The sequence below is a fragment of the Megascapheus bottae genome, chromosome 11 (genome assembly GCF_031878675.1).
Source record: "Megascapheus bottae isolate mThoBot1 chromosome 11, mThoBot2.hap1, whole genome shotgun sequence".
Taxonomy (NCBI): Eukaryota; Metazoa; Chordata; class Mammalia; order Rodentia; family Geomyidae; genus Megascapheus; species Megascapheus bottae.
In genome coordinates, this window is record NC_143519.1 from 41,665,017 (window position 1) to 41,885,931 (window position 220,915).

General features: G+C 40.0%; 3 protein-coding genes and 2 non-coding genes across 6 annotated transcripts; 1 reads left to right on the forward strand and 4 right to left on the reverse strand.

Annotated features, from left to right (window-relative positions):
• The first annotated feature begins 28,443 nt into the window (after positions 1 to 28,443).
• Positions 28,444 to 159,649, forward strand: Gtf2f2 (general transcription factor IIF subunit 2). The gene is made up of 8 exons (XM_090342101.1): positions 28,444 to 28,682; positions 34,785 to 34,858; positions 45,149 to 45,167; positions 47,937 to 48,081; positions 110,454 to 110,535; positions 140,349 to 140,448; positions 148,679 to 148,822; positions 159,154 to 159,649. Exons 1-8 carry the CDS (start codon positions 28,617 to 28,619, stop codon positions 159,271 to 159,273), a joined length of 750 nt encoding a protein of 249 aa, XP_090198227.1. The 5' UTR covers positions 28,444 to 28,616; the 3' UTR covers positions 159,274 to 159,649.
• LOC150056944 (small nucleolar RNA U13) lies at positions 72,476 to 72,581 on the reverse strand. The gene has a single exon (XR_016537189.1). It is a non-coding gene; the product is annotated as a small nucleolar RNA U13 (small nucleolar RNA).
• On the reverse strand, positions 93,191 to 94,486 carry Kctd4 (potassium channel tetramerization domain containing 4). The gene has a single exon (XM_090342100.1). It carries the CDS (start codon positions 94,333 to 94,335, stop codon positions 93,556 to 93,558), a length of 780 nt encoding a protein of 259 aa, XP_090198226.1. The 5' UTR covers positions 94,336 to 94,486; the 3' UTR covers positions 93,191 to 93,555.
• Positions 159,650 to 192,325: 32,676 nt separating the features above from the next.
• Tpt1 (tumor protein, translationally-controlled 1) lies at positions 192,326 to 197,919 on the reverse strand. Of its 2 annotated transcripts, XM_090342103.1 has the most exons (6): positions 197,772 to 197,918; positions 197,373 to 197,446; positions 196,622 to 196,812; positions 195,744 to 195,849; positions 195,008 to 195,124; positions 192,326 to 194,167 (listed from the first exon to the last, which is right to left on the reverse strand). In XM_090342103.1, exons 1-6 carry the CDS (start codon positions 197,797 to 197,799, stop codon positions 194,165 to 194,167), a joined length of 519 nt encoding a protein of 172 aa, XP_090198229.1. In that variant the 5' UTR covers positions 197,800 to 197,918; the 3' UTR covers positions 192,326 to 194,164. The 2 variants fall into 2 exon arrangements, with proteins under 2 accessions (XP_090198229.1, XP_090198230.1); XM_090342104.1 differs by lacking the exon at positions 195,008 to 195,124 and having other exon boundaries at positions 197,772 to 197,919.
• LOC150056947 (small nucleolar RNA SNORA31) lies at positions 194,240 to 194,369 on the reverse strand. The gene has a single exon (XR_016537225.1). It is a non-coding gene; the product is annotated as a small nucleolar RNA SNORA31 (small nucleolar RNA).
• Positions 197,920 to 220,915: the final 22,996 nt, after the last annotated feature.

Below are 220,915 nucleotides of genomic sequence, written 5' to 3' on the forward strand. Positions count from 1 at the left end.
GGATTTTTCTGTATATGTGGTACCAAGGAATCAAACCCAGGTCTTCCTGAATGCTAGGTGAGCACTCTGCCACTAGGATATGCTCCTGGCCCCTCCTTTAGCTTTTTTGGTCCAGTTTAACATTCTATTTATTAAGACATAACTCCACTTTCAGATTGGTTAATTGGAGGTAAGAGTCTCCCAGGTTTCTCTGCCCAGGTTGTCTACCAGGCTGACTTTGAACCAGTACTGCTGAGTAGCTAGTATTATATGCATGGATCACTAGTGCCTATCTCTTATCTTCATTTTCTGCAGCACATCTGCTAATCATGGGAGCATCTTTCACACAACGCAGACATATCAGTTCACATAGTTTCCTCTCATAGTGTTCCTATCCAGCCCTAACACTCCATTTTTCACCACATGAAACCATCACCGTGAGAAGAAAATAGAAGAAAACTGTTTTCCCACATCATTAATTACTTCATTTTAAAGCAGAACACTTTTATTCTTTGGAACAGCCACTGTGGCTGCCAGCTGGGACTCCTGGGGGGTTTTAAGAGCATTCATCACCAGAACAGGCTTTATTCTTTTCTTTCTTTCTTTTTTTTTTTTTTAAAGGAAAATAAGCCTCAATTAAAGGCACACTCAGAAAGTTTCCCTTGGCTAGAATAGGCCAAAAAAAATCATTAATTTCCCAATACTATGAATCTTTTTCATTTGCTATAATTTAAGTAAATTATTATTGAAACAGAAGCAGATTATAGTTTAACTCCCTAGCTAAATTGTATCCAATTAGAATAGCCAATTGAACCTTTAGGCCATGAAATTATAGATGTCTATGTCTACATGTTTGAGGAATGAGTAAGTGAGTGAGAGATGGCTCGAGTTGTGATAAGAGGATAAGGGAAAAAGATTTGGATGTATCTTTTGGAAATTGATGTAATGGAGGAATTTATGTGAGAAGGATTTCCTCCTTATATTTTAAAGTATTGCAGTTCCCAGACATTACTTCAATTCTGTAAAACACTAACACACACAGATTATTACATCTAAAATTACCCTATAGTATATTTATGAAATCTATAAAGTAATGACAAAGTGTAGCATACTAATTAAGCAAATTTAGTATTCCATTATCATTCTCAAGGATTATGTGCTCTACTTCTCAGTTACTTGCACTGCAGTAGGCTTGTTATACCAGCATCACCACAAATACTTGAGTAATTATCACACTATATTGTGACAACACAGTGATAGGAATTCTTTAGCTCCATTATAATTTGAAGGGACCACATATCACATGCTGTCTTTGATTAAAATGTACATATGTAATACATGGTTGTATATAAAGAACTCTAGAGTGAAACAAGGGAATGAAAATAATCTGGATTTTATGTATTCATATTTATTTTTTGCCAATACAAAGGCTTAAGACTGTACATGTGCTTGGCTTGCTTGCACAGCCAGAACTCTACCACTGGTAGAAGGTACACCTTCAGCTGGCTTTTTGCTTTTAATCTGGAGATGGAGTGTAATACATTTTTCTGCCTGGGCTGGCGCAAACCATGATCCTCTGAGTTTCAGTCCTTGAGTAACTACGACGATTACAGGCACGAGCCCCTAGCACTGAGCTATATCTGGATTTTTAAATTCAAGGATGGAACCCAGATTCTTAGATATGCTAGACAAATATTGTACCAGTAATCTACATCTCAAGTCCCATTTTTGGAGATGTTTGTTTGTTTGTGGCAGTACTGGAATTTGAACTCCAGGCTTTGCCCTGCTAGGCAGGTTCTTTACTGTTGGGCCACTTCTCCAGCCCTTTTTGCTCTAGTCATTTTGTGATAAAGTCTTTTTTTTTTGTCCTTAATTATGTCTGACCTATGTTATGATTGACCTATTTTATTGACCTATTTATTGACCTGTTTCCATAGCTGAGAAGACAGGTGTCTATTAACTTGTCTAGCTTCATTCATTCAAGTGGTTCTTGCAAATATTCTTGCTAGGGCTGGGCTCCAATCTTGAGCCTTCTCATCTCAGCTTCCCATGTGGCTTCCCAGGATAACAAGCACTGTGCCACTATACCCAGCTCCCATTTGTGAAGTTTTTTTTTAATATAATATATCTAGAAATGGATAGATCCTATGGGCAAAAGAGATAAGACTACCTGAAAATTCACTTAACAAATACTTATTCGACATCTAGTATGTACCAGCTGTTTCTAGATGTTGGACATAGAACAAATGAAATGAACATAACAATTTAAATTTCTACTTGGAAGTTGCAAGTGTTGGTAGATTGCTGGCCAATCATATGTGAAGCCATGTGTTCACTTTCTAGCATTGCAAAGAGAAAAGAAAAGTCCTCACTGCCAAGTTAGAGACAGAAGCAGATTTGCTGATAGGATTAGGGTATAGAAGAGTGGGTGGTATAGAGGTACAATGAGAGATTGGGGAATAATAAACCTATACTAAACATGATCAAGATTAAATAAGAAGCTGAACAATGTAATCTCAACACTGGGGAGACTGAGGCAGAAGAATAGTAAGTTCAAGGCCAGCCTGGACTAATAGCAAAAACAAACAGCTGGGCATTGGTGCCTCAAAAGTGTAATCCTAGCTACTCAGGAGACTGGGATAGAGGTTCAAAGCCAGTCCAAGCAGGATAGTCCCATGAAACTCTTATCTCCAATTAAGCACAAAAAAAAAAAAGAAAAGAAAAAGAAAAAGGAAAAAAAAAAACCTGGAAGTGGAGCTGTGATAGAAGGCTAGCCTTAAACAAAAAAGTGCAAGGACAGTGTCCAGGCCCTGAGTTCAAGTCCCAGGACTAGCATAAATAAAATGAAATATTTAGGAGTCTAAAACTGTACTGAAACGGGAAGAGCTCGTATATATATATATATATATATATATATATTTTTTTTTTTTTTGCCAGTTCTGGGCTTGAGCTCGGGCCTGACCACTATCTGTGGGCTTTCTCAAGGCTAGAGCTTTACCACTTGAGCCTCAGCACCATTTCCGGCTTTTTTCTATGTATGTGGTACTGAGGAATTGAACCTGGGTTTTCATGCATGCTAGGCAAGCACTCTACCACTAGGCCAAACTCCCGGCCCAGAGCTCATATTTTAATGAGGGAAGATAGGCAATAAATGATAAACAAAATTAGTGTTATGTTTGATGTCAATAAATCCTACAGAGATGACAAAGCAGAGGAGGGGCACAGTGAGGGGAGGAAGAGCCAGGCAGGAAGGTTTCTTGGGAAGGAGATCTAGGAAGGTCAGAGTGAGCTTTGCTGAGCTATTCAGATTACTTCAAGCAGAAAAACAAGAAGACATGTACAAAAAGAAATCCAAATGCTGGAAACAAATGTGCTTAAGAAATCAGAGAGCATGTAACCAGTCATACTCTAAGAACTCAGAAGAAAGAAACCAATAAAAATAAAGGCAGAAATTAAACAGAACAACAGTAATTATACATTAGAGAACATCAAGGAAGCTAAAGCTGTCTTTAAAAAAAAAAAGAAAGATCTGGCAAAACTAATCAAGTAAACAATTAACAAAATAAAAAAAGAAAGGAACAATAAACCAGCAGCAGCTAAATTACAGAACAGCAAAGGAAAAATAACTACAAACAAAAGAACAATAGAAGGAAATATTTGCCAAAGTTGATAAAAGAGATACATTTGGGGGGCAGGGAACAAACATAATTTGCAAGGATCAATGGCTCATACCTGTAGTCCTAGTTACTTAGGATGCTGAGATCTGAGGAAAGAAGTTCAATACCAGTCTAGACAGGAAAGTCCATGAAATTCTTACTTCCCATAACCACCAAAATGCCAGAAGTAGAACTGTGGCTCAAGTGGTAGAGCACTAGCCTTCAGCAAAAAAAACGATTAAGAACAGTGCCCAGGCACTGAATTCAGTAATGGCACAAGGAAACAAAAAACCATGCCAGACTGAAGCCATGACTCAATTGGTAGAACACCAGTCAAGCTGAGATCTCAAGGCCCGAGGTTAAGCCCTACAGTATCAGCTCACAAAACAAAACAAACCCCAAACCCAGTGAGCATCAGAAGGGGCAGACAGGAGCCTAGTATGACTACTATAGATTCCATACTGGGATTCCAAATGGATTAAAGAAAGGCAGGGTCAGATTGGAAAAGATGTGTTTGCCAAACATCTGAACTTCCCTTTGAAAATAAGATTTGAAAAGGTTAAAATAAAGTCCGAAGCAATGTAGAAGGAAAATCATTAGTGCAATGGCTAATGTGAAAGAACTAAAAGCCAGTAATGGCTGGTGATAGAAATTGTCTCTTGAATTTATTCTAGTCTTCAACTTAATTTAGATTTATTGGCAAATCTCTTCTGGGTAAATGAGAGAGGTTGATAAGCAGTCACTGCCCTTGGCCAGTAAATATGAAGTTTACTCCCAGATTCCTCCTCCTCACCACCTGCCAAAGAGAAGGCAAGCTTTCTACCTTCACCCCCGCATACCCAGAACATCATAAATAAACAGTCCACAAAGACGCTTCATAGAGCCTCCTGGGAAAAGTCAGCACATTACAAATCCAATGCAATCAGTTTTATGAACTTAGAAGGCAGAGGCAGTGAAAGTAAGTGATAGGAATAAGCCAGATTGAAAGCAGGATGCTTTGATGCATTGAGTTTCATAAGGAATGCCAGTGGTTTTTTTTTACTGATCTGTTTATTAAAGCACTCTCTATATGCTCATCTCCTGAATACTTATGTACTTTACTTATATCTGGTTTCAATAAGGTTACATGGAATGTCATTTTTTTGCCCATTGGCTATTATTATTATCATTTGTTATGTCACTGGAGCTGAACTCGGGATCTCATAATCTTGCTTGCTTTTTTACTTAATGGTAGTGTTCTACCACCTGAGCTATACCTCCACTTGCAGTTTTTTGCCGATTAATTGCAGATAAGAGTCATAGATTTGTCTTCCTGGGCTGGTGTCCAAGTGTAATTCTAGATTTCAGCTTCTTAGTAGAAGAATTACAAGTGTCAGCAACCAGTGCCTACCTCCTATTACTTTTTTTTTTTTGATGGGGTCCTTAGGCTTGAACTCAGAACCTGGGTGCTGTCTCCAAGCCTTTTTGTTCACAGCTAGCACTCCACCACTTGAGCCAGAGCTCCACTTCTGGCTTTTTAGTAGTTCATTGGAAATGAGTCTTTTGGGTTTTCCTGCCCAGGCTAGCTTCTAATCACAAACCTCAGATCTCAGTCTCCTGAGTAGCTAGGATTACAGTCATCAAAGCCTGGCTGCACTGACTTTTGATTAGCCAATAACATAGTGTATGTCTTCCTATGTGTATGTGAACTCTTATTCGAACCCATTTTTATTCAAACTAATAGTACAACACTTCAGATAGTTGTTGGACAAGAATTTCACTTCATTATGCAATTCTGAAAGGTTGAAGCACAGCCAAGGTTCATAAAAGAGAAAATAACCAATGCAAGAATAATTTAGGTTTAAGAACTAGCAAGTTAAGATCCTTCATGCATAGCTTTGTTCTTTCTGCACTTCAAAGTCCAGGACACATCTCTTCCTATTCCCTCTTTGGCTTCTGCCTGTCTCAGGTAGAGGGGAAGTTAATGGCCCTTTCTACAGTAAGGAAAGTAAAAAGAAAGACCGTAATTTAAAGTTAGAAATAACAGCTTCCCTGTCTTTTTCACTGAATGTTATGAAGATCCCAAGGGAAGCACATGAAATTCCCTTGTAAACTGCTTCTGCCACAGCTAAAAGCACTCTCTTATTTCCCTTAGGAGCCTGAAGTTAAGTCCAGCAGAATATGTGTTTCAAAGATTCCTTTTGCACCTGTCATCTCAGCTACTTAGGAATCAGGGATATGACAATTATTGTACAAGGCCAGTTTAGGCAAACATTGAGACTATCTGGAAAAAGAAAAAAAGCAAACCAATTAAAATAAAAGGAACTAGAGGTACTGCTATGGAGCTTGAGACTTTGATCTTGAGCTCAACCCCCAGTGACCTCTTAGCTTACTTCTCTGGACATCTCCTATCACTACACACTTCCCACAAGGGTTTACCCATCCAGTGTCCCAGACACCCCACCTGTTTCTGTTTGTAGCCTTCCAATCCTTCCTTGTTACCCTCATCCCTCACTCACCTCCTCTGTAGCTTGGGCACAATTTCTCACCAGCAGCCCCAGGGCTACTTGGGACGCATGCTTCTGGAGTGGTGATCCTGTGAGGTGTTCAGCAGTATCAGTGATCTCCAGCCATCAGATGTAAATAGCATGGCTTTCCACAACCCAAAATGTCTAGAACCTTGTCACCTGTGACTTAGGAAGCACTTAGATGCCACTGGCTCTTGGTAGAAATCACCTATTTCTATGTGAGTAGGAGCATTGTTCTGACACTTTCAAAATTTCCATTTGGTTAAGACCCATCCAGGATAATTTCCCATTTGATTATCCTAAATTTAACCAATTGTTAAAATCCCTGAACCTATGCCAAAATATCCAGCTGCATCACAGGAACCACATCCATCATATTTATGGGTCCTACCTATATTCACAAGGAGAGAGGGAAGTATAGAAAGGTACACGTCACTGAGGAGTTTTCTTAGAATGTTGTCTACTGTGGTACCTCAAAAGTCTTATTTAATAAATATAGGAAAGAAGAGGTGAACTTGTGAATCGCATTTGTCTTCACACTCATCCTGGTGTAAAAGTAGGATCATTTAATTTATAAAAGGAGAGTCAATCTCAGAAACAGAAAATGTTTTAAACGGTAGAATATTCAAGAAGATACTCCAGACTGAGGTCTGTCTGATTCTTCAGCCTTCTACCAAGCAAAAATATTCCCTCTTCAACTTCAGTCCAGCCAAAACTATTTGTACCCAGAAAGCAGATAGAAGATTCAGCCTCTCTGCTTCCACTCCTAGGTGAGAGCCAGTCATGGTGGGGGGGGGGAGACACAGTCTGTGGGTCATTCATGTTCCATCTTCCTTCAGGTGGCACCTACAAGTACTGGAATCCTGGATACATCAGGCTTTTCCAAACTGAGAGAGAAAGGGGGAGGGAGAGACTGAGAAGATCAGCTTTCTCCTAGCCACAGATATTGCCTTACACTTCAGCTCTAAATCAGTTGGTAGATGCAATTCTTTCCCAGGATGGAACGAGAAAAGATATACCCCTCTCTAAAACAGGGAGTGTGGGGAGGATGGGAAAGAATAGTCTTCAAACACAGAAAGGTAATGGTCCTGAAAATGCCTGGAAAAGGATAAATAGCAACAATGGTGATTTACACATGTAGAAAACCACACAAGAGCTGGGGACATGGCTCAAATGGTCAAGTACTTGAGGACCTGAGTTCAAACTACAATACTGCCTCCTTTCCCTCACATACACCCAGTCCCAAAGGAGAAAAAATGGAAGAAGAACAAACTGGCCTTTTCTCCAGTCTGCTCCCCAGCCAGTCTTTCACTATGATTATACACCAAATACTGCACAGATTTTACATATCCACCACTCATTGGCTTCATTTATCTTCCTGATGCTTAATTTCTCCTAGTTACCTATGGTCTTTAATACATGATACTTAACCTGTAATTCCAGCACCTGGCAGGCTAATGTAAGAAGATCAGGAATTTAAAGCCATGCTGGGTTACCTAGTGAGACCCCAATGTCAAAAAAAAAGCAATATGTGCTTTCACACATATATGTATATGTCAATAAACAAGTAGTCAATACTTTTCTTTCATCTGTCTTTATATTAATAGACCTACATTTTCCTCCCTGGGAGCTCCAGATGAACTACTCAAGGCTCCCATTATAGTGTAATATGCATCATGCCACAGTTGCACAGCATGCCAGGTGCAAACCCAGCAGGGAAGATGTGTGTTTCTATATGTTCATAATCTACTTTATGCTTTAATTGCAATGAAGCAATAAAAGGAAAACAGGAATACATTAATCTTGTGGCTGACATCTTTGTCATTCACCTCAGGTTGACTTTCCCCATTGAAATTCAGGCATTTCTCTTCTTCAGTGGCTGTTCCTCCTCTATGGAGAGCATCCAAAACAAGTTATCTGCAACCTTATGAATACTCAGCTCATTCTGTCCCGTTCTCTGGAGACATAAACAAAACAAATGAGCAGGGTATTTCTGTGCTGTGAGGCAAATCTCATTTACTCCAAAGTGAACCACTTCTTTTGAAAGCAGCTGCTGTTCATGAGTAAATATGAAAAAAAAATTCAGAGAGCAACTTCTGACATTTCCTAGAAATAAACCTAATTGCTACTTATCGAAAGCCAGGCAAAATAGAAGCGCCCTCTTCATCTCAGTTGTCCCAATGAAGAGTTAATTGGTAGAATAGGAACATTTGGCATGTTCTACTTCATTCTCTATAAACTTGTTCCCAGTCATCACTCTAGTCTACCGATTTCCCTGCCAGCATCCAATTTGATTAGAACTGAAAGGGATTGAAAGAAATTGCTTAGAGGCATGGAGTCATGGAAAACCCTTTCATTGCTGAAAATGGAAACAGTCGAATGCATCCTTGAGGTCCAAGGGAGAGGGGGTGATGGGAGTTTAAGACAGTGTGGACCTAATCATCCAATTTTTTCGGGGGGGGGGCAAGAAGTTTGAGTCCAGCATGGGAAGAGGAATTGTGGGTAAATACGGTCAGACTAGTCAAGCTAAGGAGAGAGTAAAACTAGGAAATTTGAGAAGATAGATGGTTATGTGGGTGGGGGAGTGTTGGGAGGATTGACACTGATCAAGAGACATCGGATACATTGGACATGATACATGGAAATCCCTTTATGCAACTATTTGAGATAATAATAATTGAAAGAAAAAATTTTGAGTCCAGGCTGAGCATGGTAACTCACTCTTAGAATTTCCCAGCACTTAAAGGAGGAGGCAGAAAGATCATGGTTTGGAGGCCAGGCTGGACTATATAGCAAGACTGTTTCAAACACCAAAAACCAAGCCCAAGAAGAAGAAGGAAGGAGAAGAGGAGGGGGGAGGAGGAGGAGAAGGAGGAAGGGTGTTTACATTAAATCAGATATAAATCCAGTCATAAGAAAATAGAGAAGCCACATTTTGAGAGGTCGAATCTGGAGTCTTTATTAAAAGGCAGGTGACTGCATGATGGACTTCTGTCTCAAAGAACAACAGCCAGCAAATATACTTAACACTGTGAGGAAACTGTGCCATAAAGGCTGGAGAGTAAACAACAAAGACAACACCAACAAACCAATTCATCTCCAATAGAGAGTTGAAGTGGGATGTCACGGTGATCAGAGAAGAGCCAGGAGACAGGACACCAACATGGAGAAATGGGGCATGATGTAATGGCATCTGAGCTGGTCAGGGCCTAAATAGTGTGAAGGTAAGGTGACAGAGTCACAGGAAATTCGAGTCAGTTCAGGTGTTGGATTGACAGGTTTAGTAACCTACCATCCAAGTCCCCACCTCTTCTTTTAGGGATTCAGACATGCCCGTCACCTGTGGTAATGGGTGGTGGGGGCCTCATCTTCCCCCATCATGAAGACAAGATGCCAGACCCTACTTACCATCCACCATGTGGCCCAGTTGAAACCAGCCAGACCCACTTCAACTAGATCTCCATACTTCAAGAGGAGGAGGCGGGGAGTAGAGGGAGGAGGAAGAGGAGGAAGAGAAGACAGAGGAGGAAGATGATGAAAGGAGGAGGACAAGGAAGAGGATAAGAGTTTGGGTTCTGGGTTCTGTTCCAAATAGCCTTAGGACACCTTCTATAATGGACTGAATGTATCCACCTTCTAACCTCCCAGAACTTGTAAATGTGCATTTATTTGTAAAGGTCTCTCCTAATGTAATTAATTTGGAGATATTGAAATGAGCTTATTCTGGGTTAGCTGGGCAAATCCAAGTCAAGTGAACATGGATTTAGCGAAGATGAGGCAAATCAGAGTGAGATGGCTATAAGCCAAGGAAGCCAGGTCACTACTGAAAGCTGAAAGAGTGTAGGAATAAGGTCTCTAGAGCCCCTAGAGGAGTATAGCCCTTCTCATACCTTGATTCCTGACTTCTAATCGCTAAACAATAAGACAACAAATTTCTACTGCTGTAAGTCACACTACTCATGGCTGTTTGTTACTTGAGTCCTAGCAAATAAATGGAGCATCTCACAATCTAGTTTTTCATGGTGACCTGTTTGTTCATCTCTACCACTTGGCCCAGATACAGTGTTCTCTATGCAAATTCCCCAACCATCTCAGATAGGAGGAGCTGGGCAGTCCCCCTCTCAGCTTGTCCAGTGTTTTTCGTTGTTGTTGTGGCTATCCCACTGGCCCTGTGGTTTCTCCCTTCTGTCATGTGCTGGTGACACCCAGCTCCTCCTGATCGTCTCACAATTACTTAGCGCCTATCTTTAAGGATCGCGAGACTCCTTCCTGATTTTGGGTGTTAGTCACACCCAAACTCATCCTCGCATTTGGACGATTTTCCAACCCCCTTAAACTTGCTCATATGGGGTTTGCAATGAGGATGAAAACAGATTTCTATTTGTTATCTAAAATAGGATCGAGAGCCAGTCTTTGATGTTCCTTCTTACATGTTAGAGGCATCCTGTCCTTACCTTCCTCAGTCTTGACATCAGAAACTCGCTTTTCTGGCTGTTCCTCCATGTGTTGAAATAACTCATGAGAACTAACTGTACATCTGCCTTTCTGGGAGGAAGATCCAGAACTAATCATCTCACCAAATCACTAATAAGAGGTCAACTACTTAGATGAGACATAGCTGACATAACCAAATATGGATTTTACGACCTTTATGAAGTGGTATGTTCACTTTCAAAAAATCTTTTCAACTTACACTGTATTTAGGCTTTACTTCCCTAATTTCAATGGCATGTGGAGCCTTCTTTCCTTTCAGAGTCCCCAATCTTCCTGCCAATTCCAAATTATTGTCCCCTCCATCATGCCATCCTGTCTCAGGAATTATCTTGAAATGCAAATGCAAGAAAGCAAGAAGCTCATTCTCCTTAGGGAATTATTTACATATGTTGGGTCTTTAATATCTCACCTAGGGCATGCTTGAAGGCTTGGCCACCATCCCATGGCATTATTGGGAGGTGGTAAAACCTTCAGGAGGTGGAGCCTAGTGGGAGGAAGTTAAGTCACTGGGGGTGGTTCCTAGAAGAGTTATTGGGACTTCAGCCCCTTCCCCTTCCTTTCATCGCATCCAATTTCCATGAGGTGAGTGGATTGCTTCACCACTGTCCCACACCCCAAGCTGCTTTACATTCCATAGTGTTTTCTTTGACAGATTGAGGGAAACACTGTCCACCAGACATTTCACCTCTCTTCAAACTTGTTACCTCTATCTGTCGAGTAATGTTTTAAATGTATTTACCTGTTTTTTTCCCCTTTGCTCTTTATTCTCCTTTTGCCATATGTTGTTTTTGGTTAGATTTTATGTAGTACAAAGGCTTCAAAACAATGGCAAAGAAAAACAATAATCTAGAAAAGAAATTAAAAATGTCCCAGTGACAGCAACAGGGATTCCTGTGATATTGAGCTTCTCACTTTAGGGAGATGGGAGAGCTTCTTGTTTGTTCTGAAGATAGCTGCTTCTTGTTAGAGCATGGTTTTGTTATTTCGATATACAAGTACAGGGAGAAGCTTCAGAGACTAAATTGTCAACCATTGAAGTTATTGTCTATCTCCACCCTACCCTCACCACTGGTTCCTATGGCTTCCGAAGGGCAAAGCCTGAATGCTGAAAACAACCTTGCAGCTAGGGGTTATTGCCATGTTAGACTTCTCCAACTAAAATAAATTACATTCTGTAGAGAGGAAATCTGAGTCACTTTTTCTCTGCCTCGGATAATGGCAGTTAGTATGGTCCAACAGTGAATACAGTTGTGTTTGTTTCCTCGTTCATGACAGGGGCAGCTACTACGTTACCTAGCTTTTAAGCTCTTTGAGTTCTTCAGATTCTTTAATTAATGCTTTCATGGTTGGTCTAGCTAAAGAGGATCCTATTTTCAACAATTTAATAGTTTTTCTTCCCATGCCAATCCTGGAGCTTTAACACAGGGTTGGGCACTGGCTCCGAACATTTTGTTCAATACTTGCATTCTACCACTTCAGCCCAACTCCACTTCCAGCTTTTTGTGGCTAATTGGAGATAGGAGTCTAGTGGACTTTCCTGCCTGTGCTGGCTTTGAAACACGATCCTCAGACTTTACATCATGATGGTGGGGACATGGCGTGAGGCCACATCTCTTCCAATTCACCACTAGAAAATGGGAAGTGGGGAATGTGGCTCAAGGGGTAAGGTGGTAGCCTTGAGCTGAAGAGCTCAGGGTCAGAGCCCAGGCAAGATTTCAAGCCCCATGACCACCCCCCCAAAAAAAAAGAAAAAGAAAAAAGAAGAAATGGAGGGACAAAGGGTGAGCAAATAAGGCAGTGGTGTTCACTTATATTGAAAATGGACTGTACAACTATGAGCGGGGATGGGAGAGGAAATCTGGAAAAGAGTAAAGAAAGGAATGGCAATGTCCAAAAAGAAATGTGCTCATCTGACTTATGAATTGTAATCCCTCTGTACATCACTTACATAATAACAATAAGAAGGAAAAAATATCACCACTAGCTGGGCTAGGAGCAAAGCAGTCAACACATGAAAGCTGTGGTAGAAGATATTATGTTCAGCCTCTAACACTCACTGGTTCTTCCTGACTTGATCTCCCTGCCTCAACCTCTCAAGCATTGGGATTATATGCATATGCCATTATGCATGGCTTACATGCTATCATAGCGTCCAAATATTGATGAGCTCTTTCTTCATTTGTTTCCTCCTCCACTTATTTTCTTTGTTTTTTTTCTTATATGGACTACTTCCATTGGAACTTTGGAACTAAATGGAATATATATCTCATCTACCATGTTTAATTGAAAGTCTTCCAATGGTCTTCCTGTTTCTAGTTTTACCAATCTTTGCCCATGAGAAATCTTCTTAAAATGCACAACTTACCATGATGCTCATGTGCTTAAATTAATTTGTTTTTGTTATAGTAAATTGTCCCCAGGAGTTGGAAGAGTTGAATTCCACATAAAATGGGTATAATAGAAGAAATAGGGACTCATTGTCCCATCATTGATTATTGTCTTGGGGAAATTCTCTGATACAACAACCACCAAGGCAAAGATATGGGTGTTGCAGTTCAGCATGTTTTCTAAGTGAAAAAGTAATTGAGAAGCATGATTTGAAGGTTATCTTCACTGAAGGAGATTGAAAACAAGCATGGCTGAGAAATAATAGTGAAATACAAAAGTAAAAAACACACTTAGGGTAGGACAGTAGCCTTGAGTTGAAAAGCTCAGGGACAATGCCCAGGCCCAGGGGTAGGGTGGTAGCCTTGAGCCGAAGAACTCAGGGACAGTGTCCAGGCTGAGTTCAAGCCTCACGACCCACAAAACACACACACACACACACACACACACACACACACACACACACACACACACACTTAGAACTTATGCCTGACCACCTCCCCCCTCAAAAAAAATAACTGTGGAATATGTTTGTTGGTTGATCATGGGGCTTGAACTCTGGGGTCTGGGCGCTGTCCCTGAGCTCTTCAGCTCAAAGCTACCATGCTACCTCTTGAGCCACAGCACCATTTCCAGTTTTCTAGTGGTTAATTGGAGACAAGAGTCTTCTGGGTTCTCATGCCTAGGCAGGCTTTGAACCACAATCCTCAGATCTCAGCCTCCTGAGTAGCTGGGATTACAGGCGTGAACCACCATGCTGGTTGTTTTTTAATTAGGGAGGAGTAAGAACTAGGAAGAATGATGGAAATATACACAATGTCATGTTCCTCAGGGCCTTTAGCTGATAAGCCTTTTCTGGGTTAGACAAAGATCAATGTTCTTTCCTAGGGAGGCACATATCAAATAAGCAACTGAGGGAATGTATCTTAGATTTGATCTTTTTTGTTGTTGTTAAGGGCTGGGAATGTGGCTTAGTGGTGGAGTGCTTGCCTTACATACATGAAGCCCTAGGTTCCGTTCCTCAGTACCACATGCACAGGAAAAGCTGGAAGTGGAACTGTGACTCAGGTGGCAGAGCACTACTAGCCTTGAGCAAAAGAAGCTCAGGGACAGTGCTAAGGCCCTGAGTTCAAGCCTCAGGACTGGCCAAAAAAGAAAAAGAAAAAGAAAGGTACAGTAGGATCAATGTCTTGATCAACAGGTACATGTTTTCTGACAGTTCTGAAGGCTGAAGTCCTAGATTCCATTTCCAGTTGATTGGACTCTTAGTGAAGGGCCTTCTGGCTTGCAGTCAGCCACCTTCTCACTGTATCCAATCTGATGACTTCTTCATCTAAACTTAATTACCTCCCAAAGACACCATATGTAAACACCAGGACATTGAGAGTTAGAGCTTCAGTATATGAATTACAGTATTGTGGGGAGGGGGATAATCAACATTCAATCTCTAACAGAGGAGAGAAATGCTCTGGTCCCATTCAAGACAATATTTTAAACATTGTCATTTTGGAGCTAACTGTTGGGTTTCAAAGACTATTGTATGCCCTCAAAGCTTAATTTTTTCCCCCTACTCAACCTGCTTCCTACACCATTCTTCTGTGAGTATTGCTCCTAGGAGTTCCTTAACGTACTGGTGGCTAAAATATATAAAGTCTGTATCCTCAAGGAACAATACCCAGAATAGAATCTAATACTCATTTTGCAGTTTACAAGTAACATTTCCTTTTTTATTATCTTCTTTACTGCCCAGAACAACCATGTGAAGCATGACAATTTTGCTCCTTCCAGGACAGCTGAGGGTTGGCGAGGGTATTTGCTTCGAATCACGGTTTATTAGAAATAGGGCTGAGATTGCATCTTGGTATTATGACTCTGACTTTTAGGAAGTGGCAACTCTGAACAAGCAAAATAAGAAACCCTAGTGCCAGTGACTTGCTACATAGGAGGCTGAGATGTGAGGATTGAGGTTCAAAGCTAGTCCATGAGACTCTTATCTTCAATTGACCACCCAAAAAAGCCAGAAATGGAGCTATAGCTTGAACAAAAAATTCTAAGGGACAATGCCCAGGTTCTGAGATCCAATACCTATATCAAAGAACAAGATAAAACCAAAAAGAAAAATAAACAAGACATTTGTGCCACAGGCTGGGTCAGAGAATCTGATATCCATAGCCTGACCATTCATACTTCTCTTTCCTATAAACAAAGCTGCACTGTCAGTTCTGAATACAGACTCATTTAAATGCCAATATTGTCACAAGTTACACTCCAAGGCCAGCAGCACTCAACACACTAAAGAGACCAGTGGAATCTCAAAACGTTTGCTACCCTAATGAGTTTTCGCATTTTCTCTCTGGGAAAGTAACGGGCAAAGCTTGCTATAATTCTTCCCAAGCTATAGGGCACCTAGGACACAGAGATGCCAATAGTCTCCTTAGCAACCATCCCAAATCGAGTTGCTGGAAGATAAATTTCTGATCTCTATTCATGCAGCAGATTACATGGGGTCAGATACTGTTTAGCTCTCGGCGGAAACCACCAAGCAATAGGATTTATAATTGCATCCTTAAGATGGGGAGGAGAGAGAAAGGGGAGAAGAAAAGAGAAAGAAGTAAACAGGAGCAATGAGAGCAGTTACTAATGAGGATTAGTAAACATAAAGAATTCTTTGAAGCATGTGTTTTCTTGTAGTGTGTTTTAGAAGTCACTGCACACACACACACACACACACACACACACACACACACACACATCTTTGAGGGCTTCAGACTGCTGTCTGCTCTTTGTTGCCATTTGAAATTCACCAGCTGAGCTCATTAGGTGAACAGTTCGTTTGGTTCTGAAGAATTTTTCCAATACATAGCCATTTGACCATTATGTGTGTGCTTTATCTCACATGTTTTTTTCTTTTTCTTTTTCTTTTTCTTTTTTAACAATCTTGTCTCCCCAAAGACCATAACACTGAGTAATCCTGGAAGTAAACTGAAGCTCAGGGCTGTAAATCAATGCTATCCCATTTTATTAAAAAGAGCTTGCTGAGGGAGCTGATGATGACTTGTCATATAACTACCTGCCGAGTCCTTGACAGATTGGGGGCTTAAATGATATTTTCTGTTGCTTTTCTAACACTATTTCACTTATTAAGTTAACAAGTATTTATTGACATGTTTTTGATGGTCCTATGTGTCACTCAGTATCAGGACCTAAAAGTACGAATACACAGTGGTACAATTAGCTCACAAAACATTTCACCAATAAACAGTCTGAACAAAGACAAGAACATATTTTTGAATTATACTTGTACACATTGACAGGCCTAGAGAGGTTCTTGGCAGAATAACATCCTTGTTTCTCACATGCAACCAGATTAATACTATTTTCAAGGGTCAATAAAAGCAATTTTGTAAAATTGACTAAGTGTCTTGTCTTTCCAATCAAATTTTCCTTCAGCCTCTGTAGAGAGCTGCTTTGGAAATCTGTCCTCTGAAAGAAAGGAGATGTCATTTTCAAATAAAAGCTTTAGATTTTCCTTTATTGGCTGCTACATGAAGGAGCTAGACCAAAGGCAGCCTGAAATACCCAGGGTTACTGAAGAGGGACAGAGGTTATACTGATGGTACACTTCTTTCTTCTTCATGTCTTCCACTTTTCTTTTATTCTTTCCCTCTTTAGGGGGTATTATTGGAACTTAAAGGATAAAAAGGCTTCTAGCCCCATGACTAGTAGCAAATCAGTGCAAGTTTGGGCTTTATGATTCTAGCTAAACCTTTACGTCTCTCCTAGCATGTACCAGCGGTTACTGTTAGAGACGGAGGTGATGCATGACAAGCTGACAATCCCATTGTTTCTAAAATACTGTGAAATTTCCCAGTGATTCGTGGAACAATTTTGAAAGTCAAGAAAGAGAACCTCAGAATCCATGTAGAAGCAATCTGTAGCAGTTTCAGCAGCCGCAGTGGGTGTTCAATGCGTGTGCACATTCTTTTACTCCAATTTCAAGGAAGTAGGTTTCTGAACTAGGCATCATGTTTTCCTCACTTTCTCTGGCATCTGTTGTCCTATACAAAGCTGCATGATACTAGAACTATTATTGTAAGAAGGCAGGAGAAAGACCAGAGGAAAACAATTTCACTTGTTGAGAAACCCACTAAACAAATAGGAAAGTTTAGATCAAACTGGAAGAGAACTGAAAAATGGGTTGTCTTGCTCAAGGCTCTATCCCCAGTGTAGTGAATATTCAATAAACATGTTTTTCAAATGAATAGCTTAGTAAATTAATGACCCCACTCTCTTATGTTTTATGTATAGGGGGTTTGAATTCAGAAGGATATGTGATACACTGAAATTGCACAGTAAATTGAAGAAGCTAGAAACCCGGCTTCTCACACTGTCGTGAACCTAAGAGTCACTGAGGATGGTGTTAAAATGCAGGTTCTGATGCAGAAGGTCTAGAATATGGCTTAAATTCTACCTTTCCAACACTTTGAATGGTAAGATTTTTCCTAGATGCTCTTTTTCTTGCTTCTGAATGTTAAGAGATTTTTCAAAGAGCAGAGAGGTGTTTTTAATTAATCTTGGTAGACCCACACATTAACAGAAACAGTCTACCTTAGTTACATGGACTTTAGGAAAGAGGAATCTCCAAAAGGATTCCAAGTAGCTAACTTGGCCTAAACTTCAGAATAGAATCCCATAGCAATTTTCAGGTTGTACAGTCACACACATGTTCTCTGTATTCTTGTACAGATCCCAAGTTAGACTTTACAGCTTTAACCTTGAAATTTCCTAATATTTCAACTACAAAGATAACCCTTTCTCCCAGAAGTCTCATTTTTCTGCTTGGACCTAACAAATGAATTACCCAATATGCAAATGTCAAGCAATCAGGATTCAAGATCCTTCCCTTTATTGCATAGTAAACAGCTGTGGACACCTGGGCAGAAACTTCCTCCATGCAATCTAGTTCCTCTCTGTTCCTTTAGTATGTGCATTTCTCTTAGTACCAAAAGTTGTGTCTACACAGTTTGCACACTGTGTGTTTGTTTTTAACAAAGAATCTGGTTTTTTTTTTTAGAGGTGAGTACTGGGGTTAAATTTCCAGCCTTGAACTTGCAAGGCAGTTGCTCTACTGATTAAGTTATGCCCCCCACCCCCAATCTTTTTGCTTTAGTTATTTTTCAGATAAGGTCTGCCATTTTTCCCAGGTCTGTTTGAACAATTATTATTATTATTATTATTATTATTATTATTATTATTATTATTATTTTGCCAGTCCTGGACTTGAGCTCAGAGCCTGAGCACTGTCCTTGGACTTTCTCAAGGCTAGAGCTCTACCACTTGAGCCTCAGTACCACTTCCGGCTTTTTTCTATGTATGTGGTACCGAGGAATTGAACCTGGGTCTTCATGCATGCTAGGCAAGCACTTTAACCACTAGGCCAAACTCCCGGTCCCTGTTTGAACAATTGTTATCCTACTTATGTATCCCTATTGGCTGACATTACATGTGGCCCACTATACCTTATTTACATCTAGTCTTGCCATCTATAACTTTTTTCCCCACCAAGAAAAAGTCTAAAGCAAAATCATCCTATTAAAATACTCTGAGGCCTGGTGCAGTTGCGAATGCCTGCAATCCTAGCTACTCAGTAGGCTGAGATCTAAGGAAGGATTGCAGTTCAAAATCAGCCCAGGCACTAAAGAATGAGAAATCACTAGAAAATGGGAAGTGGGGCTGTGGTTCAGGGGTAGGGCAGTAACCTTGCGCTGAAGAGCTCAGGGACAGTGCCCAGGCCCAGAGTTCAAGCCCCATGACCTACAGAAAAACACAAAAACAAAAACAACAGCAGAACACTCTGAACTTTACACCTGTGAGGTGATTTATCCAAGACAATAGCCTGAATAAAATAATTGAGAGGGGGGGTAACAGAAGGGGAAAAAAGAGGAGGCAAGAGGGTGAAATTAAATTAACACATAGATGCTTGATCTAAATTCAAATAATAAAATAACAGATATTACACATTCACTCTAGTCTGCTTCCTCACATAAGAAGACACTGGTTAAGTCTGTCTAGGTAGAGAGGAGAGGAATTGGAATCCTAGCATTTGTCTTTTTTTCCACCTGCCAATACCAACATACAGTCAATAGAGAAAATCAAGATTGTTAGGTACACTCTGGAAAATCACCACTGACCTACCCCTGGTGTGAGAGGAGGGGGTAGGGAGGCCAGTCACTAACAGATTCTTGGAGGGTAGCCTCATAAAGTTAAGAAAGATAATGAATAGATGGAGTCTAAAGATTCACAGTAATTATTGCCTTTGGAAGATGGTAAGAGAAAAAAAACCTATTGAAAAAAATTTGCATTAGAGTTACATTTTTTAAAAAGCTCATTTATAACTCTTGTAAGACTAATGATCAATTCTTCATCTTGGTTCTTAGTGACTATTGGATTCATGATTTACAAAGATATTTGACTCCAGGGAAAGCAATTAGCATCCTTTTCACAATATCACATTCATTGCTCAAGGTCTCAGAACACTGGAAGGAATTATAAAAGAATCAATATGACAAAAATCAATTTTAAAAAGTGATTTTCATAATGTTCTCTGGATCTAGGAAATATAAAAATTCTGATTATCTTATTAATGACAGGATGTAGAGGAACAAAATAACAAAATGATACATGACTGCTAAGAGCATCCTCTCCTGCTGTAGTTGCATCTAAGCCTCGAAGCTAGAAAAATAAATAGCAATGGAGCAGAAACCCTACTAATTAGTGTCTCCTCTCACGAGTCGTTCTAACTTGATCAATTTGCTTTCCCAAGTGTAGTATGAGTTTATTGATCCTGTGATATTACAGGGATTTGTCCACAGTGATGACTAGTTATGGAGAAAAGGCTTTTAACCCAGTATAGGTTATTCCCAGTTAATGGCCCCCAGTGAGATATCTATGTCCACAGAGTTGAATGTGTATACAGACAGAACAGGTACCTGGATTCCAATAAGTACCTTCTTACCTTAAATGAGAGTTAGCAATCTCAGGAGAAAGATGTCTTTCTGAGTACTCAGCAGGTGGCTCTGAAAAAATCCATTGCATTTAGGAATAAAAACAATTAAGCAATTTAACCAAATGGGAATGTTTGGTTTTTAATTCCAGTGGGCCATTAAGGCAGGATGTTATGGGAAAGATGAAACAAAAAGAAGTATGGTTTTGGGATAAAGGGGTATAGAAGATGTGAACCAGAACCTGGGAACCAGAGAATAATAAGTGAACTGGGAGTTGTTGCTCAAAGGTATTCTTCCATTACTCAGGTTGCATTTTAAATTCAAATATTCATTGGATAGTTAAGCTACCTTCATGTGATGAAAATCTTTCATCTCCTTTACTCTGGTTTTTATACAATATCTCATGGGAATGATGATAATAATGTTTATCTAAAGAAGAATGGTAATACAATTTGTAACTCCTAATGAATTAAATCCTGGGTGTAATCAACACTTGTCAATGGCCACCAATATCACAGAAAGAAAGAAAACAGAATTTACAACCTCATGTGGAAAGTGCACGTGTGAATTAAATTGACTTTCTTTACAACAAAATTAAACCCAAATCTGAGCATGCCTGGAAAGGTCACATATTTGGGAAATATAAGGAAGAACCATATATGTACTACCCTGAAGCTGCAGTCAGAAAATTCCAGGATATATACAACGTTTATTTCTTTTTTTTTTATTGTAATTAGTAAAAGGGTTACATGATATTTGCCAGATAGAAGGTGCATTAATTCACATACATTGATACCCTTTCACATGTCTTGGTACCCGTTTCCCTGCCCCCCCACACCCCCCACCCATCTTGGTTTTCCCCCCTTCCCTATCAAATTTCAAATATCCAAATACAAATAAATTCAATATATCAGATAACAAAGTGAGATACTATACCAATATGAGATAACCAACGGACAGCAAAGGAGATGAGAGACAACATAGTACATTAAGGACAACAATCATTCATTATATGGCTTTTGTTTCACTATCCTGGAGGTCCTTTCAATTAGCTTCACATTATATGTCCTTATGTATCAAGATTTTGCTCTATTGCAAATCTCTGCTAGTAGAGCCCAAGGTTTCTACTGATTATGACGAATGAGGGAAACCATTGAGCCTAAGTTCCTTTGAGTCTGGCTTACTTCACTTAATAGGATTTTTTTCTAAGTCTTTCTATTTCCTAACAAATGGGGCGATGTCATTCTTTCTGACAGCAGCATAGAATTCCATTATGTACAAATACCACAACTTGTTGATCCACTCATCAACTGAGGGACATCTAGGTTGGTTCCATATCTTTGCTATGGTGAATAGTGCTACAATGAACATTGTTGTGCTAGTGGGTTTAGTATGTCCTTGTTTCTGGGTGGTTGGGTAAATGCCAAGTAGTGGAATTGCTGGGTCATAGGGGAGTTCTATGTTTAGCCTTTTGAGGCACTGCCACACTGCTTTCCATAGTGGTTGAACGAGTTTGCACTCCCACCAACAGTGTAGTAGTGATCCCTCCTGGCCACATCCCCTCCAGCATCTGTTGTCATTCGTTTTCCTGATCCTGGCCATTCTAGCTGGAGTGAGATGGAATCTTAGAGTTGTTTTGATTTGCATTTCTTTTATGACCAGAGATACAACGTTTATTTCTTCAAGGAAAGGGAAGAAGGGTGGAAAAGGAATAGGAAGTAAGGGGAAAGGAAAGAAGGAGGTCAGAGCAGAGAGGAGGGGAACTAAGGAGCCAGGAGCATGGCCTAGTGATAGAGTGCTTATATAGCATGCATGATGCCCTGGGTTCGATTCCTTGGTACCACATATACAGAAAAAGCCAGAAGTGGTACTGTGGCTCAAGTGATAGAGCTCTAGACTTGAGAAAGACCAAGGACAGTGCCCAGGCTTTGAGTTCAAGCCTTATGACTGACAAAAAAAATCAATTAAAATATATTGACCTTGCTGATAAAACTATGATCAAAGTGATAAACAATATTTTCCTCCTTGCCTTTTTTCCAGATGGCTGAATCAACCATGCAGGCAGAACATACACTCTGGGAAATAATGAAAGAGCAGGCCTCTAAGCCCTCAACAGCTTCAAGAAGGAGAGAATCATGGCGTCAAAGTTGTTTACACTAGAGAAAAGTGAGTGTTATACAGACATAAGAATGGTAAATCTCCCCCCCCCCCAAAAAAACAAAAACAACAAAAAACCCAAACTCTGCTTATAGGAAAAGCCTTAAACTAAATTTTCCTTAACATCAACTGAGAATATTTACCTAATACATTCAACTAACCCTGGATGTGGAAACTTCCTGCCAATGGTATTTGTGTATTTGGGAAGGAAATCTTATACATTTAATTGAGAGCCACTTGCTTTTGCTCTTAGGGGAATATAGGCATAATTTCTCATCAATATTCAGCATGCATGGCTTGTCTGTTCTGAAAAATCTCTGTTTTATGTATTTGAGAACATGTTGTTATTTGTGACTTTTTTTCATCTGGCCAGTTTGATCAAGTATTTCAGTATTGTTTCCTAACAATAATTTCATTTAATATATAAAGTACGATTCAAATGTTTTGATAAATTACAAATAAAACAAATTGGATTTCATTATAGCAATGACTAATTCAATTTTCTCATGCTTTATTTAACACTTTAGTCCCACAGAAATCCCTAATGGGCAATTAAACTGAATTGCTGAGAGTGAAGGCTTCTTGTAGGCCACAGTAGCCATATGTTATATCAGACATAAGGCACTTAACAGAAGTAATTGAATGGAACCAGGCCATTTATCAGGCACAATATATGCACAGTCCAATCTGATCTCTTAGAAGGAGCTATGGAGTGTGTCTGTGTGTGTTGATTTGTTTTCTTGTGCTGAGTTTCTGCTTGGTAGATGGTCCTCTTTTGATGTACAGCTATGAATCACAAAGCCTTCTCAATTCTACCCCCTGTCATCTACTTCTTTCTAGCTCCACTCTTCTAGTCTAAACCACTATAGTTTTACATTAGTACAATAGTGTCTCAACTGGAGCTTTGGGTTCCATTCCTATCCTTCTAATCCATCTCCCCCGCCCCCCCGCACAGTAGTAGGAGCTTTTATTAATGTAAATCAGACCATTTTATATTCATGCTTAGAATTTGCATGGCCTTTTCCCTCCCTCTCTAGTGTGTGTGTGTGTGTGTGTGTGTGTGTGTGTGTGTGTGTGTGTGTGTGTGTTTAGTTGGGAATAACAATTTCATGGATGTTTCTGTCTGGTCTGGCTTTGAGCCATGATCCTCAGATCTCAGCCTCCTGACTAGCTAGGATTATAAGCATCAGCCACTAGTGCCTGGCTGCATATGCTTCAAACAGGCCTCTAAGGTCTTTATGAGGGCGGAGTTTGGCCTAGTGGTAGAGTGCTTGCCTAGCATGCACTAAGATCCGGTTTCGATTCATAGGTACCACATGTATAGAAAAAGCCAGAAGTGGTGCTGTGGCTAAAGTGGTAAAGCTCTAGCCTTGAGAAAGCCCGAGGACAGTGCTCAGGCCCTGAATTCAATCACCAAGACTGGCAAAAAAAAGGCTTTCATGGTCTGGTTTTTCCCTTCCTCTCCTGCCAATGGCAGTATCTCAGTCCTCACCCACTCATGTCATTACCTCTATTTCAAAGGAACCAATATATAAGCGTTACCCCGCCTTGGAATTTGTAGACATTACTCCCTTTCTCCAGAATACTCATGATTAAATTGCATTAAATAAAAACAATTTGAAAACAGCTCAAATATCCCTAACAGTTTTTGTATATTTTGCTATTAGTTGAGTTCTTAAAGTTATGCTTATTGTATCTGTAATGGTGAAAATACTATAATAAGGGATCACAGGGCTGAGAGTTTTAGCCTAGTGGTAGAGTGCTTGCCTACCATGCACGAAGACCTGGGTTCGAGTCCTCGGTACCACATACATAGAATAAAAGCCAGAAATGGTGCTGTGGCTCAAGTGGTAGAGCTCTAGCCTTGAGAAAGCCCAAGGACTGGCAAAAAATAAGGTATCACAATATGATTTCATCTAATGTTGTACTGTGCTATGTATAATGCATCTCTTCCTTTCAGTAGTATCTTGATAACTTGAAATTAGCTACAGTAAAGTGTTTAAACTGTAGGAATTGGCAAAATCTATACATGGAAGCTTTTGTTTATGAGTGGGTCTGTCATCTTGTCAGTTATCTAGGATAGTAAAAACTTTTGGTATTATCTTTTTTGGGTGGAACTGAAGTCCATACCCAGTGATATACCAGGCACAAACTGTAACATGTTCTCAGCTTTTGGAAGTTGATGCTCCAATAATCAGGGGATTACACCAAGGAATAATAACATATGTTTTAGAAAAGTATTATGAGTTAGTGGGAACACATAAATATCAATCTAGCCAAGAGTCTGGCATATAATCATTAGGTTTTAATAAGGTGAAGGATCTGGTTGAACTATGGGTTCCCTTATGGGTCTCCAATATAAATCTGTTTCATGGAGGTATTGTTCTTTTTTTTTTTTCTTCGTGATTCTGTAAATATACTTTCTTAAGCTACAAGGGGTTTGGAAAGGGTGGATAGGAAAGACATTTCTTTGTTCAGCATATGAGGAAAGGTTAGTGAATATATTGTTTACTTTCCCTTCTTCCTATACAATAATTTTCAAATTTTTACTAGCATTTTCTTTAGACATTTGTTATCTCCTAATTTCTGAATGTGTGTGTGTGTGTGCGCACGCGCACACACACACACACACAATACTTTAAGGCCTTTCATTATTCAGAGGGATCAAGGCCAAAGTCTCAATCCTTTATTTAATGTCCATTCTTAGAATTATCTACTTTGTTTCTCTTCTCTCATGGCCTTATATTTTTTGTTAATTCCTATACTTGGTCAAAGCTTAAAGCAGGTTTCTTTGCTTGATAGCTCTTTTTTACATTGTAGGCTCCTTTCAGGCTGCTTTCAAGGAAAGCAACTTTCCTTTCAGTGCACGTCTTGTTTCTCCAATCCTTCTTATTAGTTTTGCCAGCTGATCTCAGAGATCTGACAGTTTTTCCTGGTTTAATGCTGCACAGCACAGGTTGTCTTCAATTTTGTGTATGGCTCTGGTGTGTGATCCAATAAATTACTTGTCATTCTCACAATACCTTACTGTTTGTTACTCTTCAGCAAATGCTCATTCAACCAAAGCTGAGAATGTGTCAAACACTGTGCTATATGTTGTGCATATGAAATGAACAAAGCACAATTTTTTTTCCCTTGCCAGTCTTGGGGCTTGAGCTCAGGGCCCGAGCACTGTTCTTAGGTTTACTCAAGGCTGGAACCCTACCACTTGCACCACAGCACCACGTCCAGCCTTTTCTATGTATATGGTAGAGAAGGATCAAACCCCCCGTCTTTGTGCATGCTGGGAAAGCACATTAGACCAAACTCCCACCTTCCCCCACTTTTTTCCCCCAGTCCTGGGGCTGGAACTGTCCTTGGACACTCTTTTTCTCAAGGTTTGCAGTTGTGCCAACGTGAGCCACAGCACCACTTCTGGCTTTTTCTGTGTATGTGGTAGCAGGGAATCAAACCCAGGGCTTCATGCATGCTAGGAGAGCTCGCTACCACTAGGTCACATGCCAGGTAAAGCACAACTTTTTTGGGGGGGGAGGGGAGGATCATGGGGCTTGAACTCTGGCCTGGGCACTGTCCCTAAGCTCTTCACCTCAAGGCTACCTTGAGCCACAGCCCCACTTCCCATTTTCTAGAGGTTAATTGGAGATGAGAGTCTCAGCTCCTTTTGTGCCCAGGCTGGCTTTGAACCTTGATCCTCAGATCTCATCCTCCTGAGTAGCTAGGATTGCAGGCGTGAGCCACTGCGCCCAGCGTAAAGCACAACTTCTTATGCACCAATTATGCCGCAATAAAACCAGAAGAATAGCAATATTTCTTCTCAGAAAGAGCTCATAGTCTAGAAAGCAAAATCAAGCATTAAACATGAATATCACAGCACAGTCTGCTAAGTATCACAGTCTGTGATTTGAAGAAATGGACCTTCTTTGGGGGCAGGTTGGAGGTGAGGTTGGTAAAAGGTCTTATAGGAAGTTGACATTTCCATTAGTCTTGAAACGTAAGTCAAAAGTTTATCAACCAAAGTACAGTAGTGAGAATGAGGGAAGGGAAAAACAAGAGTATCTAAGAAAAGGGAATCAATTGTGCAGAGACTCTGAAATGATTTAAGAGGATTTTGGCACATTGAGGGAGGTTGATAAATTTTCTGATTGGATATACAGTGTGGGGAGCATGAGAGATCCAAGTGAGAAGACCTAGCAGAAATGAAGAATTCAAATCTCCCAGCGGCAAGAAGAGGAAACTATTTAAGCAGGAGAGATAATTATATTAATCTCTTATATGTGGTATTATTACTGACCCAATTGCATGGTAGCTGGATTTTGGAATCTGAAAGGAATGTATCCTGCTTGCTTAATTAGAATTTTCGTTTCAGGTCTGGAAATGACACGTTTTCAGTACACCTAATGTTACCCATCCTATTTGTGCTAATAACCTTCCACCAGGAATTTTACCTTTTTATCCATCATTAACATTAAAAATTTTTATTATCAGGGTGATGTATAGAGGGGATACAGTTACATTTGTAAGGTAGCGAGTGGAATGTGTGCCAAAAGAAAACTCCAGGCAGTTCAGGGGAAGAGGATTTATTGTGTGAGGAGAAAGCAGACCTCCTGCCTCCCAAGATGGAAGAAGAGAGCATACAGAGTGAAGTGAGAAATTATATAGGGGAAGGGGTGTGGCCACAGTGGAAGGGGATGTGATCTCAGAGGATGGAGAAATACTTCAAATTCAGGGAACTCCCACTGCCCCCAGGCATGCCAGTTACCAGGGTTACAGGTGCTGAGAGGGAATTTCCAGGGTGCAGGGGGAGAGAGCCAAGGGAAGAAATCATTATTTCTTCCAGGAGGCCCTAACAGTGAGTACATTACATTACTTCTTGAACATTGTATTGTTTCGTCCTCCTCCTCCTCCTCCTCCTCCTCCTCCTCCTCCTCCTCCTCCTCCTCCTCCTCCTCCTCCTCCTCCTTCTTTGTTGTTGGTTGTGGGGCTTGAAGTCTGGCCTGGGTGCCATCCCTGAACTCCTCAGCTCAAGGCTACCACATTACCCCTTAAGACACAGCCCCATTTCCATTTTCTAGTGGTTCCCAGACTGGCTTTTAACTGTGATCTTCAGATCTCAGCCTCCTGAATAGCTAGAATTACAGGCGTGAGCCACCATGCCCAGCTCTTTCCCATCTTTTCTTCATGAACATTTTTATTAGCACATATTAGTTGTAAAGAGGGGCCTCATTGTGACATTTATACATGTATACATTGTATACCAATACCTCATTCCTATGTCACTGTCCCTTATTCCACTCCCTCTGCTTTAAACCATTTCAACAGGTTCCCTGCTTCTATTTTTTTTCTTCCCCTGCCCCCCACCCCCCCTTACCCCTTATCCTGGGGCTGAACTCAGGGCCTAGATTCTGTCCCTGAGACTCTTTGTGCTCAATGAGAGCTCTCTACCACTGGAGCCACAGCGCCATTTCTGGCTTCTTCCTAGTAGTTTATTGGAGATAAGATCTTGTATATAAGTTTATCTGTTTGGGGGAAGTGTGGGGGAATCACAGAAACGTGGGGCAAAGAGTGAGCCAATTCAACAGTGATACTCATTAAACACTATGTTGGAAATGAACTTTAGAACTTGTGGGGAGAGGCGTTTGGAGGGGATAGTAGGAGAAAATGAGGGAGGGGAACTATAATCCTTTTGTACATTACCTTTACAAATACAATTTAAGTTAAAAAGAAGTGTCGTGAATTTTTCTTCCTCAGCTCTCCTAAGTAGCTAGGATTACAGGTGTGAGCCCCTGGGAGCCCTGGCTTCATGGTTCTATGTTTATAGATGCAAATAAACCACTTTGACCAAACTCATTCTCACTCACTCTCTTTAGCCAACAGCCCTGCCTGATATCCACCCACTCGACGGTACCTGGAGAAAGTCAATTTATTATTCCCAACTGTCTGGCAAATGTTAAGCTTTCCTTGGCAATGATTGGACATTAAGAAGAATTTTTGTTTCATTTTCTATGTATGTATGTATGTATGTATGTATGTATGTATGTATGTATGTATGTATGTATGTGTGTATTATGTATTTCCAGGCATGTAGACCTTGTCTTTAATGCTCTGGCCTTATCCATTCTAGATTTAAATCTCTAGATTTCAATGACTCTCAAGCCTTTTTAAGCCAGTGGGCCACGCCTACCCTGGCCTTTGCGGGAACTGGAAGTTTGTCCTCGACCGCGCGCCGTACCGACGTGAACAGCGCGCAGGCGCAGTTTCCTGCTCCTGGCAGCGTGTTCCTCTTTTGCCGGCTTCCTTGTATCCTGCTGAGGTGAGCAGCACCAGCTGTACTCCCGGTGTGTGGTGTCCGGCTCGGTGCCAGGACCCTCGCTCCACAGCCCTTCATCTCCTGGGGCCTCTGTTCCCCTCATCGAGCCTGCACTGACAACAGACTCATGGCCGAACGCGGGGAACTCGACCTGACGGGCGCCAAGCAGAACACGGGCGTGTGGCTGGTCAAGGTAAAGGCCGCCAGCGGCTCCCAGGGGCGGGGGTTCCCCGCGAGCGGGGGTCTCCCAGGGGAGGGGGGGGCTCCCAGGGGGCGGGGGGGCTCCCAGGGGCGGGGGTTCCCACGGGGCGGGGGGTGCTCCCGCGAGCGGGGGTCTCCCAGGGGCGGGGGCGGGGGCTCCCGCCAGCGCCTCCGAGTTCGGGGATAACTTGAGCCTGCCCGGCGCTGGGTGCCTTTTGAAGTTCTCTCTCTGCCATCTCGGTCGAGCTACTTCTCGGAGGCCGAAGTCACTTCCAAGTTCACTTGACAGTTCACTCACAGGAACTTCGGGATGCAGGCATCTGTCAGCCAGTTCCTAATGGACTCGCCTAGCCTAGCCCTGACTTGATCCCCTCTCCCAGAACGGAGACTTCCTTGAGTTCTTCTCTTGGGCGAAACAGATGTTTTAGGCATCCGTCCGTGTAGGTTAGTTGAGTATCTGCTTCCGCCTCCAGTGAGCAGAACTGGAGACGTTCCGTACACTCGTGAAGTGTTCTCTGTAAGTTAAAGAATTGGGAGAGAACTCCCCCCACCCCCACCTAAATTATAAAGGTGATGTACAGAGGGGATAGTTACCTAAGTAAGGTAATGAGGACATTTCTTTGTTTCTTTTCTTTGTTTCTTTTTTTTTTTTTTTTTGGTGGGTCATGGGGCTTGAACTCAGCCTGGACGTTGTCCCTGAGCTCTTCAGTTCAAGGCTACCACCCTACCCTTGAGCCATAGCCCCATTTCTCGTTCCTAGAGGTTAATTGGAGATAAGAGTCTCAGGTCCTTTTGTGCCCGGATTGGCTTTGAACCTGGATCATCAGATCTCAGCTTCCTGAATAACTGGGATTACAGGCATGTGCCACTGCACCAGTGCGAGTACATTTCATTTATTTATTTATTTATTTATGCCAGTCCTGGGGCTTGAACTCAGGGCCTGGACACTGTCCTTGAACTTTATTTTGTTCAAGGCTAGCACTCTGCCACTTGAGCCACAGCACCACTTCTGGCTTTTTCTAGGTATGTGGAACTGGGAATGGAACCCAGGGCTTCATGCATGTTAGGCGTGCATTCTGCCAATAGGCTGAAACTCCCAGCCCAGTACATTTTTCTAACAGTGTTACCCTCTCCCTAATTTCTCTCTTATCCCCCATTCTCCCCTCCTCCTACCGCCTCTCTTCCCTCTTGAGTTTTTTCCAACATAGTGTCTAGTGAGTATGGCTTGCATTGGTTCACCCTTTGTCCCATGGCTTCTGTGATTCCCCTCCCACAAAGCAGTTAAATGTTTATGCAAGACCCAGGGTTCAGAAATCAAAAACAGTGACAGCAGAAAGTAAACCAAAGTACACACACAAAAAGAAAACTCTTGTTTACTTGGAATAAGAGCCCACTGGCTGTTTTGTTTGTTTGTGTTTTTGTTTTAGAGCTCAATTGAATTTCATCAAATTGGCCACATTTTGGTTATCCTGAAGTGGCTTTGCTTCTTCATACTAGTTAGTGATTATCTTTTTAGGGTTGGTTTACAAAAGTTAGGGTTGGTTTATAAAAGTTAGGGAGAGTTGATATGATTGAAAAAGTCTTTGAGGGCTGGGAGTGTGGCCTAGTGGTAGAGGCTTGTCTAGCCCTAGCATGTAGGAAGCCCTGGATTCAATTCCTTGGTACCACACACACAGAAAAAGCTGAAAATAGTACTATACCTCAAGTGGTAGAGAGCTAGCCTTGAGAAAGCTCAAGGACAGTGCCCATGCCTTGAGTTCAAGCCCCAGGACTGGCAAAAAGAAAGAAAAAAAGTCTTTGAACCTTAAATAAAATATAGGAACCTTTGATTTATTAATGATTTTTTTCCTAAATGTTTTATCATGTGAGTTCTCATCAACTAAATGGTGGTAAATCAGCCCTGTATTATACAGGAACTTTGCCTGTCACATTTTTAATAGTTTTTGGCATATGGTAATTATTCAATCAATAAGTAATGAAGGCATGATTGCTTTATTCTAACCTGATGTTACTCTGTGACATTCATTTGCCTTGTCCTACAGCTATATCAGTATGACTTTAAAAAATGAAGTAAATGACATACATGTCAACTGCTTGTTAAATGGAAAAGTCTTTAAGGAGAGTGACTTTAAATAGCAAAGAAAGACTTGAAAAATGGTGGGGCTTAAGATGATGCATTTGGGTTTGGACCACAGTAAATTATCAATAAATGTTTCCTTACAGGGGTTAGATGAGTGGACAGTAGTATACCATGAAGAGTGGAATAGAAATGCTAGACTGAACATACTTGTTAACATTTTATATATTTAAAAACAAAATGGAGGCCTGGGAGTTTGCCTAGTGGTAGAGTGCTTGCCTAGCATGCACAAAGACCTGGGTTCGATTACTCCATACCACATACATAGAAAAAAAAGCTGGCAGTGGTGCTGTGGCTCAAGTGGTAGAGCTCTAGCCTTGAGAAAGTCCAAGGACAGTGCTCAGGCCCTGAATTCAAGGCTCAGGACTGGCAAAAAAAAAAAAAAAAAAGGTTAGAGCAGAGGGTTGTGTAAATGAAAGTTGGGACCCACACACACATGTGGTTATGTTGTGAGGTAGAGATGTCCTAACTGCAGTTAATAGGAAGCAGAGGATCTTTTTGCTGCATTTTGTGTGGAGCAGAGATGCAGAAGATTATTTCAGGGGGGAAAAAAGTAAGTTTGGCATTGCACGATGCAGTTTACAAGGAAGGCAACCAGAGTCAAAGATTTCACAGGATCATGGGCATGTGCTAATGAGTACTGAAGAATTAGGACACCTTTTCAAGTAAAAGTTGTCAGAATTTGGTGGCAACTTTTACTAAAAAGAAAGTCAAAGGCCGGGTGTTTGGCCTAGTGGTAGAGTGCTTGCCTAGCATGCACGAAGACCCGGGTTCAGTTCCTAGATATCACATACATAGAAAAAGCCAGAAGTGGTGCTGCGGCTCAAGTGGTAGAGCTCTAGCCTTGAAAAAGTCCAAGGACAGTGCTCAGGCCAGGACTGAGTTCAAGCCCAGGACTGGCAAAAAAAAAATATCAACCCATTATCTGTGTTACAGAGAAGTTATTGAATATGATGCCAAGAAAGTCAATTCAAGCCAATGAGTTGTTCTCATTTTTAAAAGATAGTCATAATATTTTATTTTTGTTTGCAACCTTCTGTCAATTTAGCATGTTGGATTTCTTTTTCTGATTTTTTTTTTTTTGTCTGTTGTGGGACTTGAACTCTGAGCCTGGGTGTTGTCCCTGAGCTCTTCAGCTCGAGGTTACTGCCCTCCCCCTTGAGCCACAGTGCCACTTTGGTTTTCTGGTGGTTAAATGGAGATAAGAGTCTCACAGATTTTAGTGCCTGGGTTGACTTTGAACTATGGTCCTCAGATCTCAGCCTCCTGAGTAGCTAGGATTTTAGCACCTGGCCTGATTGATTGATTGATTGATTGATTTGCCAGTTCTGGGCTTGAGCTCAGGACCTGAGCACTGCCCTTGGGTTTTCTCAAGGCTACAGCTCTATCACTTGAGCCTCAGCACCACTTCCGGCTCTTTTCTATGTATGTGGTACTGAGGAATCTAACCTGGTCTTCTTGCATGCTAGGCAAGTACTCTACCAGTAGGCCAAACTCCCGGCCCCTGATTTTGTTTTTTTAATATCAAAGAAAGTATAAATATGTTTTTCCTGGAAGCTGTTCTGAGTCTAACCAACAGCTTTCTAGCCAACAAAGACCTGTTTCTATCTGTCCCAATTGACTGCTTTTTGGAGAAAATGGACAGCTTATGTGCTCCTTATTCCAACAGCTTATGCTACCTCAGATTGTACTTCACAGATACATCAGCACTTGGACATTGGTGAACAAACAAGAAAGCCATGTGTCAGAAAGTGGTGGAACTAGGATGTGATGGTTACTTCTAATTGTCAGCTAGATAGGATTGTGGAATGCCTAGGAGATATAGTAAAACACATCTTTGGATGTACTTGTGGAGCCAGTTCCAGAGAGGATTAGGTCATGAATGAATTAATCCTTTAATGGAGTTATAATTTGATGGCATTATGGGAGGAGGCAAAAGGTGGAAGGTGGGGCCTTGTTGAAGAATAGGTCACTGGCCCTTCCTTTATTCCTCTCTATTTCCTGACCACCACAAAATGAATTGCTGTGCACTATCATGCCCTCCCCACCAGGATAAACTTCTGAAACCAAGGGGAAAATAAATCTTTTCTTAAGTTTTTTCTTTTTTTATTTTTATTTTCCTGCCAGGAGAGCCTTTGAACAGGATCCTCAGATTTCAGCCTCCTAAGTAGCTAGAATTATAGGCATGAGTCACTAGCACCTGGCTCTCAAGTTATTTCTGTCAGGTATTTGGTCCCAATGATGAACAGGCTGAGTAGTATAGATGACAGCAAAGACTTTGTATAAAAAACTTTTTGTATAAAATTAAAGGGGGAGGGGCAAGCATGGAACAGTATGGTTCAAATTAAGTTCTATTTGGCTGCAAAATGTGTGCTAGCAATAGGAAATAGCTTTTTTTGCCTCCCTTTGGGTCTTTACTGGGTTCTGTCTCTGGAGGTTCAAATGTGTGTTGAAGACTGAATTTCTCAGTTCTCAGCTCTGTATCTTGAACTTCAAGAAAATGTCAGAGTAAACTGTACCTGACTCTGAGATAGAGACTCATAAGCAGGGATTTATTAGAGTGTGCTCTTGTACCCACACTTGTGAAAGGAAAACATTGAAGTAGTGGGTTGGTCAGAGAGTATCATTCAGTCCCAAGGTAAGCTGTGAGTTATACTCTGTTCCCACCAGCAGTTATTGGATGTGGAGTACCCTGGGAAGAGGGCATGTCTATATCAGGGACTTTCTCTTTATGGGTAAGCCATTATTAAAAGATTACTTGCCCATTACACTCTCAGTAGCAGGGAAATTCAGGCATTCTATCCTGAAATGGAGGCAATATGAATGTCACATTAAAAAGTCCACTTAAATTGCCCTCTAGGAGAAACAGGTGACTGGTAATTAGGGAACTACCTATTCAATGGAGCAGAGTTGCCAGAGAAGCTTAGTTGGGAGTAAGTCCTGTACAAATCACCTTAGCATCTTGGCTTTAAAAGCAGAATTGCCTTTGGTATTCTGCTTAGCTTAAGTTACTGTGTAGACAGATTGGTTCATTCAACAAGCTTTCAATGCTTGTTGTTCCACTGCTAGGTTAGGTGTATGTTACAGTGACTAAAAAGGCATAGTCTTTGCTGTATAACCTAGAGCTTATAGCCTAATGCAAGGGAGTGGGACTTTTAGCCTCTTTAGGTATTAGTCTTTAGGAAAATAATTTTTGTCAAAAAAAAAAGGCCATTGATACAAGGAATACTATTCTGGGAATGCAAATAGTGCAGAAACTTGACCTGGTCTACTGGGTCAAGGGAGATTTCTCTGAGCAGATAATGCTTAAATGTGTAATTTTCTGTCACTTTCCCTGGTTTGGGGAAATCTGAGAAGACATCTTTTATATCTAGTATTGTAACTCCATCTTATTTTTAATAATGAGAGTGGAGATGGTGGCAGCAACACAGGAACCTCCTAAGTGATAAGTTGATGAATGTTTTGGAGGTTGGAACCATAAATAGTACTTCTTTCTCCCTCCCTTATTCTTTGCAGACTTACTTGGGAGAGGGGGGGCAGAGGAATCTTAGCAGTGTTTATATTTTTATTAGCATGTACTGATTTTATACAATAATAGGTTTGTTATTACATTTTCATACATGTATATACTATTTGCCTTTATCATTCTCTTATCTTCCCATAAGCCCCTTCATCTTCCCTAATAGTTCCCCTTTATATGGTGTGTGATCTTGAGCAAATTGGTTAACTGCTTAGTGCCTCAGTTTTCTCACTTTTATAAAATAGAGAAAAATAATGAATATCTGAGAAAATAGAAGTGTTTAACTTGATTACACCATATATGTGTATCAAAACATCAAATGGCATCTTTTTTTTTCTTTTCTTTTTGCCAGTCCTGAGACTTGAACTTAGGGCCTGAGCACTATCCTTGGGCTTTTCTCGAGCTCATCATTTGCAAAATGTTTTGCTTCATTTTAGGTTCCTAAGTATTTGTCACAGCAGTGGGGTAAAGCCCCTGGAAGAGGTGAAGTTGGAAAACTGCGGATTGCCAAGTAAGTTATTTTCATGTTACTGACATTTTAAAATGCCATTTTTGAAGCTTTTGTAAGTGCTTTTGAAGGTGATCACAGTTGTTGGAAAAGAATTTATTTGGAAGGTGAGAAGCAATGAGCATATAAAGGCTTGCCAAGAAAAATTTAAATACACTATAAGATGTGTTTATGCATGTTATACCATGCACAAACATACACATCTCCACACTTACATCTCTCTAGTGACAGTTGATGTGGATGTAAAGTCAAGTTTAGTGCTTAAACTTATGGCTGTAAAGGAACAGAATATATAATTCCTCCATCACTGAATGTTCTGCATATCCTATGAAGAAGTATGTATGCTGAAGTTGGCTATAACTGAATGCTCCAAGGAAAGTGCTTCAGCAGAAAGACTTTGCCACTCTGCAAGTGTATCTATTTGTAGTGGTTTTGGAGAAGGTAGGAACAATGGAACAGAGAAACCTCTAAAGCTTACTTGGTATAGATACAAGCTTTCTGTTTCATTCTTTGTTTACATTCATTTCCTTTTTTGATGCTGGTCCTAGGGCTTGGGCTAAGGGCTTGAGCACTGTCCTTGAGCTTTTGTGCTCAAGGCTAATGCCATGTCTGGTTTTTTGGTGGTTAATTGGAGATAAGAGTCTCATAGAGCCAGATGCTGGTGGCTTCTGCCTATAATCCTAGCTACTCAAGAGTCTCACATCTGTGACTCTTATCTCCAATAAACTTCAGAAAAATCTGGAAGAGGCACTGTGGCTCAAGTATAGAGTGCTAGCCTTGAGCACAGAGACAGCACCCAGGCCCTAAGTTCAAGCCCCAGGACTGGCCAGAAAAAAAAGGGTCTCACAGACTTCCCTACCCAGGATGGCTGTGAATCATGATCCTCAGATCTCAGCCTCCTGAATAGCTGGGACTATAGATGTTATGGATGTGAGCCACCAGTACCCAACTTAAAGTATCTCTTTTCTGTCAACAGTATCTTCTTATCAGTTAGCTTTTTACGCTGATTATTTTTGAGAAAGATCTTTGCTTCTTGCCTTAGTGTATATTAGGACAGTGATTCTCCTATCTTTATAACTACTGTAGCAAAAGGATGAAAGTCCCATATCACCCTATCCAGCTTCTTCCATTGAGATGAAGTCTTACAGATTTTTCTGCCTGGAGTGGTTTGGCACAATCCTTCATTAGTTTACTTTTTTTTTTTTTTAAATAAAATGCCAATCTAAATCTTAATGACTTAGACAAAAGCCATTTTGCTTGCTCATGGTACTGTAGGTTGATTTTGGTTAGATCTGATCTGGTTGGCCTTTCTGACTAAAAAGACCTCATTACTCTCTAGTGGTTTGATATTAGCTGAGGCAGTGGCCATTTGTTTCATTTCAGCATGTCCATCCACATGGAGGTGAAAGAGATCCTAGTAACAAAAGAGAGAGGAAGCTCCCATATGCAAACACATGCTTTGCAAGCCAGTGCTATGTATGTTTCTTTGCTAAAGTCCTATTGGTCAAAACAATTCACATATCCAGGCCCAAATTCAAGGGTAGGGCAGTAGATTCTCAAGTCAAACAATTTGTTTCTGTAAATCTGTGTTTTTTTTATTAAAGAATTTGTTAACATTGATTTTTACATCATATTTCAAGTAACATGTTTAACAAACAAGTGTTCAAGAAGGGAATATCTATATACAATCACTGGCACTTAGTTTTTAGAACATAATCAAAATTAGGCTAAGGGTTTATATATCATAGATATATATTAATTTATGAAATAAAACATTATGTCTATAGAGTCATAGGTTTTTATGTCTATGTAGTTATGTTTATATTTCCAATACCATGTCCATAGCACTGGGTATGCAACTATTGAGTCCTTGCTCTTGTACTGTTTGGATCTAATAGCCACATATTAAGGATACCATGCATCTTTTGTTCCTTTGGTCTTGACTTGTCTCATTCAACATGATTCGCTCTAGATTCATCCACTAACATTGATTTTTTTATATCATATTTCAAATGTCATGTTTAACAAACAAGTATTCAAGAAGAGAGTCTCTATATACAATCATTGGCACTTAGATTTTAGAAAATAATTAAAATTAAGCTGAGGGTTTGTATGTCATAGATACATATACATATTAATCTGTGTAATAAAACATTATGTCTATAGAGTATATAGCCCATTATAAATTTTTATATCTATGTAGTTATGTTTATATCTCTAAGACCATGTCCATAAGAGTATGAATATATATATATATATATATATATATATATATATATATATTTTGCCGATCCTGGCCTTGAACTCAGGGCCTGAGCACTGTCCTTGGGCTTTCTCAAGGCTAAAGCTCTACCACTTGAGCCTCAGCACCACTTCCGGCTTTTTTTTTCTATGCATATGGTACCGAGGAATCGAACCTGGGACTTCGTGCATGCTAGGCAAGCACTCTACCACTAGGCCAAACTCCCGGTCCATAATTTTTTTGAGTATGAATATTTTTAAGTCTTAAAATTTTCTTGCTTACTCTCCCAAAGTATGGAGATTGTGTTTTTTTTACCTGAAATACTCAGTGTATCTTTGTGAATCTTACATTTCTCAGGGGGAACCAATGCAGTCTCCTCCTTAAAGTAAAATAGCTTTGGAGTTTAAGTTTGTTGGGTAGCCTTAAAGTTTTGTTGTTTGGAAAAACATTGCTATTTCCTTTAAAGAATCTTTGGTACAATCATATATTTGTGTTTTGTCTTAGCTGCCTTTGTTTTGAATTAGCTTTTAGTTCTTTATTTTTGAAAATAATACATTGATTATGAACAACCAGGCTTTTTATACCTGAGTTGTTTGTTTATTTGTTGTTTGTTTTTAATGGTACTTGGGTTTGAACTTGGAGCTTCACGCCCTGACCAAGCATTTCATTTTTTTTGGGGGGTGGTCAGTTGTGGGGCTTGAACTTTGGGCCTGGGCACTGTCTCTGAGCTCTTCAGCTCAAGGCTTCCGTCCTACCCCTTGAGCCACAGCACCACTTCAGGTTTTCTAGTGGCTAGTTGGGGATCGATGAGAGTCTCACGTTCTTTAGTGCTCAAGCTGGCTTTGAATCTTGATCCTTAGATCTTAGCCTCCTGAGTAGCTAGGATTATAGGTATGAGCCACAGTGTCTGGTTTCCAAGCCGTACATTCTTGTTTTAATTTTATTTTAAAGTTCTTTACAGCTGGTCACTGTGGCTCACGCTTGTAATCCTAACTAGTCAGGAGGCTGAGATCTGAGGATAGTGGTTCAAAGTCAGCCCAAGCACAAAAGGCTATGAGACTCTTATCTCCAGTTAACCACAGAAAATTGAAGTAGAAGTCTAGCCTTGAGCTCAGGGATAGTGCCCCACAGTCGTACCAAAAAAAAAAAAAAAAAAAAAAAAAAAAAGATATCTTTGTACAATGGAAAAGAATCTGTTTTTGTCACACACATCCCTTAGAAGTGTGACAGTTTGGTATGTAACAGCCTTGATTACACACTGAGTATTTGGATTCTGAACACATAATTGATGATTTAAAACATATTTTTTTTCTACTGATCATAAGTTATGAATTTCTCAAACTTCTTTAGGCTCACCTTTTATAACTTCAGAACATAACATGAACTATTTTGTTCCCTTTGTTATTTGCTCTTATATTTAGTTCTAAGGCTTTGGCTTATTTTGCTCCATTTTCCTTTACTTTCTTCCTCTCCCTCCTAGATACTGAATATCCAATATCTTTATTCCTTGTTTTTCCTATTCTGTTTCTGAATTCATTTAACAATAAAATCCTCAGTGGAAGTCTCTTCATATCCTTGTATTCAGATCACTTTATTCAATTATAGTTGAATAAAAAACAAATATACCAGAATTGCTTAAAAGACTATACTACTATAAAGGATAGATAAGGAATGAGAGGGAGAGAGAAACAGAGGCAGAGAGTGCTTTATATATATATGCCAAAGATCTACCTAATATGGTACATAGTCTTGTCTGGAAAAAGATGACCTTTTCTTTCTTTCTTTTTTTTTTTTTTTTTTGCAAGGATTTACTTTAGTATGGCAGGATAAAGTAAGAAGAAACCGGAGTGGGGGGGGTGAGGGGTCAAAAAGAAACATTTTCTGATCCCCACACTGGATGAGGCATGGCTCATGGTAGAGTACCTGCTATTGAGCAAAAGTGTAAGATCACAGTCTCAGACTGGAAAACAAAAGAACAAAACAAAAAAGAATAAAGAAAGATGTCTAAAAAAAAGGATGTTCCTATTTGTTTTTTTTTTTACTTTTATGCTGTCTTAGTCCCGGGGAGAATATACTTCAATCCTTTGTGGTTTTGTGTGGGTTAGAGTGAAAATGTTATCTTGGCTCAACTAAAATACAAGGACAGTGCCACTTCTTTTTGCTGTTCCTTGACTTTCTGCACTTTGTGAAGAGTTTATAGGTTTTTAACATCTCAAAGGAGAAGGCAGATGCAAATAGTCCCTTCAGTTATTGTAGCATCTAAAAGTAGAACTAGTTGCTTTAGTATTTTACTTTTTGTTTTGTTTTGGTGCCAATCCTGGAACTTGAACTCAGGACATGAGTACTGTTGCTATGCTTTTTGCGCAAAGATAGGACTCTATTACTACTTGACCCACAGCTCCATTTCTAGGTCTTTGGTGGTTAATGGGAAATAAGAGCCTCATGGAGTTTCCTGCCTGGGCTGGCTTTCAACTGAGATTCTCAGATCTCAGCCTCCTGAGTAGCTAGGGTTACAGGCATGACCCATCAGCACCTGGCTGAATAAGAACTTTCAGTTACATATAAAATGAAATGCTCATCTAGATTTGGAATTTCCAGGGCTACCAGTAAGGCTTTTAGATCCAGAAGCTTTATATTGTTCTCTAGTTTACTCCAAATATTCAGGTCCTAGGTGGCCCCATACACTGGCTTAGTTATTACCTCAAAGGCAGAGATGCAAATCATTAGAATCCAGTCATTCCCAGATAAGTAGCCCTGATAGAGAGGGGTAGAGAGGAGGGGGGTTGGGGTGGGAAGGGAGTGTGGTGGTCCTGGGGCTTAAACTCAGGTTCTGGGCACTGTCCCTGAGCTTCTTTGGCTCAAGGTTAGCAGTCTATAGCTTGAGCCACAGCACCACTTCCAGCTTTTTCTGAGTAGTTTATTGGACATAAAAGTCTCATGGACTTCCTGCCTGGGCTGGGTTCAAACTAAAATTCTCAGATTTCAGCCTTCTCAGTAGCTAGGAATATAGATGTGGGCCATCAGCACTCAGATGTGGTCCTGATTCTAAGAAGGCCTTTCCTCCTCCCCCCACCACCCCACCCCATTGCTTGGAGGAATTATATGCTCTAATTATTTTACTATGCCTTTTGTAGACTCAATGTCCTGAGGACCCTCTTGCAAATCAAAACCATCAGCATACTGGAGTAAGGCACCATAATTTAAAACTAAGAACACCTTAATTTCCTTGCTAAAGTGTCTCCAGTTCTTTATCTTTTCTCTAAGGCATTAAGTTTAGAATCTGATAGACTACATTGAGCTGCAGAGAACAAAAATGTTCACTAGTTTCTTTGGCTATATCTAATATTAGATTAAATGCTATAGTTTCTTGCAAAAATAGAATCAAGATAACCAGCAAGGATTGATGCAACATGATGGGTTATGTTTAATTGCCAACAATTAGAAATCTAGGGACCGGGAGTTTGGCCTAGTTGTAGACTGCTTGCCTAGCATGTACAAAGACCCAGGTTCGATTCCTCGGTACCACATACATAGAAAAAAAAAGCCAGAAGTGGTGCTGTGGTTGAAGTGGTAGAGCTCTAGCCTTGAGAAAGCCCAAGGACAGTTCAGTGCTCAGGCCCTGAGCTCAAGGCACAGAACTGACAAAAAAAAGGGAATTAGAAATCTAATTAAATTGCCTGTGTGAGATACCCATGTGACATATTCTTCATAACTTCTTAGCTTTGACTAACTTTTGAAAAAGTCTGGGAGAGGAGATAGGAAGCTTCTATTATATCTAACTGATTTACAGACAGAAATGTTCAAAAGTTAAATGCTTTTTATGGTTTGTGAGATTAATCTGACTGGCTCATCAATTTGTCATTGGATAATGAAAGAGGGAGTTCCCTCCGCTTCTCAGAGAAAATCTCTGGTCCTTGAGATTTGTACAGGAAAAGCCTTTCAGGGGGAGCCACAATAGGAAGAATCTTATAAAGTAAAATTTTAGCAAGAGTTTTTTTTTTAACTATAAGAAGATAAAATAGGGAGAAATAGAAAAAGAATCATCTCTTGTCCACATGGGAAATGAGAGGTAAGACTTTGATCCACATTTTAAGAACACATTTATATTAAATAGCACCCTGAAAAGACAGCTTGCTGCTCATAGGTCTCCTGGCTATATTCTCCAGTCTGTCTTGTTTACATTCCTAGTTGACTTAGGTTTTGTATTGCTGAATTACTTCTTTCACTATTAAACATGTGTAGGATGGGTGAGGAATGGCTTAGCAGTGCATGTGACTGTTATCAAGACTTTGTTGATTTTCAGCAAAATGTATCATCAAATTTCTGTGGCTGGAAACAGGAGGCTCCATTAATAGCTGCTTGTTTAGAGTAAAGTGGGAAGATGATCCCAGTATTTTCTTTCCCAGTTAGTTCACAGTACACACATTATATTCAGTTTTCAGTTCTGCAAATAAGTTCCATCCATAGACTGAGCTGAGGCATGATCAAAAAATTACTTTAGTCACTATTCTTTGAGGAACATACAACATTAGAAGAAATGATAGCTGTGAGAAGAGTCAGGGCAATCCAGGTAAACCATCTTCATATATTTTTAAGACTAGAAGATTCCTTTTTGAAAATTTAATCTTATTGTCAGGATGATGTACAGAGGGGTTACAGTTACATAGGTAAGTTAGTGAGTACGTTTCTTCTCTAACATTGTTACCCCCGTCCACATTTTTCTTCCGCTTCCTCTCCCCCCTATTGATTCTTAAGAGTATATGGGATAGGTATGGAAATTACCGTCTTACTTGAGCTGTATTAGCCCAGCACTGGAGCACTTGTATATAATTGCCTTAGCCTTACCAGCTATTTTCTTCATGGAGCCATGGCTCCTTTTAGGGTAATCAGAAACTAAGACCTGGACATCCCAAGTGTGTTCAGTGCTGCTCCTAGGTCTTCAGTGAGCAGAGATGGGAAATACATGTATATCTACACACACACACACACACACACACACACACACACATACACACACACACACTTTTGTCTACACATCCACCTATATTGAAAATCATGAATTCATACCACTCTCTGGTTTCTGACTAATGCCATAGGATAAGTTCATTGTCTCCCTGTTCATATTTTTATTTCTTTTGTGAAAAAGAAAGACCCATTTCTGTAATTGTTAATATATGTTTGTTTGTTTCCATGTGATTGTATTTGTTAAGTCCTTGCTTTCCCTATACCATGTGTGACTGGCCTGTTAAGTCACATTTGGACTTAATACTCTTCTACTGAACTTTTGTCTTTGCTTCCTCCACAAGGATGCCTTCCTTACTTGTCAGATTTCCATTCCATCTCCTCAATAGAGGTCTATCAGGTATGGTCTAGCAGCCTGTTTTAGGTTGTCCTGTATGTGGACACTATCACTTGCTGATAGTTGACAGTGACAATGAAAAACTTATGGCCCCTTTCTTATATCCAAGAAGTACGTAAAATTGAGGAAAGACAAATGATTAGTAAAGTAATTTTCATAAAGTGACAGGAGATGGAAGAAGAAGCTGTGAGGTATTGAGACATGGATTCAGTAGGAAAGAAGAAAATATATAGCAATATGAAAAGCTTGATGAAGAATAGCCTAGGTTCTTACCTCATTGGTTTTTGCAGATGTATTTGTTTTGTTTTTTCTTTTTTGTATTTTAAAAATTTTTATTGATAGGATAATATACAGAGGGGTTATGGTTACATTCAGGTGGTGGGTACATAGATACCCCTTCTCATGCTTTTGTCCCCCTTTCTTCCCCCCACTCCTCCCAGTCATCTTGTTTTCCCCCTTCTCTTTCCTATTTCAAATAAACAAGTAAACTTATATACAATATACTAGGTAATAAAGTCAGATACATTAACAATATGAGATAAACCATAAGGGGAGATACATTTGTTGGTGCTCATTGTTTTCCTATAGGTCTTTATGTAAGGATACATTATAGTTGTAATGTAAAAAGCCAAGTACACTTAATATATTCAAACACAAGGTAAAGGAATATATATCAGCCTTTAAAATTTTAAGCCTTAGAAGATTACCTTTCATTTCCCATGAAATTAACCCATCTAGAGCTCATCAATCTCTTTATCATTCTACCTAAGGTGCTGTTCTAATTATATTTATGTGAAAATGAAGTTAACCTTTCCTTTGTGTTCCCTAATTATATCTGGGTGATTTTCTAGTTATCCAGACTGAAAATGTCAACATGATCTTTAATTCATCCTTTTTACTTTGCTACCCACTTCCAGCCACTTCCTCTTCTGTCAGTTCTAACAGCTTAATGGCCTGCTGTGCATCTCTCTTCCTTACATTCCATTGCAACCTGTTTTATATCATTGCTTTTCTGTGGATTTTATGGGAATACAATCTGTGATTTGCCTGTGCATTGTTCATGGCCCTTCTGTTTTAAAGCAGCTACATTAAATGCCTCAAGAAGCTAATGTCAGGAGTGATAGCGAATGGACTGTGGTGAATTCAGTGCCTGACTGAGACATGTCTAGGGGATTGGCCTCAAGTTGAATAAGGAGCTAGATAGTATATTCTAGTTTTGTAATAAAGCTGGAAATTTAATACTTTTATATGAAGTGTTAGGTGTATTTTTCTAAATACTTTCTTAATAAAGGGGATTGTCATACTTAATATGCAGTGGAAGTCTGTGAAATTGTCTTAAGAATATAAACTCTGTAGTCTGATCTAAAAGATCCTTTACTGGTGGCTTGATGATACATGCTTATGATCTCAGCACTTGGGAGGCCTTGATGGAAGATTGAGAATTTGAGGTTAGCTCATGATACATAATGAGAACCTGTCACAAAAATGAGAGTGGGAGGGAGGGAGTAAAGAGGGAAGGGACAACAGAGGGAAGAGGAGGGGAAAGGAGACAGAAGAGAGCAGGCAAGTTTGGCTCTAGGTTGTCTTTCTGGTGTGTGCTTGGTAGATGGATGGCTTCTCATTTCTGATATTTCCCTTCACCTGAGTTGCTCCCATTTTGTTGACCTCACCCCTCTAATCCTTTTTTTTCTGACTGTCTAGTCTCTATTTCCTTGACAATATGTTGTACATTTGTCCTACATTTTGACAAGATAATCTTGTTTGTGTTATTTATGGATTTGACCTATTTCCTTTAGCTTGGGACCTTTTAGTATAAGGATCTGTACTTGTTTATGACGTCCTTCTGGCACGTTGCTTAGTGACTATATTGTATACTCTAATGACAGAGCAAATGACTGAATAATGGAATGAAGACAGGTTGTAACTAAATTGATTGTTATGGATAAATAGTTTTGTAGCTGTTCTTCATATGTCTAGTCCTTTCTTTGTATATTTACTCCAGCAGATATTTTCCAGGCATGTTTGCTGGGGTATATTTGTGCTTACTATTCTTTTGCTCAAACAATGTCTGTGGATCTTCATGGTCTAAAGTTTATGCTTTAGATTGTGATGTTTATGACCTTCTCATTTTTACTTCATCTCTCAATATTCCTTATTTTATTTTGGTTTTTGATTTTCATTTGTTGTTTCTTTATTGGCATTGGGGCTTAAACATGGTAAGCATGTGCTCTACCCCTAAAATATACCTCTAACCCTACTCTACCTAATTTTGCTTTTGTCCAGCCAAATCTAGTCATTCATATTTTATCGTGATCTTTAAGGTTTCAGTAGGTAAATAAGACCTCTTTGAATAGATAAGATTTAAAATTTGCTAAAGTACTCTTTAGATCAGGTTTTAAGTAAACCTACCTGTTGCTGAAAAAATAAAGATTGGAATTATAATAAGTTCATTATTTGTTATTAATAAAAATAATAATAGTGTTATGTGACAGTGGGTTTAATATGGCATTATATATTTTTTTTTCCTGTAGGATTACAAATAGTTGGGGGAAAGCCAGAGATTAAACTTAAGCGTTAATTTGTAAATATAGTATATAATGCACTTATCAATTAAAATAATTTCTTTTGGTTTTAAACTCTTGTTAAAGCAGTATGAAATCTGAATAATATTAAATATTTTCTTCTCTTTCAGGAATCAAGGAAGAACTGAGGTAAGATTGTTTTTATGGAAATTTATTTAAAACACAAGACTATATTTAAACATGAATGCACAATTTTCTGCTTGTTTATTCTCAGCAGTTTTCTTCATTGACCTAACCTTTTCTCAGCACTGAGAAATGAGTGTGGCTTTAGTAATATTTTAGTATTATTTCAGTGTGGCAAGGGCATTTGATCTGGAATTTTTTTTTTCCTTTTTTTCTTTTCTTTTTTTTTTTTTTGTGCTTCATGGGGCACTATCCCTGAGCTCTTCAGTTCAAGGCTAGGACTTACCCTTGAGCCAGGCCCACTTCCCCCATTTTCTAGTGGTTAATTGGAGATAAGAGTCTCAAGGTCCTTTTGTGCAGGGACTGGCTTTAAACCTTGATCCTCAGATCTCAGCCTCCTGAGTAGCTAGGATTATAGGCATGAGCCACCATGCTCAGCCACCACCTGGCCTAATCTTGGAATTTTGAGGGCTTTACATTTTAACCCATTGAATCTAGTCCATACTATATATATAGTACCTACGACACTGTAAATGCTAGTTGTTCATAAATACCTTTGATCTTCTTATATGGTTAGGAGATCAATAAATTTATGTTTATGCATTTCTTTAATGTAAAATTTATTCTTTTCAGAGAGATATAGTATATAGTGAAAATCATTTGGGAAGAACATCTGTCATCTTTTGTTCTACAACTCTATTGCTGAGTTACTCTTTTACATATTTAGGTATATCTACCATGTCAGTGGCTCACACCTGTTATCTTAGCTATTTTGGAGACTGAGATTATTGGAAGTATTGCAGTTTGAGACAAGCCCAGACAATTACTGGGAGTGTTGCAATTTGAGGCAAGCCCAAACAGAAAGTTCATGAGACCCCATCTTAAGTAATAGCTTAGTGTGGTGGCTTATGCATCTTTAAGCTTTTAAAAGCAAGTACTTCACTTTTTTTTGTCTTCACATATTTTTTTTATTAAAGAATTTATTAACATTGATTTTTACATCATTTCAAGTGACAAGTTTAACAAGTGTTCAACAAGGGAATCTCTATATATGATCACTGGCATTTAGTTTTTAGAACTTAATGAAAATTAGGCTAAGGGTCTACAGAGTGGGAGAAGATCTTCACCAACCAAACAATGGACAAAGGCCTCATATCTAAAATATATCAACAACTCAAAAAATTGAATCACTCCAAAACTAAAAGTAACAACCATCCCATTGAAAAATGGGCCAAAGACTTAAAGAGAGTCTTCTCTGAAGAAGAAACAAAAATGGCCTATAGACACATGAAGAAATGCTCAACATCTCTGGTCATAAAAGAAATGCAAATCAAAACAACTCTAAGATTCCACCTCACTCCAATTAGAATGGCCAGGATCAGGAAAATGAATAATAACAGATGCTGGAGGGGATGTGGCCAGGAGGGATCACTACTACACTGTTGGTGGGAGTGCAAACTTGTTCAACCACTATGGAAAGCAGTATGGCAGTGCCTCAAAAGGCTAAACATAGAACTCCCCTATGACCCAGCAATTCCACTACTTGGCATTTACCCAACCATCCAAAATCTAGGGCATACTAAATCCACTAGCACAACAATGTTCATTGCAGCATTATTCACCATAGCAAAGATATGGAACCAACCTAAGTGTCCCTCAGTTGATGAGTGGATCAACAAGTTGTGGTATTTGTACACAATGGAATTCTATGCTGCTGTCAGAAAAAATGACATCGACCCATTTGTTAGGAAATGGAAAGACTTAGAAAAAATCATATTAAGTGACGTAAGCCAGGCTCAAAGGAACTTAGGCTCAATGGTTTCCCTCATTCGTCATAATCAGTAGAGATCTGCAATAGAGCAAAACCTTGATATATAAGGCCATATAGTATGAAGCTAATTGAAAGGACCTCCAGGATATTGAAACAAAAGCCATATAATGAATGATTGTTTTCCTTAATGTACTATGTTATCTTTCATCTCCTTTGCTGTCTCTTGGGTATCTCATATTGTTACAGTATCTCCCTTTGTTATCTGATATATTGAATTTATTTGTATTTGGTTATTTGAAATTTGATAGGGAAGGGGGGAAAACCAAGACGGGGGGTGGGTGGTGGGTGGGGGGGAGGGTGATGGGTACCGAGACATGTGAAAGGGTATCAATGTATGTGAATTAATGCACCTTCTCTCTGGCAGATATCATGTAACCCTTTTATTAATTACAATAAAAAATTATTACAAATTAGGCTAAAGGGTTTGTATGTCATAGATATATATTAGTTTATGAAATAAAACATGTCTATAGAGTCATAGATTTTTATGTCTATATAGTTTTATATTTATATTTCCATTACCATGTCCATAGCATTGGGTATGCAAATATTGAGTCCTCGCTCTTGTACTCTTTGGATAGTATAATTCATTTCCAGTATAATTCATTCCTTAGTGTTCTTAAAATATTTACTCTTAGTAAATGTTTTCCTTCTTGTGCTAAGCACTTTGTGAGGTATTTGGAAGTAAAGGTGGAGAGGCATTATCCATTGACCTCAGAGACCAGAGGAAAAAGAAATTTCAATTTTGTTTTAGATTAGCCCCATCATTCTGACACACAGGAATAGATTTTCTATCGTTAATGACTATTAATGATTTTTGATGAAGTTTTAAAAGATGTTTGATTAGAAAAAGCTACACAATTTAAAAAGTATTAATGTATAATAAAATTTTTTGCACAGTCCTTTGAATATATGTCTTGTAATAAGGTTAATGTGTCTATTAGGTGTCATTTACTCTGAATGAGGAACTTGCAAATATTCATGACATTGGAGGGAAACCAGCTTCTGTCAGTGCTCCTAGAGAACATCCATTTGTCTTACAAAGTGTTGGAGGACAAACATTAACAGTGTTTACTGAGAGCTCATCAGGTAAGTGGGAATGGAATTACTTAATTTTGTCCCTGGACATGTTGTATAGATTTTCTGTGTCAGTATACACTTGTGTTTGCTTTTCTAAGGCCATTACCAAAGTTATTCTGCCTGACATTCACATATGCTACATCTATGACGTTTATTTTCTTGTGATGAATGATAGGTGGCTATTTCTTGAAAAAGGTTTAATTCCCATTTAGGGTGTAAATATAGAACAAAGCTAATGAAGGAATGTGGTTCATCTGGCCACTTTGTAAGGTGAAGAGATGACATTCTGAGTTTTATCAAGGTAAGGTCAACCTTGAGCATTTTGCTAAACTGATAATAAGCAAGTGTAAGTTGTACTTAAAAGTACTGCTTAATATTAGGGAGTATATTAATGTGAATTTTTATGCTTGTGTGCTTCATATACTAAGAAGGTCTTTTAAAGACTGGCTTTTAGTTGGATTTAGCTTCCATGAAGTTATGAGTAGTATACAGTTTTTAAGTTGTGTATGATAGCAATGAGATATTTCAGCAGCTCAGTAAATTAGGAGCAGTTGGTTCCATTTGATAATTAAATACAGTAGCCTTGAGCTGAAGAGCCTAGGGACAACACCCAGGCCCAGAGTTTAAGTCCCATGACCACAAAAAAAAAAAAAAAGATAAAAAATGTGACTTTATTGTGTTTTGTTTGTTTGTGCCTGTTTTTGCTTGAATTCAGGGCCATGCACTTTTACTTGGCCTTTTTGCTCTTGGCCACCCTCTAGCTACAGCTCCACTTCAAGCTCTACCTTTTGACGATTAATTGCCCAACTTCCAACTATTATCCACAGATTTCAGCCTCCTGGATGGCTAGGATTCAAGATGAGCCACATTGCATTATTTTGATGCTATAAAAATAATTTGTAGTGTAGTGTTATAGGAGGTAGAAAACGTTAAATAACAACATGTCTAACACATATACTTACTGTGTGCTACATTGTTGAGGGCATAGTTATGGTACCAACAAGGAGTCCGAAATGTGTTTCAATTGCTGCAATTTATTTTTTTTTAATTTTTTAATTTTTTTGTGGTACTTGGAATTGAACCCATGACCTTTTGGATACTAGGCAACCATTCCCTATTTTGTTTATATTTTGTTTTTGAGATAAGTGTCTCATTAACTCTGCCTGTGTGGTCCTCTTGATCTTTCTGCCTCAGCCTTCTCAGTTACTGAAATGACAAGGGTGCCATGCTCAGTAATTGATGGGATTTAAGGAGACTTGTTGAACCTGTAAGATTATCTCTACCTGTATTTATGGAATAGAAATGCCAGGATGATAAAAAGGAGGCTAAGTTTTTTTGTAAAACATTTGAGGTTGGGAAATTTCTTTTGTAGAGAAAAGAATCCTGTTTAAACTTTTTAATATAACAAAGTGGCCAGTTTTTACAAAGCATGATTTATCACTGATTGTGTTTTATAAAACTGACATATGTTATCCTTGAAATCTTCAGTTTTCATCTCTGAAATCCTTTAGTATTGTTTTCCTTTTTTACATTCTGTGTTCCCATTTCTAGTAGTGGTGTGTGTAAGGACTATCTTGGCAGGGTATGGGGAAAGATCAAGATTGCCATTCCTATTCTGGAGTTTGGACACAATGTTCTTGCTTTGTAGAACTGAAGTTTTTTGGTACAGCAGAAACTTACTTTGTAGATCTGAATTTCTTGCTTCTACATTTAGGAATTTCTGTTCTGTGTCATGGTTCCTTGCCTCTTTCTATTTTTTTTTGTGCCTTTATTTGTGAAACAAGGATCACGATATGACACTTATATATGAATATGTTTAAAATACTTACAACAATACTTGGTAATAATGAATCCTCACTCAATGTTATTTATTTTTCCTAGTATTACCTTGTTTTTTAAGAAAACTTTAAGATTACTTTCATAAGGCATATGCATGGGGTTTGGCATAACTTAGATGTATAGCATTTAATAAAATTCAGTGAGTAAGAATTTTCATATTGTACGTTTCTCAGTTTCATTGATGACTGGATGAAAAAGCTCTAGAGTTATTATCAGGCCATTTCCTCTATGGAGTCTTACATATTTGCTATTTCTAGTTATTAGAGCAACAGTTCTACAAATGGGTTATTTGGATCTCTAGAAAGTTCATAATAGACAGTAGTGGCTCAGTGACTGCCATAATGCATTAAAAATGCTACATGCATGTTGTACATGTGTATGCTTTTCTATAGGACAGGACTTTAAGGGTTCAGTGGCATCTCAGAGGGGTCTGTGACCTAGAAAAACTATAGAGCCATGACTAACATTTCTTTGGTTGGTCATAAACTTGCCAAACTGTAAGTGACTAAGCCATTCAGCAGATAGTAAACTGTTTATTTTACATTGGACTATCTATGAAGTGTTATTTGAATATTTTTATATTTTCCTTTAAGTATAGTACTATATCTGCTTATTATAAATATGGCCTTCTAGGCTCTTTATTGCTTTTTTTTTTTTTGCCAGTCCTGGCCCTTGAACTCAGCGCCTGAGCACTGTCCTTGGGGTTTTTCCTCAAAGCTAGTGTTCTACCACTTGAGCCACAGCACAACTTCTGGCTTTTTTCTATATATGTGGTACCAAGGATCAAACCTGGGTCTTCCTGCATGCTAGGCAAGCACCTCTAACTCCCAGTCCCTCTTTATTGCTTTTTATTTATTTATTTTTATTTATTTATTTTATTTTATTTTTATTTATTTTTTTATTTTTATTGTAAAAGGGTTTTTTATTAGTAAAAGGGTTACATGCTATTTGCCAGATAGAAGGTGCATTAATTCACATTCTTTATTGCTTTTTAATAGTTCATCTTATACATTATAAAACTTTATAAGAAAAATTAAAGCCTTATTTGAATTCAGTATGTTTTGAGTGTTTATTTGGAATGTATTCATGTATTTTTGCTGGGTTTTGAGAAACCCTTTGAACACATTTTACTAATAGTTTCATGTTTGAATTACTTTCTTTACAACAATTACAAATTTTATATTCTTGTATGTCTGTATATGTATTTATATATAGGCTTCTTGAAGGTTGCACTAGCTTTAGGTCTAGGTATGAGGGTTTTCACTTTGCTTCTACCAGGAGATCTTTCCATGGCCAAGGGCTTCAGAGTTCAGCTAAGGGCTAATTGCTCATGACTCTATTGTGTTGGCTCAATTGACTGTCTTTTGGGAGGATGGTGGTATTCTTTATAATGCTTTCCACTTACATTAAATAAGTGGGGATATCTTGGTTATTATATGTACAATATTCTTTTGGGCATGCTTATTTTTCCAGGCTTAACTGTATGTATGTATATGTATAAATATATATATATATATATGTACGTACATGTACATATATATATATATCTAAATATATATATATATATCTTGCCAGTTCTAGACAAAAGTGTTCATCTGTTCACACAATTTTTGATGCCAGGACTAGGCTTCTGTCCATTGGGGTATCTGATACAGGATAAAAACAATTCCTATAATAAGTCCTTGAATGGAGTTATGTACAGAGAATGTGTACTTTGCCTGAAGGAACTGGGAATGTCTTCAAAACAGAAATATTTGGTCTAGGATTACAGGCGAGAGCCACCAGCACCCAGCTTCTGCCAATATTTTGCAGGCCATCTTTTAGCTTGAAGTACTTTAGCAAACCAAAATCTCAGCCTTTGTCATGCTTATATTTTACCAGTAAAGAGAGCAACAAACAATAAACATGAGCGAATTGTGTCAGAGGTTAAAAGATAAAAGAAGTCTAGGAAAAAAGTAGCAAATGAAATCAAAGTAGTAGAAAGAGTGGCACTAGCACCCTCTCACACAAGAGAGGAACCTCCAGAATACAGGATTTGAACATTCTTGACTCAAGCAAATGAGTTAGCTATGTGGAGTTAGTTAGCCAGCTAACTAACAAGGCAGAGGCAGAATAGTAATAACAAGTGTTTTGGAGTCGGAGGTAAGCCTGGTATATTCAAAGGATAGCAAAGAGGCCAGTGTGGAGCAAAGATGACCAAGGAGTAGTAGGCTCTTAGTCTGGAGAAAAGGAGAGTGGGAGTAGCAACTCATGAAGGGATTTGTAAACCATTGTAAAGATTTGTTTGTTTTGCCAGTTCTGGGGCTTGAACTCAGGGTCTGTGCACTGCTCGTGGACTTTCCTTAAGTTGAGCACTCTGCCAATTGAGTGACAACCACTTCTGGTTTTTCCTGTGTATGTGGTATTGAGGAATCAAACTCAGGACCTCAAGCATACTAGGCAAGCACGCTACTACTAGGCCATGCTCCTGCCCCCATTCTAAGGATTTTGAATTTTACTATTAATAAAGTGGGAGCTGTGGGAGAATTTTGAGCAGAATAGTGATATGATCTGGTTTACCTTTTAAAGGCTCTCCCTCGTAACTTTAAAATAGATGGGGATAAGGGACACAAAAGTAGAAGAAGGAAGAAGGGGGTCCTTATAGGAGAAAGTCTTGATAAGTCTCAGACCAGTGTGGGAGCAATGACAAATGTTCAGTCTCTCACTTGTATCCAACCCCAAACCTTTAATTTTCTTTTTTTTAAACTGTATTTTTGTCTTTTCTCCCCCCCCCCCCACTTTCTTTTTGTGCTGGGGATCAAACCCAGGACGTTGTACTTGCTAGGCAAGTGCTTTGCCACTGAACTACATACCAGCCACCTTTTTTTTTTTTTTTTTTTGCCAGTCCTGGGCTTAAGCTCAGGGCCTGAGCACTGTCCTTGGATTTTTCTCAAGGCTAGAGCTCTACCACTTGAGTCTCAGCACCACTTCTGGCTTATTTCTAAGTATGTGGTACCAAGGAATCGAACCCTGGTCTTCGTGCATGCTAGGCAAGCACTCTACCACTAGGCCAAACTCCCGGCCCAGCCACCTTTTCTTTCCTTTTCCCTTTTCCCTTTCTCTTTTCCCTTTTCCCTTCCCTTCCCTTCTCTTCTCTTTTCTTTTCTTTTGCCAGTCCTGGGTTTGAGCTCAGGGCCTGAGCACTGTCCTTGCACTTTCTCAAGGCTAGAGCTCTACCACTTGAGCCTCAGCACCACTTCCAGCTTTTTTCTGTGTATGTGGTCGTGAGGAATCGAACCTGGCTCTTCATGCATGCTAGGCAAGCACTCTACCACTAGGTCAAACTATCAGCCCAATTTTCTTTTTTTTTTTTTTTGCCAGTCCTGTGCTTGAGCTCAGCCTAAGCACTGTCCTTGGACTTTCTCAAGGCTAGAGCTCTTCCATTTGAGCCTCGGACCACTTCTGGCTTTTTTCCATGTATGTGGTACCGAGGAATTGAACCCTGGTCTTCATGCATGGTAGGCAAGCACTTTAACCACTAGGCCAAATTCCCGGCCCCCAATTTTCTTAATAGACAATCTACTTAAATTTCTTAACCCAGAAACCCAGAAAATGTAAAACAAATTAATTTCTCCATTCCCTATTGTCCACATATTCATGGTTTTATCAGTGAGGTGTTAGTCTTCTATTCTCCTGGCCATAGTTCCTACTGTCCTCTTATTCTCACAGTTAGTTAGGTGCCTCATTTGGTTATTTCTATACTACAATCACACATTCGTGTTTCTGGATACCATTTAAACATAGCAATTTTCTGAAAACTTTGCCATTATCTTTTTTTTTTTTGGCCAGTCTTGACACTTGAACTCAGGGCTTGGGTGCTGTCCCTGAACTTCTATTGCTTAAGGCTAGCATTCTACTACTTGAGCCACCATGCCACTTCTAGTTCTTTCTGAGAAGGTGATTAGTGCTCAGAGACTCAGGGACTTTCCTGCCTGTACTGGCTTAAAAAAAGTCATCCTTCGATCTCAGCTTTTTTAGTAGCTGGGCTTATAGATGTGAGCTACCAGTACCGAGCTTTTACTATTATCTTTAGTCTCTTTTGCTCACATTTGCTACAATATTTTATGCTTATAATAGCTTCTTGGATAGAAGCCTCTGCTTTTCCTCTTGTTTTCCTCTGCCAGGGACTTGTCTGTCTTTTCTAGTCATAACTACCCTTTCCTTTACTGATTTAAACCTTTGTTAACTCTACCTTCATGTAGATTGTCAGGTTTGTACCTTTTTTTTTTTTTTTTTTTTTTTTGCCAGTCCTGGACCTTGAGCTCAGTGCCTGAGCACTGTCTGTGGGTTTTCTCAAGGCTAGAACTCTTATCACTTGAGCCACAGCACCTCTTCTGGCTTTTTTCTATGCATGTGGTACCAAGGAATTGAACCAGGGCCTTTGTGCATGCAAGGAAAGCACTCTACCATTAGGCCAAACTCCTAGCCCCTGTAGCATTCATTTGTCCCTTAATTAAATCTCGTAAACAGAAGATAGTGTTCACCCTTGAGTTCATTGTGCCTAGTGTGGGGTTAATACCTAATGGATGGTTTGAAATAATTTATTTCTTCCTAAGAATTATTAGTACTCTAAGGGTATTTTTTAGAATGGTTTTAAATGATACAGCTTATTAGTAACATAGACTATTCTCCCTTGAAAGTTAACAATGCCTTTTTTTTAGAGATTTTATTAACACTGATTTTTACGTATTTCAAATGTCATATTTAAAAGACAAATATTCAAGAAGGGAATTTATATGCAATCATTGGCACATGGATTTTAGAACATAATTAAAATTAAGCTGAGGATTTGTATGTCATAGATACATATGACTCTATAACATTATGTCTATAGAGTATATATCCCATCATAGATTTTTTTATGTCAATATAGTTATGTTTATATCTCCAAGACCATGTCCAGAACCTTGGCTACCCAAATATTGAGTTATTGCTTTTGTTTGCATTTAATATCCACATATCAAGGAGACTGTGTGCTTTTGTTCCTTTGGTCATGACTTATCTCACTCAACATGATTCACTCTAGTTTCATTCACTTCCCAGTGAATGTCATTATTTTATCTTGTCTGTTGGCTATGTAGAATTCCATTGTATAGATGTACCACATTTTTTGTATCCATTCATCTGCAGTAGGGCATCTGGGTTGTTTCCATCGATTGGCTATTGTGAATAGTGCAGAGATGAACATAGCTGAGCAGGTGTCCTTATCATATCCTGGGTTATGATGCTCAGGGTTGATGCCCAGGAGTGATATGGTGGGATCATAGGGAAGGTCTATTTTCAGTTTTTTAAGAAGCCTCCAAGCTGTCTTCCAGAGTGGCTGTACTAGTTTACATTCCCACCAGCAGTGCAGCAGGGTTCCTCTTTCTCCACAACCCCGCCAGCATTTGTCGTGGTCTGAGTTTAGAATATTGGCCATTCTGATTGGGATAAGGTGGTATATTAGGGTTTTTATTTGCATTTCCTTTATGGCCATGGATGATGAGCATTTCCTTATGTAGGGTTTTTGTTTTTTTTGTTTTTGTTTTTTTGCCATTTTAACCTCTTCTTTTGGTAAGTCTCTCTTTAGTTCCCTTGCCCATTTAGTGGGTTTGTGGGGTTTGGGAGGCATTAGTTTGAGTTCCCCCTAGATATTGGATATTAAGTATTTGAACAATACTTTTTTGTTAAAAGACTTTTGTAAGGTTCAAAATTGAATGCAGGTCTTTTGTTCTCCCTTGTTATCTTCTGCTCATTATATTTTATTTTGGCAGATACTCTTTTTCAACTTTATTAATCAGCTCAGGTCAGCACTGTACACAGTAACACTTGGCTAACCATTCTGTATTATCATAATATCTAGTCCCCAGATAAAGTAGCAGTCTAGATAATTGGCTATGGCCTGCCTTGTTTACTTTCACACTTTAATTTGGTAGCATATACCAGGACATATGCGAGTTAGAAAGTAATTTGTATTTGAAGAGAAATGTGTAGTATGAAAGTACACTTTGAAGATGAAAAATCACGAGACATTTGAAAACTAAACTGATACTGAAGAATTTATCTTTTTTGTATGGTTCTTTTTTCCATTTACAGTCACTGAACAAAAAAAAGTGTTTTCATTTTGAATTTAATTTTTGAGTGCTTACAGGAATTAATTTGATATATTTCTTTCATTTGTTGGGAATGAGAGATTTGAATTAAAACTTTTTTGGGTCATGGGGCTTGAACTCAGCTTGGGTGCTGTCCCTGAGCTCTTCAGCTCTTTCCTTGAGCCAATCTCCATTTCTTATTTTCTAGTGATTATTGGAGATAAGATCTCGGGTCCTTTTGTGCCTGGGCTCGCTTTGAACCTTGATCCTCAGATCTCAGCCCCCTGAATAGCTATGATTATAGTGAGCCACCTCCCCTGGCTGAATTGAAACTTTTTGTATATACATATATGCTTGCTAGTTTTCATCAGTATGTTTTTTTACCTTTTGTTCACCTCCAAATCCCACCCATACTGGGCTTTCTCACGCTTCCAGTGAATCATATGCAGAGGCCCTTTGAGAGCCGAGAAGCTCTGTTTTATGTTCTCTGAGTAACTACCATCCCACTGAACATGTGGAATCATACTGGTCTCTGACAGTCATACTCATGAGGAAGAGCAAACTGAAATACCAATGTATGACTTTAGGTTTGATTATATACCTTGAACTTCAACCAATGTTTGTGGCTGGCTGACCTCACAGATTCTGTTTTGGCTTTTACTACCAAGTGCCAGAGTCAAGTCTATTCCGAAAAAATTAAGCCTATCAGTAGAAAATGTTTCTTTATTCAGTGGCTAAAAGAGTGAAAGGAATGTATATGTTCTTCAGGTTTGGGAATGCATGTGAAAATACATGGTTGGTTCATGTTACTTTAATAAACTAAAGATGGGATTGGGAAGAATTAATAGAAAAACTGGTATATAGTACAGTAATTGATATGAAAAGCTAAATTAATTAAAACTTACAATTACTCTCTTAATTTTGAAATAGATCAAATCTTCAGGGAAGTATGAAAAATAGGGTAACCGATGGCAGTTAGCTGTATCTCATAAAGGTTGACATTTGTCATTTTTTTTAAGGCAACAAAACATTTTAGATACAATTTTCCTTTTCTGGCCCTATGCCCCTCTTTCTTTTAACTGTTGTTCTGGAGTTTGTATATCCTTGTGACTCATTGTGACTAATTTGTACTAGCTTACAATATCTTTACAGTTTAACTGGAGAAAACCAAGACAAATTTTTGGAGCTGGATTAGGCGGTGTCCTCGAAATTTCTAACAATTATGAAGTTCAGTGCTTAGATTACATTGGGATTTTTTGTTTTTCCACTATAGGTTATTTTCAGTATAGGGTATATTTTCAGTGCAGGGGTATTTTTAGTAGGAGGTACATCTTGGTAAGCCTCCTCCTTTCTGTTTCTTCAGTAAATGCTTTTTAAAAATGTCCTGGAATTTCAAAATAAGTTGGATGATCAAAAAATAACTATCAATGAGAAATATAAAACTTAAAATGTCAGTCCCAGCTGGGCACCAGTGGCTTATATCTGTAATTCTAGCTACTTTGGAAGCTGACAACAGGAGATCACAGTTGGAGGCCAGCCTGGGCAGAAAGGTTTATGAGACCCCTTTTAAATCCATAGCTGAGTATGGTGGCATGCTCTTGTCATCCCATCTATAGTGAGAAATAAAAAATAGGAATATCACAATCTATACTTGTGCCTAGGCAGGAAGCAAGACCTTTTCTAAAAAGTAGCTGGAGCACAAAAGTGCTGTGAGTATGGCTCAACTATAGAGTACCTGCCTGTTAAGGCAGTATCATTAAATAAAAAACCCAAAAAACAAAAAGCAACTCAGCTCTGATCTTTCTAATGAAATCTAAAATGATCAGTAGAGGAGGATAAGAAGAAATGTTTGAGTTCTACTGTAGCCTTACCACTCATGTATTTTTATTTTGATAATATGGTGTCTTCGTTGTCTATATTATCATAATTCTTCTAACAGTATTTTCATTGGTGAATCAGATAGTATTCCTCAGAAGACTTGTATAATTTCTGCAAGGAATAATGGCCAACTTTCTTTTTCTTCAGTTTTATTCATTACTGACTTTCTGAGACAAGCTTGCCTCTGTGGTTGCAATTTTCCTGCCTCAGACTTCTGAGATTACAGCCCTGTAACACCACCACCCTTGGCCTTGAATTTAAGACTTTTAGCTCCAGTACTAAGGAATTCTACATTTTATGGTGTGAAATCCATTGAATCTGAATTGGGATGTTTTCTTTTCTTTTCTTTTCTTTTCTTTTAACAGTTCTGGGGTTTGAACGCAGGGCTTTCTTGTGGGATGGGGTTTATGCTTTTGCCAAGGGCTGGCCTTGGATTTCACTGTTCCTGCCTACATGCCCATCGTAGTTGAGATTTGCAGATGTGTGCCACCACCTGGCTGGGGTTGAAATTTTTAAAAATCACAACTTATTTTGGAGCTCGAGTTTCATTATATCCTCCTGATTTTATTGGAAATGTTCAAAAGCATTATCAAAGTTGTGCTTTTACTGTATTGTAATGCCTGCGCCGCAAGACCACCAAGAAGACCACCAAGAGCCAGACATTTCGAAATGTAAAAGCAAGGCTTTATTCAGGCGGGCTGCAGCTCAGGCCTTGTCCTACACACCGACACAGCGGAGCTTAGGAGGAGGCCCCAAGCTGAAATTTTACAGGGCTTATAAAGGCAAAGACCACAGATTTACAGCAACTAGGTGTTTAAGATAAGGTGGGGGGAGAGGGGTTAGGGGCAGTCCTGGGCGATTTTGGAGCTAATGGGAAGTTCCCACGCTGGTGAGTTCTAATTAGCTGTCTTGAGGGTAGTTTTATGGCTTAGAAAACAAATGCTGTCCCTGGAATTTACGTGAGTTTTGGTTAATTTTAACACAGACGTGTCAGTTCCTGGAATTTATGGGCACCACAATTCTGTTTCTTTAATTTATGTGCACTTTTGGGTCACTCATAGTTTATATAAACAACAAGATGGTTACTGTCTCAGAATAGGGGGCGCTTTTTAGTTCCTCAGTATGTCAAATTTGCATAATCCTGAGTGTTCTGTGATGCTCAGCTTCAGCAAACCTGTCCATTTCCTGTTCAGTACAGCAGTCAGGAAGAACTTAGCAAGTATTTCTCACACTAAGTGGAATGACAAGCTATACAAACGTTTTTCCTTTCATTTTCTTTAGCTTATAGTTTATGAAGTTGCTTCTTTGTTTTTACTCACATACACTTCATTTCTTAGAAAAGTTTTACCTTTTTTAATAAACAAAACTCAGTATAATAAAGCCAATTTTATTTTATTTATTTATTTTTTTTTCAACTTCTGGTAGTCCCAAATATTGGCAACTACCATTTTATTTTTTTTATTGTAATTAGTAAAAGGGTTACATGATATTTGCCAGATAGAAGGTGCATTAATTCACATACATTGATACCCTTTCACATGTCTTGGTACCCATTACCCTCCCCCCCCACCCCCCACCCCTCTTGGTTTTCCCCCCTTCCCTATCAAATTTCAAATAACCAAATACAAATAAATTCAATATATCAGATAACAAAGTGAGATTCTATAACAATATGAGATAACAAGGGACAGCAAAGGAGATGAGAGACAACATAGTACATTAGGGACAACAATCATTCATTATATGGCTTTTGTTTCAATATCCTGGAGGTCCTTTCAATTTGCTTCATACTATATGGCCTTATGTATCAAGATTTTGCTCTATTGCAGATCTCTGCTAGTAGAGCCCAAGGTTTCTACTGATTATGACAAATGAGGGAAACCATTGAGCCTAAGTTCCTTTGAGTCTGTAAAGCCAAATTTAAAATGTAGATTATTTCTCTGAGGTTATTGTTAAAAATTATATATACATATATATATTTATGTATATATATATATATTTTTTTTGGCAAGTCCTGGGCACGAGCTTAGGGCCTGAGCACTGTCCTTGGATTTTCTCAAGGCTAGAACTTTACCACTTCAGCCTCAGCTCCACTTCCAGCTTTTTTCTATGTATGTGGTACCAAGGAATCGAACCTGGGTCATCATGTATGCCAGGCAAACTACCACTAGGCCAAACTCCCGGCCCCAAATTGAAGATATTTTAAAAGTACTTATTTTCTTCGACTTGTTCAAATAGCATTTAAAGTATTCAGAATTTAAAGTAGAAAAACTGTCATGTTGCTATCTTTGTTTTGTGTTGTTTTTCCCTATGCAACATGGCTTTGTATTATAGAAAGAGAAGCCAGATTATTTGGTTGGCTTTGTGTGCTTACTATTTAGAGATATAATCTGCTGATATCAGGTCTACAATGATATCATAAGTATGATAAGTCCCTTAAGGGGGAAATAAAGGGAAGATATTTATTTATTTGTTTATAGTGCTGGTACCAGGGCTTGAATTTAGCCTGGGTGCTGTCCTTTACCTTTTTTTGTTCTAGGCTGGCAATCCGCCACTCAAGCCACTGCTCCCTGCTTTTTGTTGGTTAATTGGAGATAAGACTGTCATGGACTTTCTGCTCAGGCTAACTTCAAACCATGTTCTTCATATCTCAACTTCATGTGTAGCTAGAATTACAGGCGTGAATCACTGGCACCTGACTGGGGTGGGTTTTTTGTTTTTGTTTTTGTTTTTTTTTTGTATTTTATTGTCAGGATAATGTATAGAGGGGTTACAGTTACTACATTCATCAAGTAGTGGGTGATCCCGTGTTTCATGTTTTTGTCCCTCTTTCCCTCCACTCACCCCCTCACAATCATCTTGTTTTCTCCCTTCCCAATTTCAAATAAACAAGAGGTTTATCTTTGTGATTGTTGTTCTTTTTTTTTCCTATTTAAATTTTATTTTATTTTTTATTGTTGGGGTAATGTATAGGGGGGGTTACAGTTACATTCACCAGATAGTAGGTGCATTACTTCTCACACATTGATACCCCTTCCCATGTTTTTGTCCCATTTCCCTCCCCCACCCCCTCCCAGTAATCTTGTTTTTCCCCTTCCCTTTCATATTTCAAATAAACATATATACAATGTATCAGCTAACAAAGTCAGATACAATAACAATATGAGATTAACCAAAGGACAATAAAAGAAAAGAGAAATAATATACTACATTAAGAGCAACAATCACACAAGATGAAGATCTTGTTTCCATATCCTAGAGATCCTTTCATTTACTCTCATCCTATATGACCTTATATACCTAGGTTTTGTGATACTGTAATCCTCTGCTAGGAGAGTCCTAGATGTGTCCTAATTATTACAAATGAGGGAAACCATTGAGCCTATGTTCCTTTGGGTCTGGCTTGCTAAATATGATTTTTTCCAAGTCTTTCATTTCCTTACAAATGGGGCCATATCATTCTTTCTGATGGCAGCATAGAATTCCATTGTGTATAAGTACCACATATTCTTGATCCAATCATCTACTGAAGGGCATCTGGATTGGTTCCATATCTTTGCTATGGTAAATAGTGCTGCAGTGAACATAGTTGTGCTAGTGGATTTAGTATGTCCTTGTTTCTGGATGTTTGGGTAAATGCCAAGGAGTGGAATTGCTGGGTCATAGGGGAGCTCTACATTTAGTCTTTTGAGAAGGCAAAGAGCTCTCTTGATTCTCTTCTCATGAATACACTAATCCTACTATAAAGTTTCCACTTATGTGACCTCATTTAATTACATCTTTGAAGGCCTATCTCCAAATACAATCAAACTGGAAATGGTGCTTCAAAACAATACTAATTAGTGGAGACTACAATTCAGCATAGGGTCAAGAATGTGAGTCTTCTCAATAAAGAATGTGATAAGATTTTGAAGCGGGTAACAAGATTCGTAACTTGGGAGATAAGGAGGTTGTACTATAGCAAACCACAGTGCAGAACTCATTTGAAGTTTGTATTTATGAGTTTGGAACAGAAAAGTAAAACAGCAAAAAAAATTGAGTTCAACCTGGAATGGAATTTAAGCAATGAGAATAGAGGGACAAGCAAGCTTTTGAAAGTTTTACATAGAATGCTGACAGGAAATAGGAAGAGTAAGAATGGATGTGAATGTAGGAAGGTGTTTGTAATTTATAATGTATTTCAAATGATCAGATTAAGCATTTTATTTGACCTTAAGGCATCTGAGAAGTGCTCTGTTGCATTTTGTGTCCTCTGGAGCAGCTGGCCCTCAAGAGTTTGTTTCTAACATGCTTTCTTCATTCATGCCTGATAGTCTCGTTCTTCAGAGCCTCTGCATGTAGCATGTGTTTCCACAGAATGATCTTAAATGATATCGGGCCTTCTAAGAGTAAGTGTTCCAAAGAAAACATGGAAGATGTCAAATTAGTTAAAGGCCAAGCCTGGAACTATAATAGTCTAACTGGTCACAGAACCCATCAAGGGTTCAAGGAGACTAACAGCAAGTCCATGATACAAATGAGGATAAATTTAGAAAAAAAATCTCAAAAACCTTAGTGTAAGGCCAGGAGTATAGCCTAGTAGAAAGAGTTCTTGCCTAGCATGCACAAAGCCCTGGGTTCCACAGGTACCACAGACTCAGAAAAAGCCAGAAGTGGTGCTGTGGCTCAAGTGGTAGAGTGCTATAGTCTTGAGCAAAAAGTGTCTAAGGACAGTGCTCAGACCCTGAGTTCAAGCCCCAGGGCTGGCAAAACAAAACAAAACACTAAAACCAGAACAAAAAACCTTAGTCTAATTGAAGACATAGTTACTATTATCATCATGATATAAAGAGTAATGATATTATAAATTAAAGCCTAAGCCAACAGGGTGGTATGTACCTCTCTGCACTCAGGAGGCTAAGGTAAGAGGATCTTGAGTTTCAGGGTAATCAGAACTATGTACCAGTTCAATTTCAAAAAACCTAAAACGAATCAACCATTAACCAGTCAGAAAGAAAAGAACAAAAACCAAAGCACTATCTGAACATAAAGGAAAGAATTTTGACTGATATAAAATTTCACTGAAGGGGCCCAGAGTTTGGCCTACTGGTAGAGTGCTTCCCTAGCATGCATGAAGACCTGGATTTGATTCCTCGGTACCACATACATAGAAAAAAAATCTGGAAGTGGTGCTGAGGCTCAAGTGGTAGAGATCTAGCCTTGAGAAAGTCCAGGGAGAGTACTCAGGCCCTAAGCTCAAGCCCAGGACTGGCAAAAAAAAAATTATTGAAGTTGAAATACAATTTTTTTTTTTTTTGCCAGTTCTGAGCTTTCTCAAGGTTCGTATTCTGCCACTTGAGGCATAGCACCACTCCTGGCCTTTTCTGAGTATGTGTGATAGTTGTTCTTAATGAACTATGTACAGTTATATCTTTTATCTTTTTTTCCCCTTATGGTTAATCAAATGTGGTTACTGTATCTGACTTTGTTATCTGGTATATTGTACATAGGTTTATTTGGATTATTATTTTTAAAGTGACAGTTACTTTTTTTTTTTTTAACAAAACAAGAAAGACATTCAAAGTAAAATAGTAGGAGCCTCTCCCTAGCCTTGCTAGTCTTACTTCCCCTTACCCAGTGCTAACCAAAAAGTATCTTGAAAAGTTGTTCTATGGCACAATAGAAAGGATTACCACAATGGAGAGAAAGCTAGCTCCTGAAGCCTGCTCTGAATGACACTAACTATGACACAAAATTTCCTGCATTTTTATTATTTCATAATTGTCTGCCTTGGAAAAACTGAAAATTTTTATTAAGGCAGTAAGTATAAGATATTTGCATCTGTATTAAGCATTGCCTTTTTTTTTTTTTTTTTTTTTTTTTTTTTTGCTTGTCCTAGTGCCTGAACTCAGAGCCTGAGCACTGTCCTTGGGTTTTCTCAAGACTGGAGCTCTATCACTTGAGCCTCAGCACCACTTCTGGCTTCTTCTATGTATGTGGTACCGAGGAATCCAACCTGGGTCTTCATGGATAGTAGGCAAGCACTCTACCACTAGGCCAAACCCCCGGCTACGATTGACTTTTAAGCAATAGCCTTCTTGAATTAAAAGAAATAGACAGCCATATTAAGCACTTATTTTGTTTGCAGTGGTAGGCACTTACACATGAACTGTTTGATTTAGCTTGTACAGCAAACTGTGCAGTAAGCAGTATGTTTGCTTATTTTATTGGTGAGAGAGGAGAGATTTACATAAGCTGTATGTAACTTGACCAGTATCAGGCAGCCTATAGCCTGATCCCCGAGCTAGCATGCAAGTGGTATTTGGAGTAGCCATAAAATTAACTCAATAAGTTAAACAGCATTAAAAAAAAAAGAGAGACTCAAGCAGGGTGGCTCACACTTGTAATCCTAGCTACTCAGGAGGCTGAGGTCAAGAGGATCACAGTTCAAAGCCAGCCCGGGCACTAAAGAACGTGAGACTTTCTATCCTATCTCTAATTAACTACTAGAAAATGGGAAGTGGGGCTGTGGCTCAAGGGGTAGAGTGGTAGCCTTGAACTGAAGAGCTCAGGGACAATGTGCAGGTTCAGAGTTCATGCCCTATGACCCACAAAAAAAGAAAAAAGAAAAAAAAGAGAGACAGAGAGAGAAATGAAGTAGGGTATACTTAATATTTTATTTTAGAACATTTAAGCTGTATCCTGAATTAGAGCATTGTAATAGATCCTGTGTCCAGTTACATAGGGATATATGATAGCTTTTCATAGCCTATCATAGCCTTTGTAAAAAAAGAAAACTTTTACCCTTAGTCTTCTGTGAGGCTATATACTACTTTGGCTTCATATATAAACATATGTATATACGTATAGTTTCTTCACTTCCTATAAATTCCTTCACGCATTCCCCTCTAAAGAAACAAAATACCAATTACAGATGTTGGTGTTAACTTTATATACCTTGTTTTGTGCACTGCATAACTTCCTAGTGAAGTCTAGAGACACTTTTGGTGGTCATGGCTGATGCACCTTACGAGAATCTAGTCATCAGAGAGCTGGAAATAAACTTCTTCAATCTTTCTCCTTGCTTTTTGACTTTTATTGTGAAAAAAAAAAGAGTGTGTATAAGATAAACAGTGGAGTGAATCTTTGTTTACATGGTTAGTTTCGTTTCTGTTGTATTCAAACTGTCCTTTGTACCACAAAGGACTGTGTGTGTGTGTGTGTGTGTGTGTGTGTGTGTGCGCGCGCGCGCGTGCGCGCGCGCGCGCGCGCATGCGCACACGTATCCATGCCAGTCCTGAGCACTGACCTTGGGCTTTCCCAAGGCCAGAATTCAACTACTTGAGCCTCAGCACCACTTCTACCTTTTTTCTATGTATGTGGTACCGAGGCATCAAACCCAGGTCTCCGCACATGCTAGGCAAGCACTCTACCTCTAGGCCAAACTCCCACTCCCACAAAGGACTATTTTAAAGAAGGTCTGACCAAATCATTTTATCCTTCAATTCTTCTGTATATGTCTTGGTAATGCTTCCTTGTTAAAAATTACATAACCACAGACCTTTGCAATAACTACAAAAATGCTCGTAATTCCTTCATAGATGTAGTGAGTGGGAACAATTTAGCATTTGAATTCTAGTCTCTTTAAATTCCTTTCTCCTTTAAATACATTATGTTTTCTGATTTGTGATCCAGTTGTCACTGAAGTCAGTAATGTTTATATTGTACAGCTTCTAGGGAAGATATAGTTTATCTGGTTGTTTATATTGCTCTGATTCATGAAACTCTCTTTGTGCATAACCATGTAAAGAATTTGGGCTAAGTAAATGAAAGAAAGGAAAATTATTTCTACAGCAATTCCAAGGCCCCAGTACCATACTTCACCATGCTGGGTAAGGTTCTGAAGCAGTATTTTCTGAACATTATTATTTTCAGGTTGCAGCAAATTAAACAAACAGATACATTTGGAAAGAAGAATCTTGTCAATCCAGTATGACCATACTGTAAATGATAGCGGATTTTAAAATAAAAGATAACAACAAAATAGTCTGTGGGATAAGAGCTTATGCAATGAGTGGAGTAAAGTGGAGTTTAACTGCATAGACTGACGCCAAATAGGGACTGTATGAATGTATCTAAGTATGACAGTAGAGATGTTGTATATAACATGGAAGGAATCCTTATTTTAGATTGTCAGTTTCTTCCTTGGAAAATTAAAAACACTGATCTTCTAAAGTTGAGTATCAGTTTCAAATTAATCTCTTGAAAGTTAGTTTCTTTTATATACCAATTTTACAGAGCAGTGGACACTTTTAAGTTCAACTTTAGTCTTGTATATTCCAACCAACTAGCAGCTGTGGCCTGGCCAGAGGTGAGCCATTGATCTTGAGCCAGCACACCCTGAAAGCCTGCTGTGTTTGGAAAGAAATTCTCCTGGTGTCAGTTCTGTCTTGTTCTTAAAAAGAACTCTATGTATTTGTATCAGTGCACAAATTCTTATGTACACAGTCTACATCATTAGCTATTCTGACTGCAAGCTCTACAGACACACACTGTCTTCTTTTTTTTCTTCTTCTTCCCTCTAAAAGGGCCTTTCTTGAGAATATTTTATGGTTTGAAGTTGTGGTCTTCTCTGTTCATAGGAAAAAAAGTTCTCCATTCAGAGTTGTTTATAGCTTCAGTTTCTCTTATATAATGGATGTAGCATTTAATGACCATGATTTAACAGATTTTTTTTCCCCTCATTGCATAGCTTGTTACCATAATTGGACAGCTTCCTAAAAAGAATGCCTATACTGTTTAGCAAAGGAAAAGATTTGGGTTAGAGCTGTTTTCAACAGTTTCTGCTGTGTCTAGAAGAAGAGTGATGTTCCTTACATGCACAAGTTAAATCTGGACGCCCGTGGTTTAGAAGGTTTGGCATAAATGCTACCGATACTGTCTGTGCCACCCATAGTTTCTTAGCCCTGGCCCTTTTTGTGCACATTGGTCCCTTTCTAAACTGCAGCATATCTCTGTGCCCAAGAGCTCTTTCTTTTGCCATCTGTCCTGCGCACTTGGAGGCTAAAAGAACCACAGTATGAATGAACTCAGCTCTGGGAGGAACCCCTCAACCTGTGTCTGACAAGAGCAGGTACATTAACAGCCAGGTTCTATAATGCTTACCTGGGAAAAAAGCACACATCCTGCCCTGCTGTCTAGACTTTGCAGCTGGAGTAAGAAAGTTTCTCATGGTGGTATCCAAGGCATTAATTTTCTTTCTTTCCTGGGGTTCATTTCAATAAGTACTATTTTATCTGATCAAATTCATATAGAAGATACCAATTTTCTAGACTTCTCTTCATTGGCTTTTTCCTTCTTTTTGTCTCTTCCCTATTTCTTTACCAATGCCTCCTGATGATCAGCTCACCAGTAAGCTACCTGAAATTTAAGTGTTGACTTCTGGAAGAATCTAAACCAACACAGAGCTAGTGAACTATAACTGTACTTTCTCTTTTGCTCAGAAAAGTAAAAACTGGTATCCCAGAGGCTAACCTTCACACACACACACACCTTAAAAAAAAAAGCACAGACGAAATTTAGTTATTGTAGTCCTTGTCAAATTATTTCACGCCACCTTTCACAACTGACTAGATGCACACTAGTATTTTTGTGAGCATACACATTTGCTTATTGACACACAAAGTCTCTATTTGGGTTCTATGCATCCAAGTACATTTCCATGTAATTGCCACTCCGATAATTAGCTTTGCTTTGATGTTTTGATATTTTTCTTATCTTTAAGTAGTTATACAAAGGAGCTGCCATTCACCAAAGCGGTTTATGAACACAGTACACCTTGACTACTGTCACCCCTTTCAACACTGTTACCATCCCCCTCCAAACCTTCTTTTCCCTTACTTATCTAACAATACATCTTGATCTATGTAATCACTTCAAAAATCTTCACCCTCCTTCAACCTATCCCTACCTTACATTTCTCAGTTTTGTGGTACATACAACAAATTCTTGTCTACATCCTCCCCTCTTCCATGCTTCATTCTTCCATCCTACTCCCCTTGGCCCTGCTCTACCCTCTTTCAAGTACCCATTTCCTGGTACTTACTTTGTTGGACTTCAACGTTGTTGTTGTTGTTGTTGTCCGGTTTGTTGTTGTTTTTAGAATTACACTATGTTCTCCAGAGTCTATTATACTTCAGTTGATTCCATTTGTAACCACTTGCTTACCATCCAGTTTACTTGTAGATAGGCACATTCTAACTACCAAAAGTGAGGGAAACCATGAAATCTCTGGATCTGATATACTTCACTTATATAATTTTTTCCAAGTCTTGTGTTATTGGGGTTGTAAATGGAAGACCTAGTACTTGCGAGACAAGTACACTATGGCTGAGCCATGCTTCTAGCCCTTTTTTTGCACTGATTATTTAGGGATGAAGTCTTGATTCTTGCCTGAGTTTGCATCTATGCTGTAATCCATTTATTTTATGTTTACCATTGTATTGAGATCACAGTTGCCCAGCTTTTAATACTAAGATGGAATTTTATGACTTTCTGCGCAGGTTGTTCTGCAACTACAATCCTCCTGGTTGCAGCTTCATGTATAACGGGGATGATGTACCCTACCAGAATCAGCTATTACTTGACATTACTTTCCCAAGTGCCTGGTATTACTGATACCTGGCTTTTACTTTGATTTTATTTTCCCCAGTCCTAGGGCATGAACTCAGGGCCTGGGCACTGTCCTTGAGTTCCTTTTAGGAACTCTACCACTTGAGACTCAGCACCACTTCCTTTTTCTGTGTATGTGAAACTGTGGACTCAAACACAGGGCTTCATGCATGCAAGTCTCTACCACTAAGTCACATCCCCGCCCATTTACTTTGATTTTTGAACTCAGATCCAGAATTTCCTAGACAAATCTCCTATGTAACCACAGTAACTTTGTTTCTCTTCTATAGTTATTGTTTAACTTTCAACAATACATTTTACATGGGCAGGAGTGGTATTTGAGAAATGTTATATTACAGAAATATTAAGCCTCTTCAGTACAAGTATGTTTATAACACACCAGAAAATGATGGTTCCAACATTTATTTTTTCTTTTCTTTTTTAAATGAATAGAGAAAGTTTATCTCTTTTAGACACATAGCCTGGTAAATTTAGCATCACATAGGTTCCAATTAATTTTTATTTCTCTCACTTAAACATCTTTTAATATTTTTCTCCTGACCCGATATAGAAGCAAACAAAGTAAGGCATTCATGAAAAGTGAATTGTCAGTTGAATCAGTGATGCAGGTAATTTATTTGAATTACTTTTCATGAGTTCTTTCTTCTTGAAATGAAATCGTTTCTACCAAATGACATTTTTCTAGCTAATGAGGTACTCTGTGCATGGAACATTTCCCGTTGCAACTATCTTTCTGAGTGAATTATATCCTCATGGAAAGGTTTATAGTTTTGAGGTTATTTTAGCAAGCTGGAGGATAAGAGAACCTGGGTATATGAAGGCTTGGAGGCTGGTGTCAGATAAGAGGTCAAAGGTGGGATCCGAGGAACTATCTTGAGGTTTGTTTTGAGAATGACTGTTCACAGAGGAGGTCTAATGAAAAATGAGTATGGATGAAAAAAGAAATAATTAATAAGTGGACAGTTATGGGAGCTTATGAGAGAAGTCCAGTGAAGGTAGCCTCAGGACCTGTCACAATGTGGGGAATGATTGGGATATCTAGTGGTCATACACACTGACTAGTCAGAAGTAAACACAGGTACCAGCTAAGGAGAGGAAGCCATGTTTGCAGAAACATAGGTGGGGAGAAGCCCATATCTAAAACTTATGTCTTAGTTTTGTGTTCAGAACTCTTGTCCTTAAGATATTTGGGTCTGTTAAAGTGTGCTTGATGTTCAGCATCCCTAACAGTCATAACAAGATTGAAAATCATTTGGATGTGTAGACATCCAAAGAGATAAAGCTGACCATAAAAGATCACGTGTTAGGTTGGGTACAGAGGCTGATCTGAGGATCAAGGTTCACTGCCAGCCCTGGCACAAAAGGACCTGAGACTCTTACCTCCAATTAACCTCTAGAAAGCGGGAAGTTGGGGCTTGGCTTAAGGGTTGGGTGGTAACCTTGAGATGAAGACAGGATCCAGGTGGAGTTCAAGCCCCATATCACCCTCCCCCTCCCCCCCAAAAAAAGAAAGTTCATGCGTTAGTCAATTATGAAATATGATGTTAAGTATTTTGGTAAGTATAAATATATAGCAAAGTGTGTGTATATGTGTATGAGTATGAGTGTAGGCTACACTTAACAAAACTATCATTTTTCACTTTTTTTATTTTTCATCGTTGGGGAAAAGTATATATAGAGTGGTTACAGTTACATTCGCCAGGTAGTAGGTGCATTACTTCTCACACATTGATACCCCTTCTCATGTTTTCGTCCCCATTTCTCTCCCCCCCCAATCATCTTGTTTTCCTCCCTTTCTTTCCTATTTCAAATAAACATATATACAATATACCAGGTAACAAAGTCAGATACAGTAACAATATGACATTAACCAAAGCACAACAAAGGGGTAGAGAAATAACATAGTACATTAAGAACAACAATCACATAAGATAAAGCTCTTGTTTCCATATCCTAGAGATCTTTTCATTTAGTCTCATCCTATATGACCTTATGTACCTGGGTTTTGAGCTATTGTAATCCTCTGCTAGGAGAGTCCTAGATGTGTCCTAATTATTACAAATGAGGGAAACCATTGAGCCTATGTTCCTTTGGGTCTGGCTTACTTCACTTAATATGATTTTTTTCCCAAGTCTCTCCATTTCCTTACAAGTGGGGCCATATCATTCTTTCTGATGGCAGCATAGAATTCCATTGTGTATAAGTACCACGTATTCTTGATCCAATCATTTACTGAGGGGCATCTGGATTGGTTCCATATCTTTGCTATGGTAAATAGTGCTGCAGTGAACATAGTTGTGCTAGTGGATTTAGTATGTCCTTGTTTCTGGATGTTTGGGTAAATGCCAAGGAGTAGAAGAGCTCTATGTTTAGTCTTTTGAGACAATACTGCTTTCCATAGTGGTTGAACAAGTTTACACTCCTACCAGCAATGTAGTAGTAGTGATCCCTCCTGGCCACATCCACTCCAGCATCTGTTATTAGATTTCTTGATCATGGCCATTCTAACTGGAGTGAGGTAGAATCTCAAAGTTGTTTTGATTTGCATCACTTTTTTGGCCAGAAATGTTGAGCATTTCTTCATGTGACTATAGGCCATTCTTTTTTTTTTTTTTTTTTTTTTACCAGTCCGGGGCTTGAGCTCAGGGCCTGAGCACTGTCCTTGGGCTTTCCTCAAGGCTAGTGTGCTACCCTGAGCCACCACACCACTTCTGGCTTTTTCTATGTATGTGGTACCGAGAAATCTAACCTGGGTCTTCATGCATGCTAGGCAGGCACTCTACCGTTAGGCCAAACTCCCAGCCCTATAGGCCATTCTTACTTCCTCTTCAGGGAAGTTTCTCCATAAGTCTTTAGCCCATCTTTTAATGGGATGGTTGTTTCTTTGAAGATTTGTTTTGGAGAGATTCAGGGGTTTTTTTTAGCTGTAGATATATTTTAAATACAAGACCCATTTTTCACTTTTCTGTATAAAGAAAACAGAGGTACAGTTTTCTATTCTATATTGGCATAACAATTATGCTCTTGAAACATTTGATTGGGACCCAGTCTTGTTCAGAACAAGATTGTCCTGTGGCTTTTATGTTATCAGAGTGCTTAATATATAAATGTTGGTTGAAGAGACTTACTGATATTTCTGTTTTGTTGCACAAATAAAAGGAGAGCAAATTGAGAGAATAAAAGAAGTGCTGAAAAGATGATAATGTTCACAGATTGAATGAGGCCTGTTTAATTTACAGGCATTTGGATTTTTTTTCTCTCTCTAAGAGTATTGGTATATTTGGCAGGACATTTCTTCACTAATTCTCCAGAGGTTAGAATGTGACCAATATTCTTTAGTTCCCACTCAGTTGTTTAATTTACTTTTTTTTTGGAAGACTTTGAAGTTTAAGACCCCCATAGTTTTAGTCCAGTTTCCTTTGAGATGCAGATTTTTTTTTTTTTACCAGTCCTAAGGCTTGAACTCAGGGCTTGGGGCACTGACTGCCCTTGGGCTTTCTCAAAGCTAGAGCTGTACCACTTCAGCCACAGCACCACTTCTAGCTTTTGCTGTGTATGTGGTACTGAGGAATCGAACTTGGGTCTTTGTGCACTCTAACCCTATGCCGAATTCTTACCCTGAGGTGCAGATTTTTAAAGAATTATTTAAAAAATAGGATTAGAGTACTATGGGATCATGTCCTTTCTGTGATGGAAAGAAAGGGCAATGTCCGCCGGGAGTTTGGCCTAGTGGTTAAAGTGCTTGCCTAGCATGCATGAAGACCCGGGTTCAATTCCTTGGTACCATATACATAGAAAAAAGCCGGAAGTGGTGCTGAGGCTCAAGTGGTAGAGCTCTAGCCTTGAGAAAGTCCAAGGACAGTGCTCAGGCCCTGAGCTCAAGCCCAGGAGTGGCAAAAAAAAAAAAAAAGAAAGGGCAATGTGCCCACGTCATAACAAGGTGTAGAGGGTGATGCATGTCACACAAGCACATGAGAACCCAGTCATCAAATTAATGAACTGGAAAAGGATCAAACTTACACTTCTTTAGACTCTGGAGAAGATAATAATGTGCTCTCTAGGTAGTGGTATAAAAGTCCAGATAAAACATGAAAAGAACAACGCGAAGAAATTTGTTTCCAAATGTTCTGGTAATTCTTTTGCACCTATGCAGCACACTTATGGAACAAGGTAGATTTTCCTTTCTGTTTGAAACTGGGAAAAGGAAAAAAAATATCCACAGTCAATGTTCATACTCTTGGGAATTGTGAAATGAGTCTTAGGGATGGAATCATTATTTTTTTTGTGCCAGTCCTGGGACCTAAAAAGATTTAATATCTAATCCCAGTGGCATTTATCCTTTTGTGTAGCTGCTTCATTCTTGTAAGGCACCAATAGTATCCTCTAGAAGTTAATTGTCACACAGTTCTAAATGTTGCAGGTACACAGAGTCGTCCTTTATTGCTTATTCTGAGGAATAAGTGATATTTCTGACATTTATGACCAAAATAAAAGTTGACTTTTGGCTTTGCTCACTCTAACAGGCAAATACTTTGTTCAGTGAGAGGCAATTTTAGAATATTTTCTTTCATTCCTTTGTTCAAAGGATGTAAGTACCTCTCTGCTACTTTAGTAATTGAATATTTGTCCTTCCAAAATCGATTGCTTTAAATACTTTTGTAGTGTTTTTCACATTTTATGATTATTGTTACATGATTACTCTTCACTGGAAATAATTAGCTTTAAGTATTTATAATTTTGTCAGTTCCCTTCAGATGTGTTAGTTATTAGTCCTCATTGGAGTTAGGTTTAATTGGCCTGGTTGATAACAATGTTTAAGTGATTATATAGATTTTTACCTGTATATAATAATGTTATATAGAAATAAATTTCATCAGCTTTAAATCTGCTCAGATCATACATAATTGATAAGTATTTTCACTTAAAAATATTCTGCTTTATTTTAGAGGATACTATAGTGCTATATAAATTGTTTAGGAAATTAGATTATCTGAAAGTCATTCGTATGCCATTTCTGTAAAGCCATAGGTAGCATTATAAATAGGATTTGTGATGATAATAATTCTTTGTAAGTTTTGTGTTCAGTGGTTATTATTATTATTATTATTATTGGTTGTTGTTGGTTGTGGGACTTGAACTCTGGGCCTGCGCACTGTCCCTGAACTCTTTAGCGCAAGGCTATTGCCATACCCCTTGAGCCACAGTGCCACTTCCGATTTTCTAGGGGTTAATTGACGATAAGAGTCTCATGGTCTTTAGTGCCTGGGTTGGCTTTGAACCGTAATTCTCAGATCTCAGCCTCCTGAGTAGCTGCGATTACAGGCATGAGCCACCATGCATGGCTCTTACTTGGACTATTTTTGATAATTATATAAATAGAATCATACAGTGTGTGCGTTTTTTTTCTTTTGGTTATTCACAGAGTATTATTTTGAAAGCCTGATCCACGTTGTTACAGCAGTCATTGGTTCTGTTTCTTCAGTGGATACCAAGTATATATTTAACATATTTATTCATCTCTACCATTTGTGAATATTTGCGTTGTAAGTTTTGGCTTAGAACGGTACTGCTATCACATTTGTGCCCTGGTACATAAAAATTTTAAAGGTAGGCCCGGGAGTTTGGCCTAGTGGTAGAGTGCTTGCCTAGCATGCATGACCACCCAGGTTCAATTCCTCCGTGCCACGTACATAGAAAAAAGCCAGAAGTGGTGCTGAGGCTCAAGTGGTAGAACTCTAGCCTTGAGAAACCCATGGACAGTGCTCAGGCCCTGAGCTCAAGCCCTGAACTGGCAAAAAAAAAAAAAAAATTTAAAGGTAAATACCTATTTGTCAACTTTGTGAGGTCACGGAGTATCTATGTTGACACTTCTGGCTACTAATGCCAAACTGCTTTCCAAAAGAGCCCTATAACTTTGCCCTCTGGCCTCTTAGTATACATATGTTCCTTTTGCTTTAATGGGTTCTTCTTTGTTAATATTGTCATTTTTAAAACAAATGTTAACTGTTAGACTTAGTGTGTGATTCTTTTTCTCATTATGATTTCAGTAGGCAGTCCCCTGATTATGTTTATATTTCTTATTTTGTGAAATGCTTGTTTGGATCTCTTGTCTCATTTTATTTTTTCAGGTATAGTGCTTTATATATTCTGGGTATTGCTCTTAGCTGAAACTATCCCCCCCCCCCCCACACACACACACGCACCCTCCTTTGGTCAGTCATGAGGCTTAAACTCTGGACCTAGGCAATGTCCCTGAGCTCTTCCGCTAAGAGCTGGTGCTCTACCTCTTTGAGCCACAGAGCCACTTCCAGTTTTCTGGTGGTTAATTGGAGATAAGAATCTCACAGACTTTTAAGAACCTCGGCTGGCTTTGAATCACAATCCTCAAATCTCAGCCTCCTGAATAGCTAAGATTATGGGCATGAGCCACTGATGCCCGGCTGCAGCTGTCATTTATTTTTATATTTTGGCCAATCCTGGGGTTTGAACTCATGGCCTGGGCACTGTCCTTGGGCATTCTCAAGGCTAGCACTGTACCATTTGTGTCATTACACCATTTCTGGCTTTTTTTCTGTGTATGTGGTACCAAGGAATCAAACCCAGGGCTTTGTGCCTACTAGGCAGGCACTCTTACCACTAGGCCATGCTCCCTGAAACTTTTATTCTATAGCTAGTCTTTTATTCTAGCTCTCCCCCTTTTTTTTCTTCTAAATTTTAGAACAGATCTTTTGTACATGTATTTTGTGTATGTGTGTGGGGTGGGGGGAGGGGGTTGTTTGTGGGACTTGAACTCTGGGCCTGGGTGTTTTCCCTAAGTTCTTTAGATCAAGACTACTGCCCTACCCCTTGAGCCATAGCGCCACTTCCATTTTTTTAGTAACTGATAAGAGTCTCACCGTCTTTTGTGCTCAGGCTGTCTTTGAACTACGATCCTTAGATCTCAGCCTCCTGAGTAATTAGGATTACAGGCATGAGCCACTCTGCCCAGCATTTTTTTTAATATATAAAAGTGACATACAGAGGGGTTATAGTTACATAAGTCAAGTAAGGAGTGCATTTCCTTTTGGGCAATGTCCCCCTTTCCTTTACTTTCTCCTAGTTTTCACTTGAAGTTATCTTTAAGCAGGGCACCCATGGCTGATGCCTGTAATCCTGGCTATTCAGGAGGCAGAGATCTTAGGCTTGCACTTAGCCCAGGCAGGAGAGTCAGTGAGACTCTTAATTTCCAATTAACTACCAAAGGAGTCAGAAATGGAGCTGTTTCTCAAGTGGTTCATAGCATCAGCCTTGAGAAGAAAAGTTTAGGGATAACACCCAAGCCAAGAGTTCAAGTCCCAAGGCCAGCACAGACACATAAATTTACCTTATGACTTGTGCATTTTGTGTCTTAAGAAATTTTCTAGCATCTGACATATCAAAAGGTATTTTCCTCTGTCATTTCCTAGAAACTTGCTTGGATTGTCTTTCACACTTAAACATACTGTTTACCTGGAAGTGTTATTCTGTATGGTATGTGATAGGGTCAAATTTATTCTTCTTGTTTCTAGATGAATATGACTTTTTATTAGTGCATATTTATTGTACAAAATAATGAGTTTTATTATTTATTTTTAAAGACCACTTCCTCTCATTATTCCCATTGCTATCTTTCCATAAATCAGGTATCCACTGATGCACAATTCTATTTTTAGTGTCATTCTTCATTGCAGAGGCTGATTGATGTAATCCTTAATGATATCAAGGTTATACTGGCCTAAAAAAATGTTGGGAAAATGTTCCTTTTTTCTGTTCTTCTTAAGAATTTTTGTGATACTGCTCCTCTCCCCTCTCCCCCTCCATGTTTAGCAGAATTTACTGTTCAGTCTCACTGGGCATAGAGTTTCTCTATGGGCTAAATTTTATTATGGAGAATCCAGGGAGTTCTCTTTGGCATTTCTACACATCTCTTGAAAGCTTTGTCCCCAATTGCCTTTTCAAAAATAATTGTATAGCAAAAGGCTTTGAATGATAAACATAAGATCATTCCACAGAGATTGGGCAACTTTGCCTGAGCCCTCTGAGGACACTGGGGTTTTCGGAGCTTGGCCTCATATCTTCACCATGTACACAGCATCTGCTGGGCCATGCTGCATCAGTACCATAGGGCTTTGGAGGCCAGGAGGAACAGTTGCAGATTTGTCTTGCTGAGAGAATGATAAAGTTCTTCCCCCTTGACTTGGGAATCCTGTATCTTTCAGACCCAACATCCCAGCAACTATGACAGGCCACCTTGTTAGCTGCTTAATAGGGTAAAATCCCAGGCCCTTCACAGATTGTGATGTAAATGTATCTGTTCATTAGAAGATTGGCATTCTTCTATTTTCTTTTCTTTTCTTTTTTTTTTTTGAAGGGGAGTTGGTTGTGGGACTTTGGGTCTGAGCACTGTCCCTGAGCTCTTCAGCTCAGCACCACCTCCAGTTTTTTGGTGGTTAATTGGAGAGAAATGTCTCACAGGACATTGGTGCCCTTGCTGGCTTTGAACTGGGATCCTCAGATCTCAGCCTCCTGAGTAGCTAGAATTACAGGTGTGAGCCACTGGCATCCAGCCTATTTCCTGTTTTAAGACAGTATGTTTGTGAGTGGATTTCTCCTTATTTAAACTACTTGGGTTCATCAAGTTTATTGTCTGTTGATTGTTTCTTCAGTTGTAGAACATTTTCAAATATTGTCCTTTTAAATGTTTCTGCTCTATTCTTTGTCTCCACCCTCGTCTGAAATTACTACAAAACAAAATTTTAAACATAAGTTTAGCTGTTTTGTTATACCTTCTATATCTCGGTTGTGGGGTTTTTATTTTCCCCCTTCCTTTTTCTCCCCTGGTATGCACTGCAAATTTTATTTTTTCTAAATATACCTCATAAAACACTCCTTGTGTTATCATCGCATAGTAGACTTACTTAGTAAGTTTAAATTAAACTATTTATGGTTCTTATTTCTAGATGTCCTGTTTGGTTATCAGTATTACCATTTTAATCACAATTCAGTTGTTTTGCAGTTTATCTGATAGTTGCAGTGAACGATGGATATTAAATGCCCTGTGGTTGGTGCTTTACTTGAAATTGATAAAACTACTTTTGTGATTAGGCTTGGATATGATTCTTGTAAAATGGTTTATAGAATAATGTGTGACTTTCCATGAAAATGCTTTTCTCAAGAGGACTCTCCATTGCTTTCATCAGATACCTGGGGCTATCAGTTTTCACCTACTGCTTGAGGAACTTACTACGTCAAACACTTCCAAACTGGGACTGAAAACAACAATGATATTAGCTTTCCAAGCATCTGTTTGGTTTGTAGCTGGGCTAAGCTGAGGGTTCCCTCCTAGCCAGCTCAGTTTGAGCTCCTCCTGTATCTGCATTTACTTGGGAGGTCTGCTCCTGTGCAGTGTCCAAGACGGCCTCACTCCTTGCCATGACTCCCTGATGCAGTATGTCTAGGTACCTCCTCTGTGGTCTCTCTACGTATTCTGTCATCATTTAGGGAGACTCCTCAAACACTCACTCTGCTGCTATTTTCCAAATGGGACCAGCCCAGACTCATAGAGGGGAGAAGTAAAATAGGTTCAAGTTATTGATGATACTAGCTACATGCAAGAGAAAAATGGGAGGATTTGGGGCAGTCTTTAGAGATAGTCTAACACATTACCCTTAAAGCTATACTCAAAGATTGAAGTTTCTTTGGTAGGATAGCCTAGAAGATTGATACTAGGTGACAGTCTAACTTACTGTTCAAGCCAGAACAATTTTTAGAGTATAAAGTAATAGTTTCCAAGTCCACTAGGACTTTGAATATAACTAGATTTATCTCTAGCAAGCTAGGACATATGGTTACCCTAGCTACAATTGATCACGGTCTTTTCTACTTCTTGTTAATTATCACCTTGAGAGATATAGTATTTGGGGTTTTAAATTCTTTTGTGATAATGAACTCCTGCTAGAATTTCCACTTTGTAGAGATTCTGAGGTTGCTTTCTGTCACTCGGCCATAGAAAGCTGTCTAACAAACTAATTTTTATTCCCTATTTGAGTTCATGGCCTCAAGATTTTCATTTTCCCTATATTTGTGGCTTTTAATTGCATACTGTCTTGTCTTTTTGATACTTTTAGGTTTTGTTGGACAGGGTTCAGTAGCCCATGCCTATAATCCTAGGTAGGAGAGATAGCAAGGATCAAGGTTCAAGACCAGTTCAAACAAAAAGTTATCAAGACTTCATTTCAGCAAATAAGCCAAGTATGATGGTATTCTAGCAATACAGAGGCATAGGTAGGAGGCTGTTGGTCCAGATTAGCCCTAGGTAAAAAATTAGACTCTATCTGAAATATAACTGAAGTGAAAAGACCCTGAGGGTATGACTTATATGATTGTGTGCCTGCTTAGTCAGCAAGAGGCCTAAGTTCAAACTCCAATACTGTCTTCCAAAAATTTTTTAAAGCTTTCATAGGTATAGTCATCAGAAAACTTGATCTTTGATCTAGATAACTTAGCCCATCATTGTAGAAAATGGGGACAACTAAATTTAATTTACTTGAAATAACTGGAAGTATTTCTGAATATTTCATTTCCAAAAAATGTTTCATTTCTGATGCTCATTTCCAAAAAAAAATATGTAAGTTCTTAAGAGTTTCTCCAAAAGTTGGGAGGTAAGAGTGTGGATGTGGAGGATGGCTGGAAGGGATTGGAGTCATGTTGTTATTTTGTGTACGTGTTAGGGCTTCAACTCAGGGCTTGAGTGCTGTCCTTTAACTTTTTCACTCAAGGCAGGTGCTCAGCCACTTGTGCCGCAGCTCCACTTCCAGAGTTTTTTGTGGTTAATTGGAGATGAGTCTCACAGACTACTACTCATGCAGGCTTTGACCTGTGATCTTCAGATCTTAGCCTCCTGAGTAGCTAAGATTTCAGGTGTGATCCGCCAGTACTCAGCTTGGAGTTATACTCTCTTGTCACTCCATATTTTGCTTTTTGATAGGGTGTTGATTCTCTTATGAAATTAAGAATTTTTTCTTTTTAGAATACAGCTTTTCAGTTTTCATTGGTTGTATTGTCACTTCACCAAGGCTCTGAAGATGACCATTCTATAACCAGTTCCCTTTCTATTTGTCTCATCTAAGTACTATAAATAAATTTGTTCTATATTTTGGCCATCTTGTCTTATTCTTGATATGCATTTTTTTTCCATCCCTATATTATCTAGATTTCAAAATTAAGGACGGGCCCTTTTAAAAAGGGTTCATGGACCAGGAATGTGGCCTAGTGGTAGAGCGCTTGCCTAGCATGCATGAAGCCCTGGGTTCTATACCTCAATACCACATATACAGAAAAGGCCAGAAGTGTTGCTGTGGCTCAAGTCTTGAGGAAAGCCCAATGACAGTGCTCAGGCCCTGAGTTCAAGCCCCAGGACTGACAAAAAGTAGGAGAGGAGTTCACAAGTGAATTTTACAGAATATTCTGTTTCTTTTTAAGATTTTGTAGTTTTAGTCTTGTCTCTATTTTGCGTCTATTTTAGACCCATAGTTATATTTTCCTATTTTTTTCAGTGTACACTTTTTGTTCCTCAAAGTTGAATTAGAACTGGTTATAATGCGTCTTTTCCCAGCTAACTGTACACTCTAAACACTTTTGTTGAAGAATTGACTGGCTTATTGAACCATACTTTCCTTTCCTTGTTTCTTTACACTTTCTGTTTGTATTTTCTTTAATGTTGAAATCTCCATTTTTCTTTTTTTTTAAATCTTGTTTTAATAAATATATTTTATGTTAATTATGAGATTTAATTTGGATACATAGTTATATCACATAAAATGATTTCCTGTTGTTTTCAAGTTTTGCCAGTCCTGGGGCTTGTAGTCAGGGCCTGAGCACTGACTGAAAGTCCTTGGACTTTCTCTATCAAGGCTAGAGCTCTACCGCTTGAGCCACAGCACCACTTCCGGCTTTTTTCTATGTATGTGGTACCGAGGAATTGAACCTGGATCTTCGTGCATGCTAGGCAAGCACTTTAACCACTAGGCCAAACTCCTGGCCCGTTCTCAAGTTTATTATACTATACTCTACTCTACTCTACTCTACTCTGCTATACTATACTATACTATACATCTGTCATCCAAACTATTTTAACCTGTACTAATTATTACATTAATGTTTTCCTTAGAAAGGTATAGTGGTGTGAAATAGGCACAATTTTTTTCTTGAGAAGAGGCGTACTATTTGTGTTGGTAAACTGCCAATCTCTTACGTGGTCCTTTTCAGATGTAGCCATAAATGTAGTAAGGAGCAGTGTTTACACCTGTAATCCCAGCCAATCTTGAGGTTGGCAATTTGAGGCCAATGCTGATGAGACCCCATCTCAACCAGTGGCTTGGAGGAGTGGTGCTGTCCCAGATATGTGGGAGGCCTAAGCAGAAGGATGGTGGTCTAGTTTGGCCTGAGCAAAAATATCACAGATACCATATCCAGAAAACAACTAAAGCACAAAGGGTTGGTAAATGATAGAATATCTGTCTTGAAAGTACCAGTTCAAGTCCCAGTGCCCCACAACAAAACACCCTTCAAACATGGTATCACAGCACCAATTCTCTCTACCAATTCTACTCCTCCCTTCTCACTGACTGCCCATGTAAGAGGAGCCATTCATTTCAGCTAATAGCAGCCTGAAAGGTTTTTTTTTTTACCTATTCACAGAAGTTTAAAAAGAAACTGTTACTATTGTACTTTAAAATAATAAAACAGAATGAAATAGCTCAATCATGATAGATTCTTTGAGGAAACTTGGAACCTATGCCTTATATTTGCCTATTGCTCATATGTTTGAATATTTTTTCTCATGTTCTTAAACAGATTTTTGGTAATTGTCTTAGATCTGAATTGTGTTAACATTTAGAAGCTGTTTAGTGAATACTGTTTGTCACAATGGGTTTTATTTTATTTTTATTTATTTATTTATTTATTTTTTTGCCAGTCCTGGGCTTGAGCTCAGGGCCTGAGCACTGTCCTTGGACTTTCTCAAGGCTAGAGCTCTACCACTTGAGCCTCAGCACCACTTCCGGCTTTTTGCTATGTATGTGGTACCGAGGAATCGAACCCGGGTCTTCGTGCATGCCAGGCAAGCACTTTAACCACTAGGCCAAACTCCCGGCCACAATGGGTTTTATTTTTAAAGGGAGGGGAAGAATATACTTTTGAGAGAATTGCCCTGCAATACTTGCATGACTGTTAACTAATTGCTGAATCAAAACTTTCCTCTGACTTTTACCATGTGCTTCTGGAACACTGTGTTTATTCTTTGTCAGGCTTCAGCTTTTCCATTTGTAAACTGAACACAGCAGAAAACAAAAATACTGTTTGGAATTAGTACATAGTAAACATTAGTGATCTTTTCTTTTGCTTTTGAAAATTCTTTTATTTTCACATTTACAATCTCATGCTCCGTTATTATTCTACATGTAAAATAGGAGTCTAGGGACCTGGGAAGAACTTTGAACAGGATGAGCAAGTAAGGGTTAAGAGACTTAGGTTACAAAGAAATTTTAAATGTGCAATGTAAAGGCATTTTATTTTATTTTTGTGCCAGTACTGACGTTTGGACTCACAGCTGGGCATTCTCCCTTAGCTTTTTTGTTCAGAGCTGATTAAAGGCTAGCTCTCTGCTACTAGAATCACATTTCCACAGCCTGCTTTTTGCCTATTTATTGGAGATAAGAGTTTCAGGGACTTCCCTGTCTGTGCAGGGTGATTTTGAACCTCAATCCTGAGAGACTAGGATTACAGGTGTGAGCCACTGGTACCCCACTATATAAATGTGGTTTTAGAATATGGGTCCATGACAGTGAGTTGTTTTGATATACTATAGAAAGTCTAACATCAGGGCTGGTAGTGTGGCCTAGTGGTAGAGTGTTTGCCTTGCATGCAGGAAGCCCTGAGTTTGACTCCTCAGTACCATATACACAGAAAAAGCCAGAAGTGGCGCTGTGAATCAAGTGGTAGAGTGCTAGCCTTGAGGAAAGCTCAAGAACAGTGCTCAGGCTCTGAGTTCAAGTCCTAGGACTCGCCAAAAAAAACCCCAAAAACATCAGTATTAGGGAGTGATGACAGATACTTTAGATTAATCAGGCACTGTCATTGTTACTGTACTGTGTGATTTTATAAAAGATTGATATGAAATAGATTATTATAGACCTCTTCCTTGACCTCTTTAGAACAAGGACATTTTTCTATCATTCTTCATCCTGTTTGGTTTATTTAACAGAATGTAAAAGATGCCTAGGTCCCAGGGCAGCCTTCCCAGCCAGATATGTTTCTTTTCCTTTTTGTTTTTCTTCTGTGCCAGTTCTGGTACTTGAACTTAGACCTGGGCACTATCCTTTGAGATTTTGTGTTCAAGGCTAGCACTCTACCACTTAACACAGCTTCACTTCTTTTTCGTGGTTAATTGGAATTAAGAGCCTCTTGGACTTTCCTCCCCAGGCGGGCTTCAAAAGGTGATCCTCAGATCTCAGCTGCGTGAGTAGCTAGATTACAAGTGTGAGCTACCAGAACCCACTAATATTTGTTTCTAATAGACCCATTTTACATTTGTATTCTTATGTTTAAAGATATTTGCCTATCTGGAGACTATAAAATGAAGCTTACAAACACGGGTGATTTTATATATTTTTTTAATTTTACTTTTTTATTATAATAAAGATAATGTACTGTGAAATTACAGTTTCATAAGTCAGGTAATGAGTACAATTCTTTTGGGAAAGTGTTACCCACTCGTCTTCACACTCTTCTAGTTTTTAGGTTTTTATTTTTACTTTATTTATTTTATACATATATATCTATATCTCTCTCTATATATTTTTTTGTCAGTTGTGGGGCTTGAACTCTGGGCCTGGATGCTGTCCCTGAGCTTTTTAGCTCAAGGCTACCACCCTACCCCAGAGCCTGGGAGTTGTCCCTCAGCTCTTAAGCTCAAGGCTACCCCCTGAGCCGCAGTACCACTTCTGGTTTTCTAGTGGTTAACTGGAGATATGACTCTCATGGTGTTTAGTGCCTGGGCTGGCTTTGAACAACGCTTCTCAGATCTCAGCCTTCTTAGTAGCTAGGATTAGAGGTGTGAGCCACTAAACCTGGCTTGTTTTTTATTTTTAAAAATGTAGAACTTTACAGTGTGGACCACTTCCTGAATTTGCATGTGATTGTTGCTCAGGGGCCATCTTAATCTTATAATGCTGATATAGGGACTGCTGATGGGAGTTGTTTTTTTGCCCCCCCCTTTTACCTTCCCCCCCTTCTTTCTAGTGGGGCTTGAATTCTGAGCCTGTGTGCTGTCCCTTAGCTATTCAGCTCAAGAATACCTACCACTCTACCACACTGAGCCACAGCACCACTTCCAGTTTTCTGGTGGTTATTTGCAGATAACAGTCTCACAGACTTTCGTGCCTGGGCTGGTTTTGAACCGCAATTCTCAGATCTCAGCCTCCTGAGCTAGGATTACAGGTGTGAGCCACCAGTGCCTGGCTTTCTTTTTTCCTTTTTAAAAAAATATGTGAGTTTTAATACCAACATATTGATATTTTAGCCTATATGTACAATGGTTAGCTTCTGTGCTCCTTGATGCTTCTGTGCACTTGCTAGTCAGGGTAAACAACCAATTGTTTGAATCATTTGCCTCATGTTTTATTTACATAAAACTGGAATGTGGACTGCTTGGGAACCATGCTTGTCCTGCTGGTTAAAGCCCTAGGCATCACTGAGCAAGAAGCTTACCTTACTGTTAATAAGAAATTGGCCTGGTTCTCTTCTTCTAGCTCTCACCAATTCAAATTTTTAGACTGTATTTTTCTTTCCCATTGTTATTACTGCACTCTTTCCCAAGTGATTGTTAAACAGAACTGTCAAAATGCTTTGTGAGCTGGGCACTGGTGGCTCACATTTGTACTCCTAGCTGTTCCAGAGACAGAACCATGGGATGGTAGGAAGCATTAAAATCCACAAGACTCTACCTCCAAAATAACCATGTGGAGGCATGGTTCAAGTGATCAACTAGGCTTTGAATGAGCAAGCAAACTTGAGGTTCTGAGTTTGGCTGTGGCCAAAAAAAGCTTTGCAATTTTCAGCACTTTAAAAAAATGGAAAAATATAGGGAAACAAATTATACCCTTCTCCCTAGACTGCCATAATCTTTCATGTCCTCAAAACAGGAGCAGAATAAAAAACATACTCTAGCTCAAACTTCTGTACTGTTGCTCCTTTGTTTACTTTATGTACAATTACCTTTCCTCTCCCCATTTACTTAAAAATAGTCTATTCTTTCTTAGATATTGCCTGAACCAGTTTTCTGTTCATTTTTAGTTATGTTTTGCAGTTAGATCCAGTTGGTAGCTATTTCTTCCAGATTTAGTCGTAATGAGTCTATGCTTAAATGATGAGATCTATCTGGTTCCTGTAAATTTTTCTTGCTAGATTTCTTACCCTTTATCCATCCCTACAGATTGCAGACATGGATAGGAAGGCTGGATTCCCTTTAGGTTAACTGTGGCTTCTGTTATTGTATGCTAAATTTTGGCCCATATTAATGAGTAGAGGTATTGACCTTTCAACATTGTCTTGCCATTAGTAAGTCTCCTGTCTTCCATCAGTTTGTCATGAGTTCTTTGATTCTTCTCTGAAATAGTATGTATTCAGGATGATTAAGTGCTTGACATTGAAGGATGCTATTTAGCTTTGAGACTACAGACAAGTTGACCAACTCTGTGGGTCCCATTTCCCCACTGTAACTACCCATCTCTGTCTTTTAGGATTAACAACACTGACAGAGTCTGAATACCTCAATAACTCAAATATATTTCATTTTCTCTTCTAAAGGAAGTTCTGAGAGGGCTGGGTAGAGTGGTAGGGTACTTGCCTAGCGTGCATGAAGCCGTGGGTGTTCAGTTCCTCAGTATCACATAAACAGTAAAAAGCCAGAAGTGGCACTGTGGCTGAAGTGGTAGACTGCTAGCTTTAACCAAAAGAAACCCAGGGATAATGGACATGATTTCTTTTCTGGAAGAGCTGGATGGTGTTCTCGTGTTGGAAAACCATTAATTCTTTTTTTTTTTTTTTTTTTTTTTGGCCAGTCCTGGGCTTGAGCTCAGGGCCTGAGCACTGTCCTTGGACTTTCTCAAGGCTAGAGCTCTACCACTTGAGCCTCAGCACCACTTCTGGCTTTTTTCTATATATGTGGTACCGAGGAATCGAACCCGGGTCTTCATGCATGCTAGGCAAGCACTTTAACCACTAGGCCAAACTCCCGGCCCCAAACCATTAGTTCTGTATAAGAGGTTTTTAGCTTTTTATTTCATTAGTAATTCTAATGAAGTTTCTTTGCTTAGATTTTGAAATTCCTAACTGCTTTTCCTTTTCCATTGCCTTGAAATCTGCCTTGAACCAAACTACTGTTTGATATATATTTACTGTAAATAATAAAATGACCTAAAGGTAATGCATATCTTTTTTTTATTAAATCCTCTAATTAAAGGAAGCATTTGGTGATACAGTGAAGATTTGGGGTGACACAGAATCAAGATTAGGGATGCATAGAGAGGCTTTGAATTAACTCAGCAATTGTTCAATGCCAGACTTGTGTGTATTTTATACAATCACGTATTGATTGTTTTCTCTATATTTCCACATCTGGTGAATTTTACAGTGCACATGATTCTGTTTAGTTTTATGATATAAGAGGTATAGCTGATACTCCTTTTTCTTGCCTTTAACTAAGTAAAATTAGTACCTGGGTAATCTAAAGTTTAATTGAGACACAGAGAAAAGGGAAGAAAATATGATTGAAGACCTAAGTATAATTAAGTATAGCCTTCTAGTTTGTAAGATAGCTGAGTTTTTTTATATTGAACATTACAATGTTCTTATTTGGGGCCAGGAGTTTGGCTAGTGGTAGAGTGCTTGCCTAGCATGCACCAAGACCTGGGCTCTATTCCTCAGTAACACATACAACGGAAAAAGTCAGAAATGAAGCTGTGGTAGAGCCCTAGCCTGGAGAAAGCCCAGGGACAGTGCTCAGGCCCTGAATTCAAGCCCCTGGACTATTGGGGGGTGGGGGGAAATGTTACTTGGACACTGTATTGCAACAATTAGACATACACATATTGTAAATAGCTGTGGTTGCGATTTTGGGCTTCATAAATCAACCACTTATGCCTTTTAGCTGTTACACAACATGGTGACTATGGTTAATAACGGTATATACTTTTGCAAGAATGGAAGTATATGGAATTAATACATATGTCAGTTCCATTAGCCATTCCACAATATATACATATTTCAAAACGTCATGTTGGCACTTGGAATATATATAATTTCTATTTGTCAATTTGAAAATACTTTTTTTAACAAAAGAAAGAAAATATTCCTTAAAAATCATTGAGAGCTTTTAGATTCTTTGATTCTTCTCTCTACCAATTATCTTATCTTTCAGTGTGGCTCGTGCTATCCTGAAACTTACATGTAACATAGCCCAGTCTGACTTCTAACTTAAAAACCTTCTGCCTTTATTTCCCAAGTACTTGGGTTATAGACATGCATTGCCACAACTATTTTATCCAGTAATTATATAATTTTCATTATTATTTCTATGAATGCTACAGTCTTTTTTAAGTATTTCTTTTTAAATACATATATTTTAGGGAAAAATTTGCAAACTCAAAATAATTTTGTTACAATATAAGATTATAATATCTCCATATTTTTTCTGAGAGGGTAAAGTTTTATTAAGTATGCAAGCAAGTAAGCAGACAGACAAACAGAAGGGCAGGGGCACACTAACAGAGTAAGTTGCTTTCACAGGGAGATAGAGACATCTCTTGTTTTTAAATAGTTTGTTTTTGTCAGTTGTGGGGTTTGAATTTGGCCTGGGTGCTATCCCTGAGCTCTTCAGCCCAAGGCTACCACCCTACCCCTTGAGCTACAGTGCCACTTCCGGATTTCTGGTTGTTAATTGGAGATAAGAGTCTCATGGACTTTAGTGCCCAGGCTGGCTTTGAACCATGATCCTCAAATCTCAGCCTCTTGAGTAGCTAGGATTACAAGTGTGAGCCACCCTGCCCAGCATTTTTAAGTAGTTTTAAGAATAAATAAAAATTTGTCAAATAGTATGAAACCTAAATTAAATGCAAAATAGTTCAGTTATAAAAAAAACTACATTAAGTGATGAGCGATTATAATATTCACAAAACTATTGATGTTAAAGTTATCATTCAACTTTTCTTAGGAATCTTAAGAGTTAATGAGCAGCAGTTCTAAAGAAGCAAAATCAATAAGGTGAAATTAAGAATCTATAGACTTGCTTGATTTTGTACTTTAATGAAGAAAAGTATGTTCTAAACATTTTAGATGATAGTAATCAAAATTGCTTTTATAAAGTTAAGCCTGTCCTCTAGCACGAATTTCCACAAGTTAATCAGATCTTTTTTATATGAGAATTATTAAAGCCCTCGATGAAATATACCAAAATACTCTGGTTTGAGGAAAATAGATTAACTCTGTTATATTTTAAGAGATAGTTGTCTCATTGTTTAATATTCAAATCAGTATTTTTTCTAAAACAAGTAATACTGAAATCCAATTAGAGTTTTAAGTATTTTATAAGGAAAATGTTTTGAGTTTTTAGGGGGATTTTTTTTTTCCCTTTCCCTAACAGGGTTGGAACTCAAGCCTAATGCTTTGCAAATACTAGACAAGTAACTCTATATCACTAGCCCAAGTCAAACATTGTGATTAGAAAAACTCAATTCATTTAGGTCCTTTATATCAACTTATAAAATACATCTCCATGCCTTTGTTGGGTAGAAAGGCTTGAACCAGGGCAAGTATGGTGGCAAATGCCTGTAATCCAAGCACCCAAGAAGATAGGTTGAGACAGAAGGGTGTGTATTTGAGACTAGCTGGACAAAGAAAGACTGTCAAAAGGAAAAGAAAAAAAAAAAGAATAAAAAGTAAGGAAAAGGGAAACTCAACTTATTCTTTGTTTTTACCACAAAATATTAGGAAGAATACAATTACCTCTTTCTAAATTATTTTAAATCAATTTTAGATTTCATCTTAGGTATCTGCCCAGCAAGTGTTCTTTTAACATTTCTCCCTTGCTGTTTGTTGACAGAAGCAAATTAATTTTAATATTAGCTTAAGCAAAATATGACTGGGAAAATGTCTGCTACAGAAGAAATCATTATTTAAATCATTATACATAGCTTCTAAGTTGCATGCTGTTTTAAATAATCCATATTGCACCTCTGCTTTATTAGCAAGGATAATCTGCACCATCATTTTAATCTAGATCATCCTATCATCATTTCACTTGAAGGTATTTAATTGTAATTATCAGATGAGCATATTTTCAAATTGGGTTTTCATAAGCACTAATCCTAACTGAATTTAACTTACTGATGAAACAGCTACTGTGTTCGTTGCTGTGGATTTTTTATGAGACTAGTAAATAAGTTCTGGAAGTACTTTTAAATTAATAAAATGAAATCTATCTGCCTATCACAATTAAACATGTATTCTTGTCTTACAATAGTTAGTAATATAAGCATTCTAATAAGCATGTATTAGTTAAAAGTTCTCTGTTCTGTTCATATCAAGGTATAAAGCCAACTTAATATAAATGTGTATTTTATACCTATTTTTCATTATCATAAATAACATTTGTTTATTATCTTGAAATTAAGCAGTGCCTAACTGAAGGCCTGTGAAGTGAGGCACTTTATGTATAACTCAGAATTTAAACCTTACAAAAATTCTGTCCAATAATCATTATTCTTTCCATTTTACTATGTGAATGCTGAATTTTAGAAGTTAAGTGTCTTTCTCATGGTTTAATGAGCAAGTAATCCAGTAGAATTAAATTAAGTAAATTTTGTTTTGTTTTGCTTAATAGGTAGAAGAGCTTGAACTCAGGGCCTGGACGCTGCCCCTGAACTTTTTTCTGCACAGGGCTAATCCTCTATCATTTAGAGTCACAGTTCTAAGTCTCGTTTTCTGGTGGTTAATTGGAGGTAGTCTCATGGACTTTCCTGCCTGGGCTAGTTTTCAACCACCATCCTCAGATCTCAGCCTCTCTGGCTAGGATAATAGACACGAGCCACCAGCGCCTAGCTAACTTAAGTAAAATTAATGGAACTTGAACCCAAGTCTGATTCCAGAAGTCATTTTTTGTGCCATACTTTTCTCATATTCTGTGGATTTTACAAAGTATTAACTTCCATTTCTACAAACGTGATAAGTAAAAATCTCGATTCACAAATAGACAAATTGGGATACCCTGTAGTCTTGTGAGGTGGGTGATTCACTTCATGTTCTTTAAATGACATGACGTGACATTTTCTATTCCAAAATTCAGTTTTTCACTGAGCATTTTAGTAATACTTTCACTGTCAGATTGTATCAAGTGAGACAAACCTGTATTTTTCTGTTTTGTTTTCATACCCACTTCATAAGTGCCTGCTTTGCGCCAAGATTTAGGTATTACGGGTATACGTGGCCTGTTTTTTTGTTTGTTTGTTTGTTTGTTGTTGTTTTAAACTAGACATGTTTTCTGCTGGTTCTGGAACTATTATGCCTGGCTTCTGGGTCTTGCTTGTCTCTTTACTGTGGTCCTGAACAGGTTAACCATCTTATCTTAATCCCTGTCCCTATAAGAAAGAAAGTAATAGCACCCTTCTTAGGTTGTTTCATAATTAACTGAGATAGTGTGTGTTTATAGCATTGTATTTGGAACATAAGACACTTAATTAATGTTATATTTTATTAGCAGCCTTAAAAGTAACATTTGAAAACACAATCTTGAAAAAAAAAAGCACTGGAATAAGTTTATTCAGTACATCATTATCTTCAGTCTGGAATAGGAAAGCATCTTTCTTGTATCCTTTGGGAAGCGTTTCATTTGTTGTTCATGGTGCCCATATACCATAAGCTATATTCTATTTTACTTCAAGTTGGTGCTTTCATACTTGCATGGGCTAATTCTAAATACAAGAAAATATATGTTTAGTTCCTGCCAACTATAGTAACATTATTTTTTTTTTTTTTTGCCAGTCCTGGAGTTTGAACTCAGGGCCTGGGCACCGTCCTGAGCTTCATTTTACTCAAGGCTATCACTCTACCACTTGAGTCACAGTGCTACTTTTGGCTTTTTTTTTTTTTTTAAGAATTTATTCCCGTTGATTTTTACATCATATTTCAAATGTCATGTTTAACAAACAAGTATTCAAGAAGGGAATCTATATATAATCACCAGCACATAAATTTTTGGAACATAATTAAAATTAAGCCAGAGTTTATATGCCATAGATACATCTATGTAACAAAATATAGACCATCATGGATTTTTATGTCTATGTAATTATGTTTCTATCTCCAAACCATGTTCATAGCCTTACACTCTGGTTTCTCTTCAGCTCCTATAAATCTTTCACCTTTCACTTTTGGCTTTTTTTGTTTATGTGGTACTGCGGAATTGAACCCAGGGCTTCATGCAGTGCTGGCAAGCACTTTACCACTAAGCTGCATTCCCAGCCATTAACACTGTTTTTATTACCTTTCTGGGGTTAAAAAAAGAAAAGGAAAGATACTGTAACTTGTTCTTTAGGACAATATTTACTTAAAAGATTTGAGAAAGCAATCACTCAGTCACTGCAAAGAATGTACTACAAAAGCTTCACTCTTACAATATTTTATGAGATCCTTGGCAGGAAAAAACTTCTGATTTTACAAAACACTAAAACTAAGAACAAGATCTTCCCAATAGACTAACAGCACAATATTCAACCACTTGAATATATAAGATCAAGGACAAGTAATTTATAAGAAGTTACATGTGCAACCAGTTAGTAAAATTTCCTTTAGATCATTGTTATCTTAGGTCTTATCCTTATCCCTTAGAAGCTTGAGGGATTCACTACATCCAGGTATAAGTCGTTTAGAGATGGCCCATAAAAATTCACTCTCATTTCTTTAGTGGATCCTAACAATAACTTTGTTAGGAAGTTAAGTTCTTCTGAATTGATAGGAAATCTTACTTATAGTTCTGTAAAGATTTGTTCAGCTATACCTCCCATTAGGAGGGGGGAACAAAGGTATGTTTGGGCACTTTCATTATCTAGCTTTGTCATTAAATCGCTCTTTTTTCATTACTCAAGTCCAAATGCCAAGGACAAGTCTGCTCATACACTGGGGAGGTGTACAGACAGTTCAATTATAGATAGGCATTTGAATTTTACTGTTTTTCTTGTATTTTTATAGTTCTTTATTTTCTGATTTAGCAATTTAAAATACATAATTTAATATTTCAACAAAATACTTTTATAGTATACATAAAAGAAAGTTGTATGATTGACATGGAGTTTATTGTTTTTCTTATGCAAACTTTAAAGAACTATTTGAAAGATTATTAAAGCTTTCTTTTACAGCCAGCTTTTATATTATCTTAGATGTTACAACTGCATGTCAGTTACACAGTTACATTTTACATTGCAGGAATGAATATCAGCTTTACTTAGTTTAAATTTTTGTCAGTAACTACAATTTGGTCTACATCAGCCAAGATTTTCAAAACTTGATTTAGTTAACAGTTTTAAACATTTATTTTTAGACAGATCTTCTATCACTTGAGCCCTACACCCCCAGCTTTTAATGGCTTTTTTTTCTTTACAAAGAAAACCCTCTTGTTTGTTTCAATAAATACTATTTATATAATCAGGTACATAATGTCTTATTTTTAAGGGAGTAAATGAATGTATATAAATGAGTTAGCTATCCTTTGAAGGGGGAAGGGGAAAGGATACATACACATTAGAAGTTCAGTTTATAGATTATGTCTTAAAAATGGCCACATGCAAAACAAGTTCTTTAGATATTTAAATTAGGATATAGTTTTTAAAAATAAATGCATCTCAGTGAATCTGAGATTTTTGCATCAAGATAGTTATTTAAAAAGAATTAATGAGGTCTTTTCATAAGAATAATGTTTATTCACTTAGAATTCTGAACTTAAAAAATAGGTACTTAGAATGCTTGTGAAAATAGACTCCCTTATTATTCTAGAACTGTGTAATGTATTGAGATTAATGTCCCCATGCTGTATTGGATTTCAGTGTACAGAGATGAATAATTTTTGTTACATGCAAGACCAACCAAATTACTATAGCCCAACAGTCGATTACATCAATGCTTATAATAGTATGCAAAATCATCAAGTATTATACTTGTTTTTAAAGTGACACATAACTTTTTAAAATAATTATTAGTAAAAGCAAAGAAGCTAGCAGTGATTTTATTTTTTATTGTCATCAAACGATTTCTAGTGATTTTCAGCAGACTATCAATTCATCTATACTGCTTTATGAAATACAGGAATTGTGGATAAAGCTTTTGGTATCTTCTATTAAAAATCAAAAGTCAGCCTTGAGACCTTTTAACACACTCATTTTTTCTCTCTGTAGCTCTGTTTTAGGTAGATCAGTTTTGGTCTCAGTGATTAATTTTACCGATTCAGTTCTTTATAGATGTTTACCATAAGTAGAAAGCATTTTAAACCTTCTCTTTAAAAAAAACTTCATTACTATTTAAGAAACCATAGATAATTGCATGCTTTTTGTGTGTGTGCAAGTACCCAAAACACTGAAAAACAGGTTAGGACAGATAAACAAATAACAAATGCATTCAGTCTTTATTTACAGTATAGAAGACCACTGTATTCATTTTAGGTGCGAGAGTCTGAGCAGCAGCACCACTGGAGAAGACACCTTTAGCTATAAAATTTACATACCGTCAGCTCACAGTGCTTGATTAGTAGCCAGGCTCTGTAGGACAGAGCTGGCTGAGCACGTTATTTGGGATGCCTTTGATGCTGTGATTTTCTGAAGCTCGCTGGCTGCATGCATGTTGCCTTTGTTCGTGAGACAGGTAGTTACTTGATAAAATGAAGTGCATCACTGTGAACAATTGACCCTTTGGAGCAGTCCAGGCTGGTCAGCAGTCTAAATCCACACTTCAAAGCCATCATGATTGCCTCAAACTTCAGAGTTTCCAGGGTGCAGACAAAGGTGTTGTCTTCCTTTAGTACAAGTCGAGTGCCATTTTCAGACTTTATGAAGTATTTAAATTGAATGATATTTGATGATATTGAAAACTCCTCTGGAAATCCATCCAGCCTGCTTTTTGACACCAGCACAATACGTGATTTTATTTTTGATATAAAATCAGGAGCATTGCAGAAGATTCTCAGTCCTTGTGAACGATCATGGTTGTCTGTTATTTCCAAGAAAGTAGTCTCTCTGGGTGTTAGCTGTTCTTTTTCCCACCTGGATTTTACTTCCTCCGCCAGTCCCTTGAGCTGAAAGAATTCTGCTTCTTGAGCAAGAAGTTGATTTTCTCGAAACCCTTCAGGCAGTAGAAGTTCTCCATTTCGTAGGAAGTTTAGGACATGCCTGAAGAGGAGACCGTCTCTGTCAATGAAATAATGGCCATCAGCATCAAAAGGGCAGAGGATTTTTCCGTTTACTATACCTTCAAGGAAAGTGTCTGGGTACTTGGTCAGTGTTTGCTTTTGAGTGATGTATAAATATCCACCAACGTTGAGAGTCATCAGTGTGGATTTGCAGCTCTTTCCTTGATCAGTATCTTCCAGGCTGTTGTGTTTCCCTTCATATTCCTTCTCTCTTTCTCTTCTGATTATTTTGCGCTCCATTTTTGAAGATGCTATTTCAGCTTGTTCTTGGAATTGAGGCTTTTTTTTTTTTTTTTAAAGAAGAAGCACTACCGCACAAACAGGCTTTTATTCCATCCCAGCCTGGCGATGGAATGGAGAGGCTGGCAGCATCTCTGCACTGGCAGCTCCGTTTTACAGTAGGTGGCGCATGGGCTATGCAGGCAGGAGCTTGCTGGAGTAAGATGAAGGGAGAATTTGCATTTAACTCTATCGGGGAAGGAATTGTGAAACACTGTTATATCTGTTCTTTGAAGTAATGTGTTGCACAGAATAAATAGAATTGCCTCTCATCAGTTAAACAATTACATGTGTTTAATTCTCCAGCCAAATGTGAGTTTCTCCTTATTTCTGAATGTCTAAATGATTTCTTAGACAAGCTTAATATGGAGTACTTCTATTATGCTTTTGAAAACTAATATATAATGCATTAGTATTATTTTAAAGTAATTCATAAGTAAGAAATCTTGTGAAAGAACAAAACATGTAGAATTTTCTCTGCCATGTAAAAGCACAAGGGTGTAGTTGTTTTTGAAAGCCAAATAGTGATATTTAAACTTGTTATTTGTGACATTGCACTTGAATTTAATTGGATTACATATAATTTTGGCTTAAGGCTCTTTGTTCAATGAGAAGATTAACATCGTTTCACACAAAAAAACTCATATTGACAGGCTTTGTAGTAATCATTCATATTTGCATAGGGTGGGGATGTTAAGATTTCATGAGCTGTTTCACACTAAACCAGCTTCAGTGCTGCACAGCTCTCTATGGGAAACACAACAATTTGTTTCGAAGAAAAGAAGATAGAGATTATCTTTCTCCTTTTTTCCTCCATTTCCCTAAAACTTACCTTCCAAAGCACTTTAGGGTTCTCAGCTTTAATTTAAAAGCTTTAGTTGTAAAAATTGTGTATGTTATCCTCAGGCTACAGTTATTTGCCTGCCTATCCACTAGATTTCTCTGAAGAACTCGTTCTAATCATTAGATTTTAGATTCAACTGATTTATGTTCCCGTTGCATTAAGGATATTTTTAAATTATCCAATTGTATATTGATACACTAGACAAAAATTTTAAATGTCTTTTCTTCAACTTGTGTTAGAGTTTCTTTTGATGTTTAAAAAATTAAGTCCTGGGGCCGGGAGTTTGACCTAGTGGTAGAGTGTTTGCCTAGCATGCACGAAGACCCAGGTTCGATTCCTCGGTACCACATACATAGAAAAAAGCTGGAAGTGGTGCTGAGGCTCAAATGGTAGAGCTCTAGCCTTGAGAAAGTCCAAGGACAGTGCTCAGGCCCTGAGCTCAAGCCCAGGGCTGGGGGGGTAGAGGGGAAGTCCTTAATTGTAACAGGTAATGAATTTAACAGATTTTTTGAGTCAAGTATTTTCTGTAGATAAAGAAATGGTTGTGTCTGACTTTGTTGCCTGGTATATTGTATGTATGTTTATGTGTTTATTTTAAATAGGAAAGGGAATGGGGGGAAACAAGATGATTGGGAGGGGGTAGGGAAGGAAAGTGGGAACAAAAACATGAGAAGGGGTATCAATGTGTGAGAAGTAATGCACTTACTACCTGATGAATGTAACTTATAACCACTCTATACATTATCTTGAAAATAAAAAAAAATGGTCAGTAGTTTTGGGAAGTTATAACTTTGGATGTATTTATGCATTGTTTGTGTTGCAATTATAAAAGAATACTACGTAAGGGAAGAATTGTATAATAGCCAAATCTGCAGAAGCAGAATAGCTTTACATATGGTTATAGCCCTCTTTTGTTGAACTTTATACAAGACTGTAGTATAGTGATGGAGACTGTGCTAGGATTTTCTTCTGTTTGACTCTGGTATAGTCAAATGCCATTAGTGCTGGGTCTGCTTATATTGGCCAGTCTGAAGATGCCTTTATTAGGAAAACCTTGTTATTGCTAGAGGACGGGCTGGCCTTGGTGTAAGGAGGTAGGACATAAAGCTGGAAGTGGGATAGATGTGGAACCTCTAGCCTCTGGTGTCATTACTCCAGAGTCCCACTTCTGATTTCTGATGCCCTAAGTTTCAAAACCACTTATGAGTGTATCTTGCTTCTGCAGGCTTGCCTTGATGGCCTTGACCTAAAACTGACCATCATGTTCTTTTGCTATGGGTTATGGCTTTTCCTCCCTCTGGTCTTCACCCTGCACTGCTTAGTATACAAACCTGCCTGGGTGTGATTTGTTTGCCATCCTTGGCTTGGCAGCAAGAGTAACTGAAGCCTTGTCTTACTGCCTCACTGCAAGCTGACATGAATCCCTAGGGCTTTTCTGTCCTCTTTGCCCAGCTTGCAGTCTTAAAAAGGGCAAAGAGCATCTAGTAGGCCCCTACTTTATCCCCATTGCGTTCATTGAAGTGGTGATTATGTAGCATGTAACGGAGATGGAAAGGCGTTCATTGACCCCTGGCTGCCTATCATAGTTCATTTAACTCTTAGTAGAAAGCCAGGTTGCAAATCTCCTCCCTGTTTACATTTACTTGTGGTAGGAGGTGCATGTCCTAGGTAGTGAGTCTTCTCCACATAGCCCTAAACTATACAATGGTGCTTCTGTACCAAAGGAAACATGCCTAGTTTATGTCACTATGTCTCTGTCCCACTGCCGATATAAACTGGAATCAATCAGTTCAGTGGCTTCACCAGAAAAACGTTAACCACACATCAAGATGCACTTGACTTGGAGATTTCACCTGCCTTTGCAGGCAGAAAAACATAAATTTTTAGACATAACTGTTTTCCTTTTTAAAACCATGGCCTTAAAAAAATTAAGAGACAGATCACCTGTCTTAAACAACTATAATTGTACATACAATAGAGCCCTTTAAATTTTAATCAAATTTTAAACAGATTTTTGATATGAGCTTCTTCTTTAGTTAACTAGGCCCAATACCTAACCAGTTTTTGGCAAAACCTCTGACTATGAGGTAATTCTAATCACCTATCTGTAATTGGCAGAATTTATTCTGGGCTAATGAAAGGAATTTCCATCTTTTCCAACAACTCCTAAGGGGAAATGAGGTCCTTGTCATTACTGTGAGCAGCAGACATCATCATAACATATGCTTTGTCCATGTAAATTCAGTGCATGGGAAACAGGTAAAATCTTACCAGGAAGGTTTCTCTCCTTATGGGAAGATACATGGTTGGGTAATTTTCCTGAACTCAACAGATTGCTCCTCTATGAAATTCACACACTACTTTTTTAGAGAAAAGCATAGTCCTAGATAGAATTTTCAAAGACTTTTATTTTCAAGCTATGTGTATGCAATATGTGTATTTAATTAAGCTTTATATGTTTGTAATCTGAAAGGATGATGATTTAAAAAAAAAAAGTGTAGTTGTAGAAGCTGCCTTTGACAAGAATAAGATGCTTCTGTCTGCATTCTTTACCACTCTTACATTGTTTTGGTAATTTTTACCTGCATGTGGGTATGCCTGTCTTTTGGAAAGATTAATTTCTATCACCTTAGAAAAATCAAAATAACTATATAACTTTAGAAGCAGCTGTCCATTTCTTTTTAAGCCTGGCACTGTATTTCTTGTTGGGACTTCCCCATTTTCCCTATGTTGAGTTTCTCCTGGCTGACATGTGACTCACTTCTCCATTGCTTCCTATTAATAGCATTAGATGAGAAGCATTCATATTGATATTAACTGAGAATAAAATTTTGTTAGCCTCTTTGCGTGTGTGTGTGTGTGTGTGTGTGTGTGTGTGTGTGTGTGTGTGTGTGTGAAAGTAAAATAGGACTGGGAATATGGCTTAGTGGTAGAGTGCTTGCCTAGCATGCGTAAACCCCTGGATTCAATTCTTTAGTATCGCATAAACAGAAAGGGCTGCAAGTACTGCTATGGCTCAAGTAATAGAGGAATAGAGGGCTCGCCTTAAGCAAAAGAATCTCAGACAGTGGCCCAGAGTTCACGCCCCAGGACCAGCAAAAAAACAGATAAATTGGGTAGTGGCTCACGTGCCTAACAAGCACAAGTCCCTGAATTCAAACCTAGTACAATAAAAATATTAATTAGCTAATTGTATCAGGTGATGTTCTAGCATTTAAAAATTAAAGATATTTTCCTTGTTAATGTATTTGAATGTTAGAATTTATCTTGAAATATGAAATTTATCTATATTATATTTTCTGGGACTAGAATCATGCTAATGTAGTATAGTGTCAACTACCTTATGCAGCTGACCACAACACCTCAAACTATAGAGTACTGGAACCTTCCTAGGACTCATTGGACTAAACCATGGACCAGAGGTGTCATTCAGTCCCCTGAGCCACTACTTCTGCAGTGTTGAACTGAGTTTTCAGAGAAGCTTAGCTACACTGGCAAAGTTTTTAGGCTTATTTGAGGAGTATAGAAAAGAATATGTTCCATGTGCCAAAAAAGCACAAATAAAACTGACAGACTGGCTGAGGGGTATGGGTAAAATTCCATTCCAGTATTGTTGCCTTTCACTACAAAGGAAATCTCAAGCCCTATAAATCATATTGTTTCATATTTTAACTTTGCTTCAAAAGATGAATCTTGTAGGGTGGAAATCAAATCTTTTTAATGAAACAGTTTTTTGTTTTGTTTTGTTTTTTAAAGAGTGTTGCCTAAGCATTATTAGCCATCTGGAAATTATATTGCCTCCAGATGAAAAGAGCACTTTTTTTAATCATATTGTTTCATATTTTAACTTTGCTTCAAAAGATGAATCTTGTAGGGTAGAAATCAAATCTTTTTAATGAAACAGTTTTTTGTTTTGTTTTGTTTTTTAAAGAGTGTTGCCTAAGCATTATTAGCCATCTAGAAATTATATTGCCACCAGATGAAAAGAGCACTTTTTTTAATTAAAGAATTTATTAACATTGATTTTTACATCATATTTCAAATGACGTCTTTAACAAACAAGTAAGAATCTCAAGAAGGGAATCTCTATATACAATCACTGGCACTTAGATTTTAGAACATAATTAAAATTAGGCTGAGGGTTTGTATGTCATAGGTACATACTAATCTCTGTAATAAAACATTATGTCTGTAGAGTCATAAATTTTTATGTGTATGTGGTTATGTTTATATTTCCAATACCATGTCCACAGCTTTGGGTATGCAAATATTGAGTCATTGCAAAAAGAGCACTTTTATGAAGCATGAAATCAACATTGAAGTCATAACAATTGTATAGAACTCATATTTACAGTGCTATTTGACAAAATTGAATTTTACTGCCTCTTTGGGAAGGAGATATTTTAATACCTATTACCTACTATCTGTACATGAATGCCATGATTTTGAAAACACTAGTAAAGATAAAATTGTTGTGAAATAAGTGACCGAATAGAGAGAGTTTTTGCTCCTCTCTAGTATTTCCTCCATTCCCTTGAGTAGGTTCTCCTCCAAGCTTTCAGTGGTGAGGTGAGGTACAGCTGAGGAGGAGACAGGTGGTAAGCTCATGGAGCATGTCCAGTCACACAGATGATAATTGCATAATAAAGATGGAGAAGTCTCATGGACATTTTTCACTTTTGACATTTCTGAAATGGGCATATGTCTTAAAAACATTGGCTTATCCAAGACAGTATTTTGTCTTTCTGAGTGGTATGTTAAGTAGTGATGATGATCAGAATGGATAGCATCTTTATGCAGCTCTGAAAGTTAATGATTTCCTATCTCAAGTAAAATAAAATTAGCAGGTAAGAAGAGGGAAAAGGGAAGGGTGTAAAGAGAGGAGAGAAAGGAGAATACAGAATTTTGTCTGCTGACTCAAAGGAACATAGGTTCAGTGGTTTCCCTCATTTGTCATAATCAGTAGAAACCTTGGGCTCTCCTAGCAGAGATTTACAATAGAGCAAAACCTAGATACATAAGGCCATATAGGATGACGCTAAATGAAAGCACCTCCAGGATATAGAAACAAAAGCCATATAATGAGTGATTGTTGTCCTTAATGTACTATGTTATCTCTCATCTCTTTTGCTGTCCCTTGGTTATCTCATATTATTTCAGTGTTTTACCTTGTTAATCTGATATATTGTGTATATGTTTATTTGGTTATTTGAAATAGGATAGGGAAGGGGGAAAACAAGATGAGGGGTGGGAGTGGGGGAAGGGAAATGGGGACCAAAACATGAGAAAGGGTATCAGTGTTTGTGAAGTAATGCGCCTTCTATCTGGTGAATATAATGTAACCCTTCTATTAATTACAATAAAAAAGAATTTTGTCTGCTGAATATTAAATTTTAACTGCACACTGCAGTGAAAGAAGAATCAAAGGATCTTATAGAAAACTAAACTAGTAGCTGGTGGTAAATGCCTGTAAATTGTAGCTATTCAAGAGACTGAGATTGAGAGGGTTGCAGTTTGAAGACAGACTAAGTCATCTCCAATTAAACAGCCAAATGCAGGATTAGAGGCATGGCTTTGGTGGTAGAGTACTAGCTTACCACACATGAGGCCTTATGTTCAATTCCAAGTACCACCAAAAAAATAAGAGGACTAAACTAGTATATGGGATTATTTATGTAACTAAATGTGGTAAGGAGAGCAATAATTATAATAATAGTGTATATGTAATACATATTGTATATAATAATATAGTAATATAATAAAGATGAAATTAACAAATCATAGTAAATTGATTTTGAAATGTGTGGCAAGGAATCTCTGAAAATATTCCATGAATCGTGATTTTTCTTCCTCTTTACACCTACTGTAGTCATGTTATATGAGTCTACTCTAGAGAATTCATGTTTTCAGAAGGATATTTCTGTGTTTTTATTTACTTTTGTGTGTGTTTTTAAATTTTCTGCAATCTCAGGCTGAGCCACTAAAGCTAGATTCCAGACCTCAAGGCCAGGTGCTGATTGCTTATGCCTTGAATACTAGCTACTCAGCAGGCGGATAGCTAAGAGTAATAGTTCTTATTGCCAGTTAACCAGAAAGAAGGTGAAAATTAAGGTGTGGCTCAACTTAGCATGCCAGCCTTGAATAAACAAATTTAAGGGAGAGTAACCAGGCCCTGCGTTCAAGTCCCAGTACTATCACACACATTTTAAAAAATCAAAATGGGAGCTGGGCATGGTGGCTCACACCTATAATCCTGGATACTCAAGAGGCTGAGATCTGAGGATCGTGGCTCAAAGCCAGCTCAGGCACTAAAGATGGGGAGAGACTCTTATCTCCAGTTAATCACTAGAAAATGGGAAGTGGAGCTGTGGCTTGCGGGTAGGGTGATAGCCTTGAGCTGAAGAGCTCAGGGACAATGTGCAGATTCAGAGTTCAAGCCCCATGACCCACCAAAAAAAAATCAAAATGGGATTTATTTTGTATGTATGTATGTATGTATGTATGTATGTATGTATGTATGTATGTATGTGCATGAATGCATGCATGTGCTGAGTTTTGAACTTAAGTCCTCAGTCCTCGCTCTTCCTCTGCAACCATTCTTCCAGCTTTCCTAAATAATTTTTGAACAGGTTTCAGATTATGGATTATCAGATTAGAACATAGTTTAGTAAAGCCCATGTACATATTTCTAAGTCCAAAAAATTCAGAAATTGGGAAAACTTCTGGTCTCAAGCACTTGGAGAAAGATATATTCAACCTGCATTTTCTTTTTCTGCTTTTTCTGTTATGATTTCAACCCACCATTGCTGTATATATCAAGTGTCCCAAGCATAGAAGACTGAGTTTGAATTGACCTTAGCTTTGTAAATACTAAAATATACAGATGTGGAATTTTCATGGCTCATAAAAGTGCTCTGTTCATCTAGTTGCATTATAATTCCATGGCTTGTTCACTAGGTTATTTTATTTTATTTTTACAGCTGTAAAGAGTATATTTAGTAAAAAGAAAGTAAAGGCCACTGAGGAGAGTGGGTAGTGAGACCTGGAAATGGATGCTCCACCATGTGGTCAATAATCTGATTCAATTCTGTCAACTGATACGATGATCAAACTCCTTCACACCCTTATTGCTTGCATTTAACCTTTCAACTGCCACCTTCCTTCCTGCTCCTGACAGTCTTTTCACCACAGGTGTCAAGCAACATTACAATATTTTTTTGTACAAGAATGTATCTCCAGTGCTTCTTTCTTCCAGCCCATAGAGCACTAATGTGATTATTCGCTGAGTTTTTTCTTTTTCTTTTTTTTTTTTTTTGGTGCCAGTCCTGGGCTTGAGCTCAGGGCCTGAGCACTGTCCTTGGACTTTCTCAAGGCTAGAGCTCTACCACTTGAGCCTCAACACCACTTCCAGCTTTTTTCTACGTGGTACTGAGGAATTGAACCCAGGCCTTTGTGCATGCTAGGCAAGCACTCTACCACTAGGCCAAACTCCTGGCCCCCACTGAGTTTTTTTCTAGATCAATGTCTAGGTCTCAAATTGTGCTTTCACTTTTTATTTTAAATTAGAAATTCCAAGAATATTAGTCATATTTGTAATTTGAATAGTATAAGAAATCACATATAAACAGATAACTTCTTATTTATGTATCACTTTTTCAAATTTGAATAAAGATCAGTTCTTTTTTTTCTTCTTAATAACATAGGAATAGTGACTGCCTAAAGGCTTTGTTAAGCTGTCAGGGTGGAGCATCCTAAGATCACAGGCAAGACTATCTTAAAGGAGAGGAAAGAAGACCACTGAGAATATTAAAAACCACTTACCTTTAGATACACCTACTCAGTGGAAGCAGAAATATTCTATCCTTTTACAAAAAGAGTGTAAGCACAGAAGTTGTGTAGATAAAAGGGGAGTTACTTGAAAAGTCTGGAAAATCAATCCAAAGTCCTGTGCATCGGTTCACAATGGGTCTGTGTTTTAGCTAGAGTTGGAAGTGCCCTTACAGGTTCCTACATTTGAATGAGCTGTGTCTTGTGGGAATGAGTGGCTATAACTTCCTAATGCCTAAGGACTTCCTACATCCCTGACGTCATTACCTGCATGCCAATGCTAATAAGTTCCTGTCATACTTATTACTTTAACTTGTTAAAAGGTGCCTGTTTATGGTTTCTCTTAGTTCTCCAACATATATCTCAGTTTCAGCAATGGAAACTGCTAGGAAGCTGCAGTTTAGAAAAGAGGTTTGACTCTTTCAAGTCTTAGCTTCATAACTTTTTACTGTTTTACAAAGAAACCATTTCTCTCCAATTTATGCTCAAAGAAATGGTAAATATGTCTTAACTTTTGTAGACAGTATTAGGTCAAACAAAATAAGTATTAATAAAACAATATGACATTCTAAATAGAGGAAGGGATTAGTGTTTTTATTTAGTGAAAGAGAACTAGACAAGATTTAGAGATTTCAATACCTTCATTATGCAGATGTTGAGGTAATGTGAAATAATTTTACCAAAGCAACCCCAGTTATTATAAAATTCTTTTCAGAATCCTACAACTCTTTTTATAGGGTGTGTGTTGTGTGTATTTAACATTTAAATTTTGTTCTTAGAGGGTTAGGCATAGTAGTATAGTCCTGTAACACTAGTTATTCGGGATATAGAAATTGGGATGTTAAGACCATCCTAGGAAAAAGTTAACCAGAGAGACCCCCAGCCCAGTGTGACCTATGATCCCAGCTATATGAGAGGTGATAGGTTGGAGAACCACAGCAGAGGCCAGCCCTTGGCAAAACCTCAAAACTCTGTTAAAACTTAATACCTAAAACAAAACAAAAAGGTTGGGGACCTGGCTCAAGTGGTAGAGCCATGAGTTCCTGTGTTCAAACCCAGGAATCACAGAAAGGGAGCGGGTAGGGAGCATTCATTGGTTACCTTTGATGCCCTTCTCAAACCCGCCTCACCCTTCCCCACAACTTGGCTACATTCTACTTCATTTTCAGGGTCCAGCACAAGTACTGCTTTTTCTAGCAAAGGTTTTGATCCCCAGTAACCATATCTTTATGTAGGTATTTAGTCCCAGTCTTGGTTTATAAGAGCCAGTGGTTGATCAATAAATTTGAAAGTAGAAAATCATTTTTAAATGATATTAATATGCATTCCTACCTTCCTTGAAGTTTGATCTTAAAACGTACAAATATCAGCTTATCTGCAGATACACATGTAAGATAAGACATGCTGCCTGACCATCTGCTTCCATTTTTCATGGAAATCAAACACATAATTTAGTTCAGAATTACAGTTTTGTTTTCCTGAAATAAAGGAGAAAGAACTTGGACATTGCAGCAGTACTCATGCAAATTTTTCTAAGACTTATGTATGTCTTCTAATCTATAGCTGTCACCTCTACCTAATTTGATAACGTTTTTAAGTAATTTAATTTGCTTCACCTCTTAACAAAAGCTCTCTTGTTCTCATAGAAACATTCCTTCCTCCTATATACTTGTAATTAATGAATTTATATAATAATCAAATTGTATAATCACTAAAAGTAGAATCAACAAGTTCTAACATAGTAGGAGCAAAAAGGTATGTGAGGGCTAGATTAGCCTACTGGCTTAAGTGGAAAGCTCTGTTAAACTTATTAATGTATCTGTCCTAGTCTACTAGTCCTACAGTTCTTCAAATGTGCTCTTGCAACCACTGAGGAGAGTGGTTTTCTCAGACCCTTCCAAGGGTCTCTGAGATCAAAACTATTTTCATGTCACTACGAAGCTTTTTGTTTCACTTCCATTTTCCAAAATTTTCTTAGCTTATGATATCTTACATACCAATAGTTAAAACTCATATTAGAGCCCATGTGTGATGGTTTCATGCCGGTAATTCTAGGTACTCAGGAAGCTGAGGTTAGAAGGATCCTCGTTCAAGGCTAGCCTATGCAAATCATTTGTTCATCTAAGCCAACAAAAGGCTGGGTGCTGGTGGATCACACCTGTTATCCTAGCTATTCAGGAGGCTGGTATCTGAGAATCACTGTTCAAAACCAGCCTAGGCAGGAAAGTCCATGACACTCTTCCTTCTAGCAGTATTGACAGAGAGAGAGAGGGGGGGGGCAGGCAGGCAGGCAGGCAGAGTTTGAAAGAGGAAGGGGAAATAAGGGGAGAGAAGGAATCACAGGAATAGAGTTGGTAGCAAGTCTCAAGCAGAAGAGCACTTGCCTATCAAGCTTGAAGTCCTGGGTTCTAATTTCAGTACCACAAAGAAAGCAAAGTCTCATGTCGGGGTCCTTCATCCCTGGTCCCCCGACCAGGACGAGCTGCGAGAGGAAAGGGCCCACTGTCCTCCTGCACTCAACCTTCCTTCCCCAGAGCACAAACAGAGATGCTACGCAGCTTCATCAAGGCAGGAAATCTCTCTCTCCAATAAACCCCCCTCCTGAGGAAGTCCCTCCAGCTAATATACCCTCACTCTAGGTCCCAGCAGAGAGTGATAACACAATAACACATTTGTAACCAATGGTAATCAAGGCTTGCGCCCTGCCTCTTGCGCCTTGCCTTATCTCAGCAGAAAGTTATTAGATATGGCGTTACTCGGCCCCCAACAGTCTCACATAACTGAAAGCTCTTGAATGATTTCTATTTTTTCTTTTAAATCTGAATGCAAATGTGTAGTGATCTTCTTTATATTAATTCAGTAAGTAAAACTCATGCTTTGTGGTGTATATCACAAGGTTTTGATATATGTATATATTGTGGAATGAATAAATCAAGCTGCATTTGTACTTCATAAGAAATATACTAGTGAGGGACCGGGAGTTTGGCCTAGTGGTTAAAGTGCTTGCCTGGCATGCATGAAGACCCGGGTTCGATTCCTCAGTACCACATATAGAAAAAAGCCGGAAGTGGTGCTGAGGCTCAAGTGGTAGAGCTCTAGTCTTGAGAAAGTCCAAGGACAGTGCTCAGGCCCTGAGCTCAAGACCCAGGACTGGCAAAAAAGAAAGAAAGAAAGAAAGAAAGAAAGAAAGAAAGAAAGAAAGAAAGAAAGAAAGAAAGAAAGAAAGAAAGAAAGAAAGAAAGAAAGAAAGAAAGAAAGAAAGAAAGAAAGAAAGAAAGATACTAGTGAGCATACATTTGAGAATACTGGCCTCAAATCTGTACTAATTTTTTTATTTGCCAGTCCTGGGGCTTGAACTCAGGTCCTGTCCTTGGGCTTTCTCAAGACCAACATTCTACCACTTGAGCCACACAGCACCACTTCCAGCCTTTTTTATGTATGTGGTACATAGGAATTGAACTCGGGTCTTCATGCATGCCAGGCAAGCACTCTACCACTAGGCCAAACTCCTGGCCCTCCAGTCTGTACTTCTGAGGGCAAGTGTCATGTTTCTTTTATCCTTGTTATTCCCAATATGCTTTGCAGAAATCTTTTTATCTAAATAATATTTTTATTATCTTCAGTTGTATTAGGGAGTTGTCCTTCAACAGAGCAGTTTATGAATCCTGTGTGTCTTGTCCAGCGTCAACCCTTCCAACATTCTCACTCAACCCTCATACCCCACCTCTTCCCTCACATTTCTTAATTTTTACATTATGTATTTTTTTCCTGTTTTTCCTTTTTTATTTTTTATTGTCAGGGTAATGTATAGAGTGGTTACAGTTACATTTGCCAGCTAGTAGGAACATTACTTTTTACACCTAGACCCCTTCTCATGTTTTTGTCCCCATTTTCCTCGCAAAAAAATCTTTTACATAAGTATGTGGGAATAAAAATAATTATTCTTATAACATTTATGTTCCTTCAAATTGAGCCAGAGAAGTAGTTTTAAGTAAGGATTCTGTGTTAATGAAAAGGATCTGTGATTAACAGAGCACATGGGTGCTCTTAAAATAAAATGTAATGTTTATAGTACCTTCTACCTGGGAATTCCAGCTATGCTTTAAAAAAGCATAGAAATATGATTTAATGAAAAAAAAGAAACTGTTCCAACTCTGACAGTACAAATCATGCATAAGGAGCTATGTCATAAGTAAATTGGCTTTTAACATTTGAGAGGAAAAGACGACAAGGAAAACAGAGATGAAGGGCTATTAAGGGTCAGTCAGTAACTGGGCAGATTCATGGCTGGTAACTAAAACTTGTCTTTTACCATAATGGCATTTAAAAGCCATATGAGAACTGAAAAGAAAAGAGGATCAATAGAAAATGATGGTTTTGTGGCTTTGTGGAGTGACCTTGACTAAAGAACCTTTTCGAGGGTCCTATGCAGAGAAGGCTGATCTAGAAACCTTAGCTAAAAGTTAAGTCCTAGGGCCAGGAGTTTGGCCTAGTGGTAGAGTGCCTGCCTAGCATACACAAAGACCCAGGTTCCATTCCTTGGTACCACATACGTAGAAAAAAGCTGGAAGTGATGCTTTGGCTCAAATGGTAGAGCTCTAGCCTTGAGAAACCCTCAAAACAGTACTTAAGCCCTGAGTTCAAGGCCCATGACTGGGGAGGAGGGGAGTGAAATACTAGTAAATACTTGGAGAGCATTCTTGGGTGCTATTCATAGTAATTGTTTAGTATTCAATATGAATGAATATTGGAGTTTTGATTAAATTATCACAGAAGGTACTCCAGATATGATTTTACTATTAGTGATAAAATTATTTCACTTATTAGTTCAAGCTGAGTTTTGACTGCTTGGCCATCTGTTTGCAAGGTTAAGTGCTCTACTATTTGAGTCATGCTGGCCCTGGAGTCATGATGGTCCTCCTATCTGTCTCCAAGTAGTTAGGATTAAAATCATTCATCTGTGTTCCAGTACTGGATTTTTTTTTCTCATACATGTAGAACACTTAATATATCAAAAGTATCCAAATCTTGCCACCATAATGACTAAAGAATTTTTCAGGACATACTGTTCAACTACAGTGGCGAGAAAAACTGGGATATAAGATCTGTTCTTGGTGTGTATATATTCAGATTCTAAGCCAGCTGCAGTGAATGGCTCACACCTATAATCCTAACTACTCAGGAGGCTGAGATCTGAGGATTGCAGTTCAAAGCCAACCCAGGCACTAAAACGTCCGTGAGATGGGGGCCGGGAGTTTGGCCTAGTGGTAGAGTGCTTGCCTAGCATACATGAAGCCTCGGTTTCGATTCCTCGGTACCACATACATAGAAAAAAGCCAGGAGTGGTGCTGAGGCTCAAGTGGTAGAGCTCTAGCCTTGAGAAAGTCCAAGGACACTGCTCAGGCCCTGAGCTCAAGCCCAGAACTGGCCAAAAAAAAAAGAAAGTCCATGAGACTCTTATCTCCAATTAATCACCAGAAAACCAGAAGTGGCACTGTGGCTCAAAGGGTAGGGCAGTAGCCTTGAGCTGATGAGCTCAGGGACAGAGCCCAGGCCCAGAGTTCAAGTCCCACAACTAACAACAACAACAAAAATATTCAGATTCTAATGTTATTAAATTCACTCAAAGGGTCAGGAGTTTGGCCTAGTGGTAGAGTGCTTGCCTAGCATGCATGAAGACCCAGGTTCGATTCCTCGGTACCACATACATAGAAGAAAGCTGGAAGTGGTGCTGTGGCTCAAGTGGTAGAGCGCTAGCCTTGAGAAAAGTCCAAGGACAGTGCTCAGGCCCTGACTTCAAGGCCCATGACTGGCAAAAAAAAAAAAAAAAAAAAAAAATCACTCAGAAGGGGGAAATTCTTTTTTTTTTTTAATTTAATACAAAATAACAATGACTTTTACATTATTTCCTTCCTGGCACATTTTAGCTAAAATGTATGTATCCTTTCTCATTACTAATATCAGCTACCTGTTAAATTCCTCATGAGAGATGTTGCATGTGGTATGCTGAGGGATCTTAGGAATGTTGAATAGGAATATTAAGTACATCATACAATCCTCTGAACCCTGGAGACAGATTTTCTAATAAGAATCACATAGTTATGCTTCTATGTCCACACCCACATTTTGTTGAGTGTCTCTGTTCATACAGTTGACTCAGTCTTGAAGACAGCATATCTTAACTATCTTTGATTCCATGATGCTACGTGTGCCTCTTGTCCTAGATGATAGGCATGTAATTAATGGTAGTAGAATGAAGGAAGTCATTCACTCTGAAGAGATGAATCACAAATGCTTGCTAGCCAGAGGATTTCCTGCCTTGTCTCAAAGCCTAGAAATATTGAACTATAACTATTTCTAACTAGTCATAAGATTCCTAGTGTCATATGATATATTCATCTACACATTGCATAATAGGTAGCCCACCATACTTGGTGCCCTATAGGCAAACCAGATATCAGCTTTTACTTCCTTTTTCTGTTTCTCCTAAGTTTGGAGTGAGTCCTATAAACAATAACAGAATGGGGGGCAGGTATTACATTCAGTGAACATTACATAAAAATGGAACTACATGGGGGAATAGAGAATGATAATATGGATGGCACTGATCTAGACATATTATATTCACAAACTGATACAGAATTAGAACCTCTATATAATTAATAATAAAATTAAAAGAGAATTATTAGTAGGAAAAGCAGTTGCCATTCTATTCAGGAAGGTTCTTTTTTTTTTTTCCCTCTCTCTATCCATCTGCCCATCTCTTCGTCCTTCTGTCTACTTTGAGACAAGATCTTGCTTTGTAGCCCAGGCTGGACCTTGCACTCAAGAATTTTTTTGCTTCTGCTTCCTGAGTGCTAGGATTATAGGTGTGAGTGCTACCACTCCTGGCTTGAATTTTACTTTGACACACCCAAATTTATAAGTCTGCTAGGAAACAGAAGTGAGAACTACTGGCACGCTGAACTGGTGCACTATAGAACCAATAACAACCCACTTGTTTCACAGTATTTTGGGGGCTAGCTGCTTTAATGACAGGGTAATCTATTTGTGTGCCCATATGTGCACACACACACAATCACATCTTTACTAGCTGCATTTTCAGAAGCTACTTATGTCAAATATAATAGCTTCGTTATGTTCAAAAGTCTTTATTTGATTTTAATGCCCTTTTAAGGCTACAGCATCTCAAGAAACAAACCTGATGAAATCATTTGTTACTAGTCAAGAATAAGGTTCTTCCTATTTTGACCAGTGATATTACCATTAACTTAATATTGTTTATTTTTTAAATTTTTATTATAAATAGTACTTCTGTCATATCACTGTAGTTGGTATTCAAACTGCAGCCTTGAAAAGGATGTGTGATACTGTTTTTCTTGAATCTGTTGTTTTTCTTTCATTCAAGATAAACTGTCATTGGAAGGAATAGTGGTACAGAGAGCTGAATGCCGACCCGCTGCCAGTGAAAACTACATGAGATTAAAGAGGTTGGTGATTCGGATGTTTTGTTTTGTTGTGGGTGGTGGAGGGATGGTGGAGGTTGGGCCAGTCCTGGGGCCTGAACTCAGGTCCTGAGCTTTTTTACTCAAGGCTAGTGCTCTACCTCTTGAGCCTATAGCTCTACTTCCCAGCTTTTTAGTGATTAATTGGAGCTAACAGTCTCAGAGACTGCCTGGGCAGTCTTTGAACCATAATCCTTAGATTTTTTAGCCTCATTGGCTTTTTGTTTTTGCCAGTTCTGGGGCTGGATCTCAGGGCCTGAGCACTGTCCCTGAGCTTTTTTTTTTTTTTTTTTAGAATATAATCAAAATTAAGCTGAGGGTTTGTATATAATCTATGTAATAAAACATTATGTCTATAGAGTCATAAGTTTCTATGACTATGTAGTTATGTTTATATTTCCAATTCCATAGCATTGGGTATTCAACTTTTGAGTCCTTGCTCTTGTACTGTTTGGATCTAATAGCCACATATTAAGGATACCATGTGCCTTTTGTTCCTTTGGTCTTGACTTGTCTCACTCAACATGAAGTCCCTGAGTTTTGCTCAAAGCTAGCACTCTACCACTTGAGCCATAGCACCACTTCTGGCTTTTTCTGTTGTGGTACTAAGAAATGCAATCCAGGGCTTTATGCATGCTAGGCAAGCACTTCATCACTGAGCCACATTCTCAGCCCCTTTAGCCTCCTTTATAGTTAGGATTATGGGTGTGAGTCAATTGTGCTCAGCAATAATATAAAAATGATAACTAATATTTCTATTTGGAGATTGAAATATATACCTTAGTCTTCCTGGTGACTGCAAACAAACCATGGTTATTGTTGAAAGTATTTATTTCAAGGGTCTTTTGAGGTTTTTGTTTTTGCCAATCCTGGGACTTGAACTCAGAACCTGAGTATATGTGTGGTACCAATGAATTGACTCCAGGGCTTCATACATGCTAGGCAAGCACTCTACCCCTAGCCATACTCCCTGCCCGCGTCTTTTGGTTTTAAAACTATGTAAGAAGGTCTTTGGTACTAAGTAACTCTCAGAACCTAGGCTGTTATTTGAGTTATATTAAGCTATTGTGCATATTTTGTGTTACTGGATTAAACTACTGTGTTAATGTCCTAAAATCAAAATTTATAGAATATTTTTAGTTATACATATGAATTCTCTGAAAACATGTAATAGGAACTTCATCATTTTATTTTCAAAGACTCTAATTAACTATAATGAATACATGACTAACTGCTGTATATATAATGTAGTTGCTAAATTATTTTCTTTTCTATTGACCTATAAAAAACTTTTTTGATGATGCTAGGGTTTGAACTCAGCTTCATGCTTGTTCAGCTGAATGGTTTAACTAATGTTCTACTATTTGAGCTATTACTCCAACCCGACTTTTTGTTGGTTATTTTGGACATGAAGTCTCAACAATGATTTCTCCTAGCGTCATCCAGTTCTCACCTCCTGAGTAGCTAGTAATACAGGCATGATACACTGGCACCCAACTTACTAAGAATTGTTGAGATTTTTTTGTTTCAAGACTCCCTTCCCACACATAAACACACTTGCATATATGTAACTTTTTCTTTTTGTCAGTCATGGGGCATGAACTCTGGGCCTGGGCACGGTCCCTGAGCTCTTCAGCTCAAGGATAGTGCTCTGCCATTTGAGCCACAGTGCCACTGGCAGTTTTCTGGTGGTTAACTGGAGATAAGAGTCTCACGGCTTTAGAGCCCGAGCTGACTTTGAACCATGATCCTCAGATCTCAGCCTCCTGGGTATCTAGGATTACAAGTGTGAACCACCGTGCCTGCGTGTATATGAAACACTTTGTAATTAATAATTAAAGATAATGATGACAGATTCTTAATACCCTATATCTTGACTTTCATGGACCAGCGGTGTTTACACCCTGTACAATACCTGTTCTGTAGTTTATATTTTAATACTCTTTGGTCCCATGAGCTTCAGAATTACGTGTCACTTACTTGCTGCCAATTTCTTTTATGGGCACTAGAGAAACAGTAGCACACAACACAGACTGGCTGTCCTGTGAGAAGCTCCCACAGGAGCTAGCAGACTATCCTGTGGCTGCCAGCCTCTCAGAACAGACTGCTCAGGCCCTGCTTACTCACAGCAAGGGAGTGCTAATTGTACTGGGCTATCTCTGAATTTCTCATCATCTTTTTTAGGTTTCCACTTTTCTTAAGCTTAGGCTCTGATTTTTAGCAATGACACAAAGAGACTGGTTTTCTTGTCTAATCATTCCTTAATTTAAATGCCTCCTTGGGACAAGGAAAAGAATGACAGTCAAAATGAACATTTTTGTAACAGTAAGCAGCTTTAGGAAACAGGCAGATGTTTTCAACCTATAAAGTTTGTATGCAACACAAGTCTTTTTAAGGATTTCCTCAGACAGCTACTGAAATTGAAGAAATATAACAATTGGCTTATAAGCCACTTGTTAAGATCTTTTTTCTGTGGTCTTCATTTTCATTAAAGGCTTTCTAAGGACTCCTGATGATGAGAGCAAAACAGTCGCCTGCTGTGTTTGCAGAGTAGCTGAGGTGGTTTTTCTTTGCCACCAAAACTGAAAAATAGTTAGCTTTTTGAGTATGTTAGAAAACTAGCCATTCATTATATATTTTAGTGGGTTTTTTGTTGGGTTGTTGTTTTTTGCTTGGCTGGGTTTTTGTTTGTTTGTTTGTTTGTTTTGTCAATTGTGGGCACCGTCCCTGAGCTCTTCAGTCAAAGCTAATGCTCTACCACTTGAGTCATAGTACCACATCTCATTTTCTGGCAGTTAATTGGAGATAAGAGTCTCATGGACTTTTGGCTTTGACCCTCGATCCTCACATCTCAGCTTCCTGGGTAGCTAGGATTACAGGTGTGAGCCACCAATGCCTGGCTATATTTTAGTTTTATGTACCTAAAGGATGGAAACTGGATGATTCAACAAGTGATGTTCATGTGAGTTTCATGGCATATTAGATGGTAGATGATGTCAGTTCTGAAAGCTGCATTCTTTTTTTTTTAACTAAGTGAGAAGAGATGAGGGAAGAGCATTAAAATAGACCAATAGACACAAAGACATGAGACATATTTCTAGGACCCACACATTGTTCTAGACACCTGGACTGTAGGATGTGTAGGAGCAGATGACAGAAGCAAACTCCAGCCTGGTTAGAAAGTCTACAAGAATCCATCTCTAAGTAAACAGCAAAATGCTCCACTGGAGGTGTAACTCTAGTGGTAGAGCGCCAGCTGTGAGCAAAAAAAACTGAATAAGGCTTCTATACTCTGATCATATTTCCATACCCACAGAAGTTGCTTCCACCAGAGTTAGTACAGCTCTTCTTAGCACAGGAACTAGAGCAGCAGCTGTTCTTTTGAAATCTGAGTCCTGTCTTGCCCTCTGCTCACGTGTTACTTGCAGTGTTATTATATTTCTCAGAATAAAATCCAAATCATTGTAATGATCAGCAGGTACCTGCATCACCATCCTATCACTAGCCTATTTCTTCTCTCTATCCTCGTTTTCTTTGTCCTCTTCCTATTCTGCCTGATCTTGGCAGTCTGGGCCAGCCCTGTTCTTCATAACTACATGGTTCATTCCTTACTTCTTTCAAGTCTTTTCACAAATACTTTTTCACTAAGGACTGTATTGAGCATCTTACCTCATTCTGTACAGTTTCACACTCCACTATATAGTTTATATAAGTATGCTTGCCAACTCCTCCCTGCTACAGTTAAAGCTTCCTAGAGAATTTTTGCTTTGGATTTTGGTTTTAGTTTTTGTCTGCTTTGTTTACTTACATATAAATATCTACATTACACGAGGCATAGTAAGTAATGAGTAAATACTTGGTGAATGAATGAATAGCAGAAGGAAAATTTTGAAATGTTACATGTTGCAGTAAGAAAATCCAGCTTTGTGTGTTATCCTCATTAGGAAGGTATTAAAGAATTTTATTCTGGCTGGGTGCTTGTATAATCCTAGCTACTCAGAAGGCTGAGTTTAAGGATTGTGGTTCAAAGCCAGCCTGAGCATGTAAGTCCATAAGACTCTTATTTCCAATTAATCACAGAAAAAAAAAAGCCAGGAATGACACTGTGCCTCAAGTGGTAGAACACTAGCCTTGAGCTGAAGAGCTCAGGGACAGCATCCAGATCAGGTTCAAGTTCCATGACTGACAAAAAAACAATTTATTCTGAGTGAAATGTGAACTGATGGATGGGAGATTTCTTAAGTAGGAGGTAGCTCTTGTGATTTGGGCACATGTTCTGCCATACCTCATGCAGATGGGTACCATACCATCAAGTATGGCACACAGGAAGGTTTATTATCCTCAGGAGAGGAAAGGTAGGAAAGATTTTATAGTTTCCATGTCTACCTCATTTTAAATCCTAGCTAGCAATCTACTGAAAACCCTTGAAACAGAAGGGAACTAGAAGTGCAATCACTAAATTATCAAAATAGCAAATGTATCTGAAGTCATAAGTTGTATCTCTATATTATGTTTATAGTTACTTGATAATGAATGTATTCTGTGATCAATAAGCTGAAACTCAAATTTTTTTTTAATTCACAGGATACCATTCTTGCTCCAAAGTTTTTAGACTTTGAACATGAGCAAATAAATGTATATACTCACAGGATTTTCTAGAGAATCCATTTATTAGCACTGTTATGGGGAGAGGAGTAGATAGGTTATGGGGTCATGGAATGTAAAATGGAAACAAAGATTTCCAGATGTAGATGAGTGTATTGTCTGAGTACACTTGAGATAGTCTGTGCCTATATAGTGCACTCATATGCTCAAAATCTTTCAGGTATTTTAATGACTTAATGACACTCACGGTTTTTAATAGTTATTTCTTGTCTTTTTAGCTTCAGTTTCTGGTAGCCATCATGTAGCTGTATCATACCTCAAGTATAGATATAGCTTAGATGTTGTTACAATCCATCTCTCATGTCTTTTTTACGTAGCTACTACAGTCTCTATGCTTAGACTTTCTTAGCTGCCTCTGGTATGCTCCTTCAGAACCTTTGAAACAAACTCAGATGTCTGTTAGCATAAATAACCTCTTTGTGGTTTCCCTTGCACATCCAGTTAAGATTAGCCATTCTTCCTTTTCACTTTCCCACATACTTACTCTTTAATGGTATATGTAATATCTCATGTCTTCTGTTTAAGAAATAAGTTTCATATTCTGTAAGATTATGATCTATAAGATTGTGATAACATGAATTGTTTTATTTATTTTTTTTCCTTTCTCATATTCTCAGTATGTAATATACTACATTATGAGTAGCACATATTAACAAAAACTATTTGTTGGTCTGAAATGGATTGAAATAGAAAAGAACTAGCAAAACTACATGAAGAAATGTAGTGGTCATTGATTTTCAGCTTTTATAATCTCTCTACTCAGAACTACACTTGAAACTTAGACTTTTTCAGTGTGTGTGTGTGTGTGTGTGTGTGTGTGTGTGTGTGTGTGTGTATGTATGTATGTCTTGCTTTGAAAAGGAGAACGTAATTGCAAAGCAAATATAGAATATCCATCAGGAAGAATAACATTGTTATTTTCAGGGAAATAGATGAACTTGGAAATGAATATGTTAAGTGAACTATGTTAAATTCAGAGAAAGGCTGCATGTTTTCTCATTTGTGGAAGTTAGATCTAAAATATAAACATACATGAAAACACACAGGACCATACACATATATAATCAGTCAAATTTATTTATTATTTATTTATTTATGATATACATAGGAGTGAATTCCAATGGTATAACTCCTTTGAATAATTAACTGACAGTTAGTTCAATACCAGGAAGCTGAAACATGTCTTGTCACACAGAGGAGTGAAGCTTAGGGTAGGGAAGAATGGAGAGAGACAGGGTAGACAAATACAGACATAATACTCAATGGTGGGTATATGCAAAATTGAACCTGGTAAGATGAAGGGATAGGTGATGTTAGGAGAGTTGAGATGAGGTAATTAATACAAGGCTAAAAACGATCAAGATGCATTCTGTTTATAAAAGGACCAAATGTAGCTCAGTGGCAGAGTTCCTGCCTAGCATGCTTCAGGCCTTTTGTGTTCAGTCCTTGGCATTACACAAAAGTATTTGTGTGGGACCTGGAGTTTGACCTAACAGTAGAGTGCTTACCTAGCATGCATGAAGACCGGGTTCAATTCCTCAGTGCCATATGCATAAGAAAAAATTACCGGAAGTAGTGCTGTGTCTCAAGTGGTAGAGATCTAGCCTTGAGAAAGCCCAAGGACAGTGTTCAGCCCTAGAATGGTTAAAAAAAAAAAAATTTAAAAAGCATACATATATATATATATTTGTGTGGTTGTGTGTATGCATGTACATATACAGTATACTCACATATATATGAAATGAATTCTCTCCCATTTATAGAGGAGTAAAAGAGAAAGCCCTTTATTAAAGTCCTTTCCTTGACATGTCAACAAGTTCTTAAATTTAATCAATGAATTTTTACTGTATTATATTTTAACAAATGCCAGCTGAGCTGAATTCACTATAATAGAATATTTATAATATTTATAAATAATGCCCTTTAAGAATGATTAGTCTTATTTTAGTGGGAATTTAATTTTAGAAATATATTCTTATTATAGTTCTCTGCTATTAAATTGTGTCTGATAAATTATCCAATTATGGGAATTACATATTAGTCAAATGTTAGTAAGAGCCTATCATTCATTAAGATAAAGGTAGAAATTAAATACATAACTAGTATTAAAGTAAACCCAAGAAATATGTAAACCCTTTAATGAGATTCGGGTCAAGAAAAAATGATTATGCTATAATTTTCTTTCAATAGGGTTTGTCATATAATAGGGAAAATCCTGCAAATATCCAGTTATCTAGAAAAAAAGCCAAAAAATAAAAGAGGAGCAGAACAAGAATTTGTCTGCAGTCTTAAGATTCCAACACTTAAACCTTTCATGGGGAGAAAAAGAAAATGTTTCATTGTATCTATTATTTTCTCTGTATTTTGAGAATTAATTTAGATTGGCATTAATATTTTATTAGGAAGAAATTTATTTTGAACTGTCAAGTATGTTTAATATCAAGGTCATATCTAAATACTAACCAAAATGTTTTATTAAATATAACTTTTATTCCAACTTATTGAATTTCTCCTTAATCTTTGAATGGCAAATTTTATGATTACCTTATTTATATTGCATTACATGTTCGTTAAATATAAAGGGACATCATCCTAATAAACCTTCTTACTGAAAATTAATTGTACTATAAGAAAATATATAGCTGTTGAACTTCTGCATGTTTATGTCATCAACTAACACCTCTAAAAACACCTCAGAAGTTTTTATTTTTTTAGGTTTTCAGAGTGTGTGCAAACCCTTTCCCTGTGAAAATCTCTGGAGGGTAGAGAAGGGAAGAGCTGAATCTTCTTTCTCCAGATACTAGGACCCTAGACAGATGGTTGAAAGCAGGCTTCCCCTATCCCTGCCAGTCCCTGGGCTTGAACTCAGGGCCTGAGCACTGTCCTTGGGCTTTCTTCAAAGCTAGCACACTACCACTTGAGCCACAGCACTGGCCTTTTCTGTGTATGTGGTACAAAGGAATGGAACCCAGGGCTTCATGCATTCTAGGCAAGTGTACTCTACCACTAGACCAAACTCTCGGCCCTGGAAGCAAGTTTTGATTCACATCCTTCTTTGGAGAGGTTCTCATGATAGACTTTTCTAAATTGCTAATGTTGCATATATAGAAAGAGATGTCTTAGAGTATCTCTCTGCAGATGTTTTCTTAGTTATTAGGATGATTGTTGTATTTGTGTTATGTATGCATCTTTTAGGTACAAAAGAAATTCAAGGTGAATTAAAATAGAGTAACCAGCTCTGTGCCAGGGGCTCAAACTTATAACTCTAGCTACTCAGGAGGCTGAGATTTGAGGATTATAGTTTAAAAACAACCTGGGTAGACAAATCTGCATAACTCTTATCTCCATTAAACTAGCAAAAAAACAAAAATAGAGCTATACGTCAAGTAATAGAGCACCAGCCTTAAGCAGAGAAGCCAAGCATAAGTGAGAAGCCCTGAATTCAAGTCCCAATATCTGTACCAAAAATAAAGCAGAAAAAAAAAAGAGTTACTCTATAATTTAGCAGTTAAGACAGAGTACATTTGAGACTGAAAATGGGCAAGAATACCACTCTGAAATGTAAACTGCAATAAGTGGTCCTTATAAACCTGCTTATAAGTTATCCAGGTACGCTAAAATTCTAATCTTTAAGATACAAACTAAAAGACGCAAGTCAAATGATACAAGTCCTGACAGAAAATACATAGTAGAAACCAGGCACTAGTGGCTCAAGCCTGTAATCCTAGCTTCTCAAGAGGCTGAGATCTGAAGATCACAGTTTAAAGCCAGCCTGGGCAGAAAGTCCTAGAGTCTCTTATCTCCAATTAACTACCAGAAAACTGAAGTGGCATGGGGCCCCAAGTTGTAAAAGCACCAGCCTTGAGCAAAAGAGCTCAGGGACAGCACCCAGGCACTTATTTCAAGCCCCACAACACACACACACACACACACACACACACACACACACACACACACACACACACACACACACACACACGGCGGAGGAGGAGGAGGAGGAGGAGGAGGAGGAGGAGGAGGAGGAGGAGGAGGAGGAGGAAATGAAAGGGAAGACTAAAAATTCTAGATGAGAGCATACCACTTTGGGTGAACTGCAACATCATGATTAAACACAAGTAAACAATGGTATGAAAGAAGCCTGTTGCTTTTGTTTTAAAAGACTGGAGTACCCATTGCTCTCTCTGGAAACATAGTCACATCCTTCCCGTAGACCCTGTTGCACACCGTCCCTGTAGACTTACCTCTGTGGTCAAGTAAGGGCTTCCAAATGAGTTCAAAGCTGTTGAAAAGACATTTTTAAAAAAATGAAAGCAGGGGCAAAAAAATGTACAAAAATTTTGTTTGTGTCATTTTTTCATTTTTCAACTCCTTCAGTATCTTCACTTCCAGCTAGGTGAGGAAGAATTTTTCGGTAGAGTGTTATCTCAACCCAACATTTCTTGTCTTCTTTGGAATTCCCAGTGTTCTGCCTGCTCTCTGTTCCTCTGCAGGTGGCTCTCCTGGGATACCCACATTTTGGCTTGTTTTTAGTGGAGCTGTGAGTCTTTTTTAATTAAATATATTTTTAAGGGCAAGAGAACAATAAGTTCTCTTCATACTGTGCTGCCATCCTCATGGAGGCGTGGGCTAGATCAAAACCAGTCTCTTCACTCTGCCCCCAGTGCATCCTGTGCTTTCCTGACCTGCTGTTTGTAGCACTATTTATTTGCTTTCCCTTGCTTGCCTAAGATCCTTTTCTTATCTTTTATTTTTTTGCCAGTCCTGGAGCTTGAATTCAGGGCCTGAGCACTGTCCTTGGGCAAGGCTAGAGCTCTATCACTTGAGCCAGCTGCTGGCTTTTTCTATGTATGTGGTACTGAGGAATCAAATCCTGGTCTTTGTACAGGCTAAGCAAGCACTCTACCACTAGACCAAACTCCCAGCCCCATCCTTTTCAATCCTTAAAATGTAGCTCACATGTCAGATCTCCTAACTATTTCTGTCCACACAAAACACCATCTCCACCCAGCTCCTGCCACACTTTTTCTGATGTGCTGCCAATCACATATTGCTTTTTCCTTTATTTTTGTGATTCTGCCTCTGCTGGACTGCATGCTCCTTGAGGTCGGCGACCATACCTGTTCACCATTTTTCTTAGGAGCTTCATGTCAAGTGAACACTAGCAAAGTTAAGGATCTATCATTATATTTCAGTTAATGAAATTGCTAGAATGATATTCCTTTATAAAAACACATTTAGCTGTGCTTAATTAAGATTAAAATTAAATTCCAGGCGGCAGTATTGGCATGTGGTGGTGTCACTACAAAGCATCACAGCTTTGGCAGATAAAAATACCTCAGTACACAATTTCTCTTTGTTCACACCATTGAATACCAACAGGACTAACCTGAGGCAAACTGAAGGATGAAATGTTTGTCTTTATTATCTAGCCATCTCCATTTTTCTCTTTTTTTCAGGCATTTACTTTTGTCCTGTCCTCATCCTTTTCCATTCTGTTAATTTTGAATATATATTAGGAATAATGAGCATCAGTCCAACTGGGCATTTGATTTTAAATCTCTTATTGCTAAGTATGAAATGAATGCCATTAGATTACCCACTCAGGGTATTTGAGTAAGCAGGTTATTTTTACCCCTCTTATAGAAAAGAAGGAAAAGTTATTACAATTGTATCATTTCTAGGTTGGCCCCAAACAGAACTGGGGAATGGCTTCAGTTTGCTGGAGGACTTGTCACCGGGACAGCCATCTCTGTTTGGGGCTTAGCGGGCAGATCCGGCCTAGCTGCATTTGTTGAAGGTCTGTTCTGAAGATTTAACGCTGGATGGAGAAGGTAGTCCACAAAAGTGACCAAATTCCTGTAGGGCAGTATCAGGACCTAATTAGCCCATATAGTCTGCCCTGCACATGTTCATATAAGGTGCTCCTTCCTTAAGTGTTTTTTTTATTTTGTTTTGCTTTGTTTTTATTCTTGTTTTGCCAGTCCTGAGGGTCTGACAACTGTCCTTGGGCTTTCTCAAGGCTAGCACTCCACCACTTGAGTGACAGCATCACTTCTGGCTTTTTCTATGTATGCAGTACAGGGAATCCCAGGTCTCCATGCATGTTAGGCAAGTACTCTACCACTAGGTCAAACTCCAGCCAGTGCTTTTATTTTTTTATGTTTATGTGTTAGGAAATTATGGCAGTTTACAGATTTTATTAAACAAGACATCTGCCATCTACAAGAACAATGTCACATTAATTAATACTAGTCTTTGTCTTTGATGTAAATATACCTTCCATGTGATACCATAGTACAGTGCAAAATGATAAAATCTGGGAAGGAACTGCCCTCTACAGTTTGCTGCAGTTCTATGTATATGTCCTGTTCACTTACCACTTTATTTAAAATGTAATACGCTGTTCCTAGTCCCTTCAGCCACCTGGATTTCCAAGTTGGTTCATGATTCCCTAGAACATTTTAAGACTAAGGAAAGATACTACATATTCCTTTGAGTATCTCACTCAGTACATTAAGTTCATAGACTGTCTAGGATTACAAAATACTGTTAGGTTTTTAACTTCAAAACTAGGTGTGCTGGTGCAAGCATGTAATTCTAGCTACGGAACTAGTGAGATGGACCCAGAGGATCATAGTTAAGGCCAGCCTGGGCAAAAGCATGAAACCCCATATGAAAACCAAAGTAAAACAACAAGGGATAGGAACATAGCTCAAGTATAAGGCCCTGAATTCAAATCACAATATAAACAGATACACACACACACACACACACACACACACACAGACACACACACACACACACACGCAGTCTTTTAAGAAGAGCTAATTTAGGGCCGGGAGTTTGACCTAGTGGTTAAAGTGCTTGCCTAGCATGCATGAAGACTCGGGTTCGATTCCTCAGTACCACATATAGAAAAAAGCCGGAAGTGGTGCTGAGGCTCAAGTAGTAGAGCTCTAGCCTTGAGAAAGTCCAAGGACAGTACTCAGGCCCTGAGCTCAAGCCCAGGACTGGCAAAAAAAAAAAAAAAAAAAAAAAAAAGAGCTAATTTAGACTTTGAGATGATGAGAATTTAAATAGTCTTAGCAGTTCCTTATCAAAAATATAAGACGGTGTACATCTTCTACAGTGTCTATGTTAAGATGCTAATTCAGTAATCATGAATTTTTAAACCAATTTTTCAGTCTATAAAAATTAAGTATTGAGGGGCCGAGAGTTTGGCCTAGTGGTTAAAGTGCTTGCCTAGCATGCATGAAGACCCAGGTTCGATTCCTCGGTACCACATACATAGAAAAAAGCCAGAAGTGGTGCTGAGGCTCAAGTGGTAGAGCTCTAGCCTTGAGAAAGTCCAAGGACAGTGCTCAGGCCCTGAGCTCAAGCCCAGGACTGGCAAAAAAAAAAAAAAATTAAGTATTGAGCGGCTGGAGGCTGGCCCAGTGGTAGATTGCTTACCTACCATGAATAAAGCCCTGGGTTTGATTCCCCAGTACCACATATACAGAAAGAGCCAGAAGTGGTGCAGTAGCTCAAGTGTTAGAGCACTAGCATTCCCAGGCCCTGAGTTCAAGTCCCAGGATTGGCAAAAAAAAAAAAAAAAAAAGAGGTAGGCTTCTTGAAATGCTTTTCAAGGGGTCAGCCTCCATCATAGATTTACTTTTTTTTTTAAAGATTAATTTATTGTTATTATAAAGGTGATATACAGAGGGATTACAATTGCATGAGTCAGTTAATGAGTACATTTCCTTTCATATGATATCTTCTGTTCCTTCCCATCTCTACCCACAAGTTCGCTTTCACCTGTGTCAGTGAGCTCCACTGCTGCACTTATTTCACCCTTTTCCCCTCAGTTCTCTAGTAGATTTACTCTTAAATGGCTTCATTCATTCTGTATGCTACCAAGTAAATGTAGTACCATTTATAGATTTTGCTATAGGAGGTATAAATGTTACAGTTTGGGATTTTTATCTTTATGATCCTGCAGTTTAAAAGTAGACTTTTATATAGGTATATGTGTGTGTTTCATTATGAAATCTGTGCCTGCAGCCTAGACTTTTCCTTTGAGCTTCAGAGTACAACTTTCCCTTTGACAACACTACCTGGAGGTTTCACAGTCATCTTACTATGCCTAAATCTGAAGTTTTGGTTGTTACCCTTATCCCATAATGCACTATCCCACTCCCCATTCTACCTCCCATCTTCCCTATTTCCCCCCTCTCTTTAAATGCATGTGCATGCATGCACACACATAGGGAGGCACACACACTCCCCTAGAAGTTATTCATCATCTTTCTTTGACAAGATACATCTAATCCATTGTCAAGATTTGTCAGCTATACAATCCTGAAGCCTTCAGTAACTAGTCTCTTAAGTCTCCATCTTCACTCCTGAGTATAGATTCACGCAGAAATTACTACATAATATACAAAATAATACAAAATGAAAATATAGGGTTCTTATTTATAAGTTTTTAGAAATCTCAAAATGGTAACCAACTCCAACATAATAGGGCCCTTCTACATGAAAGCTCAGTATGATTGCATAGAGTCCCTGTCCCTGGCCCTTCTTCACAGATCAGTCCAGATAATTAGTATGGTATACCACTTCCGCACTAACTGAACGCAAAAGTGATTTTATGAGATCCTTCATGATCCACCAGGTACTGGTGGCTCACACCTGTAATCAATCCTACAGCTACTCAGAAGGCTAAGGTCTAAAGATTGTGAGTCACCAGCCTCTAGCATGTGAGACTCACCTTCATTTAACCACCTAAAACACAGAAAAAGTGGTAGAGCATTATCCTTGAGCAAAAGTGCTCAGGAACATCACCCAGGCCCTGAGTTCAAGTCCCAGGACTGATTTAAAAAAAAAAAAGAGTGAGACTTAGTAAGAGATCTGAGGCCACTTGGGATTTTTCCCTAGAGAGGACAGTGGAACATCCGCCCCTTTCTCTTTTTGCATTCACACCATGAGGTGAGTGATTTTGCTCCATCACATTTCCCCTCCTCTCCCCTGCCCCCCACCATGATGTCCTGCCTTTTTGTAGACCCAAAGCACCGGAACCAACTGAACCCTCTAAAACAGAGCCAGAAATAAATCTTTTATCTTTATAAGTTTATTATCTTTTGTATTTGTTATAGAAACAGAAAACTGACTCACATACGTGATTTAAATAAAGAATTTAAAATGTCATTACTTCTAGAAACTAAGATTAATACTAGCTAATGAGCAGTTTTCCCCCAAGGATAAATATTTTATATTGTAGTACCAAAGTTTTCACAGCCAGAGCATCACAAGTTTATGTAAATTTTGAGCACTTACTGTGTACCAACTCTCAGGAATGAAAAGATGAATGAATAAGATGTTTTTCTACCCTTTGAATTCACTCACTGCAAATCATTTTTATATACAACATTGCATGTAGTTTCAAAAAATTATACTTAAATTGCATCAAGATCTGCTAGATCTTTCAGCTTTTAGGACAGTTTCATAGTCCAAGTAATATAGTCAAATAGGAAAAACTGACATATACATAGACACACAAGCTCACACCATATAAGACTAATATGAACATAAACTACTTAAAATTAATATACAAATCTGTTGTTTTTCGGTACTGTCTGGTCCACACACCAATTTTGTAGCAGGTGGGTGTTGTGATGGACAAATTCTATTGTTCACAGAATTTTCACTGCTTATTACATAATTATATTGAATGCCATATGGTGTTCTAACTGTAGCTCATTAAATTACTAGCTGTTTATACTTCTTTAATATAAAACTTTGGATATTTATTTCCATAAAAAATGTGATCTTTGAGGATCAAAATAATTCATAGAATACATACAGCACAATAACTTTTCACAAATAATCTCTATTTGAGCCCTGGGCAGTAGACAAAAGACGGTGCCATACAGCCCAACTATGTAAAGCAATTGTTGCTCACCATGCTAAAAAAAAAAAAAATCAACTTTTTTTCAAGGCCATATTGTTTTGAAAATTATCTTTATTGGTTTGATATACTGATCTTTTTCCTTCCTATTATTCTAGAGGAATAAATTGCTTTATTAGTTGAATTTTCCAAATAATTACTAAAACTTTTTGAAGTTTCTTTGAAAAAATTAACTTTAATAGAGCACAGTGGCTCAGGCCTTTAATCCTAGCTACTGTGGAGGCTGAGATCTGAGGATCGCAGTTCAAGGCCAGCTAGGGCATGAAAGTCCATGAGACTCTTAACTTCATTTAACCACCAGGAAACCAGAAGTAGTGCTCTGGCTCAATGTGGTGGAGTGGTAGCCTTGACCTGAAAAGCTCAGGGACAGTGCCAAGGCCCAGAGTTCAACCCCCACAACAAAAAATAAAAATAAATAAAAACCCTTTAAAATAATATACTATACTTATATTCATATATCTAGTGTATTAAGAACATAATTTGCCCTTTTCTTTAACTTAGTTTTTTATATAAGCATGTCGGTTTTGATTATGTAGTAGATGCCTACAAGAAGAATGTGTTATTTTATGGGCCTCAGAATTATGGCTTGCAAGTTCTTTTGCTTATTTTATGTAGTTATTCAGTCTTTGCATATTGGCTATCTTTTTGTCATGTTGATGGTTACTGTTTGTTACAGCCCATCTCAATTTTCTGATTTACAGTTTTTAATTTCCCATAAACTACTAATTCAGCTTTAAAATTCCATTAGAGTAACCAGTGTGTACGAAAGCAGACTGGATAGACTGAGTGAAAGTCCACTGGGCACACCTGTGAGTCAAGTGCCCAGAGCTGCCGTGCTTAGCCTTGTGACGTTTGTTTTGGTTGCCAAGATACCTTTTTTTTTTTCCTTCCTCCTTGATTCTGGTTAAGGCAGATGTCACTGGATTTACTAAGTCACAAAATGGAAAGTATTATGATGTCTTATTTATAACCTCTCCTTTGGGTCATTTGGTCTTTGTTGATGTGACACTGGTGTGATCTATCTAAAGTATTAGTAATTAAATTTCTTGACATTTTCCCAAGTGCCTAGCTATGAAACTGAATCATGCAAGTAAATAAGCTCTATTAAACTGTTAATAACCAAAGCTTATTTCTTTGTTCTTTATTGTGCATCCAGTATGCCACTTTCTTTTCTTTTCTTTTTTTTTTGAGGGGGGTGGTGCAGTGGACCGAACCCAGCACCTCCCATATGTACTCCGCTCTCCCTAATTCATTTGAGTGTTGACAACCTGCTGACATACTTTTTAGCCATAATGTATTTGTTAACCCTCTGACTTTTTTTGGCGGGGGCCGGGGGGCTGTCATGGGCACTGTCCCTGCTTCAGCTCAAGGCTACCGCCCTATCCCTGGGCCTGGGCATTGTCCCTGAGCTCTGCAGCTCAAAGCTATCCTTGAGCCAAGCCCCACTTCCCATTTTCTACAGGTTAATTGGAGATAAGAGTCTCAGGTCATTTTGTGCCCAGACTGGCTTTGAACCTTAATCCTCAGATCTCAGCCTCCTGAGTACCTAGGATTACAGGTGTGAGCCACTGTGCCTGACCCCTGTGACATTTTTTGTGAGACACTTGTTTAACATTATACCTGCAATGAATGAATAAAATAGATTTCTGTGTTTATGGTGCTTGCGTAGTACATAGTCATCTTCAGATTTTAGTGTGTGTATACAAATGAGCCAGAGCCTTCCTTACAAATGTAGATTCCAAGGCTAGAGCATATTATCTTTAATCCCAGTACTTGAGAAGCTAAAGTAAAATGCTCATAAATTCTAGGCCAGTTTGGACAACATAAAAGATCTCATATCCAAAAACAAAAGCAAACAACAAAAAAGTAGATTCTAGGACAAGTCCTAGTACATCTGATTTGAAACAACTAATTAATAGTTTCTGCTTTGATGATGTATCAGCTTATGATACTGATACAAGTGATCCCTTAGAACTTGTTTGAAAAATGTTCATCCTACATATAAAGAATTCCTAGCAGGGAAGTATGGCTTTCAAATAGTATGTGAACAAGAACAATACAATGTTATATGTAACAAAGTTGCTATTTCATGTGGCTCTAGTCATGAGCCACATAATTACATTCCAGTCAACAAGGAACTACATATACATATCCAATGAGATAATCAGCACCTGAAATTAGTTGGGATAAGTATGCTCTTTGTTCACACTGCAGAATCACCAAATGTTGATTTCTCAGAATGCTTCCCATGGCCATATCCTACAAGTCTGAGGTCTTGTTTTTTATTGAACTTTTTCATAAGAATGCCAGGGGCCTGTGACAAGTTACTTCCTAAAAAGTGTCAGTGATTCTGTCTTAAAGCATGGCCCCCAAATTATATTAGGGGTTGTATCTAAGGAGAGTCTCCAAGTAGCTGTAAGATTTTTATTTTAAATCATTAATCCTTTTGAACCTCACAGATTCTGAACCAAGCAATTATATTACCCAACCAAAAGTATATCTGGAAAAAAACAGTAGCTCTAAAATTATCCTACTGATTGCTTTTACAATAGCTGCTCTCTTGGGCCGGGAGTTTGGCCTAGTGGTAGAGTGCTTGCCTAGCATGCACGAAGACCCGGGTTCGATTCCTCGGTACCACATACATAGACAAAAGCTGGAAGTGGTGCTGAGGCTCAAGTGGTAGAGTGCTACCCTTGAGAAAGTCCAAGGACAGTGCTCAGGCCCTGAGCCCAAGCCTAGGACTGGCAAAAAAAAAAAAAATAACAATTCAAAAATGGATATTAAAAAAAAAACAATAGCTGCTCTCATAAGCATCACTTTCTTTCTTTTTTTTTTTTTTTTTTTTTTTTGCCAGTCCTGGGCTTGAGCTCAGGGCCTGAGCACTGTCCTTGGACTCTCTCAAGGCTAGAGCTCTACCACTTGAGCCTCAGCACCACTTCCGGCTTTTTTCTATATATGTGGTACCGTGGAATCGAACCTGGGTCTTCGTGCATGCTAGGCAAGCACTTTAACCACTAGGCCAAACTCCAGGCCCCAAGCATCACTTTCTTTTTTGGTACTTTTTTTCCTATCCAGTGTCCTGGAGAGTTGAGCTTCTCCTTTTGCAAGCACTTTATTGGAATAACCATTCCTTTCTTCAAAGGCTTATTATATCCTTTTATCATATTTCATTCTTATACATAATAGGGTTTGTTTCTTAGCAGTCTTTTCTACTCTTACACACACAAAAAAGTAGCCAAGTGCTGGTGGCTCAGGCTGAGATCTGAGGATTGTGGTTCAAAGCCAGCCCAGCACAAAAGTCGTGAGAGTCTTTATCTCCAGTTAACCACCAGAAAACCAGAAATAGCGCCTTGGCTCAAAGTGGTAGAACGTTAGCCATGAAGTTGAAGAGCTCAGAGACAGCACCCAGGCCCAGAGTTCAAGCATCAGAACCCCCCCCCCCAGAAAAAAAAAAAGAAAGAAAGAAAGGAAAGAAAGAGCTTTTATTTCTTATACTGTAATGTATTTTAATGTCTAGAACATATTTGAATACTTGAAATATTATAGTCCTAGCATTTTTTTTGGAACTTTCATCCTCAGTGAGGAGAATGAGGAGTAAGGTCAAGAGACATTGTACATACATACTAACATGTTGAATTGAAATTGAAATTTGTGCAAATATTTTTAAATAATTGAAATTATTAAAAATACAAAATATTTAGAAATTTTTATTACTTTTATGGTCTTCCATATCAGCTTTAGAATGATTTTTTTCCAAGAGCTCAGTGACAGAGCCCAGGCCCAGAGTTCAAGCCCCATGACCCACAAAAAAAAAATCTGCAATAAAATGGTTTTGTTTTAATACTACAGTATCATTTGGGAAGAATTGATACTTTAGAATATCTTTCTATTGATTCAGATCATGTACATACATAACATGTGTATGTGGGATGCGTGTGTGTGTGTATATATATATCTTTCTGTCATATAGTTTCTGTTCCCTTCATAAGGAGTAGAACATTTTTGGAAAGGGTTGTTTTTCTATGTAAGTACTTTTCCTTTAATAGTTATAATGCAGCAGGAATATAGAAAAGTTACTTTTCAGATGTTTGTGTTGCTACTCTATTGCTTTTCAGCTGTTTCTCATTTTTAAGGCATATAATTATTTACAAATATGACATATTTATGATTCCAAGGAACAACCTCTAATGCTCCAAATATATGTACTCTAGGATTACTCAAACTTAACTATATTATGTGTTTGTATTTGTATATGAATATATATTTGTATATATACAGTAGGTCTGAGTATATCTCAAGACCACGTAGAGATGGCCACATTGCGGTTGCATGCATTAATATTGTTACTACAAAAATGACTGTTGTGGCCGGGAGTTTGGCCTAGTGGTTAAAGTGCTTGCCTAGCATGCATGAAGACCCAGGTTCGATTCCTTGGTACCACATATAGAAAAAAGCCGGAAGTGGTGCTGAGGCTCAAGTGGTAGAGCTCTAGCCTTGAGAAAGTCCAAGGACAGTGCTCAGGCCCTGAGCTCAAGCACAGGACTGGCAAAAAAAAAAAAAAAAAAAAAATTACTGTTGCATGCTCACTGAAAACTAGATCTTCTTTCTTGCACTTCATTTCAAATACCATGGATGTTAGATTCATTTTCCATCCAACTTCTGCTATAGATACTCTACCTTTCAAAAATCTCCAGTTTTTATTTTAGTGCCTAAGTAAAAGTAAACATACTATGTGCCATTTTGACCTGACAGGAGTACTTTGACTTTTTCTTTTCTTTTCTTTCTTTTTTTTTTTGATCCCATTAACTTTTGGGGAGACAGATATCCACAGAGTTAAGGGTGAGTAAACATGAGATTGATGCAAGCTTCTCCATGTCAGTTACACAGCATAAAGAACACATCAGGCTTGACTAGAATCACATGTAATAAATCTACAAATAAGGAAAACTTACTGTATATTTGCATTTTCAAATACCTCAGTATCTAAAATTTAGAGCATATAGTCAAATTTTATATTAATATATATTTCTATACTTAAAATATAAAGAAGGTGTGAGTTTGACCAAGTGGTAAGAGTGCTTGCCTAGTATGCACAAGACATGGGCTTGATTCCTTGGTACCACATACATAGAAAAAGCCAGAAGTGGTGCTGTAGCTCAAGTAGTAGAATTGTAGCCTTGAGAAAGCCCAAGGATAGTGGTCAGGCCCTGAGTTCAATCCCCAGGACTGACCAAAAACAAAAAACAAAAAGAAAACAAAATGTCTGAGATTATTAATTAAAGATAGGCAAAACTTTTTCTTTTCTTTTTTTCCCTGGGCCTGCGGCTTGAACTTAAGGCCTTGGTATTGTCCCTGAGCTTTTTTGCTCAAGGCTAGTTAGTGCTCTACCATTTGAACCCCACTCCACTTGCAGTTGGGCTGGCTTTGAACCACAGTCCTCAGATCTCAGTCTCTTAAGTAGCTAAAATTACAGGCATGAGCCACCAATGTCCAGCTTATGATAACTTTTTAAATATTTTCAGTTTCTTGACATATACAAAAAATTAAAGTTCAAAACTTAAGAACCTGAGCTTTTATAAGACTGGCAAGATTACTAAAAGAGCTGTAGGAAAGCTTACACAATTGTATATTTTTAGTAGGTGGAGTTTATTATTTGTTTGCTACATTTCCATAAAAATGTCTTAGAAGACCACATAGCATAAAACTTGCTTGAAGTACCTTCCTTGTTTTCATTTGCTTACACTGAAGATTGCTCTGGCAGTTTTTGCTAGTGGACATTATACAGACTATAGATCAATAACATTATCTCTGATGGTTTTACACACAGAATATAATTGAGTTACACATTAGTTTGTGCTCATATTTTAGGTAGCTGTAAAAGTGCTGAGTCCTGGGGTGAAAAAGGTAAACAAGTGCAACAGTGGAGCTCACTGGACACTTGAAAGTGAACTATACAAATGACTGATGCAGAAAGAAGGGAGGGACTAGGAGAAAGTGAGGGAAGAGATGACACCATATGAAAGGAAATGCACTCAATACCTGACTTTTATGTAACTGTAATCCCTCTAGATAATGCCTTTATAATAACAAAAGGTAAATTTAAAAAACAATTTCATAACGCTATTAGAATTTGAAATACATTTTTAAAATGCTGAGTCCTCTAGTGACAGCTGCAGGAGAGAGATGAAGAAAGTTCATGAGGAACTGGCACAAACCTGGAGAGCAGGAGAAGGCTTTTCCAGGTAAAGTGTTGGACAAGGAGGAGTTTTGACATGCTAAAAAGGGAATGCTTGGGAATAGGTGCAAATTGAAATCCCAAAGAATCTTCAGTTGGTCCAGAAGTGATTCTGGATGGTTGTCTGTCTTGCTCATTCCTCTTGGTTTCTCCAGTAGTGCCAGACACCAGGCCAAGATAGTGTTAGGACTCAGACCTCCCGAAGTTGGTGTTACACGTTTAATTTGTCCATCAAACACCCCTTGTCACTTGCCTGTGGCTAGTGCCACCACTCTTCAGCCCTGACACTAGTCTCTGCATGCTGGACATATTCTTCATATACTGCTGATGGCATTTAATACTCTTTCCTCCATGGGGCTTGAACTCTGGGCCTTCGTGCTGTCCTTGAGCTCTTCAGCTTAAGGCTACCACTCTACCCCTTGAGCCACAGCGTCACTTGTGGTTTTCCAGTAGTTAATTGGAGTTAAGAGTCTCATGGACTTTTGTGCCCGGGCTGACTTTGAACCGAGATCCTCAGAACTCAGCCTCCTGAATAGCTAGGATTATAGGCGTGAGCCACCTGCACCCAGCTTAATCCTTATTTTAAAATGAACTCTCTCCTGTAGCACCATCAGCTTAACAACCAACTTCTAGTAACTAGGCTTGACATTACAAGATTTCAACCTTGCGTCCCATCTTTTTTCCCCCCTTTTTTGTCTTCTCTCTTCCCCACTTTCCCTTTCTTTCTCTTACTTTTGCTATCTCTCTTGCTCTCGTTTCTCACTTTTTTTCTCACTCTCTGTTTCAGCTCCTATAATTCTTTATCATTGTTGGGATTTGTCTTTGGTTCTGCCCTCATTCCATCCTTCCCCTGCACAGCAAACTTCTACCTTAGCAAGATCACCCCCTTCCCAGAAAAGCCTTCCCTTACTCCTCCAGGCAGTACCCCAGCTCCTCCGTGAGTTTGACTCACTTCTTTGTTGCAGCTTTTCTTCATGATCCTATTTATCTCTTTGGACTTGCCTCTGACAGTCTGATGAGATGATAGAGGTATAAGGTCAGTTTGAAAAGAGAGTCTTCATTGGAGGCAGAAGATAGCTGGTAAGAAGCCAGTACAAATACATATTTAAGATATTTGCAGAGGTATTTATAACCCAGTGTGAAAGGAAACAGTGGCGTAAGAAAGACACTGATTGTGAAGGTAAGAAGTTAGAGAGCTGCTGGTTTCAAAGAAACCTGATGAGAAGAACAAATTCAGTGATGTAGGAATTTGTTTAATTAACTCCTATTTTAGAAATACTCAGAACACTAATTAGATGCTATTTTGAGCTCTTCAAAGAAGGATTGGTGTGTAAAGTATAGGTCATGCACATCCATCTCTGTAAACTTTCAATTTAAAAAGGAAAATACATAGGAAATTAGACTGACCTGCTCAGTAATGGCCACCATGTATGGTTAGGGTACTTCAGTTTGATAGAAGTGACTCTAATTTTTTGTGCTGAGCAGAGCTAGTGAGAAAGCCATTCTGGTACTTCTGTACCAGAAAGGCAAAGAGATGGGTTGTAGAGGATGAGGTAAATAGTTGAAGGTCCTAGTAAGAGAAATCAAGAAAGATAAATTGTGCTGCTAAGTTCACAGGCTTTGGTATCACGATGCTTGTGTTACAAAAGCAAACACAGAAACAAGCATAGCATTGTCTAGTGTTTGCTAGGAATTAGAAAGATTTGTGTATTGCTGGCCTTTTTTGTTTAATACCAAACAAATCTAAAGCTAGTACTGTTAATGTACTTTTCTAGTCTTAGAAGCCTGAATACTCTTACCAATATGCTTTATATGACTAGCTCTGTCATGTAATTTGAAGAGCAATTTAATGTGAACTAAGGTTTTATATTTAGGAAATTATCTCATCAGAAGATCATAATATTTCCATCCCCAGCTTCTCAGAAACAAAGAACAATGAAACACAACCTAATTAACATGGGCTAAAATATGATTCTTTGTATCTTTTTTATAAAATGAACTGGTAGCCAGGTACTGTGGCTTACAGCCTTAACCTTAGCCACTTGATAAATGAAGATTAGAAGAATCATAGTTCCAGGCCAGCCACGTGTGCGTGCGCGCGCGCGCACACACACGCACACACACGCACACACACACACACACACACACACACACACACACACACACGCATGCATGCGCACACATTATCTTAATCAATAATAACATGTATATAGGGGCTGGGAGTTTGGCCTAGTGGTTAAAGTGTTTGCCTAGCATGCACGAAGACCCGGGTTCGATTCCTCGGTACCACATACATAGGAAAAAAAAAAGCCAGAAGTGGTGCTGAGGCTCAAGTGGTAGAGCTCTAGCCTTGAGAAAGTCCAAGGACAGTGCTCAGGCCCTGAGCTCAAGCCCAGGACTGGCAAAAAAAAAAAAAAAAAATAACATGTATATATTGGTACATACCTGTTATCTCAGGTCTGCAGGAAGTATCAATAGGAGGTTCATATTCCAGGAAACCCCAGGTATAAATTTAGGACTATTTTTAAGTAACTATAGCTGGGCACTGGTGGCTCATGCCTGTAATCCTAGCTACTCAGGAGGCTGAGATCTTAGAATCATAGTTCAGTGCTAGCCCATAAAGGAAAATCCATGAGGCTCTTATCTCCAATAAACTATACCAAAAAAAGCCAAAAATGGCATGGCTGAAATGGTAGAATATTAGCCTTGAGCAAAAGAAAGAAGCTCAGAAGAACTTAGCTCTGAGCTAAGTTCAAGCCCCAGGACTGGCAGAAGAAAAAGGAAAAAGAAAAAATAGTAAAAAGGATCGGGGCAGTGGCTCATGGTAGAATACCTGTCTTGGAAGTACATAGCCTGAGTTCAAACCCCCCGAACCACCAAAAAGCTATGTATGTGTTTGCATGTATGCATGCACGCATGCATACATACATACATACATACAAACGAGCTGGGTGCCAATGGCTCATGCCTGTAGTTGTAGCTACTCAAGCGGCCCCCATTGGTTGTGGAACTTCCAACTCTAGGCCTGGGCACTGTCCCTGAACTCTTCATCTCAAAGCCACCACCCTTGAGCCACAGTGCCACTTCTGATTTTCTAATGGTTAATTGGAAATGAGTCTCATGGTCTTTAGTGCCCAGGCTGGCTTTGAACCGTGATCCGTAGCTCCTGAGTAGGTAGGATTACAGGCGTGAGCTACTGTGCCCTACTTGTACATCTTCTTAAAGAGGAGTGAATGAGCTGGGAACTGGTGGCTCACACTTGTAATCCTACTGTGAAGCTACTCAAGAGGCTTAGATCTGAGGATTGCAGTTCAAAGCCAACCCAGGTGGAAAAGTCCTCATGGGACTTTATCTCCAATTTAACTACTCAAAAACCAGAAGTAGTGCTGTGGCTCAAGTGGTAGAGCACTAGCCAGAAGTCCTGCTTTCCCTTTTTGCAGACTAAATGGCAGTCTCAGTGGTTTTCACCCTGTAATATCCATTCCAGTATCACACAGCTGGTCCTAAATAGAGTTCTCCTTCTTTGAAAATTTAACTGCTTCTTTCTGTAATTTTTCCACCCCCTGGTTTGATCCTGTTTGGATTAACACAGAAAGTTCTCTTCTAATTTTTCAAACAGCATGCTTAAACTTACCTTCTCATTTAAGAAATTCTTTCTAAATCCATGAGCCCTCCTGATGACCATGTGCCGCTACATATTTCCCTGCACTTACGAGTTTCATGGCTCACTAATGAAGTAGCCATTTGCTGTATTTGCTTAGTCACCATAGCAACAGTGTCTTAGTTAGTGTTCACCTGAGTAGCTTCCTGGAGTTTGACATGATATGCCTCCTCAAGGCAACTGGAATTTTGTAAAACGGTATTCTTTAATTTACTGAATAGAGGTTGTTTGATCCTACTATATAGCCAGTTGGTACCTGTCATTTCATAGTCATGGGATCATAGAAATTTTAATTTGTAAAAATGATTCATCCTTGTGGCATATATCAAAATAGTTGGTAGAGAAGCATTGTTTCTACCACTGTCAGCAGCTTAATTACTCAGTCTGTACATTTTTAATAAAGAAATTGATCAGGTTAGAAATTGAGACTGCTTGGGTGATTGATTTTGAATCTTGTTATAAATGTGAAGATTTTTAGTTCAATAAATGTGAAAATAGGAAAATACTTCTCATCAAAGTAATTTTCCCAGTCTCCCTATTGTCTAGTTTCTGTTAGGTCAGCCTCTTTGATCTCCATTACCTCATCTATTCCCTCCTACATACTTCTGAGTTTCCTTTTTTTTCAGTTGCCATTCAAGCATATTACCTTGGCCTATGTCTTGGACACAGACTTTGCCCTTGTTTTCAAATAGCATGAATGAACCTGTAATCAGTCATAGAGGGATACAGGGATATAAAAATATTGCTGCAAGTGGAAAAATACAATTTACAAGTTCATGTTTTCCTACTGATGAATCAACCTCATTTATCAAATATAAATATATCCACCAGTGTTACATTTGCTGAGATGTGTATAGGTGATCCAGATCATCAGCTTAGAAAAGTAAAGTGGATTTTGTCTGTCATTTCTTGAGTATGCATCATGACTACATATAATGTATAATTTTACTCTGTATATATCAGTGATGCATAAAACTTTTATACATTTTTGATACATTACAGTTCAAGCCCCAGGATTGGCAAAAAAAAAAAAAAGACAGTAATGGCTACAATAAAATAATGCCTCTTCTTGAAGTGTTTTATAAGGATTGTTTCACATATTTCTGGCATCATCCTCAGATATCTTTGAGGGTACTGACAGATTAGAGAAGTTGACTGTGACTAGTGTGTCACTCCTAGGGGAGTGCAACTGGAACTGAAAATAAAGCATGAAATACACTTTGTCACTTGTCTATTAGAACTAAGATTATTTCTTAACAAAAAGTGGCTAGTATTCATAACAAATGAACTCTGTTAAGCCTCCAGTTGTTTTTTTTTATTTAAAGAATTTATTAGCATTAATTTTTACATCATTTCAAATGACTTATTTAACAAGTATTCAAGAAGGGAATTCTCTATATACAATCACTGGCACTTAGATTTTAGAACATAATTAAAATTAGGCTGAGGGTTTGTATGTCATAGATACATATTAATCTATGTGATAAAACATGTCTATAGAGTCATAAATTTTTATGTCTATGTAGTTGTGTTTATGTTTCTTTTTTTTGTCATACATTTCTTCTTTTTGCCTACCCTAAAATAATGTCCAGCATATGCAGCTGACAGGAGAAACATGAGCAACCAAGGATTTGGATTTCTTCCGCCACATGCAATCTATTCCTCCTTCCCCCATCATCACACAAATGCATTTTGCCTGCAGAGCAGCCTTCCCAAGATGAAAAGCAATTTGCTTTCTTGAGGAACCATGAGACAAACCATGCCTGACTTGAGTTAAAGAAAAAAATAATTGCAGTGGATAAATTGAAAGTAGCCAAAATATATAATTACTTGAACAAAATCTTCAGGCAGTGCAAATCTTAGCTATCCTGCAACATCCACACTCATAAGAATCTTTGTTTGGTATGCTGCCTTCCTTTTTTGTCCCTCAAGATGCTTTGGGCATCTCTTGTGCCTATGTGTAACCAGACACTGAGGCCTTAAAAGTTATGCTGCTACATAGGATAAAACTGTCCACTAAACATACCTTCAAATTTGAGATTGATGTGTATAGTACACACACACATACACATATGCGTGTGCACAAAGGAGGGGATATAAGAGTGTAAAACATCTAGACTAAGGTAAAGTTAGACTGTTAAGTGGAGATTTTCTTTTTCTTTTTTTTTTTTGCCAGTCCTGGGCTTGAGCTCAGGGCTTGAGCACTGTCCTTGGACTTTCTCAAGGCTAGAGCTCAACCACTTGAGCCTCAGCACCACTTCTGGCTTTTTGCTACATATGTGGGGTACCGAGAAATCGAACCCAGGTCTTCATACATGCTAGGCAAGCACTCTACCACTAGGCCAAACTCCTGACCCCCTTAAGTGGAGATTTTCATGTTGTCTACCTGACAATCTCTGTTAGGGTCAAGGGTGTGGCCTAGTGGTAGAGTGCTCACCTAGCACGCACAAACACCTGGGGTCGATTCCTCACTACCACATACATAGAAAAAAGCTGGAAGTGGTGCAGTGTTTCAAGTGATAGAGCTCTAACCTGGAGAAAGGCCCTAAGTTCAAGGCCAGGACTGGCAAAAGAAAGAAAAGAAAAAAGTCTCCATTAGGCTAGGCGCTGGTGGCTCATGCTTGTAATCATAGTTACTCAGGAGGCTGAGATCTGAGAATGGTAGTTCAAAGCCTGCCTGAACCGGTTAGTCTGTGAGACTTCTATCTTCAGTTAACTATCAAAAAAAAAAAACAAACCACAAGTGAGGGCCGGGAGTTTGGCATAGTGGTAGAGTGGCTCAAGTGCTAGCTTTGAGGAAAAAATCCCAAGAACAGTACTCAGGCTCTGAGTTCAAGCCTCAGGACTGGCCAAAAAAACACAAATGGGCCAAGTACTGGTGGCTCACATCTATAGTCCTAGCTGCTCAGGAGGCTGAGGTCTAAGGGTTGTGGTTCAAACCCAACGTGAGATCTGTGAGACTATTTTCTTCATTTAATCTCAGAAAAGTCCAGAAATGGAGCTGTGGCTCAAGTTGCAGAGCATAAAAAGCTCAGGGTCAGATCATAGACCCTGAGTTCAGGCCCTACACAAAAAAATTACACCAATTGTTCCTTATTTCCTTATTAAACTTGTACCAAGAATCTGTGTCATTTCTAACAATATAGATATAGGCTGGAATTCCTAAGTCTAACACTTGCCAACATTCCTGAGAGCTGTCTTTAATCATTCTTCTCCTTTAAAGATTTATCTTTTAGTAACTTTAAGACATCTCCGTTTAGAGGAGTCAGATCTACCTTGTCATTTTGTCTGGTTGTTAGCCGCCTAAGCAGTCCTCCTCCAGCTTAATCCTCCCGTTAATCATGGCTTCTATATACCATGGTGCCATCCACCATCTCAGGACCATCACTTAGACTGTTTGCTTGAGGTTTGTCTCCCAGTAGACCGAGTCTTTACTGCTCCATCCCTAACATCTAACCATCTAAGAAATTATGGTATTTCTTTTTTAAAAGGATACTTTCTTTTTGATAATCAAAGTAATAGGTACATGTTACAGCAAGTTTAGAAAGCTTTGCAGATATCTCAAAATATACTGATTCTGATCTTTTCATTCCTATCTTTCATGTTCTACTTTAAAAACAAAACTGACTTTTTTGTGTTTTCTAAAGTAGGCAATTTTCTCATGGTTATATTTCCTTACTGTGCCCATTGCACCCCATTAGTCCTTCGGAGTTTACTTCTTACTGAATAAACCCTTGAGTACTTTTCTCAGGAACTGTGAATGATACAGTTAAGAGATTGTTTTCATTATTACTCTTCAATTATATGTTATCTGGATGACAGGCAATTTTCTTACATGCACTACATTTCGCATTCTCATATCCTTAGAAGTCTAAAGGGTTCCTTTTGTTCCCCTAACACCTTAGAAAGCTGGTCTTTGGTACTAGAGGCATAACCTCAATAGTAGTGCTTTGCCCAGCAAGTGTGAGGCAAAAAGAAAAAGGAAAAAAAAAAAAGTTGTATTTTTTCTAAGGTTTAAGATTTACTGTGCTATACACAGTTAATCTAATTTCTAAGTAAGCTGTAAATGAGTTGTGTCATGCCAAATTTAGGACAAAATTTAAAATCATAAGGCTCTGCTTAATGTATGATGTTTTCTAATGCGCTATACATAGTATATGTTTTATGACTCTCTCCAAAGACAGTATTTTAAATTACCTTAATTTAGATGGAATCCTGAAATCCAGAATTGTTTCTGTGGTAGTAGAATGTTTTGTATCTGCCCATCTAATAAAGTAACTACTCATCACTAGACCTTAAGTATTGATGCATTATTTTTATTTACCTTATTTCTTGCCAGGTGCTTAAAAGTGTTGAATTAATAATAACTTGATTAATTTTTAGACTGTATAATTTAAAATAATTTGTTTTTATTAGTAGAGGTTTGTTCTGTTTTGTTTTGGAAATTTAAAGCTAAGTAGCTTCTTGATTTTAGTAATTAAATTTACCAAGAGGCCCAGAGCATGGCCTGGTGGTAGAATGCTTGCCTAGCTAGCATGCACAAAACCCTGGGTTCAGTTTTTTGGTACCTCATACACAGAAAATGCTGGAAGTGGTACTGTGGCTCAAGTGGTAGAGTGCTAGCCTTGAGAAAGTTTAAAGACAGTGCCTAGGCCCTGAGTTCAAGCCCCAGGACTTGGGGGGTGGGGACTTTATAGAATTAGAAGCAATTTATAAAATATAATGAGCTAGAAGGGATGACAATACTCAAGATGCATTGTACATATAAATTGATGGAAGTATTTATTTCAGACCCCTTTGTATAAGCAATTAAAGATGTAGTCAGGGGCTGGTTTATAGTTCTTGTTAGTCAATCCTAGGGCTTGAACTCGGCCTGGGGACTATTTCTAAGCTCCATTTACTGAAGGCAAATACTCTACCACTTGAACCACATTGCCACTTCTGGCTTTTTTAAGTCATTTATTGGAATTAAGAGTTTCATGGAGTTTCTTGCCTGGGCTGGCTTCGAACCATGATCCTCAGATCTCAGCCTCCCAAGTACCTAGGATTACAGGTGTGAAACCACTGGCATCTGGCTTAAAGATAGGTTTTAAATGATTTACAGAACGCAATAGGATGGTTTATATAGTTAGCCTACAGGACTAAGGAGTTTTATATTTTAGTCATATATTAAGGCTAGTATGTTTACCTATTTAATTAGAATTTATTGAGTAAGAAAAATTATATAAATAACTCTACAGGTTTCAGTTCACTAAATAAGTAGATTAATAATGCATTCTGTGTTTTAGATTGCAGATAGAAGAATCTTCCAAACCTGTAAGGCTATCACAACAACTGGACAAAGTTGTAACAACGAACTACAAACCTGTTGCTAATCATCAATACAATGTAAGTCTTTTGCATGTCTTTCTTTATTCAGTGTTCTATCCTTAATGCTATTCTGTGTCACAAGACGTACCTCAGTAATCATGCACCTTACTCTTAGGTACTTGCTCCCAAGGTGCTTGCTCTATATCATAAGCTATAGAAGGAGGGGACTGCTGTCCTGATAAGTTGTTGCAAAGAAATAAAACACTTCAATTCTCAGTTATCATAGACTGTAAAGAGATAGAATTTTCTGGAGAGGATTTTGGCTTTTTGCATCAAAATCATTATGAGTGAATATATATAAACTTTGGATTTGATAATCTTAATATCTCAGAATTTATTGTAAGATAAGTATCTGAAGATATATAAGCAGCAGAATGTTTCTGTTGTTTAAGATAGAAACAGATTAGTAGCAAAGGTCCCAAATTAGGGCTTTGTTACATAGTTTAGAGCCTTAGATTTAGATGATAAGATGGAAGCCTGGTAGATCTAGTGTGATTTATCTTCATTTTCTTCTTTATGAAATTCTTGCTTTGTAGTTGTCTCTGTGAGCATGAGTTATCTGTATGGTTATAGAGTGCAGTTGAGTTCTCCTGCTCTGGTGGAAGGGAAAGGAAACTGGGAAAGCATGATCGTGGCTGGCCATTGCAGCTCCCTCTCAACTGCAAGTGCTTACTTAGTGCCTGAGAGAGAGGACCCTGCTGAACCAAATCGATAAAAAGGAGCTACCACTTCTTCCAGTTCTCTGCTTATGCTCTTTTAGAGCCTCTGTTGGGGTATAATGTATATTTCCTTGGAAGTAGTCAGTCTACATTTCTATACTGTAATCTTCTTTTCTTTTATTCCACTACAAAGATCACTTGCTGTACTGTAGCAGAAAATTGTGAGACTAATCTCACTTAGGTGGATTAAAACTAGCACTTTAGTAGTAGCACAGCTTGGCCTTCACTAAGTTCTTATTCTTAGTGAGGTTGACACTCTCTACCCAGTATATATAGAATACAGATTCCAAATATCATTTGTTTACATTGTTGTATAATTTCCTCTTTATTACTTAAGCAAGTACAAATACATTGTATTTTGAACTTTTTAAGATAAAAAGCAGTAACACCCACTTTAAAGGCTTTTAACATTGACATTTCAGCTTAAGCCTGTACCTTTGTTAAAGTTGTCATGGGATAAATGAATCATTAGAGTAATGAGTCATACAATAATCCTTGATTGAAATTTCATAATCTGTCACATTGCATTTGAGTGTTCAATGATTGTTTTTTGTGGGAGTGTATCAGAATAAGTGAAGAAATGCATATAATTTAAAAAGTTTATTGGGTAGTATAGTGTAATGTTAATTATAGAAATCATCTGAAACTTTTGTTACTTATCAGAAGAAAACATTGGTTTTATAATATATTGATAGCTACCAACATCATTCAAGATGAAAGTCTTTTTTTTTTGTGGGCCATGGGGCTTGAACTCAGCCTGGGCCCTGTCCCTGAGCTTTTCAGCTCAAGGTTACCGCCCTACCCTTAAGCCAAGCCCCACTTCCCATTTTGTAGAGGTTAATTGGAGATAAGAGTCTCAGGTCCTGAGACTGGCTTTGAACTTTGATCCTCAGATCACATCCTCCTGTGTAGCTAGGATTACAGGCACGAGCCACCCCTCCCAGCTCACAAGGAATGTCTTTAAGAGGTTACATGATCAAGACATATTGACAACATTTTAAACTCAGTATGTTAGAATCTATTCAGAAATTTCCAGTGGGCCTCTCTGAGCAAAAAGCTAATAAGACCCCATCTTCAGTGCCTGCTCATAATAGCATTTGCCTGTCATTCCACCTACACCAGATATCGTAAATAAGATTGCAATCCAGGCTGACCAAGGTAAACACCAGATGAGACCCTCGTACAAAAATAACAAAAGCAAGAAAGGTTGTAAGTATAACTCAAGTGTCAGAGCACCATGCCTAGCAAGTGTAAGGCCCTGTAACACCAAAGAAAAAAAATAATTGCAGAAGTAGAGCTACATATAAAAATGAAGCCTGGCCAGGAGTTTGGCCTAGTGGTAGAGTGCTTGCCTAGCATGCATGAAGACCCGGGTTCGATTCCTTGGTACCACATACTTAGGGGGGAAAAAAGCCGGAAGTGGTGCTGAGGCTCAAGTGGTTGAACTCTAGCCTTGAGAAAGTCTAAGGACAGTGCTCAGGCCCTGCTCAAGCCCAGGACTGGCAAAAATTTAAAAAATAAAATAAAATAAAAATGAAGCCCAGTATTTCACTGTAGTAGCTGTAGTTCCTTGAGTTCAGTTTTCAGAATGAAAACAATAAGGAAAAACTGTGTGCTAAAAAAAATGAAAGAGAGGATAGAAAACTGCATATATGCTTGCAAAACTATATCCCTGTTTCTTTTTTATATAGTGTTGAGGACTGAGTTGGGGGCTTTGCACATGCTAGATAAGCTCTCTCCTGCTGGCCCCAGCCCTAAGCACTACACTGAATCAGAAAGAAATCATTTCTCATTTACCCCTAGACATTTTTTCACCATGTGGGTTTACCTTGTTTGCTTATGTAGTTCCTTTGCTAGTCATTCTTTAGTAGATGAGTAGAGATTGTACAACAGACATCTTCATTTCTTCACTTTTTCAGTTTGATGCTTAATTCAGTCTTGCATACATTATAGTACTTTTTATTAACTAACATAAAGCAAATATGTATGAGCAAGAAAGTAGAAAACTTATACATTTAGACTGTCCAAGATGATCTCTTCACCGTGACGTAGAAACAATGATAAGAAATCAGATCTGACAAGAAGTTAACTCTTCTAAAACAGACACTATAGTTTTTAAGTATGGCTTGTCATTCCTTGTCAGTTGTCTGGGTCCTAGAAAGAACTCTAGATTTTTTAAGCAGATGGAGATTTAATTTAGGGGATTGGTTACAAATAGTTTTGACGAACCAAAGTTGCAAAAGGAAAAAAGGAACTTGGTTATCAAAGAAAGAGGAAGTGCTACTGGAGCAGGAGAGCCTCCTATCAACACAAAAGAAAAGAGGAAAATAATCCCTTTCTCACACCCGTGCCTCGTCTGCAACCATGTTTGCATACACACACACACACACACACACACACATATCTCCATTCCTCTTTGATTCTCAATGGACAGAACATCAGCCAGTCTTGCAAGAGAATTTGGAAATGTAGTCTGCAGATCCTTGCTGTGGCTGCTACTGCCATTGGCACCTCCACCTAGAGCCAAGAGTTTGCTGCAATTGACAAGACACCATGCTCTTAGCTTCTGTGGGCATTGTGCCTTAAGTTATATTATGTGTTACTGGTTCGAGCCTCTCAGAGTCTGCAATACTTCTGGAAACTAAGCATTCAAAATGTGAAGACAAACCACTATTTTGAGAGCAAGTAATAAAATGATTTTGATTAATTGAAACTTATTTTTAGATAACTTATATTTTATTTCATTTTTATAAGATACATATGTTAATACATGTGTGTATTTTTAAATTTACAAAGATAAATATTTTTCACCTTAATCATTTTCCCTGAGAGAAGTATTAACCAAAAAGAGTAGAATAACCAGGCACCAATGTCTCAAGCCGATCATCCTAGCTAGTCAGGAGGCTGCAATCCAGCAGATTATAATTTGAGAACAACAAAATAACCAATGTAAGTAAGGCAGTGCTGGGGGCAAGGCTCAAGAACACCTGCATAGTGAGTGCAAACCCCTGGGTCCACACCGCAGTACTGGAAGAAAAAAAAAAAAATGAAGAAGGGGGAAAGAAAGAAATTAGCTAGTTTTTAAATCCAATTCAGGTGCTTCTTGTGTGTAGTCTGGTGGATGGGCCTGTGTAAATAGCACAACATTCTTATATACTTTGGTCTCTGTCTTTCTCATAAGGAATCATGTCTTCCGTTGTCCAGATAATCTCTGTACACATGAGCTGTATACTATAATCACCCAAGAATCTTTTTAGAAAGAAAAATACTTCAAAATTGACTTATTGATCTAAGATGGAGGACAACTATCTTAAGGGTTTTTTTATGCCTCCTGGGTAATTCTAGTATGTAGCCACTGATCCCAAGAGACAGAAACTTATTCCATCTGTTGAAGAAAGGATAGGATTCTGTAATGGGGGCTGAGAAGAATTAATACCTTGTGTCTGGTAGGTAGTACCATTCCTACCCCCTGCTTCTAAGTTTGAAAAAAAAAATGATTTTTTTCTCTCTGTTGGTCAAAATGTGACAGAACTAGGAAAGCTGTGGTAGACGTAGCTTTTTTGCATACATGAAAGAACAGTGAGAGCTGCTGAAATTGCTTTAAGATGTGGGGAGTGAGGTGAGGGAAGGTGATGGAGGATTGAGGCAGGCTGACTGGGGTGTTTTTTATTATACATGTGTGGAAATGTCACGGTGAAATCCTCCTTGTACAACCAAAGTATGCTGATTAGAAAAAACTAGAAAAGCTTAATGAAAACTGAATGAAGTAATGGAAAGGTTATATAGAATTTCGAGTTAAACCTCTAGCAACTAGGAGGAAATTTTGAGGCACTTTTGTTTGCTTGTTTTAGTTTGGGGGATTTTGTTGATGTTGTTGCTTATTTTGTCCCAGAATGGGACTTGAACTCAGAGCCTATGTGCTTTCTTTTGTTCAAGACTAGCACTCTACACTTGAAACATAGCTCCACTTCCAGCCTTTTGCTGGTTAGTTGGAGATCAGAATCTTAACAGCTTTCCTGCCCTGGTTGGCTTTGAGCTAGGATTCTCAGACCTCAGCTTCCCAAGATCAGCTAGGATTACAGGCATGAACCCAGCTGGAAAACTTGTTTTTAGGTAAACTCTGTTTTCCTTCCGTGTAACAACCAACTATGTGAGGCTTCAGAACTAAGACCAGTAAGGGTTTTTTTGTTTTTGTTCTAAGTAATACATATATTTTACAATATTTGCCTATAATAATAGTAGACTTGTCTATTTGAATTTGCACTCCAAGAACTGACCAGTTCGGAAGTATTAATTTCCTCCCAAGAGATGATGACACACAAGGCAGAAATAGAAGCTTTGTTGGAGGGAGGGAAGTAATCTTTCAAAGTATTTAAAATGCAAAACCATGAGAGTCAAGGCTGTCAGGATGACTTCAGAAGTTAGAATAAAAGCCTTTGCAAAGACTGCCTTGACAAAGCAATCAGAGGATTTCTGCAAACAACAGTCTAGAAATTTACAGACATCTGAATTATAATATTTTAATTAGTAGTGGGTGGCATTTATAATTTTAGTCAGTGATTAAGGTTTCAGTAATGACAGTTGAACATTTCTATATCAAATATACAATAGACTTTCAGCATTTTATTGCATTTTGATCTTGATTAATTTGTTTTTTATTATAAAAGTCAAAGTGATAGAATTATAATTGAAAGATCTTTTTAATCATAAAAATTTGTGACTGGAAACTAAGCTTAAAGTACATTCTGAGTTGACTTTTATTTCTAGAAAATTGGCTACAAGTGGTCCATGATCATTGAGAGGAGATAGAGGATCTGTAATTCAAATTCACAAAATAAGGGAAAAGCAAAGGAAGTGGTGACATTGTCCAAAAAAAGAATTATGCTCATTACCTGATTTATGAGATGTTACTCCCACCTTATAATACCTTAGTAATAATAATACATTGTATTTTATTTATAACACCTTAAAAACAAAAATAAAATTATATATTAATTTTAATTCCTAAAATAGCCAGACACCAGTGGCTCACAGCTGTAATCCCAGCTACTCAAAAGGCTAAGGTACGAGGATTATGGTTCAAAGCCAACTCAGGCAGAACATTCCCCTTGAGACTCTTACCTCCAATTAACAACCCAAAAATCAGAAGTAGAGCAGTGGCTCAAAGTGGTAGGACACTAGCCATGAGCAAAAAGGACAGGGCTGGCCCTTAGTTCAAACTTCACAGCTAATCTCCCCCCATAACTTTCTTAATAATACTGTGTATTGCTGCTAACAAGTTAGATACCTCGCTACTTTGAGTATCTTTTATGCTTTTTTTTTTTTTTTTTTTTTTTTTTTTTTTTTTTTTTTGCCAGTCCTAGGCATGAACTCAGTACCTGAGCACTGCCCTTGGGCTTTCTCAAGGCTAGAGCTCTACCACTTGAGCCATAACACCATTTCTAGCATTTCCTGTGTATGTGGTACTGAGGAATCCAACCCTAGTCTTCATGTATGCTAGACAAGCACTCTACCACTAGGCCAGACTCCCAGCCCCAAGTATCTTTACTGTATATTGCCTTTGTATCAATGAGAAACAAAATGCCCAGAGGAAAGGTGGCTAAAGTAACAGCTTCTCCTAGGCACACTAGATCATATACTCTTTAATTTGTATTTGTATAATCAATTAATTTGCCATACCAAATTATGTGAGTATAAATATTAAAATGACCTTTCTCAGTCAGGCCCACTGGCTCAAGCATATAGTTGTAGCTCTTAGGTAAGCACAGCAAGACCAGTAAGGATAAAAAAAAAAAATCTGAGATTCCATCTCACATAATAGCATAAACACACACACACACTATTATTCTATCATTTAATTTTTTTTTTTTTTTTTTTTGCCAGTCCTGGGCTTGAGCTCAGGGCCTGAGCACTGTCCTTGGACTTTGTCAAGGCTAGAGCTCTACCACTTGAGCCTCAGCACCACTTCTGGCTTTTTTCTATGTATGTGGTACCGAGGAATCGAACCCGGGTCTTCATGCATGCTAGGCAAGCACTTTAACCACTAGGCCAAACTCCCGGCCCTCTATCATTTAATTTTTCAATTGAGAAGTTACTCCAAGGGCCTTAGATCTGCCCTTTGTATAAAATTAGGGGTTAAGTAAGTGGCACTGTGGTTCCAGTGATAGGGTGGTAGCCTTGAGCTGAAGAGCTCAGAGATAGCACCCAGGCCCAGAGTTCAAGTCCCTTGACTGACAAAAAATAAAATAAAATAAAGGTTAAGTACTTAGTGACCAAGCCAGAAGTCACAGCAGGTCTACTCTGCTTTTTTCTTTTTGTGCTGGACCTAGGGCCTGAACTCAGAACCTGGGTAGTGTCCCTGAGCTTCTTTGCTCGAGACTAGTGCTCTACCACTTGAGCTTCAGTTCCACTTCAGGCTTTTTGGTGGTTAATTGGCGATAAGAGGCATATTCATTGACTTTTCTGCCCCGCCTGACTTTGAATCAGTATCCTCAGATCTTAGCCTCATCAATAGCTTCAGTTACATGCATGAGGTACAGATGCCCACCACATTTATATGTCTACCACATGCATGCATCCTGTAATATTTATCAAAATGATTTCCAGGAAATAGAAACAAGAGGTTTTTTTTTTCTTTGTTGTTTTCTTTTCGTCTTGTTTGTCTATCTTTGAGAGGGCAAAGGAGAAAAAAAAATGTAGGGGCAAAGGGTAAACGACTGCAGCAGTGGTACTCGTAGACATTATGTTGAAAATGAACTACACAACCTGTGGGTGGAATTGAGAGGGAAAAACTGAGGGAGAAGGAGGGAAGGGATGACATTGTCCAAAAAGAAAATGTACTCATTACGTGACTTAAGTACCTGTAACCCCTCTATAGACCATCTTCATAACAATTTTAAAAGACATGAAGAAAAAACTTAATAACCATGGAAACCATTTTGAGGTCTATTTTTATAATTACATGGACACTGGTACTAAGTGCATTATACCACAAAGAGGAATTTTTACTAGAGCCTTAGGAATTATCAAAAAAATATTTAATCAGGAATTGGAGGTGTGACACAATACCTTGAGTTTAAACCCCACTCAATACTGCCTCCCCCAAAGAAGAAAAAGATTTAACCAACCTTGTCTTTTTAACCTAATAATAATAAGTGAATAAATGTTCTATTTGACTTGTTATTTTTAAGTATGTGGAGGATTAAGTCCTTAACAAAGCTGCAGCTACTACATTAAAAGCTTTTTCACTGGATTTTGGTTAATGAAAAACTAATGGACCTTGAGTTCTTGATTTCCCAACAAAGCTAGCCAGAAAGAAAGCTAACTTGGGAAATGCATATGTCACTTACAGCTTTAGAAATACTGAAAATGATTCACAGGTCAGCATTTTTACTACCTCAGGGCCTGGAATGAGGTTTTCATCCCCACTTTAGAGATCTGCTGCTTTTAAGCTTCAAGCAGGTGCCTGTTTTCAGAGTGAACATGTTTAACTGAAGGGTTTTTTTTTTTCTTTTGTTTTTTGCATATAGATTGAATATGAAAGGAAAAAGAAAGAAGATGGAAAACGAGCTCGGGCTGATAAACAGCATGTTCTCGATATGCTGTTCTCAGCCTTTGAGAAACATCAGTATTACAATCTTAAGGATTTGGTGGACATCACAAAACAGCCTGTGGTATGTATATATTTATAGCGATCTTTTAAATAAACTATATTGCTTCATTAACATGTTATCACTGAGAAGTATGTCTTGTGAGTGTGTGTGTATGTGTGAGTATGTGTGTGATTCAGCTCACATTCAGTTAAACTGACAAGAGTTTATGTCAACACTCAGAGAATGTCTCCAAGCAGCTCTTCTTTAACATCAGCTTCATTACTTTAAAGTACATTTAATATCAACAATTCCATATGAAGAAAAGGAATTGTCCTCCTTTTGCTTTATCCTTGACATTAAGTCTGATGTCTTTGTTAAACATTTCACTTTCTTAACCTTTTCTTTTGTGTTAAGAAATTTAGTCCCCAAAGCTCTAAGTATTTCTTTTCAATAGGGAAGAAAGTACTTAGGCTGCAATATTATCAACTCAGCTTAATGATTTCATTCCCTTCGGCATCAAAGCCTCAGAAACAGTATTGCAGCTAGATTTTTAAATTCTGAAAAGAATAATTTATTAGCTTTTAGTCTATCGTGAAAAGGCCATTCTAGAAACTCTGAAAGCAAACAAGACATTTTGTGGAGTAAACATACACAGAATGAGGTGCAGGGAAAATCAGCATTAGTAGAGAGACAATTTCTTTAGTATAACAGGATATATGGTTCACTCATTTTTGTCTGCAGGGGAAGGAATGTCTCTGTTTGGGATGAAGGTGGTGATACATCCTTGCAATCCCAGCACTTAGGGGACTGAGGCATGAAAACTATGAGTTTGTGACCAGCCTAGACTACATACATACCCTTGTCTCCAAAAAAGAAAAGTCTCTGTTTTGGTTCTTTGAATATGACTCTAGTGACCCTTATTTGGTAGAGACTGGCCTTCCCTTTCTAATGGCTCCCTGATCCATAGGCCCAGGATCAGTGCTGAGGGGGAGGGAGGACAGTCAAGTCACATGGGCTTTCCTGCCTAGGCCAGCTTCAAACCACAATCCTCAAATCCCAGCCTCCTGAGTTGCTAGGATTATAGGCATGAGTCACCAGCACTTAGCTCACACCATTTTTTTTCCCCCAGTCCTTGGGGCTTGAACTCAGGGCCTAAGCACTGTCCTTGGGCTTTTTTTTTTTTTTTTTTTCACCCTCAAGAGTAGAGCTCTGCCACTTGAGCCACAGCACTACTTCCAGCTTTTTTTCTATGTATGTGGTACCGAAGAATCAAACCCAGGTCTTTATGCATTCTAGGCAAGTACTCTACCACTAGGCCAAACTCCCTGCCCCCTCAATCCATTTTTGATGAGAAGGTTCTAGCCATGGAGTAGTGTTCGTTATTAACACTGTGATCCCATCTGCTTTCTGATCTTTATGTCATTTCTGACATATTTTGAGTAAATATGAAGTATTTTTTTCCAGACTTTTTTCCTATTTTTTTTCCTAAAAGGTTGCATTTCTACCCAAAAAAACTTACTGATTAGAGCAACTACCCTTTGTGACAGTCATTTTCTTTCATTTCCAGTATGTGACTTGCATAGACAATCAGAAACAGTATAACTTTCTCATTAAAGGCATTGAATCCAGTTTGAGAAGACCAGCCTTGGTAACTGGTGTACACGTCAAGAATATAACATCCATCTAAATGGATGTTTTCTATGGTTTAACTTTGAGTTTTTTCCTTCCTTGAATATAAAATATCAGAGGAAGCCCATTGTTCCTCTCCATCCCTTGCTGATTTTTAACCTTAAATGTGTTATGTCTAGTTTTTTCTTATTTTGTTATATTGTAAATCAGAAGTATGTACCACATTTTCTTTAAAGATATAAGCCATTAGAAACTGTAATTAAACCCTATGAAACATTGTCTGTCAAGACCACACTGCATAGCACCTTTTTCCCACTGTTCCTTTAACTGTACATTGTCTCCAATCTATAGTTGAACAAAGTGGCTTGCTTAGGGCAGCAGGAAAACCTGGGTGCAGCTTGGTGCCCATACTGTAAGTTCCCACATTTTAAATATTGCCCAGCAAACAATGGCTTATTGGCAAGGTTGCCTTTCATTAAACAGCCGTTAAACTACTGCATCAGCACCCAGGTGCAATTACTCTAATCTTTAGTTTACTTCCAGATAGGTCTAAGTATAGACTTAAGTCCAAGTAAGTAAAATTTAGAAGTAAGGTAAAGATAGATATAGATATACATATACATATTTTTAAGGACAAAATAACTAGAGAATTTTAAATACTGAGCATATCTCCTATCAAAAAAAATTACTGGGCTGTAATTCTAATACTTACATGATAGAGGCAGTATCTCAAATTCAGGAACAGCAAATTCCAGATAAAACTAGGCTATATAGAAATATACTGTTTCTAAAAGATAGATAAACTGTAACCCCTCTATACATTACCCTGAAAAAAAGTAAACATAAAAAGATGGATGGATGGATGATGCATACATACATACATACATACATACATACATACAGGAGTTATTGCAGATTTCTGCTGAATTACTTGAGATTTTTTTTTTTTCACTTTCAAAAAAGAGAAACACGGGCCAGGAGTTTGGCCTAGTGGTAGAGTGCTTGCCTAGCATGCACGAAGACCCAGGTTCGATTCCTTGGTACCACATACTTAGAAAAAGCCAGAAGTGGTGCTGAGGCTCAAGTGGTAGAGTTCTAGCCTTGAGAAAAATCCAAGGACAGTCCTCAGGCCCTGAGCTTAAGGCCAGGACTGGCAAAGAGAGAGAGAGGGTGCTAAAAATTAGCATAAACAAAAACGGAAGTTAGCTCTGAATCTAGCTTTAAAGATGTCTAGATCTCACTAGTAATATTAATTAGAACTGTCCCTTCCTGTCTGTCCACCTGACTCTTCATGTTTCTTGTTTGTTGTCTTTATCTTTAAGCATATGTCATGTGGTAGCCAAAATGTCCTCCTGAAGTAGCTCCCAGCTAGAATCTGTCTTGGTTATTCCAACAAAAGCCCCACTGATTATTTTAATTGATCAGGTAAAGGTTGTGTGACCATTTCGGAATCAAGGGGCTGGACTGAGCAGTGCCCTAGCACTCAGCAAACCTAATTTCTAGACCCTACCAAGCCCTTACCTCACTTCCCATTTCAGTGAAACCAGTTTTCTCCAAGCGGCTCAACCAGACCCTTCATGATGTAAACTACAAATTGATGGATAGATCCCTTGCTCTAGATCTTAAATATAAAGGTATCTTAAAGACAGTCTAGTACAGTTTCCTACTTTACAGGCCCAGGCTTGGATCTGACTGTCCTGACTTCAGTGTAGGAATATCTTGTATTATATTACCCCATCTTTACTCAGACACCCGTGTATGTCTATGAACAAGTAAGGAAAATGCTTTTTTCTCAAAAGGAAGGTCTTTTGTTGTTGTTGTGGTGGTGGTGGTGGTGGTGGTGGTGGTGGTGGTGGTGGGTGGTCTTGAACTTGGTGCCTTGAACTGGGCTTTTTTGCTCAAGGTTAGTGCTCTACCACTTTGAACCACAGCACCACTTCTGATTTTGTGGTGGTTAATTGGAGATAACAGTCTCACAGACTTTACAGCCTGAACTGGCTTTGAACCGAGATCCTCAGCTCTCAACGTCTTGAGTAACTAGGATTGTCAGCATGAGCCACTAGAGCCCAGCAGAGATGCCTTCTGTTTGTTCGTCTTTTGCCAGTCCTGGGGCTTTAACTCAGGGCCTAGGCACATTGCCCTTGAGCTTCTTTTGCTACCACTTGAGCCACACTGCCACTTCTGACCTTTTTTCTGTTTATGTGATATTGAAGAATTGACCACAGGGTTCATGCATGCTAGGCAAGGACTGTACCACTGAGGCACATTCCCAGCCCCAGAATGCCTTTTTAATGGGAAGAAAATAAGTTCTTCTCCCAAGCTGACTGTTTTCTGCCTTTTATATTACTAAGAATCATCATCATTAATCATAACCAGGCTTGTAAAAAATAGAATATTTTTCTCTTTGCTCATTCAGTTCCTAATCCAAAAGCAAAAAATAGCCTCTGTAATGTTTGACGCTTATTTCTAAATTTACTATCTAATAAATGTTTTCATTTATATACTGTTTCTCTTTTTCCCTTAATTTCTTTTTTTGTGTGTGTGGATTGTGGGGCTTGAACTTGGCCTGGGTGCTGTCTCTTGAGTTCTTCAGCTCAAAGCTACCACCCTACCCTTAAACCAAGCCCCATTTCCTGTTTTCTAGAGGTTAATTGGAGATAAGTCTCAAGTCCATTTGCGCCCAGGCTGGTTGTGAACCTTGATCCTCAGATCTCAGCCTCCTGAGTAGCTAGGATTACAGGCATGAGTCACTGCACCCAGCTTATAATGCTTTTGTTGTTGTTGTTATTTGCCAGTACTAGGGCTTAAACTCAGGACACCTTTGCTCAAGGCTCTTGTTACCTTTAATAGGTAATTTTTTTATGTTCATGTGTTTTTCTTTAAGTTCTTGTGTCTGTCAGCAGAAATTACTATTTTGAATGATACTACTGAAACTAAAAAACAGCCACTTTCCCAACAGAGCATAATAATTAACAACAGCCTCTTTGTAGATACCTGCTTGTTCAAACTAATTATTTTGTTTTATTTATTTATTTATTTATTTATTGCCAGTCCTGGGCTTGAGCTCAGGGCCTGAGCACTGTCCTTGGACTTTCTCAAGGCTAGAGCTCTACCACTTGAGCCTCAGCACCTTTTCTGGCTTTTTTCTATGTATGTGGTGCCAAGGAATCGAACCTGGTCTTTGTGCATGCTAGGCAAGCACTCTACCACTTAGGCCAACTCTCAGCCCTAAAACTAATTATTTTTTAACTCATAAGGTCTTAATTAAAAGTCTTGGAATATGAAATAATCATAGTAAAATATTGTGTTTAATATCCCCCTTTAACTCTTATTTATATGGTTTGTTTCAGCCTTTTTTTTAGAGCCTCATTTCTGAATAAGATAAAAATTTCGGGTTAATTCATGAGTATAGCAAGTTGACCCACCTGTTACCACAATCAATTTTTAAACATTCTCATCACCCCCAAAACAAAACCTACCTCCATCCCTAAGCCCTAGTCAACTACTAATCTGCTTTCTGTAGTCATCTTCCTGTTCAGATATGTCATAGAAAAGGAATCATGTGATAGATTGACCTGCTAGAACAAGACATAGTATTTTCATTCTTCATGCCTGCTGAAGCTTGTTTGAATACTTAGTTCCTTTTTAATGCCACTGTTATACCATCGTGTACCTGGTAGTGAGGATGGAACCCAGTCTAGCAGGAAAGAAGTGAAACCCAATGGAGAAAAATATAGACCTGGCCCACAGCCCAGAGAAGTCCCCTCTCTGTGACAACATCTGTTACCTTTGCTCAGGAAACTGAACTGTCAGTGTATTTGTGCCTCACAGATGAATTTTGTGCCTTACGTCACTGATAGCTCCTCAGTAAGTCCTCTGTTCTTGCTGATATCTCTGAAAGGAGAAGTTGTTCATACCAAAACCACATCATATATAAATACATAGCTATCATAGTAGTGCTTTGAAATTATCACAAAACCAATAATGCCCTCTTCCCATTGAATCACTTTATTAAAAAACATATCATGCATATCTTTGTGCCATCTGTGGTATAGATTTGTCTATTCAGAACCATTTTGTGAGTAGAAGCCTAGTGTAGAATCCTATTATCTTACTTAAGGTAATAGGTTTAGTTGGTGATCAGCTGCCTATCAAAGAGAATAAGTTTTCATCAACTTCAATTTAGATATACTATAATTCTGCTTGTAGTGTTTATCACTGAAATTTCTGATAAAATATCATAGAGGTAAGTCTTGCTTGATAGAACAGTAGAAGAGAGACCTGGCAGAGGAAGGGAAGGAGGCAGAAAAGAAACACTAAAGTAACAGACTGCTGTGCCTCTGCATACATTTGACCTAGTCTTGTAGAAAAATCAAGAAAATTTATAGATTTCTGGCTGTTGGGCTGCCACAAATTTCTCCTGACCAGCCCACACATGCAAACCCTATCTTAATCCCTTGACCTATAGCCAAGTATAGGCTCTTCCATGCCCTTCCATAAAGCTGTGGTGTTTCATCCTTTTTTTCTCTGCATTCAGACTTGCTGTAAATTCTCTCCCACACATCCCTTTGATGAAGAACTGCTGGAACTGAGCCAGTTTATTTGGATCAAGTGCTGCAACATAGCACGTATTCTGTAATGAGAAACATCCCAAATCCCATGTGACAGGAAGGTCTTCTTGGTTCTAAATGGTTGCTTTAAAGTACAGGCTGTTAGACAAAAATTAAATTCAAAAGTTACTTAATCTTTAAAATACAGAAGAAGATTTGGAAGTTGGTTTCTCTTGCTTCCTACAAGAAATTGCAGAACTACAGAACTGCTATTGTATTCAAATGATCAAATCTGTTATCTTCAGGAGAGCTTAACTTTCTGGTGCAGAATCTCCCCCTTGTGGCTGGAATATGGTTCAGTATTAGCAGGCATATGCAAGACCCGAGGTTCTACCCCCAACACCACAAGAAAACAAAACATACACCTCACCAGTTTGCTTTATCTCCAACATTATTTTATCTCTAGATCTTCATAATCTCATTCAAACTCAAGTAGTAAAATTTAGTTACCCAATTTTGTTTCTACATCTGGGTTTACTGCTTGAGTGCTAAGGAAAAAGAACTAGAGTTCATCTGTTTGTTCCTGTGGAATCTTCTTAGTATTCTCTACCCTCACCAGTATCACTGCTATCACCACCAGCAGCAGTTTTCTGGTCCCTTTTAGTGTTTCCCTGTTCTTCCTGGATAGCACGCTCAGTGCCTGTGATGTGCAGGAAGGTACAGTGTAGTAGTAGTAGTAACATATGCTTTAAGAGGAAAGAAAGGCATGTAAATAAAAGTGTTTAATTCCATGGAGCTAACAGTGTATTAGCTTATTCGTAGAGCACATGTGAGAGCCTGAGATAAAAAATCAGAGTGATGTATAGAAGGGTTACAATTACATTTGTAAGGTAGTGAGTACATTACTTCTTGAACATTCTTACCCCTTCCCATGTTCTTCTCCCACTTTCCCTCCCCTCTGCTTCCTCCCAAGTTGTAGAGTACATTTCCAACATGTTGTCTTGTGAATATTGCTCACTGTTGCACTGGTTCTAAATTTTTAAAGAAGTGTAATCTAGTAAAATATATAAAGAAAAAAAAAGAAAGGCTGAATTTAACTATATAGAATATACTGCATAATCAAAGGGGTAAGGGAAAGTTTCTCCTAAAAATTGACATTGAAACCAGGCAACAGTGGTTCATGCCTATAATCCTTGCTACTCAGGAGGCTGAGATCAGAGGATCACAGTTCAAAGCCAACCGAGGCAGAAAAGTCCTGGAGACTAATCTCCAATAAAAACTACTCAGGAAAAATAAATTAGAAGTGGTGCTATGGCTCAAGTGGTAGAACACTACCTTGAGCAGAAAGCTCAGGGACAGCCCAGGACTGACCTCCCCCCATCACCAAGAAAAAATTGACATCTACACCTAATCGTGAGGGACAAGTGGCTGAGATGTGAGGGAATGACATAAGAATGACAGGGAAAGAGAATGTGCATGTGAAAATACCCAGAAGCCTGCAGATAAAAAAAAAAGGGGGGTGAATGTGTGAGAAGGGGAGGATAGAATTCTGAAGGGAAAGGCAGGCTTGGATGGTACCTGTGAAGGAATTTGGAACTGAACCGTTAGACCAGAGGGAAGTCACTGAAACATTCTAAAGGAATAACCTGGTCTCCCTGTTTCCTAGCTACCATCACTTACTCTCTCTGCTAATGTTTTGTGCCTACTCTCTTGTCAAGTTAATTCATTTGGTTAAAGTAAAAAGGTCTTCAGTTGCAGTCTGAAGCTTCCTAAAATTCCACCTCCGCCCCAGTCTATCCCATGGTGAGCCATTGTGACTCCAGTTCTGTTTTCTTGACAGCCGTCAACAAATTGTGACAACACCCTGTTATTGTTGCAGAAAAGAGTTAACATCTTCATGCATACCATGTGTTACAGTTGATTACCTAAATGAGGACAGATTATCCAAGAAAGCAACTAAATTTGTGCACTAAAGACTTGGTTAACATTCTGTTTAGCCTACTGCTACTGATCTTGCCTGAAATCCTGCTATTCAGAAGGCTAAGATTTAACTATCTTGCTCAAAGCCAACAGGAACTCCCTGAGATACTTGTCTTCAATTAACCACTAGAAAACCGGAAGTTATGCTGTGGCTCAAAGTGATAGAGCCTTCACCTTGAAAAAAAGAGCTCAGGGACAGCACCCGGCCCTGAGTCCAAGATTCATGACTAGCCAAAAAAAAAACTAAACTAAATTATGCTTAAATGCTTCTTTGGTTTTTCATTTCCTCTGTTTAGGGTGCAAGTAGAAACACAGCCTGAAGTCAAGAGGATTGTGTTCTTTTTCTGGGCTGCCCAAATGCTCCTAAACTGCCCTTTTCCTGTTAGACCCATTGCAGTGCATCCACAATTGTATGATTGTTTAGACAACAAGATCTTAATCAGCCTCACAATAAACCATTCTTTGGAATTTTACAAAGATGTCATTCTTGGCACCTAAACTGAGATTCAAATGATGGGTTGTGCTTAACCCATCATTTTCCATTTGTGAATACAATTTAATTAGAAGGTAGTTTATGACCAGTGTCCTAATTTTTTAATATTATTAGAAGTAACAGATGGCAGACATGCCTATTGAGCCTTCATGCTTACTCATTCCTTTAGTGGAGCTCATTGGAGAAGGTGTAGGAGTCCCAGCAAGAGACCTGGGAGAACCCATGGCTCCATTGGTTGATTACTGCCCCCTGCTGGGGCTTGGCTGCTCAAATGGACGACTGCCCAGTCTAAACAGTCATGTGTGATTTCATTGCTAATCAGTTACTGCATTCATTACAACTACTCCTCACTGAAAAGACTTTATGAATTTGTGAAGAATTTAACCAGTCAGTGAAAAAGGGCATTAGACTGTGTTGGTAACATGTATTGTCCAGTAATAGGAGCTTCAGAAAACTAAGCAACACAGCAAGGACTCAGATTGAAAAGTATCAGAGCTGGCAAAATCCTGGGTGATTTCAGAGTACCTCTGTGAGTCACCTGGAGACTTGTTAAAATGTGGGCTCAGGTGGAGCTTACTGAAAGCTTCCCACACAGTTCTCATGCAGGAAGTCTTGCACCACACGTGGGAAGGGTACTGCTTTCAATATTATTCAGCATGAGCTTCTCCACCAGTTTCCCAATCCGTACCTCATTTCATTTCATTATATATCCTTTAATGAAGTCATCAGCACTGAAACTGATTCTCCAATGAATATACACACAAAAAAAATGGCTGGATTTGTTTAAAGCAAAAAAATATGCCGCTTTTAAATTGCATTTTCTCCCCCAAGAAAGTACTGCCATTTTTACTGAGTTGATAGTAGGGTACCTCAGGCCTGGTCATTGGCAAGCAGAGTTACAGTCAGCATTACACTTATCATCATTTCTATAAATCAGCCGGTAAACAGCAAAACATAAGATAGCTGCAGTCCCTGTGGGTTTGGCCTTGACCAAGATCATCTGTTCTACTCCCTGCCTGGCAGACTTGCTAATATGCAAATAATGGTAAATACACTTTCCCTATTCCACTGGAAAAAATCAATGCCCTGATAGAGTTTGAGACTCTACCGTAGAACCAAGAATTCTGGACACCTTATGTATGATCACTTTATTGAATATTATCTTCCAACCCCCAAAATATTTGTTGTCTTCTGCATGTGGTTCTGCTTCTAAAACTATTGCTTCTGTTCTGATAGAATTCAGTCCTTGGAGCATATTGTTCTTAATAGTCTACGCATATTATTCTTGGTTGAAATAATAAACATCGTGTACCAATAATTTCTACTGTGTTACCTCCTAGACTTTTTTAAAATTTAAAGTTGATAGCATTCTTGAGGTTACTTATTACATGTATAGAATCAAAAAGCGGTTCATTGAGCCTCTTTATAAAGAAATCTTATTAAGCCTTCAGGGTTATAACTTTTATTGATCGTAAATGTATTTTGGTATGGCCTAGTGGTAGAGTGCTTGCCTAGCACGCACAAAGCCCCAGGTTCGATTCCTCGGTACCACATACACAGAAAAGCCAGGAGTGATGCTGTAGCTCAAGTGGCAGAGCGTTAGCCTTGAGAAAAAAAGTGTCCAAGGACAGTGCCTAGGTGCTGAGCTCCAGCAGGACTGACAAAAAAAATGTATTTTGGCATATTTTAAATATTGTTTCCTGCCTTCAGGATCTCATATGTTGAAGTTCTCATGGTTTTGTTTGTTTTGCTTCTTTTAGGGATACTTGAAAGAAATCTTAAAAGAAATTGGTATTCAGAATGTCAAAGGAATCCACAAAAACACATGGGAGCTGAAGCCTGAGTACAGACATTATCAAGGAGAAGAGAAGAGTGACTGAGGGCTTCACCGGAGCGCTGATAAGCAGGAATCGTGCGACCACTGCCTGAGCACCCTGTGTAAATAGGAATAAAACGACTAGTACTTTCATTTCTCTCAGAAAATTTTTTAACATTTATAAATCTATAATGTTTCTTAAGTGTTTTTTGTTATAAGTGTTAACTTTTAAAGTGTAGCATTAAGAAATAATTCCTAGATGAAAATTCTGACCTTCCTGCATCTCTGAGAGACACGGGTAATACACATCTGAATTGAATAATACAGTAAGATCAACCACAGACCTAAAGAGCCCAAGTCTCCATCTCTGGAATTGGTGAGAACAAAGCTGTTTCACACTGAAAAAAATACAGTAATAAAGGAGAATTTTCAACTTGGAATGAAGTTTCTGTTATTAGTTCATTTTACCTTAGTAATATTGTTAAGAAGAAGTGGACAAAATGATGCGTTAGAAATCATGGGAAAGTAAGTACCTTTTCAGAATTTCAAGGCATACCTCCTCCAAATAGATGATGAGCTTCTCACAGATGGGCTTTGCCCCCACAGTCCTCAGCCCACTCAGCAGGCAGATGTTGACCCCTCCTCCCCACACGCTCATGGCAGTGGCACCGCCAGCCACAGGAGGGCTGTAGGAGTAGAGCAAGGACAGGAAAGGGAAGGGTAGTACCAGTTCCAAGGGCACTAACATGTTTCCTTTCTCTTCCTCTCCAGTTACCTTTGAAATAAAAAGTTACATATGCATGATGAAAGCTTTTTCTGGCATGGAATATTACACATTAGTCAATCCAAAATTGTACCCACAACCATAAAATGCTTAAAACATTTTTTTCCTTGTTCAGAGGCTGAAGGTATAGCTCAGTGGTATAGCACTTGTCTGATGTGGGGGAGGCCCTGGGTTCCATTGCCAGCCCTGGGGAAAGGGGGGAAAAGAATTGTTCATTGTGTCATCTTCTCTAAATGCCAAAAAAAGTTACGTAATTAAAACGTAGTTAACTTTTTTAAGTTACATAATTGGGGCAAAGAACCATCTATTGAAAGAAATTATTTCCTTTATTATTCACTTCAGCAACAGATCATTGCCATAGGAGATTGAATGCCACTGTCCTAAGAATGCTCATTTTTGTCTTCCATTAAAAATACAGCTCTGAGGAGGAGGGTGGTCTCCCTCCCCACCCAACCCCAGCTATTTTATCCTGCTTAGTTCTCATGCACAAGCAAAATCTGGTATTACCATCCATCCCCTCCAGTTATAATGGCTAGAAGCCCCATGTCCGGAAGCTTTTGGATAATGGTGTGCTAACTCTGTCTAGAACAGAGAATTTGCACTGTGCTTGGTATATTATATAGTGTATAGCATATATAGTGTGGTGCGCCCCTCCCCATTTTGTCTTTTATTCTAAATGGCACTGCCATGAAGCAGACAAGAATGTTGTCTTTAATCATATTTTGCTTTCATGGTGGTAGTACCTGCCTGATTGAACTTGTACAGTTCTTACAGCCACTTTTGTTATTTGAAGCTGTACTTTATTTTTGTAACTTTGTTCTTTCGACTTATTTTAGTTGTCCTTCACCTTATCACACCTGATTGCACATGTGAATGCAGACTCTGCTTGTGTCTCTTAAACATTTGCTACCTCTAGATTAGAATAGTTCTTCTAGATGGTATACTGGTGCTGTGCTTGGTGAATGAATTATTTGAAGTCGTTCTCTTTATTTAATTAAATATATATATATATACATATATATATAGTGCTGGGCGCGCGTGGTGGCTCAAGCCTGTAATCCTAGCTACTAGGGAAGCTGAAATCTAAGGATAATGGTTCAAAGCCAGCCTGGCACTAAAAGTCCATGAGACTCTTATCACCAGAAAACCATAAGTGGCACTGTGGCTCAAGTAGTAGAGCACTAGCCTTGAGCTGAAGAGCTCAGGGATAGCACCCAGACCCAGAGTTCAAGCTCCAGAACTGACAATAAATAAATAAAAGCTGTGCACTAGTAGCTCACAGCTGTAATCACAGCCGCTCAGGAGGCCAAGATCTGAAAACAGCAATGTGTCTAAATATATACATACATATTTATATGTATATTCCCTTATTCTTTTGTTCAAGGACTTTCTTGTTCTCTTAAACTTACTTCAGATAGTCAGAGATGGAGTAGGAATCCTAAGCCTGGCAGAAACACTGAGATGAGAGAGAGAGGCTGATGAAGGAGGCACACATCCTGGGAAGATGTAGAAGATAAACAGAAAGACTGTACTTAATGAGAATGTTGAGTCCAATCTAAGCACAGTGGCTCCCTCCTGTAATCCTAACTACTCAGGAGGCTGAGATCTGAGGATTATAGTCAAAGCCAGTGGGGTGCTGAGATCATATCTCCAATTAACCTCTAGAAAACGGGGTAGGGCTGTAGCCTTGGGCTGAAGAGCTCAGGGACAGCACCCAGGCCCAGACTTCAAGCCCCATGACCCACAAAAAAAAAAAAGAATGTTCGAGTCAACTGGTAGATACACTTGGGGATATATGAGCTGACAGGATATGATAAGATTGTGATTGCTGAACATTAGAAAGATTTGAAATTACATGTTGCCACAGTAACTTCCAAAATGATATGTCTTTAAAATGAGGATGAATGTTGTTCTATTATAGTATAAGCAGGTCTTAAGGATTTTAGCAGAGTAGCAATTGTTCTTAATGTCTGAGAGCAGATTTCTTTGGGGTGTATTTCTGTTGTTAGTACATATCAGTAAAATATTTGCAAACACTTACCAAGTCCTTTGTGCCTAGTACTGCATTGTGTTATAGTTTTTAGCTCATTTGCTCTCCAAACATAATACTGCGAGGTAGGTAATTTCATTTTATGGAACCATTTTTTTTTTATCTGCTATGTCATAATACTTAGTCCCTCTTTGGGGGAATTCATTGGACAAAAACCAGAGTGTTTTCTCATAACTTTCTGTCATCCCACCACCCCCCAACCAAGAAAATGGGAGTTATTTTCATGCAGAGTTGTGAAAAAGTGGGAGTTTGGATTCCATGTCTTATCACCAGATATCCTTACTAGAATCCAAACTCCCAAATCCCATACCCAGTTGACATTAGTGAACATTCATTCCACTGTCTCGTCAAAAAAACTGCCATCAGCATCTACCCTGATCATAACCCAAGATATGATAAGGACACCTGCTCAGCTATGTTTATTTCTGCACTATTCACAATAGCCAAGCGATGGAAACAATCCAGATGCCCTACTGCAGATGAATGGATGCAGAAAATGTGGTGTGTATATATATATACACAATGGAATTCTACATAGCCAACAGAGAAGATAAAATAATGGCATTTGCAGGGAAATGGATGAATCTAGAGTGAATCATGTTGAGCAAGACAAGTCAAGACCAAAGGAACAAAAGGTACATGGTATCCTTAATATGTGGCTATTAGATCCAAACAGTACAAGAGCAAGGACTCAATATTTGCATACCCAATGCTATGGACATGGTATTGGAAATATAAACAAAACTACATAGACATAAAAGCCTATGACTCGATAGACATAATGTTTTATTTCTTAAATTAATATGTTTCTATGACATACAAACCCTTAGCCTAATTTTGATTAAGTTCTAAATACTAAGTCCCAGTGATTGTAAATAGAGATTCCCTCCTTGAACACTTGTTTGTTAAACTTGTCATTTAAAACATGATGTAAGAATCAACATTAATAAATTATTTTTAAAAAAAAGAAAGAAAAATCCTATGACTATAAACAATGTTTTATTTCATAAATTAATATGTATCTATGATATACAAACCCTTAGCCTAATTTTGATTATGTTCTAAAAACTAAGTGCCAGTGATTGTATATAGAGATTCCCTTCTTGAACACTTGTTTGTAAAACACGTCATTTGAAATATGATGTAAAAATCAATATTAATTCTTTAATTAAAAAAAATGCCATCGGGCTGAGCATGGTGAGACAGGCCTGAAATCCCATCACTCAGGAGGCTGAGAGATATTGAGATCATGGTTCACCACCAACCCAGGCAAACAAAACCAAGAGACTTTTTTTTTTCTAGTCATGGGGCTTGAACTCTGGGCCTGGCACTGTCCCTGAGCACCTCAGCTCAAGACTACCATGGTAGGCAAGCACTCTACCACTAGGCCAAACTCCTTGCCCTCTGTAAGGCTCTTACCTCCACTTAACCAGCACATGGTTGGATGTGGCTGCAACTCAGTGGTAAGAAAGCTCAAGTACAGCACCCAGAGCCCCAGTTCAGGCTCCTGGCTACATATGCACAAAGAATAAGAGAGATTTGTGTGTACGGTAATGGACAGAGCCACAAACTCCACTTCTGGCTTTTTGTTGGTTAATTGGAGATAAGAGTCTCAGACATTTCTGCCTGGACTGACTTTGAGCAGCTAAGACTAGAGAGGTATGAACTACCAGCACCAGGCTTCTGTATGCTTAAGTACGAAAAGCAAGTTGCAAAACTTGCTATAGTAGTAAAACAAAAACCTAGATTCTTGTACGTGACCATGCATGTATACAAACATCCAAGAATAAAGTAGGGAGACATGCTTCTGGGGAGAGAGACAAGACTAGGGAGCCCTCAGTATGCATCTTGACAAGGAGAATGTATTGTTTGGATGGGCCTCTCTCCTCTCTCTCTCTCTCTCTCTCTCTCTCTCTCTCTCTCTCTCTCTCTCTCTCTCTCTCTCTCTCTCTCTCTCTCTCTCTCTCACACACACACACACACACACACACACACACACACACACACACACCATGCACAAAAGTAGAGTGCCTTTAATAAAGTAAATGACCTTACTGCAATGGAGAAATCCGTGTAGTTCCATTAGTTATTACTCCAGAGGACTTTCGAATTAGAACCACCCTGAAATCTTGGGAAGACCCATTGTCTAGAGGAGCACACATAGGCGTAGAGGATAGTGGAGCTCACCTGACCATGAATTTCACACATCTGCATCCTCAGCTCCATGCAAGAACCTGTCTGGGGGCTGGGGTGAGAGGGTGGGAGGCGGTGTGTTTACACTATCTCTGCTCTGAACCCGCCAGCTCTGTTCCCTCCACAAAATCTCATAGGATTGATATTGGTAAATTCCATCTTCCAGTGGGAAGAAAATGTCAGGTCCTGATCCAATGTCTGAGCCCTGAAATGAAGTCCACAGGAAGAAGCTCCAACAATGGAGGGAGACGGTAATGCCCAGGGTGCATCTGGGAATGGCACATCACCAAGGAAGCAGAAGCCACTCCTACCCTGATGGTTTGCTCAATGTGGAGAAAGCAATCTTGAGTAAATACTTGACTCCAGGATAGAGTGGAAAAGACACTAGTTTCAAAGCAGGAAAAAATAAACAAGCAAGTTCTTGGCCACATAATCATGAAAGTGAAAGGCCAGCCGTGGCTTTGGCTAATCGATCGCCCACAATGTCCCTGTGTCTCTTGCTTTTGAATAAGGAGCCAGAGCTCTGAGGAGAGTGGGGCACCTGCTTCGTTTCCTGGCTGTGCTGTTTGCATGAGCCCCTGTTGGTGACAGATCCAAAGCTCCAACTAAGGCCTGCTCCATTACAGGAAAGGGGGAAGGGGCAGGAGCGGCTGCGGGAGGCCCTTCCTGTTCAAGCACAGTGTTGGGAGGCAGTGAGTCATCCCTCACCAAGCTCTCCTTTTTGAAACTAAAACTTCCTCATTTTCAGACAGCATTTGCAAGAGGAGCCTTAACCGCTTCAACAACAGTGCTAACCACCTACACCTAAGTTCGTCAGAGATCTCCCCCCACAGCCTTCGCCTGCGAGCTTAATAAATTGGAATGAGACACTCCCACATGTGTATTTCTCCGGTGGCACATATTGATGTGGCGAATGAACACAAAGGAATCAACTGGAAAAGGAGCAAAACAAAAACAAGACCTTGTTTACATGTACTAGCTATTGAACTACATTGAGCTTTTCTCCTCAAATCTAACACTGTACCACTTGAACCACAGCTCTACTTTAGCTGTATGGCTGGAGGACGGGGGCGGGGGGAGCATTTAATTGGAGAGAAGCGTTTCAGACTGTCCTGCTCAGGCTAGTTTCAATCTGCTTTCCTCAGGTCTCAGCCTCCTGAGTAGCTAGAATTGCAGACAAGGCACCAGCACCTGGATCTTGATCTCCTTTTGACAGAATCTCACTGTTGCTGGCCTCAAAGGCTGGCTGAAGCCATCCTCTCACCTCAGCCTTCGAAGTATCTATGATTACAGGACCTTTCCCAGAACCAGCTCTGTGTGCGTGTCTACACATTTGGACACTGGACACTGAACCCAGGTCCTCAAAATGCTACTACTCAGCTATATTCCCAGTCTACAGGATTATTGAAGGTTTTTTTGTTTGCTGTTTCATTTTGTTTTCAGTGTTAAGTTTTGAACCCAGGGCCTTGTTCTTGCTGGCCTGTCACTCTACCACTTGAGCTACACTTCCATCTTTTTTTGGTTTTTTTCCCCCTAATGATTATTTTTTTTTTTTTTTTGCTAGTCCTGGGGATTGAACCCAGGGCCTGAGCACTGTCATTGGGTTTTCTCAAGGCTAGCACTCTCACTTGAGCCACAGCACCACTTCTGGCTTTTTATGTATGTGTGGTACGGTGGAATCAAACCCAGAGCTTTGTGCATGTTAGGCAAGCATTCTACCACTAGGCCACTCTCCCTCTTAATTATTTTTGAGATGGACTCATGAACTTTTCAGCCTCAGCTAGCATTGGGTCATGATCCTCCTACTCCCAGCTAGGATTAGAGGCATGAGCCACCAGTACCCAGCCCAACGGGGGATATTTTAAATACAAAGAAGAAAGAAAAGAGAGAGAGAAAGAGAGAGAGAGAGAGAGAGAGAGAGAGAGAGAGAGAGAGAGAGAGAGAGAGAGAGAGAGAGACAGAGAGAGAGACAGAGAGAGAGAGAGAGAGAGAGAGAGAGAGAGAGAGAGAGAGAGAGAGAGAGAGAGAGAGAGAGAAGAGAAGGAAGGAAGGAAAGAAAGAAGGAGAAAAAGAAAAACACAGGTTCACACTGGGGTGAGCAAGGATTAGAGAGTGCTAACAAAGAAAATAGTTGATGGAGTTTACTTGCATGTATGAAAACCAAAGGTGAGACTACAGGTGCACTTGGATTTACTAGGGGTGTTATATCCCAATAACCCATTAGGAGTTTAAAAATGCATGGACTCTCCCTTCTGTGGAACATCACAGCTTAGTACATCACACCAGGTGCCTGCAGAGTGCTGGATACCAGTCATCTTGATGGTTGGCTGACTGGGAGCTACTCCAGGCCACTGGGAAAAAAATCCCAGGTCCAATTCTGCTGAGTGCATTCCTCTCCCGAACCCTTATAAAGACAAGTGGAACCGTCCTAAGGGCCAGATCAACAGTGGCTCAGACAAGACTTACTATGGAATCTGCTTCCAGAGTTTGCCACTGTATAAATAATCAAAGCAATCTACAGTTCACAGCTTACCTTTCTAGCTATTTCACAGGAAATGGCCAAAAAGCCATGGTCCGAGATGAAAAGCCAAGGGCCAAAGAAATCTAGGAGTGATTTACAGTGATTATCTTTGTCAGACCAACTAAACAGTAACAAAGGCAATATTGCCGAGCCCTCCCCAAGCTGGCAAGATCACCAGAGCCATGAAACTGGTTCAGCCCAGCCAGTCTTGAAACCCCCAACCCCTCACTGTCTGTCATTCTCATGATTCATCCCTCATTGGTGTGAGGGGGGGGAAAACAAAGAGGAAAATATAGTGTGTGCAACCTTCAAAATCCTAGTCCAATCCATTGCAGTTATAGGTCCCCTGGTTCCTTGCTCTTCAAGGTCTACCTTCCACTAGGAGTAGATGGCTGAATGCTTCCTCGGGACAAGCCAGGGAAGATAGACACTTCCAGACACACTGGTAGGGTCCTCCACAAAGAAAACAGAAGACTGTGTTGGTGCTGATGGCTTACCCTTCATCCTAGATACTCAGAAGGCTGAAATCTGAGGAGCACCATTCAAAGCCAACCTAGGCAGGAAAGTCTGTACAACTCTTATCTCCAATGAGCTACCAAGAATGCCAGAAATGGAGCTGTAGCTGAAGTAGTAAAGCACTAGCTTTGAGCAGAAAGGTTTAGGGACAGTGCCCAGGCTTTGAATTCAAGACCTGGGACACACGTGCGTGCACGCACTTGCGCGCGCGCGCGCACACACACACACACACACACACACACACACACACACAGATAAATGGTGCTCAGAATTCTTCCTCCTCCTCCTCCTCCTCCTCCTCCTCCTCCTGCTCCTCCTCCTCTTCTCCTTCTCCTTCTCCTTTTCTTTTTCCTTCTCCTTCTTTATCATGGGGCTTGAACCAAGGGCCCAGGTGCTGTCCCTGAGCATTTTCACTCAAGGCTAATGTGCTACCATTTTGACCCACAATGCCACTTCCAGTTTTCTGAAGGTTAATTAGAGATAAAAGTCTCATGGACTTTCCATCCTTGTCTGGCTTCAAACTGGGATCCTCAGATCTCAGCTTCCTGAGTGGCTAGGAGTACTGGCATAAGTCACTAATGTCTGCCTTCCAGAGTTCTCTTACTTGGGCTGGGAGTTTGGCCTAGTCCAGCATGCAGAACAACCCAAGTTCCATTCCTCAGTACCACAAACATAGAAAAGGCCAGAAGTGGTACTGTGGTTCACATGATAGAGCTCTAACCTTGAGAAAGCCCAAGGACAGTGCTCAGGCCCGTTCCGCCCCTCCCCCCAAAAATACTAGCGTTCTTCTTACCAATTGTATACCTTAGCATTTACTACAGACAAGGAAGTATCTCTGAACAGGTGAGTTTATCACCTCATAGGCTCGAAAGGAGTCTGGGAATATTGGGTTTTGATGCCACTGTTGGTATCACGATCTGCTTAGGCTCAATGACAAAGTGCCTTAGAAAGGCAGCTTGTCAAGAACATGGCAACTTCTACCTTGCAATTACATATAAAATCCGAATTAGGAGACTCCAATCAAGCTGATGATTGATCATTCAGGGATTGGGAGGCAGTGGGATAAAGCAGTAGAGAAGGTTGTTCTGAGTCAGTTTTAGTATATGCTCACTGGAAGCACCAATGGTGCGATTAATACACACTAGAAAAAAATGGAAAAATGAATGACAGGAAAGTGGGGCAGGCTTCATTGATAAGAGAGAGAGATGCCATTGGGATGGGGCAGTAAGAGAGGATTAAGATGGGGGAAGTAGTTTGTTTGCAAGTATGAAACCAGAACAATGAATCCTGTTGAAATGCTCTGGTTACTCTGGACACACTGTGTGCATGTGTGAATGTGTGAACTCTTTAGGTGAGAAACCAGAACAATGAAGCCTGTTGAAATGCTCTGGTTACTCTGGACACACTGTGTGCATGTGTGAATGTGTGAACTCTTTAGGTGAGAAACCAGAACAATGAAGCCTGTTGAAATGCTCTGGTTACTCTGGACACACTGTGTGCATGTGTGAATGTGTGAACTCTTTAGGTGAGAAACCAGAACAATGAAGCCTGTTGAAATGATCTGGTTACTCTGGACACACTGTGTGCATGTGTGAATGTGTGAACTCTTTAGGTGAGAAACCAGAACAATGAAGCCTGTTGAAATGCTCTGGTTACTCTGGACACACTGTGTGCATGTGTGAATGTGTGAACTCTTTAGGTGAGAAACCAGAACAATGAAGCCTGTTGAAATGCTCTGGTTACTCTGGACACACTGTGTGCATGTGTGAATGTGTGAACTCTTTAGGTGAGAAACCAGAACAATGAAGCCTGTTGAAATGCTCTGGTTACTCTGGACACACTGTGTGCATGTGTGAATGTGTGAACTCTTTAGGTGAGAAACCAGAACAATGAAGCCTGTTGAAATGATCTGGTTACTCTGGACACACTGTGTGCATGTGTGAATGTGTGAACTCTTTAGGTGAGAAACCAGAACAATGAAGCCTGTTGAAATGCTCTGGTTACTCTGGACACACTGTGTGCATGTGTGAATGTGTGAACTCTTTAGGTGAGAAACCAGAACAATGAATCCTGTTGAAATGATCTGGTTACTCTGGACACACTGTGTGCATGTGTGAATGTGTGAACTCTTTAGGTGAGGCTTCTCTAGTATGACTCATGTTGGTGGCGCGGAGCAATCTCTTACTGTTCTGCAGAAGGAAATTCTATGGTCAGGTTGCCATTTGCCATTATGCTCAGGTTCTAGTTTGCAGGCTGCATGCTTATCCTTGAATCCTTCCTCGCATGTCCAGAAGAAGGCCAGAGAACTGACAGAGTCTCTGTTGTATGGGTGCTAAGGTCCTTCCTGAGGATTTGGGTTCGACGCAGATTCATTCTTCATCCGTTGATTTCTCCTACCTTGAAGGAACTGACATGAGAATTGACGCCATACCTTTTCCCCTTCTAATGAGAAATAAATCTTATTTTGAAAACAACTATTTGCTGCCTTCCATGTCAGCTGAAATGACTGCACAGCTCTGTTATTTTTCAAAGTAGAGGCTATACCTACACAGGATCTACTTTTGGGCTTGGAAGAGGGTGGTTAATGCCACACAGCTCATGAAGACTGACTTGCCAATTTAATTTAAATTGGGTTGAACAACCATCCTAGCATGTGAGCTGAAGGCACTCAGACTGACCTTGAGCTTCGCTCGTGAAAAAAATAGCTTTACACAGTTGAGAGCCAGCGGCAGGGTCAGCCGGGGGCTGCGCTTCAAAGCCTCATTTTCTGGAACTTGACAAGAGAAATTTCAGAGCTATAGCAATCAGACCTGCAGGAGCTTTGTCTAGTTCCCGTACCTGACACTGCTGCCATACTGGACTTCAGGGAAACTCGATAATGAGTAAAGAAACAATTTCATCTAGACCTGGGAGACAGGAGGGAGGGAGGCAGGGATGGCTGCACTGAGCCAACCATTAGAGGCTAGCAAGTGTTTTGACTGCTTGTAGCAAAGGAAGTCTGCCGTCTCATAACATTACAGTATAGGTTGATCCCCAATGTCCAAAAGTTGGAAGAAATTAGAAATACTTAAGGAAATAAACTGGGTACTGGTAGCTCACATCTGTACATCCTAGCTACTCGGGAGGCTAAGAGCTAAGGATGGAGGCTCAAAGTCAGCCTGAGAAAACAAGTCCCTGAGACACTTATCTCTAATCAACCACCAAAAAGCTGGAAGTGGAATTGTGTTGTTCAAGTGGTAGAGGGCCAGTCTTGAGAGAAAAAGCTAAGGGACAGAGCTCAGACCCTGAGTGCAAACCACAGTACTGGCACACACACGCGCGCGCACGCGCACACACACACACACACACGCACTGCAAACAATTCAATGATTATGGTAAACCTAACTCCTAATCACAGTATTTATAACATGAGCTATTTTCAGAAAAAGTTAAGGGTCACTGAAAACTTCCTATACAGTAAAATGGGGAGTCCAGTTCAGCTGTTTGGGGACAGACAGCCTTGTCTCTGTGCTTTCCTTTCTTCTTTATAAATGCCACAGCTGAAGAGCCTACCCTATGAGAATATTTTTAAAGTAAAATTACAATCTGTAGGATAATATTCAAATGTTAACTGTTATTTTTATTCAGGTAGATTTTCTGAGTTGCAAGTGACAGACTCAAACTGGTTTCAACAAAAAGTAAAATAATTCTGTCCCTCAGATCCTAATCATGAGGCCAACATGTCACTTACAGGCTCACTTCTGAGTCCTTTTTCTGCTACTTTTCTGCTACTTTGTAACTCAGGGAAGACTTATACAAAAGCGATCAAAGCTTGTGCTTTCTGAACCAGTAAGTACATCCTAAGAGCACCTCTCAGTTTACTTCCAGCCTGGAGACTGGCACATCCCTACAGTCTCAGTGCTTGTTATTCTACCCTATACATACTCTGGGCAATTCTTGCTGATACTTTAAATTTCTTTCTTTAAGATACAATTCTTGGCTGGGAGTTTGGCCTAATGGTAGAGTGCTTGTCTAGCATTCATGAAGACCTGGGTTTGAGTCCTGGAACATAGAAAAAGCTGTAAGTGGTTCTGTGGTTCAAGTGGTAGAGCTCTATCCTTGAGAAAGCCCAAGGACAGTACTCAGGCTCTAAGCAAAAGCTCAGGACTGTCAAAAAAAAAAAATATGGTTCTAACCAGGAGCTGGTAGCACTTATAATCCTAGATACTCAAAAGGCTGAGTACACTTGTAAATCATAGTTCAAATCCGGCTCAGAGAAGGAAAGTCCACAAGACTCTTATCTCCAATTAACCATCAAAAAAGCTAAAAGTAGAGCAGTGGCTCAAGTGGTAGGATCTTAAACCTTATGTGAAAAGGCTCAGGGAAAGCACCCAGATCCTGAGATCAAAGGAAATTGAAATGATCATTCGCTCTCTATATCGAGCACAGACCTTGACACCCAAGACCCATTTGATACGTACTTGTTAAATAAAGACATTGATAAAGAACAAAGCTAAGGACTAAGATGGAAATGGACACGAGGGCCAGAACAAAGGTATTCTAAAGACAGACAAGACCAAGTCAACAATACATATGTTGGAAGAGAACAGAGATCCAGAATGAAGTCATGGTTTAAGTTGTGTGTAGCCATTGAACTGGTGGACTGGGTACAGCTCGGTGGTAGAGGGCCTTCCTTGCTTGCTACAGCCTTGGGTTCCGTCACCAGAGCCACAAAAATACATTGGTAATGGGTTGCTTCAGGTATTCCCTGGCCACTTCCCATAGGAGATAATGAGTTTGTCTGTTCCTGAGCAGTAGAGCTGGAGACCTGGCACTAGCAGCTGGACACCGGGAGCCAGCAGTGAGTGATGGCAGAACTGGGAGGGGTGAGGGAGGAGAGTAAGGTTGAGGAGTCAGACTGGGTGATTGTTTGTGTTTAGATACAAAAAGCTATGGGCCAGTGGGTTTTGGGCAGAGAAACTCTCGCCCTCCCCTCAAACCCGTCCTCTGAGACACACCCTGCCCACCCCACCTCTACCTGCTTCTGGTCAACTTGCAAAGTGAGAGTGTCCACTTGCCCCTCTCCAGTCCTGAAGTCAGTACACGAGGCTTTGGGAAGCACAAAAGCATTTCCCCTTGGCTCAGTTTGAAGAGCTGTGCCCTGCCACCCTCTGGGTGAGAGAGGATTAGGAGGCAGAGGGGAGTTAAACCCCTAACATCCTTCTCAGAGCTTTTAGATGATGAATCGTGCCCTTTGTTGGCAGGAGCTGAGGCCCTGCACAGTGGAAGGACTGAAGCCCTTCCCAGCTGCCTGCCTGTCAGTCTCTGAACTAAAGGAATCAGGCAGGCGCAGACCTGGGCAAAACAAGTGCTGCCGAGGGCCCTGCGTCCTGGGCAGCGCTCATCAGCCATACTCAACTTGAACAGAACTCCTTTTCCTTCTTTGCTTCCTGGCTCCCTGCTTGAGCCTAGCTCCAGCACTTTCTGCTTTAATATATCACCCCGACTTCTGCATCTCTCCTGCCTGGAGTGGGGGGTATCCTCTCTCCCCAGCTTTTCTTCCAGCATCATTTGAATACCTGTGCTCAGCCTCACGGGGAAAATTTCAACTGGAGCTTGCTGGAATACACGATCATTAGTTAATTTTGTTTAATTAAATCAAGATAGAGATGTGAAGATGATATACAGAGGGGTTACAGTTACAATGTCATCCCTTCCTCATTTTCTTTCATGGCCTTGGTTTTCCTAGAGTTTAAAATAGCCTTCTTGCTGATGCGGTGTGGCTCAGGCCTGTAATCCTAGCTACTCCGGAGGCTGAGATCTGAGGATCAAGGTTCAAAGCCAGCCCAGGCACTAAAGAACATGAGACTCTTATCTCTAATTAATTACTAGAAAATGGGAAATGGGGCTTGGCTCAAGGAGTAGGGTGGTAGCCTTGAGCTGAAGAGCTCAGGGACAGTGCCCAGGCCCTGAGTTCAAGCCCCATGACCCACAAAAAAAATTAATTAATTAAATCAAAATAAATAAAAATGAAATAGCCTTTCTTTCCCCTCTATGTCACTATTAAACTTTTAAATTTTACCAGTTTTCAAGAATCCTAATAATTCCAGAGTCCCTCTTTCCCAACTGAAATCCTTAGTTTATCTTTCTCCAAAGTCAATTACACAACTGGTTTCCTAGGAGTTCTCTTATGATTACTCTCTTATTACCTTTAGTAATTACTTTAGTGCCTGGGCTGGCTTTGAACTGCAATCCTCAGATCTCAGCTTCCTAGTAGCTAGGATTATAGGCATGAGCCACCATACCCTGCATTACCTTTTTTTTTTTTTAAACTTACCCTTGTTCTCAAATGATTTCCTAAGGAAGTAAGTGATCTAAGTCTTAAATACATAGACTAGCCTTTATTCTCCCCTCATGTTTCAGGATAAGTTGAGTCAGGATAAAACTCCAGGTAGCCAGAAATGATAAGGCATTAGGGCATTTTGAGTTAGCATCTGGAGTTGCTGGAGAAGTCTGTGTATTCTCCTTCTACAGGAGCTGTTAAGACATAGTTGAGTCATGGTTTAGGGTCTAAGCTGTGGAGTGAGCTTGCTGGCTTCTATGATTGGCCTTGGTCATTCGTTCATTCATTCCCTTGACTGTGAGCTAGGAAATTCTAGTAACTGATTACTCCTAGAGCTCTTCTAAGGATTAAATGAATGAATAGAGAAAAATTCCTGGCACGGTTAGTATACTTTCTCTCTGGGACCTTTTATTTTTCATTATTTTAGTGTCCTGATATCTCACTAAATGTGAACTATCTAATGTGTCATTTAATATAGGTTCAATATTACTTATCACATTTAATTGGAAGGTGTATCTTCATTTCAGGGAAGTTATTATATTTCGTTCATAATTTCCTCTCCTCCATTCTCATTCTCTTTGTTTCTATCTCTGTCTGTCATTCTAAGTGCTGAGGGTTCAATCCAAGCTCTCACACACACTAAGTCCCTGTGTATCATTGAATTACACCTCTCCTTGTCCAACTACCTTTAGTCCGAAGTTAATTCCTAGCTTGATACATCTTTAAATGTCTTCCTTGCCTTTTATATTTGTTGTTCCAATAGATTTTTTTCATTTTTGTCTTTTAGTCCTTTGCATTACGAAAAAAAATTTCATTAAATGCTTTCATTTCCAAGAATTGCTGCATTTTTCTTTTCCCTGTTTCATAGATGTCCTATGTGTGTTAATTTTTCTGAGGACATTCCTTAGAGGCAGCTGCTATCTACTGTCCCATGACTAATGGCTGCTTTCTGTTGGCTCATCTTGGTCTTCCCTCTTGTACTGAGGGCTTTGTTGATGATAGTTTACATATTTGTTCACATTTTCTTTTTGGGGGAAGGGGAGGTCATGGGGCTTGAACCTCTGGCCTGGGCATTGCCCCTGACCACTTCAGCTCAAGTCTACCACCCTACCCCTGAGCCAAACTCCCCTTCCCATTTACTAGAGGTTAATTGGAGATGAGAGTCCCAGGTCCTTTTGTGCCTGGGCTGGTTTTGAACATTGATCCGCAGATCTCAGCCTCCTGAGTAGCTAGGATGACAGGTATGAGCTACCACCCTTGGCTCTTGTTCACATTTTCTTTAATGAGGAAATCAGGTGTTTGGTGAGAATTGTCACCAACAGACTTTGCTTGAGTGTGGACAGTGGGAAGCAGGTGAGGAATCTGAGAATCCTGAAATGCCATAGTGTGGAAGACTGAAATTTGGGGCAGCACATGTTCTCATTGCCCTAATCTACTCAATTTCTGTTACAGAAAAAAAAATGCTTGCTAGGTGTCAGTGGCTCAGACATGTGATTATGCTGACCTACTCAGAGGATGAGAGCTGAGCATCACAGTCTGAAGCCAGCCCAGGCAGCGAACTTCAGGAGACTCTTATCTCCAATCAGCCACCAAAAAGCCCGAAGTGGAGCTGTGATTCAGTGGTAGAGTGCTAACGTTGAGCACCACGCTCAGGGACAGAGCCACTGTTAAACCTTACTCAAAAGTCTGAGATCTGAGGATCTGAAGCTGAATTCAGGTCCTGTGTTCCAAGCCAACCTAGGCAAGAAAGTATGTGAGACCCTCATCTCCAATTAATCATCAAAAAGCTGGAATGGAGCCATGCTGCCTCTGGCTTTGAGCACAGGAGTTCAGAGACATCTCCTAGGTTCTGAGTTCAAGCCCTAAAACCAACATGAAATAAGAAAGAAAGAAGGAAGGAAGGAAGGAAGGAAGGAAGGAAGGAAGGAAGGAAGGAAGGAAGGAAGAAAGGGAAAGGAAGAAAAGAAAGAAGGAAGGAAGGAAAGGTAACAAAGAAAGAAAAAAGTGACTCAGTGTGATAAGGAGAAGGGATAGAGAGGATGAAATTTATTTGAGTATATTGTAGACATGAGTGGAAATGTCACAACACAATGAAGTCCCACCTGTATAACTAATGCACACTAATTTTAAAAAGTGGTTCATGAATACAGGAAAATCACATCAACAAAGTAGATTGTACATTTGAAAGAAGGCTGAAATAAACATTTGAAAAACAAGGTGAGTGATCCTAGCCTCCAAGAGAGCCTCCCATGATCCTCCACCCTGCTACGCAGCCAAGCCTGTGGGTAGTTTGTCCCCTCCCACTCTGACAAGAGCTGACCTTAACATACAGCAGAAACAATGGCATGTGATTTCTAAAACTAAACCATAAAACAGGCAGTAGCTTCTGCCATGCACTCATGGCTCTGAGGGAATCCAGCTGCCACATCTTGGGACATGCTGGCCTATGATGAGACCTAGGGCTGAAAAATGAAGGCTTCCTTTTAACAACCACATGAGTAAAGGAGCATCTTGGAAATGGACGCACTGGCTCAGTCAAACATTCAGATGATTATAGACACAACCATCTCACCAGAGTGACCCCAAGCTAAAGCCACCTGGCTGAATCACTGTTGAATTCCTTATCTATAGAACCTGTGAGAAAATAAATGATTGAATGTGGCTTACTGGTAGAGTGCTTGTCAAGCATGCATAGCCCTGGGTTCAATTCCTTGGTACCACATAAACAAATAAAAGAAAACTACCATATTTGGCCGGGAGTTTGGCCTAGTGGTAGAGTGCTTGCCTAGCCCTGGATTTGATTCATTGATACCAACATACATAGAAAAAGCCAGACAGAAGTGGTGCTATGGCTCAAGTGGTAGAATGCTAGCATTGAGAAAGCTCAGGGACAGTGCCCAGACCCTAAGTACAAGTCCCAGGACTGGCAAAAAGAAAAAAAAAAAAGAAAGAAAGAAAAAAGAAAATGGCAAAACCAGGCTCACTAGAGTGGCTTATACCTGTAATCCTAGCTACTTAAGAGGCTGCAATCTGAGGATTTTGATTTGAAGCCAGCCTAGGCAGGGAGGTCCATGAGACTCCGATAAATTCAAAGAGGGTGGAAGTGGTGCTGTGGCTGAAGTGATATAGCATTCATTACCCTTGAGCAAAAGAAGCACTCCTCCCCCACCCCCAAAACAATACCATAGCAGGAGTAATTTCTAAGGGCTGGGAGCATGGCCCAGAGGTAGAGTGCTTGCCTAGCATGCACAAAACCCTGGGTACTACAGGGTACCCACGTACAGAAAAAGCGGGAAGTCGTGCTGTGGCTCGAAGTGGTAGAGTACTAGCTTTGAGCTGAAGAGCCCTGGGACAGTGCCCATGCCCAGAGTTTAAGTCCCACAACTAACCAAAAAAAAAAAAGTAATTTCTAACAGAGCAATAAAGATTCAGATGTATCTCCCAAATAAAAAGAAGCTCTGCTATCTCAGGATTTTAAATATTGGGACACGTTAAGATTCATTTGAACAATAAGTTGGACCTATTTTACACATCATTCTCCTCTGAATAGACACATCCCTCCCACTCATACTGATATAGACATCAGACTGTGATTATCCTGTCCCAAAAGTTGGCATTGGTCACCACCACTTAAAAGCCCTGAAGACAAGGGAAAGATAAAAGAGAGGTAGGAGTGCCTTCTCAATATGCACCTGAAAACAGTCAAGAATTGAGAATCCAGCCAGGTAAGGAGCTGACTGCCTGAAATCCTAGCAAGTTTGAGGCCAGCCTGGGCTGCATGCCAAGAGATGGTTGTTTCGAAAAGAAAAACAAAATATTGTATTTCTTTGTTTGCGGGATTGGTTTTGACTTTTAGCTCAGCCTCCCACTTGCTAGGAAGGTGGTACAGACAAAGACACATCCTCAACCTAAGGGGAAAACAAATTTGAATCCAACAGTGAAAATTGGCTTAGCCGTTTTTCTGTCCATACCAGTGGTGCTCGTACTATCAGTCCTGAGTCTACATGCTGCGTTTCAGCAACTGGACCTTTAGGCACTAAAATTGTTCTGGGCTGAGTCTGACAGAGACAGGCTGGGGTTCCCTCTAGTGGCCTCGTAGTGAACCACATCCAAACTTCCAATGCTTTTTTTTCTTTTAAATAGGCCAGCCACAGAGTTACTTTAATGAAGTCTCTTTTTTTTTTCTCACATGTACAAAGTACATGCAGCAGCTGGTGTACGATTTCAAAAAAAGAAACAAATTCACCTGCATACTTTTTTGTGCCAGTCCTGGGGCTTGAACTCAGGGTTGTTGTCCCCAAGCTTTTCTGCTTGAGGTTAGCACTCTACCACTTGAGCCAGTTTCACTTCCGTCTTTCTGCTGGTTAATTGGAGAAGAGTCTCATGGACTTTCCTGCCTGAGCTAGCCTTGAACCTCAGTCCTCAAATTTCAGCCTGAGTAACTACAATTACAGTCATGAGCTACCAATCCCGGGTTCACTTACATACTTTAAGCACTTGCAGAAATCTTTTCATTCCTTGGCCACATGTATATATACCTAATAGATTATGGCCACTAGTTGCTCTAATTTTAATTTTTTAATATTATATTTTCCAGCTCAATTCTTCTGAGAATCTTTAGAAAAGTGGCCCCAAATTTTGTAAAAATTTAGCTGGGTGCTGATGGTTCATGCCTGTAATCCTAGTTACTTAGGAAATTGAGATCTGAGGATCATAGTTTGAAGCCAGCCTGGGAAAAAATTCTGTGAGATTTTTATCTCCAGTTAACTGCTCAGAAAAAGCTGGAAGTGACGGTGTAGCTCAAGTGGTAGAGCACTAGCCTTGAGTACGAAGAGGCTGAGGGACAGTGCCTAGGCGCTGAGTTCAAGCCCCACAACTGGGGGGAAAAAAAAGAAAAGAGAAAGGAAAAAGAAAAAGCAAAGTACTGGCCGGGAGTTTGGCCTAGTGGTAGAGTGCTTGCCTAGCATGCATGAAGACCCGGGTTCGATTCCTCAGTACCACATACATAGAAAAAAGCCAGAAGTGGTGCTAAGGCTCAAGTGGTAGAGCTCTAGCCTTGAGAAAGTCCAAGGACAGTGCTCAGGCCCTGAGCCCAAGCCCAAGACTGGCAAAAAAAAAGGGAAAGTAGTGCAGTGTGTACGCTTTAGACAATGCTACTAAAAGAATAAATACACGCTAACCACTCTGATCACTTTATGATACCTACATAACCAATTAACAGATTCAGACTGCATATAATGTCCCTGGAGGCCTATTTTTTTCTCTCAAAGTAATGTTTGGTGGCTTTCTGCAAAGATATTTATGTATTTGTTTATTTATTGTGCTAGTACTTAAGTTGGAACTCAGGGCCTAGCCAGTGTTCCTGAGCAATTTTGTTCAAGGTAAGTCCTTTACCACTTGAGCTCCAGCTCTACTCTCAGCTTTTTGGTGGTTAATTGGAGATAAGAGTCGCTCCGACTTTCCTCTCTGGGCTGGCTTTGAACTGCCAAACCCATCAGATTTCCTCCTGAGCTTGGATTACAGGTGTGAGTCCTTGTGGCTTGCAATGGTAGATTTGGAGACCAACTTGCCTCTTCCTTCACTGCCGCCATGGAGTGTTTGGATAATGAGATGCAGCAGCACCCATTCACTTGGTGCCACCTGCTCCTCGGGTAAAAGTGTTCACCTTCTGGGCTTCTATTAGCATGCGCTTGTTGCTAAGCAACAAGTCCAGGCCAGGCTCCTTAGCTTCTCCTGCTTCTGAAGGAGGCGCAGCTGTACCCAGAAGATGCTTTTTATGCTTGTTTTCGCTGGGCCTGTTGCTTTCTTTCCTGGAACCGCTCCCAATCAGGACATATATTGACACTTTAATAATCCCGCGTGGCGCCGCAGGACCTCCCTGCTTCCCCCCTCTCCCTTCCCCTAACTTTCACACGCATGAAGCTGTGTGCATTGCAAACCATAAATCTGTTTTAGGAACTTCTTTTCCTTTGTCTTTCTTTTGTTTTTACTTTATATTTTATTTTAAACAATTTCCCCAGGCTAAATGAGCACCCTTTGCATATGAAATTGCGGCGACCTCAACAACCCACACTCTTTGTCATCAAGAAATGCCTTGGGTGGGGGGGAGGGAAACGGGTACCAAGACATGTGAAAGGGTATCAATGTATGTGAATTAATGCACCTTCTATCTGGCAAATATCATGTAACCCTTTTACTAATTACAATAAAAAAAATAAAGCAGAAAAAAAAAGAAATGCCTTGGGAAATCAAGTACAGGAGAAGTAGATGGAGGAGTTGCAGGTGCATTGCTTGAGTGTTTATTTATTCGCTCTTGTTGGACCTGGTTCTGCCAGAGGAAGGCAGAGAAGGAGATGCTAGGAAGCTGGAAGTGTCATTCCGGCGGAGATGCAGCATGCACACTGACAGAATACAAGAGAGAGGAGGAGAAAGCCAGCCAGCAAAGAATTCCTGCCCCTGCCCCCTCCCCCTTCCCCTCTTCTTCCTTCTTTCCCTCACCCCTCCCTCTGCCTCTGCCAAGTAGACTTTTCTGCTTTGCCATACTCTCTCTGTTTGAACAAACTGGAAGCTCTGAAAATACATCTTTTCAAGATAAATCTTTTCTTCATTAAGTCTTTCGCAACATCAATAAAAGCCAACAAACACAGAAAATTGGTACCCGGTGTGGAGTTGTTCTTGTGTCTGTCCTCTGTGGTGTGGTCTAGACGCCTTTGGGACTGGGTTGTGAGAGGGATTTGTGGGGATGTGGGCTGGGGAAGTCCTAGGATGCTGCGGGCAGAGCAGATGGTTCAGGAGTTTGGCTCAGGACACCAAAACGTTCTCAGGCAATAGACTCTGCTCCTGGCATTTTGGATGGAATGAAGACTAGGGAATTATACTCAAGGAATTCATTGATGTCAAGAACTTGTTGTATTTTCTCCTTATGCTGAGATTTTGTGAAAGGCTGGAATTAGAAATGATCAACTATTTGAATTATTTAGACTGTGGCATGGTGATTGTGGCTGTTTTTAGACAGTCTTGTAGTGAGAATTCAGAGAAAAAAGCATAGAAGAATGGTTTGAATAACTTCTAGTGTGCCTGGAAAAAACAGCCCAGGTAAAGTTGGGACCAAGGAAAGTATGGATGTTCTGGAGATTAGAATCCTTAAAAAGCAATAGTTGGGCCTGGAATTTGGCCTAGTCGTAGAGTGCTTGCCTAGCATGCACAAGACCTGGGTTCGATTCCTCAGTACCCCATACATAGAAAAAGCTGGAAATAGTGCTGTGGTTCAAGTGGTAGAGCTCTAGCCTTGAGAAAGCCCAGGGACAGTGCTCAGGCCCTGAAGCACCAGGCCTGGCCCCCCCCCCCAAAAAAAAGCAATTGTGGGTTAATGGCATGGCTCAGTTGGTAGAGTGCTAGCCAATGAGTGAAAGCATCTGATACCAAGTTCAAGTCATGGTCTCAGACAGAACAAAAAAGAAAAGAAAAGAGGAAGCAGCATCAACATAACATCCAGACAAAAGAAAAGATGCCCTTGGGGAATTTTAGGAATTGGCTGGACCCCTGCCATTACAGGGGTTGAAAGATATCAAGTTATTTGAAAGTCTTTGCTTTGAAAAGACAATACTGTGATTTTAATGTTTACTAGTACCTTAGAGTATATTTTGTTTTGGTGTTCTGAGTGATATTTTTAAGTGCAATGGTTTAAAAATATAAGTGTCTGGTAATAACACAAACTCTCATTGATTTATAAGGAAAGATTTTTTTTTCTTCTAGCTTTTATATGGTACCAGGTTTTAGTCTGGATTCTAGAGATAAGGAATAAACAACCGAAAAGAAAAGAAAATGCCCAAGACCAGGGCACTCTGCTGACAGGACCAGGGAAGGAAAGATTTCGCAGTATTCAGCCATCCAGGCATTCCGAAGCCACTACAGTTGTGATCCAAGGCCCCACAGCAGGCCTCACTGCTGCTCAAGCTGAACACAGGACCTTGGGACTGTCTACAAGATGCTCATCTCGTAGACTTGTAGAATGAGTTAGAGTCATGGAGGCTTCCCCACAGATTTCAAAGGAAGGCCAAGAGGACAGGCAGTGTGTGGCAGGGTGGGGACTCTTGTAGGCAGCCAGAAGAGGGAGGGAGTGAAGCTGAGTGTGTAGTCTAGGCTACAATGGAGTCTCCAAGAAGATGGAGATTCTGGCAGGGTAGGACCATCAGGACAGAGGCCATGTGAGCTGTAGATGGCCAGGCCAAGACTCAGGAACCCTTATCACACCAGTTTGTCTGGAGTGCTGGACACTGAGGCTCAGGATTGACTTTTTGCCCTGCTGTGTTTTTGTGAGTCGTGTGGCTTGGACTCTGGGCCTGCGTGCTGTCCCTGAGCTCCTCAGCTCAAGACTACCGCCCTACCCCTTGAGCCATAGCACCGCTTCTGGTTTTCTAGTGGTTAATTGGAGGTGAGGCTCATGGACTTTAGTGCCCGGGCTGGCTTTGAACCTTAGTTCTCAGATCTCAGCCTCCTGATTACAGCTGTGAGCCACCATGACCAGTTGTGTTTTGTTCTTAATTGGTTCTATTCTCCCTTTAGAAAAAGGAGTGTGTTTTCTGTGCCATTTTTGTGTGTTGGAAGTAAGTAACTAACTTGTTTTTGGGTTTTTACAAAGGGTCAGAGCTAAAAGTTCATTTTGAATCTTAGAGACTTGGAACTCAGGCTTTTGAACAGTGTTGGAACCAAGAAGACCGCAAGGACTCTTAGTGATGGACTGAGTAGATTTTGCATGATGAGCTTAAGAGTCGCCACCAGGGGGTAGAATGTTATAGTTAAGAAGCTATGTCTAAGTATCAACTTGACAAGGGACAGATTTGTAAAGAAGATGAATCTTCTTGATTGGATTGAGCAATGGCTAGGAGATTAGTAAAGCAAACCTCTGGATATCTGTTCCTAGAGAAGATTAACTAAAATCTGAAGAGACTCACCCTGGATTCAGACGGCAACCATTCCATAAACTGAGGGCTCACTCTGTCTGCCTCTCCTCCTCTTCCTCCTTCTCCTTGCTCCCTCTCTCTCCCTCTCTCTTTCTCTTCCCTCCTCCCAGCTGTCATGAGATATGAAAATCTCTTAAGTTATAACTCTCTTAGGTTGCTCTGCTCAGGTCTTTTGTCACAGCAACAAGAAACTAACACAAGGGTTAAAAATTCCTTGTTTTAGAATGAGAAAATAAATCACACAAAGTGTTTGAATTTCTTAATTCTCAGGAAAATCACATCATGTTTTTATGAATTGTCTACCACTTTTCAATATTTTCCCCTATTTTTCTTAAATTGCAAATGACTTGGCTACCTCTTCATGCTACAGATATTTACCAAAACATATGGCCTATGCAAGAGAAGTTCCAGCTTTTCTCAAAGAAATCAAGAAGATCTGGCAATCCCAGACTTTCATCTCAATATTCCTCCAAAATGACTCTGTAACAGTCTTACATTTTACTCTTGTGAGGAGTGGATGACTTTTCTGAGCGTTAGCTTCTGGTTTTCATACCTCATTTCTCCTTCACTCTGTATGTTCCCTATTTTGGGCAGAAGTTTATATCATGGTATGACTTCTGACCTTTTAAGTCTTAGATCACAATCTAGGTGGATATTTCAGAGATTGGTAGGAGAATTTCTGGAAGCCATTTCTATGCCTGTGTAGCTGTTGTAATTGAGTCAATCCTGCAAATTGATAGCAAATTTTGCAAATACCGCAATTCAAATTCCCTTTATTTAGATTCTAGAAATACTTATATCCATTTCAAGGCCACCCAATCCCAGAGAGTGAGTGACAGAAAATCAAAGATCAAAGGAGAGAGAGATTATAGGTCCAACTGCCCAGCAAGTGCAAAGCCCCAGGTTCAAATCCCAGAACCACCAATAAAAAGTTGTTTGCCTACTAGGCACTGATGGCTCACACCTATAATCCTCCGTCCTCAGGAGCTTGAGATTTGAGGACTGCAGTTTAAAGCCAGCTCGGGTAAGAAAACCTAGGAGAGTCTTATCTCCAATTAACCACAAAAAGCCAGAGTGGAGCTGTGGCTCAAGTAGTAGACCACTATCCTTGAGCAAAAAAACCTCAGGGACAGTGCCTAGGCACTGAGTTCAAACCCCATGTCCAGCATGCACGCGTGCGCATGTGTGCACACACACACACACACAAAATGGTGAGATTTGCCATGTGTCAGCAGCCTGAGCAAATGGCTTTAAGTGACACCATCATGCCACACTATTGGTCCAGCCCCTGGAGTGTTCCTGGAACATTGTACTATATCCAGACCACTATCTAAGTACCATTAAGTAATGATTGATTGAGAAATAAAACCCTGGAAAGGGGAAATTAAACCTTTCCTTTTTTTTTTTTTTTGCTAACCTCCTGCCATAAACTGAATCACCTATAGATTCTTTTCAAGAAGTTACTTATCCCTACGGGAAAAAGATGTATAGACATCTACAGCCGTGGTGGTGGCTTATGCCTGTAAACCTAGCTACTCAGGAGGCTGAGATATGAGGAACCCGGTTCCAGGACGGCCTGCAGGCAAGGGGCGAGGGAGAGGGGAAGCCAGTGAGACTTTGATCTCAAATTAATCACAGAAAAAGCCAGAAGTGGCTCTGTAGCTCAAAGTGATAGAGCACTAACCTTGAGCACAAAAGCTCAGGGACAGTGCCTAGGCCCTGAGTTCAAGTCCCATGATCAAAAAAAGAGAAAAAGGAAAACAAAAAGATGAGGAAGCAAGTGAGGAGCCCCCTGGTGTGGCTCATGCCTCTTAATACTTGGGAAGCCGAGGCTTTCCATTCAGTCTGGCATTACTATTTGTTAAAAGGTGTTTTTGCAGGAGGGCAGCAACCACTAGCCACTTGTTTGGCTGCTTCCCATTCAGCCATTTAATGAACTCGTGCCCTCCCACAGCTCCTGCTACAGTTATGGTTCAGCCCTCAGTGGGGCAGCAGAATGCGCAGAGGGACTTCTTTTTAAATGTTGGGCTTTGACGGAACTGTGATGGTGTAGGCCTGCAGTCTCAGCTTCTGGCAAGGCTGACACTGGATGATGGCTTGGATGCAGGAGTAAAAGACCAGTATAGGGAGCATAAGATGTCAACGCTACTAAATAAATAAATAAAAAGCTGACCACTCTGATTTGATAACTGTAGTATATCAGTATTCATAAGCTTTCCAACATTATAACAAACACTGGAGAGTATTAACGTATGAGGAGAAAAGCTTTGCTGAGCACTAGTGACTCAAAGCTTATAATTCTGGCTCCTCAGGAGGCTGAGATCTGAGAACTGGGTTTTGAAGCTGACATGGGCAGGGAAGTCCGTGAGCCTCTTATCGCTAGTTAACTACCAAAAAGCTGGAAGTGAAGTTGTGGCTCGAGGGGTAGAGTGCTAGCCTTTCCCATAGAAGTTCAGGGACATGGGCTGGGATGTAGCTCAGTGGCAAAGTGCTTGCCTAGCAAGTGCAACGTCCTGGGTTCAATCCCCAGTGCCAAAAAAGAAAAGACAAAAAAAAAATACAGTTAAAAAACAAAACCAACAAAAAGAAGTTCAGGGACAGTGTCCAGGCCCTGAGGCCAGGAGAGGAGGAGAGAGAATGAGGGCAGATGAGAGGAGAGAGGAGAGGGGAGAGAGAGGCTTTATTTTATCACTAGGCCTCACCTCTTAAAGATTTCCACCAACCCCCAACAGTGCCATCTTGGTGCCAAGCCTTTAATGTGTGTACCTCTGTAAGACACTTGTCCAAATTACAGCAGATATGGTACGTATATCTCAGTATTTGTGAGATTTAATGAAGGGCTAATGCATTTATGTGATTAAACATTTTTTAAAGGTAAAGAATGAAAATCTCTTTTCTGGGCTGTTCGTAGTTTCCTTGCAGGTATTTTCTCTCTGTGTATTTTTCAAGAAACATTCTATGCACGGACTTGCACATTAGGGCTGTGTGAACTGGGTTTAGTTTTTTCAAAAAGTGCCATGTCAAGTGTTGGGGGTTCACAATTGTAATCTTATCTACTCAGGAGACTGAGATCTGAGGATTTCATTTCAAAGCCATCCTGTGCAGAAAAGTCTTTAACACACGTTTTTTTTGTTGTTGTTGTTTTTTTGTTTGTTTGTTTTTTTTGCCAGTCCTGGTGCTTGAACTCAAGGCCTGGGCACTGTCCTTGAGCTTTCCCAAGGCTAGAGCTCTGCCACTTGAGCCACAGCACACTTCCAGCATACTGTGTATGCAGTACCAAGAATCGAACCCAGGGCTTTGTGCCCTGGGTTTTCTACCACTAAGGCACGCTTGCGAGCCCCAGTCCCTGACACTCTTACTTCCAACTAACCACAAAAAGGGGGCATAAGGTGGGTGGGCTCAAGTGGTAAAGTGCTAGCCTTGAGCAAAAATCTAAAGGAGAGTCCTGGTTATGAGGACTGGCACCAAAAAAATTTTTTTTAAGGAAATAGAGTCATAGGAAACAACTCAATAAAGCTGATCAACATTAATGGAAAGTTGAGAAGGGATACCATGGTGACCTGAGGAGAGTCAGGAGACACAAGGCATAAGGGGGGCAGGAGTCAAAGGGTTTAAGGAGGGCACCATGTAGGGGGCCAGGTGGAAGGAGGCTGGAGAGGTGCAGGGAGTTTGGGGATGTGCATGGTTAGTGCCTAAAGTGGTGGCGATGACCTGAACTGGAGGAGCTCAGGTTCCTGACACCTGAGGAGGGAGTGGGCTTTCACATGTAGGTGATAGTTCCTGGCTGGAGAATGGTCTGGAGAATCCCAGGAAGGTCCCCAGGGAAGGGAGGTGAGTGGGCCCAGCCATGGGAGCCATGGGATATAGTTATAAAAAAAAAAAAGCAGATTCTAATCACTCTACATTTTGATTTCTTTCAAATATATTTTACAAAAATATATTTTGGTAATTTTTTCATTCAATGTGGATGAAAACTTCCCACAGAATATACAGTTGTTCATGCTTAGCCAGATGTGTAACTCCATCTTTAAAAACGGAGGCAGAAGGATCCTATGTTTAAGGCCAGCCTGAACTACATAGGGAGACCCTGTCTGAAAATATCAAACAAACCGACAAAACTCATCTTCCTTGGTCCTTCATTCTTATGAATGCATATTTCAATATGTAAGACATGTTAAACTATACAATTCTATGATTTATGCAAATAACCCTCTGTTGATGAACACTAATTTTTGATATTTTGCTGTCAGCGATTGTACTTCAAAGCATAACTTTGGATGCACATCAGTTCATTTGCTGTTGTTCCCCTAAGGGCTGGGCCAATGATTATGAACGTGTGACAGCTGTGTCCTCTGAGGGAGTGGAGGTGGAGTGGTATTCCTGCCCAAGGCTAGGAAACTTGTTTTCTTATAACCTCCATGACAGAGCAACTGTAAAATGTCTTATCCTTTGTTGTTGCTAGGCATGAGAGAGTGTCAGGTGCACTTTTAATCTGTAGCTCTCGCATTATGAGTGGGGCTAAGTATTTTTTTCATGCATCCATTATTTGATTGTACTCCTTGCTGGTTTTGATCCGTCATTTCCTTATTGATCTGCAATGTCAGGAGACAATACAATCTCTCATGATCCTGTATTATGGGACCTCTGAGCTAAAGGATAGAGTAGCCAAGAAATTTACTGCCTACTTCCAAAGAGATCTAGAGATCCACCTGATCAGAAAACCCTCAGGCCTACACTTGGTGTGTCTGGAGATGAGCTTCCATTCCTGGATGAGGAGAAACATCCCTATGGGAGGAGGAGGTGCTGATGTGCCAGGAGCCTTATTCCATCTCAGGCCTTCCTGTAGCATAGCCCACTGCATACTATCCGGCCCCTTGAGGTAGGATAGAGGCAGGGTGTGGGAACCCGTGCCACAAGCTGCTCTGGCGACTGGATCTGCATAGTAAATCATTAATTTAGAATGAGAATAATTCAATTATAATTAAGCATTAGAATATATGGTTCCTCAGACTACATCTTTCTTGTCCATCTGATTATCTACTTTTTCCATATTCAGTGACTGCCACTAAAGAGAACAGGAGAGGCCCTCAGCACATCAGGCCCTCCAATGAAGGTTTATTATCAGTAGTGCCTGCTGTGCCATACTGGGGAAGAAAGGAAATCCCTAAGGGTATACCTTACACATGTGTGAGCATGTCTCAAAAAATTTTTTTTTTTGGTTAGGCACTGGTGGCTTGTGCCTCCTTTAATCCCTGCTACTCAGGAAACTGAGATATGAGGATAACAGTTCAAAGGCAGACCAAGCAGATAAATCCAAGAGAGTCTAATTTCCAACTTACCAGCAAAATGCTAGAATTAGAGATGTGGCTCAAGTAGTAGAACACCAGTCTTGAGCAAAAAAGTCAAGTGGGATTGTGAAACTTTGAGTTCAAGACTCAGTACCAGCATAAATGAATGATAGACGAACACATTCATGCTTTTCTCTGGTTAACTGCCTTAGCCACCAGCACAGAGATGATGCAGAAAGCCATCTTTCCTCCCTTACTAGATGCCCTATCCTTGTCACTTACCCCTAGTCCTGTTCCAGGTAGAGCAGAGCAGGCTGTACATTACTGAACCAATTTTGAGGCTTAGTCACTTGAGCTTTTAATAGATGCCAACAGTTGGTGTTACTGTCATGCCGATACGATGGCAACCACGAAGCTGTGTTCCATCTGACAAAACCCATGACTGCCAGTTCCCTGCCACTTTAGACAGTGGGGGAGGCCTGGAGGAGGCTTGGGAAGGCTGGTGCACTGGAAATATGATGCGAGTTCTATGTACCACCATCAAGGCTGGAGTTGACTTAGCTTCTGATGTTATTCTCATCATCTGTTGCTACCTATTGCTCACCTCTGTAAGGAGGCAAAGGAGCATTCATTTTTCTTTAATTATGGGCATAGAATTTTTCCTCTTCAACTGACATCCTCCTCTTCCCAAGCTTGCATATTCATTGGGGAATCTTGCTTACCTGACAAATTAGTCCATCTTAAGGAAAGTTCCCAAGTTAAAATACTAAAAGAGCCATGTGCCAGTGGTTCAAACCTGTAATCCTCCCTACTCAGGAGGCTGAGATCTGAGGATTGCAATTCAAAGCCAGCTCAGGCAGGAAAGTCTGTGAGATTCTTATCGCCAACAAATTACCAGAAAACTGGAAATTGCTCTGTGGCTCAAAGTGGAAGAGAAAAAATAGTTGAAGGGCAGTGCCCAGGCTGAACTCAAGCCCAGTTGACGAAAAGCAAAAACAAAACAAAGAAAGAAAGAAAAATAACTCAAGGAAAAGAAATTGCACATCCTCATATGCCTACACACATACACACACACACACACACACACACACACACACACACACACACACAAGTATTCTTTGACTAGATGTCAAGAAAACATCATCTTTCTCTGTGACTTAGGGAATTGGGTTACTTAGCTTTATCATTGCTTTGACCAAAATATCTTGGTAGAACAATTTAAAAGGAAGAAAGGCTGATTTGGGGTCAGAGTTCCAGAGGTCCATTGATGTGGGCTGGAGGCCAGGCTGAACATCATGGGAGCGTGGAGAACAATGTTACAGAACAATGCTGCTCACCTCACAGAGGCCAGGAAGCAGAGACAGGAAGAGAAGGGATATGCAAACATACAAGGTATATGCTTCCCAAGACAGTATAAGGTATGGCCCAGTGACTTGTTTTCTCCAGATAGTCCCACACTCTGAAATTTTTACCACCTCCCTAAATAGCATCTCAATGTGATGGGCTCACATTGTCAGCCCATCAGCCTATGGAGACATTTAGGGTCAAACCAGACGGAAAAGGTAGATTATGTACTACCACTGAGATTGCATGACACTGCATGAGGCCATGGGCAAGATTAATTTGATATTCAAGTAGGACCTAACTGCCTTCCTAACATGAAGAAAATCGTCAAGTACATGAGTCAATTTCTCATATCTAAGTGTTAAGATACTCAGCACTGAATGATGTCTAATACAGTACTATTATTTATTTTGCTGTATGGTCTAGTACAGTAGCTCATACTTGCAATCTCGGCTTCTTGGGAGGTAGAGGTTGGAAGGATGGCTGGTCAAGGCCAGCCCAAGGAACACCAATGAGCTGGGTGTGGTGGTATATGTCTATAATCCTCACTACACAGAAAGCAGAGGAAGAATCACAGACTAGGGCCAGTTCCAGCACAAGCCAGGGAGAGAGTGAGGGAAGGGGTGACAGTGTTCAACAAGAAATGTACTCTTTATCTAATGTATGTAACTGTAATCCTTCTACATATCACCTTTATAATATTTATTTTTCAGAAAGCAAAAAGAAGGGCTGGGAATGTGGCTTAGTGGTAGAATGCTTCCCAAGCATACATGAATCATTGGTTCGATTCCTATCACATACACAGAAAAAGCTACGAGTGGCACTGTGGCTCAAGTGGTACAGCAAAAGAAGCTCAGGGACAATGCCCAGACTTTGAGTTCAAGTCCCAGGTCTGGCAAAAAAAAAAAAAAAAAAAAAGAAAGAAAGAAAGAAAAAAGGACAAAAAGTGTAGTAGCCCCTATGTTCAAACTCCCAGACAATGACTATCTCCTTTCTCGCTCTCCATGTTTAAGCAATTGATTTGTAGTAACAAAGAAGCATATGTTTATGACATTCTGTGGCCCCTGCCTGCTTGTATTTGTGCTGCTATATTAAACATTATTTAGGCTTTCTCCCCTCTACTGACATCCAACAGTTGTTAAGGGTGTCAGTCTCAGTCCTCATCTTTCTTCTTCATTTTTTTTTTTTGGCCAGTCATAGGGCTTGAACTTGGAGACTGAGCACTGTTCCTGGGCTTCTCAAGGTTAGAGCTCTGCATTTGAGCCACAGCACCACTTCCAGCTTTTTTGTGGTTGTTCTCCTGTGTATGTGGTACCAATGAATCAAACCCAGGTCTTCACACATGCTAAGCAAGCACTTTACCATTAGACCAAACTCCTGGCCCCTCAATCCTCAGGAGCAGATAGCCTTATTGGTCTTTCTCTTCCTTCCTAAAATACTTATTCCTCTGACCTCCAGCAGGCCATCCCTTAGTTCTCTAACCTCAGAGTTTGATTTTAATCACTTTTCCTGATTTCTCATCAGGAAGGTCTGTATGTTGGAAGGTCTTTTTGTTGTTTCTCCCCCTCTGGGTCTGGGTGTTATTCCCAAGCTCTTTTTGCTTAAGGCTAACACTCTACCACATTGAGCCACAGCTCATTTTTAAGTTTTCTGGTGGTTAATTGGAGATACAGTCTCACAGATTTTTCTTTCTCACCAACCTCTAGCTTGGAAGGTCATTTATGGCTTCCAAAGTCACCTACTGAGATTTCCCAACTATCTGTATTGGGCTATCCAGCTTAGACACCTCTATTACCTTTTAGACGCAAACCCCAATTGCTTATCCATTCATTTGAATAAAGAATCACAATGAACCAAACTTGAATTCCCATCTTCCATCTTTCCATCTCAGCCTTTCTTCCATATTCTTGGAGTAAAATACTTGGCATCACTCTTTAGTTATTTTCACCTTTCATCTAACCCAAAAGTACGTCTATCTACTTTCCTATCCAACCATCTTCTCTACTATTGCTGTCACCTCACCTTGCTTTTTATCTTGTTACCCAACAGCAAAGAGATCTGCTGAAAAACTAAGTCAGATGGTAAAACTTCTTCTCAAAGCCCTTAGTGGTTTTCCTATATATCTCGTCCCTATGCAATTATTCTTTCCAACCTCCATTCTTTGCTTCTGCTTTCTTGTGTCAATACAGTGTCCATCTTTTTCCCAGAATTGGGAACAGGGACAATTTAGACTATGTAAGAATTGTCTTACTTAGTCTGCCCCCAAATCATACAGTCTATACCTTCACATCTGTAATTCAAACAGCACCTTACAAAGGCTTTCCTTAAGCCTGGCTGAGATCTGAGGATTGAGGTTCAAAGCCACCCCAGGACCAAAAAGATCTGAGACTCTTATCTCCAATTAACCTCTAGAAAAAAACGGGTAGTGGGGATTGCTCAAGGGTAGGGCAGTAGCCTTGAGCAGAAGAGCTCAAGACAGTGCCCAGCTGAAGTCCCATGACCCTCAAAAACAAAAACAAAAACCACAAAGGCTTTGGTTCCTTGACAACACTGTGAAAGTCCTTTTCCACTCAATTGTTCACACAGGCAATGAAGTCCAAAGCCCACACAGATCATTAGAAACACATCTGTGTCAAACAGCATTACTGAGACAAAATGACAGGATGCCTCTCATATGTGCAAGAGCATACATTGTCTTTTACTCTCTTCAAAATCTCTTACTCTGACTCTAGCAATAAACACAGATGGGCAGAAAAGTCCTGAGACTCTTATTCCCAATAAACTAGTCCAGCTGGGCACTGTGGCTTACGCCTGTAATCCTAGCTACTCAGGAGGCTGAGATCTGAGGATCATGGTTCAAAGCCAGCCTAGGCACTAGGAAACCAGAAGTGGCACTGTGGCTCCAGAGGAAGGTAGCCTTGAGGTGAAGAGCTCAGGGACAGTGCCCAGGCCCAGAGTTCAAGCCCCACTACTGACAAAAACAACAAAAAAACTACTCAAAAAGCTGAGTGACATTGTGGTTCAAGTGGTAGAGTTCTAGCCTTAAACACAGAGGCTCAGAGACAGTACTCAAGGCCCAGGGTTGGCAAAAAAAAAAAAAACCACCAAAACGAAAGGTACTCTTCACACAACTACTTGGGCTCTGTGGGGTTTTATTTGTTATTATAAAGATGATGTACATACAGAGAGGTTACAATTACAAAAGTAAGGTTAAAGAGGCATTTTTGGGCAATGTTACCCCAGGCTGTGGTTTTATCAATAATTTCTATGGCTGGCCAATTCTGAAGAGACTACAAAATTGTGCCACATGCACAAACCTGGATGGTGAGAGGGTATAGCCATAAATAACACTGCAAGGACTAGGCAACCAAGGACTTATTTTGCTTTCACTTTTCTAGGACTAGGTTCCAGGTGGTCAGTTACCAGCCCCTCTTCTCTACCCCCTCCCATACTAGTTTTGACAGCATCAATTGTTGCATAAAATTCCCTTCCCCTAGGCATGTTTCCTCCTACACCAGACAAGAACCTTTCCCTCTAATTTAGTTGTGCAGGATTGAAGATCAGGTCCCCATGCTACGCAGGCACTCTACTGCTTGACACATGCCTTCAGCAGGTCTTTTGCCTGTTTTGCAAAGCAAAATTTATTTTTGTATTTTCATTTGCCCCAAGCCTTTATGTGGTCCTGATCTCACACAGCTGGGATCACATACAGGGTTTTGCTTTTTGGCAGAGCAGACCTTGAACCATGGTCTTCTCAATCTTTACTTGGGATTGCAGACATAAGCCACTGCATTTCATTTTAATATCAAAATGGGTGTTCCCAGTAGGAGTTTGCTTTTGGTCACCAGGGGGCACCATGAGAACATTAGCAACTTTAGAAGTCACTGAGTAAACTCTGGATTACTTTATCACTGTTAACAAAGTATCAGGCAGGTGAAATGTCAGGGGATGTTTCCCAAAATTTCTCATATGAACAAGAACATTTTAGGTTCACTGTTGTGTTATGCCCAAATTTAAGAATTTTTCTCCCTATTCAACCAAAGAGACTCCTTACATAGATCACACAATAAACTGCTCTAGGTATGTCAAATTCAATTTCCATAATTATATAGCATTTTTAGACAATATGAAATTCTTGGGCCTATCAACTATCTTTTGATCCCCTCACTTTCCTGATGCAGGAACTGGAAAACCTCCTGGAAAAGTAGCTATGGCTATTTTAGACCTAGATTGTTAGCCCCTGCTTTTGCAGAGAAGCCAGTCACATATCAGCATGGCCATACTCCAAAAACTGACAAACTTAGGCCACATCCCATAAAGTATTCTTTTGGTATTTGCCCAACCACTTACCTACCCTTGTCCTAGTTACCAAGGAGTTTGACATTCCAAGAAATTTGTTACTACTTAGGTTAAATAAGCCCAGATAATACTTTTCTTCCAACTAGGTTAGTCTTTATTCTTTTTGCAATCTTTTCCAGGTTCGACTACTTCCACTGCCGGTGATGAAATGCAAGGCTCCACTTCCAATGCTGGCACTGGCGTGGGCATGGTCATCCCAGTGACCACCAGTTACTTTATACTGAAACTCAACTGAGTCTTGAGCTTTTACATTCCAGTCTCGTTAATAGTTTCCACTGCAGAAGTTAGCTGAAGACAGTCCCATGCTTTCTAGTGTTGGTGAAATACCAGCCTCTAGCTCCTTCCAGGAACACTATAGGATGGATTGTGTTTAAACATATTAAACCAAGAAGCATTCTCTTGAGTTCAAATGCACTTTATTTTTAGACAACCTACATGACATGTTTTTTCTTTTCTTAAAAACAATGTCTCCACTCCAAATAAACCATGGTCAAAAGAAATGAAGCGTTCCAGATGACATCAGTCCCATTTGTCTTAAGTCCTGGTGTTGTGTGGATGACAAGCAGCAGCCAGTTATGGTAACAAGTGATAGATCCAAAGTAATTGCCCAATTCGTTACTGTAAAAACGAAGGAAAATTACATGAACACTTTCCTCTCAGTTAGATTACTTAACTTTCCTACTTCACTCATGATGTAATCCCTTATTCAATCTGGGCAGCCACAGAGACAGACAGAAAGCGCAGGGATTGTTTCCTTTTGCATCCTAGTGCAAACCAAAAGAACAACAGCAAACTGTTCAAGGTCTATCAGTGGATGCAGAACACTGCTACCAAACCAGACAGATAGATGCAGCCTCATTCCCACTCAGTGTTGTACCAATAAAGACCTCAGATCCGGAATGACTAACCATGTAAGAAGGGCTCTTCTCCTGTCCATCGCTGCTTCTAATTTTGTTCACTATGGACTTTTCTTCTACCTAATTTGTATGGGAAGCCTCCAAAAGCTAGGACAATCAATGCCTTTGTTTCTGCACAGCCAATGGTACTTCTTTACGTAAGAGCAGACATTCATGTATTTTTACTGAATTCAATTTAGTAAAACAATTCCTGTATTTATCAATGCAGCAGTCAGCTCTTGCTACTTACTAGATAGAAGCCAACAATATTCTAAGGCTTTCAATGATCACTAATCCAAAGTGAAAGATGATACTCTTACAGGTGGCAATATACAAATAAGGTTATTATCTACAGTTAAAACAAAAGTAAGGTGTTGCCTGATATTCAGGCCAGCACTTTGTGTTTTATACTATGTACATCCAGTTTCCTGTAGAAACCAAGATTCTAAGCCCTTATAACAAAGGATCTTGTATATGAAATACAATCCTCCTCAAATTCCCCCCACAGACAAAAAACATTCCAACTATCCTGATGACAAGACACAAACTTCCTCATACTTACACATTTTTCCATTTCTAAACCATCCTTAAAGAAAATCATAAATGGGGTCACACCATCCTCACGGTAGTCCAGGAGAGCAACCATGCCATCTGGATTCATGTTTTCACCAATAAAAAACTTGGGAAACAAACACATAGAATTAGACTAATTAGACCATTGTATGTATATATACACATTCAGCACAAACTACAGAGTGGATGATTCAGGCCACCATGAAACCAAACTTCAGGTAAAGCTTTGATGGCTGGAGCAATGCTTACGACTCAAAAACATCGGTTTCTCATATCATCATCACCAGACTAGTACTTGGCACCTGGGAACACTTTTAGGCTTCCTAAAAACTTACTTTTTCTCAACCCCACATAGAATTCCAAGCCTACTGACATAGCAAAGCACTGAAAACAGAAAGGTGACAATGATAAACTAGATCATAAGGAACAATCTCATCAGAGCCAAGAGATGATTAACTTTTTCTAGGAACAGAGAACCAGTGGCATAGATACACGCCAGAATTGTGAACACACCAAAGCTGGAACACTTAGGTTAAGTCAAGAATCCAGAAGTGAAAAGGGGTGAGATGTTTTTTAACAAGAATGCAAAATGTGGTCTAAAAGGCTATTTCTATATGAAACTTGCTATTTAAATGGTTCTAAGCCAAGACTTAAAGAAGACTAAAGAAACAAGAATCTTCTGTTCTGCAATTAATCCTGTAATGTAAACATTCAAGGTTTTTTACCTGGTAATTATTGAAATTAGCAAGGATGTGCTTGATTTGCTCTGCAGCCCCTGTCATAAAAGGCTTTACTCTTTCAGGTTTCTGTTCTTCAAGTTTGCCTTTAAGTCTAAAACAGTATTGAAAAACAAAACACAGGTCACTAAAGTATGAATACTTTAGAAAAATCAATTTTTTTTTTTGCCAGTCCCGGGCTTGAGCTCAGGGCCTGAGCATTGCCCTTGGACTTTCTCAAGGCTAGATCTCTACTACTTGAGCCTCAGCACCACTTCTGGCTTTTTTCTATGCCTATGGTACATATATATGGTACCCAGGAATCGAACCTGGGCCTCCAGGAATGCTAGGCGAGCACTCTACCACTAGGCCAAACTCCTGGCCCAGAAAAATCAACAATATGGCACAATAAAGATATGACCGTCATGGAGCTTGCCTTGTATGGTTGAGTTCAAATCCCAGCACTCAAAACAAAAGTTCAGACCTTCCAGAAAACTTGTCCTCAAAGTACCATTCTGGGCCAGGAGTTTAGCCTAGTGGTAGAGTGCTTGTCTAGCATGCACAAAGACCTAGGTTTGATTCCTCAGTACCATAGTTAGAAAAAGCTGGAAATGGTGCTGAGGCTCAAGTGGTAGAGCTCTAGCCTTGAGAAAGTCCAAGGACAGTGCACAAGGTCCTGAGCCTAAAGCCCAGGATGCCCCCCCCCCAAAAGAAGACCATTCTGTCTAGTGAAAAATCACATTGCATGCTCCAATTAATGTAGTGAAAGGCAACCACCCTTGTCTGAAAGCTCCTCAGTACAAAGGCGCTGTTCAGAAGGCTGGTAACAGCCAATTCCTAGATCCTACAATCCCTGGACATAAGCTGGGCATTGTGGCATCACTTACGATTTCATGTAATCTTTGATGTACTTTTTGTAGGCTTCCTTTGTGAAGCTGGTCTCCTGCAAATGATGGTTCATGACGATGTCCACACCTGTGACGACTGTGCTTTCGGTACCTTCGCCCTCGGGGCCTTCGGCGGAGGCATTTCCACCAATGAGTGAGTCATCAATGTTACCCTCTGTCCTACTGACCATCTGCATCAAGAAACAGGAGACTCGTTGCAAAGAACAAAATTTATCAAAAGAAAATCTCCAAAATCCTTTCTATGTCACTGGTCTACACTTTAATCTTCGTCTCGCCATTCTGGTTGAAAGATCATCAAGGCACCACGTCGAGGAAAAGAAAAAAAAAAATCTATGATGACTTTCCTGAAACAGTGTAACTCGACAAGTAGTCATCGCTGATCGGAAATACAAAGGGCGTCACCATCGACTCGGTGACAGCTGTCTCCAGCTGCCCGCCGCCGGTTTGCTGGGAACCGGGCAAAGGGTCAAGAGCTGGGCTCCGTCCGGCCCGACTCCCGCGTCCCGGAAGGAGGATGGGCGCCCGAACGGCCCATCTATTTCCAGGCTCGGCTCCGCCTCCACTTTTCTAGAAAACCCAAGAGCGGAAAAGAGCGTCTCCTCCGCCAGGAGGCGGCAGGGAGGATTGCACCGCCTGGGGGCGGGGGAGCGGCGGAAACCCGAGCCCGCCGGCCCGACCCGGCCCGGCCACCCCCCTTCCCCGGCCCGGCCCGGCCGACGCGCCCGCTCACCTTGCCCTCCACCTCCAGGCACAGCCCGCCCGCGATCTCCCGGATCTTGTAGATGTCGGAGAACAGCTCATCGTCTGCTCGGGAACAAACAGCACCGGGGGTCGTCTGTCACTCGGGGCCGCCGCCGGAGGCCCGCAGGCCGGCCCTGCCACTTCTCGCGCCGGAGAGACGCTCCCGGCGCACGGCCTGCGCCTCGGCACCGGAGGCTCGGGAGCCCGGTCCCCCGGGCGCCGACTCCCTCTCTGTCCCCGGAAAAGGCCGTCGCACGGCGTCCACCCCCCCCCCCCGCCCGGCCCCTCTGTCCCCGGCCCGGCGGCGGCGTCCGCCCGTCTCCGCCCGCACCCCAGTCCCGCGTGTACACTAGTAAGTAATGGGCATAGTGAAGCAGTCACAACTCACGGCTGATGAGGTCCCGGTAGATGATCATGATGGCGGCTGGAGGGAGACGGCGCCGGCGCTGGCTTCAGCGGGAGCTCGGAGCGAGCGCGGAGCAGCCGGAGCAGCACTGGGGGGGAGGGGGGAGCGGGCGGAAGAGGCCGGTGAGGCTGCTCCGGCACCTCATATAGAGGGCACGTCGCTGACGTCACCGCCCGCGGCGCCTCCGGAAGCGCCGTGAGCGGTGACGTGGGCACGTAGACCCACGCAGGGGCGGGGCCACGGAGCGCCCGGAGGGGAGGGAGGGGCTGTGGGGAGGGAGAAGGCGGGACCATCCGGGAACTTGGGTGACTGTAGGCTGCGTCTGAACTGGCGGGGCCGCTGGGGCCCGGTCTGAGGACCGGGTGGTGACGGTGGGGTGGGGGTGCGGGGTTCGCCTCTGCGGCCGGTGGGGGGCGGGGAGGAGCCGCATTTATGAATGCCTTCCCCGCTGGGGTGGGGCTTAGACACCCGGTCTTCCCGGAGGTCGAGCCCAGGCCAAGTGCGGGCCCTCGAGGCCTGCGGGCTGGGCCCCCGGGGTCCGGGCTGGCCCCGAGGGGAGCCGCGCGCTTCTCCGAGGGCCCCTGGGGACGTTCCGGCCGCGGCACCCACCCGGACCACCAGCCCGGCCCCCGCCGACGCCGGTTCTGGTGTGTGTCTGGGGACCCGGGCCGGCGGGGGGACGAGGAACCCCTGAGCCCGGTGTTCCCGGGCTCATTCAGTTGGGTCCCCTCTGCTCGTCTGGGGCCGGCGGTAGACAGGTGGAGTCGGGAATCCTGTCCTTTGCAGAAAGAGTTGTGCCGTCACCCTGGGATAAGGTAACCAAGTTGAGCCAGTTGTTCGCCTGTCCTCATTACCTCGAAGGACCTGACTTTGGACTGGATTTCTCACTTTGCCGCCCGAACCACAAGTCTTGGGGCTTAAACTCAGGGTTGTCCTTGAGCTTTCCCAAGACTAGTGCCCTACCACCTGGGACACAGCACCACTTCTGGCTTTTTCTGTGTATGTGGTACCAAGGAATCAACCCAGAAGCTTCCCGCATACTAAGTAAGCACTCTACCACTAGGCCATTTCCCCCCCCCCCCCCCCCCGCGCCTCTTTTTTTTTGGGGGGGGGGAATCATGGGGCTTGAACCTGCGCGCTTGACAGTCTAGGTGCTGTCCCTGAGCTCTTCAGCTCAAGGCTCCCACCCTACCCTTGAGCCAAGCCCCACTTTCTACTTTTTCTAGTGATTAATTGAAGATAAGAGTCTCTTGGCTTTGTAGTGGACCAGCTGGCTTTGAATCTTGGTCCTCAGATCTCAGCCTTCTGAGTAGCTAGGATTACAGGCATGAGCCACCGCGCTGGCGGCCCTTCCCCCACTCCCCTTTTTAAGTCCCATCTTTAGTTTGAAGGAAAGATGCATCCAAGGGTTTTTTAAAAAATATTTTTATTGTAATTAATAGAAGAGTTAATTATATTCACCAGATAGAGGGTACATTACTTCACAAATCTTGATACCCTTTATGTCCCCATTTCCCTCCCCCGCACCCCCATCTTGTTTTCCCTCCTTCCCTATCCTATTTCAAATAAACATATCAAATAAACATATATACAATGTTATGCCCTAGTCTCCTAGCTCCTAGCCTCTGTCCTACACTACTGTACAGCAGGAGCCCAGGACGAAGCCCTGAACAGCTTTTCTGCAGGGCTTTTAAAGACAAAGACTACAGATTTACATCAACACAGCAATCAGCTACTGGAGTGAGATAAGGTAGGGGTTAGGGACAGTTCAGGGCAGTGGGAGCTAAAACAAATGCCATCCCTTGAATTTACGCTTCTGCTTTAAAAAACAAATGCCATCCCTTGAATTTACACCAGTTCTGGTTAATTTTAACACAGACAGGTCAGTTCCTGGGACTTAATGACACCACAATTCTGTTTCTTTAATTTATGTGCAGTTTTGGGTCACTCACAGTTTACATGAACAATAAGACAGTTGCTGTTTCAGAATGGGGGCACTTTTTTAGCTCTTCGTACAATATATCAGATAGCAAGGTAAGATACTGTAACAATATGGGATAACCAAGGAACAACAAAAGAGATGAGAAATAACATAGTACATTAAGAGCAACAGTCACACCTTATATGGCTTTTGTTTCTATATCTTGGAGGTCCTTTCACTTAACCTCATCCTATATGGCCTTATGTATCTAGGTTTTGCCCTATTGTAAACCTCTGCTAGGACAGTCCAAGGTTTATACTAATTTGTTGGTGGCCGACTGTGGGGACAGTGACCTTGGACCCACACAATTGTGTACACAAAGAAGTAGCTCTTATCAGGATAACTTTAAGCAATGTCAATCACTTCTTATCAAGATGACTTTGGGCAATGTTAATCACTTCTCATTTATCCTATTTGTGATTTGTACCGAATGTAGCCCCTGGCAGTTCCCTAGTTTTAAGAAGAGTATTTAAGGCTGGAACTTGAAATGAACTGGGCCACAGTCTTAAGCTACAGTCTTGAGCTCACAGCCCTAGGCTATAGTCTTAAGCTCACCTTAAGCTAGAGTTTGGGGCTGCTGACTTGGGCTGTAGTCCTCCAGTCCTCCGCACCTCATCTTTTTTGTCTTCTTTTTTCCCAGTCTTCACCCCCAAGGTCAGGAATCCTGGTTCTCTGCCGACTGGCTCCGACACTAATTAATACAAATGAGGGAAACCATTGAGCCTATGTTCCTTTGAGTCTGGCTTACTTCACTTGGTGGTTCCTCAAAAGACTAAAAATAGAGCTCCCTATGACCTAGCAATTCCACTACTTGGCATTTCCCCAATGGTCCAGAAACAAGGACACACTAAATCCACTAGCACAACGAAGTTCATTGCTGCAGTACTATTTACCATAGCAAAGATATGGAGCCGACCCAGATGCCTCAGTTGATGAATTGATCAACAAGATACGTTATTTATACACAATGGAATTCTATGCTTCCATCAGAAAGAATGACATCGCCCCACTTGTAAGGAAATGGAAAGACTTAGAAAAAAATCATATTAAGTGAAGTAAGCTGAGGGTCTTTTCTATTCCAAATATTTTTGTGCTCTCCTGTATCTGTAGCACTGGCTTTGGGTCCCAACTGTGAATCACAAATGAAGTCCTGCCTTATAGAAGTATGCATTCTACTCAAGTCCAGAAAGTAGGTGACATACATTAACAATGTTCTTTTTTGATAGTGTGGGCCCAGGGCCTCCTCTCACATAGCTAATAGCTTAGCATGCCCCTTTCACAGGTCCGTTTGATCAAAGCAGTAATCAGTACTGGCCCAGGGTCCCTTCCCCCCTCTCCCATAGTTTAGTATGCCCTCCACAAGCAACACCAAACCCTTTGATTTGGGCAGTAGATAGCTAAATAGTTCCCCAACCCTTACCTTGAAAAGACATTCCTCTGGGTAGCCATAAACCATATATCCCACAGGATACCCCTCCCTCCACCAGTGACCTTCAGGTATGAACATGTGGCCAACCCACTTATCTACCATTTGGACAGTATCCATAGGTCCTATTCTGCTATGATGAAGCCCCTAGTCCTCAGGCCATTCTGCCATCTCCTCCTCCTCTCAGCCCCTAAACCCTACAGTTTATAAGGTCACCTCAGACAATAGCTGGTGCTTCTTCCCATGTGAGAAGAGGTCTGCCAGTTCTTTTCCCTGGCATTAAATTAAACTTCTTCCTTTGTTCCCTGTACCTGAATGTTATGTGATTCTTAGCAAAGTCTGCATATTTTCTAACATATATAAATTAGAGTAAGCAAAGAAATTCTTGTGTTAGAACAGGACAATACTGGTCAAAATGGCAGAGACTTTAAGAAATGAGATTTTTGGAAGACATGGTACTTTGAGGCTTTCTGAACACCCCAGAAAAGACAGAATAATTGTGAGGAAGCAAAAATTAAACTTGTGACAGATTAGCTGAAGGATCTCTGGAGCCTTGTAATTGTTATGAATGTAAAGATGTTAAGGTAGAACGGGAGGTAATGATGTGAAAATAATAACAATGACTATGATGTGAAAATATCAAACGAATATGTAAAATTACTAACATAATGAATATGATTAGAATAAAAACAATGGCATGAAACACAGCTAAAATACTTAAAGAAGTATATTGTCAATGCCAACTTGTATCTAAGAGCATGTGGCCATAAGAGATAAAGCTGCTAGAACAGGGTAATTGGCAATAACCATGGAACAGCCAGCACCCTGACACATGAGATAGAGTAATCGTAAAACAGTTGAGAGCCCAGACACCTGGCCATAGGAGATAGAGTAACACACCAGCATACCTCTGGGCACAGCCAATCTGAAAGAGACTTTTCTGCACCGCAATCATTTTGAATCAAGCAATAACAAGTTTGGGCCAGGGCATAGCCAACACGAGTCAAGCAAGGAGTTAGGGCCAGAAAGGAGCAGCCACGGACTGATAGAAGCAAAGGACTCAAGATCAGGGACAGCACTTCTGCCACCCTTAACTGAGACTGTGGTTTGAGGATCTTTGGCCTGCAGGAGCTGCTCTTGCCTGAGAGGACCAAGAGCTCATGCCTCGACAGGCGCTCACACTGGGACAGGACTGGAACTGCGTCCAACAACTGACTGGCAGGCCCTGCTTGACTTCAGGACTACGAGATGTCAGAGAGGTGAGCCCACTGGGTGTGCTGGATAGGCAGGATAAAATTAGGCAGGTTAGGACTAGAATATAGTAACTGTTAACTCTGCTAAACTATGTTAAATCAATAAACTGTGTTGTATCATATTACCTGCCTCTTGGTGAATTACTTCGCCTGCTCATGACATTTCTAAAGTATTGTATTTTAATATGTCCAAATTATTTTTAAGATATTTCACTTTCACAGAATCTTCAAGCATTATTCTCTTTTGTCTCCTCCCTTACAGTTTTATGTGAAAATAAAAGCTGTTTTCCCTCAAGTTATATAATGATAGCCACAGAGGGGGAAAAAAGACATGTTGAAGCTTCTAGAAGTTCAGGAACTGAAGTCTTTCTGTTACTAGTCCTATAACCTTGCAGCAAATAACCTCTATAAGCATCAATGTGTGAAATAAATGAGATTGATTGGTATCTAGGAGTACAGTTTAACGTTTTCTGTCCTTTAAGGAGTTTAAAGGGGCCTTGGAAAGTGGCTTAGTGGTAGAGTGCTCACCTAGCATGCATGAAGCCTAGCATGAGTGAAGGGATTCAATTCCTCAGTACCACATAAACAGAAAAAAAAAACAGAAGTGGTGCTTGTAGCTCAAATGGTAGAATGCTGTCCACGAGAAAAACAAGCTCATGGACAGTGCTCAAGCGCTGAGTTCAAGCCCTAGGACTGGCAAAAATAACAATAAGAAGGTTTAAAGGCTGGGTGCTGATGACTCATACCTATAAACCTAGCTGGTCAGGAGGATGAGATCTAAGAATAGTGGTTCAAATCCAGCCCTAGCAGGAAGACTCTTATCTCAGATCAACTACTCAGAAAAAGCAGGAAGTGGCTCTATGGTAGAGCACTACTTTTGAGCACAAAGATCTCAGGGACAGTGCCCAGGCCCAGAGTTTAAGGCCTAAGGTTCAAGACCCAGGACTGGCAAAAAAAAAAAAAAAAAAATGAAAAAAGCCAGCAGAAAGCTAGAATTGGCGGTGCAGCTCAAGTGATAGAACACCAGTCATGATCGTAAAAAGTTAAGCAAGGGGCTAGGCATGGTGGCTCACTCCTGTAATCCTAGCTACATAGGAGGTTGAGATCTGAGGATCACAGTTCAAAGCCAGCCTGTGAGACTCTTATCTCCAGTTAACCACTAGAAAACCAGAAGTGGCGTTGTGGTTCCAGGGGTAGGGTGGCAGCCTTGAGCTGAAATGCTCAGGGATAGTGCCTAGGCTGAGTTCAAGTTCCTGACCCACCAGAAAAAAAAATAATAATATAAGCAGGTCAGATATTGATGGTTCAGCCTCTAATCCTGGCTACTCAAAATGCAGAGATCTGAGGATCACAGTTTAAAGCCAGCCCTGGGCAACAAAGTCTTTGAGCTGGTGCTGGTGGCTCACACCTATTTAGGAGGTTGAGATCTAAAGATCATAGGGTGGAAGCTGTTTAGACAAAAGTCCAGGAGACACATCTCTAAGAAACCACTCAGGAAAGGCCAGAGGTAGCACTGTGACTCAAGTGGTAGAATGCTAAACTTTGAGCACAAAAGAGGCTCAATGACAGGGCCTAGGCCCCAAGTTCAAGCCCCAGGACTGGCAATAAAAAAATGGGTGTGAAACTTTTATCTCCAATTAATCACCAAAAAGTGGAACTGGTGGTCAAGTTCTAGAATGCTAGCCTAGAATGAAAATCTAAGGGGCAGTGCTCAAGACTCCGAGTTTAACTTCCAGGACTGGATATATATATGTACTATATATTGTGCCAAGATTGTCCCATGTTCTGGGAATGACCCCCTCCTCCCCTTGCTCAGGGCCCATGTACTTGAACCTCAGGTGGCCACAGCTTGGTGCTCAGTGGTTAGACACCTGAGCTCTGATTCGACCAGTGGTTTGAGTTACCAAATAGCCAATCAGGTGATTGTAACTATGGAATTCCCCTATAAAAGGTGTGTAAAATCCTTGTTCAGGACTTCTTAGTGTTGCTGGCTACGGGCACGCGGAGGTCCATGTCTAGACTCGTAAATAAATGAGTACGCGGAGGTCCAAGTCTAGACTCGTAAATAAACGACCCTTGCTTTTTAGCTTTGACTGTGGCCTCTGGTGGTCTTTTTGGGGTTCTAGGAATTTGGGTACAACACTATATACGGTGATACAGTGCAGTTATGTACAAATTAAGACATCATTATTTTATATGTATAATCCAGATATTATATTACCCCTTCCTTGTTTTCAGATGAATTGACCTTGCCTCTGAAACACATTGAACATTTTACCACTAAGGCTAGTGGCTAGAAGAACTTGGTTCTCCCTCCTGGCTGTGCATTAGAATCACCTGGGCAACTTGGAAAGAATCTGATATCTGATAGCAGGAGTTTAGGTGTTTAGGGTGTTTTTGTTTGTGTGTGTGTTTATTTCTGGTCCAACAGCTTGAACTCAGAGTCTGGGCACTGACCCTAAGCCTGGAAGGGTCACTTGAACCACAGTGCCACTTCCAACTTTTTCTGAGTTGCTTTTCAGATCACAGTCATGCTAGTTCATCAGACAGACACACACACACACATGCACACACACACACACACACACACACATAATTTTACACTATGTTTATAAAGCCATCACAAAATCCATTACCTTCCAGCCTCACAACTTAGATACAGAACTCACATATAGGTTTCTTATTTCTTCAGCACATTTTCCTAAACATCTTCTGTATGTGATATACCTATATTTTCATTATGATGTTTGGTGTCGAGATAAAAAAATATTTACAAATTAAACATGCAGACCTCACAGGTACAATTTGTACTCAAGTTCCCCTAGCGCCCAGCCTCTTTCCCAGCTTGGCCTTCTCCCTGGATTAGCCACTGTTAGTAGCTTGATGCGAAGCTCCCAGACTCTAAATAGACCTCTACAAAGAGTTGTGTGCCTATAACAGTCATGAGCTTTGCTGTGTGTGACTGTAGGACTGCATGTTTGCTGAAGACATCCTGCACAGGATGTGTTGGTCTGTATCTTGCTTGCTGACGATATGTACTACTGTTACATGGTAAGTGGAGTTTTGATTTTTTGGGGGGCGAGGCGAATGGGGAGTTATTAACTTTCGTTCTTTTCTTTCTCTTTTTTCTCTTTTTTTTGGTGGGTCATGGGGCGTGAACTCGGCCTGGGCACTGTCCTTGAGCTCTTCAGCTCAAGGTTACCACCCTACCCTTGAGCCAAGCCCCACTTCCCATTTTCTAGAGGTTAATTAGAGATAAGAGTCTCAGATCCTTTTGTGCCTGGACTGGCTTTGAACCTTGATCCTCAGATCTCAGCCTCCTGAGTAGCTAGGATTACAGATGTAAGCCACTGCGACCGGCCTATGTTAACTTTCTAGACAGCCTCCCTGGAGCTAGCTGCTCTTCTTCCATCTTCATTTTTTAGATATAGACCTGCAGAAAACCTAAGTTGCAGGTCATACGGGGTCCAGCCAGAGCAGATAAAAGGGTGGTTAGCCAAGGGGACTGACTAAATAGATTCAGACAGAGATTTTGATCTCCAATAACTAGTGAAGCCGTGCGGAGAGCAGCTGACCTGGCCACACCTAGAGCAGCAAGCAAAGGAATTGGGCTGGGGACCGCTGGCCGGCAGGAGTCATGGCAGGGAGGTCGGAGGGTGGCCCCTGGGGCATGGTCTAGATCCTCTTGATCTAGACAGGAGGGAGTAAGTCCTGGCAGGCAGGCCAACCAGGGGCTGGCTGGACCAGCCGCCCATCTCCTAAGGAGGGGGCCACGGCAAGACAAGGGTGTTGGTAGTCCAAGGGCTGTGGCCATACCCCCCCCCCCAAATAGCAGGGGTAGCCAGGCCCCCATACAATGGGGGGGGCAGTGGGGCCCAAGCAAAACCAGTATCCTGTATTCCAGACGTGGTAAAGGCATCCCAGGGTTTTAAGGTAGTAACAGCTGGGTTATAGGTCGGGTTTGAGAATACAGTAAGAGGGACGTAGGGGTCATTATTGACTCCTGGAGAGTTGGTTTCACAGCCCCAGTTTTTGCAATGGAAGTCCCCCGCAGCCTGACTGGAGAGGGGTTGTCATGAGCTGGACAAGCATAGTGTTTAATTCCCTGCTGCGTGCCATAAACTTAACCCTTACTAACACATAACATGGATGGTAGCAATTGTTCTTACCTGTACTTTGAACCAACTAGGTACTCTTACATGTGCCCTAGCATGTTTCCCAAACATACCGTAATGTATACCCTTACCCTAAGATAAAACTCAACAGATACTCCAACATGTACCCTAACCACTACCATGTACTCGGAATCTTCCATATACCCTAGCAAGTACCCTAAACTTATGCCATCACACATCCTAACATGTTGCCCAAGCCAAGCCATAACTATAACCTTTAACACATGCCCCAAAATGTACCCTAAATATAACGCATACTATAAAACTTAACTAGTATTCTAACATGTACTACAAGTCATGCATGTACCGTTACATGTACCCTAACATGTGTCTCAAACATGCCCTAAGGTTTCCTAACATGTACTCAAAAAACTCATGTACAAACAAGCACCCTAACACAAACTCAAAACCATACAAGCACTCTTAAATGCACTGTAATATTCATCCCAAAGTAACCTAAGGTATACCCTAATAGATATCCTAACTTTAACATGTATTTTAACTGTAACAGTTTTCCCAATAGTATTTTCACTCTAACCCACTAAAGATGCTCTAGACACTAACACATACTGTAAACCATACAGGTAACACCTACATGTACCCTGAATGTACCTTAACATACTCTAACCTTAAGCCTAACCTTGACATTAACATATATACCCTATCAGGTCCCCTAACCACAAACATGTACTCTAACAAGTACCCTAACATCTACCCTGATAAATACAAGTACCCATACATATACTCTAGCATGTACTTACAGCATATGGTAACGCATTCCTTAATCCTAACATGTACACTAACATACACTCTAACATATTCTAACAAGTACTCTACCCACATAAGTACCCTTATATACACCCTAACAGGTACCCCAATGTACCATAACACATAGCCTAACATGTGCCCTAACCCTAACACAGGTCCTGGGACACAACCTGAGGCACTCTAGGCAAAAATATGAGATATGATCTGATAACTAACTCAAGTAAAATGGACTGAGGTGGGGTATGGTTCAAATGGTAGAGATCCTGATTTGCAAGAACAGGCCCTGAGTTTGAACTCCAGCATCACTGATAAAGCATAATCAAAACAATATAAAAGGGCAATATATGCTTTGTGGGAACATTGGAGATCATGAGACATATGATGGATGCTATTTTATTTACATTGCTGTCTTTCTCTACTATTTCTTTGTCATTGTTTCTCTTCCTCCATCTGTTTTTTTTTTTTTGCCAGTCCCAGCACTTAAACTCAGGGCCTACACACTGTTGTTGTGCTTTTGCTAAAGACCAGTGCTCTACCATTTGGGCAACAACTCCATTTTTGTGTGTGTGGTTGTTTTTCAGGTTTTTTTTTTTTTGCCAGTCCTGGGGCTTGAGCTCAGGGTCTGAGCACTGTCCTTGGAATTTCTCAAGGCTAGGGCTCTACCATTTGAGCCAGCTTTTTTCTATATATGTGGTACTGAGAAATTGAACTCAGGTCTTTGTGCACATAAGGCAAGCACTCTACCACTAGGGCAAACTCCCGTCCCCTCAGCGTGTTTTTTTTTTTTCTTTTTTCTTTGATGGACTTTCTTTTTTCTCTCATGGACTTTCCTTCAAACTACTATCCTCAGACCTCAGCCTCCTGAGTAGCTAGGATTACAGGCATGAGCCACCAGTGCCTACCCAGTTTTTCTTCATCTTCCATACTGGCCCCATTTTATTAGTATCATACTCAGCAGTCAGCAACCATAGTGATTCTTGGGACATATGTAGTTGAACAAGGTGTGGATGCTGCTAAGTCACCCCAGGCCACACAGTTAACTGCTTCTCAAGTCAAGAATCATCAGTGATGTGTCACGTCTAATTTCATTTAATGACAGTTAATGAGTAGAGAGAATTACATTTCCAGTTTGATGTGCTGATGTGCATTCTTGAACCCTAACTAGATGTAGATTTTCAAAAATCCACTCCAAATTAAAGTCTAATATAGGCTTTAATGAGGCTGCATTTTAAAGATAGGGCCTAGGCTGGGTTGAACCTGTCATCTTAGCTGCTCAGAAGGCTGAGAGCTGAGGATCACAGTTCAAAGCTAGCCAGGGCAGGAAAGCGTATGAGATTTATATCTCCAATTAGCTACCAGAAAGCCAGAAGTGGTGCTGTAACTAAAATGGTAGAAGGGGCACCAACCTGTAGCCAAAAAGCTAAGAGACAGTGCTCAGGCACTGAATTCAAGCCCCAGTACTGGCACAATTGGACGCGTGTACACACACGCACGCCAATCATCCCAAAGCTTCCTGGTTTTTCACTTAGATGTTCCACCATCGTCTCAAGCTGAATTCTACTTTCTGTCCTAAACTGGCTCTCCAACAGCACAGCCAAAGGCCCCACCAGAACTCAATGCCCTGATCCTGGGTGCCATCTTGGACAGCTTTCTCCTCCACACCTAACCCGTCACTAGTCCTGTCCCTTCTGTTATACACCTGTCACCTCTCCTTTTTGGGGAGCACTGCTTGACACTCCTACACTTGCCCGCAGAGGGGCGGGCTGCAGCGGAATGTCCCGCAGAGGGCGCTGCGGAGCGGCAGGCGCCGCGCAGGGTGGGGCGGGGCCGGGGGCGGGGCCACGCCGAGGGGCGGGGCCGGGCTGAGCAGGTTCGGCACTTCCGCTGGACGCTTTCCACCCGGGATGGCTTCACCTCCCAGCTGGGTGACCAGCCGTCCACCTCCGGCCCGGCGTCTTCGGAACAGGAAGAACTTCTTAAAAAACAAGTCTGGGCGGTGTCCCTAGAGATTCTGGTGCAGCAGGAATTGTTTGGGATCCGTTCCTGATGACTTTGATGATCCGAAGCTTCGGGACCCACGGGTGGGGACTGCTTAGGGTTCAAGGGGCAGGGGTGGTGGTGGAGGGGAGGCCGGTTCCCACCCACTCGGCTCTGTGCACCACCACTGCTGGGTGAGGATTTTAATTTATTCTGGATCTTTGACTATCTTGAGCAGATCTGCACATCATCTTTAGCTTGGGCTTCTTAAGGGTGAAGAAAGCAAACCCAGGTGACTGGTCACTGCGTTCACATATTGCTGTCCTGAAACAGTGCCAGGGAGAAAAGCATTCTTCATTCCCTGTGTATTTACACACCTTGCACAAACCCCTCTAGGAGACAAGCCCTGGGACTACAATTAGGTCTTTGAACTCTAAGGAGTCACAGTAAACCACAATGCACAGTCCGTAAAACTGTTCCAATATATTGCCTCATTTTTTCTTTTTTTGGTCAACCTTTATGGTGAGTGGGGAAGGGGTGAGGAAAAGAAGGAGGGAGGGAAGGAGAATCTCCTGTTACTGGCTTACACAAAGAGATTTGATTAATTCAGGGTCACAGAGCTGGTTCCTGGACCTAACTCAGCCCATTAGATTCTTTCTATCCCCCCTGGAATCTTAATCCTAAGGATTTATTTAACTCTACCAGAGTTTGAATTTAGGACCTTGAGCTTTTGCTTTACCACTTGAATTCTAGCCCTTTTTGCTTTATTTTGCTTTTATTTGCCCTCCTCCTCCTTGCATTTACTAAGTAAGCCCTTGACCATTTGACCATACCCTCCAAGTCCTTGGCCTTTAGATTGTTTTTCTCATAGGGTCTTGCTTTGTCTGGATTGGCCTTGAACTGTGCTTCTCCTACTTCTACCTCCTGATTATAGGCATATGCCAGTATACCAGCTTGAAACTGTCACAACTTTGATGAAAGACATGTAAAAATGAAGAAGCTGAGTAAAACAGTAGGACAAATACAAGATGAAGCATGGCAAGGCACTTCATGGTTGTTTTGGTTTGGATGTGGCTTGTCTCCAGTGTGTCAGTGATTCATACCTGTAACTCTAGCTACTCAGGAGGCTGAGAGAAGGAGGATCTTGGTTCAAATTCAGCCCAGAGAGAAAAATCCAAGAGACTCTGTTGCCAGTTAGCCAAAAAATGTTGGACTGGAGATATGGCTTAAATGGTACAGCACCAGCTATAAGCAAGAAAGTCAAGCAAGAACATAAGGCCTCTGAATTCAAGCCCTTATGCACACACACACACACACACACACACACACACACACACACACACAAGATCTTTACAAGGTGGAACCCTGTTAGAAGTATCAGGTCCTCCTATGGAAAGGATTAATGTAGACCTCATGGGATGCCAGTTTTTTGCAAGACTGGCCCTTCCCTGCTTTCTGGTTTCCTGTTTCTCCATGTGATTTCTTTCACACTTGTTCTTGCCATTTGCCTTTCATCAAAACCAAACAGATACTGGTGTTCTGTTTTTGAACTTGTAAAACTGAGCTAAACAAATACCTTTTAAAAAAATAGATTATATAGGACAAAGGAAAGTCTCTGTGACTTGAGTAGGTTTAAATCACATCTCCATGTGATTTAGAATATTAACTAGAACCCATCTTGGCTTTCCAGAGCATCATCTAATTATTAAATTAGTAGTTGTCAGATGTCAGATGTCGGCTTGCATTGCTAGATATATTTTCTCAGGCACTACAGGGATGCCATTTTTTTATTTCAATGTATAGAGGAGTTACAGTTACGTTTGCCAGATAGAGGATGCATTATTTCTTACACATTGATCACATTGATATCCCTTCTTATGTTTTTGTCCCCGTTTTTTTTTTTTTTGCCAGTCCTGGGCTTGAGCTCGGGGCCTGAGCACTGACCCTGGACTTTTCTCAAGGCTAGAACTCTACCACTTGAGCCTCAGCACCACTTCCAGCTTTTTTCTATGTATGTGGTACCAAGGAATTGAACCCGGGTCTTCGTGCATGCTAGGCAAGCACTCTACCACTAGGCCAAACTCCCAGCCATTTTGTCCCCATTTTTAAGCTCATGTGCCATCCTTGCAATTCTAGAACTTTCAGTTTTATCCTGTTATACAAAAATAAATCCTTGCTAAAACTTCTAACCTGTGACATGCTCCTTTCTGTGAGACATCTCAAAATGCAATCACCACATAGATCTCAAAGAACATAATTTTGTGTGCAAACTGGAAACCCAAGGAAACCCCTACACTCCTCATCCAGTGATAACTTCCTCCAAGATGCCCATGGGGTAGGGGAGGGAAACACCCTGTCACCTATCAGGTTTTGTTTATTTTTGTGCCTGTCCTGGCGGCTTGAACTCAAGGCCTGAGCACTGTCCCTGAGCTTCTTTGGTTCATGGTTAGCACTTTACCACTTGAGCCACAGCATGATTTCCAGCCTTTTCTGAATAGTTGATTGGAAATAAGAGTCTCACAGACTTTCCTGGCCAACCTGGCTTCAAAATATGATCCTCAGATCTCATCTTCCTCAGTAGCTAGGGTTGATTACAGACATGAGCCACCAGCTCCTGGCTTGACCTATAAGTTGTGATTGTAGTGTATATGACTCACCCCTATTCCTGAAAGGAACCTGCCTCTTTACTGGGAGGAAGGACAATTCAAAGAGACCCAGGAGGCCTAGCTGGAGTTCTCCCAACCAGTCTATCATTAGATCAGATCCAATCACATTTCCCCACAGCTGTACATCAAACCTAAGCATAAGAATGGATGGTTCACCCTGGGCGCTTGAGCCTTAGCCTTCAGGATTACCATGGGGAACTATGTGCAAACCAATTTTTACCTAGGTTGTCTGAAAGCAAAAGGGTCTTCATAAGAGGGAGGGAGGCAGAAAGAGACTGAACTACAGAGATGACAAAGGCAGCTGAGTAAGAATGCTGCCACTCAGAGATGGATGGAGGAAACACAAAACCAGGATAAGAGCATCACCAGAAGCTAAAACCAAAACAAACAAAAGCCAGCAAGGAAATTAATTTTCCTCAACATCTGAATTATTATTGTTAGTGGGTTTTGTTTTTTTTTTGTTTTTTTTTTTTTACCAGTCCTGGGCTTGAGCTCAGGGCCTGAGCACTGTCCTTGGACTTTCTCAAGGCTAGAGCTCTACCACTTGAGCCTCAGCACCACTTCCGGCTTTTTTCTATGTATGTGGTACCGAGGAATCGAACCTGGGTCTTCATGCATGCTAGGCAAGCACTTTAACCACTAGGCCAAACTCCCGGCCCCTGGGTTTTTTTTTTTAGGCAGAGTCTCACTGTGTTATCCAGGCTAGGCTGGCATCATACATATCACCCTTTTTTTAAAAAAAATCATTTTTAAAGCGTTTTTATTTATTTATTTAATTAATTAATTTTTTTTTTTTTTTTTTTTACCAGTCCTGGGGCTTATACTCAGGGCCTGAACACTGTTCCTGGGTTTTCTTTCTTTTTTTGGGGGGTGGGAAATCAAAGATTTTATTGCATTTCTTAACAATAGCTCAAGTTGTCATCTTTTAATCTTTCATAAGCAAGACTCTAGGATGGAGCTCTGTGTTGTCCCTCTCCACATGAATGTGGTCCTTTGGGAGTTACAGGTGGTAGCACAGAGCTTGAGCAACAGAAATCAAGAATAACAACCAGAAGCCAGGGGCCAGTGGTTCATGCCATAATCCTAGCTACTTAAGAGGTTGAGATAGGAAAGAGTAACAGTTCTAACACTGATACTGGTAAGGCCAAGGCATTCTTTTTTTCATATATTTTTTATTGTAATTAATAGAAGGGTTACATTATATTCACCAGATAGAAGGTGCATTACTTCACATACATTGATACCCTTTCTCATGTCTTGGTCCCCATTTCCCTCCCCCCCACCCCCACCCCTCATCTTGTTTTCCTCCCTTCCCTATCCGACTTCAAATAACCAAATACGCATATATACAATATATCAGATAACAAGGTAAAATACGGTAGCAATATGAGATAACCAAGGGATGAGATGAGATGAGAGATAACATAGTACATTAAGGACAACAATCACTCATATGGCTTTTGTTTCTATATCTTGGAGGTCCTTTCATTTAGCATCATTTATGTATCTAGGTTTTGTTCTTTTGTAAATCTCTGCTAGGAGAGCCCAAGGTTTCTACTGATTATGACAAATGAGGGAAGCCATTGAGCCTATGTTCCTTTGAGTCTGGCTTACTTCACTTAATATGATTTTTTCTAAGTCTTTCCATTTCCTTACAAATGGGGCGATGTCATTTTTTCTGACAGCAGCATAGAATTCCATTGTGTACAAATACCACAACTTGTTGATCCACTCATCAACTGAGGGACATCTGGGTTGGTTCCATATCTTTGCTATGGTAAATAGTGCTGCAATGAACATCATTGTGCTAGTGGATTTAGTATGTCCTTGTTTCTGGATGGTTGGGTAAATGCCAAGTAGTGGAATTGCTGAGTCATAGGGGAGCTCTATGTTTAGTCTTTTGAGGAACTTCCCATAGTGGTTGAATGAGTTTGCACTCTCCCTGGGCTTTCTTTTTTTTTTTTTTTTGCCAGTCCTGGGCTTGAGCTCAGGGCCTGAGCACTGTCCTTGGACTTTCTCAAGGCTAGAGCTCTACCACTTGAGCCTCAGCACCACTTCCCGCTTTTTTCTATGTATGTGGTACCAAGGAATCGAACCCGGGTCTTCATGCATGCTAGGCAAGCACTTTAACCACTAGGCCAAACTCCCAGCCCCTTTTCTTTTTTTTTTTTTTTTAATTTTTATTTGTCTTTTATTTTCTAATCACTGAGCTCGACCTTGATTGTCTTTTGTAAAAAAAAAAAAAAAGAAAGAAAAGAAAAATAATTTTGTCATAGAAAACAACAGAAACAACCTATCGCCAGTGGCTCACACCGGTAATCCTACTTACTCAGGATGCTAAGAATTGAGGATCGTGGTTCAAAGCCAGTCCAGGCACTGAAGTCCATGACTCTTATTTCTGCTTAAATATAAGAAAACCAGGAGTGGGCCGGGAGTTTGGCCTAGTGGTTAAAGTGCTTGCCTAGCATGCATGAAGACCCAGGTTCGATTCCTCGGTACCACATACATAGAAAAAAAGCCGGAAGTGGTGCTGAGGCTCAAGTGGTAGAGCTCTAGCCTTGAGAAAGTCCAAGGACAGTGCTCAGGCCCTGAGCTCAAGCCCAGGACTGGCAAAAAAAAAAGAAAACCAGGAGTGGTGCTGTAGCTCAAGTGGTAGACTGCTAGCCTTGAGCTGAAGAGCTCAAGGACAGAGCCAAGGCCCTCCCTGGGCTTTCTTAAGGCTAGATCTCTACCACTGGAGCCACAGCACCACTTCTGGCTTTTTTCTATGTATGTGGTACTAAGGAATCCAACCCAGGTCTTCGTGCATGCTGGTCAAGCACTCTACCACTAGGCCAAACTCCTGGCCTCCCCCCTCCCCCCATTTTTTTCTGTGATTATAGGTACTTAACACCACATTCAGTTGGGAGCATTTGAATTAGTAGCAAGTTTGTTTGCTGTGGCACTCAACTCTGGTTTCTGTCTTCACCTTTCTGGGAAACAAGACCTCAGAGACAGGTTGGGATGGTATTGTTTATTTAGGCCTGCAAAGCTGGGGCAGTGAGGTGAGAGAGAAGGGGAAGGATAGACGCCTAGGCTAGAAGGCTTGTTGCTGCCTTAGGCACTGATTTGCAGTGAGCTGAGGAGAGAACAGCTGGCACATTCACCCACATTCTTTGAGCGTGTCAAAGAGGGTTACACCTAGACTAGTCCAGAGAGAGACAAAGAAGGAGACCTGTGTCTGCTTGGTTCCTACTTGTTTCTCATTTCCTCCTGGGCAGGGTTTAGTCATGGTTAATGCTCCAGAACTGAATTATTCCATTCACTCTCCCCTCGGAAGTTGCTCAGTAGATCTTATCTCAAGACTTTCTTTGTGTCGTTTTACTTATATTCAGGTTTTTACAGCAGTTAGGCAAAGAGTCAAGAGAGTGGTAGAGTGCTTGCCTAGCATGGACAAAGCCCTGGATCTCTGGAGACCTATCTCAGGACTCACACAGCATGTTTCCAGATCACTCTATTGGCTAGGCAAGTCACAAGCCGTTTCAGCTCCAGTAGGTCCATCAAAATAGACTCCATCTCTTCTTTGTTTGGGTTTTCCAACAGAATCTCACTATATAGCCCAGTCTGGTCTCACACGCATGATCTTCTTGTCTCAGTCTGTCAAGGACTAAGTTTGAGAGTGTGTATCATCATGCCTGGTCCTAAGACAAGATGATGATGATGATGATGATGATGATATGACTGAGGTTTGTGAAGGAGGGTGTTCTATTACTGAGGCACATGTCCATCAATACTTTCTCTCTCCTTGCTCTGTTGTGCCAAGATTGTTCCAAGTTCTGGGAATGACTCCCTTCCCCCTTGTTTTGGGCCCATGTACTTGAACCCCAGGTGGTAACAGCTTGGTACTCAGCGGTTAGACACCTGAGTTCTAATTCGACCAGTGGTTAATTGTGATTCTCCTTTGAAAGCGGTGTAAAGTTCTTGCTCAGGGCCTTTCAGCGCTGCCGGCTGTTGGTACGTGGAGGCCTGAGTCCGGACTCGAAAATGAACGAACCCCTGCTTTTTTAGCTTTGGCTGTGGTCTCTGGTGGTCTTTTGGGGGTTCTAGAAATTCGGGTACAACAACTCCTCTTTTCTCTCTTTCCTTCTTTCCCCCCAGTCCCTTCCTGAAGCTTCAGCTCAGGGCCTGGGCTCTGTCTCAGAGCTTCTTCACTCAAGGCTGGCACTCTGTCACTTGAGCCACAGCTCCATGTCCAGCTCTTTGATGGTTAACTGGAGATAAGAGTCTTACAGATTTTCCTGCCCGGGATGGCCTCAAATCGTGATCCTCAGATCTCAGCCTCCTTAGTAGCTAAGGATTATAAGGGAGAGCCCTTGGCACCCAACTCAGGACTTCATTTCTTCATGACAGAAGCTGCACGGTTGCCTGTGGCACACCCTGGATCCCAAGAAGGGAATGGTTGAGAATTGTTACAATCTGGAAGATGATAGCCAGAATAAAGGAGTGGGAGTGAGCCAAGTCAGACATCATGAGAATGCAGACTGGAAAGCATAACTAGTATGTGCTTGGCAAACTTCTGTTAACAGAGTTGAAGCTTAGGCCGAAGCAAAGACCAAGGAAGGAGCTGGGTTAAGATGGCCCTTGGGGACCATGGGGGCACTTGGCTTTGTTTGGAAGATAGCAGGAAACCAGGAAGAGCAAGGCATGAGCAAAACTGAGGCCAGAGGGTGCAGGTGAGTTACACAGGGCAAGTAGGAGATGATGGTGGACGGATGGAGAAATATATAGGAAGGGACCACGATAGAAGTATGTAGGTGATATAGAGAAAGAAGACATTTGAGCACCTGCTGAGGAAGGAGAGGGAGAGGATGAGTTAGAGATAATTGCTAACATGCTAATTCTTTGTAAAAAGAAAGGCAAAGAAAGCAAAACTTTGGCAATGTAGAAACCACCAGCCAAGCTACTGCTATTGATTTCCTATGGAATCCTTTATGCATTACCATTTACCTGGATGTAGAAACTAATCAAATGCTTTATGAAAAACAAATCACCTTTCAACCAAGGCACTACTAGAAAGCCAGACACCTGTAGCTTATACCTATAATCATAGCTACTTAGGAGGCTGAGATCTGAGGGTCTTGTTTTGAAGCCAGCCCAGGCAGGAAAGTCCATGAGACTATCTCTAATTAACCACCAAAAGAGCTGGAAGTGGAGGCGCAGCTCAAGTGGTAGAAAACCACCCTTGAGCAAAACAGCTTGCCCAGGTCCTGAGTTCAAACCCCAGGATCAACACACACACACACACACACACACACAGAGTTACCTCCAATTTGAACAATACAATGTGAGGAGCAGGGTGGAAAATAGGATGATAGGTTGAGAAATGGGGTTTTGTTGTTAGCAGGCAAGGAAAGGAATTGAGGAATGGAGTATTTAGGGAAGCAAAAGAACTCCATATTTGTTTGAGATGATCAGAAGATGGCTTTCAGGCTGGTCGAGGTGGCTCATGCCTGTAATCCTAGCTACTCAGGAGGCTGAGATCTGAGGATTGAGGTTCAAAGCCAGCCCGGGCACTAAAGACCATGAAACTCTCATCTCCAATTAACCACTAGAAAAGGAGAAGTGGCACTGTGGCTGAAGGGGTAGGGTGATAGCCTTGAGCTGAAGAGCTCAGGGACAGTGCCCAGGCCTAGAGTCCAAGCCCCATGCCCCCCCCCCAAATATGGCTTTCAGCTGGGCACTGGTGATTCATGCTACTTAGAAGGCTGAGATCTAAGGATAAAGGTTCAAAGCTATACTAGGGAAGAAAGCCTATGAGACTACGATTTCCAATTAACTACTAGAAAACCAAAAATGGAGCTGTGGCACAAAGTGTAAGAGTGCTGGTCTTGAGCTAAAAAGCTCAGCACTCTGGCCCCCCAAACTGAAAAAGAAAAAAGATAACCTTTTTATTTGGTTTAATACCAGACTTACTATCAGAATTTCATTTTCCTGAGTCACCTGAGCAAGGAAAGGACTAATAAATGTAATCTGCTGGCCCTCACAGGACCCTGTTCTGTGTTCTCGATGGTCTCCAGTGCAACCCTGGTTCTGGGTGTGTGAGTGGACCTCACAATCCTGATGCCATTTGAATGGGAAGGGGAGGTGGGGGGATTGACGTCAGCCACCACTTCCTGTTTTGCAGCTCTTGGAAACTGGATTGATGCTATCTAGTCACAAAAACTTGTACAGAGCAAACAATCTCACAAGAGTCTAACATAGGAAAAATCCAGAATACTTATGCGCCTCTCAGCATATAAAATATTAATTGAAATGAACTCCAAGAAAGAAAAACAAGAGGAAGTGTTTCCTTTTTAAAAATTATTATAAAGGTAATGTACAGAGGGGTTATAATTATATAAGTCAGTTAAGAGTACATTTCTTTAAAAATATTCTTCCAAAAGGTAAAAAAAAAGAGTACATTTATTTTTTTATTGTCGGGATAATGTATAGAGGGGTTACAGTTACATTTGTCAGGTAGTAGGTGCATTACTTCTCACACACTGATGCCCCTTCTCATGTTTCTATCCCCATTTCCTTCCCCCCAAGAGTACATTTCTTTTCGGATGGTGTCACCCCTTTCCTTGCTTCCTCCCAGTTTTCCCCTCCCATTTCCACCTACAGGTTATATAAGCCATATTCAACATAATGTCTAAGGTGTACCACTGCTACATTTACTCACCCCTTGTGCCTCCATTTCTGTGCCCCTCCTTACCCTCCCAAAGACAGATAAACCAACAAAAAAAGAAAGCAACACAAACAAAAACCAAAAACCATTTTTTTTTTGCCAGTCCTGGTGCATGAACTCAGGGCCTGAGCATTGTCCTTGGGCTTTCTCAAGGCTCAAGCTCTACCACTTGAGCTACAGTACCACTTCTGGCTTCTTCCTGTGTATGTGGTACCGAGGAATAGAACTCGAGTCTTCATGCATACTAGGCAAGCACTCTACCACTAGGCCAAACTCACAGCCAGTACCAATCTCTTGTCTCTATTTCCTGGAATACATTTTGATAAAATTTTATATGATCAAATGCACGCAGGCATTGTACCTATGTGTTCCTCTCCTAAGAAAATCTTCCTTTGGTCTCACTGTAGGTGAGCCTAGAGTCCTGTAGAATTTGTTACGTCCTGGTGTAGTTTAGATCTAGTACACATATTAGAGAAAATGCGTACAGTTTGTCTCTCTGAGCTTGGCTTACCTCACTTAACATGATTAGTTCTAGGTCCATCATTTCCTGCAAAATATCATTCTTTCTAATGCCTGTATCAAATTCCATTGTGTATAGGCACTGCAGTTTTTGGATCCATTCATGTATTGTAGGGCACTTGGGCTGTTTCCCACAACTTTACTATGTGCAGCAATGAACATGGATTTGAGCACATCTTTATGGCATCCTAGCTTGTGATATTCTGGCTAGAGGCCCACCAGTGGTATGGTTGGGTTGTAGGGAAGATCTATGCTTAGTTTTTTTTGTTGTTTGTTTTGGTTTGGTTTTGGTTGGTTGTGAAGCTTGAACTCTGGGCCTGGGCACTGCCCTGAGCTCTTCAGACCAAGGTTAGTGCTCTACTACTTTGAGCCACAGTACCACTTCCAGTTTTCTGGTGATTAGTTGGAGATGAGTCTCATGGACTTCCATGCTCAGGCTGGCTTTGAACCATAGTCTTCTGAGTAGCTAGGATTATAGGCGTGAGCCCCCAGTGCCCAGCTTATGTTTAGTTTCTTGAGGAACCTCCAGACCACTGTCCAGAATGATGGCACTAGTTTACATTCTCTCCAACAGTGTAATAGGGTTCCTTCTCCACATCTTGGCCATCATTGGTTGCTCGAGGTCATGATGTTGACATCTAACTAGGATGAGCTGGAATCTTGGAGTTGTTTTGATTTGTATTTAATTTATGGCCAGAGATAATGAGCATTTCTTTATATGTTTCTTTGCCATTCTTACCTCTTTTTCTAAAAAGTCTCCTTAATGCCCTTACCCCTTAAGTGATTGGTTTATTGTCTTTGGGAGGCATTAATTTCCCGAGTTCATTGTATATTTTAGATATTAGGCCTTTGTCAGATGTATTGTGCAGCTATATATTTTTTTTCTATGTATGTGGTACCGAGGAATTGAACCCGGATCTTTGTGCATGCAAGGCAAGCACTCTACCACTAGGCCTAACTCCTGGCTGTGCAGCTATGTTCTTGACAATAACATCTGACTAGTTCACCAGTCAGAAAAATTGGGCTCTAGCTGAAGTTAATTTTAAACTATCTAACAGAGGCAACACATAAGCAAAGTCCTGTTTGTCCATCAAAGCTATGAAATTCTCCTTGAGGCAATGGTTAGCATGGCATAATGTTTGTTTGATTGATGGCAAATCTTTAAAATCATCTACTCTCATCTTGTTTCCTGTAAATCCCTGGAAATATTTTTTTTTGAAAAATAGCCTCTTGAAATAAATTCCTGTGCAGCCTTTTCACTTTACTGCCTTGTCAGCTGTAATGTTAAGGTCATCTCCCAATTAGTAGTGGCTCGTGATTCAGTTTATCTTATGAAGTGGTTATTTGGCCTCGGGCCTTTTTCACTTTGCAAGAATTCTCAACATGTTTTTTTCAGTCACCCAGAATGTTTTCCCAGGGTACTTCAGTTCTGCTTAATTGCTGTTTCTAAACTTTGCTGTTTTTTCTGGACTGTTCTGGGAATTTTCTGGAGATGAAAAGGCTTCCTAGAGGCTACAGATTTAGGCTGCTCTCCACCTAGGTTTACAGGTACAGAATAAGGCTGGGTGTGGAGGGAATTGGAAGCCAGGAAACACCTTTGGGGAAAATTCTAGCTTTTAATGCTGGGAGGCTTGTGCCTGTAAGCTTAGCTACTC

What these genes read in the sequence shown, in the direction of transcription:
- Tpt1 (XM_090342103.1), bottom strand. Translation starts at nt 197,799, where the DNA reads ATGATCATCTACCGGGACCTCATCAGCC. An exon ending in CTACCGGGACCTCATCAGCC is followed by an intron (nt 197,447 to 197,771) that starts GTGAGTTGTGAC and finishes GTTCCCGAGCAG; the next exon opens with ACGATGAGCTGTTCTCCGAC. An exon ending in CTAATTTCAATAATTACCAG is followed by an intron (nt 195,125 to 195,743) that starts GTAAAAAACCTT and finishes TTGTTTCCCAAG; the next exon opens with TTTTTTATTGGTGAAAACAT.
- Kctd4 (XM_090342100.1), bottom strand. Translation starts at nt 94,335, where the DNA reads ATGGAGCGCAAAATAATCAGAAGAGAAAGAGAGAAGGAATATGAAGGG.
- Gtf2f2 (XM_090342101.1), top strand. Translation starts at nt 28,617, where the DNA reads ATGGCCGAACGCGGGGAACTCGACCTGACGGGCGCCAAGCAGAACACG. An exon ending in AACTACATGAGATTAAAGAG is followed by an intron (nt 110,536 to 140,348) that starts GTTGGTGATTCG and finishes TCTGTGTTTTAG; the next exon opens with ATTGCAGATAGAAGAATCTT. An exon ending in ACATCACAAAACAGCCTGTG is followed by an intron (nt 148,823 to 159,153) that starts GTATGTATATAT and finishes TGCTTCTTTTAG; the next exon opens with GGATACTTGAAAGAAATCTT.